The 263975-nt window shown below is 39.9% G+C and overlaps 5 protein-coding genes across 16 annotated transcripts; 4 read left to right on the top strand and 1 right to left on the bottom strand.

Moving 5' to 3' along the window:
- The first annotated feature begins 32643 nt into the window (after positions 1-32643).
- Positions 32644-57301, top strand: CAP1 (cyclase associated actin cytoskeleton regulatory protein 1). Of its 8 annotated transcripts, none has more exons than XM_082388238.1 (13): positions 32644-32792; positions 44661-44782; positions 45411-45511; positions 47187-47264; positions 49073-49216; positions 49318-49403; positions 51127-51232; positions 52413-52590; positions 54323-54507; positions 54689-54812; positions 54968-55050; positions 55365-55508; positions 56127-57301. In XM_082388238.1, exons 2-13 carry the CDS (start codon positions 44671-44673, stop codon positions 56208-56210), a joined length of 1425 nt encoding a protein of 474 aa, XP_082244364.1. In that variant the 5' UTR covers positions 32644-32792; positions 44661-44670; the 3' UTR covers positions 56211-57301. The 8 variants fall into 8 exon arrangements, with proteins under 8 accessions (XP_082244364.1, XP_082244362.1, XP_082244363.1 ...); XM_082388236.1 differs by having other exon boundaries at positions 45408-45511; XM_082388237.1 differs by having other exon boundaries at positions 32667-32792; positions 44658-44782.
- A 67-nt stretch (positions 57302-57368) lies between these two features.
- Positions 57369-73845, bottom strand: PPT1 (palmitoyl-protein thioesterase 1). Its single transcript, XM_082389171.1, has 9 exons — positions 73687-73845; positions 70032-70141; positions 69680-69807; positions 69284-69354; positions 67233-67335; positions 63389-63479; positions 62461-62559; positions 60149-60220; positions 57369-58847 (listed from the first exon to the last, which is right to left on the bottom strand). The coding sequence occupies exons 1-9, from the start codon at positions 73808-73810 to the stop codon at positions 58725-58727; spliced, it is 921 nt and encodes a 306-aa protein (XP_082245297.1). The 5' UTR covers positions 73811-73845; the 3' UTR covers positions 57369-58724.
- A 38224-nt stretch (positions 73846-112069) lies between these two features.
- RLF (RLF zinc finger) lies at positions 112070-190095 on the top strand. Of its 4 annotated transcripts, none has more exons than XR_014243326.1 (8): positions 112070-112353; positions 140859-141013; positions 141941-142022; positions 146127-146259; positions 152907-153109; positions 164574-169600; positions 174763-174899; positions 185213-185349. XR_014243326.1 is itself a non-coding variant. In XM_082387588.1 (8 exons), exons 1-8 carry the CDS (start codon positions 112117-112119, stop codon positions 189860-189862), a joined length of 5739 nt encoding a protein of 1912 aa, XP_082243714.1. In that variant the 5' UTR covers positions 112076-112116; the 3' UTR covers positions 189863-190095. The 4 variants fall into 4 exon arrangements, 3 of the variants coding, with proteins under 3 accessions (XP_082243715.1, XP_082243716.1, XP_082243714.1); XM_082387588.1 differs by lacking the exon at positions 164574-169600 and adding an exon at positions 180412-180553 and having other exon boundaries at positions 112076-112353; positions 185213-190095; XM_082387589.1 differs by lacking the exon at positions 164574-169600 and having other exon boundaries at positions 112073-112353.
- Positions 190096-190354: 259 nt separating this feature from the next.
- On the top strand, positions 190355-202922 carry TMCO2 (transmembrane and coiled-coil domains 2). Its single transcript, XM_082389654.1, has 2 exons — positions 190355-196791; positions 198784-202922. Exons 1-2 carry the CDS (start codon positions 196558-196560, stop codon positions 199096-199098), a joined length of 549 nt encoding a protein of 182 aa, XP_082245780.1. The 5' UTR covers positions 190355-196557; the 3' UTR covers positions 199099-202922.
- Positions 202923-213478: 10556 nt separating this feature from the next.
- Positions 213479-263640, top strand: ZMPSTE24 (zinc metallopeptidase STE24). Of its 2 annotated transcripts, XM_082388691.1 has the most exons (10): positions 213482-213708; positions 215699-215845; positions 223637-223723; positions 234709-234825; positions 235214-235366; positions 236721-236862; positions 241745-241929; positions 256153-256257; positions 257769-257912; positions 260685-263640. In XM_082388691.1, the coding sequence occupies exons 1-10, from the start codon at positions 213586-213588 to the stop codon at positions 260907-260909; spliced, it is 1428 nt and encodes a 475-aa protein (XP_082244817.1). In that variant the 5' UTR covers positions 213482-213585; the 3' UTR covers positions 260910-263640. The 2 variants fall into 2 exon arrangements, with proteins under 2 accessions (XP_082244818.1, XP_082244817.1); XM_082388692.1 differs by lacking the exons at positions 256153-256257; positions 257769-257912; positions 260685-263640 and adding an exon at positions 254973-255097 and having other exon boundaries at positions 213479-213708.
- The last annotated feature ends 335 nt before the right edge of the window (positions 263641-263975 follow it).

The following is a 263975-nucleotide window of genomic DNA, read 5'->3' as shown; positions in this document are numbered from 1 at the left end:
CCATGACTGTATATCTGATGTGATCTGATTTATATTTTGAAAAGTTCCCTCTGGCTGTTGTGGGAAGAACTGATAGTGGGGACATGAGTGATAGCAGGCAGGTGAGTTGGGGGCTCTGCAGTAGTCTAGGCAAGAAATGATGGGGGTTTAGACTTGGTAGGTAAGACTTCAGAGAAGAGGTTAGAGTCTTTAAAAAGGAGAGTCAACAGGATTGCTAATGAATTGGATGTGGGGTGAGGGCTGTAGGATGGGAAGGAAAAGAGGATTCGCAACTGCTTCCTAAGGTTTTGGCCTGAACTACTAGATAAGATTCAGAGAAGGGGAAGATGGGGGCAAGTGTAGAAAAAAAGAATCAAGAATTCTCTTTTGATCATGAAATTGATCAAGTCAAGTTCCACAGACTATGGAACAGCTATTCTAAACAATGCAAAATTTCAAGTCAATCACTAAAATATCCATCCGTTAAAGAACAAGCTCCATAAAAACCAATGCAAATAATATATTTATATAAATAAATTTTGTTTCTTTTACCCTGACACAGAGAAGTTCATGTCCTGTCAGTGTTATAACTAGGTCAACATAACCAAATTCCACATCCTCTGGAGACTTTCAAGGTTAAAAAAATAATAAGTATAAGAAAAAGTAAAACTACAGGAGAAATTAACACAACACTGTAAATCAACTATACTTCTTAAAATAAAATTAAAAAAAAAAGAAGTAAAACTCAAATGACCACCATGTTTGCAGGCCAAACAATAATATCTAAAAGGCAAGTCTCAAGGTTTAATTATCAACAACAGAGAATTCTGAAAGAGAATTTTGTTAAATGGGGAAAATCTTGGGACTTCCCTGGTGGCACAGTGGTTAAGAATCCACCTGCCAATGCAGGGGACATGGGTTCGATCCCTGGTCTGGGAAGATCCCACATGCCGCGGAGCAACTAAGCCTGTGGGCCACAACTACTGAAGCCCGTGCGCTGCAACTACTGAAGCCCGCTTGCCTAGAGCCTGTGCTCTGCAACAAGAGAAGCCACTGCAATGAGAAGCCGCACACTGCAACGAAGATTAGCCCCCGCTCGCCGCAACTAGAGAAAGCCCGTGCATAGCAACAAAGACCCAACGCAGCCAAAAATAAATAAATTAAATAATTTTTTTTAAATGGAGAAAGTCTTTTACATGCCTTCTCATTAATTGATTGATTAATAACTTATTAATAATCTCACATGCAAACAAAAAATGCACTCAACTCCTTCCAAAAGGAGACAATCCATGTCCAATTATGGCATCCATTCCTTCCCTGGTTACATGTGCTCATTTAACAAACATGTAATGAATGTCTATTATGTACCAGGCACATTGCAAAATTATCGAACATATTTATGAACAAAACAACTTCCTTGTCTCTGTGGAGCGTGTAATCTAGTTGGGGAGATAGAAATGTAAACACATGGCAACTTTCAACTTCAGCAATCTGGAATACTAGATAACCTGAAAACATTCAGATGATAAACACTAAGAAATGCTGACTGAAATTTAAGGAAATGCATAACTGAACTGGTAAGAAGAAAGAGTAATTTCCAGGGTCCAAAGTAAAGAGAGAGCTGAAAACCAGAGTGGTAAGCATGAGAGCAGATGATGTAGCTACCCTGGGGGAAGGCTCAATCCCAATAATCTAAAATATTCTAGGATTTATTCAATGTGGGAAAGGACTAAACAAGGACATGAACCCCAGGGGTGAGAATCACTGGGTGCTACCTTGAAGGCTGACTACCACATCCCATCTGGCAAAGCACTAGTCCAACCAAGGTGCTGGCCAATGACAAGACAATCTGGATTGGTGGGAGAGGAGAGAAGTCATAAATACCACAATCAGCTCCGTTAAGTGAGGACTGCTGCCTGTACTTACATTTCCTTCCTTGCTGTGCCATGGATATTGTTTTCTCTTTTATTTAGATATAACTTTGTGAGATAACAGAAAATATATATACTGTTCTCTGCCCCTGGTTCTTGATACAGAGCTCTAAAACCCTTGTAATTTCCTAATCTCAAGGAATTAATTAATTCCTAATTAATAAGAGCACTAGGAGCATCTTTCATTCTAATATTTGGTCTTTGACCCCAGGTCCTGACACAGAGTTCCTTGGAATTTCCTGAGTGATAGCAATGCCTTTGTTCTAATGAGGTGACTCAGTGGGCTCCTGGATGGGGGCTGATCACCAGAAAGACCAAGCCATGATTAGAATCTTGGAATTTTCAGTTTTACCTTCCACTCTCTAGAGAGGAAAGAGGGGCTTGAAATGGAGTTAATAACTGATCACGTCTGTGTGATGAAGCCTCCATAAAAATCCCAATAGTATGAGGTTCTGAGGGCTTCCAGGTTGGTGAACACGTGGAGATATAGGGAGAGGGGCATGCCCAGAGGGGGCATGGAAGCTCTGTGCCTCTTCCCTGGTGCCTTGCTCTGTGCATCTCTTCTATCTGGATGTTCATCTGTGTCCTTTATCGTACCTTTTATAATAAACTGGTAAACAGTAAGCAAACAGTTTTCCTGAGTCCTGTGAGCCACTCTAGCAGATTAATCAAACCCGATGAGGAGGTCATGGGAACCTCCAACTGATAGTCAGTTGGCCAGAAGCACAGGTGACAACCTGGACTTGCAATTGGCAGACGAAGTATGGGGGGGAGGAGAAGTCTTGTAGGACTGAGCCCTTAATCTATGGAATATGAAGCTAACTCCAGGTAGATGGTGTCAGGATTGAGTTAGACTGTAGGACACCCAGCTAGCATCACAGAGAATTGCTTGTTGTGGGGATAAACCCCACACATCTGGTGTCAGAAATGTTTTGAGTGTGGTAGTGGTATGAAAGTAAAGGAGAAACACAGGAGGAAGACTGGGTTTTTCCTTCTCAAGCTGACATAGAGTAATATGCAGAAAGTCAGATATATTTAGAAAGTAATTATCCTTCTCTTTCCTTTTCCCTTCCCCTAGACTCATGTATGATGTGAATTGTGATGGTTAAATTTGTCATTTTGTCCACAAGTTGCAAAATATGGAGGGGGATCATGATGGAATGAGGGGAGAAATGGATGCCATAACTGGACATGGGTTATCGCCTTTTGGAAGGAGTTGAGTGTATTCTTTGTTTGCATGTGAGATAAGTACATTATGTTAGGCAGAGGCATTTAAAAATTGTATATGGTATGAAAAAAAAGTGGGAGGCCGTTGCTTGGCAACCATAGTTGGAATGCAGAGGACATCTGTTGTTTTCCTCTATCTCCTTCTTTCGGAGAATGCCTCCTCCCCCACTATACGCTGGCTTGGTGGGGCTGTCAGTCATGGTTCTCTGCATTTCCCTAGTCAGGGGATGGCGTCTAATCCCGACTAGGCCACTTGAAAGTGCTTTCTCTGGGAGAATATTTTAGTGGGAGACAGGAGAACAAAAAATTCTTCAAGTTGATTCATTCTGGGGCAGTATCCTGAAGGGACTTTCTGTTTGTTTCTGTTACCTACATATCCAGAACTTCCCTGATTCCCGATTATCGTGCTACTTAACTGTTCAGACTGTCTTTTGATTTTGTGAATTTTCACATTTTCTTTCAACAAATCCTTTGATGTTCCCCCTTAAGTTAGCCAGAGTTGGTTTCTGTTGCTTGTAGCCAAAGAACTTTATTTGGTAGTTGATTCCTTAGTGTTAAGCTCAGTTAGAAGAATCCCACTAAAAAAGAACACTAAATTCAGTTAGAATGGTTTTGTAGCAAAGAGGACCCCCAAATAAGCTGATACTTAGTGATCCAGCTTTTTCAACACATGCATATAGCAATTTCCTCCCCGGGCATACCTCCATAGTGTCTGGACTGAAAAAGGTTTCAGGAAGGGTACCAGTACTTGTTGATACACTATATTCAGAACCACTACCTAGGATATGGCCTTATAGGTTTTGCACTACACAAAACTCCAGGGAGTGCCATTCACATAGATTATGATGTGAATGGTGCCCTTGATGTTGTGTAGTGCAGTGACCTATTACTCCCCTCTCATAGTCCCTGTTGCTGGATTTGGCTTTTTGCGTAAGCCTCATACAGTCTCCTCCTCTTGAATTTCCCTCCAAGTGCACAGTTGAATTTCCTTCCAATCAGTCAGGGCTAAACCAATCCATCAGATGAGTTTGCATGTGTACGAATCAAATAGTGGACATAGATCAAGACTGATTCTCAGGAGGTTCCTAGGAAATCAGAGGATACATTGACGATTTATATCCCCCCAAAATTCATACGTTGAAACCCTAAACTCAGATATGGCTGTATTTGATGATGGAGCCTCTAAAGAAGTCATTAAAGTTAAATGAGATCATGAAAGTGGGTTCATGATCCAATAGGATTAGTGTCCTTTTAAGAAGAGATATCAGAGAACTCTCATTCTCTCTCTCTCCACACACACACACTAAGGAAAGGCCATGTGAGGAGGTAGCAAGAAGGTGGTCGTCTGCAAGCCAGGAAGAGAGTCCTCACCAGAAAGTGAATTAGCTGGCACCTTGATCTTCACTAGAAACTGAATTGGCTGGCACCTTGATCTTAGACTTTCCAGCCTCTAGAATTGTGAGAAAATTAATTCCTGTTTTTTAAGTCACCCAGTCTGTGGTATTTTGTTATGGCAACTCAAGCCAACTAAGACAAATTTAAATAGGTATGTGGAGGTGGAGAGAAGGGCATTAATGACTTTCACTTATCAGAAGTACTGACTCCCAAACTGTGTCCAATCTAGCCACCTTGTACATGAAGAAGATAAAATGAGTTGATTGGGTGTCTTTTTGTTTGTTGTGGGGGAGGACAGGTGAATGGAAAACGTGGGAGAGAATAGAATCAACTCTTTCTATGTTTTATGTTTTCTTCAACATACAATCCATAAATACCTTGTCAGTATAGCAAAGTAATTATTATACCATGACCACCACCACAATCACATACACATAAGCATTAGAACAGAAATTGTATTAATCATCAGGGAAATGTAAATCAAAACAACAATGAAATATGACTTCACACCCACTAAGATGGTTATAATAAAAAAGACAGACAATAACAAGTTTTAGAGAGAATATTGAGAAATTGGAACACTGATCCATTGCTGGTGGGAATGTAAAATGGTGAAGCTGCTGTGGAAAATAGTTTAGCAGTTTTTCAAAATGTTAAACACAGAGTTGCCAAGTGATACAGCAATTTTACTCCTAGGTATACCCAAGAAAGTTGAAAACATATGTTCATGCCGCAACTTATACGCAAACGTTCATAGCAACACTATTGGGACTTCCCTGGTGGGGCAGTGGTTAAGAATCCGCCTGCCAATGCAGGGAACATGGGTTCAATCCCTGGTCCGGGAAGATCCCACATGCCACAGAGCAACAAAGCCCGTGCGCCACAACTACTGAGCCCATGCGCCACAACTACTGAAGCCCACATGCCTAAAGCCCATGCTCCACAACAAGCCACTGCAATGAGAAGCCCATGCACTACAATGAAAAGTAGCCCCCACTTGCCACAACTAGAGAAAGCCTGTGTGTAGCAACGAAGACCCAACACAGCCCAAAGTCAGTAATGATAATAATAATTTTAAAATTTTTTAAAAAAGATATAGCAGCATTATTCATAATAGCCAAAAAGTGGGAAAAAAACAAATGTCCATCAACTGATGAATGAATGAACAAAATATGGTACATCCATAAATGAAATAATATTCAGCTACAAAAAAGAATGAACTACTGATATATGCTGCAATGTGGATAAACCTCAAAAACATTCTGCTTAGTGAAAGAAGCCAGACGCAAAAGGCCACACGTTGTATGATTACATTTGTATGAAATGCTCAGGGACTTCCCTGGCGATCCAGAGGTGAAAACTCTGTGCTTCCACTGCAGGGGGTGCGGGTTCGATCCCTGGTCAGGAAAATGAGATCCTGCATGCCACGCTGAGTGTGGCCAAAAAAAAAAAATCAGAATAAGCAAATTCATAGACAGGAAGTAGCTTAGTGGTTGTCAGATGCTGGGTGGGAGACATGCGGGATAACTGCTAAGGGGTATGGAGCTTTTTTTTTGGCTGCACAGCATGCGGGATCTAGTTCCCCAACCAAGATCGAACCCGTTCCCCCCTGCGTGGAGTCTTAACCATTGGACCATCAGGGAAGTCCCAGTATGGGGTTTCTATTTGGAGTGATGAAAATGTTCTGGAATTAGATAGTAGTGATGGCTGCAAACCCTCTTAAATATACTAAAAATGACTGAATTGTACACTTAGAAGGGTGAATTTTATACTATGTGAATTATATCTCTATAAAGAAAACCAGAAAGGATAGCAAGCTGACTTCTATACTTATAGATCTTGGACAGTCAGCCATTTGGTAACACCATCCAACTTTGCATTTTCTACCAAAGTGCAAGAAGGAATTACTCAGGGAATAAGGAGAAAGAATTGATTATAAGCTACAGAACATTAATTTTAAAAAAATCTATATTGTATACAAGGCTAATTATAAATGCCATGTAAAATTCTACAAAATATAAACAATACCTAAATGCATAATGTAGAAAGTTAAAGTCTCCTAAATCCTATTTTATGAGCTAATGTATGGTGGTAGTTTAACAAATCCTGACATCTCAAGTCTAATAAAATAAAAGTTTTATTTATTTATTTATTTTTGGCGCATTAGGTCTTCGTTGCTGCGCGTGGGCTTTCTCTAGTTGTGGCGAGCAGGGGCTACTCTTCTTTGCTGTGCGCGGGCTTCTCATTGTGGTGGCTTCTCTTGTTGCAGAGCACAGGCTCTAGGCGCATGGGTTTCAGTAGTTGTGGCATGCAGGCTCAGTAGTTGTGGCGCACGGGAATAGTTGCTCTGCAGCATGTGGCATCTTCCCGGACCAGGGCTCGAACTTGTGTCCCCTGGATTGGCAGGCGGATTCTTAAACACTGCACCACCAGGGAAGTCCCCTTTCCATTTTAAACGCTGAAAAAAATTGCTGTATTTTTTTTTTTGTTAGTATGCAGGAGTTCTTTGTCTTTTCTAGATTAAGGACCAGTAAACCATAGCCCAAAGACCAAATGTGGCACACCTTTGGTTTTCGTAAATAAAGTTTTATTAGAACACAGTCACACCCATTCACTTACTGTCTATGGCTGCTTTCCTACTACAACAGTAGAGGTGAATAGTTGTGTCAAAGATCATTTGGACTACAAAGCCAGCTTAAATTTTCACTATTTGGTCTTTTACAGAAAGAGTTTGCCAAATCCTGCTCTAGTTAATAATCTCTTATTGGTGTGAGACAAGGCAAATATCTTTTCCCATTTTGTCATCTCTCTTTTGACTTTGTCTATACAGTCCTTTATTGAACCAAAAAGAATCTTGATTTATGTAACCAAATCCATTGATTTTTCTTTTTTACCTCAAGTTACACTTTTTTGAAGTTTGAAAAACCATTTCTGTTCTGCCTCTAGGTTACAAAAATATCTTCCTACTTTTTTTCTTATTAAATTCATAATTTTACCTTTTATGTTTAGGTCTTTAACCCATTTGGAACTCACCTTTATATATGGTATTAAATAGAGATCTAGTATTTTTCTCCATATAGTGAGCCAATTTATTAAAAACTATCTACTAAACAATCCAGTTAGCCTCTGTGCCAATTTTCAATGTAGTTCCTCACAGTTCCAAATCTACCCTTCATTGCCTGCTCAGCAAAACTTAAGGTGATCCCTTTAAATATTTCTCCATTCTCTATTAGCATCTGGCATAATGTTAAGCTAGTCAGTAGAGGATGCTGGAGGAACACTGAGGAAAAAGATTTTTCCTGATTCCTTCTCTCATCAGGCTCTTGCAGTATGCAGTTTCTGTGACACTGGGCTTGCAGCACATAACTTCTCCAGCACCTGGTTCCTAGATTGTGCAGTGGCCTGCAGTGTCCAGCATGCAGCAGCTTCCCCTGGCACCCTCTTGGGTAGATTTCCAGAAAAATTCACTGGTGCAACTTCATCATCCAGTGAAGAGGACACTCCTTTGTCAACCCATTCTGGGTCTCAAGCTGCCCACTCTCCTGTGGGCATTGTCCTAGAGGTAGTAGCTATTCCTTACATCTGAGATTCTTGCATTCTTTAGGTGCTCTTTTTATTTCTTACTACTCAATCTCCTGTTATTTCATCCCCTGCTATAGTTAATGGTTCTCTATGTTAAACTCTTCCTGTTCATATTACTGTATGGTGTCTGTCTCTTGCTTGGGCCCTGACTGATACAGTCATATTCTCATTTATTTGTGCTATACTTTTATCATATATTAAATTCCCATATTTATACATAGGTCTATCTCTGAGATCTCTCTTTTGTTCTATTTGGCCTATTGGTCTAATTTAATCTTAAGTGAGAAAATAGGTGCAAAGTACCTAGCCATTACATATCATATAGTAGGTACTCATTAAACGATATTGATTATGGTAGAGACTGCCTATCTTTGCCCTCAAAGACCAATAATCTGACTTTGGTTTAATTTTATGGGCTAGAAAAAGGGAGTCAGGTCGAATAGAGGCGAGTGGACTATTTCTCAGTTCAATCAACTTATGAATGAATGAAAATCCAGAAGTCACTGGATTTTTCTGACTTTAAGCCACTGCTTTAGCCATCAGCCATAATTTAAATTCATGCAGACATTTATTCCCACAAGGATACTGATAGATTTATTCTATAATTTTAAAAATTTCTTAAACATAATAATTATAAATCTGTACAATGTAGCCTCATATAGGAACTCGGATGAATATAATGTATTCCAAGTATACACAATGCTTTGTTTCTTTTACATTCTTGTTCCAAAAAAGAAAGTTTCTCTCACCAATTAAACATGACTAAGTTATAAGACAAAATCTAAACAAACAGAAAAACATCTCCTATTCTTGGAGGGGAAGACTTGGAATGTCCAGTCTACCAAAATTAATACATTTAATACAGTTATAATTATAAACTTAATATTTTTTTGAAATGGAAGAAATAATTTTTAACTTGATTTTGTAGACAGTCTCCAGAGATGAATGTGATCAATTCCTTCCCTTGATGATGCGGAGTTATCTCTCCCCTTAAACCTGGACTGGACTTAACGACTCACTTAATCAACAGAATAGAATGCTGACTTGCTTAATCAATAGAATGCAGAGAAAGTATCATTCTGGGACTTCCAAGGTTAGATCATAAGAAATACTGCAGCTTCCATGGGGATCTTTTGGAATGTTTTCTCTTCATACACTCCCCCTCAGAACCCAGACACCATGGTGTGAGAATCCCAAGCCACACGGATAGGTCACCTGTAGGCACTTTGATTAACAGCCCAGCTAAGCTCCCAGTAGAGAGTCAACATGAATTCCCAGTTATGTGAACGAGCCATCTTGGATGTCCAGCCCAGTCAAGCCTTCAGATGGCTCCAGCCCCAGCCATCATCTGACAGTAATCACATGAGAGACCGCCCAAGTGAGGAATGCCCAGCTGGGCCCAGGCAACTCACTGGAGCATGAGAGCTAATAAATTATTGTTTTAATTTACTAAGTTTTAGTGTGGTTTGTTATGCAGTAATAGATAACTGGAACAGAAATTGATACCAGAAGTGTTATCCTGCTGTGACAAAAACCTAAAACATGTGGCAATGGCTTGGGACCAAGAAGTGTTTGGAAGCTGGAAGGGCCTCAGGGAGACCATTAGTGAAGACTTGAAGGAGAGAAAGGAAATTGTTATTGGAGGCCGGAGAAAAGATAACTCCTGTTAGGTAGTAGCAAAAAGTTCAGAAGAACGTCACCTGTAAAACACAAAATAGAAAATGTAGTTAATGCATAGGTGAAGTTGGCTAAGGAGATTGCTCGGTAGACTGTTGCAAGTGCCAACTGGTTTCTTTTAGCTGTCAATGATAAGGTACTGAAAGAGAGAGATACGTTAAAAGGGAACTAGTCGGCTTTTTAGAAAAATTTAGAGGCTATATGAAGGGCTCAGGACAGTTTTTCCAGCCATTAAAAGTTTCTCAAAGGAAGAATACTCTTCAAATAAAGAAGAGGTCAAGAGTGCGTTTGTAAGACTTTTTGTTAAGACTTTAGAAAGTTTTAAGTGCATGTTTTATAAATTCTCTCAAGTAAATGAAGTGGCTTCTAAGAATGGTAGAATGCCTCTTAGACTTTTTTTTTTACTAGACAAGAGAGGTTTTAAGAATCTTAAGGGTGTTTCCTATAGCATACTGAATCTCAGACCAAGGTAGAGAAGGGCCTATCTTGAAGATATTTGTGGATGTGACTTTTGAGAACCTAAATAAAATTCCCAGAAAACACAACGTTCAGGAGAACTGCATTTTTAGAAGTACCACCAGCTTCACGTAAAAAGGACGGTTCAAAATGAAAAGAGCCCTTGGAACACCCAAATTCCTATGGGCAGGAAGCAGGCTGTGAAAGCTACACAGCAGGAAATATAAGCCACTTTTTATGGGAAAGGAAGGATGACTCAATGTGAAGAACCAAGAGTCCAGAAGGCAGAGCTCAAAGCCACAGAGAATCACTCGCTGGGAGCAGGACTGAGTCCCAATCAAAGAAATGGAAACATGTACCTGGCTGGGATTTCAGAATTGCTGTGGAACACTGACTGTTATGTGTGCCCTGTTTCTCCCTTTTGAACAGAAGTATTTATTGCAGTTATCTTATCCCTATAACATCATTGTATGTTGTGTTTGTGTTGCAGACAACTTGATTCTTTTTTCATAGATCTTCAGATCAAGAGGAACCACACCCAAAGACCCACATCTAAAGAGCCTCATCTACACCTAGACCTCATTTAGATGATGAGATCCTGAACTTGGAGCTGATGCTATAATTAAATGAGATTTTGGGAGATGTGGGAGAAGGGTGAGTGTATTTTGCACATTCAATGGACGTGAATTGTGTTGTCCAGAGGGTGGGCTGTGGTAGGTAGTCTTTACATATGTTATACCATCTGTCTCTCCTGTAGCTTCTTTTTTACTCCAAAAATTTTGTGTGACTTCTCTTCATCATTTCACCAGAGATTTATCTATTTCATTATTCTTCTCAAAGAATCAACTTTCGGTTATGTCAATCTTTTAAAATTCACATGTATTTGTTTCTTGCTTATTTAGTTTCTCCTCTTACTTTTATTAACTCATTACTTCCATTTTCTTTGGGTTAGTTCTGTTGTTCTTTGCCTAACTTTTCTCTCTCTTTCTCTCTCTCTCTCTCTCTCGGCCATGCCCCGAGGCTTGCAGGACCTCAGTTCCCCCACCATGGATTGAACCCGGGCCACATCAGTGAAAGCCCCGAATCCTAACCACTAGGGCACCAGGGAACTCCCTCTTTGTCTAACTTCTTTTTTTTTTTTTTTAATGATATTCTTGTCTGCTTACATTCTTTTTATGTATGTATGTATGTATGTATGTATGTATGTATGGCTGTGTTGGGTCTTCGTTTCTGTGCGAGGGCTTTCTCTAGTTGTGGCAAGCGGGGGCGACTCTTCATTGCGGTACGTGGGCCTCTCGCTATCGCGGCCTCTCGTTGCCACACACAGGCTCCAGATGCGCAGGCTCAGTAGTTGTGGCTCACGGGACGAGTTGCTCCGCGGCATGTGGGATCTTCCCAGACCAGGGCTCGAACCCGCGTCCTCTGCATTGGCAGGCAGATTCTCAACCACTGCGCCACCAGGGAAGCCCTGTCTAACTTCTTGACTTTAACATTTAGCTCTTTAAATTTTAGCTTATCTTCTTTTCTAATATAAGCACTCAAGGCTTTGCATGAAGTACATCCTGCAAGTTTCAAAGTCATTTCATTCGAAGTGTTTTCTGATTTCCTATCTGATGTCTTCCGTGATCAGTTAAGCAGTATGTTTAAAATTTTCCAAACATACAGGGCATTTTTAGTAGCTGCTGTTATTGTCCTCTAATTATGATTTAGACACACAATGTGGTAAGTATAATACTTACTCTTTGGTATTTGAGATTTGTTTTTCAACAAGGCTAGAGCATGGCCTAGAGTATGGTCAATATTTACAGAAGCTCCATGGAAATGATCGATGAAAATATATGCTCTGTAATATTGGGTAAGTTTTCTAAATAAAATCTATTAAATCACACCTTAAAAAAAACCTGTGTCTTAGTCTTGGGTCCCCTGTCATAATTGTATGCCATTTGTGACATCTTTTGCAGGGGGTAATCCAGTTTTCCTTTTTTGTTAATGTGATATAAAATATTTCAAAATTTTATGGTGTAGGCAGTATGCTTGATATTAAACTATGAATTTATGGAGTTTTACACTTAATAGTTTGTTAATATTTTAAGATACTGGTATTTGATATCTTTTTTTTTTTTTTTTTGGCTGCACTGCGCGGCTTGCAGGATCTTCTTTCCCCGACTAGGGATCAAACCTGGGTCCCCTGCTGTGGAAGCCTGGAGTCCTAACCACTGACCACCAGGGTATTCCCCTGATATCCCCTTTATATGAAAAAGTTGACTCCAAATTTTAAGCTGGAAAGTCGTTGCAAAATTGTACAAAAAAATATTACAACCATGTAACTTATAGCGCGTTTCAATACTTAGATTAAGAGTTATGTGCAGGGGCTTCCCTGGTGGTGCAGTGGTTGAGAGTCTGCCTGCCAATGCAGGGGTCATGGGTTCGAGCCCTTCTCGGGGAGGATCCCACATGCCGCGGAGCAACTAAGCCCGTGCGCCACAACTACTGAGCCTGCGCTCTAGAGCCCGTGAGCCACAACTACTGAAGCCCGCATGCCTAGAGCCCGTGCTCTGCAACAAGAGAAGCCACTGCAATGAGAAGCTGGTGTACCGCAACGAGGAGTAGTCCCCACTCGCTGCAGCTAGAGGAAAGCCTGCACGCAGCAGTGAGGACCCAACGCAGCCAAAAATAAATAAATAAATTTATTTTAAAAAAAAGAATTATGTGCAAACCAGTCATAGTGTCTATGTTCTGATCATCAAACAAAAATAATAAAAAATTGGTTATAAAAAAGTATACGGTAGCATAGAAATAGACTGAATTCAGATATACATTTCAGTGTACATGGGAATTTTAGGAATCACAAAATGGTCATCCTTCCTCAGGGAGGAAGGTATAGTTTATTTAATAAATGGCACTGGCACAATTAGCCATCCATCAGAAAAAAAATATAATCGGACTCCCAAACTCACTACATTCAGAAATAAATTCTGGATACATGAAACAAAGGTAAGAGAAAAACATTTTAAAATAATATTTTGGAGTTTAACATATAATTTAAGATTTAGAAAGACCTTTTATTTATTTATTTTTTATTTTATTGAAATATAGTTGATTTAAAATGTGTTAATTTCTGCTGTACAGCAAAGTGATTCAGTTATACATATATATATACTTTTTCATATTCTTTTCCATTGTGGTTTATCACAGAATATTGCGTATAGTTCCCTGTGCTATACAGTAGGACCTTGTTGCTTATCCATCCTATATGTAATAGTTTGCATCTGCTAATCCCAAACTCCCAATCCTTCCCTCCCTCCACCTCTTTGGCAACCAAGGTCTGTTCTCTATGTCTGTGAGTAGAAAGACCTTTTAAGCAAGAGAAAAATTCAGAAGATCAAGAAAAAATTAGGTTTATTTGAACTCATAAAAATTCTTTTTTTTTTTAATGGGAAAAGATAACAAAGCCAAAAGATAGATTGGAAAAATGTTTGCAATGCATGGAATTGAAAAGGGATGAATACCTGCAATATACAATGAGAGTCTATAAATTACTTTTTTTTAAAAAAAGGCAAGTCAACCCTCTGCAGCAATGGGGGCTACATTTCATCCCATTAACCTCCCTCTTCTAAGTGTGCCCTCAGGAAGAGGAGCCTGTGAGAACCACAGAGATGGAGCTGCTTTCCAAAGCTGTGTGGAAGAGTGGATCCCCGAACCGTGCAAGGAATGGACTATGTCAGTAAGGGGTGGACTGTGTGCCTGACCTCTCAGATCTACATTCAGAAAGAGAAGTGCAGTGAGGAGTGTAGGTGGCTGACAGCTTCCAGCTCATATACTGCTGGGATGTGCCACGATGCTCATGCCAAGGCACACTCTCCCTGGATTTGTCCCAGGCCATGACTGAGTCCAGTGGGCCTGGGGCTGGGCCATTTGCGCCTCATGTAGGGCTCCTCTAATGGGAAATCAGCCTGGCCAAGGCTTTCTCAGAGCTGTCTGCACGGCCTTCTGAGGCTCTTCTTACTCATTTCTCCTTTCATGGGTGCCAGTCCTGTGTCACGGTCTGCAAATTCTCCCTGTCTACTCCTGCCTCCTCTCATTTTTATCTTTCACTGGCATTTACCCTGGAATTTCTAATTCCATCTTCGGCATCTGCTTGCTAGAGGACTCAGATTTAGTTTGGGGTGATTCACTGTACAACAATAGATAATGAAACAACTTGGTGTGGGTGCTGCCGTAACAAAAGCCTAAAATACTGGCTTTGGAACTGCCCGGCAGAGAGGCTGGAAGGGCCTTGAGGGAAAAGGCTTTCAAAGAGCTTCAGTAAGAGTGTGAGCTGAAACCTAAAGGGCCTGAAGGGGGTTGTTGGGGGACACAAAGGAAAGAGAGGAAAGGGGGTCCTTTCCCAGAATGTCTGGCAATACTGTCACATGCAGTAATACAGAAAATAAGAAATGTCCCTGTTGAACTCAAGGAGTCAATCAAGGAGATTTCTAGGCAGAATACTGAAGGTGCTACCTGCCTTCTACATGTTGCCTATGATAAAACATGAAAGGAGAGAGATAAACTAAAAAATAAACTTAGCTATAAAGCAGACCACATATTGTATGATTCCATTAATATGAAATGCCCAGAATAAGCAAATTACAGAAACAGAAAGCAGATTAATGGTTGCTACAGCTGGGCAGTGAGACTGGGGGGATATGGGGAGTGACTGCTAATGGGTACCGGGTTCCTTTGTGGGTGATGAATATGTTCTAAAATTGATTGTGGTGGGACTTCTCTGGTGGCGCAGTGGTTAAGAATCCACCTGCCAATGCAGGGGACACAGGTTCGAGTCCTGGTCCGGGAAGATCCCACATGCTGCAGAGCAACTAAACCCGTGCGCCACAACTACTGAGCCTGCACTCTAGAGCCCATGAGCCACAACTACTGAGCCCGCGTGCCATAACTACTGAAGCCCACACGCCTAGAGCCCGTGCTCCACAACAAGAGACGCCACCGCAGTGAGAAGCCCGCACACCGCAACGAAGAGTAGCCCCCACTAGCCGCAACTAGAGAAAGCCCGTGCACAGCAACGAAGACCCAATGCAGCCAAAAAAATAAAATAAAAAATAAGTAAAATTGATTGTGGTGATGGTTGTACAGCTCTGTGAATATACTAAAAACCACCAAACTGTGTGTTTTAAATGGGTGAATTGTATGCTATGTAAAGCCTCCCTGTATATCCAGGACCAGGACTTACTGGGCTTGAACAAAGATCCAGCAAGCCATGCAGCATGCCCGCCACTCCCCCCAAAAAAGTGTCCCTTGGCAAAAATAAAATCCAAGACACAGTTCGGAAAACATTATCTAAAAATGAAGTTAAGGATTAAGACTTCAAAAAGATCTAAGGAGGGGCCCCATAGAACCTGTCAGAGAGAAGTGTCTCTGAAGATCTTAAGGATGTTCACTCACAGCAGTCTCTCAGGGAGCCCAGGGTAGAGATGAGCTGATCTCAAAGACAGTTGTGGGTGTGGCTTTTGTTGAATGGAGTGGGTTAAAAATCGATGCATAAAAACCCCACAAATCCTTTAAGGGAATTGTCCTGGCAGAAGCATAATCAGCTCAGACTAACAGGGACATAGTACAGAATGAAAAGAGGCCTTTGCATCCCTTTTATAGGCAAGAAGGAGACTGAGAAGGCTACTCAGTTGCAAACTCAATTTTCTTTTGGAAAAGTAAGGATGATTCAGAGGGTGGAACCAAGAGCCCAGACACTGGAGCCAAAAACCACAGGGAACAAGAACGACTCTCAAGCAATCGGGCAAAGCTCTAATCCAACAAGCATTTCAGAGTTGGCTCTGTTGTGTACCTCCTGCTTTCCCTCCTTTTGAGGTTATCCTTTGCCTTTCCCACTATGGTATGTACGATGTGTGTAGGGGTGAGATAACTTGCCCCTTTAGTTTACAGATCTGCTATATAGGGAAGGGGTGCGAGGGAGAGACCAATTAGGAGATAAATTCAGAAGCTCATAAGATAGCCCAGGCAAGAGATAGTGCTGGTTTTGAGTAGGGAACAGTGGAAAAAATGATAAGTGGTGAGATTCAGAATGTATTTTGAAATTAGAGCCAACAGGCTTTGTTGATATATTGGATTAGGACATGAGAAAAAAAGGAAGGTTGAACATGGCTTCATAATCTCTATCTGGAAGAACAGGGTGAATGAATGTCCCCCTTCAACCTCTTTTGTCTGCCTCTTTTCAGAGCAGAATTTTCCAGAATGACCTACACTGTTGTCTCCATTTTCTCACCTCCCACTTGTCATCCCACTCCTAGCTAGGCTCTGCCTACTACCTCTGTAAAATTGCTATTGACAATATCATCAATGACCACCGTGTTTCTAAATCCAATGGACACTTTCCCGTCCTCTTTTTATTTGATCACTCTATTGCTTTTAGTACAGGTAGCCACTGCTTTTTTGAAACATTTTCTTCTCTTGGCTTTCTTGAACCATGTATTTTTCTGATTTTCTGCTACCCCTCTGGTTGCCCCTTCTGATTCTCCTTTTCTGGCTTCTCTTCTAATTCACTATTAACGTAGATCAGTAGCTCTGAATGACCTTTTTCTGGTCTCACTCGATACTCCATCAATCCTAGGATTCCTAAACCAACACCTCCTGGCCAGACTTGTCTTCTGAGCTCCAGTTCTATATGTCTGCTTGCATATTCGGGAAATCCCACAGGTACCTCGAACTGAACTTGTCAAAACAGAAGTTATCACTTTCCCCAACAAACTACTCTTCCTCCAGGTCCCCAGTCTCGTAAGGAAATACCATCTACCCAACCACTCAAGCCAGAAAGCTAATAGTCTTGGCTACTCACCCTCTCTTACACGTACCCCCATAGATAATCAATCAAGAGCTCTTGTAATTTCTACCTCTTCTATCACTCACTCTCAAATCTGTACATTTCTTTTCATCTACTGCTGCCACTGTAGTCCAAGCCATTATCCCTTGCCTGGACTTTTGCATCAGCCCCATACCTCTATCCACTGGCCTCCTTGTATCCACTTTGGCCCTCCATGCTATGTTCTTGCTCAAACACAAATAGGACCGTGCACTCCCTCGGTTTAAAGTCTTGCAGTGATCTCCTATATCCTTGGAATTTACTACAAATTGCTTAATATAGTTCATAAGACTTTGCATGATCTGGACCTTGCTGTCTCTTCCACCTCAGTCTCATAGCACTGCCCTTTTTTTCTGTGGCCAGTCACACCAATCTGATCTCAGTCTCTTGAACCTGCCAAGGTTTTCTCACCTTTGGGCCTTCACACTTTCCCTCTGCTTAAACAGCTCTTCTCCATTCTCTTTGTCTGGCTCTCACTCAACCTTCAAGTCTCGGATTAAGTGGCACTTCCTCAGGGCAGCCTACCCTAACACCCCAGATTAACTCAGTTCACTCTGTTGTGTGTTTTCTTAACCTTCTGAACTTCTGCTGGGCAGCACTTTGCTTGTGATTCTTGTAATCATTGTAGAGTATCTGTTTCATGTCCGTTTTCCCCACCAGAGCGTTAGCTCCATTATGACAGACCATGCTTATTTTACTCACCATTGTAGAAGAGCATATAGTTAGATGCTCACTAAGTATTTCTGGTCTGGCTGACAACTGGGGAGGGCCCAAGTCGCACTGTCCTTTGGGCACAGGCTAGAATTGCCTGAGGCTATAACCCCCCCACCCTTTCCTCCCTTAAGGGCAGTTATAAGGGCCAGGGGAAATGGAAGTACTGCATGACTTCATGCACTGTCTAGTACAATATGAAAGAATATTCATCACAATTTTACTTATTAGAGTGAAAAATCGGAAAAAGCCAATAGCCCCTAAATATCCAACAATGTGGGAATGGCTTCATATATTACACCAGTGGTTTAAAATAATTGTCTAATAGATCTAATCCCTATTTTTCAAATAGAACCTGGAATAGGACACCAATGTAAGATGCACTAAAATAGGGCTATTCTAGTTGAATGTGGGATGGGGCAGATCTTCATCTCTTAAGCCTCCCTAGCTTTCCCTTTCTTTTCCCCTCTCTCACTTTTCATCCTTTCTCCCCCAGGTCTTGAAGACTTTCCAGTTCCTGGCTCTATTCGCTCTTTTAAAGCCAGGACATCATTTCTGTTTAGGTTTCCATGAGACACTCCCAAATGCTTTGTTGTGTTGTTGTTATGCTGGCTCAAGTTGGTTTTCTGTTACTTGTAATTTTTAAAAAACAAAAACAAAAAACCTTAAATAATACTGTTGCAGCTTGAGATTCATTTATGTAATGAAAAGAGAATTGGGTTTGGAGTCAGAAAACTGGCTTCAAATCTAGGTCTTGACTTCAGGCAAATTAATCATTTTCAACTCAGTTTTCTCATCTGCAAACGGGACTATACTTTTGCAAATATTAAAAACAAACAATACTAATATATTAAAAGGATCTGTATCGAGCAGGCTCTCAACAAATGTTAAATAAATAAGATTAAAGTCTTATTAGAAGTCCCTCCTACCCCCTCCAACTGGAAGGCGTGCATACAGTGTGGCCAAAGTTAGCAAGGTTGCCATCTTGTGGAGATTTACTGACACACTGTCCAATGTCACTAAGCACATCTGAAGTAAAATGTTCAAGAACCTAGAGCTACCTAAAAGGATGGCAAACACACCAGAGAGACATTGGAATGAAGCTGATAATAAAAGACACGAGACAAGGGTAATTCACCATTGGAAAGAGCAGGGAATGAAGAACCTAGGACTGAACTTTCAGGAACTGTCATATGCAGCAGAGAAGTCAGGGGAAGGGGCAGAAAGGAGTGACTGATGGAGGAGGACAAGTGCACAAGTATAGCCTGGTGTAACACTCAAGCCAGGGTTGACATACCTATCTTCAATGATAGCTAACCTGATCCTATCTTGTTTTTTTTCCAAGATCTCAAAAGGCATTAAGAAAAGCCAGCTGGGGACTTCCCTGGTGGTCCAATAGTTAAGACCCTATGCTTCCACCACAGGGTGCACGGGTTCGATCCCTGGGCGGGGAACTAAGATCCTACATGCTGTGCAATGCGGCCAAAAAATAAATTAATTAATTTAAAAAATTAAAAAAAAAAAAAAAAAAAAAAAAGCCAGCTGGGGCTTCCCTGGTGGCACAGTGATTAAGAATCCGCCTGCCAATGCAGGGGACACAGGTTTGAGCCCTGGTCTGGGAAGACCCCACATGCCGCGGAGCAACTAAGCCTGTGTGCCACGACTACTGAGTCTGTGCTCTAGAGCCCGCGAGCCACAATTACTGAGCCCGTGTGCCACAACTACTGAAGCCCACACGTCTAGAGTCTGTGCTCCGCAATGAGAGAAGCCACCACAGTGAGAAGCCTGTGCACCGTAATCAAGAGTAGCCCCCGCTCGCCACAACTAGAGAAAGCCCACGCGCAGCAAAGAAGACCCAACGCAGATAAAAATAAATAAATAAATAAAATAAAATAAAAAAAAAAAAGAAAGAAAAGCCAGCTGACACCATAATCCTTATAATACCATTGCTCCGGGCCATTCAAATGCTACCTTAGTCTCTTAAATCAACGCTTCACCATCCTTTTACACCTTATTACAAGATACCACTGGTAAGGATTTTAGTAATTATGAGGATACTACATGTCAAGGGTTATCACCACTGCACCAGGAATGGGGTACTCATTAGGGTCTGATCTTGTTCCAGAATCCCATCCTGAGAATCTGCTTTCTAGGGTCACTTCTACCACCAAAACTTTTAGACTTGATTTAAAGCAGAGCCTGAACAAGGGCTTGCAAACAGGTACGTAGTTTATTCTCAGAAGTGATCCCAAAGGACAAGAGTCAGAGATTGACTAGGAAGAATAAAATGGGCAAACCAGGAAAGCCAATCCAAGGAGGAGTGCTCCAGAAGGTCACTGCTTTGGGCACGTAGGGCTTGATTTCCCTGAAGAGGCAGTGTAGAATGTGACTCTCATTTGTCCAACCAAGGGAAGGAAGAGGCGAGTATTTATTCACCAGCTCCTGTTCTTTACTGGTCAAGGGTTTCCTGAATGCTGGTAAACTCCCTTGTACTCTCTCAAGTTGGCACTTTCAGGCTGACACATGAATCAAAATGACTGTGCAAGTTCTCCCTGGCAACCCCTGAGATGACTTCCATGAGAGAAGCCCAAGGGCAGAAAGCGAGATATTTGGAGAAAGCAGATGAAGATTTGGACTGTCAGGTCACACCTGCACCCACCTGGTTGCCATAGCAATAGCTGGAGTAGAAGGTGCACTCAGAGGCAAAAAAGTGCCCAATACATGGCCATAAGTAAGAGACAACATCTTGCCAGATTGAAGTTCTAGCCTACATAGGATGCACTATTTGTTCTGAACCAGCAACCAATGTGCGGTAACGCTTCACTCATAGCCAAAATAGATGGATCCCAGAAGAAAAGGGTATATGTGGAGTGACACTTCTATTATACCTAAATGATTACGTTTAAATGTTTATCTTCATGTCTCTGTGAGTCTGACTATGGCTATTGACAAGTTTTATTACCCAAGGGAAGAATGCCTCTACCAGAGGACATGAAAATAGTTCCACTGGATTGGAAGCGAAGGCTGCCATTTGCCAATTTTGGGCAAATTTGTCATGCCAGTAGGTGAACAGACCAAAAAAAAAAAAAAGAAAAGATTAATTCAGTGGTCTGCTAGAGCCAGCTCATACAGACTTACATGAGTTGACTGTGTATATGTATTAGTTTCCTATTGTTGCTATAACAAATGACCACAGATTTACTGGACTAAAACAAAACAAATTTGAGAGGACAGACAGCAGAAGCAAGAAGAACTACAATTCTGCAGCCTGTGGAATGAAAACCGTATTCACAGAAAGATAGACAAAATGAAAAGGCAGAGGACTATGCACCAGATGAAGGAACAAGTTAAAACCCCAGAAAAACAACTAAATGAAGTGGAGATAGGCAACCTTCCAGAAAAAGAATTCAGAATAATGATAGTGAAGATGATCCAGGACCTCGGAAAAAGAATGGAGGCAAAGATCAAGAAGATGCAAGAAATGTTTAACAAAGACCTAGAAGAATTAAAGAACAAACACCTAGAAGAATTAAAGAACAAACAAACAGAGATTAACAATACAATAACTGAAATGAAAAATACACTAGAAGGAATCAACAGCAGAATAACTGAGGCAGAAGAACGGATAAGTGACCAGGAAGACAGAATGGTGGAATTCACTGCCATGGAACAGAATAAAGAAAAAAGAATGAAAAGAAATGAAGACAGCCCAAGAGACCTCTGGGACAACATTAAACGCAGCAACATTCGCATTATAGGGGTCCCAGAAGGAGAAGTGAGAGAGAAAGGACCTGAGAAAATATTTGAAGAGATTATAGTCGAAAACTTCCTGAACACAGGAAAGGAACTAGCCACCCAAGTCCAGAAAGCACAGAGAGTCCCAGGCAGGATAAACCCAAGGAGAAACATACTGAGACACATGGTAATCAAGTTGACAGAAACTAAAGACCAAGAAAAATTATTGAAAGCAACCAGGGAAAAAAGACAAATAACATACAAGGGAACTCCCATAAGGTTAACAGCTGATTTCTCAGCAGAAACTCTACAAGCCAGAACGGAGTGGCACAATATATTTAAAGTGATGAAAGGGAAGACCCTACAACCGAGATTACTCTACCCAGCAAGGATCTCATTCAGATTTGACGGAGAAATCAAAAGCTTTACAGACAAGCAAAAGCTAAGAGAATTCAGCACCACCAAACCAGCTCTACAACAAATGCTAAAAGAACTTCTCTAAGTGGGAAACACAAGAGAAGAAAAGGACCTACACAAACAAACCCATAACAATTAAGAAAATGGTAATAGGAACATACATATCAATAATTACCTTAAACATGAATGGATTAAATGCTCCAACCGAAAGACACAGGCTTGCTGAATGGATACAAAAACAAGACCCATATATATGCTGTCTACAAGAGACCCACTTCACACCTAGGGACACATACAGACTGAAAGTGAGGGGATGGAAAAAGATATTCCATGCAAATGGAAATCAAAAGAAAGCTGGAGTTGCAATATTCATATCAGATAAAATAGACTTTAAAATAAAGAATGTTACAAGGGACAAGGAAGGACACTAGACAATGATTAAGGGATCAATCCAAGAAGAAGATATAACAATTATAAATATATATGCACCCAGCATAGGAGCACCTCAATACATAAGGCAACTGCTAACAGCTATAAAAGAGGAAATCAACAGTAACACAATAATAGTGGGGGACTTCAACACCTCACTTAAACTGATGGACAGATCATCCAGACAGAAAATTGATAATGAAACACAAGCTTTAAATGACACAATAGACCAGATAGATTTAATTAATATTTATAGGACATTCCATCCAAAAACAACAGATTACACTTTCTTCTCAAGTGCACACAGAACATTCTCCAGGATAGATCACATCTTAGGTCACAAATCAAGCCTCGGTAAATTTAAGAAAATTGAAATCATGTCAAGCATCTTTTCCAACCACAATGCTATGACATTAGAAATCAATTACAGGGGGAAAAAATGTAAAAAACACAAACACATGGAGGCTAAATAACTCAGTAAACTCAAATCAGTAAAATTAGAAATAAAAAAGGAGAAGTTACAATGGACACCGCAGAAATACAAAGCATCCTAAGAGACTACTATAAGCAACTCTATGCCAATACAATGGACAATCTGGAAGAAATGGATGAATTCTTAGAAAGGTATAATCTTCAAAGACTGAACCAGAAGAGACAGAAAATATGAACAGACCAATCACAAGCACTGAAATTGAAACTGTGATTAAAAATCTTCCAACAAACAAAAGTCCAGGACCAGATGGCTTCACAGGTGAATTCTATCAAACATTTAGAGAAGAGCTAACACCTATCCTTCTCAAACTCTTCCAAAAAATTGCAGAGGAAGGAACACTCCCAAACTCATTCTAGGAGGCCACCATCACCCTGATACCAAAACCAGACAAAGATACTACAAAAAAAGAAAATTACAGACCAATATCATGGATGAATATAGATGCAAAAATCCTCAAGAAAATACTAGCAAACAGAATCCAGCAACACATTAAAAGGATGATACACCATGTCAAGTGGGATTTATCCCAGAGATGCAAGGACTCTTCAATATATGCAAATCAATCAATGTGAAACACCATATTAACAAATTGAAGAATAAAAACCATATGATCATCTCAATAAATGCAGAAAAAGCTTTTGACAAAATTCAACACCAATTTATGATAAAACTCTCCAGAAAGTGGGCAGAGAGGGAACCTACCTCAACATAATAAAGGTCATATACAACAAACCCACAGCAAACATCATTCTCAATGGTGAAAACTGAAAGCATTTCCTCTAAGATCAGGAAGAAGACAAGGATGTCCACTCTCGCCACTATTATTCAACATAGTTTTGGAAGTCTTAGCCACAGCAATCAGAGAAGTAAAAGAAATAAAAGGAATCCAAACTGGTAAAGAAGAAGTAAAACTGTCACTGTTTGCAGATGACATGATACTATGTAGAGAGAATCCTAAAGATGCCACCAGGAAACTATTAGAGATAATCAATGAATTTGGTAAAGTTGCAGGATACAAAATTAATGCACAGAAATCTCTTGCGTTCCTATACACTAACAACAAAAGATCAGAAAGAGAAATTAGGGAAACAATCCCATTCACCATTGCAACAAAAAGAATAAAATACCTAGGAAGAAACCTACCTAAGGAGGTAAAAGACTTGTACTCAGAAAACTATAAGACACTGATGAAAGAAATCAAAGATGACACAAACAGATGGAGAGATATACCATGTTCTTGGATTGGAAGAATCAATATTGTGAAAATGACTATAGTACCCAAAGCAATCTACAGATTCAACGCAATCCCTATCAAATTACCAGTGGCATTTTTTTTTACAGAACTAGAACAAAAAAATCTTAAAATTTGTATGGGGACACAAAAGACTCCAAATAGCCAAAGCATTCTTTTTTTTTTTTTTTTAAATTTATTTATTTATTTATTTATGGCTGTGTTGGGTCTTCGTTTCTGTGAGAGGGCTTTCTCTAGTTGTGGCAAGCAGAGGCCACTCTTCATCGCGGTGCGCGGGCCTCTCACTATCGCGGCCTCTCTTGTTGCAGAGCACAGGCTCCAGGCGCGCAGGCTCAGTAATGTGGCTCACGGGCCCAGTTGTTCCGAGGCATGTGGAATCTTCCCAGACCAGGGCTTGAACCCGTGTCCCCTGCATTGGCAGGCAGATTCTCAACCACTGCGCCACCAGGGAAGCCCCAGCCAAAGCATTCTTGAGGGAAAAAAAACGGAGCTGGAGGAATCAGGCTCCCTGACTTCAGACTATACTAGAAAGCTACAGTAATCAAGACAATATGGTACTGGCACAAAAACAGAAATATAGATCAATGGAACAGGATAGAAAGCCCAGAGATAAACCCACGCACCTGTGGTCAACTAATCTATGACAAAGGAGGCAATGATATACAATGGAGAAAAGACAGTCTCTTCAGTAGTGGTGCTGGGAAAACTGGACAGCTGCATGTAAAAGAATGAAATTAGAACACTTCCTAACACCATACACAAAAATAAACTCAAAATGGATTAGAGACCTAAATGTAAGACCGGACACTATAAAACTCTTAGAGGAAAACATAGGAAGAACACTCTTTGACATAAATCACGGCAAGATCTTTTTTGATCCACCTCCTAGAGTAATGGAAATAAAAACAAAAATAAACAAATGGGACCTAATGAAACTTAAAAGCTTTTGCAAAGCAAAGGAAACTACAAACAAGATGAAAAGACAACCCTCAGAATGGGAAAAAATATTTGCAAAGGAATCAATGCACAAAGGATTAATCTCCAAAATATATAAACAGCTCATGCAGCTCAATATTAAAAAAACAAACAACCCAATAAAAAAATGGGCAGAAGACCTAAACAGACATTTCTCCAAAGAAGAGGTACAGATGGCCAAGAAGCACATGAAAAGCTGTTCAACATCACTAATTATTAGGGAAATGCAAATCAAAACTACAATGGGGGGCTTCCCTGGTGTTGCAGTGGTTAAGAATCTGCCTGCCATTGCAGGGGACATGGGTTCAAGCCCTGGCCCGGGAAGATCCCACATGCCGTGGAGCAACTAAGCCCGTGCACCATAACTACTGAGTCTGTGCTCTAGAGCTCATGTGCCACAACTACTGAGCCCGTGTGCCACAACTACTGAACCCCACGTGCCTAGAGCCCATGTTCCACAACAAGAGAAGCCACTGCAATGAGAAGCCCGCACACCTCAATGAAGAGTAGCCCACGCTCGCCACAACCAGAGAAAGCCTGCACACAGCAACGAAGACCCAACGCAGCCAAAAATAAAAATTAATTAATTAATTAATTAATTAAAAAAATTAACTACAATGAAGTATCGCCTCACACCAGTTAGAATGGGCATCATCAGAAAATCTACAAACAACAAATGCTGGAGAGCGTGTGGAGAAAAGGGAACCCTCTTGCACTGTTGGTGGGAATGTAAATTGATACAGCCACTATGGAGAACAGTATGGAGGTTCCTTAAAAAACTAAAAATAGAATTACCATATTACCCAGCAATCCCACTACTGGGCATATACCCAGAGAAAACCATTATTCAAAAAGACACATGCACCCCTATGTTCATTGCAGCACTATTTACACTAGCCAGGTCATGGAAGCAACGTAAATGCCCATTGACAGACGAATGGATAAAGAAGATGTGGTACATATATACAATGGAATATTACTCAGCCATAAAAAGGAATGAAACTGGGTCATTTGTAGAGATGTGGGTAGATCTAGAGACTGTCATACAGAGTGAAGTAAGTCAGAAAGAGAAAAACACATATCGTATATTAACGCATATATGTGGAACCTAGAAAAATGGTACAGATGAACTGGTTTGCAGGGCAGAAATAGAGACCTAGATGTAGAGAACAAACGTATGGACACCAAGGGGGGAAAGTGGCGGGTGGTGGTGGTGGTGGGATGAATTGGGAGATTGGGATTGACAGATATACACTAATACGTATACAATAGATAACTAATAAGAACTTGCTGTATAAAAAATAAATAAAATAAAATTCAAAAATTCAAAAAAAAAACCCAAAACAAACAAATTTATTATCTTTTTTTTTTTTTAAGTTTTTATTTATTATTTATTTATTATGTTTATTTTTGGCTGTGTTGGGTCTTCGTTTCTGTGTGAGGGCTTTCTCCAGTTGCGGCGAGTGGGGGCCACTCTTCATCGCGGTGCGCGGGCCTCTCACTATCGCGGCCTCTCTTGTTGCGGAGCAGAGGCTCCAGACGCTCAGGCTCAGTAGTTGTGGCTCACGGGCCCAGTTGCTCCACGGCATGTGGGATCTTCCCAGACCAGGGCTCGAACCCGTGTCCCCTGCATTGGCAGGCAGATTCTCAACCACTGCGCCACCAGGGAAGCCCCACAAATTTATTATCTTACATATCTGGAGATCAGAAATCCAAAATGCAGCTTACAGGGCTGAAATCAAGGTGTCAGCCCAGCTGTGTTCCTTCAAGAGGCTCTAAGAGAAAATCTGTTTCTTGCTTTTTCCAGCCCCTAGAGGCCACCTACATTCCTTGGCCATATCACTAGGACTTCTGCTTTCATTGTCACATCTCTTTTTCTGATTGACTCTCCTGTTTCCTTCCTTCTCTTATAAGGGTCCATGTGATTGTATTTGGCCTACCTGGATAATCCAGGATAATCCCCCCATCTGAAGATCCTTAATTTAATCACATCTTCAAAATCCCTTTTGCCATGTAAGGTACCACATTCACAGGTTCCAAAGATTAGGACGTGGACATCTTTGGAGGGCCACTATTCCACATACCACAGTGCATTTTTCTTCAGTAATATAACATTGGTAGCTTAAAGTTGGCCATGGTGGGAGTATTTACAATACAGAAATCGGCAAATGCTACAAATCCGGTATTTTACCCATGGAGGGCATATTGTTAAAGTTTACCTGCATACCTCTGATTATGATGGTTGGTTAGGTGAATGAGCCATTATTAAGGCAAAAGAGAATTGTCACTATGCAATAGAGGGAGGGAGGATTATGATATAATCCAGAGGATACCTAGGGCACCTCCTAGTTCTGCCATGCTTAGTGCAAAAAATTATGGAAATATTATACAGGCAGGACCACCAAGGTCTTCAATCCCTCAAGAAAAAAGATTTGGGTGACCTACAGAAAATCAGTTGTAGCCCCAACTAAGTTATGTGATTAAGTTCTAGTTAATGAAGTATAAGTGGAAGTGATACATGCCACTTCTGGGTCAGGAACTTTAAGACAGTAGCATGCTTCCTTCATGTCCTCTTTCTTTTCCCATCGCTATGACCCTAATGAACCTAGGTGTTGGTTGAAGACAAAGAGAATATGGAATGGGTAGTGGATATGTGAAGTCACAACTATCAACTAAAGCCTTGTGGTCAGTTACAGAAAGGTTTCGTGTCACGTCAACTCAGCACCGCAATGAGAAGCCTGTGCACTGCAACAAAGAGTAGCCCCCGCTTGCCGCAACTAGAGAAAGCCTGAGCACAGCAATGAAGATGTGACGCAGTCAAAAAAAAAAAAAGTTAGTGATATAAAGGGAATTCCCTGGTCCAGTGGTTAGGACTTGGTGCTTTCACTGCCGAGGGCCCGGGTTCAATCCCTGGTTGGGGAACTAAGATCCCACAAGCCAAGTGGCCAAAAAAAAAAAGTTAGAGATATAAAGAAGCAGATATTTTTGGAGATGGGGCAGTAGTGGCGGTGCCTCTGGTGGCACCATCCAGTGTGTTGACCCTTCAGACCTTATTTTGCTTCCTGGTGGCCTTTACCAGGGACACAGACAATAGACTCTCTGTATCGAATAATAATTGTTACTACTCATTGCATATTTACTGTGAGCCAAATGTTTTATAAATTTTCTCTCCTAATTGCCATCTCAACCATTCAAGATGGATTTTTTTAAAATTTATTTATTATTTATTTATTTTATTTATTTTTTGGCTGCATTCGGTCTTCGTTGCTGTGCGTGGACTTTCTCTAGTTGCGGCGAGCGGGGGCTACTCTTCATTGCAGTGCGTAGGCTTCTCATTGTGGTGGCTTCTCTTGCTGCGGAGCACAGGCTCTAGGTGCACGGGCTTCAGTAGTTGTGGCGCACGGGCTTAGTTGCTCTGCAGCATGTGGGATCTTCCCGGACCAGGGCTCGAACCCATGTCCCCTGCATTGGCAGGCAGATTCTTAACCACTGTGCCACCAGGGAAGTCCCTCAAGATGGATTTTAATATCTTTTTCTAAGGCTAACTGACTTGACCAAGATCACACATTAAGTGGAAGAGCTGGGGTTCAGGTTCAGGTCAGAGTGATGCCAAAGCCAGATCTTAACCACTACATTATTATATTGCCAATATCTCTTTTGCCTGCTTGTAATTTTTGGACCTGAGACCTTAACTCAGGCTGGAGCCAGGGACTCTATCCTGGGAGGAAAAGAAAGATGGGCTCACATAGATCGTTGTCTGTCATCAGCCCCTCTGGCAGGGGGATACAGGATCTGCCCAAATGCAGAGAGGCTCTGGGCCAGGCAGCACAGATGCAGGCGCTCCTCTGAGCCAGGCTGGGAAACACTCCAGATGAACCACCAGACTTCTGTGTCTGAAACTCTGAGCGATAAGGAAGAATCTTGGGTGGCACCCTCAGAGACAATGCGATTCTGCAGGTTTAGAATGTTGCTGAAATCCAGGCAAAATACATGAAGAGGGGGCATGTGTGAGAATCAATCAACTCTCTGCTGACAATTCTTGTTTGAAAAATGATTAACTGCACTCTTTTCCCCCTTTCTCTCCCCAGGCTGGATTTTGAAGGTCTGAGGCTGAAAACCCCAAAATCCAGTCTTCTACCCATCTCTCATTCACCTATCTCCAAGTCTCAGAGCCACCCAGGCCCTTCCCACCCTTTTCACTTAGTCACAACTTTCCATAACTATCCATTGAGACAGATTTTTGTGCTAGAGAGGCAAGGACTCTAACTTCAAGGTACTTAGAGAGAAAGAAGATATTAAAAAATAATTGCACAAATAATTATTTAAGATTGTGATATCTGCCAAGAAGGAAAAGTAATATTCAGTGGGAGTGTATCCCTGGGGAACTAGATCTAGTCTGAAGGTTCATATTCAAATCATCCCCTTTCCATCTGTCTTCCTCCTCCTCCCTAGCCCCTTTATAAGAATGCTATCTCCTGCATTGTCCCCTTTGCTGCATCCCCGATACCATAGCTTTGATTCAGACATCACTACATCTTTGCATCTGTTTTCTGATGGGTCTCCCTGCTTCTTTTCTTACTCACTCAAGCCCATGCTCTACACCACAGCTAGAATTGTATTTCTAAAATGTGATATGACCAGCTCCCTCTCGCTTTCACACTAGGGTTTCACCTCTCCTGCCTGGCACAGCTTGCTCAACCTCTTTTTGTTTTTTCAGCCTTATCTCCTATTCCTCTCCTACAGGAACTTCTCACCTCATCTAGACACAGATTCCCATCTCCACTACTGTTTACTCACGTTTGCCCTGCAATGTTCCACCCATCCATCTCAGTCCAGGAAATGACTGTTCTGAATTCAAGAGGCTCACTGAACATGAGCCTGATGAGAGCCCACCATGGATGAGGCACTGAGTATTGGGCACTGGGCAAGATCAGTGCGGAGGAAAAAAACTGGAAGCCAGTAGTCAGCACATCTACTGATGACCTCCCCAGATGGTGATACTGGTTTCTACAATAGACTGTGGAAGGTCTACGAGGGCAGTGACACGGTCTGACTTGTCTACTGCTATACTCCTAGTTGTGCCTAGTACAAAGTAGCATCGTGCTTAGCACAGAAGAACTCAGTAATTTTTTTTCCATGTATAAATAAATGAATAAATAAAAGTCATGGACTTCCCTGGTGGCGCAGTGGTTAAGAATCTGCCTGCCAATGCAGGGGACATGGGTTCAAGCCCTGGTCTGGGAAGATCCCACATGCCGCGGAGCAACTAAGCCCATGCGCCACAACTACTGAGCCTGTGCTCTAGAGTCCGTGAGCCCCAACTACTGAGACCGCATGCCGCAACTACTGAAGCCCGCGTGCCAAGAACCCGTGCTCCGCAACAAGAGAAGCCACCGCAATGAGAAGCCCACGCATCACAACGAAGAGTAGCACCCACTCGCTGCAACTAGAGAAAGCCCGCACGCAGCAATGAAGACCCAATGCAGCCAAAAATAAAATAAATAAAATAAATTTATTAAAAAAAAGTCACAGATACTGTTCTTAAACTGCCTCCCATTGGAGTTACAAGTACCTGTGTTCAGACTTCTTAAAAGATTAGAAGTTCCTGAAGGGCAGGCATTGTGAACATTGCTTCTGTTTCTCATTACAACCCCATGAATTATTATCCCCAATTTATGCATGGGGAAACTTTCTTCCTTATTTTCTTCCTTCTCCTTCCTGTTTCCCACTTTCTCTCCCCTTCCTCTAGGAAGCACGTATGGTTTTGGTATTCCCTGTCTCTAATCCGGAAAGAGATTTAGAAGGGCTAAATGTAGAGCTGATTACGATAAGGGCCAGGGAGGCTATTTGCTCTAGGTTACACACACATGAATCACTCAAATATAACCTTTTAATTTTATGTCTGAATAGAGTTGGTGTGCATGTGTGAGTGTTTTTGTTAAATGTAAATATTTAAAAGGTACTGCACTTTTTGTTCCATATTTTGTCATGTGGTCATTTACTTGTAAATATTCTGCGAGTCATAAAATTGAGAAGAGGCCCAGGTTCAGAGAAGTCAGGTAACCTGACCCAAGTCTGACCCCTGGTAAGCGCCTAAGCCATGACTGGAACCCAGGATGTCTCCCCACCAGGGGCATCACTGCCTCCAAATTGCAGCAAATGATTCCAGTACGGTCTATCATAGGGGTTAAGTTCTGGGATTTAGTTAGATAGATGTGTCCCCTTCAAAATTCCGACACTTTATGAACTTGGCAAGTAATTCAGCCTCCTCATTTGAAAACTGTAGGCCGTAATGGTACCTACCGCAGAGAGTTCGTTAGAATTAAATGAAAATGCGCTTGAAGCACTCAGCACAGGCCTGGCATGTACTCAGCGCGCAGTAAATGGTAGCTGTTATTATAAGAATTGTATTTGTTGAATGAGTGACTCTGGCATATAACGCTTGCATTCAGCTTGAAGCTTGCAGCCGTCACAGCCGTTCAACTGAAGGGGTGGGAACTTGCCACTTTTTTCTGTAAATAAAATCTTTGTAGGAGGATAATCACTGGTTGGAAAGTGTGAGCCTTGAGGGAACAAAGCTCTGATCCCCAGGCCCAAGAAGCACCGAAGAGAAGTCTTCCCCGCGCGCCGCGGCCACCGTGCAGAGCCTCCCCCGGTCTGAGTGGCAGCCGGCTGGCCACGCCCAGCCCGGGCAAGGTGCCTCAGAAGCCGGGTTTTAGCCGAGTGGAGCCGGATCCCTTCTAATTCCGCTCATCTTTTTTCTCTTTTTTTCCCCCGCTCATCTTATTCTCGGGGACAACACCCTGCGCGCGGAGAGGAAGGACTCCCAAACCGCTAGACGGAGGCTTCCGCGCGGCCCCAGACCTGACCATCTATGGTCACAGAGCGCACCGAACAAACAGGAAGTGGGGCGAGCTTCCACCTTCTCAGCCCGGGGCAGAGCGAGCGGGGCGGCGGCGGGCATGCCCAGAAACGCGGGGTTGGGCCCGAGCGCCCCCGTCGACCCCTCCCCACACCCAGCCTCCGCAGGTCCTCCCGAAACACTGTCCAGAGCAATGGCCTCCCCACGTCACAAACGAGGAAACCGAGGTTTGAACGTCCAGAGGGAGGCGGAGCTTAGCCTTGATCCCCCTCGGAGAGTAGACAGCCGCCCGTGATACCCGCCCTCAGAGAATCCTCCGGCTATGACCCTAATAGGGACTGAAGGATTGAACCCCTTCCTGACTACTGTGAAAAGGAACCGGCCTTTGCTAATGAGGCCAAACTGACAGGAGAATTAACCACTCATCTGTCCTCCCTCTCCGGGGGTGGAGCTTAGCCAGTAACTTCGGCCCTTCATTGGTCCGGGTGATTCCGGCAGCAGCAGTTGATGGAAGGGCGTGGCCTAGCCTTAGGCACGCCCCCCGTCGATCCCGCCTTGAGGGCGGGACTCTTTTCCCAGGCTAGTGGGGATTCTCTCTCCCGGGCGTGGCGAATAGGGGGCGGAGTCAAGAGCGGAGCTGCCAGACTTCCTCCCCGGTCCCTCCTCTGGGCCGGCGTTTCGGCTGGCGGTTCATTTCCGGTGGGGGTGCCGCGCCCAGTGAGGGCCCGGAAGTGGGTCGCGCGAAGATTGCTGGGCGGTTCTTGCCGGAAGTGGAGAGCGGCAGGGCTGATCGCAGTCCCGAGGTGAGGCAGATCTCTGAGGTGAGTGTGCGCGGCGGGGTAGGGACTATGGTCCCCTCCGCGGCCCACTGGCCCCTGGCGTTGTTAATGACCCTTCTGGCCTAGGCGCGTGCGGTGAGCCCCCCTGAGGCGGCCGGCTCCGGGGCCCTCAGGCCGACCCGGGATCCTGGGCGCGGTCTTTTAAGGTGGGGCCGCGGTGACCAACTGAGCCAGGCTCTCCTGGGGAGGTCCCTTCCGCTGGACTTCGCGGTTCTGGCCATCAGCCTCAGCGGAGGCCTGATTCCTAAGGTGCTCTAACTGAAAGGAACCTCCGAGACCTTAGAATCTTCTCTATCCCTGGTCTCGCCCCCATTGCTTGGATGGGTAAATTGATCCCCGGAGAGAGGAGGCTGGTCCAAGATCTTACAGCGAGCGAGGGAAACAATCGGAATCTAGACCTCAGTTCCTTAGATTACCAGCCCCAGATCCTTCCCCCGTTCATTTCCCAGGAACCTCTCTCTGCCTTGGGGTGGTCTTCCAGTAGGTATCGTCTCGCGGGCAGTTGCAGGTTAAAGGCTACACGCTGCTTGGAACTTTTTAAAAATGCAGCCTGTTTGGAACGCCTGGGCAGTTTTTTTAAAAAGAGAGGATCGGGTTTTTGTGTTTGCAATCAGAGAGCCTCCCCTTTCTCCTAGTCTATAGCTCTGATCCTGAAAAGCCAAGTTAACTTTGTTGAAGGTGTTGCATACTTCTGGACGTGAAACCAGTTGGCTCAGTTTTGGTCTGGTCCCACTGTCAAGCATCGGTAGCCATAGGCGCTTTGTTTAACTTGTTTGAGCCTGATTTTTCTCATCTTTTAAGTGGAGATCTCTGCTCACCTCACAGGATTAAATTCAGTGCAACAAATTGTGTTTATTCTTTGTTAGGCACTCTGCCATATCCAGGGAAGGCAGAAACAAAACAAGGTAGACCCTGCCCTCACGGAGCTGACAGTGTTTGCAGGGAATCTAACAAATAATTATAAATGTGATTAGTGCTGGGAAAGAAGAGCAGGGTGCTTTGGCAGTATGTAACGAGGGGCTCAGGAAAATCCCTTCTGCAGAAGCAGGATTTAAGATGAGTTTCGAAGCATGAAGAGCTCAATGAAGAGAGCATGAGAAACTTAAGGCAGAAGTTAGTATCAGAACTGTCAGTTGAAGCTCTTTATAGGGATCCCTGTTCAAGTGAAAACCGGGGCAGCCCAGCACATTAATCATTCACCAGCCATTTATTGAGCCCTTGATACGTGTGAGGCACATGTTCAATGAGGCACCTAGCCCTGGTGACTAAGGATACAGTAGCTCTCATGGAGTGGAGGAGGAGGCAGACAAGTAAATCGGGGGTGGCTTACAGTGTCATAGTGTGTGAGCACGGGGCTCTGAGAGGAGGAATACCTGAGCCAGCTTTCCAGGCTTTGGGGAGGAAGTGGGAGGCTAAGTCCTGCAGGATTTGTTTAGCCGTATGGTGAATCTGGAAAAGGGATTTCCAGCCAAAGGGTCCAGTGCAAGGACATGGAATCTGGACATGTGAAAGACCATGACTGGAATTCCAGTAATGCTCAGAGAAGTGGAGGAAGTGGGTGGGGTGGGGGTGGATCACATATGAAGGCCCTTGTAAACCATGCTAAGGAATTTGGAGCTTACCCTGAAAGCTGTGGGGAGGCTTTGCAGGCTCTTATTTAGGAAAATGATGTGGTCAGATTGATGTTTTAGTTCGGCCTGGCACGGGGGAAGGAACATAATGGGGAAGTAGACCAGTGTTTGGAAGCTTGAACATGGCTTGAACCATGAAGACAATGAGAATGGGAAGGAGAGGAGGGATCAAATTTGAGCAATATTAAAAAGATGGAATCCATAGAGTTGAAGGCTGATTGTTTATGGAAATGAAAATGTAGCAGTAGCCTAGGGTGATTGTCTGGTTTTCTGGTTTAGGGAACTGGGTAGCATCATTCACCGTTATAGGTACTGTGAGAGGAGGGTTAAGTTGGAGAGGTGACATGGAAAGAAAATGAATTTTGGACATATTTAGTTTGAGGTATTTGCAGCACATCTAAGCAAAGATGTCTAATAAGGTATCTCAACTAGAAGAAAGAGCAAGAGAAAGATGTGGAGGCAGGAGAGGGTTTATATTGTTCAGGGAAGTACTGGAGCCTGGGGTTTGTAGGAGAAGATAAGACCAGAAAAAAAAGGTAGGTGCTGCCAGGTTGTGAAGGGCTTTTGATGCCTTGTATGAATGCGTTTGGATTTATTCTATGGTTGGTATTTTGCTAATTGTTTGACTTGCTGCTGTCCAGTATAAAGAAATTTCTGTTGGAATTTCCCCCCTTTTTCTTCCCCAGAAATACTTCATCAATCAGATGGACATAATTTATGTTTCAGAGGAGTTTAAATAAAATGGTAACTGTGAAAGTACTTTCTCAAGTATAACCTGTCAAGCAAACCAAAAGTGGTGGTATTGTTAAGATTCAGTGAGTGTATTTTTGCTTTGAGGAGGTTAGCTGTTTAGTTTGTAAAATGTTTTGTTTCCAACCTGAAGGATGAACTTTTTTTTCACCCCTTTTCTTGCTTATATATACCTTTGTTTAGTTGCAGTTATTTTTTTAACTAGGGACTGAGCCTTTAAAAAGTGACTTCCTCCTTTCAGTTTTCTGTGAAGTATGGTGAGTCAAAGATTCATTTTACTTAAACAAGCAAATGCAGTGTCATTGAAAGTTGAACCCTCTGGTTTGAAATTTAATCCTGAGATTTGAAATCTGAGTATCCTCAAGCTATATCTTAGCCAGTCCTAGTGATTATTCCTTTGACTTGTCCTCATCAGTTTCTTTCTTTACTTTCTACTAAACTGGCTTTCGTATCTATACTTCAGCTTCTCTACCATAACCAGACTACTCTTTTAAAAAGAACCATTTTCATCTTGTTAACCCTTCACTGGCTTCATTTTCCCAAAGCATGAAGTCTAAACTCTATTGTCCAATTTACAGAGTTCTCCACAGTCAGACCCTCATCTTAGTTTTCATTGGGTGAAATTCTAATTTAGAAAGTCCTGAACTATTACATCAGCATTTTATTTGTACCTCTTGCACTTACCTTTTGCTCATTATTACATTAGAACAGGGTTTCTCAACCTCAGCATAATTGACATTTTGGGCCAGGTGATTCTTCATTTCGTGGGGTTGTCCTGTGCATTGTAGGATTTCAGCAGTATCCCTGGCCTCTACCCGTTAGATGCCAGGGGCACTCCCTCAACTGTGACAACCAAAAATGTCTTCAGACATTGCCAAATGTCTCCTGGAGGACAAAATTGCCCCTGATTGAGAACAGTGCATGAGAAAATATCATAGCTCTGACTGTGCGGTGTCTTATCTCTCCAACTCAGTTCTCTGAGGGCAGGCTCGATGGCCGTGGTTAGCACAGTGTATGGCACATGATAAACGCTGGGTACCTTGCAAGGAATAAATCATGGGTTTCACTGAGGCATCAAGAATTATTGTTCATTCCAGGAATTTCTGGGTGGGCCTTGAAGAACTTGCCTTTTTGTGTTTTTTTTCCCTCAGAGGATATGATCTTAATAGAGAAAGGCCATTGTTTAGGCCCTCACTAGAAATGAGGTTGGTGTTAGTTGACAGCGCAAGTCAGCAGATTTATATTTCCCCTATACTGGGGCTATATAAATTCCTGTTTTCTTTGCCTGCATTTAGACAGCTTGGTTTAGTGGACAGGGATTATCATTTATTTTACATTGGATGTAGTTTATGATGTTGCTACTCAAGATTTATTTTGACTGATAAAATTATTGTACAGTTGACCCTTGAACAACATGGATTTGAACTGCGCAGGTCCACTTGTACGGGCAGATATGGAGGGCTGGCTGTAAAGTTATTGGAGGATTTCCCACTGCACTGAGGGCCAGTGCCTGTACCCCCATGTTGTTCAAGGGTCGCTGTAGTTTCATCATCCTTAAATTAATGCAGCTCTAGCATTCACCATGAAACTATTTGTTCTTGATATACCATCATGTAAACCTAATAAAAACCATCAACTCTAAAAATACTCCTCAGCTACAGGGCAGCTTTGTTTGCCTTGTATTACCAGACCTGTTGTATCAAATTTTTCTATTCTACTGGAAAGTAGTTATAGTTGAAATGTTTAATGGAAGAAGTGAGCTTGCTTTTTTGTTTATTTTTTATTTTTTTTCCCCTCCAGAGGTCATTAAAATTCCTACACTTAAGTTAATTATAGACTTACAGCCGCAGATCTTTTCGTATCTCTAGCTGTAGCTGAATCATGGCTAGGGACAAATGGCATCCTTGAATCTATCTTTATGCATGAGAATGGGAAATGCTGTTCTGTTTACAGCAACTACCAGTTGAAATCAACCAATGCAGTTTTTCCTTATACAACATAAAAGATTCCTGCTGAATGCTTTTATGGTGTTAGTCTTCGTAATATTCCTTGAATGTGAGAGAGAGGGGAACCCTTGACCACACAAGGTTATCTATTTGCCCCAGAGCATTGAAACAGCTAGTGCTCAAGTCTGACTTCAGCTTGTACACTATTACTAGCTTTACTCACTCCTGGAATTTTAGATAGAGGACCATGTTTAATGGTCAGGAGACAAGTGCTGATATTGGGTAGAATTCTTTCCCTCCGCAGGAGACAGGCCTTTCTTTCTGTTTTAATCTAAACCTCAGGTGGCAGTGACTCAGGCACTAAATGTCATTGGTTTCATCAGAGAAACCAAATGCTTGGGGAAGAACAGTGGCTCCTGATTTGGGTTAGATTTAGATGGCATCTTACTGGGGCAAAGTGGTGTCTGTTCTTTGGTTTCTGGGTTAAATCAGCCAACTTGTAAGTATCCTATTAGCATGTGTAGATTTTGCTCTGTAACATGTTAGAGCCTAGTGATGAGAATTTCTATATTGTTAGGAGTAGAACTAACTAATGCCTTATAGTTTAGTGGTAGCTTAGGAGAGATATCCAAGTGGAGCTGTTTTGTTTTGTTGTCTTCTATTATAAAGAAATTATATTACTATGTTAAAAAAATTTTGGAAAACGGGGAAATTGTCTAAAACTCCATCACTCGAATGTGACAAATACTGTAAATTTTGTGTTCTTTTTCAGGTCTTTTTCCACAGTGCATTTAGCTCTTCCCCTGTAATTAGAAGTCTAAGCTAACACGGCATTGAACATCTTCATGCCTATCAGTTTTCCCATGTTAGTATTATTTTCTTAGGATAACATCTAGGGAACAGAATTACAAAGCAAAGGCCAACAGAAGCATTTTGAAGCAGATCAGTTGGGCTACCATAGCATACAGGGTGACTTGTATAGTTGCTTTCTTTTCGATTTTACTTAAGGGTATGACTTAGAGGAACAACTACCTGGCAAAGTAGAAAACATTTTAAGCATAGCAACTTCTTATGAGTAGAAATTCATTCCACTGCCTTAATTGCCTGGTGAGAAGAGGCAAGAACTGCAGGAGTAACCTGGTTCCATTTGCTTCTGAGTGACAGGCAGAAGGAACTGGGTTGCTTGAATTGTTAGAATGATGAGACTATGAAGCAGCTTTGGCAGGAATCACTGACCATTTCTGATTTTGCTTGGTTTCAGACTACAGAAGAAATTGCTGGAGAATCAAGCTCCTGGTTTCTTTTCACTCTGCATGATATCCCTCCAAAAGCCTATGCAGTCTCATGACTTTATGACCTTTCCTTGCTGATGACTTTGTAAACATTGATCTCTAGCCTTGATCCTTCCCCAAGCTCATTTCTAACTATTTACTGGACATTCCCACTTGGAAGCTTCATCTTCTGTTCAAACTGTGTATCCAAAACTGACCTCATCTTCTTGCCTTAGCTAGACGTGCCAGAAACCTGTTTTTTCCTATAGTGTCATCATTCTCTTACTCCCCTGGATTTGCAACTCTGGAGTCATCTTTGACTCCCTTCTTTGAATGCTGCTGTAATTCAGTAGTCAGTACCACACAGTTAATACTTGTTCTGTGTTTAATGCTCAGTTGTTTTGTGTGACCTCCAAGGGCAGAACCAAGATCAGTGGGTGGAAGTTGCAGGGAGACTGGTTTTGCCTCCATATAAGGAAGAACTTTTAAATACTTTGAGCTGTGTGAATGGAATGGGCTGCCTCCAGAAGTCTTGGGTTCTCCACACTGAAGGTGTTTGAATAGAGGCTATCTGACTAATTGCTGAGAATGTTGAAAGGTCTGTTCTGTCATCAGATGGTGCTTTCTAGACTCCCTCCTGATCCTGAGAGCCAGTGATTCAGTGGAAGGTAGCTTTGTCACTCCTGCTAGACTCCCTCAGGGTAGAAAAACTATTTTACTGTTAATTCAGGTGCTGGTCACTTAGCGGCCTAAAAGTGATTATTTTTTTCCTTTGCAATACCAAAAATATTTTTTACAGTACCACTTTTTTATTTTGCAGCTAGTTGAACAGCTTTCAACCTAACCTAGACCCTAATATCTTCCGGTTTTTTCCCCAAAACCCATTCTATCAGACAGTACTTGTAAAAATTTTGCTTTCATCACATTATTCCTTCTCTCAGAACCCTTGAATGGCTTCACATTTATCACAACATCAAATTCAAATATTGCCCAGGTTTCAGTGTCCTCCATAACCTAGCCCAGCTTGCTTATTTCCCATGAGACTATGTGGGCTAACCTTCTCACACTTTCTGTACATAGCCTTCTTGGTCTCTCTTTGCTTTTGATTGCTCTGGAATGTCTTCCCTTTTTTCTTTTACTTTTTCTGTCAAAATGCCCCACTTCCCTCCTGAAACCTCCTGAGACTACCTTTAGTCCTCATTGATTTCTTCTCCCAGCATGTAGTCATCTATACTATATAATTCAGGACCATACAACATTCTGCAAAGAAAAAGCTCCACTGTATTAACTGATAACTTTAACTTTTCCCAATCCAAATGAAATTAGTTAATCTCTAACAGAACTTTAAAAAATATAGTCTTCAGTATTTAGTCGATTGGCATTTCATTTGCGTTGCCCTTCCCAATAAGAATGAAAGCTTCTAGAGGGCAGAGACCGCAAGTCTTCTGTTTCTTCAGTAGCTGTCACAATGCTAAGCACTTTCATGTTGAGTGTCTTCTGTGTGCCAGGTTGTTCTAGGTGCTGCAGATTTGGGGGGTGGGGGCAGCTGGGGGAGCAGGGGTGGGGAGAATGGATAAATTGCCATGTTTCTGGAGGCTGTATTCTAGTACATGGTATGCAGCGATAACATTTTACATTTGAACTGCATTTTAAGGCTCCCAAAGTAACTACTCATCTGTAAAACCAACTCCTTTGATCCTTACATCTCTGTGTGCTAGGTGAGGGTCCATTAAATGACTATCCTAAACTTACACAGTTAATACGTGGCAGAATTGGGACTCAAACCTTGGTCTCCTGAATCCAAGTTTTATTTAGACTTGGGTAATTAGGACTGCCTCTCCTTCTGAAGCTTTTATGATGAATGCTTAAATAGTTGGGAATCTGTACCTTCATTTACGGAGGCTTACATATAGTTCTTGGCTACTGTCAGTTAGAAATGGCAGGGAGCAAGATTAGGCAAAGCTCTAGTTTTCTGCTCTGGCAATTCTGTATTCTTGGGAAAAACCTTATTTTAAATATTTGCTTTCCAAACATGTGTCATCTGTACTGAATGTGAAAAAATATTGGCCTCCGTAGAGGAAATTGAGAGCAGAGGAATTGAAAGCTGCTAATAATGTGCCTAAAGACACCATAAAGAGACCTTAAACCCACAGTGCTGTGCTCAGCAAACAGCTGGGGCTGGATGCTGTGAAGAACCCGTTAGTCACTTAATTGCTTAAAAGAGCCTCAGAAAATTTGTGCTCAAGGCTAGGTTCTCTCCCCACCGGTTGTTTGATATCTAGCAAGCTTTTTAACTTCTGTCAGTTTCTTCATTCTAAAGATGGGGATCAGTATCTTTATAACATATGTCACAGAATTATTTTAAGTCTCAAAAGAAGCAGCAGTTTGATGATATAAAGCACCTACAATTCTAAAGGAGTTCTGTTTTTAATTAATATTATATCGTCTAATAAACAAGGTTATCTACCTTATGGCACTTGGTTTGAAGATCTCTATATCAATTTAATTTGTGCCCAAGAAGGCAGCGTTTATTTGAAAGATGGGAATGTTTGTTAGAGCCTACAAACAGGCAAAAAAAAAATGTTTTTTTAAAGAAAGGGAAACGCCCCTCGCACTTCTCCCCAGATTTGACACAGAGAGGAGATAGCCAGACTTGCGTTGAGGGGAGAGGGGGTAAAGGCACTTATGTATTTATTTTTCCCAAGGACCTTTATTAACCTATTGTATTTATAGTGCCTACCATGTTTATAGTACTGGAATTACAAAGGCAAGACATGGTCTCTTCTGTAGGGTGACTAATTGCCTGTTGACTATTAAATGATTTTAAACCAGTGTGTTAAATGTGTGGTAGAGATAAGTACACAATGATATGTGGGAGCACATATTGGAACTGCTTCTTGGGGAGGTGATACCTTGGCTGAGACTGAATGGACAGTAGGAATTCTGGAGAGGGGGCAGATTGAGAAGGGAAAACATACCAAACTGGAAAAGCTTCCTAGAGGAGGTGACACCTTAACTGAATCTGAAAAAGGCAGTAGGAGTTATGAGAAAAGGAACAGGTTGGGAAGGGAAAGCAACCAAGCAGAGTGGATAGCACTGTAAAGGCTCAAAAGTGAGAGAAAGCATAACTCTTTCTGGAAAATGCAAGTAGTTCTGGGTTGCTGTAGAATGTTGAGGAAAGGTGTGGCAGGAGATAAAACTGGCAGAGTGGTAGGAAATAAAGCAGGGCCAGATTATGGAAACCCTTGCTTGGACTTTACTCTGAATCACTGTGGTAATAAGGAGAATGGATAAAGAGGGTTTGTAACTGGAATTAGAGGAGACTAGTGAAGAGGTTATTGCAGTAATCTAGGCAAAGTCATGATGACCGAATTTTTATCAATCAGGATGAAGACAAGGGGCATCTATTTATGATATGCAAGATAGAGCCTATGGATTTTGATGACTGATGAAATTAGTAAGAAGATCATTTAGTTAATGTTTATGGAATCCTAACCATTTTTCAGGACTGAGCGAGCCAGTCACTTCCACATGTATTTCCTCATTTATTCTCACTACAGCCCTTTGGATTTTATATTGTTGTTGTTCCTGTTTTACAAATAAGGAAGCTGAGGTTGAGAAAGTTTGGTAACACTCAGACACAGAGCCAGTGAGTACCACTGTTCAAACTCCCAGTCTCTCTGACTTCTCTAAAGAACAACGCTCTTAACCACTATACTGTACTGCTTAACAGTTTCCAGGTTAGTATCTTGATTGCTGGTAGTGCTGGATTACTGAGACAGTGAGTCTGTGGGAGCAGTGCTAGGGAAAATGATGAGTTCTGTTTGGGACATTTCAGATGTCCTTTGGGACATCCAGGTAGAGATGTCTAGGTGGAAGCTGGATCTAAAATTCTGAATCCCAGAAGGATGGCCTGAGCTGAATATACTGCTCTGGGAGTTGTTAGTCTATAGGTGGTTGTGGTGGTATCACTCAGCAGGTGGACTGGATAGTAACGCGATAATGGTAGTTGACGGCTTTGGAGTGGACATGACCACCTAAAGAACGAATATGCGTACATAAAGAATAAGACAAGGTGTGTCTTTCGGTCCTTCAATTCTAGACATTCTTTCCCATAACATATCAAATTTCACTCCACCCCCATCAAAAACAAAAAACTAGGAACTGTTCTCCTATATTTGATTAGTGGTGGAATGAGATTAGCTATGATAGCTGTTTTGTCTTTTCTCATTCTGCTTAAGTTAAACAGCAGAACCATAGCTTGTTTAGCATTGAAAGCTTACAAGTACAAGTAAAAGATGGAAAAGAAGGAAGCAAAATCCATGAAGCTGTATTATTAAACTTTTCAGATTGGTAAGTATTCACGAACCCTGGCAGCCTTTAGAGATGCTTGTACTGTGTTACCATGTTCACATTGGCCGCAGCTTATAGCATCCATTATGTCCGAAGGAACATGTTTTATAACAGAATGGGTGGTATTTATTAATGCAAGGTAGCTTGGGAGTTTATTGCAGTCACTGCCTTTTCCCCTGGGATTTACAGAGTGTGGTGGATTATATGTGTCTGTCCCTGGATAGTACCCAGAATGAACAGGGCAGCAGTTTGGATATCTGGGTGATTGTGCCATTACATAAGGGAGAGTATATTGGATGCTTCTAGTCTGCTCCATAGTCTGTTCCATTTTGAGTAGAGTACAGATTTGGAGGCTTCTGCTACCTCTTCAGGCCGGCGAATGGAAAGGTTTATTTGGTTCGCATTCTTATTTTTTTCCTTGATTCTTTTTTAAACAACATTCTCTGGCAAATCACTGGGCTCTGAGAGATCAGAGCCTGTACACGGAAAAGAATGGACAGGGATGATAGTGTCTTCCTTAGTTTATCTTTTGAGTTGCTTCTCTCTTCCACAGGGAAGACAATGTGTGTTAAATGAGATATTCTGTCATGTAGCTGTCTTTGAGGGAATTATAATTGCTATGGTCATTTTAGGTGGCTTCAAGGGAGTTGAGTTCATTCGGCTTCAGTTGCCTGAATAAATTAACGCTTTGAAATGGAATCTCTCCAAGTCAAGTCTTTGATTGTGATTACACTGACTGATTTTTATGAGATCACCTATAGTCTAAAGCACTTTATGTCGGTGCATATTGATAACATTAACACTCATTTATGTATATTTGTGGGTAACTTTCAGAACCCTTGTCTCTCTGGAGTTCTGGGATACTATACTTCAGGTTCATTAACTTCTAAAATATTTATTGAACACCTTCTACCTGCCAGGTAGTGGTCTAGATGACAGAGGGTAAACTTGTTTAGGAAACAAACCAGAGAAGGTCCCTTCTCTTTTGGAGCTTACTTTCTTTAGGATATTAGACATTGAATGAGGCTAGTTCAGATAAGTTGGTACTTGTGAAAGATCTGTAACAAGCTCTCTGGGTGTGTCTGTTCTCCTTCCCTGCTGCATATCCAGATCCTACCCACCCTCATGTGAAGCCCAGCTTAATTGGAAGCTTTGCCATAATAGCCTTATCTGATCCTTCCAGCTGATACATTCTTCCCCTCTCTGAAATCCTGTGTTATTCTCTCTGCAACTTATGTCACCTTAATTTTTTTTTTTCTATTTGTTTTACAGTTGTTAGTGCACATGTAAAGTCTCCTCTATTAGACTGTAAGTTATTGGGGGCAGGATAAATACCCTATCATCTTGGTTTTGGGCATTCCATATGTAGGCAGCAGGATGTTGTAGGAAAAAACACAGAACTTAGAGCCAGAAGGCTTGAATTTGAGGACTGGCTTCCCTACCAGCTAACTGTGAGACTATAGGCAAGTCATTTAACTTCACTGAAATTGTTTCCTATCTCTGAGAGGATAGTAGTTATCTTTCCATTCCTAAATAGTTGTTGAGAGGCTTAAACTGAGATAATATATGAGACTGTATTTTGTAAATTCTAAATTCTTACACAAATATTTATTTGATGATATCATAGTAAATATTCAGTAAGTATTTGAATGAGTAAGCATTTGCTTTCAGTTAACACTGTTTCCTGGGTAGTTCTTTTGCTTAATGAAGTCTTTATGATTTTGCAAATATGCTAGACTATCTTCCATCTTATTTTACTGTAAAATGATTCTGTTCCTCAGAATTGGCATCCTCTTCACTCCCAGGGCATTCTTTTTTTCTTTTCTCCCTAGGTTCTATGTAATATTAAAGCAACAAATGATATTTGATCTGTTTCAGCAGGTGCTACATTATGGCTGACATGCAAAATCTGGTAGAAAGGTTGGAGAGAGCGGTGGGCCGCCTGGAGGCAGTCTCCCAGGCCTCTGGCACGCACTGTGGGTATGCAGACGGTGCTGCAAAAGGTAAGCAGCATACAAGCCAGCAGAATACCTTGAGTGGTGAATACTTGGTGTCCTGGCCGGAAATTCTTCTGTCACAGTATATTCCTTCCTTTGGAGCTAACTCCCTAAAACGTTTAATCTAGAAAGTTCATTGCCTATAATTCGTATTGCTGTGAACAGATAAGGGAGGAAGTGACTTGTGCAGGGAGGCCTGTGGTTAAGTTATTTTAACACGAGAACTTCCTGCTTGTGTGATATTTCCTGTTCTTTCTTTAGCAAAATGACTCTAGTATAAGTCAAATGACAAGTGATATTAAATTTCCTCTCTCCAGACGATTGGCAAATTGGCCATTTTGCACATGCCCAATTGAATCAGATTGTTAGAGCTAAAAGGAACCTTGAGAGGGATCATTTTGTTTATTTTCATTCTATTGATAAAGAAAATTAAGCTCAGCAAGAAAAGGGGACTTAGCCAGGGTCGCACAAGAAGTTAATGGTGGTTCTGGAGCTAGAACACAGGCTCCTGACTCATGCTCCAGCCTTCTGTTTACTGTGTTACCTTGCCTCTCTGCTTTCATATGGAAGTGCCTTTAACAAATCCTCTTTCTGATGTGTGACCAATTCTTCGTGGTGTGTCTGTCTTCAGCAGGAACGACTCCGTATGTGCAAGCATTTGACTCTCTCTTGGCCGGTCCTGTGGCAGAGTACCTCAAGATCAGTAAAGAGATTGGGGGAGATGTGCAGAAGCATGTAAGGAGGTTTGGCCCTTTATTCCCTCTTTTAAGGACTGGTGGCTCTCTTCAGATCCTACTCATCCTTGGTTGAAGAGCCCCTTGAGAGGCTCCTGGCTCCTTCTCTTCTACCTGCACTGAGGAACTCAGTCCACGCACTGGAACATTTCCTCAGGTTTTTCCAGGCTCCCTGCTTTTATCACATATTCCGCATGGGCTTCTTTTATACAGATAGTTTGCTTGGTGCATAAAACGTGGCTTGGTTCATCTTTGTAGTGAGAACATGCTACCAGTCTGATCCCAGTGTGTTATATAACCAAGCCTGGGGTGGCTTATTCAAAGGAGTCATCATCATGACTTAGCATTTATAAAACTAAGCATGGTACTTATGCTAAAGCTATGCTAATGTGAGTTATTTTCACACTTAGCCCACAGTAAGAATGTGAAGTAGGCAATGACAGGTGCCTCTCCACCAACCTCCCTTCATGTGCTGCTACCCACGTTGTCACCCCCACCCCTACTCTGTCTCTCTCTCTGAGACCCAGAATCCTCCTGCTAGTCTTCTAAGTGATCCTTTGTCAGCAAGAACCATGTTTAGGATCTTCCTGACCCGTCAGCAAAACTGGTTGCTTGATCTTTGGAAGAGCTATTTGGAGCCTCTTATATACCATCTGTTGGCAATGGTGTTAACTCTAGAGAGTGGGACTGGGACTTAGGTAGGAGTGTGAGGCTTGCATTTTTACTTTATACAGTAGGTCACATTTGAAAAGGTTTTAAAACGTATCACTTTTATATATATATTTTTTACTTTTATATTTTAAAAATACAAATCCAGAAAAAATATATGACTTCAATTTGAATTTTTGTATTTGTAGTGCTTATAGCCTCATGTTTCTTAAACTCTTGGTCATGACCTTCAGTAAGAAATACATATTTGTGGGACTTCCCTGGTGGTCCAGTGGTTAAGACTCTGCACTTCCACTGCAGGGGGCATGAGTTCGATCCCTGGTTGGGGAACTAAGATCCCGCATGCCGCACGGCGCAGCCAAAAAAAGAAAGAAAGAAAGAAAGAAATGCATATTTGTAACTAAGATATAAGTTTCACATTATGCTACTTGTGTTGCCCTTTTTTTTTTGGAAATAATTTCCAGTTGATGTATTGCACTCATTGTTCTATTCTCCTTCACTTAATAAAGTGCTGGTTATGGGGTCACAAAGTTGATTTAATTATCTGTGATAGGTCATGGTCCAGCATTTGAAAAATAGCTTTAACACAGAGGAGTAAATACCTTGAGAATTTGAGGCATAAATTTAGGCTTTTGCTTTAACTCTTACCTCTAGTTCTTGAGAACAGATTTGGGAGGGCGGGGGAGGTGATGAGAGGTAAGAGGGATTTTCAGTGCACTTCATATCACACTGCATGTTCAGTTGCTGACTTGACTTCATCGAAAGCTAGCCCCAGTTATCTTCATTTCCAACTCTGGATTATATCCCTGATTAGTTCCAGCAGGAACAATGATATATTAGTCTGCCATCAGTCCCAAGAATCAGGAGTACTTGAAGAAATCAGCGTGAAGTGCCTGGGTTGCTACCAGAGTACGTGGAAGTGGAGGTTTCAGGTTATTCTTACCAGGACCTCTCCAGTTGTAAAGTGTCATTGATAGCTGATTCTTCTCCTTTCCTCTCCTTTTCAGGCGGAGATGGTCCACACGGGTCTGAAGTTGGAACGAGCGCTCTTGGTTACAGCCTCTCAATGCCAGAAGCCAGCAGGCGTAAGTTCATTACTAGTTGGTTTGATGCACAGGACAGGTTGAGAGCTTTCTGCTAAGCTATCACAACATGCTAAGATAGACCTACTAGGCTCATGTATGTTCACACCAAGTCCCAGAGGGAGAGTCAGATTTTAAGCGCCACTATGGGAATGTGCCATTGAGTATATATTTATTGGGCTCTAATGGCTTTTTTTCTGTCATTTTACTTAAGACTGTAGTTATCCCTGGGACTTTGCTGCTTCTCTCAATAGACATTCTTAGCCCAAATTCATCATATTGTCCCTTATGCCCTTTGGGACCTAGAGAGTGGTTCTCTCGCTCCACTATGAGTGGGCTCAGTAGGGCTGCTGGGGAGATCCTAAAACTCCTAAAGTACTGCTTCTCCAAAGTACTGCTTCTCCCCTCACCCTTCAGTGGTTAGGCATCTCTCTTTAACTTTATTCCTACCTCAAGATTTTATGCTGCCACAAGTATGAAAATAAATTAGAGAAAATTTAGATTTTTCTCAGAGCCAAACATTTTAGTTTTGTTTCATTTCTTCTTTTTGCATTTGGCTTTCCTAGGCAGAAGGCTAATAAAATAAGTCTTCCTACTAATGCTGTATTAAAACCTGTGAACCCTTGGCATGCCTAAATAATGTAAAAATAGCGTAAGATAATGTTAAATATGTTAGACTCTAATTTTTAATCTATCTCGAATAGTTAAAGCATTTTGTCTAAACCTTTTTTCCAAGCCCACACTTTCCACAACAAATCAGGCAGCTGAGACATTATTATCTTTCCCTTGCTTTAGATCGAGGATTGGCAGACTGTAGTCTGCAGGCCAAATCTGGCCTGCCACCTATTTTAAATGAAGTTTCTTTTGGAACACAGCCATGTCCATTTTTTTAAGTATTGTCTGTTGCTGCTTTGTGCACTACAACGGCAGAGTTGAAAAATAGCAACAGAGACCGTATGGCCTGCAAAGCCTGAAATATTTACAGTCTGGCTCTTTACAGAAAGTTTGCCGACTCCTGCTTTAGACTGTTCTCATGCTAAGATCTGAGAAATGAGATGTTCAGGAAACCAAGCTTCGGATGAAGGATGAAAACACAGAAACACAAGATTCATCCATTTTGCTGAGCTGTCTGCTCAAGTGCCAAGCCCTCTAATTGCATTTGATTCAACAGATCTCTTCTCAGCAGCTGCTATATGGCTAGCAATGTGTTTTGATTCAACAGATCTCTTCTCAGCAGCTGCTATATGGCTAGCAATGTGTTGAGGGCTATACGGATTATAAAAGAGGGCTAAGACAAAGCCCTTGTCTTTGAAGAATCAATGACAAAGAAAAGCATGTTTACATGGGTCCATTAATAAATTGTGCTGGTGTGTGATAAGGTGCCAGAATTGGTTATGCTGATGATAGATGCTGTAGGAGGCCGGTGTGGTTGGTGGAGTGCTGTCCCTCATGACGCAGAGGAGCACATGGATAGATGGAAAAAGAGGAGCCCAGAAATGAACTAGTGTCTCCTGTTAGTGGGACAGAAAAGAGGCAAGTGGCAGAAATGGTAGAATTTTGTGGTACAGCTGGAGTATGGGTCCTGATCATGAAGAACCACAAAATCCAGCCTGGGGAGTTAGAACTGTCTAAGGAGAGTGAGATGATGAGCAGTATTGTAGCCATGTGAATCTTTGCACGATAAATACAGAGTTTATTTGCATGCTTGTTGTAGTTCGTGAAGAATTCTTGCCTTGAGGATCAGAGTTGAGCAACATAAAGGCTTTTATAAAAATACACTAACCTCAGTCTTTTCTTGCATCTTTTTCTAGAATAAGCTTTCCGATTTGTTGGCACCCATCTCCGAGCAGATCCAAGAAGTGATAACCTTTCGGGAGAAGAACCGAGGCAGCAAGTTGTTCAATCACCTGTCAGGTGTCAGCGAAAGTATCCAGGCCCTGGGCTGGGTGGCTATGGTGAGCAGCACAGCTTCCATGGGAGGGAAGGGACAGATTGAAAGAGGCAAGGAGATATGGCTGGAGAGGCCCCAAGTCACTGACAGCTTCTCTTTTTCTAGTCTCCCAAGCCTGGTCCCTATGTGAAGGAAATGAATGATGCTGCCATGTTTTATACAAACCGAGTCCTCAAGGAGTACAAAGATGTGTAAGTCCAGCCTGTGCTCAAGGGGTAAAGGACAAACCCAGCTGGTTACTTGCTGGAGTAGTGCTTTGGGTTAAGTTAAGACTGCCTTTGGCTGCTGTGTTGGTTCTCTTATCTCAGGGCTGGTTTTTGGAAAGTTTGATAGATATTGGCTCATAGAAGCTGTATTTGCAAGCAAGCAGGAAGTGTTTCTGTTTCCTCTTCTGCTTTTTCTCCAGGGTTTGTAGAGGACTTTTGAGTCTTCTCATCCTTACCCTTCCAGGTTTAGGAGGTAAAATGGACTAATGCCCTTTTATTTGCCTATGTGGTCAAGATTTTGTTCCTTTGTTGAAAACTTCTAACTGGCCCAGTTACAAAAGATTCAGTAAGATTTACTAGAAAATGACCCTGACTATTCACGTGGTCAGGTAAAGTGAGATGAAGGCTGCCTGACCACTGCAGGTATTGCATAAGGGGAGTCATTGTACGTCCAACCACACATGTACACCAGTGCCTACTTCTCCATTGCTGGTTTTGAGCTGGAGTGACTGCAGGCAGCTATTACTTAGCTGCATAACTCTCCAAACCCTTCCTTTCTTCCGTCCATCATCAGTTAACCAACATCTGTGAAGGATTAAGCCTTCATGTGGGTGAAAAATGTCCCAGAACACCAGGCCGCTCCTTGATCCTTCCAGTAACCTGGGGTTAAACATCACAGTGTTTTCATTATACTCCACCATATACTCTGCAATTTACAGTTGAGGAAATTAGGCTTTATGCTAAACAATCATAAACTCTTCCAGCTAATAATGTATAAGAAGAGAGGAGGACTTACCTGGTGGCGCAGTGGTTAAGAATCCACCTGCCAATGTAGGGGACACAGGTTTGATCCCTGGTCGGGGAAGATCCCACATGCCGCGGAGCAGCTAAGCCCGTGCGCCACAACTACTGAGCCTGCGCTCTAGAGCCCACGAGCCTCAACTACTGAGCCCGCGTGCCACAACTACTGAAGCCCACGCGCCTAGAGCTGGTGCTCTGCAACAAGAGAAGCCACCGCAATGAGAAGCCCACGCACCGCAACGAAGAGTAGCCTCCCACTCGCCACTACTAGAGATAGCCCACGCGCAGCAGCAAAGACCCAAACGCAGCCAAAAAAATTAAAAAAAAATTTTTTTTTTTTAAATTAAAAAAAGAGAGAGAGAGAGGATACTTGAACTATAGTGCAGTGCTGTTTCTATAATTTAATACTGATTATTTCCTCCTAACTGGAAGTTTTTATTTTTAATTTCTTAGGAGGAGGGCATATTTTTGACATAAGGCATTATGCTATAAGGCAGTTGAGTTTCTTGGAGTCCTAGAGATCCACAGTGATGCTTAAGAGACCTCTCTACCATGGCTTCATGCACGGAATGTTTGCTTTTATCAGTTTTGTATATTAGGCTCTGCCTAAGGTCTACATTGAAATAGTGGTTTTGCTACTTTTAAAAAAAGTTTGAGGAATACTGCTGTAAGAGATAGAAAGATATAATCTGGAGTCCCTATCCGTATGGACTTTGGTCTAATTAGGGTAAGAGAATAGGTTCAAAGAAAGAAGGAAGGCTCAGTTACGATAGAAAAGCTGCCGTTGAGCAGAGCCTAAGAAATGCCACAGGCAAGAGGATGTGAGTTCACAGATAGGAGGGGATCTGGGATCACTATTGTAGTGTACCCTGCCTGTCTGTGATGAGTTCTTCTTTAATTCTCCCAGGGATAAGAAGCATGTGGACTGGGTCAGAGCTTACTTGAGTATATGGACAGAGCTGCAGGCTTACATTAAGGAGTTCCATAGCACTGGACTGGCCTGGAGCAAAACGGTGAGTGCTCCTCCCCTCCCTTCATCCCTCCAGGACTGGATCTACAGGTTTCTTAGACTTTAGCACTACCAAGGTCTAAGAAGGAATGTTAGTCTTCTCAGTGGAGGGTAGAAAGAAAAAGGAGAGAATGAAAGGGGAAAAAAGAGAAAAGAAAGCAAGGGTCAGAGAAGGAATAGTCAGTTCTATTCAGCGTCAGTAAACATGGGTCAGGGACAGTGATTGGGCTGGAGGAGAGATAGATGAATGAGTTACACTGTGCCAACCCTCAAGAAGCGTAAAAATACAAGTACGAAACCCCACTACAAATCACCAAGCTAAGTGCTGTAATAAAGGTACACACTACAGAGTATGAAGACGAGAAGAATGATTCTCACTGGGAGAGACTGTACTTTGAAGAGGTATACTCTGAGACTTTTCAGGTATAGGACAGAAGTGGGGGAAATGGGAATACTAGTAAACAGCAAAGCTTAAACAAAGTAAATGCAGAGTAAATGTAGAGATTGGTCATCTGGCTTCAATAAGGAGAGAGAGTCACCTATTTAGGAGGAAAGGCTGGAAAGGAAGGTAGTTGAGACTTTTAGACTTTATAATAGGTGATAAGTAACTATCAGAGGTATTTGAGCAAGAGAGTGATAATGATCCTATTTGTCCTTAAAAGAGTCTTAGTATATAGGTTAGGGGTAAGGGCTTATGCTCAGACTATGGAGGTGCTCATGGTGCTAGGGGCTGGTACAAAAAAGAATGAGATATAACCAAGGTAATAAACTGATTTAATGAGATTGAGGGGGTTGGAAGACTCAAAGAAGATGGAACGGTCAAGCTTGGATGATAATATCTCTCACTGAAATAGAGACATGGGTGTGATGGTGAAATCAGTCTTGGACTTTGTGAGTCTGAGGTACCAGTGACACACTAAGTAAGTATTTAGAACTATAGGTTCAGAGCTGGAATTAGGTAGAGGCCAATGGAAAAATGTGAAGGTTGAAAAATGGAGTTGAGTTGGATCCTTGGGAAAGGGTGAGAAGGAATAAAACCAAGTTGGGTGTGGGTAGGGAGCATTAATCATTGCATCAGGGGCCACAGTGGGTACCCCATGTATCTTGGACACATGCAGGGCCCTATTGGGGATGGTACAGAGGAGAAGAGAGGCTGATTGTGTTACCTGCACTTACTGTTCCAGGGGCCTGTGGCAAAAGAACTGAGTGGATTGCCATCGGGACCCTCTGCTGGATCGGGTCCTCCTCCCCCCCCACCAGGCCCACCTCCCCCCCCAGTCCCCACCAGTTCAGGCTCAGATGAGTCTGCTTCACGCTCTGCACTGTTTGCACAGATTAATCAGGGGGAGAGCATCACACATGGTAAGTGAATGCTTTGGCAACAAGAGTTGGTAAATAAGTTGTTTTGGCAAGAACTTACCAACTAGAGACCTGACAGTCTGTAAACCAGAACCGTGATTTGTATATGGGAGATTCATTTGGGGTGTCACATTCCTTCAGGTTGCCTAAAGGGATAGCAGAGCTGGCTCAAATGGAAATTGAAAATGGATCATTATAGTTGGGGGAATCTCTCTCCCCACAGGAAAGTGATTTAATATTAAGGGGCATATACAGAGTAGCTACCCTGTTGTGCCAAGACATGGTGCCGGCAGTTTTCCCCAGAGCTTTTTCCAGGTTACCATGTGGTCTCTTTAGGAGGTCATCGTGGAGGGGGTGGTTCATGTCCTCAGAGGGTGTATATTAGTCATATGGAAAATTTGCATAAGAATGACCTGATGTTGGTATAGAGAAAGTAGACACCCTTATACACAGTAGGTGGAGGTCTAAATTATACAGCACTCTCCTAGGAATCTACCTATAAAAACACTGAAAGAACAAGTTTTATACATTGTTATTCATAGTAGCTAAAAATGGTGTAACAACCTGTATATCCCACTGTAAGAGAAGTGGTTAACTGTGGTGTGTTCCTCTTGACACAATACTATGCAGCCATTAAATCTTTTTCTGCAGTGAACCATGCAGTGTTTAGGAGTGGTGGAGCTAAAACGCCAGTATTGGTTATATAGATTGGGCCGTGTCCATAAGCAAGGCATGTGTCAGCCTGTTGAGGGTGATTATGGAATGTTTTTCCTTAAAAAGAAAGATATTTTTATTTATTTATTAAATTTGTTTATTTACTTATTTTTGGCTGTGTTGAGTCTTCGTTGCTGCACTCAGGCTTTCTCTAGTTGGGGCGAGCGGGGGCTAATCTTTGTTGCGGTGCACAGGCTTCTCATTGCGGTGGCTTCTGTTGTTGTGGAGCACGGGCTCTAGACACGTGGGCTTCAGTAGTTGTGGCATGTGGGCTCAGTAGTTGTGGCTCACGGGCTCTAGAGCGCAGGCTCAGTAGCTGTGACGCACGGGCTTTGTTGCTCCGCGGCATGTGGGATCTTTCTGGACCAGGGCTCGAAACCATGTCCCCTGCATTGGCAGGCGGATTCTTAACCACTGAGCCACCAGAGAAGCCCCCAAAAAAGATATTGTTAGAAACTATAGGTTAACTTGAGAAAATTTTTATTTTGTTAATTGGTTAAACCAAATTTCTTAGCAGTGTGCATGCTTATATCTAAATAAAAAACAACTATGAATAGAAAAATTATTGGAAGGGGAGTTTCAAATGCTAACACTGATTGGGGATCGTAGGTTAGCTGTGGGTGTGGTTTTTTTTCCTTTTACCAAATTTTCTTTATTATCACATACTACTTTTTCTTCCTCTGTTGCTTTAAAAACTACATACTTATTTTGTGAGTATATACTGATACTTAGTATGTGTCTTTCTAGATCTTTGTACATACCCATCCCCCCATACACACACATTCCACTTTTTTTTTTTTTTTTTTTAAGTGGAACTTTATAATTTAGTCTTGGGGTAGAAGAAAAATTATAAAAGTGCTTCTCCAAAGCTGTGTGTGAGAGAACATCTCAAAGGCTCTGGTTTTGGGCTTTGAATTTTTTCGTAAGGGTCAGTTTAACTTCTGATAGCAGAAGTTGGTTATTGCCTCAGCCCAAAGCCCTGGTATGAAGGACAGGAACAAGGCAGCTGTTGTTCTTACAGCCCTGAAACATGTATCTGATGACTTGAAGACTCACAAGAACCCTGCCTTGAAGACTCAGAGTGCTCCAGTACGAAGTGGCCCCAAACCATTCTCTGCATCTAAACCAGGAATCAGTCCTTGCCCCAAACCAGTCACAAAGAAGGAGCCAGCTCTACTTGAACTGGAGGGCAAGAAGTGGAGAGTGGTGAGTTAAAAATGCCAGGACTGGGGGAACAAGGAGTGGGGACAAAGCGGTTAAACGGAGCACAGCCAAATGAGTACAGGGTTCTGGCTTAGATTGCAAGAATGAAAGTTTGGCATAGCCTGTGTTTTGGGGTGGCATGTGCTTAATGATGAGATTCCTGAAAGGGGTATCTCTTTAACAGGAAAATCAGGAGAATGTTTCCAACCTGGTGATAGATGACACAGAGCTGAAACAGGTGGCTTACATATTCAAGTGTGTCAACTCAACATTGCAAATCAAGGGCAAAATTAACTCCATTACAGTAGGTGAGTTCTTGTTGACCTAGGCAGGCTCTGTCCTAGAGCTTGAGAGGGCTGGAACCATACCTACCCTATTTCTAGAGATTCTTAAATTCTTAATTCTTATATCGAGTACTTTCCTTTGAAGTTACACTGTTGACCCGCTCCCTTTCTTCTCCTAGATAACTGTAAGAAACTCGGTCTGGTGTTCGATGACGTGGTGGGCATTGTGGAGATAATCAATAGTAGGGATGTCAAAGTTCAGGTAACTTGATATCTTGGCTCCTTCCTTTAGTCCCTGAGGAATTAATTGAAAGAGACACAGCCGACCCACAGATGTTGCTTTGGTGGGAATCTGACTCTACAGAGTCTGTAAGCTGAGCTGCTTTGGATGTGGCAGGAAAAGAAGTTGGCCCTTATCACGAGCTCTTTCCAGTACCCATTCTCACCCGCCCCTAGTATCCAGTATCCGTTGTACACCTGTGAGTTTTTCATGTAATCCCGTGAAACAGTGAAAGCTTTTCCCACAGCTAACTTGTTCTGGCTGCTGGGACTCAGTGCTCTTGGTTTCCCCTGCAGGTAATGGGTAAAGTGCCAACCATTTCCATCAACAAAACAGATGGCTGCCACGTTTACCTGAGCAAGAATTCACTGGATTGTGAGATAGTCAGTGCCAAGTCTTCTGAGATGAATGTCCTCATTCCTACAGAGGGCGATGACTTCGTAAGTTCCTTGATCTCTTTAGTAGTATGATCTGAAATCAGAAGGGACTGAAGACTTGCGTTGGAGGAGAAGTCTTCCAACGCAGCTGATGGACACTCCGCACCAAGTGGGTGCAGCCCAGCAGTGCACACCTCAGGCACACAGACGCATGAGGTAGTCCCACGAAGCAGACCCCCGAAGGAGGGTGGTTTCTGCCTTTCTTAGGCAGAGCAGATGCTCAGGGTAGTCAAAAAGGAACGGGATTGAATCACAGCACCCTGTTGAGCTGGTGCCATGAAGCCATACACATTCCCATCTACGCCTCGGAGGTTTAACAGTCTGCAAGTTCACTGATCAGTGAACAGTAAGAGACAGACTCAAACCTACATCTGTCTAGCTTTGGAGCCTTTGTTCTCGTTCCTACACTGCGCTGCTCCTTCACTGTCAGCGGTGGGGGAGGTGGTCTGGAAGATGTGGCGCTGCCAGTTCCACAGCCTTGCTCTCAGGTGGATTCAGTTTCTCTCTCATTACATCCTACTTGCTCTCAGTGTAGTGCAAGCGAGCATTGAAAGTTAAGACTTAATTAACCCCAGTGTATTGCCTAGCTTGGGTTTAAAACTGTTGTTTCTTTATTTGCAGAATGAGTTCCCAGTCCCTGAGCAGTTCAAGACCGTATGGAATGGGCGGAAGTTGGTCACCACAGTGACAGAAATTGCTGGATAAGCGAAGTGCCACTGGGTTCTTTGCCCTCTCCCTCACACCGTGGGATAAATCTGTATCAAGATGGTTCTTTTTTTAGATTTCCTCTACCTTTCTGCTCTTAAACTGCTTCTCTGCTTTGAGAAGCACAGCTACCTGCCTTCACTGAAATATACCTCAGGCTGAGATTTGGGGTGGGATAGCAGGTCTTTGATCTTCTGCAGGAAGGTGCAGCTTTTCCGTATCAGCTCAACAGCCAGTCCATTCTTAAGGAACTGCACAGCAGGACAGGTGTGTTTTAGCTTTCAGCCTTTGGGGTTATTTGACCAACAAATAGTCTTTGGGGAAGGATAAAGTAGTCCCCAGGAATTAACAGATCACAATGTTCACACAAGTTAATATTTTTCTAACAATGAGCGTGAAGGTAGCAGAAGCTGGTGTGATCCTAGTTGGTTCTTCTAACTTAAACTAATTTTCACTGTTGACAAGTGAGGCAAGGGTTTGCACAGGACCAAAGGCTGAAGCTTGGCCATCTAGCATTCCAAGCAAAATGATTTCCTGTAAGCATTCCTTTTCTTCTGCATTCCATCCTGCATCTGCCCGAACCTGAGATAGTAGGTTGTCCTGTGTTAGCTGCTGTGGTGGTGCCCTGCACCCAGGCCAGCTAAAGGAGTCTTGGACCCTTCCTCTCTCTGGGGCCCCTGCCCAGCACCTTCCTACAGAGATGACTTAAAAAGAAAAAAAAGGAAAACCACACCATTCCCAGGAATCTGGCTTCTCTTTCTCCTTCCATGCTGGGTGCCCATCATCCATCTTCATTGCTTCCTTTGCCCTGTCATGCTCAACAGCTTTTGGCTTCTGTCTGGGCACCTGAACAGAGGACTAAAATCTCCACTGCAGGCTGGTTTTAGGTCTTGTGTAAAAATCTTGCACAGCATTGCTAATGTAAATTTCAGTTTTTCCTCTAGGACAAACACTTTACCAAAATATGCAACTTTTTTTGGTGGGAAGAGAGATTGTCCTGTGATTTCTACCCATTTCCTGAGGCCTGCGGAAATGAACCTTTATGTACTTAAAGTTATACAGAAAATAGAATAAAATTAATACCAAACTTGCTTAGTATTTATGTATATTTGCTGTACAGAGATGTAAGAACTTTGAAAAGAAAAATGACACCAAGGATAAGAAACTACTCTTTATTTTAAACAACTTCATAAAATTATTTTCACATGTCCCCACTTCTTGCCTTTCATCCTCTTAGTTGAAAAGTCTTGAGAGAGGTGAAAGAAGAATCACAGAGGGTAAACTTTGCAGCACTAACAAAGTGCTTCCCTCAAGTATAGCTACCCATTTCCGCAAACTGGCATTCTGCAGAACAATCTTCCAAAAAGTGTTGCTTGGTTTTCATGGGATAAGGGATTGGGCGTTAAGACGTCCATGCTCAAATAGCGTGGGAAACGGTAGATTACAGTTAGTTTTCTTTACTGTAACAGAAATTCTCAGAGTCCTTAATATTCTAAGGTGGGTTGATCTTCAAGAGGAGAAAAGGGATATGGAATACTCCCTAAGCTTTTTGAGCACTCTTTATTTCACAGAACACATCAGAAGCAGTTTGAAGTGTGCGGTAATCTCAAATTTTTGAGATGGAAGTTAGAAAGCCTGATCTCTTTGCATTTTTCCTCCCATTCTTTGCTAATGCCAGCAATAGAGTGACTCTAGAATCCACACCACTAGTCATATTTAGAAAGGGCAGGTTCTTCAAGGATGGAATGGAAAGAACCAACTACCTCCTCCTATTTTTCTTTAAACCTCCCCCGCCCCATCTAAGTTAAGCAATATGTACACTTGCTCCCTTAAGCAAGCCAATTGGGTGCTATTTCCCTCCTTTTGTGACAGAGCAACAAATTCATCACTACCTGAGGAGACAAAAAAAAGTGCTACCAAGGCAAGATGGTGGCCTGCCCAAATTTGTCTAATAATAGCTAAGACACCACAGAAAGCAACACACTGAAAGAGAGGAGGACAGCCTCAAGAAATTATGTGGACACATCATCCAAGCAATACTTCTCCAAGCACTGGTCAAATCTCCACCAGCACAACTGAGAAAGCATTTATGTGAATACCTTAGGCCTGGGTACTGGCCTCTTGGTTTGAGATGTGGCTAGATTTTCCTGAGAAAGGCATCTGCCTTAGACTCTATCTCATTGGTTTAGTTTGTTTAGTCTCTTCCAGGCCTGGGCACAGTTCTGCCACTGACCTGCAGCAAACTCCTGATTCCTGAAACAGTCTGACCACATCAAAGGGTTGTAAAACAATCTCCATGGTTATTAGCTAATTAAACTTGCATTCAACACCATATGCTGATAGGATGAGGCAAAGGATAAGATTCCTATCTTGGATCTTTCCAAGCAGGGCATGTTAGACGGTGACAAGAGAAGGATTAGTTTCTAGCTGGATCTGAGCTCAGGCTTGGGCATGGAGGGAACTGGTTTGGAAGTGTGAGGGGTTCCCTGAGCTCTGGTGCAAACTACAAGGGTTTCACTCAAGGAAGGGTATGATGTGGGCATAAAACCATGCTTCAGACAGTTGAAGATGGTCCCCTTCGAGAGCCAGGAACACCAGCTGTCCTGCGTTGTCCATTGCCTTTAGCCCCAGGCGGTCCTGCAGAGAGAAAGGCCATAATTAATCAAGAGGCTTAATGAAAAGCTTCACAGTGAAATCGTAAAGAAAGTTAACTTGAGATATATTCTCAAAATGCAGTCTTTTCTCTTTTGAGTATTAAAATTTAGGTGTATTGTTGAAAATGCCAAAAAGGATACTTGCCTCTAGTTTTTCTCCTAAGCATTAAAAATGTATGTGCAATTGAGGTTATTCTATACAGTTTTATATTCTGCTTTCTGAAAAGTTTCCCAAAGCTTCTGGAGGACCACCTATGAGTGGGCAAGCCATGGACAAAACTGCCTCAAAATGTCAAGTTAAGTGGGACTGAACCAAAGACAGGAGAACATTAGCTAGATAACTTACAACAGATCCAACCCTTAGATAACAAAACTCAGACACTTTCATATCCTGCAGCTGAACATGTCATGACCCACAGCTGGGGTGCTGAAGAACAAGTATGGGTGGGAAGATGAGCAGTTATGATGGTGCCAGAATATTGCTTCTGCTGTAGCTACCATCAGTTTGAGTTTCATGACAAGTTCTTAGTTGTAATATCCAAAACTCTTAACAGATCCTAGCTTCCCTGTCCTTTTACCTCACCCAAGATGGGGCACCAGATGCAGGAGAAAAGCCAAGAGATGACAACTGGCCTCTGAAATTACTTGGAGGAATCTGAATAGAAAGAAGGCAAGTGGTTCAGATGTAACACTTCTGCATTTTGGGGAGAGTATCTCCCAAGATAAAAGCCTTAGAGTACGGAAGGCCTCAGAACTGGAGGTGGTGAAATGCTGCCACCTCTGCTTGAGAAACAGGATCTACTGCTGAACAAAATTCACAGCTCTGTTCCTCTCAGTCTCCTGCAGGAGTTCCCCGTGTCAGTGCCTGATTTAAAAACAGGACTTGCGCATCTATTGTTTTAAAGTAAGGATTAGTTTGGAAGTGTGTTTCTGTCACGCGTGGGGGCTTCTTGGATTTGTAGTGGACTACGCCTCAGCAAAGGAAGCCGGTTCTAAACCTTGTTATCAGAAGGAAGGAGTCAGAGATGATGTGTCCCTTGTACATGCCTGAAAACATATGCCGTACAGGTCCTTCAACCTTCAGGATGTAGGCTTCGGTAAACCAATGCCTGATAAGCTAGTGCAACAATCAACAGCCTAACAAGCCTCGCCCACATCAGACACAAGTCAGACGCCTCGAGCACCTGCTGTGCTGGGGTGTACAAGACAAGGTCTGTCACCAAAGCACCTAGCAGCTTCCGGAAGCAGGAGCTGAAAAGGACTGCGCCTCTCTTCCCCAGTTACCTGTGTGTACAGGGTGCTCTCCTGTAAGGGAATGGTTTCCTTGGCTTGGCCGCTTCTGTAAAATCCAAACCACTGCAGGAGAGAAGGAAGAAATGAGGTCAGATCAGACACATGGCGCGTACTGCCAAACTGGTTTAAGACTGGCTAGTAGCTAAGACTACCAACAAACTGAACACCCTAACACTGCAGCAAGGAGGGAAAACAGCGTGTCTCGAGTCATCTCTTCTTAAGGGTGGGTCCTGAGGTATGAGTTAATCATTCCAAAGAGCTTTCCAACTCCCCAGAATTGCTGCTTCCTACAATTATTGAGCACCTACTCTGTGAAAATCCTTGTGCTGAAGTCTAAACATTCAAAGATGAGTATGTATACAGCCCCTGTTTTCAAGAAGCTCTAGTCCAATGCACAGAAACAACTAATTGTTCAGCATGGGGGTCAGGAAACTTCCATAAAGACCAGATACAAAATATTTTAGGCTTTAAGGGCCACGTGGTTGCAGCTACTAAATGCTGCCATTGTAATGCAAAAGCTGCCACAGGCAATGTTTCTGAAATGAATATGGCTGCATTCTAATGAAACTTTATTTATAGACATTGACATTTGAATTTCACATAATTTTCACATCATCAAATATTCTTTTGACTTTTTTCTACCATTTACAAATATAAAAACCATTTTTAGTTTGTGGGCCATACAAATGCATGTGGCAGGCTGGATTTGGCCCACAGGTGTAGTTTGCTAGTCTCTGGTGCTCTGACACAATGTGATGAATGCTGATAGAACAGAGGCTGATGATTCTTTAAAAGAGGGAGCAAAGGCAATTCCCTGGCGGTGCAGTGGTTAGGACTCTGCGCTTCCACTGCAGGGGGTGTGGGTTCGATCCCTAGTCTGAGAACTAAGATCACGCATGCTGTGCGGCGCGACCAAAAACAAAGCAGGTGGGGGCTTCCCTGGTGGTGCAGTGGTTGAGAATCTGCCTGCCAATGCAGGGGACACGGGTTCGAGCCCTGGTCTGGGAAGGTCCCACATGCCGCAGAGCAACTAGGCCCGTGAGCCACAACTACTGAGCCTGCGTGTCTGGAGTCTGTGCTCTGCAACAAGAGAGGCCGCGATAATGAGAGGCCCGCGCACTGCGATGAAGAGTGGCCCCCACTTGCCACAACTAGAGAAAGCCCTCGCACAGAAACGAAGACCCAACACAGCCATAAATAAATAAAAAAATAAACCCAAAAAGTTAAAAAAATTAAAAAAAAAAAAAACAAAGCAGGTGGGTGGTAGCAAATTCTGCTTGGAAGAGGGGTGGCATCCTGGATGGAGGAAGTGACACTTGAGATTGGCCTTGACAGCTGAATAGGAACTTGTCAGGCGGAGAAGCCCACAGAAGGGCGTTTTAGAGACTGAAAAGCATGAACAAAGGAACAAAGACACACAAAAGAAAAAGCACATGCCAGGCCCGGGTCGTTTCAAGTAGTACAGTATGGCTTGATCAGAGAGGATATGAAGTGGTCATGAAGCTAAGATTAGGTTGGAAAGACAGGTCGAAGCCAGGTCAAGGCAGACCTTGAATGTGAACCTCAGGAATTTATAGACTTTGGACTCGTAGTTCCGAACCTTTTTTGGATCACGGATCTCTGAAAATCTGATAAAAATTATAGACCCTTCCTCAGAGGATGCAACTACAGTTGACCCTTGAACAACATGGGTTTGAACTGCTCCGGTCCACTTATAAGTGGATTTTTTTTCCAATACTGTGGATGCTGAGGGCCAACTATAAGTTATATGTAGATTTTTGACTGTGCGAAGGGTCAGCATCCCTAATCCCCACGTTTTTCAAGGGTCAACTAAGTTTGCACACAATTTTGGGCGGTTGGGGGGCTACAACACTCAGTGTCCCGTTTATAGACCTCAGAACCCCTGCTCTACACAAAGGTGGGTGAAAGGGACTGACAGTTTTTCCCAGCAGGCAGCTCATTTCATTTGTTTGTTTCTTGTCTTTTTTTAGTTCAGCTGCACTCGGTCTTTGTTGTGGCGCGCGGGATCTTCATTGCGGGCTTCTCTCTAGTTGCGGTGTGCAGGTTTCTCTAGTTGTGGCATGTGGGCTCCAGGGCGCATGGGCTCAGTAGTTGCGGTATGCGGGTTTAGTTGCCCTGCGGCATTTGGGATCTTAGTTCCCCGACCAGGGATCAAACCCACGTCCCTTGCATTGCAAGGCAGATTCTTAACCACTGGACCACCAGGGAAGTCATGCAGCTGTGTTTTAATGCCATTTACTCTGATGGTCTCCTGGCATGTTGTGGCCTAAGCAGCATCTCACCTCAGAATCCACGGGGTCCACAATGGAATCATTGAGGAATTTCACCATCACAAACTTCTTCAAGGCCATCAGGTTTTTCTTGTATGACTCATTGACACCCTGGAGAAAAGGCGAACAGTAAGCACCTCAGGGACACCACCATCAGGTTATAGCTGGGGAATTAAAACCTTTCAGTGCTCTGGTCTCCCTGACCCTGGACCACCATGTTTCTTCTCCATGGTATGGGCTGCCTTCCTTCCCAGAATATACCAGGTACAGCCTTTTCTTACCATCGTATCTGACTGACAATGCTCCCACCAACCATGGCATACTGGTGCCACCATGAATCCGTCACTGCACTCCAAAGGCCTCCATCACATAGGTTAAAGGCTTCTAGCCAGAGAAAACCAAGGCAAAATAAGAAACTACAAACTCTGAGTGGTTCTGCTATACTATTCTATTCCCACCGCCCCCCTTCAAATTCTGCTTTTGTTTGCTTTAAACCTCCAGATAAGCCCAATATAAATTGAGCCATCTAGTTTACCAGAACCTCCCAAAGCATGCTCAACTTTGGGACACACTCAGTCCCCTCTGCAGTCTCTCTTCTAATTACTCTTCTGAGAAATATGACCCAAAAAGGATCCACTAGAAAGGCTTCCCTCAGTAAGGCAGCAGCTGAAGTTCCATGTAAGCCAGCCAGCACCTACTGAGCTCACCCTGCTGCTTCAACACTAGGAAAGAGGAAGAACCTACAGGAAGAAAGCCACATAAATTTCAGCCTCCCTAAAAGGAACGGAATCTCATAAGTACCGCCTCCCTAAAAACAGAACTTCTTGTTTCCTGGATTCTGCCTAGGGTATTATGAATAAACGGTCACTGCTAATCTCTTTATAATGCCCTAAACAGGAAAATGAATGCACATCTATGGTAGCCTGGGTTGGGTGCTTACTCTCTCCTGATTAATATCTGCCAAGAAGATGCTGTGGTTGCGGTATATGTCCTCCTTTATGGGGTCGTGCCAGTATTCTGCTTGCACCAGGCTGTGGGAGAAAAAGAAAGAAAGGTGACCAAGCTGCACTTCGGTCAGCACTCCCGGGGCATGCCCCTGTGCACAGGCCACCAAGAGACTTCAAAGGGACAAAGGACCAGAGTCTTCTGTTCCCTCTGCCTGATCCCTTTTTCCTTAGCATCTCCTATGCTCCCTCTCGTCGTTGAGATCCCAGCTTAAATATCTTTTCTTCAAAGACTGTTCTGTCCAAAGTAGGCACCTCCTCCATTACTGTCCATGGCTGCACCCTGTTTCTTTCTGCCACGGGCTTAGCACTGTTATCTAGTGCATCTGTTTACTTGGAGACCCCCTTTCCCCAAGTAAACAGAGTATGTTACCCTAAATGTCTTATTTACAAGAGCATGTTACCCTAATTGTCTTATTCTCCACTGTATCTGCAAGACTTACAATGGGGCCTGGCAAACAGTAATAGTTCAGTACTTGATTAAATTATGAACAAAATATTTTAAGTGCAACTAAAACTTAGAGACAACACAACCACCGCAATACTTATAAATAAAGGAAAGAGAAAGCTAAAGTTGAATAAATATTTTCAACACAGCACCACTAGTGGTACCAGCCCAACGCTGCCTACTCACTATGAGCTGAGCACTGCACTGATGGCTTCACACTCCATTGGTCTAATCCTCACAGCAACCCTGCAGGAAGGCACCATTAGCCTCATGCTGGAGGTGAGGAGAAGCAGGCTCAAGGACATCCAAGGCCACACAGCTGGACAGTGTAGCACTGAGCCTCTCCAACAACCCCCTAGAGAGAGAATATGGAAGGCCATGTCTCTTCTTTTTACATGTCTGAAGATGTCTTTATTTTCCCTTCACATTTGATTGCTACTTCCAGGTTCAATAGAGAATTCTACGTTGGAAATCATTTTTTCTCAGAAGACAAAGGTACTGCACCATTGCCTTCTAGCTAGTAGTTTTGCTGTCAGAGAGTCAGTCGGCGGCCTCACTGGGGTCTGCTCTTTACCCACAGTGTTCTGACACTTCACGGGAATATACCTGGATGTGGGTCTTTTTTCACCCCTGACTACTTGGTGAGTCCTTTCGATCTGGAAACTCATGTCCCATAGTTCTGAGAAGTGTTCTCATATTACTTCTTTGATAATTCCAATCCACTCTTTCCTCTGTTCTCTTTTTGAAACTCCAATCAGGCAGGTATTGAACTTCTTGAATGGCTTCTCTAATTTACCTGTTTCCCCCTTTTTTCTACCTCATTGAGATTTTGTTCTAATTTCCAAGAAATTTCCTCAACTTTATATTCCCATACCGCTAACACATTTTTGTTTTGGTTATCTTATTTTTAACTTCCAGGATCTCTTTCTCTCTGATGATTGGTTTTATTTGCATTCTCTTCTAGCGTCATGGATGATCTCTTATCTCTGAAGATAATAATACAGGCTTTTTTTTTTTTTTTTTAAGGTTTTCTTCAGCTCCTTGAATTGCCATCTGTTTCTTCCAAGTTCCTTTTTACTTTTTGTTTGTTTTGGTCTTTCATTTTGGAAGCTTTCCCCAGATGTCTGACTGGGGGTCCTTGGCTCACTGTTCATATTTAAAGAAGCTGACTGAAAGTTCTTCACGCAAGAACAGAGCTTATCTACTGGTGGCTTGACTACGTGGTAGTCAGGAGGAGTCCTTACTTGTTGAAGGATTCCAAAACATGAACCTGTAGGTCTTTTGTCTGGGACCAATCAGTTTTTTCAGAGAGGGATCTGTCAAACTTCTGCCTAGCAGGTAATAAGCCTGGCTGCTATCATTCTAGGAGCAGAATGGGACAGGGTGGGTTTTCAATATGGTGTCTTGCCACTGTCAGGTGCTTGTTATCTCGAAATCTGGTACTACTTTTTTTTTTTTAATTAATTTTTTTTTTTTTTTTTTGGCCACGTGACACGGCAGGCAGGGTCTTAGTTCTCCGACCAGGGATCAAACCCGCGCCCCCTGCAGTGGAAGCACGGAGTCCTAACCACTGCACCGCCAGGGAATTCCCCTGGTACTTCTTTAGTCAAACTGCTCCAGAAAATAAATTTGGCTTCTCTTGTCAGGGTGGGGGAGGAGCAGTCACTTGGACGTGCATTTCAGGGAACTAAGGAGTTTGATCATTGTTTATATAGATTTTCAACAAAAAGTCCCATGCACTTACTCTACCTTCCAAGGCATCTTAGGCATCTAATTCCTGAGTCTTTCTGGGACTGTAAAAAGTGAAGCTGGTTCCTTCTTGTCAGTGTATCCCTCCACAGACATAAAGGTTTCAGAATTTTCTGCTCTGCTAAAACAGTTATCACTCATTAATTTGCTTTCTGTCTTTCAAAAGAAATGTTGACGTATTTTATTATCTCTTCTCTCCTCTCCTGTTCTCTTTGCCCTTGTGGGTTTATCACTTTTTCTTCTTTTGCTACCAGTTTACTAACGGTTAAGAAGGAAGTGAAGACAAACACATCCATGTACCACTTTTAATCAGTACTTAGGTGTCACTGTCCCCCCACCCCCCAGCTGACTGCTCCTCTACAGTGAATAATAATTCCAATTGTGTTTGGTTCACCAAAGAAGGAAACACAAAGAAAGAAAAGGGTGGATTCTTTCTGAGGCATCTGGGCAATAGTTAGAAGAATAAAGAGTAAAGAATAAAGAACAATGTAGTTTAAACAGATCATACATACCCATGAGAATAGAGAATATTTGGACATAAATAACCAAGCTGTGACTAGTCAAACCAGGGAAGGGGTAAAGCTTAGCAGTGGTTTGAGTTGCCTGAATGGGTAGGAGGTGGAGATATAAAGTCTCTTAGTTTCCTTCACTGACCATCAGGTGGCACTGTTGACCCAAGACAGCTTTGTGGCTACACGTGTAGCCAGCCAATGGGTAGGAAAGGAAAAGAGAGGTAGCTGCAGGTCTCTTCTACAGGCCAATCATTCACAAGGCTGTACCTTGGACAGGCCTTCAAGGAAGTGTTGTATTGAAGAGCTGCTATCAAACAAGAATCACACACTTGGAAGACCCACAGGATAGATACCAAAACCATACTAGTTGATCCCAAATCTCAGTTATCACCCAGAATACTCCAGACCTACTGAATTCAAATTTCTAGGGATGGAGCCCTGGAATTCATTGTTAATGAATTTCCCAGGGGGTCTGATGTATAATTTAAGTTTGGAAACAACTGAAGGAGAACACACCCTGAAAGTGATTTTGTATATTGTTAAATACCCAAACACAGGTAGCTAAGAACACTGACGTAGGAGGCTAACCCCTCACTGCTGACAACAGAAAGAATCTGTCCTCCAAATATTAACATCAATTCCTTGGGTTTACTACTTTCTAAAGGCTTTTTTGTTTTTTGTTTTACAGATGAAAATGTATTGTTGTGGGGACTTCCCTAGTGGTCCAGCAGTTAAGACTCTGCACTTCCACTGCTGGGGACCAGGGTTCAATCCCTGGTTGGGGAACTAACATCCCACATGCCTCGTGGCATGGCCAAAAAGTAAAAAAAAAAAAAATATTGTTGTAATTACATTCTTCTTTCATAGAAAAATGTCTTCCCTTCCTTTAAATTAATATTAGAGCAGTTTTAGGTTTACAATAAAATGAAGCAGGTAGTATAGACATATTTACAATAAATATCTCATTTGAAAATCACTAGCAACTACTCCTAGAATCACGGTTAGCATGAAAGTCAGCATGATATTTTCATTAGTGACAGTTCTGTATCCTTTTCAGCTAACCATACATACCGTTCTTGTATAGCTTTGTTGTAAGCTCCAGCATTCAGTGTTTTTCTGATCAAGTCACAGATGTGAGAGCTCTCTCCTGGGCACCGAGGGAGTCCAAAAACACCTATAGTAGTAGAAGACAAACATCCATGCCTTCAGTAGTCATGTATTGAATACCTACTATGTGCAGGGCATTGCAAGAAACAAAAACCAGAACTAGACCCTGATCTTGTTCATTTATTCCTCAAGAAAATAATGTTTTGAGAATTAATACTATAACCAGCTTCCTCCTGGTGTTCCCACACTCTTTTCTGCCTCAGGACCTTTGCATCTGCTTCTCTCTGGAGTATGTACTTCTCTTACTGCTTCAATGGCTGGCCTCATTCACATCTCTTGGGTCTTGGTTTAGAGAAGTCATATCTGAGTGCCCTAACTCAAGCAGTGCCCAACCCCAGTTCCTTCCCCTCCCCCAATTATACTTGCATCCTCATCATCCTCATTAATAACATTTTGGGGGTTACCAGACATACCAGTTCTAAGCATATATTGGCAATAATTAATTTAATCCTCACAACCACCCTGTAGAGTAGAAATCATTTGTACCATATTACAGATAGGAAACTTTTTTTTCTTTTTTTAAGGAAGCTTTCAAACAGAGAGGTTAGATACCTTGTCCAAGGTTAGACAGTAAGTGATGGAGCCAGGATATGAACACAGGCAGTTTGGCTCCAGAGCCCACACCTTTCACCAATACAACCACCATTCTTCCTATTATCCTATTTTTTTTCTTTATCATAGTTACCACTATCTGTATTTATTTTATTTGTTTACCTATTTCATGTCTATTCTCACCCCCACTAGAATGGAAGTTTCATGAAGGCAGAAACCTTGTCTGTCTTGTTTCTAGGTTTCTAGGTTTTTAATAAATATTTGTAGAATCAATGAATGAATGATAAAGCTGTTCCTACCAACTTGCATTTAAATAATACGTGTACTTTAAAAAAGTATTTTCCTACTTGTTATTTCATTTCATCCTCTGAAAAATTCCCACAAGATGGGCAGGGTCTTATTTTAGTTTCCCTCATCTGTGAAACGGACCTACGATACCAAATTACTTGCCCATCAGTAACCGTTAATTGGGTGAGGCCAGTTTCCTGATTATAAGGAGAATCCGTCTGTCCCTACACCCTACCAGCTAACAGCTATATCCATCAGAACAGAGATAACGTTCTATCCCAAAGACACATCTTCCCCCAAAAGTAAATAATTCTGTCTAAATAGCAAACCTGTTGTTTTTTGAAAGATTTAATCTCTACTGTTAATTATAAAATTAACAAAAAGCCTAGACACTATTCTTTGCCTAAGTCTAAATTCAGTAGGACATCACCCATGTCAGAAAACAGGAAAGGTTGCTGGGGGACTTCCCTGGTGGCACGGTGGTTAAGAATCCGCCTGCCAGCGCAGGGGACACGGGTTCGAGCCCTGGTCCGGGAGGATCCCACGTGCCGTGGAGCAACTAAGCCCGTGCGCCACAACTACTGAGCCTGCGCTCTAGAGCCTGTGAGCCACAACTACTGAGCCCACACGCCACAACTACTGAGACCGCATGCCACAACTACTGAAGCCCACGTGCCTAGAGCCCGTGCTCCGCAACAAGAGAAGCCACAGCAATGAGAAGCCCGCGCATTGCAACAAAGAGTAGCCCCACTCGCCGCAACTAGAGAAAGCCCGCACACAGCAACGAAGACCCAATGCAGCCAAAAACAAACAAATAAATAAATAATTTTTTTAAAGAAAAAAAAAGGAAAGGTTGTTGGACTTTCCTAACTCCTAAACCACCACCTGCTACGTGGCTGCAAACATCTCACCTCCATGAAATCATGTCAATTAAATTAGAGAGAAGTAGGTGGTAACCTAATGATTCACCTGTGTTCCAGGCCTCTGGAATCCTATTTCGTCATCTCTCCTGGCTAATTTGTTATAAATTAGAAAAACAGGATTTTTGCAAGGATGGCTGACTTCTTGTACAAATAGAGCTGCTAGAATTTCTTAGGCAAAGGGGACAAAGTTACCTTGATGTTGTCCCCCAACTGATATGAGATTGATCATAGGAGGTGATGGGCATCTCTGAACCACTGCCCTCCTGGAGAAAAAAAAGGATTATCAGTTCCAACTGTCAGATGGAAATGTATCATCAACAATTAACTTCCCAGATTAAGCTACTTAATCCTCTGTGGCTCCCCAAAGTCACAAAGTTTCAGGACTTTCCTCTGATACCGCCAAACAAATCTTCACTCCTTCACAGAAAATAAACTAAGCTTCATAGAACTTCTTCCATGGGGATATTTTAGAAGAGTTTCCCTTCCAAAATAGGTGAAGATTCCAAAAGAACTGAATGGGTAGATCTATCTGAATCAAAGGAAAAAAAAATCAGTTCCATGTAAGTGATATAACAAAAAGGGACTTACAGAAATTGGCCTCCCTGGGAGAATCCCATAGCATTGTAGCCTTGCTGCAATTTAGGATCCTTAGCAAGAATCTGACACACCGTTGTTACTTGGGAGTTGACATTCAAAAAGAAGCTGTTCTCCACATCCTAAAAGAAGAGCCATGAGAAGTGAAAGGATGGGGCTGAAAACTATCACTGGCACCTTCTCTAAGAGCAAACTTGTTTAGGTTGGTACCCTCACAGAAGCCACTCAAGAACTAAAGTATCATGTATGATCTGCTGCTAAAAATACAAGGTTAAGCATCTTAATAGTATATTCTATGAAATCAGTCAGCAAACCTTCAAAGGAACAGAGCCGTGAGGGGCCTCACCTCTACCAGGGTCTTCCCAATCTCTAAAGACAAGACGTAAATTCCAGGTATTTTCTTCTCGACCATTTTTTTAATAGCGCCCATGCTTAAGGGATTACAACAGCTGTCTCCTAGACAACAAAGGCAATCGTGGAAACTCATGAGTAAAAAAAACATTATTTTTTTTAAAAAACTTCTGTGCTTTAAAGGCATTAATGAAAATGTGAAAAGACAACATACAGAATGGGAGAAAATATTTGCAAAACATATACTTGATAAGGGTTTAATGTCTGGAATATACAAAGAACTCTACAACTCCACAACAAGAAGACAATCTAATTGAAATGGGAAAAGGATATGAACAGACATCTCTCCAAAGAAGATATACAAATGGTCAACAAGCACATGAAAATATGTTCAACATCAGTGGTCATTAAGGAAATGCAAATCAAAATCACAATGAGATACCACTGCACAACTACTAGGATGGCTTTAATTTTTTTAAAAATTAATTCATTTAAAAATGGAAAATAACAAGTGTTGGCAAAGATAGGGAGAAATAGGAACCCTTTACATTGCTGGTGGAAATGTAACATGGTGCAGCCACCATGAAAACAATTTGATGGTTCCTCAAAAATTTAAACATACAATGACCATATGACACATCAATTTCACTTCTGGATACATACCCAAGAGAAGTGAAAATGTATGTCCCTACAGAGGTTTGTAGAACAATATTTAAAGCAGCATTATTTGTAATAGCTAAAAGGTGGAAAACACCCAAATGTCCATCAATGGATGACTGGATAAACAATTGTGGTACATATATACAATAAAATATTATTCCACCATAAAAAGGAACAAAGTATTGACACATGCTACAATGTGGATGAACCTCGAAAACATTATTGTAAGTGAAATAAGCCAGAGACAAAAGGTAACATATTGTATAATTCCTTTTATATGATACATCCAGAATAGGCAAATCCATTGAAACAGAAAGCAGACTGAACATTTCCTGGGGATGATGGGAAGTGGGGGCTGAAGAGTGATTCCTTAATGGGTACAGGTATTTTCTGGGGTGATGAAAAAGTTTTGAAACTAGAGAGAAGTGGTGATTGCACAACGTGAATACACTAAATGTCACTGAATTGTATACTTTAACATGGTTAATTGTATGTTATATGAATTTCACCTCAGCAACAACAAAAAGAGAGAACAACATTTTTTGCTCAGCTCATGTTTATCAGGTAATAACAAACTTCAAAAGCCCACACAATAAAATGGGGACACCAAATTCACAACTGAAAATAAGCAGGGGTGCAGATTCCCTTATCATCTAGAACATTTGGGGTTAATAGACTCAAAAGCACTTTGGAATCTGATTTCTCTTCAGGGCCAGGACTACAGTAAGACAAGTAAAGTGACTAGGACACAAAATTTAAGGAGGTGCTAACTCTTGCCTTCATGTAAGTGCTGGCCTTGAACTTACATTTTACTTTTTTTTTTTTCCTGTTTCAAGGAACCAGAACTAAGAATAGGAAGCAAAGTGGCCACTGAGTGGGAGAACTGGGCTGAGATCATTTTCCATTTTGAACTTAATCATCCCATTTTCAACCTGAGAATAAGCTTAAGAATTTGTTTTTAAAGAAGGAAAAGACCCCAAGCATCTTTGATTTCTTGCACTGAACTATAATCGTGGGTTACTTAACTGCCTCCCATACAGAGTGACTGTGCTCTGGGAGGGCACGGAGCTCCCCTGTTCTCCTTTAACTCCACTGTAGTAGCCCCAGGCCCTGGCACAGAGCCTTGAAAGAACTGTCTCTATTTATTGACTCTAATTCCTCTCTGAACGTTTTTCTTTAAGCCATTTCAAAAAGGCTCTCACTCTCACCACTCCCCTAAAAGTGCTTTTGTCAAGGTCATTAGTGATCCTCCTATTCCTAAATCCAATAACCAATTCTCAGCCCTCATCTTATTTGACCTGTCATCAACATCTCACAGTTTTTTACTCCCTTCCTTTTGAAACATTTTCATGTGGCTTCCAGGACTCTGCCCTCTCCTGACTCTACTGCCTCCCTAGTCATTCCATCACTGTCTCCTTTGCTAATTCCTCCCCATCTCCTCAACCTCCAAATGCTGGGACCGCCTCAGGTCTCGGTCTTTAGACCTCTTCCCTCCTCTGTGTACACTCACTCCCTAGGTGATCTCTCCCAGTTCCATGGCTTTCAATACCAGCCATATGCCAAAGGCTCCCAACTTTAATCTCCAGCCTGTATCTGTCTTGGACTCCACATTCCAAATGCCTCTACATCTCCTGGATATGTAACAAATATCTCAAGAGTCCCAAAAGCAGACTCTTGGTTTTCATCCCAAATTTGCTCACCCTACAGGCTTCCCCCCCATTTTGGTAAAATGACAACGTCATCCTTCTCACTGTCCAGACCAAAACCCGTGGAATCATCCTTGACTCCTTTCTCATCCCACATCTAACCTGTTAGCAAATCCCATTGGTTCCATCTTCAAACTATATCCAAACTTTGACCACTTCTCAACATCTCCTCTATTACTAAACTGTTTCAAGCCACCATCACCTCTTGTTTAGATTACTGCAAAAGCTTCCTAAGTTTTCTCCTTGCAAAGGTCCACGACCCCCTACAATCTATTCTCCATATAGCAACTAGAGTGCTTTTAAAGTGCAAATCAGATCATGTCACTCATCTGCTCAAAACCCACAAGAACTTCCCATCTCATTCTAGCCAAAGTTCCTACAGTAGCCTTAGTAGGCCCAACAACATCAGCAGGCCACCCCCATCCCCCTCCCATCCCTGAACTAAACACCTATTTTCTTCTTGCTCACTAAACACCTATTTTCTTCCAGCTACAATGACCTGAATGCTGTTCCTTGAACATACCAGCATACCTGACATACTTCTGCCTCATGGCCTTTGCATTTGCTGTTCCTTCCACCAGATATTCACAAAGCATCTTCCCTCATCGACTTCAGGTCTTTGCTCAGGTGTCACTTTCTCAGTGAATCCTTTCCTGACCTTGCTCTATAAAACTGCAAGCCCCCACTTGCAGTCTCTATCCCCCTCTCTGCTTTATTTTTCTCCATTGCACGTATCACCATTTGACGTATTATATTACATTATATTATTATATTATATTATAGTCTGTCTCTCCCACTGGAAAGTTCTAAAAGAGCAAAAAATTTAGTCTATTTCGTTCACTGCTGTATCCTCAGCATCCAGTAGGTATTCAATAACTATGTGTCAAATGTATAAGTGAACTACTGGTGCCTAACAAATCTCTTCAATGTGTGAATGAACAAAAGGATGGATGCGCCGGTCATGCAGCCACAGCCCAGCCTTCCCCGAGCAAGTGTCTGATGCTGCACCCTGACGCCACTGCCATGGGGATTAAACCAGGACACCACGTAAAACCCTACCGCAGTGCACAGCCCTCTGTGAGCGCTCACCAAAAGATAGCTCCTTCCGCATCTCCCTTTCCAATGCAGAGTAACCCCCAAATCCTAAACCGTGGGGACAGCCGGGTGCTGTGTGACCACGGTCCTCGCCCACCACACTTGCACTTTGCAGACGCGAACACCGGTTGGGAGAGGGAAAGAGTCGCCAAAACCTTTTGACTCTCTTCGCCTCCTTCCTTCACTTACCCATCCCATGCCAGATCACCAGAGGCAGCGGGGCCGGCGGGTCAAGATGCCCCAGTGCCAGGGAAGCGCAGGACGCCGGCAGGAAAGCGAGAGCCAAGAGCCACAAGGAGCTGGACGACGCCATCTTGACTCAATCACATGACCGCCCTCCCCTCTCCCCGGCCTGGCGCGGGAGGGGCTGGGCCGCATCCTCCACAGCTCCGCATGGGCAGCTGCGCGGACGGGTGTCTGTCCTGGAGTGTTACCCTAGCGAACAGACCGCCAGCAGGAATCAAATGCAAGCCAACATTTATTCAGCGCTTCCTACGCATCAAACACTATTCTAAGCGCTTTACATCTGGTATCTGATTTAATCCTCGTAACAACGCCGAATACACTTCTCCCCATTTTATGGGTCAGGACACTGAGGCACTGAGCATTTGGGTTAGGAACCAAGTTCACAGAGAGTAAATTGGCGGATCCAAAGTCTTTGCTCTTAACCTCTGCATTGCACTGCCTTTGGAAGAAAAGTACTTTGTGGAAGGAAGAAAAGAAGGAAGGACTCAGCTCTCTATCAGAAATTGAAGGGGAGGGATAATTTCCAGGGCTAATCATGGCAGTGTGGTATTCTCTATCATGAAGGAAAGATAGGACTTCAATAGGCAAAGATGAAATGCGGGAGAAGGACTGTTATGAGCTAAGGTAGACAGGAAAGCTACCTGTTTTTTAGAAATGGTAGAGCTTCCAGACTGACAAGAGCATCTGATGGATGCAAGAGTGATGGAAAAGGCCACTGCCACTTCCTGGTCTAATCTTAGAGCTGGGTTATTGCAGGAAACTCTCATCCACCATTTTACCCTTTTTCATTTGCCTCCAGATTCATGATCTCAATCCACTTTCACCATTTTAGTTCTCTGCTCAGAAATTTTTTTTTCAGAAAAACATTGAAATTGTTTAAATGGAGAATACGTTAAGTGAATTAAAGTGTATCCACTACACAATGGAATGTTGTGAAGCAGAGTTTATAAAGGATAAGGTAAATTTGTATATAGTGACACGAAAAATGTTTTCGATATATTGTAAAGGAAGAGCTAGTAACTGTATTTTTGTAAGAAGTACATGTGTTGTGGTGATGGTTGTACCGCTCTATAGTTACCAAAAATCATTGGGTTGTATACGTGAAATCGGTGAATTTTTATGGTATGTAAAACCTACATTAAAATAGCTGTTTTTTAATCTATATATTCACGTGTTTCTAGTGATTTTGACTGAAAGGCCTAAGAACTGACAGCAAAAAGAAAGAAAATAAATATACAAAAAGATCAGGGAACTGTTAAGAGTGATATTCTTGGAGCTGTATTATGTTGACTGAAAAAAAGTGCACAACATGAGAGTTGTGAGTTAAGTTTTATCTGGGGCAAAGTGAGCCCTGTAGCCCCGGATGCAGCCTCTCAGATAGCTCTGAGGAACTGCTCCGAAGAGGTAAGGGAGAGGTCAGTATATATGTGATTTAGGTGAAGGGGGATGCATGCAGTCAAACACACGTTTTGGCAGAGGGTTGCTGCTAGTGACAAGAAGGTAGCTGCTAGTCAGGAGGAGCAGATGTTTCTGTTAATGATTTCAGTGCTTTCCTGGATATGAGAAGATGCAAGAAATTGGGCTCCTAAAATCTTCTCCTGAAAATATCTAACTATCTGGAGGCCTGTTCTGCCAGTTTTTTCAAGCGGAGAGCGCCTCATTCCTGATCTCCACCCTGAACTCCTTTCAGGGGGTGCTGAAGGTCAAAGACTACAGTGGCTAGTGACTTCATTCTTGTAGTGTGACATGATGAGCAACAATTTTTAGCTGACAATTATAAGGAACTTTCATTTTTTACTTTATATGCTTCTGTATAGTTTGAATTTTTATAGGAAGGATACATAACTTTTATTTTTCCCAGGTTTTCCCCCCAGTTTTATTGAGATATAATTAAAACATTGTATTAGTTTAAGGTATACAACATGATGAATGATATATGTACAGATACATAAATTTTATAGTCAGAAAAAAGGATATATATATATACATTAAAAATTATTGTATTTCTCAGTTAAGATAATGGAATAAAGCTTTCTCATAGACTCTGTTTTCCACCAATACCCAAGAAAGTTTTAAAAGTTAAAATTTCATCCACAGCAAGCAAAGGGTTACAGCTCAGTATCTTAAATGTCAATAAGTGGCAGTCAAGGAAAGAAGTAGAAGATTCTGGTCTGGAGCAAGCATGTCACGGCTTCCAATCCTGCCTCCATTCCATCAAAACTCATACTGTTAGGTCCACAAAATCCTGGAAAATAACACATACATATGAGCATATATTCCAAGAGAGAAGAAAATTAAGTGGTTTCCTTATCTTTTATCTCTTCTCTCTGGAAAAGTGAAAATAGCTACTGGGGAGATGAAGGTGGAGTGAGAAGTGAAGAATAGACTAAGTCTTTAGGTAACAGTGAAGACTCCAGGAAAGCATACTGAATCGGAGGAGGCTCTTTCCCATAGGAGAGTGAATTCTGGAATAGACACTTAAAACCTCAGAAGTGATTGCAGAAGTTTGTATTCTAACAAAGACTGCACCTCACCTTCCCTGAGTTCTTCCCCCTCCCCTCCTTCAGACAAGCTTATAAGTCATAGAAAAAGTGCATACAGCATAAAATAACAGCCTCAAGTTGCTGTTCATTAGGAAAACCAGACCAGTTTCAGATCAAGTGGGAAGGAATTCAGGAGGCAAGTAGAGAAACAGAAAAAAATTCACCCCAAGTGCTTTGAGCACTAGAATAACCTAAAAAGAAAATGAACTCAGTAGATGAAATTCAAAAATGAGATAATAAAACAACTGAAAGAGATGAATAGGGAAATTGCACATCTGACAAAGCGAAGACCAAAACAATGTCATTAAAGAACTAAAAAATACATCAAAACAGCAAGGAACAGAATAGACATGGCTGGAGGTTGAATTTTTTTTTAAATTTTTTATTTATTATTTATTTATTATTTTAATTTTTGGCTGTGCTGGGTCTTTGTTTCTGTGTGAGGGCCTTGTCCAGTTGCGGCGAGTGGGGGCCACTCTTCATCGCGGTGCACGGGCCTCTCACTATCGCGGCCTCTCTTGTTGCGGAGCACAGGCTCCAGACGCTCAGGCTCAGCAGTTGTGGCTCACGGGCCCAGCCGCTCCGCAGCATGTGGGATCTCCCCAGACCAGGGCTCGAACCCGTGTCCCCTGCATCGGCAGGCAGACTCCCAACCACTGCGCCACCAGGGAAGCCCGAGGTTGAATTATTGATTTGGAAAAAGGCTTGAAATAATCACAATAAAGGGAAGTGAAAAACACTAAGAGATTAAAACAATCAGAGAGAAGCTACTAGATATGGAAGACAGAGGTTGTTGGTGTCCCTGGAGTTGAGAACTCTTAAATGGAACAGAAAAAGCATTCAAAAATGTAAGTACAGGGCTTCCCTGGTGGCGCAGTGGTTAAGAATCCGCCTGCCAATGCAGGGGACACGGGTTCAAGCCCTGGTCCAGGAAGATCCCACATGCTGCGGAGTAACTAAGCCCGCGAGCCACAACTACTGAGCCCGCATGCCACAACTATTGAAGCCCATGCGCCTAGAGCCCATGGTCCACAACAAGAGAAGCCACCGCAATGAGAAGCCTGTGCACTGCAATGAAGAGTGGCCCCCACTGGCCGCAACTAGAGAAAGCCCGTGCGCAGCAACAAAGACCCAACACAGCCAAAAATAAATAAATAAAATAAATACATTTACTTAAAAAATATATATATATATATAAGTACAGAAGTTCCTCTAAAATGATGAGTTAATCTGTAGCTTGAAAGGTCAAATATCTGATACAAAATATTTAACCCTGAGACATATTTTAGTTAATTAATTGAAATTCAGACATCCAGGCAGAAAAAGAATCAAATTGCCTACAAGAAAAAAAGTCAGGCTGTTCTCAGATATCTCAACAGCAACATTCAGAGACAGAAGACGTGGAGCATTGTCTACAGAGTTCTGAAAGGACAAAAGTGTGATCCAAGAATAGTATACCCAGCCAAGATGTCATTCAAAAATAAAGGTACTGGACAGTTCCCACAAATATAAAAGAACTCCTAGAAAAGAGAAATACTTGAAAGTGAAATTCAGCCAATTAAGAAATAGGGCAAAATTAAGATTTTAAGAATTGAGAAGTCTTGGTAAAAGGATGTGTGATGATCATTGAATCCATTTAAATACAGAATTAATAATGAACACTTGCATGAGTTATTGTTTTGGAGCATATACATGTTATACAGATTAACAATGTAAAATAGTATGACTAAGAAATATTGACCCCATGGGAAGGGGTTATGAAAGATAGGATGAGTGCGCCAATGTCCTGATCTTCCACATCAAGGTCAATTGATTTTAATTTAAAACATGTTTTTTGAAAACAAAAATAAGAATAACATAATAGGGCTTCCCTGGTGGCACAGTTGTTGAGAATCTGCCTGCCAATGCAGGGGACACGAGTTCGAGCCCTGGTCTGGGAAGATCCCACATGCCGCGGAGCAACTAGGCCCGTGAGCCACAACTACTGAGCCTGCGCGTCTGGAGCCTGTGCTCTGCAACAAGAGAGGCCGCGATAGTGAGAGGCCCGCGCACCGCGATGAAGAGTGGCCCCCGCTTGCCGCAACTAGAGAAAGCCCTCGCACAGAAACGAAGACCCAACACAGACAAAAATAAAAATTAATTAATTAATTAAAAAAAAAAGAATAACATAATATCAAAACCATTTTTTCTAACCTTAACTTGATATTTTAAAAAATGATAACTCTTGTAGTGAATAAACCCTTATTTGATGTCCAGCTTTTCTTTTAGTTTTTTTAAATTCTGTTAAATTTGACTAAGCTTGAATGCAATACTTTTTAACTTTTAAATAACACATATATTATGATACTATTTTTAAAAATTAGGTATATCCATTGACATACCTATTTATCTATCATTCTATCTGTGTAAAAGCATGGAAAGATTTAGAATGATGTTAACCAAATGTTAATAATTTTTATTTTAGATGGTGGGTTTTAAGGGGTTTAAAATGTTTTCCCTGTGTGTGTGTGTGTGTGTGTGTGTGTGTGTGTGTTGCATTGCTTAAATTCTTTACAATGAAAATGTTATTTTTTATAAGAACAACAACCAGATTTTTCTTAAAGCAAAACAAATTGAAAAACAAAATTTCCACACTTCTCCCTAGTCTTCAGGATGTGGTTGATGCTTTTGTTTTAAAAAAAAAACAAACTATCTTTCCAAACCTATCTCCCTTTAGTCTCAAATTAACGGGGCTGATCTATAAGAGATACTCCCTGAAAATCCCTGCTCTGCTCCTTTTCCCAAATAATTTATACCATCTTGAATGGGGTCACCATCCTTATTCCTGGCAAATACAGTCCATCACACAAAGCTCAACCTCTGGTCTGCCTCTTCCATTGACCTCTTCAGAATTCACCCCCTGCCCAAGCATTTTTTAATCAAATAGTTAAAGGTATCCACGTAGAGAAGTAGCAGTAGAGTTCTTACTTCCTCTGGATTTGGTTTTAAGAGGAACCATTTAGAATGAGACAAAGTTCTTTCAATTTAAGTCAATTTCAGGTTGTTATTTTAATAAGTAGCTTCTGACGCTTATTAATATTATAATAGGAAGTGAGAGCTTGCAAAGTCCAAATTTCAATGTAACTTCAAAGAGTACTGGAAGTTCATAAGATAAGTATACATTCCCTGAGTAGGCAGGGAACAATGAGAACTTAGAGGAGTATCCGAACACTCATAGGTTTCAGTTTTCTTTTTTGCAGAGAAGAAATGAAAATGCTTTTTTGTTGTTGTTGTTAAAATACCCAATTTTTAAAATATAAATTTATTATTTTTTTATTTTTGGCTGCATTGGGTCTTCGTTGCTGTGCATGGGCTTCTCATTGCAGTGGCTTCTCTTGTTGTGGAGCATGGGCTCTAGGCACACGGGCTTCAGTACTTGTGGTGTGTGGGCTCAGTAGTTGTGGCTCGCGGGCTCTAGAGCACAGGTTCAGTAGTTGTGGTTCACAGGCTTAGTTGCTCCGCAGCATGTGGGACCTTCCCGGACCAGGGCTCGAACACATATCCTCTGCATTGGCAGATGGATTCTTAACCACTGCGCCACCAGGGAAGCCCAAAAATGCTTTTTACAGATTAAAAAAATTTAATAAAGTTGCTTGCTATTAAAAAACCTGATTATTGATAACCGGGATCTAGACACCCACTGACTTTTCAATAAAGTAAACAGAGATTTCACTAAGTGACAACATATTATAATTCTATAAATATTAACTGTAGAACCAAGTAACGTGATTAGATCCTTAGTGATGGAAATATACTCCTATATCATTAAAACTTTGTAACTCAAAAGGGAGCCTTCCATGTATCAGGATCTTATGGATCTTTAATTTTTTCCAAGCTTTTTTCACTTTGTTTAGTCTTATACCTCTATTATTTATATTCCATATGGTCCTCTTTGTTAGATTCCATTTTCATTTTGCTGAAGTATATCTATGAGTAATTTTTCCACATAGACTATATGGTGTTAAGCATTTTAAATTCTACATGTTTCTTATTTTGCCCTCACATTCAGTTGGCAGTTTGGCTATGTATAGAATTCTGACAAAGACTCTCTTCTTGACCAAACTTGAGACAGGCTACTCTGAGCCCTCTTTTTGACTATTCCTCCTCACCCTTGGGCTCTGTACTCAACTTGCCTAGCCCAGTTTTAGCAAGAATCCTGCTAAGTTAGCTTAGCAAGAATTCCCCCATTCTTAATATCTGATCACCATTGATATCTGATGAAGTTATTCATTCCCCACCCTTGATGTCTAAGTCCTTGTCCTGCCCTTAGCAAGAATCCTGTTAGGCAAGTTTAACAAGAATCCCCCTACCCTTCAGGTCTCTCCTCTTAGTAGTTTCCATCCACTGACTCCCTCACTCTGCTCTTTGCCAGCTGTCTTTGCTATATTTGGAGTTGAGCTCAGTTTTACTGAAGCCTCTCTCCCTTGTTGCAATGGTACTAAATAAAATCTGTCTTTATAGCCTTTAACTAGTGTCTGGCTCTATTTCTTTTTAACAATTCTAGGTTCAAATAATTATTTCCTCACAACTTTGAAGACATTCATTGCTAATGATGACAAGTCTCATTCCTTTATAAGAGATCTTATTTTGTTTGTTTGCTTTTCTTCCTCTTTGGATGCTTGGTTGTCCACTCATATTCCTACATAGGGAGTTAGCTTGAATTTCCTCTGCATCTGAGATTTTCCAATAGACCTATCCCTTAACTTTGAGCTCTATGTGAGCAGGAGGTGAATATCATATCATCAGGCAGTCTTCATTGTAGCGTGCATGGGGAGTAGGCAGGTAGGCTGGTGACCTCTATAACTGACTCCATCATGATGGTGGAGTGCATTATGTGAATCATTCCTGAGTGAAGCTGCTATCCCACCCACCCACCCCTTCCTTTTATACAAAATCTACCTTTTGTCAGACGAAATATTCTCTCTAGGAGCCTGCTCCAGTCAAGTCCCCACTGTCTTCAAAGAGCAGGTATGATGTGATTAGCAGACAACCCCTTAAAAGAAAATAGTTAGGTTCTTCCTTTGATGAATGGCTGTGTCAGATTGTCTGTTGGAAATTCACCAGTGGAGTTCAGGTTACTGCCAGTCAATGAAAGGCATTCAGATGAGATTTGGAAAGCAAATAAGAAGCGGAAGCTATATATTATTGCTTCTTGGCCAGCAGCAGGAAGACAAGAGGTTTTACAGTAGCCTCCAAGTAGTTCCCCACAGATTACCCGCCTTGGTGCTGCATGCAGGACTAATCATTGCAGTTCCTAAAACTTCTGACTCTTTGAAAGCTAGTGACAAGTCTGAGAGCAAAGGATGACTTACTCTGACCTTCAATCCTCCGGCTCTTCTAATGGTTTGATTAAAAGACTATTTCCCTGAAACGAATTCCTTCCTGCTTGAAATATCTAAAATAGTTTCTGTTTCCCTGACTGATCTCCAACTGACACAGTGACAAAGACAAGGAGAGCTTGGAAGATAAACATGCTTTAAGACAAAATTAGGGGAATTCCCTGGCGGTCCGGTGGTTAGGACTCAGTGCTCTCATTGCCGAGGGCCCAGGTTCAATCCCTGGTTGGGGAACTAAGATCCCACAAATGACATGGTGCAGCCAAAAAAACAAACAAATTTTTAAAAAAGACGAAATTGGCTAGAGAAGATCCCATGTGGTAAAGGCAGGAGGTGACAGCTCTGAGAAGAGAGAAGATTGAATCCCTGGGGCTCACACAAAGAGTAAATAACTCAAAAGTCCTTCAAGAAGAAAGTGCCTGGGGGGTTGCTTTTAGACTGTGAGGACACATCCTTGTTTACTACTATATCCCTGGAGCATAGCACATGCTTGACACAGAATTGGTGTATGATAAACATGTTTAACAAATGCATACCCCAGTAGAGAACTGTGCCTTTCTTTGTGCTTCAGTTAGGATGCTTTTGGTTGCAATTAATAGAAAGTCCAACTCAAACTGGCTTAAGCAATAAAGGGGATTTATTATTCCACATAACTGAAAAATTTTCAGAACTATGCTGAAACTTACTATCAGAACTTCAGGCAATACTTAGTCCAACAGCTCAACAAGGACGTAATTTATTTTCATCCCTTAACTCTGCCTTCTAAAATGTTGGCTTCATCATAAGACTGACTTCTTTTGTTGATTGATTGATGCCCAGACCTCCACAATTACGCACTTCCTCTTTTTTTTTTAAGTAAAATCACTCATTTTATTCATTCATTCCATCAGCTGAGAATTGCTCCATTGTACAAATACAGTATTGTACAAAAAAATCACAAAACATTACAAAATTAGAAAGTACAAACTGCCTTACTTAATAAATACGACTAAAAGTAGTTAAAGTGGAAATGAGATAGACTTTAGGTTGGAACCATTGTTTGACCCAGCAAACCTTACAAGCTCTGTATAGACATTTTTATTTGTACATAATACAGGGCAATCCTATTTTGCCTTGTGAAAGAATTTAAAAGGAATAGACTATGAAGACAGTATTCTCCTGCTAGAAAATAACTGCAAAGGTTGGTTGGGGGCATTTATGCCATTAGTTTTTAAATCTCTCAGTTGAATCCAAGAAGCTATATATAAAGCAGGAGGCTTATCTTGTCACAAAGTCTTCTATCTCGTTAAAATTTTTTTTCCAGAAAACAACAGATATAAATAAAAACAGTTGAGAGCCCCAGTCAATCTACTCTAAACATCAACCAGAGTACAGAATAATCACTCTGCCATCAGCAAATATCAGACTTTCATGTAAGTAAGAGCTGGTACTATTCTCGCACTTTCTCTTTTATATTTTATAGAAAACAGGGAATCTTTAGCCTAGCATTCCTAAAAAAGATATGATTGGATTGGATTAGATCACATGTCCACCCCTGGATCTATGACTGTGGTCAAGTGTGCACTGATCTGCTCCACCCCTGAATTAGAGTCAGCTTCCTTGGACAAAATGAATACTATGAGGAGAGACACACACAAAAAAGTTTTCTATTCTTAATATCTGACCTACTCAATTTTATTGCTAATTCTTGGGGGGACCCCCATCTCTGTATGGCTGGGACTGGGCTTGCTGTGAGAGTCACTAGATAGATGCAGATTCGACAATGGGTAAGACACATCCAAATGACTCCACTTAGTGAGAGAGGATTCCATCTATCTCAGTGACCAGCCCCAACCATGCTTTGGGCAAAGATACTCATTCCCTGGAACCAGTGCTGATAAAGAAGGGGGTCTGCCTCTACCCTAGGACCTGACCCACAAGAGGCAAGGCCTGCGTCTTCAGAATTTCCTGTAGCTACTGAAATGAGTGATCTACAACCCTAGATTCCACTTCCTCTTAACTACTCCAGGAATTAGCTCACTAATTTATTTCCTCTCACTTCTACAGCATCAGAATTTCCCTCTCTATTTGATTGTTTCCATGAGCATACAAACATGCTGTAATTTCTCCTATCTTAAAAAGCGTACCTCCCTTGAACCTCACACCTTCCTCTGGCAATTACCACATTTCCCAGCTTCTCTTAACAGAAAAAAAGGTCCCTTTTAAAGTTGTATGTATTAGAAGTCTCTATTGCCTGTCCTCTCATTTTCTCTCTTTTTAAAAAATACTCCAATTTTTATCTTGATTTTTATTTATTTATTTTTTATTTTTGGCTGTGTTGGGTCTTTGTTGCTGCGCGTGGGCTTTCTCTAGTTGCGGCGAGCGGGGGCTACTCTTCGTTGCGGTGCGCGGGCTTCTCATTGCGGTGGCTTCTCTTGTTGCGGAGCACGGGCTCTAGGCACGCGGGCTTCAGTAGTTGTGCCGCGTGGGCTCAGTAGTTGTGGCTCGCGGGCTCTAGGGCTCAGGCTCAGTAGTTGCGGCGCACGGGCTTAGTTGCTCCGCAGCACGTGGGATCTTCTTGGACCAGCGCTTGAACCCATGTCCCCTGCACTGGCAGGCGGATTCTTAACCACTGTGCCACCAGGGAAGCCCTCATTTTCTCATAAACCCATTTTAATTAAGCTCTTATGCTTATAACTCCACTAAACTGCTCTCAGCAAGGTCACCAGTGATTACCACTTTGCTAAATCCAAGGGTTATTTTTCAGCCCTCACCTTTCTCCAGCTTCTCAACAGCATTTGGCACAAGTGATCATTCCCTCCTTCTTGAAACCTATTTTTCATTTGGCTTCCGAGACCCCACACTCCCTACACTTTCCCTCCTATCTCACTTGCTGCTCCTCTCAGCCCCCTTAGCTGGTTCCTCCTCCTAGTCCTAACCTCTAAAGGCAGAGTCACAAATCAGTTCTCTGACCTCTTCTCTATTTACACACACTCCCTGGGTAATGTCATTTGTTTAAAAACAATCTATTACATACTGAAGTATTTATGCGGAAAACAATAAATATCCAGAGTTTGCTTTAAAATACTCCAACCCAGGGAGGAGCAGGGGAGGATGGGACAAGACTAACAAAATACTAATAATTGATGAAGCTAGGTGATGGGTACATAGGTGATGGGTATATTATTCTCTCTACTTTTGTATGTGCTTAAAATTTTTTTCCATAATCCAAGCAAATAAATACTATCTATATACTGAACTCTTCTGTATTTATGCTTCAAGCCCTGACTTTTTTTCCCCTAAACTTCAGACGAGAATTTTCAACTGCCTATTCAACATTTCTGCTTGATTGTTTAACAGTCATCTCAAACTCAACATGTCTAAAATGAACGCTGGACCATCCCCCCTCTCTACCGCAACCCTCCCAACCCCTGCAAAACCCTCTTCCTCTCCCAGGGTTTCCTGTCTCTGTAAATGACATTACATGCATCCAGCTGCTCATACCAAAACCTTTTTTTTTGATTTGTGTTTTGAATTTTATTTTATTTATTTTTTTATACAGCAGGTTCTTATTAGTTATCTGTTTTATACATATTAATGTATATATGTCAATCCCAATCTCCCAATTCATCCCACCACCACCCCCCCGCCACTTTCCTCCCTTGGTGTCCATACGTTTGTTCTCTACATCTGTGTCTCTATTTCTGCCCTGCAAACCGGTTTGTCTGTACCGTTTTTCTAGGTTCCACATATATGCGTTAATATACGATATTTGTTCTTCTCTTTCTGACTTACTTCACTCTTTATGACAGTCTCTAGGTCCATCCACGTCTCTACAAATGACCCAATTTCGTTCCTTTTTATGGCTGAGTAATATTCCATTGTATATATGTACCACATCTTCTTTATCCATTCATCTGTCGATGGGCATTTAGGTTGCTTCCGTGTCCTGGCTATTGTAAATAGTGCTGCAATGAACACTGAGGTGCATGTGTCTTTTCGAATTATGGTTTTCTCTGGGTATATGCCCAGTAGTGGGATTGCTGGGTCATATGGTAATTCTATTTTTAGCTTTTTAAGGAACCTCCATACTGTTCTCCATAGTGGCTGTATCAATTTACATATCCCTTTACATTCCCAAGAGGGTTCCCTTTTCTCCACACCCTCTCCAGCACTTGTTGTCTGTAGATTTTCTGATGATGCCCGTTCTAACTGGTGTAAGGTGATACCTCATTGTAGTTTTGATTTGCATTTCTCTAATAATTAGTGATGTTGAGCAGCTTTTCATGTGCTTCTTAGCCCTCTGTATGTCTTCTTTGGAGAAATGTCTATTTAGGTCTTCTGCCCATTTTTGGATTTGGTTGTTTGTTTTTATAATATTGAGCTGCTCATACCAAAACCTTCGGAGTCATCCTTCAGTCTTCCCTTTCTCTTATAATCCACATCCAATCCCATCAGCAAAATATATTCAAAACCTGACAACTTCTTACCACCTCCACTGCTACCATCCTTGCCTGTCATTTCTCCCCTGAGCTACTGCAGAGGTCTTGTAACGAGTCCCCTTGCTTCCACTTTGGTCCCTACAGTTTGTTCTCCACAAGCAGCCAGAGTGATTCTTTGAAAATGTGAATCAGATCATGTTAATCCTTCCTCTCAACTTTCCAGTAAGGTCCCATCACACTTAGAATAAAGCCCAACATCCTTACGATGGCCTGCAAGGCCCTACATTATCTGTACCCAGCCTCCAGTGTCATGTCCCTGGCTGCATCTCTCACGGCTCTCACTTTATCCCCTGAGCTCCAGCACACTGGCCTTCTGCTACTCCATGAGCCCACCAAACCTACTCCCACCTCAAGATACCTGCTATTGGGAGTTCCTTGGTGGCTTAGTGGTTCAGATTCTGGGCTTTCACTGCTATGGCCCAGGTTCAGTCCCTGGTCAGAGGACTAATACCCTACAAGCTGCCCAGCGCAGCCAAAAAAAAAAACAGAGAGCGATACTTGCTATTCCTTCTGCCTGAAATGCTCTTTCCCCCAAGTATTTGCATGGCTGACAACCTCACTTCATTCTTACCTCTGTCCAATGGTCACCTATGTAAAGCTTTCAGCAAATAATACGTGTTAGGGCTTCCGTGGTGGTGCAGTGGTTAAGAATCCACCTGCCAACACAGGGGACGAGGGTTCGAGCCCTGGTCCGGGAAGATCCCACATGCCACGGAGCAACTAATCCCATGCGCCACAACTACTGAGCCTGTGCTCTAGAGCGCTCAAGCCACAACTACTGAGCCCACGTGCCACAACTACTGAAGCCCGCACGCCTAGAGCCCCTGCTCCGCAACAAGAGAAGCCACCGCAATGAGAAGTCCACACACCACAAGGAAGAGTAGCCCCCGCTTGCCGCAAATAGAGAAAGCTCGTGGGCAGCAACAAAGACCCAACTCAGCCAAAAATAAATAAATAAATAATAAATAAAAATAATATTACGTGTTTATATATATACAATTATCTATCCCCTTTCCTGTTTAATTTCTACCTATTATACATACATTAGTTTATTACTTGCTTTGTAAGATACATAAGAGCAAGAATTTTCTCTTGTTTACTACTATATCCCTAACACCTAAAACAATTCATAGCATAAGCAGATAACCAATATTTGTTGAGGGAAAGGATGATTGAATGAATGGGTCTTAGGTAAGGGTGGAAGATAGCTCTGCTTTTGAACACTCTGGGGTGAGAGGATATAACTCTTCCCTTCCCCACTGCCAGCTTCTCCTGAACCATGGTGTGTCCCTTTAACATCTACAAGGTTTGTTCTTAGGGTAGAGCCAACTAAGTGGGTATAAGTTGGAGCCTTCATAAAGGAGTTGTGAAAGTTCTGCTTGTGATGGTCATGCCCCGAGAGATGAGAAAAGGAGTACAGGGGTTAGTCTGTTCATGTGGGAAAGTGGGAGATAGTTCAGTGGCAGAGAAGACTGGAAACCCTCTAAGAGGACTGAGTGCTCTGGGCGTAGGCCTCCTGCTGGGTGCATCCTGCTTGGTCAGATGATATCCTGAGACCACAGATGACTCAGTGGCTTTCTCCTTCTGAATACACAACTTATTGTTAGCCCAGGAATAGTCTTGGTTCAGGGGGGACCATGAGCAGCACTTCTAGTTACCTCCACCCCGAGGGAGAGCATTGTTGGGAGAAAGATGGGCACTTAGGGAGAATGAGGCCATTGGTGCCATGATTTTTCCTCTGTCTGCTGGTACCCAATAAACAAGCACCTTTCTCCCGTCTATTAATAGCCTCACATTAGGAGGGACCCTTTCAATTGCCTCTTGTGGATGGATTAGGAAGAACTGGAATTTCTTCTATTCTTAATTCTCCTGGCTCACTTGAGAACCATTCAGAACAAAAGAGATCTCAATTTATTAAAAAAATATTCTCTTTGAGGAGTTGCTCTTGTCTGCTGAGAAGCAAAATAAAAGGCAGCAGGTGAGCCCTGAAAAGCACTGGGATGCTTGAAGCTCAGCTTTATTGGATATTAGCCAGAAACACTAAGCCAGCAGGGCAGACGGAGTCTATTCAAGTGGACATGGTCATTTATTTGCTTAAAACAAATAAAAACTCTTATCTAAGTGAAATAAAACATGCACACAAGATAATATCACATGGGGCTTCCCTGGTGGCGCAGTGGTTAAGAATCCGCCTGCCAATGCAGGGAACATGGGTTCGAGCCCTGGTCCGGGAAGATCTCACATGCCGCGGAGCAACTAAGCCCGTGCGCCACAACCACTGAGGCTGCGCTCTAGAGCCCGTGAGCCCCAACTACTGACTTCGTGCACCACAACTACTGAGCCCACGTGCTCAGTAGCATGTTAAGGGGGGATCTTAACACCATCTACGGGTCAGATAAAAACCACCTGAAGACTATGTATTTGTTTGTTAGTATTTGTTAGTAGCCATAGCCTCCTTGGAGGCCCAGAGAAAAGACAAAGACCAGTCATTATCACTGTGAAAATTAATAAAGGGAAACCTCACTAACGTGAAGTCAGGTGGCCAGCAGGGGGTGCTCTCACTGCAGTAGCACTACAGGACGATTACAGGAGGAGCCGTCAATTACAGACCCCAGAGGAAGAATCCACAGGAAAGAACCATCAATTAAAGGCCCTAACAGGAAAAGATGTACACTGCATCTCCTGCAAGAAACTGACTACACCAGCAACTCAGTCAATGAGAAACCATCATCACCCTGAACTCTCACTTTTCTCCAATGGACTTTCATTCAGAACAACCCCTTCCAACTTCCTCCTTTTTCTCTATAAAGTAACATTCCTCTCCTTTAGTTATTGGGTTTGCCTACGGCTTTTGCTATGGCTTGTTTGTCCCAATTGCAATTCCCCTGCTATTCCTGAATAAACCCATTTTTGCTGGTAAAAGAACCGACTGTTTTATTTTTAAGGTCAACAACACTAACATTTATGGGGCACTTGCTATGAGCCACAAACTTTGTAGGAGGTCATAAAGGAAAATCTACACTCCTGTGTCTTTCTCCTTTACTCTCACACTACTATGACACTTTGCTTCTGACACCAGATGTGTGGGCTTTCCACACATCAAGCGATTCTCCAACAGCAGCTGGATGTCCTACAGTTTAATTCAGTTCTGACACTAACTTGTCAGATCCCACAAGTCAAGGGCTCAGCCTCACGAGACTGCCTGCCCCCTTCAGATGTTAATCACAAGTCCGGGTTGTCACTTGTACTTCTGACCAACCGGCTGTAAATCCAGTTTCCCATGATCCTTTCCTTAGGTACAATAATTTGCTAGAATGGTTCACAGAACTCAGGGGTACACTTTTGTTTACTGGTCTATTATAAAGGTTTATTGTAAAGGTTATAATAAAGGATGTGAATGAACAGCAAGATGGAAAGATATGTAGGGTCAGGTCCATGGAGCTGGGCTGTGCCACATTCCTGGCATGTAAATGTGTTCACTAATCCAGAAGCTCTCCAAACCCTGTACATTTGGGATTCTTATGGAGGCTTCATTGTGTAGGCATGATTGATCTTAACTCAGTTTCCAGCTCCATTCCCCTTCTCACAGGATGGAGGTGGGTGGGGCTGACAGTTCTAAGCATCGAATCATGGCCTGTTCTTTCTGGTGACCAGCCCCATCCAGGAGCCCACCAAGAGTTGCTTCATTAGAACAAAAAAACACTCCTGTTGCCTGTCAAATTCCAAGGGATTTAGGAGCTCTGTGTCAGGAACCAGAGACAAAGACCAAATATTAGAACAAAAGATGCTCCTAAGTGTTCTTATCACTTGAGAAATTACAAAGGTTTTAGGAGCTGTGTGCCAAGAACTGGGGGGCAGAGAACAATACATATTTTTTCTATTATTCACAGAAGTTTATGGAGATTATCTAATTAAGCCAACAACAACCTTATGAAGTGAGCCCAATCATCCTCAATTTTCAGATGAAGAACCCAAGATGTGAAGTTGTCAAGGTGAGAGAGCAGGTAAGAAACAGAATTTGAAGCCAACAGTTTTGACTCCAGAGAACCACTGCTACCTATGACTTGCAAGTTCTTATGAGACTTACGAACCCACAAGGCACAATGGCATCCTGGAGTCACAATTCTGAGGAATCAACTTTTATAAAGGGTTTTATGTGGTCTAAGCCTGCACATGCTAAACCATTCCCCCCGGTCCAGTCCCGCCTTGTCCATCCCAATCAAATCCTATATACTAGTAGCATTTAAACCCTGGTGGGTGGAACAGATTTTTAACCAGGACAGCTGGAAAGAGGAAACCATTAGGCCCAGATTAAGAGCTGTTTTTCTGGGGAGGTGTGGGGTTCTTGCTGCCTTATCTTCTTGTGGCATCATGGAGTGTTGTGATATATGGCACTTTCCTATGAACCTTTAAAAGCCCTCAGATGGCCCCCCAAGAAGGCCTGATACTTTCAAAACAAGGCTATTCCTTCCCCATATTATCTAGCAATACACCAAGAGAAGATAAATCCTGAGAACATTTTCCCAACTGTTGTCCACACTCCAAAGGAGATTGTAAAACATACTATTGAAAGAGAATCAAAGACAAGAAAGAGATATGAGGTCAAGATGTCCAAGGACGGCAGGCCTTTGCACCCAAAGCTGGGTGGGTGCCTGGCTTTCTCAATGGATATGGTGCTCCATTTCAATTTCTAGTTTATTGCATGTGTTCTGGCTGTGAGTTGCTTCAAATATTTTTTATCTTGTATGAGTTTGAACACAAATAAATCTATTTAATAAGTCATATATTGTTGGTACAGAAACTCCTTTTTTACTTATGAGAGGTGGATGTGGTATAAAATGATCAAGAGAAGGAGTCAGACCATTCTACAACATCTCTTACCAGAGTTTTTTCACTTATAAAGCTGGGAGTGGGGTGCAATGGGCTAAGTTACTGTTTAATTCTTTCAGCTCCAAGATTCTGGGGTTCTATGGGGTCAGATTTATCAGCAGACCTTAATTTAGTAGTTTCCTACTTCATTTTTTAAAAAGAAGAGAGCAAAGAAAATTACCATATTTTTATGGTAATAAAATGGTACCAAAAGTACCATATTTAGTACCAAAATGGTACCAAAAGTACCATATTTAAGAATTTAAAGTTGTAGGCAACAGCTCCATATTTAATATGAAAATAAAATACTCTTAAATTTCAGTTTAAGACAATACAAATTTAGCAAGCTAGTTTATTAACTATAAGACATGTACTGAGCAAAACATAGAATAAAATAACATTAAAATATATTAAAATACTCATGCTAGAGATCAACATTTAACACACCTTCTTGTTTTTTGAACCCCTTTCAGTGTAACCTATACTCTAGTAAAACTTCTTTTAGTTTAGCATATTTCTAAATATGTTATTATTATAAAGTTCATTTTTAACACAGTTTTTAAATTATATTTATGACAGAGAGATAAATTTAAACTTTTTCCAATTTGACAACTGACACACACTCTTTAACTTATTTCAACTTAATTATTTAAGAAAACTCATAATTTATCAACATATAAGTTTTAAAATGATATGTTTGTTGACCGAATATATTACAAAGTGAAAAATAAGCAAAAGCTGTCTTCCTGACCAATTTTTAAGTTATTATGGGTTAAAAATTAGGAATTATTTGATTCGATATGGTGGGGTTGTTGACTGCCAAATAAGAGCTGCCTGACTCATGGAAATAATCTGGGAGCTTTCCAAATTTTTATGAACAAAAAAACCTGTTGTTTTTAAGGAGAAACTTTTCCTGTAATTTGTGTGCATGTGCGTGTATGTTTGTACAGGGGGAGTGTTTTCTGTGTCTGCAGTTATTTGGAAAATTTGGGGGCAAAACCAAAAATGAACAGAGTTTAACTTAATTTTGTTAATATCTAAATGCAATGCATTATCAAAATGTAATAGACAGAGTTGGGGTAAGCAGGGTGGCCCACTGCTTTACAAGAATGCAATTTTATCTTGAATTCTTAATATGGAAGCAGTGAGATTCTGGGAACCCAGTTAGAGTTTAACTGGCTGTGCAATTTATCTCCTGGAGACCAGCACAGATAGCCTGATCGTTTCCTACTTCAATCCATGGACTTTCAAAAAAGTCTTGTCTGCAGGTGAGAGTGTATTGTTAGGTATAATTTGTAATATGTAATATGGATTTTTTGAAAATTCTTGATTTTTAAATGTCTTCTGGAAATTTGGAATTGGTAGTGAATAGAGAATACCTATATATTTTAAAAATTTACTTTATTGAAGTATAGTTGATTTACAATGTTGTGTTAATTTCTGCTGTACAGCAAAGTGATTCAGTTATACATATACATATACATTCTTTTCCATTATGGTTTATCACAGGATACTGAATTCCCTGTGCTATACAGTAGGACCTTGTTGTTCATCCATTTTATATATAAGTTTGCATCTACTAATCCCAAACTCCCAATCCATCCCTTCCTCGCCCCCCTCCCCCTTGGCAACCACAAGTCTGTTCTCTATGTCTGTGAATCTGTTCCTCTTTCGTAGATAAGTTCACTTGTGTCATATTTTAGATTCCACATATAAGTGATCTCATATGGTATTTGTCTTTCTCTTTTGACTTACTTCACTTAGTATGATAGTCTCTAGGTCCATCCATGTTGCTGCAAATGGCATTGACAATACCTATATGCTTTAAAAGGCTTTGGAAATTATCAAGTTCACTCATTGAATTCATGCAATTAATATTTGTTGACAGCTGCTATATGCCAGGCACTGTTCCAGGCACCTGGGGTAGGTCAGTGAGCAAACTGGACAAAGTTCCTTGTGGTGCTTATCACAGGAAAGACCGACACCAGCAATAAATACAAAAAATAAGTAAAGTAAATAATGTTAGTAGGCAATAAGTAAAATGAAATTAAAAAAATAATAGAACTGGACAAGGATTGCTAGTGCCTGCAAGGGTGTTGTATTTTAAGTAACATGGTCAAGGTAGATCTCATTGAGAAGGGACATTTGTTCAAAACCTGTAGAAGGAGGGGGATTTAGCCATGTGGTTAGTGGGAGAAGAGGCTCCTAACTAAGGGAACTAACACATGCAAAGCCTCCAAGGTAGAAATGTCCCTGGTGAGAAAGAAGAATAGACTAGTGTGATGGAAGGACAGTGGAAGGAGCTGACAATAGAGGCAGCCAGCCCAGGGCAGGTAGAGCTGTATCAGCCATGGTAAGGACCTTGCTTTTTACTCTAGATCAATATGGCACTATTGACATTTGGGGCTGGATATTTCTTTGTTATGGAGGACTGTCCCGTGCATTTTAAGATGCTAAGCAGCATCCTTGGCTTCTCCCCACTAGGTGGCAGTAGCACCCTGCCAGTGAGACAACCCAAAATGTCTCCAGCCAATGTCAAATGTCCCCTGGAACAAACCCTCCTCCCCTCTGACCCTTGTCATGAACCTCTACCCTTTAGCATCTTTCCCACTTTCACCCCCCGAACTTCTATCCTCTGTATTTTCACTTTTACATGATCAAGATTGGAAATACTTACATCCGGTCTTCTGTGCTTTGTGTATAAGTTGATTCCAAAAGTGGAAATCAACAACATAATACTTCTGTTGTTTTGACTATGTAATTATTATTCAGAGCAAAGCCAAATCATAAATTCTAATGTATATAAATGTATATAAATTTCCTTCCTTGTGGGTTTTTTTTTTTTTTTTGGCCTCGCCCCATGGCATGCAGGATCTTAGTTTCCTGACCAGGGATCAGACCCTGTGTCCCCTGTGTTGGAAGCGCAGAGTCTTAACCACTGGACCGCCAGGGAAGTTCCTCCTTTCTTGTGATTTTCAGCCAGAAGGCAGGAGGAATAAAGCAGAGTTAAAGCTGTACTTGGGAAAGAAGCAGTAGTCATTCATATTATCCAGAAAAACGGAATACTTTATTGTGGTTTAGACAACACTCTGATTTCCATCTGCTCAGACATGATTATGGAGTGGTCTTGTTTTGTCTGCCTCTGTCAAAATCAGAGTGGCCTTCTCTGACGTTTGTGTTTATGTTCAACAGGAAAACGCTATGGCCAAGCTGTGAGTACCAGGCTAGCTCCTAGCTATGCTAAGGCCCAGATGTGAGTGCCAGGACAGTTCCAGAAAGCATTTAGGTACTGCTTCCACTTTCTCACGATATTAAGAATGTTTGTGATATGAATATACTATGTATTAAAAATTTTAAAGCTGACAATTTTAGGTAAGAAAAGAAATGAAAATTGAGAGAGGTCTGTTGGAAAATATAAGCACCATGGTAAAAATAGAGCAAAAGAGGAGGGATCAGGAAGGTTGGAGAGGGGGAATTGCACTGTTAAATGATTAGAATGAAAATTTTTATTTAGAATTGTTATTTATGTTAGACTAAGATAAAAGTAATGAGGTTGGGGTTAAATTGAACTCATGACTCTGAAAGGCTTCCACTGCCAGTGAAATGGTTAATGTTTATTTTTGGCCAGCTGACACCCAACAGTCACTGAGAATGATACAAATGCAGCCCTAGAGCCTAAATCCTTCTCACTAAAAGGAAACTGTGTTTCTTGGAAGGCAGCTAGTGCCAAATCTCCAGGCAGAGAAACTCCTGGTACGTTTTGTTACCGATGGGAAGCAGAAGTTCTTTAGGGATTTCATGTATAGTGTTGGAGGAGGCAAACAGGCCAGTCTGAGAAGAAAGTTTTCACACCCGGGGACAGTCAAGCACGACAAGCTGAATATTGAAAATAAATGACTGTAATCAACTGGAACAAGTTGAAGCTATAAAATTGCCTTGAATCCAGGACAATATGGAAAAAAAGAGATCTTAACATGAAGTATGGTTAAAATATAATGGCATTGTAGAGGTAAATTATTGATATATCTTTATAAACATTTGGAAATATTACTTATTGATTAAGCGAAATTATGAGAAGTCCAGTTTAAAGCTGTGGTCGTGACTTGAGTAAACGATCACAAATTGTTATCCTATGAGGCAGCACTGTGCAGTAGAAATGACATGTTAACCACATATGTAACTTTATTTTTATGAAAAAAAATTTTTAGTGGACTTTATTTTTTAGAGCAGTTTTAAGATCACAGCAAAATTGAGGGAAGGTACAGTGATTTCCCATATACCTCCTGTCCCCACACAGGCACAGCCTCCTCCATTATTAACATCCCCCACCAGAGTGGCACATTTACTACAACTGATGACCCTACATTGACATATTATTATCACCCAAAGTTGATAGTTTACATTAAGGTTCACTCTAGGTGTTGTTCACTCTATGGGTTTTGGCAAGTGTATAATGACATGTATCCACCATTATAGTATCATATAAAATAATTTTACTGCCCTAAAAATCTTTCGTGCTCCACTTATCCATCCTTCCTTCTTCCCTATCGCCTTGGCAACCACTGATCTTTTTACTCTTTTCACAATTTTGCCTTTTTGAGAATGTCATAGAGGAATCTCAGTATGTAGTCTTTTCAGATTGGTTTCTTTCACTTAGTAACATACATTTAAGTTTCCTCCATGTGTTTTCATGGCTTGATAGTTCATTTCTTTTTAGACTTGAATAATATTCTGTTGTCTGGTCATACCAGAGTTTATTTATCCATTCACCTACTGAAGTGCATCTTGGTAGCTTTCAAGTTTTGGCAATTATGAATAAAGCTGCTATCAATGTTCATACACGGGTTTTTTCATGGACGTAACTTTTCAACTTCTTTGTGTAAATGGTAAATACCAAAGAGCACGTTGCTGGTTTGTATAAGAGTAGGTTTAGTTTTGTAAGAGGCTGCCAAATTGTCCTCTAAGTGGTTCAACCGTTTTATAGTCACAGCAACAATGAATGAGAGTTCCTGTTGCTCCACACCCTCACCCAGCGTTCAATGTTGTCAGTGTTCTGGATTTGGCCATACCAATAGGTGTATAGTGGTATCTTATAATTGTTTTAACTTGCATTTCTCTAATGACATATGTGGAGCATCTTTTTATATGCTTATTTGCCATCTGAGGTGTCTGTTAAGATGTTTGAGGTGTCTGTTAAGATGTTTGGCCTATTTTCTAATCAGGTTGTTTGTTTTCTTAGTGTTGAGTCTAAGAGTTCTTTGTTTATTTTGGATAGCAGTCCTTTATCAGATATATCTTTTGCAAATATTTTCTCCCAGTCTGTGGTGTCTTTTTAATCTCTTGACATTGTCTTTCACAAAGCAAAAAATTTTAATTTTAATTAAGCTCAGCTTATTCTTTATTCATGGATTGTGTCTTTGGTATTTTATCCAAAAAGGCATCACCATACCTAACATCATCTAGGTTTTCTCCTGTTACCTTCTAGGAATTTTACAGTTTTGCATTTTACACTTAGGTCTATGATCCATTTCAAGTTAATTTTTTTGAAGGGTGTAAGGTCTGTGTCTGGATTCTTTTTTTTTTTTCATGTGGATGTCCAGTTGTTCCATTTGTTTGAGACTATGTTTGCTCCATTGTGTTGCCTGTGTTCCTTTGTCAAAGATCAGCGGATTACACTCATGTGGCTCTATCTGCAGGTGTTCTATTCTGTTCCATTGATCTATTTGTTTATTCTTTCGCAAATAACACACTGCCTTGATTACTGTAGCTTTATTGTAAGTCTTTATTTTTTTTAAACATCCTCATGACTTATTTTATACCTGGAAATTTGTGCCTTTTGACTCCTTTCACTCATTTTGTCAGTCCCCTCCCCCAACCCTCACGCCTGTCTCTGGCAACCACTAGTCTGTTCTCTCTATTCTCTATATCTATGAGCTCAGTGCATTTGTTATTTGTTTGTTTTAAGATTCCACATATAAGTGAGATCATACAATATTTGTCTTCTCTCTCTGACTTATTTCACTTAGGATAATGACTTCAAAGACCATCAATGTTGTTGCAAATGGCAGGATTTCATTCTTTTTAATGGCCAAGTAATATTCCATTATACATATATATCACATTTTCTTTATCCTTTCGTCCATCGATGGACACTTAGGGCCACAACTTAGGTTGTTCCTGTGTCTTGACTATTTTAAATAATGCTGCAATGAGCATGGAGGTACATATATCTTTTCGAATTAGTGCTTTCATTTTCTTCGGATAAATACCCAGAAGTGGAATTGTTGGATCCACTGGTGGTTCTATTTCTGATTTTTTGAGGAAACTCTGTATTGTTTTCTATAGTGGTTTTGCCAATTTACATTCCCACCAACAGTGTATAGGGTTCCCTTTTCTCCACATTCTCATATATGTAACTTTATTTTTAAAATTTCTTTTTATAAATTAATTTATTTTATTTATTTATTTTTGGCTGCATTGGGTCTTCGTTGCTGCGCACGGGCTTTCTCTAGTTGCGGCGAGCAGGGGCTACTCTTCGTTGCGGCGTGCGGGTTTCTCATTGCAGTGGCTTCTCTTGTTGTGGAGCACAGGCTCTAGGCACGTGGGCTTCAGTAGTCGTGGCACGTGGGCTCAGTAATTGTGGTGCACTGGCCCAGTTGCTCTGCGGCTTGTGGTATCTTCGTGGACCAGGGCTCGAACCCGTGTCCCCTGCACTGGCAGGCGGATTCTTAACCACTGCGCCACCAGGGAAGTCCCATATATGTAACTTTAAATTTTCTAGTAGTCATGTTAAAAAAACAAGGTAGGGCTTCCCTGGTGGCGCGGTGGTTGGGAGTCTGCCTGCCAATGCAGGGGACACGGGTTCGAGCCCTGGTCTGGGAGGATCCCGCATGCCGCGGAGCGGCTGGGCCCGTGGGCCACGGCTGCTGAGCCTGCGCGTCTGGAGCCTGTGCTCCGCAACGGGAGAGGCCGCGATGGTGGGAGGCCCGCGCACCGCGACGAAGAGTGGCCCCCGCACCGCGATGAAGAGTGGCCCCCGCTTGCCACAACTAGAGAAAGTCCTCGCACAGAAATGAAGACCCAACACAGCCAAAAATAAATAAATTAATTAATTAATTTAAAAAAAAAAGACTGACCACATGCCTTAAGGTGTAACATAGGTAAATATTAAATAGGGATTGTACAAGGTAAAACAAGAATTTAAAACAAAACAAAACAAAACTGATGTGTAATTTACAATCATAGCTCATCTCATTTTGTACAAGCCGCGTTTCAAGTGCTCAATAGACATATGTGGCCACAGGCTACCATGTTTGGAAATGCAGACGTAAGGTCTCAAAAATGAGTTGCTTGGCTGAAGAATAACTGTGAAAAAAAAATATCAATGCTTACTATGATAACATATTCATCATATGTCCAAGTTGTGAAGAAAGGCAAGATGTACCTAATAAAGTGGTGGGCTTCATAGGAAATCACAGAAATATCTATTTATAACAATAGCCAACACTTATTTAGCACTTTCTATGTGTCAGGCACTGTACCATGAGCTTCACAACGGTTATCATTTCCTTTAATCTTCACAATACCTGATAAGGCAACAATAATGGTTGACATTTATATAATATTGTTCTAAAAATTTTGCATATATTAATGCATTTGATCCTCAGGCAATCCCATGATGCTATTTCTTTTTTATTTTAATAAATTTATTTATTTTATTTATTTATTTTTGGCTGCATTGGGTCTTCATTGTTGTGCGCAGGCTTTCTCTAGTTGCGGTGAGCGGGGGCTACTCTTCCTTGCGGTGCACGGGCTTCTTATTGCGGTGGCTTCTCTTGTTGCAGAGCATGGGCTCTAGGCACGCGGGCTTCAGTAGTTGTGGCACGCGGGCTTCAGTAGTTGTGGCACGCGGGCTTCAGTAGTTGTGGCACACGGGCTTAGTTGCTCTGCGGCATGTGGGATCTTCCCAGACCAGGGCTCGAACCCGTGTCCCTGCATTGGCAGGCGGATTCTTAACCACTGCACCACCATGGAAGCCCCCATGATGCTATTTCTATCATTATTCCATTTTAAAGGTCTGAGGCACAAAGACATTAAGAGACATCTAAGTGCAGAGCCAGAATTTGTATGCATATTTTAAAAATATATATTACTTATTATTTTTCTTGTCTTAGAGAAGGGTCATGTTGAATGATTTGATTTCAAATGTATTGTTTGAGCAAATTAATCAAAGATCATTTTATACAGCTGAGTGATACTGGGTCATTAAAGATGTTGTGACTGCATAGTATTTGTTGAATTATTTTTTCTCCATGAATAGGATAAAGCAATCCTATCAAGAACCACTAAACTCCTCATAGCTCTGAAAAGGTCTTTGGAACAAACACTAATGATAGATAAGCTCTCTTTTCCAATGTAATAGCCTTGGGGAAAGTGGACCTGGAGGGTTATTGAGCCTGATCTCTTATGGGTAGAAACAGGGGTGGGAGATCTCATAAAATACTGTCTTGGGCTTTTCAACATTCTTTGTTACAGGGATCCAGTACTAGTAAGGCATGTCTCAAAAGGGTCCCGAATTTCACATCTGTGGCTAGTCACGAGCTTTCTAAGGAGACTCTTGAATTATAAGAATGTGTACCAGAGAATACCCTGGCGGTCCAGTGGTTAGGACTCGGTGCTTTCACTGCCATTGCCCACCTGGGTTTGATCCCTGGTTGGGGAACTAAGGTCCTGCAAGCTGCGTGGCATGGCAAAGAAAAAAAAAGGACTCCCCTGGTGGTCCTGTGGCTAAGACTCTGAGCTCCCAATGCAGGGGGCCCGGGTGTGATCCCTGGTCAGGGAACTAGATCCCACATGCCGCAACTAAGAGTTCATGTGCCTCAACTATAGATTCCCACATGCCACAACTAAAGATCCTGCATGCTGCAGCTAAGACCCAGCACAGCCAAATAAATAAATAAATAAATATTAAAAAAAAAAAAGAATGTGTACCATTTCTTTCCATAGAAAAATATTTTTTTGGTTTTTTTTTTATGTAAAAAAATCATCCTGTGGACTTCCCTGGTGGCAGTGGTTAAGAATCCGCCTGCCAGTGCAGGGGACACAGGTTCGAGCCCTGGTCTGGGAAGATCCCACATGCCGCGAAGCATGCCACAAAGCAACTAAGTCCGTGTGCCACAACTACTGAGCCTGCGCTCTAGAGCCTGTGAGCCACAACTACTGAGCCTGCAAGCCACAGCTACTGAAGCCCATGCACCTAGAGCCCATGCTCCACAACAAGAGAAGCCACCACAGTGAGGAGCCTGTGCACTGCAATGAAGAGTAGCCCCAGCTCGCCACAACTAGAGAAAGCCTGTGTGCAGCAACAAAGACCCAACGCAGCCAAAAATTTTTTTTAAAATAATAATTAATTAATTAATTTAAAAAATTATCCTGAAATTCATATAGAATCTCAAGGGATCCCCAATAGCTAAAACAATCTTGAAAAAGAAGAACAAAATTGTAGGTCTCACAGTTCCTGATTTCAAAGCTAATCCAAAGCTACAGTAATCAAAAGAGTGTGGTACTGGCATAAAGACAGACATATGGGCCAATGGACAAGAATAGAGTGCCCAGAAAAAAACCCTTGCATATATGGTCAAATGATTTTTGATAAGAATGGCAAGTCCACTGGATGGGGAGAGGTCATGCTGGAGGCTCTAGGGGAGAATCTGTTCCTTACCTCTTCCATCTTCTGGTGGCTGCTGATATTCCTTGCCTTGTGGTTACACCCCTCCAGTCTCTCCCTCCTGCCTTGTCATCTTCTTCCATGTTATCCTTCTCCACCTCTTTCTTAAAAGAACACTTGTGATTGCATTTACAGTCCACCTAGATAACCCAGGATAATCTCCCTATCTCAAGATCCATAACTTAATCACATCTGCAAAGATCTTTTTTCCATATACAGTAACATTTACAGGTTCCAAAGATTAGAACCTGATATCTGTGGGGGCCATTATGTAGCTTACTACCTCCTCATTCTTTGACCACTTCCTTTCTTTAATGAGGAACCAGTAACATGCTTTACTGCCCCAGTCATGGGATCAGCTGTTTCTCCAGAAGTTTTTGTTCCTTTTTAGTGAAGAATGATATTTGAAAGTCAAAATGTAGATGCTAGGTGGGCTTATTGCTACTAGGGTGTCATTCTTGTACGTCCTTTCACTAGGACTAGGAAATAGGACACCAACTAGGAAATAACGTATGGGTACACGCACACACATACACATACATACACACATACATATTGTGTGCATTCTGAAGTGTTGGGCTGGAGTCAGCTTGTATAGCCAAAAGCCAATAGTTAAATATTCAGGAATTCTGTGAGTGACTGTTAAACTAATGGCAGTTTGAATAAGCTATGGTGGGAATATTTATACCATGGAAATCAGCAAACATTACAAATCAGTGGGTTTTTTTCTTTTTTCTTTAAAATCAATGTTTTTTTTAAATGAGAAAGCCACTTTACCAGCACACTACTACATATGTATCACACACATATACCCTCTCTCTCTCTTTATACATAATATTTGATATTATATATGTAAGTATACACACACACACAGATACACACACACACACATACATACACCCATTGGGCTCACACCTCTACCTCTAATTCTAGTCCAACATCACACAGTTTGTTCTAGTCTTTCCTGTTTCTATATTTGTAACTATCTTCTTCAGTAGTAAGAAACCTGACTCCCATTATTCTCAGTATATTGACTGACTTACTCACTTTCCTGACTGCACGAACCATCTCCTTGGCCCTGTCTCCGCTGACACTGACCAAGACAACTGCCTCCTTTGCCCTGAGCATGAGGGCCATTTATCTGGCCCTGGACCTACTGGTCCTGACAGACCTTTCAAGCTATACCTAAGCCCCAGCCCTGCCAGCCCAGACCATCAGAATTGCCTCCTTGGCCTGGGCCCCACCTGCCCTAAACTCACCAGCCAAATCTTGACCTTAGCTCCTCATATTTCCTTCTTTGTCTACTCTTCCCATTAAAAATGCTTATTTCCCTATTGTTTTTAAGTGCATGGTGACAAGCCATCAATTTGACTCAGTCATGTGGGTTGCCATCTGGGACATGCTTATAAATAATAAAACATTATTTATTATTTATCTGAACTGGAAATCTAACTGATGTCCTGCATTTTTATTTGCCAAAATCTGGCAATCCTAGTTAGAGAGAACTACAAATAAGCTTCCTTTAATCCTGAAACACCACCTATAACTCAAGACTTCCCTGCCCACGCTGGGCTCCTAGCTCTTCCTATACTGAGTTCTTTCCACCTCACACTTCTGCTTCAAAGGCACAAGGTGTGCCCCTTTCTACGCTTACTTTCTGTACCACACCTTTTCTCTACGCTTGACCTGCACATATTGCTTTTTCTCCCCTCCAAAGAGCTGTCAGAGTTACAGACAGTTGCACACAGTTTAGTCTACAACTAGAGAGTTTAGTTTACTAATTAGTTCATGTGTTTTTATCTCGGAATACTCATAAAGGAGATGCCATCCTCCAGAAAGCTTTACATAGTTAGCCAGTAATTTGTACACCCACGGCATTCTTTTCATTCCTCTACCAGTATTTTTATCTTCTGTTAACCAAAATTTTAGAAACAAAGACCTGATTGAAATGAAAAGGTGTTTGTTTGTGGTTTGTTAGAACTGCAGCCCAGGAGACACAGATTCAAGAAGCACTTGAATTGTGTTCCACCGAACTACAAAATGAGGGAGGCTTATAAAGGCCAAAACTGCAAGGTTACAGTTAGTTACATGAGTTGTTTATCAAGAATTATAATTGGACCTGGCAAGCAGTAAGGGTACTTGTTAAGTAAGGATTGGTTGGGATCAGAAATGGTTGCATAGTTACAAGGGAGACCTTGAGACCATAAGGTTGCAGCTGGCAGGTGTTGTTCCGAATACAGCTGGTAGTGTTCTTGGGTCTAGTATGGTTCAGAGAAAGTTCAAGTTCTCAGTGGTGCAGAGAGGTGTCTGAGACCAGATCCTCAATGGCCACCTGACTTCATTTTTGTATGCCTGAACTGTGATTACCCCCATTATAATTTCAATTTGTCATCACTTTTTATATTGAAGACTATCTATTTTATATGTTTGTTGTGGAATTATCTCCAGAGTAGACTGTTCAGTGAAAAAATAAAATAAAATAAGGAGAAGAACTAGAATAAAGGGAATAAAGCTACTGTATGCAAAGCTGTGAATAAAGTATCTCTGAAGGGAATAAAGCTACTGTATGCAAAGCTGTGAATAAAGTATCTCTGAAGGGATAAAAATAAACTGTTTTGCAGTGGTGACTTTCAAGGAGGGAAACTATGAGACTGAGAGACAGGGATGTGAGGGAGACACTTTTACTATCTATTCTTTTGTACTAATTTTAAAAACTAAGTGCATATTTTAATTATTCAAAAATATTTAATTTGGCGGGGTGGCGGGGGGGGTGGGGATTCCCTGGCCATCCAGTAGTTGGGACTTCCACTGCAGGGGACATGGGTTTGATCCCTGGTTAGGGAACTAAGGTTGCGCATGCCGCGTGGTGAGACCAAGAAAAAGAGAAAAATATAATTTTTTAAAGGCGAAATTATCTTCTTATGTAGGTGTGCCCCTCCTTAGACAGTAAGCTACTGCTTGAGGTCAGGGACCACGTCCATTTCAATTTGTACTCCAAGAGCCCAGCACTGTGTCTAGGACAGAGTCATAATTTTGGCTCTTTATACGTATATAAAAATAGCCTTCCCCCCACTGATTCATTTCCATTGCATTACTGATATTACCTCAGTTAAATTAAACTGTATTAAATTATTTAATGTCAAACATAAAAATTAATGAATAATAAAAATGATAAATTTCAAATTCAATTATTAAACTAATTTAAATGACATAACTGTTAAAATATAAAGCCTATAAAAACACTGGAATTTTTTAAAAATTAGCTCTATTGAGAATTGGACACAAACAATAAAACACCCATTTAAGTGGGTTTGATGAATTCTGACAAAGGTATGTACACATGTAATAACCACAATCAAGAGATAAAAAATTTCTGTTACCCCAAAAAGTTCTGGGTCCCCCTTCTCAATCAATTTTAACCTCCCACCCTTGGCCACTGGCAACCACTGAATAATCACATTACCATCTATTAATAGATTTCAAATATATTTAACTAAACACATTTAATTTATTAACAGGAAGTCTGTATTTTGCTATTAAATCAAAAAGCAAATGCTGGCCCCCACACACAAAAAAATGCACAGTTTGACCATGTTCTTGTTTCAATTCATTTTTTTTTCTCATTCTTTATGAGAGAGTAAAGTTGTCATGTGGCATAAGAAGGAAAAGTGGAAAGGCTGCTGTATCTTCAAGAGCAATAATAACAATTGCCGTTTATTGAGCATCTAATATGCACCAGGCAACATACTGACACTTTACATGAATCCATTTTCTCATTCCATCCTCACAGCCACCCTAACAGCTGGGTATTCATTATTAAAATCATTTTGCGTGTGGCTTAGAAGTACCGCTGACCTAAACTAAGTATGGTTAACACAAATGTATCACACATTTAATAATACCCCAAATCTCCAAGCTCTAAACAACCCAACACATACTTAAGTAGCAGTAAATCCAGTTAAACCAGGTGCCCTCCCTAGTTCTCAGAAATAACCAGAACTACCACTGTCACTCTGTGGCTCAAGGATTGCTGATCTTGTCCAAGTCTGTGCTGCCCTTTCCTTGACCAGTGAACGTTTCACCTCTGGCCCACTGTCTACACTGGAGCCAACTCCCACAGGGCTGTGCTGGAGCCCTCCTACCTCTCCAGGGTGTGAGGGTTGCTCACAAAGATTCTCCAGTAGTCCTGGGATTCTGAATCCACTATCCCAGAAACACAGATCTTCTAGGAGGCAGTGTAGATTTACTCTTTGGGCTGACCTAAGGAGGTAGCTCTGCACAAGTTGAAATTCAAGTTCACATAAAAGATGAAGCTTGAGGCTCAGAGAAGTTAAAAATCTTGGTCAAGATCACCAGCTGGTCAGCAACAGAACTAGGATTCAATCTCAATCTGCCTGACTTTCAGACAACGACTGCTTTTCACTCTGTTGGGCTATCTTCCTGACCATTCTTTAGACTAAAGGGAAAAGGACATAGCAAGTAAGGAGTAATTAAATAAATATATGCGGAGCAACTGCTCTGTGCCAGGCCCCAATCTATGATGTGAACAAAAGAGAAAAGACAGAACTTGTGAGGAGAAACGTTCTTTGGGGAGAACCAGGTCTCAGTTAAAGCAGAGAGGAGACTGATGCGCTAGGGGATTTTGCTGATGAAAAATTACAAGTTCCATGCATTGTAACCCATTCAATCACTCATGAAATATTCAAGCTCACAATGGCCTGGGGCTGTGTTAGGTGCTGAGATGGAGAGGGGAACAAACAGATATGAACACTGTCTGCAAGTTTACAGTCTCGTGGAGGGGGAGGGATAAACAAATAAATGAACACTCACATGTATAATTACAGATTGTGGTAAGTGCTATGAAGGGAAAAGAACAGGTTGCTAGAAGAGAGAAAAGAAAGGAACCTACTTTAAAAGAAGAACCCCAAAGATTGAGAAGGCACTGGACAGGTGAAGAATGTTTCAGAGAGAACAACAAGTACAAAGGCCCTGAGGTAATAAAAAATGAGGGCTTGAGGAGTCGAAGGAAGGCCAGTGTAGCTGGGGCCGCTCAACCATCACTGGATGATACTGTGTCTCAGTTCCATTTAGTGCAAGTGGGAGGGAGTTCCAGGAAGAGGTGACAGATTGAGCAAAGACACAAAGGCAGGAAAACTATAAAGTGCGGTGGAGTGGTGACATGTTTGGGGAGCTAACAAGCAACTCCGTGCTCTTAGGAGTAGCAAGCGGTTGAACTTAAAAGCCAGGTTGAGTATTTCTTTTCTATTTGAAGCAAGAAGGGGCTAACATGTTTAAGCAATGGAGGTAAATTTAAGAAGATGGTCAGGGAGTAAGTGGATGACCTGGAAACAGCGATATCCCTTGGAGCGCTCTTGCAATAGCCCAAGCAAGAGGAAAGTAAGACTTGCCTAAGGGTAGGTGGTACAATGAAGGAACTGCCCCTTCCTTATATCCAACAGATATAAAATTCCCCAAAAGGAAGAGCAAAGAAGAGTTCTCCAGGGGAAATCTCTGGCAGGAGGGAAAAGGTTGAAACAGTGTCTGTGAGGTTTTCAGAGTTTCCACCTCCTTTGGAGGTTCTCTACCTTTGAGGCCCCTGACTCTTCATCAAAACACAGCAACAAAGCCTCCTAGCAAGGAATACCTAAGTTCCTGGGGTTCCTGTGAGCTGATGAGAGCAAGTCCAAAGGAGAGGGCCTGGGAAGGAGTGGTGACAGTCTTGGGGGATAATCACTCAAAAGGAGGTTCTAGGGTATAAATACTGCTACCTCACGTGGCAGCTACTCCCTCCCACCAAGCTCTTCTTAGACCTTTAGAAGATATGTTCTCCTTCCCTGGGCATGGCTAAGTGGAAATAGGTCAGACATGGGTGGAAGAAAATTTCCTATGGACAAATTGGTAGGATTTGGCATCTAACCTGATTAGATTTTGAGGAAAGGAAAGAGAGAATAGAAAATAATTATGAGAGAAGCCTGGGTGTTGGAACAGGGGTGATTTAAGATCTTCTAGCTGCCTTTACACTGATTCTTACCCTCCGTAAGCAACCTTCTGATGCTAATATTTTTCCCAAGCCAACTTTTCTATAGGTATGCCATTATATTTCTTAGGATAAATTAGTAAATTGGGCTCTTGTGATTTAATCACCACCTAGGTGGAATGACAGAATCAAGTTCTTGAATTTGCAAGTCAGAAATTCTAGCCTGGGACTTCCCTGGTGGCACAGTGGTTAAGAGTTCGCCTGCCGGTGTGGGGGACGCGAGTTTGATCCCTGGTCCAGGAAGATCCCACATGCCATGGAGCAACTAAGCCCGTCCGCCACAACTACTGAGCCCGTGCGTCACAACTACTGAAGCCCGCGCACCTAGAGCCTGTGCTCCGCAGCAAGAGAAGCCACCACAATGAGAAGCCTGCGCGCTGCAACGAAGAGTAGCCCCTGCTCGCCGCAACTAGAGAAAGCACACGTGCAGCAACCTCACATCCCCTTATAGCACAACCCCATTTTTATGCCCTTTTTCACAGAAAAACTTTCTCAAAGGGGTTAATTCTCCCCACCCTATCTCTTTGCTTTTCACTTCTTCTTGAATTAATTCTTCAACCCTCTCTAGTCAGGGTCCATACCAGACAGCCACAGAAACTTCTGTAGTCAAGGTTATCAACAATACTCATGATGTCGTATCAAATGATCACTTTCTGTCCTCATCTTACCCAAACTCTTGTTAACGGTCTACACCGCTGACTATTCTCTTCCTGCTACTTTATTCTTTTGTCCTCAGAAATATCACATTCCTCTGGTTTTCCCTCCACCTCTTTGGTTGCTTCTTCTCAACATTCTTTGCTGGCTGGATCCTATTCTTCTGACATGTCGATCTTGGAGTGGTCCAGGACTCTCTTTTTTCTGTTTGAGGTCACAAACTGTCAACTCATCACCCAAACTGAACTCACAGGTGGGTATTATATGTCCTGCAGTTTTTAAAATGGGGAATTGTGTTTAAAAAAAAACAAAACAAGCCCATATTTCCAATTTCTCTTGGAGAATTAGAAGATCTAGCAAAATAGGGTTTGCATTCTCACACTGCTGTAATTTGCTGGAGCTGAGTACCTTCTGCCTGGGTCATTTCTTTTTGTGTGTGTGGTTTAAACAGCAGAAATTTATTTTCTCACAGTTATAGAGTCTTTAAACCCAAGATCAAGATGTCAGCAGGATTGGTTTCTTCTGAGGCCTCTCTCGTTGGCTTCCAGATGGTCACCTTCTCACTGTGTCCTCACATGGTCTTTCATCTGTGCACATGGATCCCTGGTGCCTGTGCATCCAAATTTCCTCTTCTTATAAAGACACTGGTCAGATTGGGTTAATATCATGCTTTGTAACAGTCAGATTGAATTAGTACCCTAACAACCTCACTTTAACTTAATTGTCTCTTTAAAGGCTCTGTCTTCAAAAACAGTAACATTCTGAGTTACTGGGGGTTAGGGTTTCAACATTATCAATTTTAGGGGGCAAAATTCAGCCCATAACATCTTTATGATCTTTGTTGATTATAAAAGTAATCCATGCTTTTTTTAAATCAAATTATACAGAAATGTGTAAGTAGAAAGCCAAAGTCTCCTGTCACTCACTTCTCATGACAATATCTCCCAACAGTTAGGCATAATCAGTGTTTCTTGAAAGAATGAGTGAGTGAACATGGGGTGGGCTTCATATTACACCTGAAAAAAATGAGGCACCGAAGAGGCTAAGCAACTTTTTCTAGGTTATAAAACTTGTTAATGAAAAGAGAACCAGGACTTCCCTGGTGGTATAGTGGTTAAGAATCCACCTGCGGATTCAGGGGACAGGGTTCGAGCCCTGGTCCGGGACATCCCACATGCCGCAGAGCAACTAAGCCTGTTCGCCACAACTACTGAGCCTGAGCGCCACAACTACTGAAGGCTGTGCACCTAGAACCCATGCTCCGCAACAAGAGAAGCCACCGCAATGAGAAGCTCGCACACTGCAACAAAGAGTAGCCCCCGCTCGCCACAACTAGAGAAAGCCCACGCACAGCAACGAAGACCCAATGTAGCCAAAAAATAACTAAATAAAATAAATTAAAAAAAAAAAGCGAACCATACCCAGTTCTACTAATTTCTCATCCAACGTTCTTTCTACTATCTTATGCTACTCCTTTTTTATATTTGTTGTAATTTTTGAATAAAGACGTGTTCCTCATTTTTAATGTTAAAGTGGGTAAGTTGAAGATTTTATATTTCTCTTTAAAAGTTACCAAACTTGGGAATTCCCTGGCGTGCCTGGGTCATTCCTTAACCAGTTCACTACTTCCAAACATCTGATATCCAGACAGCTTTACTCATTTAGGTCACCTGTCTAAGTCATGTAGGAATATGAGCTTATGATGCCTGATTTACCTTTCCCCAGGTAATCTCATCTAGTCCCACTTAAATACCATAAACTTTTACATTTTCTTCTTTTGTTTAACAAATATTGATTGCCCGCATGCCAGGAACTACCTTACCAGACACTAGGGATATAGCATTGAGTAAAATAAGTTATCCTACTTTCAAAGAACTTACCTTCTAGCAGGTGAGGCACACAAAATAGTGATAATGTAAAGCCAATTAATATGAACAAAATGAAAAGAGAGCAAGGGATAGAGAAGGCTATTTTAGACAGGGTCATCTGCCCCTGTGAGGTCATACTTGAACCTGAACGAAATGAAAAAAAGGAAGGATTCCCCAGAGAGAGGAAACAGTAGGTACAAAAGTCATGGAGCTTGTCTGTCTTGTTTAAGAATGGCAAGGTCAGTGTGTGGCTGGAGCCCAATGAGTGAGGTGAAGTGGTGGGAAGAGCATTTGGAGAGGTAACAGGGCAAATACAGATAGGACTTTGTAGGTTCTGGTAAGGATGATGGGGAGCCACTAGAATGTTCTGAGCAGGGGGGAGTGACATGATCTGAACTATGTTTTGTTTTGTTTTTAATTTATTTTGGTTGCACTGGGTCTTAGTTGTGTCTGGCAGGCTCCTTAGTTGTGGCTTACCAGCTCCTCTAGTTGTGGCATGTGTACTCCTTAGTTGCGGCTCATGGGTTCCTTAGTTGTGGCATGCGAACTCTTAGTTGCAGCATGCATATGGGATCTAGTTCCCTGACCGGGGATCAAACCCGTGTCTCGTGTATTGGAAGGTGGATTCTTCACCACTGCACCACCAGGGAAGTCCCTGAACTATGTTTTAAAAGGAGTTATGTGGCTATCCTGTGGAGAACTGACTGGAGGAGGGCAAGAATAGAAATAGCTGGTTCACTGAAAAGGTTATTACCTAAGTTTAGATGGGAGGTATTAGTGGAGGGGTCTAGGGTGCTATATCTTGAGGAGGTGAGAAAGGGTCAGATTTGAGAATATATTTTCAATTTAGAGCTGGGATTAGCTATGGAGTGTGAGAAAATGGAGTTGAGCACGAATCCAACATCTTTGGCTTAAGCACCTGAATGAATAGAGGGGTCACTTACTGAGAGAGGAGCAGTTTTGACATGTTTTCTTGTGAGATGACTACTAGATTGCCAAAGGAGATAGTTAGGGGGCAGAGGCTGGATTCCAGGGCAGTGGTGATAGCATGTCCACCTCTATTATTTGTAGGGCCTGGAAGCATGAGCATAAATGGAGGCACACACACCATATGTCTAACTATTTAGAGTTATAACCAAGCTAACAACACACTCTTAGATAAAACACGTTCTATCCCTCTAACTTAATAAATACACCGTTACAACCATGAAATTATAAAAGATACATTACAAAACTGTAATATTTTTGTGTGTGTGACTGAAAATTGGCAAAATATCAAAGATGACTGAATTTAATTTTTATACATTTCTGGGTGCTCTATTGATCGGCCAGGGATTTTTTAAAATATAAATTTATTTATTTTATTTATTTATTTATTTTTGGCTGCATTGGCTTGCTGCGAGCGGGCTTTCTCTAGTTGCAGCGAGCGGGGGCTACTCTTGGTTGTGGTGCGCGGGCTTCGCATTGCGGTGGCTTCTCTTGTTGCGGAGCACGGGCTCTAGGCGCGCAGGCTTCAGTAGTTGTGGCACGCGGGCTCAGTAGTTGTGGCTCACAGACTCTAGAGCACAGGCTCAGTAGTTGTGGCGCTCAGGCTTAGCTGCTCCGCGGCATGTGGGATCTTCCCGGACCAGGGCTCGAACCTGTGTCCCCTGCATTGGCAGGTGGATTCTTAACCATGGCGCCACCAGGGAAGTCCATGTGCATCTTTAATTTTACTAAGTATTACACATTCTTCTCCTAAATGATGTACCAATTTATACTTCCACCAGCAGTACATAAGTTCCATTTTCCTAACTCCTAACACATGGTACTAATTTAAAATTTCTGCCAATCTGATGGGTATGAAATTATATCTCACTGTTGTTTTAATTTGTACTTTGATAGTTACAGTAAAGTTAAATATTTTGTCACGGGTTTATTGGCCATTTGGGTTTCTTTTTTTGGTGATCTACCTCAATAACCTTTCTCTACTTTTCTATTGGATTGTTTGCTTTTTTCCTTTTGATTTTGGGAACTTCTTGGGATACTAATCCTTTGATGGCTATATATATGGTGAATATTGTCTAGTCTTTGGCTTGTCGTTGTGTGCCATCTTTTAAAACTTCTGTTATTACAGAATTAACAAATTTTAATGCAGTAAAACTAACAATATTTTGCCTTATGGTGTGTGCTTTTTGGATCTTATTTAAGAAATTCTTCTCTATTTTGATATCATAAAGATATTTATATTTTCTTTACTCCATCCAGCATTTATTTTTTGGATATGCTTTGAGGTAAAAATCCAATTTAAATTTTTTTTTCCCTTTTGGAAAAAAATGTTCCAGCGCCATTTATTGAAAAGTTCACCCTTTACCTACTGACTTGTAATGCCCTCTCTATTATAAACCACGTTCCCATGGGCTAGTCTTCATTTCGGCCTCACAACCTCCACAGGCTTGCTTATTTTTCCTCTACTGGGGATGCTTCCCTTTAACGCTCTTCTCAGGGCTGCATCTCTCTCGTTCTTCAGATCGCAGCTCAAATGTCATTCCCCCATAACTAGATTATATCTACAAGTATGTCCGTCTCGGTGACCCCACGACTCCAAAAGGTCTGGAAGGACTGCAGTGGGCAGAAGCCCCCGGTCAGCTGTTGCCAGGCTGTTGCCCAGGCGGCTGTCGTGGAGGCCGCGGAGGGGAGGAGCACCCCGAGTTCCAGTGACGGAATCCAACGGGCGCCGGCGGCGCCCAGGGGTGCGTCACAGAGCGCGGTCGACCGGGGGCGGGTCCAGGTCTGAGTCACGTGGCTTGGTTGCCTACGCGCTGCTGGGCCGTGGGAAGATGGCGGACGGAAAGGGAGACGCCGCCGCCGCCGCCGGGGCTGGGGCTGAGGCTCCGGCGGGAGTCGGAGCCGGAGACGGAACCGAGACAGAGTCCATGGCTCGGGGTCATAGCCCTGCATCTCCGGCGCCGGGAGTCTCAGGGCTGCGACCGTGTCTGTGGCAGCTGGAGACAGAGCTGAGGGAGCAGGAGGTGTCGGAGGTCTCATCTTTGAACTACTGCCGGAGCTTCTGCCAGGTGAGGGGCGGACTGGCTGGCTGAGGGCGGCGGGGCGGGGAGGCCAGGGGAAGAGGCCCCAGACCCGTTGCTGCAGCCGGGGCCGGACTGAAAGGCGCCACCTCCATGTCTTGCCGCGCCCCCGGGCCGGGAAGGCCCAGTTCGGAAGCCCGACCGCTGGCCCCCCTCAGCCACTGCCCGACTTCGGCCACCGCCAGGGCGGGTTGCGCTGGGTTAGACTGAGAGCCCGAAGGGCGCCGGCAGCTCCCTGGAAGGGCCGTGCCCTGTCGTCGTTGCCTGTCCCCCCGGCTGGTGGTTGGAGCGCCATTGCCTCCTGAGGGATTGATTGCTCGTTCCTTCCCGGAGATGCTTTTTTGAGTAGAGTGCAGATCTCCAGATTGGAAAACCTGGGTTTTCCTAAATAATCCGGAGATATATGTTGGGGCCAGAGACTTATGTTTGGAGTCAACGTCTTCTGGGCCCCTAAAAGGTATGACAGTTGGCTTTGAAAGGCGTCTAGGGCTTTCTGCTTAAGGATTGTGGAGCTGGTTGGTTGTTTGGTTTTTGCTGCCTTTTGGGGGGGGGGCATCAAAGCTGTTTTATCGCCTCTTCTATATTCCTTTGAGAATTGTGCTGCCAGAAATGAGGCTCGTGATCCTTGTAGTGGTTATTAGGCGCTTTGAGTAGAAGAGGATTGGGAAAGATGAGGAGTGTGGTCTCTTTTGGCAGTTCTGTCACCATTTCTGTGCCGTAGTAGGTCCTAAACCTATGATTACGTATTTCTTGGTATGCTTAGTTTCGTTTCCAGGATCACGCTGAGATTTTTCTTTATAAATTTAAAGATGTGCCATTATTATTTCTACGTCTGCTTGTTTGTTCTAATCAGGTTTTGGAGCCGCCCCTCTGCTTCTCACCTGGTGCACCTTAGAAAATGCAAAATAATCGTTGGCACTTGGGCTCTTAATGAGTAGTTGAGTGTGCTGAATAAATTGCGGTGTTCCAAAGTTATAATTTTGTGGGACAATTTGCTCTGTTGGTCCGGAGAAGAATCAGAAATGACTTGATTGAATGTTTTTCTCCCTCCTCTCTGCTGAGCCAGAAGCACTTCATCTCTGAATGGATTTTGTCCTTGCTAATCTTTTCCATACATTGTATCACTCCAGTTTTTATGTCTATAATCCTCAACCTTTCCCTGAACTCTTAAGTACTAAGGTGTTCTTTGCTTCTTCACTAGCAGTGAACATTCTTAGTACACATATTTACTCTACAAACTTTTACTGACTCCATAGGATGGTGCCAAACACTTTACCAAGTGCTGAGGAAACATAAATAAGACTGCACTTACCCTCGATGAGCTTACGGTTGGGAGGCGGTAGTGGAAATAACAGTATTGCCAATGCAGTTTTGGTAATGATGGAAGAGGAGGCGTTGTAGAAATACTGGGAGAGGCCAATTTAGATGGGGTGGCCTGGGAAGGCCCTATGGCTGAAGGGATGAAAATGAGTCTTGAATATCGGGGAAGGGGGTGGTATTCCAGTGTCAAAGGTAGAGATGAGAAGGAAAACAGTGCTGTGGGAGAAGAGGGAGCTAATTCGACCCGGATTAGTGAGGAGGAGAGCAGAAAAACTTGGTTTTGGGTAAGCCTCCTAAGCGTGCGTTGTCTTCCTAGAAGAATAGCAAGAATGGATATAACCCATCAAATTGAAGCTTGTCAGAGGATAACATATATATATATTCTGCTTTATGCCTACTGCTGGCAGCTCTGATGTTATTTTAACTGAATTTTAATGTATTGAGTCTTAGTGATACTTAGATATGTGAGGGCACAGAAGAATTTTAAAAAGAAAGTACTTTTGTAATTTGTCTTTTTTATGAAGTTCTTTTTTTTGGCCTGAAATTTTCCCAAAACAATTTTTTGCACTAATAAAATAAAAGGAGTATCTGTGACGGTATGTTGTAATAGAAAGCACATTGGATTGCAAGTTAGTTGGGTCTTAATTGTGACTCTGCCACTTACTAGCTAATAACCTGGGACAAACTATGACTGTGAGATTATGTTTTGTTTTCTGACCTTTATATTGTAGTGCTTTATACGAACAGTAGACAGAAAGTTTATATTCAACTCTTCACAGTATTTATCACAATATTTTTGTCACATTTTCCCCATAGCCCAGATAAAATCAATAGGGTATTCTTTCTTACCAGATACAGAAAAGTTTTTAAAAATTTTATGATGAAGTAGGAATAATTTCACTATACAAATTTGGTTGAATAGCTTTTGGTTTCACATTTGAAAGGCAGAATAAAATTTATTCATCTACTGATTGTGTGTGTGTGCCTGACCTTGCATTAAGTGCTGGAGATAGGAGCCTGTCCTGCAGGAGCACCTAATGAATGTGTAGAGAGATGTAGTTGTATTACATTATCATAAAGGCCTGACCTGTACTCTCTGGGATGCTTAACTGCCACAAAATTATTTCCATCATGTGTTTAGTATAGAGATATTGTCTTAAGGACTTATACTGTGCCAAGTAGATCCCTCCTGCAACAGGCTGGGACCGTATTCTCTCTAGCTCTTGCAGCACTTAAAAGAAATGGCTCTGTCTTTGGAATTGCACCAAATCAAGAAATAAACTAACATATGAAAGGATAGAGAAGCTTGTTTCATTCTGGGCATGTTTTCAATTTTCAGAAGTTTGTGAAGATGATCAAAATGAAACTTCAGAAGTAATAGTTACTAAGAAAATGATATTTAGATGAAGTTGTAGTCAGTGAAAATTTGTATTCAGTGATTATGGGATGTGTGTGTGTGTGTGTGTGTGTGTGTGTTTTCTTCCCCTTCCCTCAGTTCCTTTTCTGAAAACATTGTCTGCCAGACAGACAGTGTGGATAAGATTAACTCCAGAAAACAGTCTTTCTTTGTTTTGCTGAAAAATTGATGATATCCTCTCAAATTCTTGCTATATTTTGGGAACCCAGATTCCTGAAGTTTTCCAACTGGTTGTTGTATTTGTAACACAAATTTTGAACACTTTTAAAGTAGACTTCATTAACAACTTGAAATTATACTTTGAGACTATCAAGCATAGTTTTATGAGTAAACTTTGTTTGTTTATGAGACACTTTGAGTTCTGGAACTAACAGTGACTTTGTAGATTTTTAAGTGTTAAATTAGGTAAGTACTGAATGTATTTCATTTTTCCCTAGATTAGTGATTGAGTTCAGAGGGTCTAAATCAGATGGGCATACTGGCTTTACATTTAAACTAGCTGTGTGACCTTGGCGCATGTTATTTTCTTTAAACCTTAGTTTTCTCATTTGCAAATGGATAATAACAGTACTTACTGTTCTCTATGTAAATACACTGTTGTGTGAACTAAATAAAACAATCTCTGTAAAAAACAGTGACCTCAGAATTATCTGAGTTATCCAGATTTCTTGGAATAAAAAGTCTTAACAGCCTTGCCCCCAGCTTACTTTTCAGCTCTTACCTAGCCTATCCCATCACCCCAGTTCTACTGTTACTTATTCAGGAGTACTTTACTTGGAGTTCATGGATCAAAGTGGGATCTCAGTTACTCCTATGATTAAATTTTGCCTGTGAATTTCCAGGTGCATTATTTTGGAAAAGATAATCTTAATTTTCATTGGATTCTTCAAGATCCAAGACACATGTTAGGTTTTCAGTAAATATTTCCCAAGTGACTGATCTACAAAAGGATGGAATTACTACTTTAACAAAAGCTCAGCTCATTAAGCATTTTTATGTCTTTCCCTTTCATTGTGCTGTTCTATCCTTTTCTCTCATTTTCTGCATGGCAAGTTTTCCTTCTCTAGGGCCCAGTGCAAATGTCACCTTGTCTGTGAAGCTTTCTTTGATTTTACTAGATAGATTTCCTCTTAGTTGTTTGTGTTCTTTTGACACTTTGCACATACCTATGGTTTTAACTCCTTTCCTTGCTGTCACCGTCTTAGTTCAGGCTTCATAATGTCTTTTTGCAGCAGCTCGTCACTGATCTTTCTTGCCTTCTTACTGGCCTTATCAGCAATGCATTTTGGTGTTCCTTTTAAATTATAAACATAATCTTGTTAGTCACTTTATTCCCTAAAATTCTTCAATGGTTTTTTTCCCCAAAGGCAAGATAAAATTCACACTTATCAGCCTGGCATGCAAAGCCTTTTAGGATCTGGACTTGCTCTACCCCTTACACCCAACTTTTTTTTTTTTGTCTACCTTCATCCCAGTGTTCATCTCTCAGTCCACTTGATTAACCCGAGTCACCCCTTCCTCATCTGCTTATTTATCCTTTAAGACCTGGCTCAAATAATACGTTTTTTAGAGCATTTTCTGATTTCAGCAGACAGAATGAGGTGATTCTTTCACTTAGAATATGTACTCCAGTAGCATCTTGTACATCGGCATGGTACCTGAATGTTTTTGTCCATGTTTATCTCTTGTATTGACTAGTAAGCCAACGAGTCTTTGTTGTATACCTGGTACCTAGCAATTAATACAATGCCTGGCCCACAAAACTAATCTGTTGAATGAATTACATTGTAGGAACTTCATAATATACTCAAGACATGAGTACTTCAAAAGAAACACCTAATGTAAAATCTAGTATGTTAAAAGGCAGTTTTACCATAAGAAATTCCTGTAAAGGAACAGGATAGGAGATTTTGGTCATTTCTTCGAGACAATACTTGTCAACTTAGCTTACATTCATATAATAAATATAATAAAATACACATTTACATGTGTGGGTTGAGGGCTAGTGTTGATGGAGGGAGAAAATAGGAGGCATTACATAGTATTGAGGAAGAGTTACCAGTCTAATAGGACAACAGTTTGGAGATGTTGAGATAGGGAGGATCAGTCTTCCTAACTCCTTGAGGTTGTTGGCCATGAAGACTCTTGAGCATTACCTCTTTCATTTATTTTTACCTTTTTCAATTATTTATTTTAAAGGGCTTTTATTAAATGCATTAGCTTTTCTTCTTGTGCTGCCTTCTCCTGGGAGAGGTCTAAATAGGAACTAAATGACAGTTATAACAGCAAAAGCCAGCTTTTCAGTGTGTGTAACCAAAACATATTATAAATGTGACCTGTGAAGCAGAACTTTGGGTGCTGTTATTTACTGTGGTACCACCCAGTCTCTTGTACTGTGGCCCCTAGTGACTTCTGTGTCTACCTGTGGATCATGCTTTTCTGAACAATGTTAGTTAAAAAATCTAGATAGAACACACCACTTATTTCAAGACTGCAAAGGCATTGGCAAACTAAAATGTGCTTTGTTTTCATTCAGTTCTAGACATCTGTCATCTCTCCCAGAGGTCTTCTTTGACTATCTTATCTAAAACAGCACTTCCCCATCTTCTTTCGACTCCTTAACACTGCTTTATATTTCTTTTAATCACTGACTCTGTCTGATACGTGTATTTGTCTGTATCCCCACCTGGAATGTAAACATCATGAGGGTGTTTATTGTTTTGTTTACCTAGTGCCTAGACTAGTCCCTGGCACTTAATGGCTACTCAATCAGTATTTATTGATCTTTCATCTCCTTCCTTCCATAAATCCCTGACTAGACTTCTTAAGAGTAATAAGCAAGACTTTAGCTTATCTTTATCAAGAAATAGGAACATTTCTTGTCAACAGGTTTATGCTGCTTCCTAGTAGGGATCAGGTCTTATTGTTCTTTGTATCTTGATTAGCTAAGAGTAGAACCTCATTTTAATTTTATTTATATTTTCTAAGAACTTCTCCTGGTTGCTTATATTCCACAAATATTTAAAGTAATGAATTTTTCAGCAAGCTTTCTTAGCCAGATTGAAGCATTTATTTTGGATATGATTGACATCATACTCTAAAACCCAAACATAGATTGCAAGATGGTATAAAAAATAGATTCCTCAAACTTTCATTGCTGACATAAGCCAACATAGAAACCATATGAAAAAATAGAAGGATATTTAATTTATTGAGCATCTTTTGTGTGCCAGGCACTTGGGTAAGTGGTGGTATTTTCCTTTTACAGGTAGAAAACTGAGACCCAGGGAAATTACGAAATTTTCCCAGGATTACACAGCTGTGGCGAAGTCTTTGACTCCAGAGCCCATGCTGTTTTTCTTATATCAGCATTTCCTAAATTATGTTTTGTTCCATGAAATATATGTATTCATAAGCATTTCTTGAAATAAGGATTATTTGTTCATATAAGTTGGGAAAATGTTGGGATAAACGTTTTTTGTTGTTGTTGTTTTTTAATTAATTAATTTATTTTTGACTGCGTTGGATCCTCGTTGCTGCACGCGGTCCCCCTCTAGCTGCGGTGTCTTTGCCGCAGTGCGTGGGCCCCTCAGTGTGGTGGCTTCTCCCGTTACGGAGCACGGGCTCCAGGCAAGCGGGCTCAGTAGTCGTGGCTCGCGGGCTCTGGAGCGCAGGCTCAGTAGTTGTGGCGCACGGGCCCAGCTGCTCCGCGGCATGTGGGATCTTCCCGGACCAGGGACCGAACCCGTGTCCCCTGCATTAGCAGGCGGACTCTCAACCACTGCGCCACCAGGGCAGTCCCTAAACATTTTTTTAATATGACACATTATGACTCTTCTAGAGAGACATTTAAATATTGTACAACATTTGCCAAAATTAAGGTGTCTAAAACATTTAACATTTGGGAGATTGGGATTGACACATATACACTATTTATACCATGTATAAAATAGATAACTAATGAGAACATACTGTATAGCCCAGGGAACTCTACTTAATGCACTGTGAGGACCTAAATGGGAAGGAAATCCGAAAAAGAGGGGATATGTGTATATGTATAGCTGATTCATTTTGCTGTACAGTGGAAACTAACACAACATTGTAAAGCAACTATACTCCAATAAAAATTAATTAAAAAAAATAAATGAAACATTTTGCCATGTTCTAAACCTTATATCAGCCGCCAAATCGCATGCTTTACTTTCATTATAGTAAAGCAAATTACTGTGGTGAAGAGTTGGTGGCTTTATGTTTCTGCACACCACCGAGTTTTGATTTCCTGGTTTTAGCCTAAACATGACTGAGGTTTTTTTTTTTTTTCCTTTTTGGCTGCATTGGGTCTTTGTTGCTGTGCGTGGGCTTTCTCTAGTTGCGGCGAGCAGAGGCTACTCTTTGTTGCAGTGTGCGAGCTTCTCATTGTGGTGGCTTCTCTTGTTGTGGAGCATGGGCTCTAGGCGCATGGGCTTCAGTAGTTGTGGCATGCGGGCTCAGTAGTTGCGGCTCGTGGGCTCTAGAGTGCAGGCTCAGTAGTTGTGGCACACGGGCTTAGTTGCTCCATGGCATGTGGGATCTTCCCGGACCAGGGATCGAACCTGTGTCTCCTGCATTGGCAGGCGGATTCTTAACCACTGTGCCACCAGGGAAGTCCTGACTGTGAGCTTTTTATAAAAAAAATTTCCCTCCGAAGTTTTCGCAGGTGTAAGATTATACTTATTGTCCCAAATGAAAAATATTTTAATGTATTATAATTTTTTGGAAGTTGAGAATGAATTATATTTCAGACATATTTTGAGTTCAAGTTTATTAATCTAGGTTTACCTATATTTCTGCACATAGCAAGCTTGGGAACTACTGATGTATTTGTTTCTCCTCACTTTTGTGCTGTGCCTGATTTCTCTAATGTGTTTTTTAGAGGACTCTTCTTATCCTTTTTGGGGGGATCTAGTAGCTTATTGTGCTGACATTTATCTCATAGTATTTTTACTACCAAAGAAATAACCTGAGTGTGTCACATTAGCCAGCACAGTAATGCCTTTTAATATGGACACTTATAAGAATTATTACCAGATATGATAGAATGAATGACTTAGCTTGGGAATTGTATTTTTATGATATGTGGTTGTATAAAATAGGCATATTTTAATTTGGGATTTCATTTTCTTTTTTCCATATGTATGTTTAAAATATATAAGGTATCTTAAAGAAATAAAAGTAATTATATATATTTTTTGTTTTTTGTGACTCCAAACTGATACATGCTCATTCTAGAAGCTTAAGGCAAGATGTGTAAATGCGTAAAGTAAAAAGTGAAAGTACCATGTAGTCTCACTGTTAATAAATTGATGTATTATTCTGATTTTTGGAAAAGCACATATAGTATATGTGTGTATATAAATATTAAAAATTTTAGTTGCCCAAGCAACTCATGAACACATTCTAATTGTAAAAACTTAGAAGAATGTAAAAGAAGAGAAAGTAAAGATGAAAACTACCATATACTCCCTATACTTCAGTACTACGTTTTCTTAGGTTAACAGTTTGGGAATGTATACTTACAGAATTTTTCCATATGATATGTATTATTTTTAGAAAAATAGTGTCAAGTTTATATACTAAAACTTGCTTATTTTATTTAATATATTGTAGATATCTTTTCATATGGAACACACACATATTAACTACGTTAAAAAAACTGCATAGTATTCCATTGAAAACTGCATTGATTTTATTTTTATTTTTTAATTAATTTATTTTTGGCTGCGTTGGGTCTTCATTGCTGTGCACGGGTCTTTCTCTAGTTGCGGGCTCTAGTTTCTCTAGAGCGGGGGCTGAGCGGGGGCTACTCTTCATCGCTGTGCGTGGGCTTCTCATTGCGGTAGCTTCTCTTGTTGTGGAGCGCGGACTCTAGGTGCGTGGGCTTCAGTAGTTGTGGCTCGCGGGCTCTAGAGCGCAGGCTCAGTAGTTGTGGCGCACGAGCTTAGTTTCTCCACGGCATGTGGGATCTTCCTGGATCAGGGCTTGAACCTGTGTCCCCTGCATTGGCAGATGGATTTTTAACCACTGTGCCATCAGGGAAGTCCAAAACTGCATTGATTTTAAATTATGCAGGTAGCAAAACCTTCAACACTTTTTTTTTTTCTAATTTATATTTATTTATTTATTTGGCTGCGTTGGGTCTTCGCTGCTGCATGCAGGCTTTCTCTAGTTGCAGCGACCGGGGGCTACTCTTCATTGCGGTGCGCGGGCTTCTCATTGTGGTGGCTTCTCTTGTTGTGGAGCATGGGCTCTAGGGAGCAGGCTCAGTAGTTGTGGCACACGTGCTTAGTTGTTCCGCGGCATGTGGGATCTTCCCGGACCAGGGCTCGAACCTATGTCCTGGGCACTGGCAGGCGGATTCTTAACCACGGGGCCATCAGGGAAGTCCCAAAACCTTCAACACTCTTAATTTAAAAATTTTTTAAACTGTAAAAGCTATGCTCAAGGCAGAATATATGAAGCTACAGAAAGGTTTAAGGGAAAAGTGGAAGCCCTTTTTTGCCTTCAGTTTCTCCAGTCACTCCCCAGAGCAGTTAATGGTGTCTTGTGTGTTCTTAAAAATTAAAATGCACACTCTTCTGCAATTTACATTTTAATTAATTTTTGAAAAGATTTAGTTATTTTTTTTTATTTAATTTATTTTTGGCTGCATCGGGTCATAGTTGTAGCACTTGGGATCTTCCTTGAGGCATGCAGGATCTTTTGTTGTGGCACGTGGGCTCTTCGTTGTGGTGCACAAGCTTCTCTCTAGTTGTGGTGTGCGGGTTTTGTCTTCTCTAGTTGTGGCACGCAGTCTCCAGGGCGCATGAGCTCTGTAGTTTGCAGCACGCGGGCTCTAGTTGAGGCACACAAGCTCGGTAGTTGTGGCGCACAGGCTTAGTTGCCCCGTGGCATGTGGGATCTTAGCTCCCTGACTAGGGATAGAATTCGCATCCCCTGCATTGATTGTAAGGCGGATTCTTTATCACTGGACCACCAGGGAAGTCCCTACATTTTGATTTAATATACCGAGGACAACTTTCTGTATCAGTACATGTTGAACATTACCATAGTTAAATAATTTGTATTCTTTTTTGTTGTTACCACAAATAATGTTGAAGTGAACAACCTTAAACATTAAGCATTATTTATATCCATAGCATAAATTCCTGGCATTGACATTACAGTACTGGACTAAAGAGAGTGTTTTTTTAAAATTTTGATAGATACTGGCCTACGAGAAGTTGAGTATGTACTTCCACCAATAGTGTTATGGAGTCCCTGTTTCTCTATATCCTTGCCAACCCTGGTATTACTAAACTTTTAAATATTTGCCCATCTGATAGTGGCAGATAATTGCTATCACACTATTAATTTGTATTTTAACAGCATTTAAAAAAAATTTATATATTTATTTATTTTGGCTGAGCCAGGTCTTAGTTGTGGCACACAGGATCTTCGTTGTGGCATGCGGGATCTTTAGTTGTGGCACGTTGGCTTCGTAGTTGCGGCATACGTGCTTCTTAGTTGCAGCATGTGAACACTTAGTTGCGGCATGCATGCGGGATCTAGTTCCCCAACCAGGGATTGAACCTGGACCCCTGCATTGGGAGCACAGAGTCTTACCCACTGGACCACCAGGGAAGTCCTTGTTACTTTTTCATGTGTATTAGATATTTACTTTTTTTTTCCTGTGAGGTTTGTCTTTCCCTTTTTTTTTTTTTTAAACATACTTCTGTTTTAAAATGTTATTATTTAAAAGTCATTAAAATTTGGTTGTGTCTAATCATCCAGTGTGACCTTGTAATCTTAAGATTCCATGCTGCTTTGAGGTTCTCAAGAAGCAGAACATACTACAGAGAGTTAGTTGCAGCCTAACCTGAGGCCATCAGAATGTATGATACAATTTAGTGATTGATTGTTGCTGTGAGAGATTTGTCAGTGTACTCATTTCCGACAAACATTTATTGATCGTTACTGCTTTGGGGAGATTTGGGAATCTTTGGGAAGACTGAGTCATAGCTGAATAAATGGAGAGACCCTAGTGCTTTACATTAGCTAACTTTTTCTTATGTTGTTATCTTTATATGTTTTCAAATAAAGTGTCACTGAATGGATGTATTACCTTGCACCCAATCAGTTTGTTATGGGGCCTCAAATTACTGCTTAAATGAGATGACCTTTTAGGTGTGATTCTCCTCCAAAACTACATAAGTCTATTGGGAAACATTTGCTAAGGATTATTTTCTAAGTCATCTCCAAACATTTGCCTTGTGTATCCTTATTGAAATAAATAAATTTTAAATGTTTTATTTATGCAGTACCAGTATATAAATTACAAGCAAACACAGAAGTATAAAAGGGATGAGACTTTTAAAACTAATTTAAATAAAAGTTTCAATATTATATTTCTGCCCCTTGGTGGGTTATCATTTACGCCTTTAGGGTAAATGCCCATCCCAGTGGAAACCACTCTACTAATTTGAGCTGAAATTATTTGTTTACATTAGTTGTTATGCTCACTATCCTTATTTGGCTCTTTCCTTCATAATGAAAGCTTGATTTTGGTAAATGAAAATGTTAAACCTAGAGCAAATTATCCCATGAAGTTCTAACAGTAAATGTGGGTAAAACATCATGTTTCGTCAGTATTATGTTTTATTGTCTTATGAAATGGAGAACATATACAATAGAAAGTACATTTGAAGTCAAGAGGTTTCACTTTAAATCCTCATTCCAACACTTTTGTGATCTTAAGCCTTGCCGTGGGTCTGTATTCTTGTCTATAAAATTGGGGGTAATAGAAAGCTACCCCGTAGGTGGTTGTGAGGATCAAATGGGACAATATTACAGTACCCTTAGCATAGTTTTTGGTAGCAGCAGATAGGTACCCAGCGTGTCCATTTCTTTATTTCCTTTCTATACTGAATATTGTTTTAAAGAAGTATTTCATGTAGCGTGGTTTTCCTCCATTTTCCTGTCAATGTAGAGCTCACTGAAAGAAAAAAGTTTCCTAAATGCTTTCAGAGCATTTGCTAACATAGTTTTAGATTCAGAGAGCCTATGATGAGTTCTGTAGACTGGAAGTGTAATTTACAGAAAATTTCTATTACATTGAAGCAATATGAATGCCTTTTGGGGTTTGTAGTAGGTATAATGCGTTTGACCTGTTGCAACTAATAGATCATTCTATATGAAATATTTTTTATTCATTTGGCTGTTGGCTTTAACTTGGTTTATTGTTTGGCATTTAAATTATGTGTTTCATTTTATTGAAATGTGCATATATCAAAAGTGATTTGAATTTGTAACATGTTGGATTTGAGTTCTTGGGAAAAAGTTGGCCATGTTTTCATGAAATTGTAGAATCTTATGTTTGGGGGAAGAACTTTGGAGGTTATCTGCCCTATTCCCTTTCCAGCTTAAAACTTGTAAGTTAGAAACTCCCTCTCAGTCGAGGATGTGAGCTGAGGATCAGAATAATTATATCAATATTGTGTGATATTATATGACAGTTGTAATATCAAAGTTCTGAACTTTGGCATATCTACTTACTATCAAGCAAAATTCAGGATTATCATTGTAATCTGACGTGAGCACCTTTCTAAAAAATACTGTGATCTTAAGCATTTTCTTTTTAAAATTCCCACAAGTGCAGTTTGGTCAACATTATGCTGCTTTCCTCCTTTACAAGGTTTGAAGGAAGCAGTGAGAATTTGGAGTTCAATCTACTTAGTTGAATTTGTCTTAGTATACAGGCATATTTCATGCTAATCAAAGATATGTATCAGAAAAATTGTCTTAATCAAACTTCAAAAATAAGTTAGCATATCCTTTAATAATTGGGCAAAGAATTAAAAGCAAATAATTACAAAATACCTGTTATGTGCTACTTGGGGTTCTGGTCTGCAGTGAGCTTATTGTCTAGTGGAGAAGATAAATATTAAGCAGTTTTTCCTGTTATATATGCTTATTGGTACAATAGAGCAGTAGTCAGTGTTTCACGGTTATATGTATTTATCTGCCTTCCAACTAGTTTGTCCTTAGGTAACGCGAACATAAGTAAAACAGTTCCCTTGACTAACTATTGCATAGTAATTTTGAGGTCTAACATAAATGGTTTTGAGTAAGCAACATTATTGCTCTTTCCAATTGTTATAGATTATAAAGAAATGATTTTCCATGCCACTTTTCTATAATCAGCTTCATTAGTGTTTGTTGCCAAACTGAAAATTTGAAGCAAGTGTATGGTTAAGAAGGGAAGACCCTACTAATTTAAGGGAGAGAAGGAATGCCAGGAATCCATCTTGGACTAGATGAGGGCTTTTATAAGATATTTTAGATTTGGAAATGCCAAAAAATAAGTACCCTTTGAACATCCCAGAGCCATAAAACATTTGAGCCCAGGAGATTATTACAAAGAATTAGAAAGCTTTTGTTTATGTATATAAGGCATATGTACCAAATTGTATTTATCGGGGTTATTTGGCGATAGAGAGTAGGGGTAGAATTAGATGGAACACAGGTGTGATCTTTCACTTCTTTGTTGCATAGAAAATTTTAAAGTGGTGGAATTATGAGTGGATTTTCCCTTTTCGGTGTATTTCAGTATTTTTTCAGATAAAATTTAAACAGGCAAAAAGGTAGTACTATATGTATTGGTATGAAAGGATATCCAAGATCTGTTGTTTTAGAAACAGTTAGAAAACTATATAGTATCCCATTTTATAAAGCAATGATGTATAGAAAAAGTTTTGAAAGACAGTTACTAAAGTGTTATCATTTGTTGCATTTCAGTGAAGAATAAGTGAGACATTCACTTTATGTTTCTTGTGTTTTTGTACGGTTTGTACTTATATATTACCCTTTTAAATTAATTTTCATTTTATCAACTATTGTTTCAGTACTTGTCTTTGCTTCTTTCCTTTGGTAGATACTATTTCCTGGTCCTCCTGTCTTTGTCTTGTTTTACTCCCCTATTTGGGGTGTGAGGAGTTACCCTCCAGTAGCTTCCTGAGGAGGTTTCCCCTCTCTTTTGTGTTAGTTAGGCTGGGTATAGGAATCTAGGTTGAAAATCCGTTTTGCTCAGAACTTTGAAGGGTATGTTACTTTTCAAAAAACTCAAATATTTCCAACATACAGGTAGTAAAGTGCACGCTAAAATGAACACAACCTAAGAAACAAAATAATTGAAGCTACCTGTGTACCCTGTTACAGACATCATCTACCTCCCACCATCATCCTGATTTTGATATTTAATCTCTCCTCCATCTCTTTACTTTGTATTTGTGTATTTTAATATAATGTGTAATATTATTATGTTTTCCAGCTTTGCTTAAATGATGTACTGTATGTATTCTTCTTAAGCTTTTTGAATTCAACATAATGTTTCTAAGGTGTATCTAGTATGTATGTATACTTTTTGATATGTATAGTCTTTTTTTTAAAAGTATTTATTTATTTATTTATGGCTGTGTTGGGTCTTCGTCTCTGTGCGAGGGCTTTCTCTAGCTGTGGCAAGTGGGGGCCACTCTTCATCGCGGTGCGCGGGCCTCTCACCATCGTGGCCTCCCTTGTTGTGGAGCACAGGCTCCAGACGTGCAGGCTCAGTAATTGTGGCTCATGGGCCCAGCTGCTCTGCGGCACGTGGGATCTTCCCAGACCAGGGCTCGAACCCGTGTCCCCTGCATTGGCAGGCAGATTCTCAACCACTGTGCCACCAGGGAAGCCCTGGTATGTATAGTCTTGATACATTCATTTTTCACTGGTGTGTAGTATTTCATTATGTAAATATATCACAGTTCATTTGTCCATTCTTTTACTGATCGATTTAGAGGCATTTACATTAACTGCTGGGGTAGGTATCTTTTCCTTATATGTTTATACATGGGTGCAAGAATTTCTTTTAGGGTATATGCTTACAGTGGAATTGCTAGCTTCATATATAAGCCTATCTTCAACTATAATAAATACTGCCAAGTTACTCTCCAAAGTATTTGTAGCAGTTTATGCAGTTATCAGTGTATGAAAGTTACCATTGCCCTTCATTCTTGCCAATACTTGGTATAGTCGACAGTTTAATTGTAGCTGTTCTGGCGGATAGACTGTGGTATCTCATTGTGGTTTTAATTTTTTTTTCTGTTTACTTGTGAGGAGTTGCTTATCTTTTTGGTTATATTTATTGCTATTCAGATTTCCTCTTTTCTGAATTACTTTTTCCCAGTTTTTGCTCATTTTTCATTTGGGTTTTCTTTTTCTTAACAGTTTTTATGAAATTATATTCTAGACATGAATTCTTTGTTGGTCATTACTTTGGAATTATCTTTTCTTCTGTTTATCTTTTCATTTTTTATATTGTTATTTTTAATGTAATTTTTAAACTTTTTAAAATTTTATTTATTTTTGGCTGCATTGGTCTTCGTTGCTGCACGCGGGCTTTCTCTGGTTGCGGCGAGCGGGGGCTATTCGTTGCGATGCAGTGGCTTCCCTTGTTGTGGAGCACGGGCTCTAGGCATGCGGGCTTCAGTTGTTGTGGCACACAGGCTCAGTAGTTGTGGCTCGCGGGCTTAGTTGCTCCGCAGCATGTGGGATCTTCCCAGACCAGGGCTTGAACCCGTGTCCCCTGCATTGGCAGGAGGATTCTTAACCACTGTGCCACCAGGGAAGTCCCTTATATTATTTTTATGTACAGAATTTTTACATTTTATTGCAGTAAAAATAGTAAATCTGACAATTGAAATGTAAAATTTATTTTAATTCCTTTTATGATTTTGTGCATTTTGTGGAGCATTGTGTTTTTTTAAAAAAAGCTTTATTGAGGTATAATTGACATACAGTAAACTGCTCATATTTAAAATGAACAATTTGATAAGCTTTGGCGTATCTGTGTACCCATGAAACCATAATCAAGATAACAAATACATCCATCACTCCTAGAACTTTCTTTCTACTCCCATTGTATTTCCTCTTTCTTACTTTCCTCCCGTACATAACCTTCCATCCTCACTCAGCTATGCTGCTTTCTTTCTATATAGGTTATATTGCATTTTTAGAATTTTACATAAATAAATCTGTAAGTCTCTTTTTGGTTTCTTTCAGTATAATTATTTTGAAATTCTTTTATGTTGTTGTATATATTAATAATTAATTTCTTTCATTGCTGAGTATTCATTGTATAGCTTTATCATGATTTGTTTATTCACCTGTTGGTATATTTGGCTTGTTTCCAGTTTTTAGCTAATACAGACAAAGCTGCTATGAACATTCATGTGTAAGTCTTTGTGAGAACAAACGCCTTCTCTTTCTCTTGGGTAAATATCTGGAATGGCTGGGTCACATGTCAGGTTTTTGAGAGTAGTTGTATCATTTTACATTCCTACCAACAATGTATGAGAGTTCTAGTTTTCCACCTCCTGATCAACACTTGGTATGGCCAGTCTTTTTAGTTTTAGCCATTCTAAAATTAGTGGCAGCTCATTGTGGTTCTCATTTGCCTTTCCCTAATGACTTCTGTTGAGTATCTTTTCATGTGCTTAGTTACCCAACCATATATCTTTTTTGAGAATGTATCTTTTCAACTCTTGCTCATTTCAAGAAATTGGATTGTTTGTTTTCTTACTGTTGAGTTTTGAGGGGTGTATGTGTGTGTTTCTGGACCCAAGTCCTTTATGCAATATATTCTTCTTCTTTTTTTCCTTTTTTAAATGTTGTGACTTAGGTGGCAAAGGGTAGACAGATTGGGGATGGTGATTTGTATCACTTTTAAGTTACACACATTCTGCCTCTGGTTCACTTGGGATCTCTGGAGGGAACACCCTTGGCTGTGACACAGATTCCATTGTGTTGATGTGGGCATGGAGAAAGCCTGAGGTGCTCTCCACCAGCTTAGAAGGAGCAGATCATGACAAGGATGAACTGAGGCAGAACAACATGGTGGCAGACACACATGTGGACAGAACTGTTCTAAACTCATGAGAGACACTATCAAGAACTTCAAGGAAAAACTGGGTGAGACATTAACAGGAACAAAAAGTCCTGCATTACTAGATGGGCATAAGAGCGGCCAAGCCATGGCTTGTTGGCATGTATTCTCCTAGGCTGTGGTTTGTCTTTTTATTCTCTTAACAGTGTCTTTTGAAGGACACAAGTCCTTAATTTTGATAAAGTTCAGTTTATTAACTTGTTCTTTTATTTTTTTTATTAATTAATTAATTTTATTTATTTCTAACTGTGTTGGGTCTTCATTGCTGCGCGCGGGCTTTCTCTAGTTGTGGTGAGCAGGGGCTACTCTTTGTTGTGGTGCACAGGCTTCTCATTGAGGTGGCTTCTCTTGTTGCAGAGCACAGGCTCTAGGGTGCGCGGGCTTCAGTAGTTGTGGCACACAGGCTCAGTAGTTGTGGCTCGCGGGCCCTAGAGCACTGGCTCAGTAGTTGTGGCACACGGACTTAGTTGCTCTGCGGCATGTGGGATCTTCCCGGACCAGGGCTCGAACCCATGTCTCCTGCATCGGCAGGTGGATTCTTAACCACTGAGCCACCAGGGAAGCCCAACTTGTTCTTTTATTGATTGTATTTTTCATGTTATATCTGGGAAATCTGCCTAACCCAAGAGCACAAAGGCTATGTTCTCTTCTATAAATGTTACTGTTTTAGGTTTTACATTTAGATCTGTGATCCATTTGGAGTTAATTTTTGTGTATTGTGTGAGTGATGGGTGGAAGTTCTTTTTCTAAAAATATGAACATCTGAATGTTCCAGAATCATTTGTTGAAAAGACTGCTTTCCCATTGAATTGAGAAATTGCCTTTGCGCTTTGCTGAAAATCAGTTAGCCATATGTATGTAGGTCTGTTTCTGGACTTTATTCTGTTCTGTTGATCTATTTGTATACCCTGATGCCATTACCACACTCTTGTGTTGCTTTTTTCAAACAGAAAATACAATGTTATGAAAGCTATATTACACATAGAGACAGGAAGTAGAATGGTGGTTGCCAGGGGCTGGAGGGAAGGGGAAATGGGGAGTTATTGTTTAATGGGTCAGTTTCAGTTTTGCAAGATGAAACAAGTTCTGTGGATGGATGTTGGTGATGGTAGCACGGCAGTGTAAATATACTTAAATGTCGCAGAACTGTACATTTAAAAAAACGGTTAAGATAGTAAGTTTTGTTACGTGTATTTTGCCACAGTTTAAGCTATATTGCACAATGTCTGGTGCAAAATAAGTACTCAGTCATTTCAGTTAAGTGATTTTTAAAAATCAAGACCCAGAGAGGTTAGCTGGCAAATGATGGGGGTAGAGGTTTGAATCCACAGCCGAAAGGTATGTTATTTCACTCTATTTATTACACAACTGCCTCAGAATTGTGATCCTTTTCCCCAGTGTGATAAAGCTTGGATTTAAAAATCTCAAGACTTAAGAGGTATTCTAGATCAATCTCTTTAGTACTAGTGACTTACTAAAACAGAAATGTGGGGTATTTGAATTTATCCTCCTCTTTCCCCAGTCTTCCTAATCATGCTCACCCACTTCTGTTTCTTGAAAATTGCTCTTCTTAAATCTCAAGACATAAAGTTAACTTTTTTGGGTATTTTTTTATATTGTGGTAAAGTATGCATAATATAAAATTTGCCACTTTAGCTGTTTTTAAGCATACAGTTCAGTGGCATTAAGTATATTATGTTGTTATGCAACTGTCACCACCATTCATCCTCAGAACATTTTCATCTTCCCACACTGAACCTCTGAACTCATCAGACATTAATCTCCCATTCGTCCCTCTCCCCTGCCTCTGGTAACCACCATTCTGCTTTCTGCCTCTATGAATTTGACTATGGTGCATTCTTATAAGTGGAAACATATGTCTCTTTGTGACTTGCTTATTTCACTTAGCATAATGGCTTTAAGATTCATCGAGGTTGTAGCATGTGTCAAATTTCCTTTCTTTTTAAGGTTGAATAATATTCCACTGTGTTTATACACCACAGTTTGTTCATCCATCCCTTGATGGATTCTTGGATTACGTCCACCTATTGTAAATAATGCTGCTATGAACATGGGAACAAATAGCTCTTCAGGTCCCTGCTTTCAGTTCTTTTGGGTGTATATCCAGAAGTGAAATTACTAGATCATATGGTAATTCTGTTTAATTTTTGGAGAAACCATCAAACATTTTGCACAGTGGCTGAACCATTTTACATTCCCACCAACAATGCACAGGGGTTCCAAATTCTCCACATTTTTGCAAACAATTGTTATTTTCTGTTTGTTTGTTTTTGATAATAACTATCCTAATGAGTGTGAAATGGTATCTCATTGTGATTTTGATTTGCATTTCCTACACTGATGTTGAACATCTTTTCATGTGCTTATTGGCCATTTGTGTATCTTCTTTGGAGAAATGTCTGTTTAAGTCCTTTGCCCATTATTAATTGGGTTTTGTTGTTGCGTTTTAAAGCTTTATATATTTTGGATATTAATCCATTAACAGATAGATGACTTGCAGATATTTCATCTGTTTTGCAGGTTTTCTTTTTACCACATGGATAGTATCCAAATTTCGGGGTACAAAAGTTTTTAATTTTGATATAGCTCAGTTTATCTGTTTTTACTTTTGTTACTTGTACTCTCAGTATCATGACTAAGAAATCATTTCCAAGTCCAATATCATGAAGCTTTTCCACTGTTTTCTTCCAAGAGTTTTATGATTTTAGCTCTTAGATCTATTTTTTCCTTTTTTCTTCTCTTTTTTTAATTGAAGTGTAGTTGATTTACAATCTTGGGTTAGTTTTAGGTGTACAGCAAAATTATTGTTATATATATATTTTTCAGATTATTTTCCATTATAGGTTATTACAAGATATTGCATATAGTTTCCTGTGATATACAGTAAATCCTTGTTGCTTATCTGTTTTTTTGGTTTTGTTTTGTTTTTTAATTTATTTAATTTATTTATTTTTGGCTGCGTTGGGTCTTTGTTGCGGTGTGCAGGCTTCTCATTGCAGTGGCTTCTCTTGTTGCGGAGCCTGGGCTCTAAGCCCATGGGCTTCAGTAGTTGTGGCGCACGGGCTTACTTGCCTCGCGGCATGTGGGATCTTCCCGGACCAGGGCTCGAACCAGTGTCCCCTGCATTGGCAGGCGGATTCTTAACCACTGCGCCACCAGGGAAGCCCTGCTTATCTGTTTTATATGTAGCAGTTTGTATCTGTTAATCCCATAGTACTCCTAATTTATGCCCCCCTTCCACTTTGGTAACCATAAGTTTGTTTTCTATGTCTGAGTCTGTTTCTGTTTCGTATATAGATTCATTTTTATTATTTTTTAGATTCCCCATATAAGTGATATCATGTGATATTTGTCTTTCTCTGTCTGACTGACTTCATTTAGTATGATATTCTCTAGGTCCATCCATGTTGCTGCAAATGGCAATATTTCATTCTATTTTATGACTATGTAATATTCCATTGTGTGTGGTGTGTGTGTGTGTATACACACACACACACATACCACATCTTCTTAAGCCAATTGTCTCTTGGTGGGCGCTTGGGTTGTTTCCATCTTGGGTATTGTGAATAATGCTGTTATGAACATTGGGGTACATGTATCTTTTCAAATCAGAGTTTTTGTCTGTTCAGGATATATGCCCAGAGGTGGAATTGCTGGATGATATGGTAGCTTTATTTTTAGTTTTTAAAGGAATCTTCATGCTTTTTTCCATAGTGGCTGCACCAGTTTATGTTCCCACCAACAGTGTAGGAGGGTTCCTTTTTCTCCACGTTCTGTCCAGCATTTGTTATTTGTAGACTTTTTGATGATAGCCATTCTGACTGATGTGAGGTGATATCTCATTGTGGTTTTGATTTGCGTTCTTCTGATAATTAGTGATGTTGAGTATCTTTTCATGTGCCTGTTGGTCATCTGTGTGTCTTTTTGGAGAGATGTCTGTTTAGATCTTCTGCCCATTTTTTATTGGATTGTTTGGTTCTTTGATACTGAGTTGTAGGTATATTTTGGATATTAACCCCTTGTCAGTCACATCATTTGCAAATATTTTCTCCCGTTCCATAAGTTGTCTTTTCATTTTGTTGGTGGTTTTGTTTGCTGTGCAAAAGTTTTTAAGTTTCATTAGGTCCCATTTGTTTATTTTTGCTTTTATTTCTTTTGCCTTTGCAGTCTGATGTTAGATCTATTTTGAGCTAATTTATGGTATAAGGTAAGAGTCTAATTCTTTTGCATATGGATATTCAATTTTCCCAACACCGTTTGTTGAAAAGACTGTCCTTTCCCCCACTGAAAGGTCTTGGCACCCTGGAAAATCATTTGACCATATATGCGAGGGTTTATTTCTGGACTCTTTTATTTCATTGGTCTGTGTGTCCGTCTTTACTCGAGTACACACTGCTTTGATTACTGTAGCTTTGTAGTAAATTTTGAAATCAGAAAGTATCAGATCTACAACTTCATTCTTCTTTTTCAAGTTTGTTTTGGCAGTTCAAGGTCCCTTGAGATCCTCTGTTAATTTTAGGATGGATTTTTCTATTTCTGCCCCCCAAAAAAGTCATTGGGATTTTGATAGGGATTGCATTGAATCTGTGGGTTGCTTTGTATAGTATTGACATCTTAACAGTATTGTCTTCCAATTCGTGGACATTTTCATGACATGTCTTGCCATTTATTTGTGTCTTCTTTAATATCTCTCATCAAGTTTTTTTAATATATACATTTATTGATTGATTGCTTGCTACTGCACTGGGTCTTCGTGGCTGTGTGCGGGCTTTCTCTAGTTGCTGCGAGCAGGGGCTACTCTTCATTGTGGTGTGCTGCCTTCTCCTTGCAGTGGCTTCTGTTGTTGCGGAGCACACGCTCTAGGCGCGCGGGCTTCAGTAGTTGTGGCACTCGGGCTCAGTAGTTGTGGCTCGCGGACTCTAGAGCACAGGCTCAGTAGTTGTGGCGCACGGGCTTAGTTGCTCCGCGGCATGTGGGATCTTCCCAGACCAGGGCTCGAACCCGTGTCCCCTGCATTGGCAGGTGGATTCTTAACCCTGTGCCACCAGGGAAGCCCTCTCATCAAGTTTTAATAGTTTTCAGTGTGCAAGTCTTTCACTTCCTTGGTTTATTCCTGTTTTTTTGATGCGATTGTAAATGGAATAGTTAACTTCCTTTTCAGATTATTTATTGTTAGTGTATAAAACCACAACTGAGGGAATTCCCTGGCAGTCCAGTGGTTAGGACTCTGTGCTTTCATTGCTGTGGGCCCGGGTTTGATCCCTGGTTGTGGAACTAAGATCCTGCAAGCTGTGCGGCGTGGGCAAAAACAAAAAACAAAAAACACAACTGGTTTTTGTATGTTGATTTTGTATCCTGCAACTTTGCTGAACTTGTTTATATGAATAGTTTTTTGGGTGTGGAATATTTAATATTTTATATATGTAAAATCATGTCATCTGCAAACAGTGATACTTGTACTTTTCTTTCCAATTTGGATGCCTTTTATTTCTTTTTCTTGCCTAATTGCTCTCACTAGGACTTCCAGTACTGTATTGAATAGAAGTGGTGAATGTGGATATCCTTCTTCCTGACCTTAAAGGAAAAGCTTTTAGTCTTTCACCATTGAGTATAATGTTACGGTTTTTCATTCATGGACTATATTATGTGGAGGTAATTTTCTTCTACTCCTAGTTTGTTGAGTGTTTGGTTTTGTTTTTTTTTTTAATCATGCATGAAAGGTTGTTGAATTTTTCAAACACTCTTTCTGCATCAGTGGAGGTGATCATGTGAGGTTTTTTTCCCTTCATGCTCTTAATGTGGTGTAGTACACTAATTGATTTTTATATGCTTTACCATCCTTGCATTCCAGGAATAAATCCCACTTGGTCATAGTGTATAATCCATTTTAATATGCCATTGAATTCAGTTTGCTGGTATTTTGTTGATGATTTTTGTATCAGTCTTCATAAGGCATATGGATCTGTAGTTTTCTTTACTTGTAGTCTTTGTCTGGCTTTTGTATCAAGGTAATGCTGGCCTCATAGAGTGAGTTAGGATGTATTCCCTCTTCAGTTTTTTGGGAAGATTAACTGTTGATGCTGTTCTCATCCAAGCTCTCTTCCGTACTGTTATTGATAACTGAAATGAAGATACCATATGGGTGCTGTAAAAGAAACATGAACATTTTTATTCAACCACAGTAGTAATGAAAGGATTATAAATTGAATAAACAAAATAATGTATTTCCCTTATCCAGTTGACCCTCAAAAAGTTGTATTTAGGTTGTAATGTACAATAATTATGACAGTTCCTCAATCTGTCACTATCTTACATAAATAATAGGAATGTAAATTGGAACAAATTTTCTGGTGCAGAATTTGGTACTATGTAAAGTCTTAAGAATTATGCATCCTTTGACCCAGCAATTCCATTTATAGAACATTGTCCTAAATATTATATATAATAATGCAGAGTTAGAAACCATCATGCCCAGAAACAGGGACTTGAGTAATAAACTGTGATACACACATGAACTATAAAAATACTGATGTTGAAGAAAATTTTACAAAACAATGTATAGTTTGAGTCCATTAAAATACTGCTATTTACGCATTAAAAACCTCTCTAACTTAATATTACCTGTTAACAGTGGTCTACTTTTGGGTAGTGATAGTGTAGATTGTGGACATTTTAATTTTTACTTCTCTATTGATCTGTATTTTTTAAACAATAAAGGATATTAATTTTATGAAAAAACAGCAAAAGATATTTTTGAAAATGAAATGAAGTTAGAAAGCATAGTTAAATCCCATGACAGAATCACTATCTAAAAATAATCTTGGTAGGCTGGGATGATGAGCTGAATCCAGGATAGATGAATAGGTAGGTAGATAGAGTAATAAGTAAGTCATATTTCTGGATTTTAAAAAAACAACTGTAACCAATATAGAAAGTGTGAGGTGGGGCCTAATAGCAACATATGTAAAAGACTTAAAAGTTGTAATTTACTCTAGCCACTTTCTGAATGTAAGCAGCCAGCTGTTCTCTTCCCATTCCATCTCACACCCAGCTTAGTCTCTTCTAGGGAAACCTCCCGTGCTTCCTCACCAACGAATGTAAAGTATTGTCACTGTTTGCCCTATCTGTTCTATTGGTCTTTTCTGACTTTGTTCAGGTTACTGTCTACTTGGAGTCCTGTTCCCCTCACTTTTGCATTTTCAAACTTGACGCATACCTCAGAAATCCAGCTCAAGTGCTACCCCCTGCTGGAAGTCTATCTGTCATAGTGCAATCATATTTTACTCAAATTTATGTAGTTCTGGGAATTTCACGAGTTGAGAAATTAAAATCAATAAGATTTCTCGCTTTATGTGCAAAATTTGAAATAATGAAAATCCTCCTCTATTAAAAGTCATATAATTTCCTGTTGCCATAGGACGTGCAGCTTTAACAGGTACCAGATATTTTTTGTCATTTCTTTGTGAACCACCGGCATTCTGAACTGTGGAGTGTCAATCAGCACTATTGCTGGAAAACTTTCCCCAGAAGCAGTCACTTTAAATGGAAATTAAATGTTGTAAACTCTCAGGAAGAAGGCCAGATGATGACCATGATGCTACTTGCTGTAAAAGATTAAAGTTAACACCTGGTGGGGGAAGTAGAGTTTGTTTTTTTTTAAATTATTTATTTATTTATTTATTTTATTTATGGCTGTGTTGGGTCTTCGTTTCTGTGCGAGGGCTTTCTCCAGTTGCGGCGAGCGGGGGCCACTCTTCATCGCGGTGCGCGGGCCTCTCACTGTCACGGCCTCTCTTGTTGCGGAGTACAGGCTCCAGACGCGCAGGCTCAGCAATTGTGGCTCACGGGCCTAGTTGCTCCGCGGCATGTGGGATCTTCCCAGACCAGGGCTCGAACCCGTGTCCCCTGCATCGGCAGGCAGACTCTCAACCACTGCGCCACCAGGGAAGCCCGGAAGTAGAGTTAAAACACACCTAAAACAGTTGTGAAATTGTGCATTCTGAAAAGTCTTGTAGCAAAGTAATTAAGTGTGGGCTCTGGAGTCAGATGACCCTAGTTCAAATCCTAACATTTACTACCAGGTGTCTTTTGGAAAATAACTTAATCTCTCTGTGCTTTGGTTTCCCCATTTAAAAAATGAGCTGATGATAAATCACCTAGCTCATCAGGTTGTTGTATTAAATGTTCATAGCATGTAAAGCTCTTAGGAAGATACCTAGTGCATACTGTGTGCTCAAAAATATTAACTATGGTTATTCCACTGGAAAAATTAGTCTTGAACCATTTGAGTTTTAAATTGGAATGCATCCCCGCATAAAATATGACCATCATGAAGAAAAAAATTCTCCTTCCTTGATAGTTTCAGAGAATAGTCAGGATGCTACCAACCTCTTTGAAACCATGTAGTAAGGAATGTATGAAACCATGTAGTGAGGCATATAGATAGAATTGGGATAGGGAAGAGATTCTTTCCTTCAATGTAAACATAATAATACTTATTAAAGAAAATTTGGGAAGAATTTCAGAAAATTATAAAAATGGTAGAAAATTGTTTATAATCCTACTACTACTCCAGTGCTAATAACCATATTAGCTGAGTTCCTTCTAGTTTTTTTCCCTGTGCATTAATTTTTTGTGTGTACAAATACGTTATGACTACAACACATACACAGAACTGGAGGATATTTAGCCTAGAGAAGTAAACTGTTGTAGCATTCCAGGTGAGGGATGTTGGGGGCCTGGTCTAGGTCGCTGGCTGTAGAAATCAAAGCATAAGATCACAGACAAAGGTATTTCTGCAGTTGAATCAGCAAACTTCGGTGTGGTGGTTTCAAAGACAGGTTTTTTTAGCTCTGGCTCCTGAAAAGAAGCAGATGGAACATAGGAGGAAGAACATATTTGCTGGGGAAGATGTTTGTTTTCAACATGTTGAATTTTAGATTTGACTAGGACATCCAGATGGAAATGTCTAACAGGCATTTGAGGTATACAGCAAGGACTTGAGAGATAATCTGCCTGGGATATGAATGAGAGCACCCCAGTAAGAATGTTTAAAATAATCAAAAATGGTACCTGATTGGGCTAATTTATCTGACCTCTCAGTGTATTTAGTTCTTTAAGGACAGGATAAGAGTCTTCATCTCTAGTACCCAGCACAGTATTGCCACATAGTAAGCTTTTGTAGCGTAAATGAATTTACTGAAACAAAGAGAAGAGGCCATTAATTTGGTCTCTGAAGAATGCCAGTGAACTTGAGGGAGTCATAGTTATCATTTATTGCCCCTTTCTTATTCAATTTTGTTGGTGTCTAAAATTTAAATGTCTATAAAAAATAAGAGACTTCCACTTTACTTTTCTGCTTCTGATGGAATTTTGTTTACATGAGGTACTTAAAATGTCATTTGGATGGCTATAATTCATTCATTTTAATCTTGCATTTTTTAAAAAGATGATAATGAAGATTGTTCCAGTGATTCTTCCAATGTCCAGAGTATGCTCATAGTGGACATGTTAAGGACACCTTAATGTGATTAACATGTAAGGGGGAAAAGATTTAGGAATATAAAAAATATATAAATCAGTATAGGGAAAAATGTAAACATAAATAGTCATGGGGTATTGAATCTTTGAAATTGTGTAACTTGTTGGGAGTCTTAATGGAATGTCTGTGTCAGAAGATACTAGATTGGTGGCAGGAGCTTCTGAGTGGGAAGGTGGACTGTGGAAAGAATAACCTCATCTGTATGTACTGTGCCCTTCTCTTTGCATACTTTAGCCAGTAGTGGGTTAATTTGCATGTGTGGTTTCAACTATCATGCTGTGTTGACTCATTCTGAAAGCTCCATGAGGATAGGCCCCCATCTCTTTCCCCCCAGTACCTAGCTCCTTACTAGAGTAGGCTATCAAAAAATATTTGTCAAGTGAATAGAATGATGAGTTTATTCAGTAAAATGGTAAATTTATTCAGTAAACATTTGATGAGACTTGAATGTCCTATCAAGATGGAAGGGGGTAGAAGAGTGTTAGGCCTGTAAAGATTGATAAGATAAATCTGACCTCAGGAGCATAAAATCTGGTACTGAATATAAATTTGTAAAGCCCTCTGGTTTTCAGATTAGCCAATGCAGACCGTAAGTAATTTGCTGACCTAAAACAATTTCTTTCTGACATAGATTTTAATAAATTTCTTAAGAGAGATTATGTGAAATGTTATTTACGTAACTGATAAGTACACGATTCTGTGTTCCTTCTCTTCACTGTTTTAGCTAGAAAGGATTGGTGTGGGGTCAGTTTTATGATCCTCTGTTATTATTGTTTTTTTCTTATTTTACTAAAATTTGGGATTTGATTAGATGGGGATATAATGCTTTTCTGAAAATAACAGAAAGAGCCCACTTCTCTAGAGTGACTGTGATAAAGCAGCAAGATACTGAATTGAAATGGGTGTACTAATATAGCTTAACTGGCTTGATCATTCAAGTATGCAAAGATCAGATAATCCAATGTGTTAGTTAAGAGAGCTTTTACTGTATATGGTATAATGGTTGATCATATATTTCCCTGTTAAGTTTGTTTGTTTGTTTTAAATAATCAAGACCAGTCAGTTCTTAATTATCAGAACAGATATAGGGACTGTTACTGTGAAAACTGCAGAAAAAACTGCAGAAGATCAGTGGACTCCTGCAGTGCCACCACAGTTATTTGTAGTTTGCTAAGCAGAAAAATCAGAAGACAGGAAGTTAGAAGAAATTATTATTGAAGTAGCCTTAACTCCCTAGCCCAGTTAGAATGTGTGTTCTAGGGGGGAAAAGTTGCACAATTCAAGTCTTAACCTAATGACATATATCAGTTAAGCATAAGCAAAACCTATTCAGTTGTTAGAGGAAAGAAATATATTAATAGTAGGGAGAGCAACTTTGTGGAACCTAGAAAGAGAGACCCCAAACAAGAATTTGGCAGATTTTCCACACTGTCCAGAGAGAACAGAAGCCAGCTTTCTGTCGTCATTTGAACACATGTAATTTATCAGGCTTTATTGTGGTTGTGTTTTCCTTTGTTTTAGATTTTAAACTCACCAGATAATCTCTTATATCAAAGTATGGGGAATGGGACCTCTTACATCAAAGTATGGGGAATGGGGACCCTAGGTGGTAATATGACTGTCCCCCATTGTAAACAAATAAACTGGCATTTGGCATGTATATTAGTTTTAGAAATAAACTTCATTAAAAATAAAAACCTCAACCTTTTATAAATTGGTAAGTATAAATTAAGCCTAATAAGTTCTACGTGTGTAGAAAAAAGAGCTGAGAGGGCTACACTCAGCAATAAGTCTCTTGTGTAAGTCAGGGATCATATTCTTATCCTTGTATACCCAGTGTATTGGCACATGGTTGGTGTTCAATTTAATGTTGTATTAATGAAACATTACTGAATTTCAGAGATGGTAACTCCAGACCTCTAGTGAGAACAGCTATAGGCGTTTTATGGCTTTATTCTTAGATTTATTCTCATGTCAAAAGAGCAGTTCTGCCTTTTCTTTAACTCAGCAGAAACAGTTCATTAAGTGATGAAAATAGAATCCTCTAAACAAACCAGAGCCTAAAAAGGCAAATAAAAGGTGTATGCATCTGTTAGACAAAAAGGAAGGGGTAGTGCATTTGAGAACAAAGATAGTCTTGTTTGTTTCATTGTCTTTATTTTTTTTTAAATAATTAAAACTCTAACTTTATTTTTTAGACCTTATTGCAATATGCAAGCAGCAAGAATGCATCAGAACATATTGTGTATCTTCTGGAGGTATATCGACTTGCCATCCAAAGCTTTGCCAGTGCTCGCCCGTATTTAACTACTGAATGCGAAGATGTCCTCTTAGTGCTTGGCAGATTAGTACTGTAAGTTTAAGAACTTAAATCCCTCTTAAAATTGAGTATTTTTGGTTGTAATGTTTGCCTGACTTCTCTTTACTATGGCATCACACTGTTCAAAGCAACATCAGGGTCATACCTTTGAATGAAATTTCCTTTGCTCTGAGCACTTTATATTCACATTTTCAGGAGATAAAGTATAAGTGAAGCTCCAGCCAAGCAACATAATCTTTAATTGCCTTGAGTCTCTTTTCCTACTCAGGCTTAGAATGATGCATTTTCTCTCTGTCCTTAGGAATAGATCAAGTGAAGTGACAAGAGTATCTGGAAGCTGTGGTGGTCTTTGAGGAACACTTTGGGGGGAAACACTGTGAAATTCTTCAATACAATTATATTATTTGAACTAAGAATTATACTAGCAGAAAATATCAGGGTACAGTATAAGATTACCACCCCAAGGGTCCATGATAATCTAGCTGCTATTTTAGTATTTGGCTGCCTAATAGCAGAGTTACACCTTTAATGTATTTATTTGCAAATTGAAAAAATACAACAGCTGTTAGTTTTCAGTTGTGGAATCACCTTGATTCAGTTTGCAGATTGTTTGGTGGGATAAATTCTAGTCTGGGTGGTCCATTTTATTTTTCTCTGGTCTTAACATGTTTTCCTTCCTATTTTCCCAAACCTCTAACTTTATACTTTTTTTTTTGCAACATAAACATTCCTGGTTTTATAATCCCATTATTCCTCCTCTGAAGCCTCATAGTTTTTCTTTTTTCTCTTTTTTAAAGTTGAAAAGTTAATATAACAATGTTGAATGAAACTTTGAAGAGTGAAAAGCAAATTTAAAATGGTCTAAATAAATGTAAAATGTATATTCAGTATCACTGTCATACTGTACTTGATTATGACTATAACCACCGTTATATACTGACTTAGTTATTCATATTCTAGGAGTTGTTTTGAATTACTGCTTTCAGTGTCTGAAAGTGAACTGCCATGTGAAGCCTGGGTACTCTTCCTTCAGTCTTTACAGGTGAGTTGATGTGGCCTCAAAAAAGGTCTCTGTTTAGGTATTCAAGACACGTAGTTAATTTCTCCCAGCAAACTAAAATTGGAAACTTAGAACAAAAACAAATTCATTATATATTGGTAGTAAGTTCATGAAATGAGAAGGAGGCCTTCCAGATGAAGGGAGTGTGCTAAAAGTTGTTGTTTTTTTCCCTATCATTTGGTTTTGTTAGCCTTTACGTAGCTTAGAAATCAACAAAAAAAGTTTTCATTCTTCAGAAACAAAGTTTTAGGCAGAATAAAGCTATTAAAAATGTAAAATTGTATATGTTTATAAGGTAGCAGTATTTGCTTCATTGATAGTACACTTATCTAGTAATTTCCCCCTAACACTTCAGGGACTTACAATGCTAAGTCTCTTAAACCGTCAAAATAGTCATCAGAGATTCTGTGCATGCATTTTTCTTACAGGAGAGCTACGTTGGCTCCTATATTGGCTTGATTATCAGAATTCTTAGATGAGCAGATCAGAAATTAGCAAGTTGGGGAGGGGAGGGTAAGGTAGGAGGAAAAACAATAGGAAGCAAATTTGCCTGTTACCAGTAGAGGTAGAAAAACTATTTAAAGAAAATAGACATAATAAGTAAATAGCTACCATTCATTTATTATCATTAATTATGTACCAAACAGTACTCTACATTGTTTTTACATTTTGTATCTTTTAATCAAATTGCAAACCTTATACCGTAGAGATCATTTGAATCTCCATTTATAAATGGGGAGACAGGCATAGAGAGGTGAATTAGCTTGCCCAAAGTTACACCTAGATTTATACCTAGAGCTTGCTTTGTTTAACTGCTTCCTCAAGGACACAAACTCCATAGTAGCCTGCACCTGTTTCATGAAGGCATACGTAAAGATTTGCATGTTAACAGACACACCTCGTTATCTGGAAATTTCTTTCCTCTAGGATAAAAAATCCAAAATGAAATGATATAATGTTAATCTTTAGATTTTCTGTTTGAGGAGAAGAATTCTTTGTCATGTTCTTGGCCTGATTTAATCCCTATAATGTCCTAACTCTTCACATATTCATACAGCTGCTGTTAAAATCATCTTTCATGCAGAGCATATTGATTTTGTCATTCGGCCTGCCAGTAGTTTTGTCCTGGCATACGACATTCTAGAAGGGCAAGTGTACTTATTCTTATTAAGGCTGTTACTGTTATTATTAGTAGTATCCTTTGAAGAGAGAATACTCTCATATTTCTTCGTTCTTTTCTTAGATCGTATGCCTGAATAAAATATTTGCCTTCCCTCCGACCTGTGTAACTTTGCCCGGTATTTATCAGACATTTAGGATATATATATTCACATTTCTGAATATGTGTTTAATAAATGCAGTAGAGGTACAGATAAATACAAGACATGGTCCCTGTAGAAATCTGAAACATAAAACCTTGAGGTTTTCTTATTTTAGGTGATAAATGGATAAGGCAGCAGGTAGTTTTGAGGATACTTTTGGTAAGAGAATAGTTTTACAAGAGCAGGCCACAGAGAGCATTCTCAACCACTGTTTACAGCTTGTGTAACCCTTCCAGACCTTTTCTTTATGGATATAAAAATACGTTCTGAAATGAAATTTTAAATAAAGAAAAATGAGATCCTGTTTTTTTGCAACTTTTTTTAACTTAATGATTTTAACATGGACATGTATCTAGGATTGCATATGTAGCTCTCCCTTGATGACTGCCTGGGATTCTGTTATGTGGTTGCACCATAAATTATTTGGCCAAATCTCTTTGCTGTTTATTGTAAACAGTGCTAGAGTGAACGTCTTGTGCTAGTATTTCTGTATTGTAGATTTCAAGATAGTTTTACCTTAAAAAAGAAACAAATCTAAGTTTTTAAATTACTTTTAAAATTCCATCATAGTTTTTAAGGACTATTTAATGTTATTTTTTATTTTTTTAAAGTGCCTTCCTCCCTGCCTCCCTCCCTCCCTTCCTTCATTCCTTCCTTCTTCTCTCTTCATTCATTCATTCATTTATTCATTCATTGGCTGCACTGTGAGGCTTGTGGGATCTTACTTCCCTGACCAGGGATTGAACCCATGCCCCCTGCAGTGGAAACGCAGAGTCCTAACCACTGGACCACCAGAGATTCCCTAATGTTTTTAAAAGTAACTTTGCTATAATATATATATGTGTATGTGTATATATATGTAATAAAGGATTACACATCATTCTTACTCAGAATAAACTGTATTTTGAACAGATGAAAAATTAGAAAATTGTTTTTGTTTTTAACCCAAACAGTGGCTTTTTATTTTAGTTGCTATGTGTCATGGGGGTGACAGTGTTCTGCTAAAGTGTAATGGTATAGGTCTGTTAGGTATTACAAATATGGTAACCAGACACAGCACATTCTGACATAGAATCTTCATCTTCACTGCAAAGTAAATGCCTGTTGTCCTAAGTTAAGTAAAAAGAAGCCTGAGGACAGGTCAAGCCATTTCAAGCCATTAAAGGAAAATTATAGCATTTAAATATTGCTGTTAGTTAACTGTTAATTGGAAATATCACTTTCTGTGTCAGTTTTATATTTTAAACCCTTTCTTAGCAGAAGATAACTCAGTATATGGTGTGTGTGTGTGTGTGTGTGTGCGTGCGTGCGTGCGTGTGTGTGTGCACGCGTGCGTGCGTGTGTGTGTGTGTGTGTGTGTGTGTGTATTAAAACCCTGTCATTCTGACATGAAAATTAAGGGGGAAAAAGCGAACTTTATTTTTTATATTTCACTTAGGTGAATATAAGATTATAGTCTTAGGTCTGTGAACATTTTTAACCTATATTTTATTTTCCAAAGAAATACTGCTACCAGTGAAAGCTTATGTTCCTTGAGAATTTCAGCAGTCTAAACTAAGGGAAAACAAGTTAAAATTTTAGAATATGGAAACAACCAATAATCCTCACTAGTAATAAAGGACAGTGAGATATATGCTTAATCATTTATGTCAAGTTAAACTTCTGACCCCTTACCTCCCCGCCCTTTGTGTTTATAAGTATTTTAAAGAATAAACTATTGGCAATTATATTGTTTGTTTTCTGAGGAGATAGAATGACAGCTAATAACTTACATTTCCATGACTTTTAGCTAGAGCCATCTATCATTTTTTTGTGTACTTTTTTTTTTTTTTTTTTTTTTTAATTTTTTGGCTGCGCAGCATGTGAGATCACAGTTCCCCCACCAGGGATTGAACCCGCGCCCCCTGCATTGGAAGCACAGAGTCCCAACTGCTGGACCGCCAGGGAAGTGCCTGGAGCCATCTATCATTTTAAAAGTCCTTTTTTTTTTTTAAAGCGATCTTTCTCTGTTTCTTCCCAAGAGTTACCACTTTTTTTTTTTAATTAATAGCTACTTTATTTATTTATTTATTTTTAGCTGTGTTGGGTCTTTGTTTCATGCGAGGACTTTCTCTAGTTGAGGCAAGCGTGGGCCACTCTTCATCACGGTGCGCCGGCCTCTCACTATCGCGGCCCCTCCCGTTGCGGGGCACAGGCTCCAGACGCGCAGGCTCAGTAGTTGTGGCTCACGGGCCCAGTTGCTCCGTGGCATGTGGGATCTTCCCAGACCAGGGCTCAAACCCGTGTCCCCTGCATTAGCAGGCAGATTCTCAACCACTGCGCCACCAGGGAAACCCAAAAGTCCTTTGATAGAAGAATTTAAACAATTAAAAAGATATATAACAATAGATGTCATTAAGTCATACTTCTTTTAGAAGGAATAGGTTGCCTGTGTGAATACTGCAGAATCTTTTTAAAAGAAATCTGTGCCAGTGGCCTTAAAATGATTGAGTAATTCAAGGATGTAAATTAAATTGTGATAATTTTACCTAGGAGAATTCAGGAAAACATTTTAAAGGTACTCTTTAACTTAGTGAAAATGCCCTAGTTTCATTTTTTAAAAAGCAGCAACAGAATTTCACAAAACTTTGATAGTTTTTTTTCTGCTTATTTATTTTTAGGAAATCCAAGATATAGGTCTTTTCATAGACATTCAGATATATTGAAAGGGCAAAATGACTTTTTATATTGCCTGTTTTCTGGATATGCTTTTTTTTTTTTTAAGGAGTCACATGATGCATTATTGGAATTTGGGAATAATAACCTACAAATACTGGTTCATGTTACCAAGGAGGGGGTGTGGAAAAACCCTGTTCTTCTTAAAATTCTGTCTCAACAGCCAGTAGAAACAGAAGAAGGTAAGCTTAAAACTATACTGACTATTGAAGGAGGATTTAGTTCTAAGAGAATTAAAATTTTTTTCTGGGTTAAAATTTTGTGAATTTCACCTGTGTATCTATAGCCAATCATTCTCTTATCCTTTGAATAGTAAAAACTAACCATTAGCACTTAATGTTTTGCTTAAGGATTCTTAAATATTTATGTAGTGTTTTAAAAGTATCCCTTTATACTTGTTTTTAAATGTTGCATTGACTGACAATGTTTATACAGAGTTCCTGAGATAGAAATCAATAATCTGCTTCCAGTCCTTGGTATTTAGTAGAGCTTTGCTTATAATGATATTTTGTTTACTGGTTACTACAGCTGAGGATTATGAAAAAAAATTACTTCTTATTTTAAATTTATGAAACATTGGAATTTAGCATTTTTATAGAGATATGCAAAGAAAGAAAATTCTTACAAAGTTGTTAGTTTAAGTCCAGAAGATTTATGGATTTGAGTTGACATAGTTGACATTTGCATTTTAGACACACAAAATATCTCATTTTATATGTCCAACAATTATGATTTCATTTGCTTTAAGTTAGTGGAAAGTTAAAAAGGATCACGTTCTGTTAAGTATGTTTCTGGAATAAGAATGAGTTTCAGGACAGTTTTTATTTACACTTTAGATAGATCTTTTTTAAATTTTTATTTTATTTAAAAATTTTTTTTAAATTTATTTTTGGCTGCATTGGATCTTTGTTGCTGCACGCGGGCTTTCTCTAGTTGCGGCGAGCAGGGGCTACTCTTCGTTACGGTGCGTGGGCTTCTCATTGTGGTGGCTTCTCTTGTTGCAGAGCATGGGCTCTAGGCGTGTGGGCTTCAGTAGTTGTGGCACGGAGGCTCAGCAGTTGTGGCTCGCGGGCTCTAGAGCGCAGGCTCAGTAGTTGTGGTGCACGGGCTTAGTTGCTCCACGGCATGTGGGATCTTCCCGGAGCAGGGCTTGAACCTGTGTCCCCTGCATTGGGAGGTGGATTCTTAACCACTGTGCCACCAGGGAAGTCCCATTTTTGATAGATCTTTAGTTCAGGTCTCAGGACAGACCTTTTGAATGTTGATATCTTAAAATATTCCAGTTAGCTTATTCATTCACCAAGTTTGATAACCTATTGTATACATGCTGTTTGGGTTTTTCTGTATAGTCAGAAGATTGATAATAAGAGTGTTTAGATTTTCTCTTGGTCCCTTTCCTCTGGTAATTCTACTGCTTGTCAGTTATACTGACAAGAAAAAAAAATGAATAAGGAGAATAGCTGTTAAATAGAAAATAGATTGATATTTATTGTTTTCTGTTGAGGTTCCCAGTAAATGGCATCCTTTTGTAAATGTAGGCAGGTGGAGGCTAAATTATTGCCTTTATTATTATTAAAAGTTGTTAGAGGACAGAGCCAAATAGTTGCAAAAGGATCCCAGAATTAGGCAGATCCCAGTCCAGATAAGGCTTCAGGAGTGAAGAATGCATGACCTTTGTAGATAGGCCCAAACCCCAGAGGGAAAAGATGGAGTTGCATTAAATGTCCCCAATTTATTTTCCCCAATGTACTAATCAAATATATCCCCCCCACCCCAGGAGTTAACGGTACTCAATTTCTTTTCACATAGAAAAAATCAAGAAATGGGGAGAAGCACTGTTTACCTAATATCCCATGGTATCCTATATATTCAATAAAGATTAAGTAAGTACCCACTATCTATAAACTCTGAATGGGTATAGGTTACCTACATATGTAAGGAATTTTTCTGAGAACCACAGTATAAGTGGTGAGCAGCCTGTTGCCTGCTTACTTCTGCAACTGGCCCTTACTAATTTCAGGTCAACAGATTTAGAAAGCCTCCTTTATAGCTCCATTGTCCTTGCAGCCCAGATATCAACATATTTGATGCTAGAAAGCAGTGACTATCATTTCATTAATTGCCTTTTTTCAATAACATAGTAATCAGAAGCATAAAAGTACAAAGTGTTTAGCCTCCAAGTAACTCAGTAAATGCTTTTTGGTTTAGTTTTTTGAATTAAAAAAAATAAGTGTATAAGATTTTTATTTTTCCTGCCACGAATTCTTGAATTTTGTAACCCCGTCCCCACCAAAAACCAGTTATTACTGAAGTATGTAATAAGTACCAGCTGTTGACACTTCTGCCTGGCATGATCAGCAGGGAAATGAGCAGGTCCTCCCACCCAGGTATCAAACGCCTTTCTACCCCAGGTCACCCCGGCAGCCTACCACAAAACGTAGGGCTGGCAGGACCAAACCCAGCCCCACTGATGGTTCCTGACTTGAGCCCCAGTGCCCACAAACCACCCCTGGTTCCAATGGTGATGGCAGCAGCCCACAGCCCTAAAGACCTCAGGCCCATCAACCTTGGAGACCCCCCTTCCACTGTTCTAGAGTGGTTCCAACTAGAGGAAACCCAGAGCTACCATCTGGTATCTGCCAGTTTTTCCAGCTGACCTGTGCCCTACCCAGTTCCCTCCTCCCCTCCTTAATTCATGACATCAAAGCACTGGCTTTTCCCCATTTTCCTTGAGACTCAGGAGAGCCAAAGCAGCAGCAGCCTTTTGTTCTTTTTTTTCTCTCCCCTACCAAGGGTTGAAGGAAGAGATCCATCCTAATTGTTCAGAGGTACTAACTTCCTCCCCTAAATCAAGCTGAGAAGGAACCAGCCAGCTCTTAATTCTTCCTGGTTGTTTTTCTTTCCCACCCCAGTTCATTTTTTCCCTTCTACCACCTACCTCTGAAGCCATTTTATGAATTGTCATGTGCCACCTGAGCCTTCAGTTAAAACAAAAACACTCTTTTCTGTTAAAAAAGAAAAAAACAAAAATTTTAGCTGGACCTTAAATGTTACCATTTTTTACATGTTGAAGTATATATGAGGTAAACTGTCATGATGTTTGCACCTTACTTTTAAGTGGCTGAGAAAAAGAAAAGCTAGATAAAGAAATATGGCAAAACAGTTCAGTTGTTGAATCTAGATGGAGGAGAGGGTATATGATTAAACTTTTTTTTTGTATTAAAATGTTTAGAAAAAATAATACACAGAAGGGATCACAGTTGGGAGTGAGACATCTTAGTGTACACTTCATTATGTCATTTTAAATATTGAAATGTATGGATGGATTTCCTTTTTAAAAATACAGTTAAGTATTGATTTTAACATAACTTAAAATGATTTTTAAAATGCAAGTTTGATCTGTGTGTTAAAAATTGATATAGTGGTTTAACTGTGGCTGTAATATGTTGAGTAAAATAGTTTTACCTCATAGAAATAATAGCTACGATTTATAGAGTGCCTACTCTGTGATGGGCACAGTATTAGTGCTTTCTATCTCCTGTAATCCATTAAGCAGGCAAGAGATTACACATGCCCAAGGCCGTGTAGTTAAAACTGTGGAGGCAGGATCTGAGCCCAGATGAGGAGATATCTAAAAGTTTTTGTTTGTTTGTTTTTTAAAGTCATGTTCCTTTATTTATTTATTTATTTATTTATTTATTTATTTATTTATTTTGGCTGTGTTGGGTCTTCGTTTCTGTGTGAGGACTTTCTCCAGTTGTGGCAAGCGGGGGCCACTCTTCATCGCGGTGCGCGGGCCTCTCACTGTCGCGGCCTCTCTTGTTGCGGAGCACAGGCTCCAGATGCGCAGACTCAGTAATTGTGGCTCACGGGCCTAGTTGCTCCGCGGCACGTGGGATCTTCCCAGACCAGGGCTTGAACCCGTGTCCTCTGCATTGGCAGGCAGATTCTCAACCACTGCGCCACCAAGGAAGCCCTAAAAGGTTTTGATTGATTAAAGTGATAACCATTGGTTGCTAAATACATGGTTTTATTAAACATCTGTAATATATAAAGCATTGTGCTTAGTGCTGTAGGGAATACAAAAGTTAACAAGGCATGGTATTTGTACACAAATTGCTGACAGTGTAATAAGGGGGATATCAGGGACAAATAATAGCAAGTAGTATTGAGCATTTACTCTGCCTGGCCCTGTGCTCAGTGTCTTACTTGCATTCTGGTATTTCATTTATGATTCTTTCATCTCTTTGGGGTAGATATTACTAACCTTTTCATAGATGAAGAAACTTGAGGCTCAGACAGGTCTACTAATTTGTCCAAGGGCCTCACAGCTAGTATATGTGAGAGTCATGATTCAACCTCAGTTTTGTGATTCCACAACCTGAGATCTTAACCTTCATACACTCTAATCATTTATTATTGCACTTAAAGAGAAAACTAAGTGTGGTAAAAGTAGTAAAATGCTGTGGGAATTTAGAAGGGGGTGGGTTGTATAGATAACATGCCTGTTTTCAGGTGTGAGATTTGTGAAAATGCATACAACTTGGTAGAGCAGATAAATAGAGCATAATCTGATATTAGCCAGTTTAGGATGTAGGGGACAGATGTGGCAGGAAATAATATGGAGGAACTAGGTTGGAGAGAATTTAAAAAATAATTGCTAGGACACAGTAACTAAGTTGATTTCCTTAGGAAAGGAGTTGGCAAGGAAGGATAATGCCAAAATTTCATTTCTTTATGATTGAGAGAATACCATTACTGAAAATAGAAGTAAGGAACGAGGAGCTATTTGAGATATGATTGTGAGTTCATTTTGTGGAATTTAGTGCTTGTGGGACTAAAATAGGGAAAAGTCCAAATGCAAATGATCTATTTTCTGTCCATGCCTTTTGACCTTGACTGTGTATTAGAGTATCTATGGAATTTAAAACCAAAACACACACACACACCCCCAAGGTCCAGGCTCTACCTGCTAAACCAAAATCTCCAGGGTTGGAGCTCTGGAATACAGACCTTTCTGAAGTGCCACAGGAAACGGGCACCTTCCACCTATAAGTGCTGGGAGTGTAAATTGGTACAATCTCTGGAGATTAATTTGGCAGTAATTTCATTTATAGGAATTTTTGCTATAGATACAGTCGTGCATGTGTGAAATGGCCTCTGTACAGGACTGTAAATTGTAGCATTATTGACAGTTGTCAAAGATTGGAAACAACTTGCAAGTGTATCAGGAGGGGATTGGTTAAATTAATTATATCCCTACAGTGGAACAATACTTATTTGTTAAAAGTATTGAGGTAGCTCTCAATGTACAGTGATGTGATAGAATGACCCGTATGATATAGTGGGTGGGAAAAGAAATATGTCTTCTGTACTAAGAATGTTTCTGGAAGGATAAACAAAAAATTGGAAATGATTATTGTTTCTTGGGGAGAGAGACTAAGGGACTGGAGTCAGAGTAGAACGGAGACAACTTTTAACTGTATACCTTTTGGTGTGCCTTTTGAATTTTGTGTCGTTTGCATATATGGTGTTACCTATTTTTTTAAAAAGAGAATTTTAAAATCTCTACAGTTGATTCTGATATGTAGTTAAGATTGGGCCAGTGGTCTCTCCCTCCCCTCCCCACCATCCCGGTGGTTTATCATTAATATTAATGATTTCTATTCAACATGTGGCCTGTAGACCTAGTAGCATGGCTCTTACCTGAGAGGCTTATTAGAAAAGCACAGTCTCAGGTCCCATCCCAGACCTACTGAATTAGCATCTGCATTTTACTACGATTCCCCCAGTGGTTCAGAAGGCACTTTCAAGTTTAAGAAACACTGTTTTAGGTGAACCACCTAACGCAGTTTGTTTGCTTGCCACTCATCTTGACATGTATATTCCCACCTCTGTTCTTTAAATAATACTGTGTAACGATGCCACACACTTGGTAAGTATTTACTATTTATAAATCGAGGGCTTGTCCAGAACACTGTACAAATCGGTGTTCAGGTGCTTAATATTGAGTACTGCTCAGAGCAGCATTTTCCAAAGTGTGTACTGAACCAGGAACGTAGATTTTACGTTGTGCTAATGATATGTGTAAAAGGGTTCTCTGGTCAAATCAGTTTGGGAAACATTGGGTTAAATAAAAGTGAACAGTTTTCTTCATTGCAGGACTGTTCAGAGATTTGACCAAGGAATCCTTTTTTTTTCTAGGACTATCTCTCAGGTCTTTTGGTCGGTGGAACACACTTTGAGAAATGCCTGGTTTAGAGGAAAGACCACCACTGGCTTTGGAATCCTTGGCAAGTTACCTAATTTCTCTGAGTATTAATTTTCCTAACCTTAAACTGGGGATAACAATACTTGCCTTGGTGGTGGTGTGAAGAATAAATGAGAGGTATATAAAAACAGTCAGCTTAAAGCTTGGTACCTCATAAGTGTACAAGTGGTAGTTGTTAATATTACACAGGATACTTGCCTTTTTGCCTTGTACTTATGTTTATAGTTCATTTCATTCTTCCTTACTATCCTTATCAGAAAGTGAGGGAGGAGAAGGTGAAAGAATGAATTTTGATGAAATGTTAGTAGTAGCTTTATTAAAAGGTATGGTATTCAAAATAAAACTACTTAGTAATGTGGGAATAATTAGCAACATTAATTTATTTTGCTCTTTGCTCTGTTAGATGAGTACTGAGATCAGAATAAACTTCCAGTTATATCAGCTGACTTTTTGTCCACTAAAAACAAGCAACAACAAAAGATATCAAACTTTCATCTTTACAACCTTGACATGTTATGTGGTATGTTATCAAACTGTTTTATTTTTCCTTTTTTCTAGTCAATAAATTGATTGCACAAGAAGGACCTTTCTTTCTGCAAATGCGAATAAAACATTTGTTGAAATCTAACTGCATCCCCCAGGCTACTGCTTTATCAAAACTATGTGCAGAATCTAAAGAAATTTCAAATGTGTCATCTTTTCAGCAAGCCTATATCACGTGCTTATGTTCCATTCTTCCTAATGAAGATGCTATTAAGGAGGTAAGTAAAGCAAATAACTGCTGTTGTCATTCACACTAACTATGAATTTAATAGATTTTAATAATTGTATGCCAGGCTGAAACCAAAGACTCATTTTTTTTCAGGCTATGAAAAGTACCATTTTAATTGTATATTTAACTGTTCAACAGATTGGATATAAAGTTATGTCTTGTAGGTGGATTTGAAAAGTAGATAATTAAAGAATATGCAGATGAATGTTTATGTATTTGGGTGATGGTTTGCTTTGAAATCTTTAAATATGAAAGTTGCTTTTTCTTCTTAAACTAATGATTTCTCTCTGGGAAATGTGGAAATTATTAATACTGGTGTCAAGAGATAAACTAAAGAGAATGTCAGTTAACTTTATTTAAGTTAGTTTATATATTTAACTCTGTAAGCAGAGAGGTGTAGGACTTTAGAAACCATGAATACATTTTGAACAATGATTAAGCAGACAAACAGGGTTTTTTTTTTTTAACCTGAATCATTGTTTTCCTTAGAAAAGTTGGAATTAGTTTTCTCTAAGAGTTTTTGATAAATTATACAGAGAAAATGAGGAATTCCAAGGCTATATTCCATCATCTACCTTTAATTCTCTTACCTGCCATTCAAGTCTTACACATGGATTCTCATTTTACCTCTACACTGAACTTTCTTATTAAATGTAGGAATCCCAAGGATCTGGTTCTATGCTGTAGTAATTCTTAACCTTTTATGACAATTTCAGCTGTAAATATCTTACTCTCCAAATGAAACTCTCCACCTTTACACTTCACTCCCTTTAATATTCAGACTCCACCAGGACCAGCAGTCTATCAGTCTGATCAGCTTTTCACTCTCCTTACTCTGCTTTTCCATAGTCAATCATTATTAGCACTCCTTTGCATACACCCTCAATTCCTCTGCTGGTCTCTCCCTTAATTGTACTTATTTGACTAACCTGTATCCTCATTATCCCTACATCTCCACCTGTTTTGTATCTTTACCTGCGCCAGTGGGGCCAAACTTAGGTGGAGAATAACCTGGCAACTGATTTTACTTTAATTCAGTCACACTGTGTTTCTTTAGTTCATTCACTCTCCCACTCTCTTAGATTACTATTTCATACTTTTTCCTTTTTCTTTAAACCTATGCTACAATACCTTCTGTCCCATCTCTGTCTCCACTGATGAACTTTCTTCCTATTTCTCTGAGGAAACTGGGACAGTTGGAAGAGAATTTCCATGACATCTATTCACCTACCTGCATTTATGCATTTACACCTTCTCTTCTGTTACTAAGGATAAACTATATCTGTTTTCCCCTGCTAAGGCCAATAATCCCCTTGACTTCAGTATCAGATCCCATCTGCGCTTGCCCCCTCAAGTATAATGCTGCAGCAGTTTTCCCTTTCTCTACTGCATTTATCAATTTCCCCCTCTGCTGTAACTATCTCATCAGCATTTATGCTGTTATTTCTAACATTTTTAAAAGAGAAAGACTTCTTCCAGCTACCACCCCATTTCTCTCCTGCCCTTTCAGTGTAATTTCTTGAATCATTGTCTGAATTTACTGTTTAACATTTTTCTCCTTGAATGTTTTCTAATATGGCATTGACTTGTGCCAGTCCACCACATCACTAAATCCACCTGCAAAAGCAGTTCTAAGAGGGAGGTTTATAACATCCTCAGGAAACAAGAAAAATCTCAAATAAACAACCTAACCTTACACCTAAAGGAACTAAAACAAAAACAAAAACCAACAAAACCCAAAGTTAGTAGTAGGGAAGAAATCATAAAGAATCAGAGGAGAAGTAAATGAGGGACTTCCCTGGTGACATAGTGGTTAAGAATCTGCATTCCAGTGCAGGGGACGCAGGTTTGATCCCTGGTCAGGGATCTAGATCCCACATGCATGCCACAACTAAGAGTTCATGTGCTGCAGCTAAGAAGCCCACGAGCTGAAACTAAGGAGCCCACCTGCAGCAACTAAGATCCGGCTCAACCCAAATAAAAATAAATAAATGAAATGAAGATTAAAAAAACAATAGAAAACATCAGTGAAACTTTCAATGAGCTGGTTCTTTGAAAAAATAAACAAAATTGATAACTTTTAGCCAGACTCATCAAGAAAAAAAGAGGGCCCAAATCAATAAATTCAGATATGGAAAAGAAGTCACAACTGACACCAGAGAAATACAAAAGATCATAAAAACTTACTACAGACAGCTATATGCCAATAAAATGGACAACCTGGAAGAAATGGACAGATTCCTAGAAATTTACCATCTCCCAAGACTGAACCAGGAAGAAATAGAAAATATGAACAGACCAATTACCAGTAATGAAGTTGAATCAGTAATTTAAAAAACTCCTAACAAACAAAAGCCCAGGACCAGATGGCTTCACAGTTGAATTTACCAAACATTTAGAGAAGAGTTAACACCTATCCTCCTCAAACTGTTCCAGAAACTTGTAGAGGAAAGAATACTTCAAACTCATTACATGAGGCCAACATCACCCTGATACTAAAACCAGATAAAGACACCACGAAAAAAGAAAATTACAGGCTAATACCACTGATGAACATACATGTAAAAATTCCCAAAAAAACATTAGCAAACTGAATTCAACAATACATTAAAAGGATCATGCACCAAGATCAAGTGGGATTTATCCCAGGGATGCATGTATGGTTCAGTATTCACAAATCAATCAGTGTGACACACAACATTAAATTGAAGAATAAAAATTATATGTTTATCTCAATAGATGCAGAAAAGGCTTTTGACAGAATTCAACATCCATGTATGATAAAAACTCTCAAAAAGTGTGTATAGAGGGAACATACCTCAACATAACAAGGGCCATATCTGACAAGCCTACAGCTAGCATCATACTCGGTGGTGGAAAGCTGAAAGCATTTCCTCTAAGATCACAAACAAGACAAGGATGTTCACTCTCACCACTTTTATTCACCATAGTATTGGAAGTCCTAGCCAAGGCAGTCAGACAAGAAAAAGAAATAAAAAGAATCCAGATTGGAAAGGAAGAAGTAAAACTGTCACTGTTTGCAGATGACATGATATTATATGTAGAAAATCCTAAAGACAGGATACAAAATCTGTTGCACTTCTATACACTAATGTGAACTATCAGAGAAATTAAGAAAACAATCCCATTTACAATTGCATCAAAAAGAGTAAAGTACCTAGGAATAAATCTAACTATGGAAGAAAATACCTGTACTTCAAAAACTGTAAGACACCAATGAAAGAAATTGAAGATGACACAAACAGGTGGAAAGATATACTGTGTTCATGGATTGGAAGAATTAATATTGTTAAAATGACCATACCCAAGGCAATCTACAGATAAAGTGCAAACCCTATCAAATGCCAGTGGCACTTTTCATAGAACTAGAACAAAGAATTCTAAAATTTGTATGGAAACATGAAAGATCCCGAGTAGCCAAACCAATCTTGAGAAAGAAGAACAAAGCTGGAGGTATCATGTTCCCTGACTTCAGACTACACTACAAAGCCACAGTAATCGAAACAGTGTGATACTGGCACAAAAAAAGACACCTAAATCAATGGAGCAGAATAGAGAGCCCAGAAATTAACCCACACTTATATGGTCAATTAATCTATGACAAAGGAGGCAAGAATATACAGTGGGGAAAAGACAGCCTCTTCAGTAAATGATGTTGTGGCGCATGGGCTTAGTTGTTCCGCGGCATGTGGGATCTTCCCAGACCAGGGCTCGAACCCATGTCCCCTGCATTGGCAGGTGGATTCTTAACCACTGCGCCACCAGGGAAGCCCCATCAGGGAACTTTGAATCAAAACTACAATGAGGTATAACCTCACACCTGTCAGAATGGCTGTTATCAAAAAGACAACAAATAACAAGTGTTGACGAGGATGTGGAGAAAAGGGAACCCTCATGCACTGGTGGTGGGAATGTAAATTGGCACAGCCACTATGGAGTCAGTGTGGAGGTTCCTCAAAAAACTAAAAATAGAACTACCATACGATCCAGCAGTTCTACTCCTGGGTATTTATCTGAAGAAAACCAAAACACTAATTAGAAAAGATATATGCACCCCTATGTTCATAGCAGCATTATTTACAATAGCCAAGATGTGAAGCAGCCTAAGTTGATGAATGGATAAAGAAGATGTGAGATATATATATATATATATCTCACATTGTGTGTGTATACATATACGTATACGTATACATATATGCAATGGAATATTACTCAGCCATAAAAAGGAATGAAATCTTGCCTTTTGCAGCATGGATGGACCTAGAGGTTATTATGCTAAGTGAAATAAATCAGACAGAGAAAGACAAATGCTGTATGATTTCATTTATATGTGAAGTCTAAATAAACAAAACAAGTGAACAAACTTAAAATAGAAACAGAGTTCTAGATGCAGAGAACAAACAGGTGTTTGCCAGAGGAGAGTGGGCAGGGAGGAGGAAAGAAATAGATGGGTGAGATTAAGAGGTACAAACTTCCAGTTGCAAAATATATGAGTCATGTGTATGAAATATATAGTATGGGGAATACAGTCAATAACTATGTAATATCTTTGTATAGTGACATAGCATAACTAGACTTATTGTGGTGATCAGTTTGAAATGTATAGAAACATTGAATCACTGTGTTGTGAAACAGGAACTAACATACTGTTGTAGGTCAATTATACTTCAAAAGCAAACAATGTCATAGAAAAAGATCAGATTTGTGGTTACCAGAGGTGAGGAGTGGAGTGACGGGGAGTTGGATGAAAGCAGTCAGAAAGTACAAACTTCTAGTTAATAAGATAAGTAAGTACCGGGATTGTAATGTACAACATGATAAATATAGTTAACACTGCTCTATGTTACATATGAAAGTTGTTAAAAGAGTCAATCCTAAGAGTTCCCATCACAAGAAAAAAGTTTTTTTTCTATCTCTTTAATTTTGTGTCTATACGAGATGATGGATGCTCACTAAACTTATTGTGATAATGGCCTCAAGATGTATGTAAGCCAAATCATTATGCTGTACACCTTAAACTTATACTGTGCTGTATGTCAATGTTATCTCAATACAACTGGAAGAAAAAAATCCAACGATGACTTCCCAGTTTTCACCTTACTCCATCTGACTTATTAACTCTGTCTTTTAAACTTTTAACAGATTTTTCCACTTGGCTTCTAGGGTACTGTACTCTCTTGGTTTTCTGTCTACCTGGCTGATTGATCTTTCTCATTTCTACTTGCTCTTCCTCCTCCTCTCTCTGATGATTGAATGTTATATTACTCTAGGACTCATTTTGTGTCTTCTCTTTTCTATTTACACGTATTCCCTCGGTGATCTCATTTAGGCTCACGGTCTTAAATGCCAGTTATGGCCTGAATCCCAGATGTTTTATCTGCAGCTCAGTCCTCTCCTCTGAGCTCCAGACTCATATATTCAACTGCCTAATCACTATCTCGACTTGCATGGCTAATGGCATCTTAAACTTAACATGTCCATAACTAAGCTCCTGATATTCCTGGTATTAGGGCTTTGTTTTGTTTTTATGAGCTTTCCTCTAAATGAAGTCAATTGTAAAACAACTATACTCCAATAAAAATTAATTTAAAAAAAGACAATAGTTAAATAAAAATTAATGAAAGAATAAGAATAAATATAAATGAAGTCAATTGCCTTCCAACTATATTCTCATTGTTGGAGGGGGAGGAGGCGGGTAGAGAATAACCAGCTACCACTTTTTTGAGCTTTTACCATGTATTAGGCACTATGCTAAATGCTATGTATACACTGTCACATTTAGTTCTCACAACTCTTAGGTAGCTCCATTTTGGTAAGGAAGTGAGGCTCAGATTCAGTAATATGTTCATGGTTATAAAACTTAAAGTAGATAAGCTGAGATTCAAACCTGAGTTTGGTGTACTACCACTAATATTATATTAAAGATATAGGATGATAAATACTATTCTAGGTGGTGTATACCTAAGTATCTATATGTCATATGCTGTCTTAGGCATTGGAGATACAAAGATGAATCTAGAAGCCTTTGAGCTGGTGTACTTGCTTTCACTCTTGCCTTCTACATTTTATTTTTCCCCAAAGTAGCCAGAATAATCTCTAAAACTTAAATCAGGCCATGTCACTTCCTTGATCAGAACCACTCAATAGCTTTCTGTCTTGCTCAGAATAAATCCAGAAGTCTTTATATTCTGTGTGCCATGGCCCCTGGCTACTTGTCTAACCATCTCTGACTATATCTTGTACAACTTAACGCTCACTCCTCTCCAGCCCTCTTGTCTTTGCTGTTGTTTGAACAAGCCAAACATATTCCTACCTTAGAGTTTTGCCTTAGATCACTCCCTGGAATGCCCTGCCACAAGATAGTTTGGAAAGCTCATTCCCTTACATCATTCACATCTCTCCTTAATATTGCCATATCAGAAAGACCTTCCTCACTGTCCCACCTAAAATAATACCCTATCTCCCCGTACTCAGTCTTGTTTTTCTTTAAGAAATATCTCCTGTAAATTATTATAAATGTATACAAATCCATCTAAAATGGCCCCCATCACTCTCTGCCCCCTTACCTACCTGTTTTTTTATTTATAGTACATACCACTACTTCTGGACATAATGTTTGCTTATTCTCTGTTTCCTCCCACTAGATTGAAAACATTGTAAGGACAGGGACGTAAGTTTGTCCATTGCTGTATCTCTACATCCTAGACAAATACGTAGCCACATAGTAGGGACTAAATATAAGCCTGTAAATTTATTTGTTTGCAATGTTGGGAAGGGTAAGGAGATGGGAGACTGCTTACCTCTAATAACAGCTGCAATATCATGTGTTTGGGAAGCTTATTCAGAATAAGATGGAGTAATGGTTATTCTCAGCACCTAATATATGCCAAAAGAATTCAGAAGAAGCAAAAATGCTAGATCTTGGATTTGATTCCTCTTTCTCCTATAACAATAACAACTTTTCCTTTAATCTCTCAACCTTTGTTTATTTAAAACCTATTTTGTTTTTAGCATTGTATTAGGCATTGGCAAATACATAAGGGTGTACATGGCCTAGTTTGGTTGCCAGAAACAGTAATAGGAAGATAAGTACTAAGCCATATGATAGTGCCTCTAAATTCCGTAGAAGTGTAGAGGTAGAGAATATCTTTGTGGACTGGCGTATAAGGCTTTATAAAAATTGATCCTTGAGTTGGACCTTGAAATAATGGTGGGGTTTAGGTAGGTAGAAAGAATGGTTTGGGGATAACTGACTGTGGTAGTAAAGGCACAGAAATGAATATGCACTTTGTAGGGAACCACTAGGGAACACCTTGCCTGGGTCAGAGAGTGGATGTTTAGATCTTGTGAGAAATAAGACCTGTTGGGTGGCGAAAAGTAAGCCCTTGGAAACTCCAGTGCATTTGAACTTAGATTCAATGCAGTAGAAATTAGGAAGGTTTTGAAGATAGGAAGTGAAATGACTGAAACGGTGTTTTAGGAAGCATAGACAGAAAGAGTATATATTAGATTTAGGAGAAGAGATTGGAGTTAGCAAGAGGAGAAAGGATGGGACTTGCTGACAGGACAAAAATAAGGGATAATGTGCAGAGATCTCTTCAAGAGACTCATAAGACCTGGGAGACTGGAAGAATGGGGGTGCTCTGCTACTGACAAGAATGGCAAAGAAGAGGGGGGTATGGGAGAACAGGGAGGATATGGGATGCTTTGTACAGGATCTTTCCTGGTTTATTAATAACAAATCAAGAAAACAGGATTTCTTCCTGAAGTTATAGAATTAATTCCTTTCAACAAATTTGTGGAGAATGCAAGGAACCTGGGTTATTGGAAATGTGATCTGATTTACTATGGTCTGTGGATCAAATCCACCCGGCTACTTGTTTTTGTAAATAAAGTTTTACTGGAACACAGTCACGCCTATTTGTTTATTGTTTATGACTGGTCTTGCTCTACTATGGCAGAGCTGAATAGCTGTAACCAAGACCATCTGGCCCACACAGTTGAAAATATTTTCTGTCTGGGTGTTTACAAAAAATATTTGCTGACCTTTGCTATGCAAGATTCAGATTTCCTAGTATATTACAACCATTAAATATCATTTAGTCTAACCTTCCATGATTTACCAATGGTGAGACTGAGGCCAAGAGGTAATGTTTCCAAGGCCCTACCTTCATTAAGCTAATTATTAAGTCCAAGCCCAGGCTAGAACACAGATCTCCTGGCTCGCTGGCCAGCTCTCTTTACACTGTACAACTTACTTCTAGTTGGTAAACACTGATGAGTCATGTTCTAACAGGAAACATTTTGGTGGTATTTTCATTCCATTCATAGTTATACATTTATGTATAGGTGCAACTTAAAATATTTTTATAATGATTGGGATTCATTTGTTAAATATGTCAGTGTGACAACATTTGGCACACATCATAAAATTATTTTAAAAGGAACACTAGTACCATCATAATTAGTCTCTTATCCAGTGATGCTTTCTTTTGCAAGTGAGAGCAGAATTAAATCTTTAAAAATTTGCTTTGGGGAAGGACCAGTGAATCACTAGATGTTCATTAATTGGAGTTTAAAATCAGCACATGTTCTAAGGCAGCAAAGTTATAACACAACATTTGCCATCTACTTCAGCTGTGTTCAGGAGAAGAGTCAAATTAACTTGAGTAACAACTGGGAATAAAAGTACTTATATTTTGGCACCTGCGGATATCACAATAATGGGTGTGTGTAATAGGAAACCTCTGCTGGGGAAGATTTAGCCAGACACGCACAATTAAGATTAATTGATGGGGTCAGCTTGAAAGCCAGAATTCAGAACCCAAAATTTAGAACTCCATGGAATCCTCAAGTTCTAGGTTGTAAATACCTTATTTAGAATTGGATAAGATGACACTGTTATTAATTTTACATATGAAAGGATTTTTTAAAAAATATTTTTAAAAATATTTATTTATTCATTCATTTGCCTGCACCAGGTCTTAGCCGCGGCACAGGCGATCTTTGTTGCCGCGCGAGGGATCTTCATTGTGGTGTGTGGGATCCCCAGCTGCAGCGTGCCAGCTCCTAGTTGTGGCATGCGGGATCTAGTTCCCTGACCAGGGATCGATCCCAGGCCCCCTGCATTGGGAGTGTGGAGTCTTTAACCACTGACCGCCAGGGAAGTCCTTTTACATATGAAAGGATTTTAAGGAAAGTTACAGACTTGGCCATGGCCTAGTGTCGCAAGTGGATGTTTCCTATGTGTATATTTTTTATTACTGAAAGAGGAGATTCTTTGCAAAGGTCAAGTTTCCCACATATAGTATAAAGGATAACGATATTTTAAACATGAAGCACTTCTATTATTATGAAGAGCAAGTAATCTGTCTGCAGAGTTCTTGGCACAGATAAAGAAGTGGTTCATTTCAGTCTTGATCCCTGAATGAACTGCATCTTCAGTGTCTAATGTGGTTACAAGGCTTACTTCTTCTCTTGATGAGGAAAGGAAAAGACAAACAGGACCCAGTTTACTCACCAGTCTAACACTGTTGGGAATTGACACAGTCACTAGGTATATAAATGATAAACAGAGCAAATACACTTAAACAGGACCCATTGGGAATCCAGTTTGGGAGTAGAAGAAACAGTAAACAACAGCATAGAGATTTGAGATGTACCTTTTTTTTTTTAATTTTTATTTATTTATGTATTTATCTTTGGCTGCGTTGGGTCTTCGTTGCTGCGCACGGGTTTCCTCTAGTTGCGGCAAGCGGGGGCTACTCTTTGTTGCGGTGCACGGGCTTCTCATTGCGGTGGCTTCTCTTGTTGCAGAGCAAAGGCTCTAGGCCCGCAGGCTTCAGTAGTTGTGGCGCACGGGCTTAGTTGCTCCGCGGCATGCGAGATCTTCCCGGACCAGGGCTCGAACCCGTGTCCCCTGCATTGGCAGGCGGATTCTTAATCAATGCGCCACCGAGGAAGTCCCCAGATGTACCATAAATAAGAAGATTAAGATGGATCCCGAACAAGGAATAATAAAGTGTATAATTAAAATTAAAATCGATAATATTACTTTATGTATCCTTATGGTCATATGGTGAATGAGATGTACTTTCAGAAAATACACTAAAGGTAGAAAGCCTGTATGAAGAAGTGGAAGATTTGCCTATTTAAGTATTTTATCTCCGAAAGCAGAGTTCTTTTAAATAGCTTTGAAGAGACATCTTCCTAAAACTTAGTATATATTTGGATCTCACCTCTGCTGTTACTTTCATGGGTTATGTGTGGGTATTTTGGTTGATATATGATTATATTGGAGAGGTCATCATGGAGAGTTAGACACAGTCATGTTCAAGAATTCAGTAGGACAATTCAGGCTTCTCTCAGATACTCAGAGTCATAGGATTTAACTAGAAGCATCAGTGACCATTTATTTCTTTAGGAAACATACAAGTGACCACTCGATAGCATAGTGTTGGTCTGTGGTATTGCTGCAGTTTAAAAGAAACCTGGTTTTTAGAAGCACAACCTTTTTTCCAGGTGATGTCTATGAACCTAACAGGGATGATTCTCTCAAAAGTAGACCCAGGGTTACATGAAATGGAGGCTTGCTAAGTGACTCCTCCCTTTCTCCTACTCAGGGATGCAAGTGAGAGAAATCTTATTATGTGGATAACTTCCACTTTGATTCCTTTTTGAAAAGACCATTTACCAGCTTGTTTTTTAAAATCCATTATTAGGAATAAATTATTTGCATTATACGCCGGAACTGATCAGGAAAATACTAGATTGAAAACCATAGTCCTAGAGAAAGGTAAATGTTAAAATATGCCAGTAGTGGCACTGGCCAGAATACTAGTTTACCTTGGTTAGCCTAAGCATGAAGATAACTTAAGACAAATAAGCCATCTCTACCCACCTTCTCTTATGCCAGTTGGCTACCTGTTGTACCATTGCTGTTTAACTCGCTGATTATTATGAAAGCCTTCTAATTGCATCTGTTCTTGTCCCCAAAATTCATTCTCTGCAATAGCCGAGGTGATCTTTTTTCTTTCTTAAATAAAATTAGGCATTTTATTTTGAGATAATATTAGATTCAGATGTTATTGTAAGAAATAATACAAGCATGCCTTCCAGTCATTTAATATATATTCACTGGAGACTGTGTTAGGCACTAGGAATACAGAGGTGAAAAGACACAAGGGAGAGCAAAAGCAGACAGTATTCACACAATGTGAGGCTTGGGGAAAGGTCTGTGCTGGAAATTGAGTTCCAAGTTATCAGCATTTAAAACCAGAGAGTGGAGGGCATTAACTTTTTCAGAACTCTGGAAATTAACTAAAGGCTTACCATAATCCTAGGAAGTTTTATTCAAGAAAAATGCATGAATCTCAGAACAGTGAGCTTGGTGGCATTTTAACTTGCCCTACTTCTCATTTCCCTCTCCCTAGCTTCACAGTAACCTTGAAAACCAGCAGCCTAGCAGCCACCCGAGGAAGCAGAATGGTTTTGGAACTCTGCAAAAGCCCATCCCCACAGAATTGTCACTATTTGACCTACTTGGCAACTTTCTGAAAAGCTGTGTTCTCAGGATTTGTCTTTATTTGACTCAGAGCTCACTCCACCAAAAGTTCTGTCCCGGGGCATTTATCAAAAATAATGATTGGTACTTGTTTAACATGACAGTTGTCTGAGGAGGAATTACCAGTTGGGCTTAACAAAAGACTGACAAAAAAATTAAAAAGAAAAACTGGGATATAAGATATCCATAGAGGACTCTGAAAACCTCTGATATATTCCTAGTACTCTGGAAGGTAACACAAATGTATAGTGCTGTATGTGTGCCGAGGAATGACCTGAGAAGGCTTTAATCCCTCACCTCTTGGTTACCTTGAGGCTTCGCACAAGTAGGAAATGAAGGGCAGGTTAGAGCTGTAAACTGCCTACTGAAATATTGAAAGGATTCCCCAACACACACACACAGCTGCTTGGCAAAAGCAGAGAGACTTGCTTGTTCAAGGCATTTAAGCAGCATATTCAACATCTTGAATTAAGCTAACCAAGCAGAGACTGTAGTGGCCACACATGACGAAGAATACAGGCTTTACAGAATTATTCCAAGAAAGTCAGTAAACAAACAGTAACAATAATAAACCCCAAAGAGGTGAAAGATTCTGATTTCCAGAGTTGCCACAATATATTATTTAAAATATCCACTTATCATTATAAAGAAATATGGTAGTCCATACACACGGAAAAAGGCAGCCAACAGAAACTTAGGATGCCCAGGTGCTGGATTTACTAGAAAAGGAACTTTAAATCAGTTATTGCAAATACACTCAATTCGTGGTAGTTATGTTCTATATAGTCACTGCAAACACTGAGTTAGCTTATACTGAATCCATTGCTCCTAGGGGAAATACAAGGTTAGGTTCCTGCAAGCCTCTGGTCACATAATTTTTGTCAACTGATCAATACATAACCTTGTTTTATGTGCGCTTCTGTTTAAAGATACCTTATTTAATTTATATTATTGATTTATTAACATTGAACTCATAGCCAACAGCAGTGTAACTCATGCCTGCATGAAACTTATTTAACACATGTATTTTCTCCATAAGGCACATCACAGTCTCTTGCACTTAGGAAATTAGGCAGCACTTTGGCACTACAACTAGGGGCTATTCTAAACAGTGAAATCACCAATGAAAAATACAAAAACATTAAAGAGTGGCACTAAATAGAACATGAAAAAGATACTTGTTACAGTATGAGAACTGAAACAAAAAGGCAGAGCAACACCTTGTTTGACCTTAGCTGGGAACATGCTCAAGAGAGGATTCAAATTTTTTGCCATTATATGCATGTTCATGAATGACTGTGATAGCACTGTGAGTATTGAATTTTGGGGTTAAAAATAAATTTCATCAAGTAGGCTAATTTATAAGTACAGAATCTGCAAATAATGAAGATTAACTGTATATTCAAAGAACTAAAGCAACTAAAGAAAAGTATGAGAAAAATGTCTCAAGACGTAGACAATAGCAGTAAAGAAATAGAAAAAAAGAACCAAATAGAGATTGTGGAGTGAAAAAGTACAATAATTGAAATTAATTCACTGAAGAGGCTCAACATCAGATTTGAATTAGCAGAAGGAAGAATTAGCAAACTTAAAAGAAAGAAGTCGATTGAGATTACTCAATCTGAGGAACAAAAGAGCCCCAAAATACATGAGCTGGCGTTGAAGGGGTAAATAGACAATTCAAATATAATAGTTGGAGACTTTAATACCCCACTTTCAATAGTGGATAAACCAACTAGACAACAAGGAAATGGAAGGCTTGAGCAGTACTATAAACCAACTAGACCTAGCAGACATTTATAGAATACTCTATCCAAGAGCAGCAGAATATACATTCTTCTCAAATGCACATGGAACGTTCTCCAGGATAGACATATGTTAGGCCATAAAACAAACCTTGATAAATTTAAAAGGATTGAAATCATACAAAGTATGTTTTTTGGCCACAATGGAATGAAATTAGAAATCAGTAGCAGAAGGAAATTTGGGAAAGTCACAGATATGTGGAGATCAAACAACACCTCAAAATAAGCAATTGATCAAAGAAAAAAAACGGGAAGTTAGAAAACACATTGGGATGAATGATGAAAACACAACATATTGAAATTTATGGGATGCAACTAAAGCAGCACTTAGGGGAAATTTACAGTTGTAAAATGTCAATCTTAAAAAGAGAAGGATCTTGGGAGTTCCCTGGTGGCCTAGTGGTTAAGATTCTGGGCTTTTACTGCTGTGGCCCAGGTTCAATCCCTGGTCGGAGAACTAAGATGCCCCTGCAAGCTGCGCAGTGTGGCCAAAAAAAAAAAAAAAAAGATCTCAAATTAATAACCATCTGTCCTAAAAGACTAGAAAGAAGAGCAAACTAAACCCAAAGCTAGCAGAAAGAAGGAGATAATAAATGATTAGAGTATAAATAAATGAAATAGAGAATACAAAATCAATAGCAAAAAGTAATAAAAGTTTGTTTTTAAAGATCAACAAAATTGATAAACTTTTAGTTAGACTGAACATGAAAAAAAGAATACTCAAATTACTAAAATCAGGAATGAAAGAGAGGACATGACTACTGATATTACAGGAATCAAAAGGATTATAAGAGCATACCATGAACAACTATACACCAAAATGTTAGATTTACTTAGATGAAATGGACAACTCTTAGAATGAAACAAACTACTGAAATTAACTCAGAAAGAAATAGAAAAACTGAATATACCACGACTAGTAAAGAGATCGAGTAGGTAATTTAAAAACTTCCCACAAAGAGAAGCCCACACCCACATGGCTTCACTGGTCAATTGTACAAAACATACACAGAAGAATTTACACCAGTCCCTCGCAAAGTCTTCCAGAAAATAAAAGAGGAGGGAATCCTTCCAAACTCATGCAGTGAGGCCATTATTATCCTGATAACCAAAACCAGACTAACATATCAAGAGAAAGAGAGGTACAGACCAATATCTGTAACAAATATGGATGCAAAAATCCTCAACAAAACCCAGCAAAACAAATCCAGCAATATAGAAAAAGGAGTACTGTCTGCACTCTGTATCCATGGGTTCCGCCTCCAACTGTGGATTGAAAATATTCAGGGGAAAAATTTCCAGAAAGTTCCAGAAAGCAAAACTTGAATTTGCACCCTCCAACAACTACTTACATAGCATTTACATTGTATTAGGTATTATAAGTATTCTTGAAGTGATTTAAAGTATACAGAAGGATGTGCATAGGTTATATGTAAATACTGTGCCATAGAATAAAGGACAAAAGCTACATGTTTGTCACAAGAGACAGAAGAAGCATTTAACTAGATCCTACACCCTTTCGTGTTAAAAACACTCAGCAAACTAGAAATAAGCTGGAAACTTCCTCACCCTGATAAAGAGCATTTGTGAAAACCCACAGCTGACGTAATACTTAGTGATGAAAGATTGAGGGGTTTTCCCCAAAGATCAGGGACAAAACAAGAATGTCTGCTTTTGACACTTGTGCTGGAAGTTTAGCCAGAGCAGTTAGGCAAGAAAATAGCTAAAAGGCATCTAGATTGGAAAGGAAGATGTATAAGTATTTCTAATTGCATATATCACGATCTTGTATATAAATGATCCTAGTAAGATCAATATACAAAAATCATTTTTATTTATATACATCTAACAATGAACAGTACAAAAAATGTAAGGAAACAATCCCATGTATGATAGCATCAAAAAGAATAAAATATTTAGAATAAATTTTTAAAAAGAAGTACAAAACTTGTTTGTATACTGAAGACTTTAAAACATTGTTGAAAGAAACTAAGTAAATGGAACAACATCCATGTTGTTGGGCCAGAAGACAGTATTGTTAAGATGGCAGTACTCCCCAAATTGATCCTCAGATTCAATGCTATCTCTGTCAAAATTCTACCTTCCTCTCTTGCAGAAATTGATAAGATGATCATAAAATTCATGTGGAAATTCAAGGGACCCTGGATAACCAAAACAGTCTTGTAAAAAGAACAAAGTAGGAGGACTCACTTCTTTATTTCAAAGCTCACTAAAAACTTTCAGTAATCATGCCGGTGTTTTCCTGGCAAAAGGGTAGGCGAAAAGATCAATAGACTAAAATTGAAAGTCCAGAAATAGGACTTCCTTGGTGGTCCAGTGGTTAAGACTCTGCTTCCAATGCAGGGAGCATGGGTTTGATCCCTGGTTGGGGAAGTTCCGCGTACTGTGTGGCGCAGCCAAAGAAAAAAAGAGAGAGAGTCCAGAAATAAGCCCTCACACTTACAGCCAGTTGATTTTCTACATGGATGCCAAGATAATTCAATGGGGGAAAGAATAATCTTTTCAGTAGTTGGTTCTTTAACAAATGGATATCTACTTGTAGCAGAATGAAGTTTGACCCTTAATACCACACGTAGAGATTAACTCCAAATGAATCATAGACTTAAATGTAATAGCTAAAACTGTAACATGTTAGAAGAAAATATAGGAATAAATCTTAAGACCCTGGATTAGGCAGTTGTTTCTTATATGTGACACCAAAAACACAGGTGACAAAAGGAAAAGTAAATAGGACTTCATCCAACTTTGTGTGTCAAAGTCAAGAAAGTGAAAAGTTGACCCACAGAAGGGGAGAAAATATTTGCAAACCATATATGTGTAATATAATCTGATAAAGGACTTGAGCCCAGAATACATGTAGAACTCTTTAAAAATCAGTAATCAAAAGACAAATAATTTAATTTTTTAAATGATCAAAGGGTTTTTTTAATCATTAGATTTTTTTTTTTTGGAGCAGTTTTAGGTTTACAGAAAAATTGAGTGGAAAGTACAGAGTTCCCGTATGTTCTCCCTCACCCCCAGAGTCACCTATTGACGTCTTGCGGTTGGTGTGTTAGATTCGTTACAGTAGGTGAGCCAGTACATTATTATTTACTAAAATCCATAGTTTACATTAGGCTTCACTTTTGGTGGTGTACATTCTATGGCTTTTGACAAACGTATAATGACATGTATCTACCATCACAGTATCATATAGAATAGTGTCACTGCCCTAAAGATTTCCTATACTCTGCCTATTCATCCCTCACTCTCTCCTCTCATGCCCCTGGCAACCACTGATCTTTTTACTGCTTCCATAGTTTTACCTTTTCCGGAATATTACGTAGTTGGAATCATATAGTATGTAGCCTTTTCAGATTGGCTTCAGATTGGCATTAAAGGTTCTTCCATGTTTTTGTCTCTGTCTCTCTTTTTCCCGAGTTATTATCAAACTCATATTGCCCTTATTTAATTTTTTTAAACCAACCAAAGTCCATGGTTAGGGTTCAGTCTTTGTGCTGTGCATTCTGTAATCTGCAATTCTCAGGAGTCTAATCCTGCTGTTTATTGTGTGTGCTGACATTTTCTGGAGTGGCTTGTTTATTTGTGCTTTTTATAGTTTGGGATTGTGAGCCTCAGTTTTGGTGGATTGAGTGGGGGTAGGGAATACTTTATGTCTGAGAATTCTCATAGGCCTTAGTTAGCATATATCTCTATAAATCATTTTTACGTTTGCTTCTGCCAGGTGATTTAAAGATATTACCAGCCAGAATCTTCTTTTTATTTGTTTTTCTCAGTTTGGGTTTTTTAGACAATACAATAGTATTATATCAGACTCCAAGTTTGAATGAGGAAAGATTATAAATTCTCAAAATTTTTTTGATCCCACAAGAACCCAGGTTGAGATGGACAAATACATTTTCCTGTTATATCCCTGCCCCCCCGCCCACCTTTTTTTAGTCTACACTTTCTCTGAGTTTTTAGCTCTTCAGGGGTTCCAACTTTATGCCAGAGGGTTCAGTGCCAACTTCTCAGGTTCAGGCTTTATCATCTCCTAACACGACTTGTAAAACCCAAGCCTCTTAGTGAAATTACCTACAACCCAGCAAGTTAAGGCAGTTGTCCATTCACACTTAAACTTCTTTCTTGAGTTTTCAGCTATGTATTTAGGAAACATATTTGTTGTGTTTTATCCAGGATTTCTAAGTGCTTTGCCACAGGAGAATTTTAAGCCATTATTCTTGTTAAGTCCAACTCTTTGTTTTTATTCCTTATTCAGCACCAGGGCTGGCAGGAAAGTATGTAACCATTATATATAAAATTCATAGGGTAAGGTGGTATGTTTTCATCTTTGACCCCTGAGTTCCCAGCATTAGCCACTTCTTGTCTTTATCCTAAAAATTTTTGATTCTGGTAAATTCAAATGTCATTGATAGTGCTTATGTATGATTTATATTTTTGTATCATTAAGCTTATCAGACTTTCGTTATGAGGTAGACCTTGATAAGGAAAGATCTGAAGGGACTGGTGAGGATTTGAAAGAGGCTTAAGGTGAGAACATGGTGTGAAATGAATGAGCCTGAATAGTCTTTCACATGCTTCTGAGTTCTTGGCTGGTTCTGCTCACTATCCATTCATTTCAATTCAGTAAATGTTTATTGACTACCCTTGGACATAAAACAGTCACTGTTTTCCTAGCCTTCAAAGAGCACACAGTAATAAGGTATTATCATTTCCACTGTTAAAGCATCTCACTGTAGCATAGTAGCTAAGAGTATGGAGTCTGGAGCCAGACCATCTGGGGTAGATCTGGGGATGTTTATGTAAATTTGTAGAACAGTACCTGATATATAGTAATGCTGTATAAGATTTAGAAGTATTATTATCATTAGTATTACTTTTTCACTGCCTTTTTTTTTCTTCTTCACATCTCCTTATTGCTCTCTCTGCCTGGACAGTCAGCTTACCCTCTCCTGTCTATCTTGTGGACTGATAAAAACTCTTGCTTAAGTCACACCCGAATATTAGGGTAAAAGAACAGATATACAATCAACACAATCCAACCTTTCTTTAAAATAGGTACATATTTGCAGTAGTCATGTTTTGTTTGCTATACAGTTAGTGTGTATAGACAGAATACTGGAGTAAAACTCACATTGGTTATTATTGAGTTGTAAGATCTAAGGCTAATTTTTATTCTCTATATTTTTCAGGTTTTCTATTATAAACATTTTTATAATCAGGAGAAATCTAATAAACAGAAGTTAATCAAACTAAAAACTATACTGATTTCAAGTCATTCCTTTCAGATATATATCCAGAAAGCCTTGCCAGTCTTACAGATCTTACCATGTTGATAAAATGAGAAATACAATAAAAGTTATTTGAAATGGATAAAAAATATTCTAGAAATATAAGTTGTGTGTTATTTCCATTCTGATTTATATGTCTGGCATAGAGAGCTTCTCATGCTATTTCTCAGCTTGGAGATGTTATATTGCTGCCAAAATGGAATTTTAGAATTCTTGGTTTTCAGCAGGAGCGATAACATGGTGTGGATGGTAGGTGGTGGTTGTTCTGGAACAGCTGGTTTTACTTGCTGTGGAATTCTCACTTTGGTCCTTCAATCAGTACAATTTTAAGTGGTTCTGTGGTGAGCATTTCCTCTCTGGATGACCCTTCTGATTCATTCAGCTATGGGTGAGGATATGGTTGTTTAGGGCATCAGTAAAATTCCATCTTCATAATGTATGATTTTATTTTTTTCCCTGAAACCTGAGTTTAACTTTAATTATGTTTAGGCTTTAACAACTTAACTTTCCCTCCCAATACTCGTTAGATACAAATTTACATCGAGTGATTTTGCATCTGAGAGTGATCTTTTGAAATACTTTCTAGTATTCTTAAGGTTCACTTTCTTTTTTATTTTTTCTTTTTAAAATTTATATATTTTGTGAAAACAATTTTTTTGTCTAGCATTTTATTTATACTTTTAATGAAAACAATTTTTAACAGCACTTTTAAAGTGCTTCCTTTTTGCCAATCCCTTTTTTTTCTTTTTATTAATTTAATTTTATTTATTTTTGGCTGTGCTGGGTCTTCATTGCTGTGCGCGGGCTTTTTCTAGTTGTGGCGAGCGGGGGCTACTCTTCATTGCGGTGCGCCAGCTTCTCATTGCGGTGGCTTCTCTTGTTGCGGAGCGTGGGCTCTAGGCGCGTGGGCTTCAGTAGTTGTGGCTCGCGGACTCTAGAGCGCAGGCTCAGTAGTTGTGGTGCACGGGCTTAGTTGCTCCGTGGCGTGTGGGATCATCCCGGACCAGGGCTGGAACCCGTGTCCCCTGCATTGGCAGGCAGATTCTTAACCACTGCACCACTAGGGAAATCCCACCAACCCCTTTTAAAACATATTTTTTTTAGACTTAACTCTAATAGGTACACATAGCACATTTTTAGAAATTGAGGTATAATTGACATATATTAGTTTTAGTTGTGCATCGTGATTCAGTACTTGTATATATTGTGAAATGATCATCACAATAAAGCTAGATAACATCTGTCACCATACATAGTTACAAAAACTTTTTTTCTTGTGATGAGAACTTTTAAGATAAACTCTCAGCAACTTTCAGATATGCAATATGGTATTATTAACTATAGTCACTGTGCTGTACTGAAACATGTTAAAAATTCTTATAACTATGAGGAAGGTTCTGTTATTCCCATTTTAAAGATGAGGAAACTGAGGCACTAAGTTACTGAGAAGTTATGTAACTTATCCAGGATCACACAGCTAGTAGCTATAGAGCTGGGAAGAGAATGTATACAGTCTGGTTCTACAATAATTGCTTTTAACCACTGCACTACACTGCTTATTATGTCATTGCATTATCTTTCCGAAGATTAGAAAACACAGTATTAAATAAGTTTCACTTTTTCAACACAAACTTTTTACCTTTAAATTAAACTTGATTCATTTATTCCATTTATCAGCACGTATTTACTGAGTGTCTTCTATGTTCCAGACACTGTGATAAGTGCTGAGTTTTGAACAAGATGTACATAATCCTGACCACATGGATTTTATATTCTAGCAGAGAAGACATGCTAATAAGTTGTTCAACTAATGATTGAATTGCAGTTGTGGTAAATGCTACAAAGGAGAATTTGAGAGTAGAGTTTTTGCCAGGGATTCTAACGTGCTTTTAGCAGTTAGGGAAGGATTCAGTGAGAAAATGGCATTTGAGCTAAGCTGAGAAAGAAGCCTTTCTGTGCCTACCTGAGGGTATAACTAAAATTAGAGACTTAGAACCACCAGAGTGGTTCTGCATAGCACTCTGGAAGGAGATGAGCTAAACTCTGTATGCCTCATTTGCCCTGATGCACACTTCATTTGTCCTGAAAGTATCACTGTTTTGTATATTTGGTGCCTAGTATAATTGACATTTATAATGCTGACACAGTCATGAAATAGACTATGTTCTTCATATTCTGTTTATTAAGACAGGGAAATGATAAAATAGAGAGTGAGAAAGGGTCTTCAGAAGTCTTAATCTACTGTTTTACCACTATACAAAAAGAGCCCCGGAAAATTCTACTGATTTGCCCAGAGGTTGGTTGTTTTTGTTTTTTTTTTTTAAGATTCCTATAAATAGTGTAAATGAAAAAGATGTGTTTCTAAAAGTGTTTTAGTTGTGTGAAAAACTCAGTTATACAAAATAGTTTTTCCTTAATTACATGAGAAAATGATATGTTGATATAGTATTTATATTTAAAACAGTTTCTCAGCTGGCCTCCTTTAGCCCTACTGGGAGTAAGGGTAAGCTTGTTATTTTTCTGTCTATAACTAGAGTGACTTGAATTAAATTGAAAAAGAAAGAAAGAAACAAAAAACAGGGGAAAAAAAGTTGATGGTACTTCAGGTGAAAATAACCTGAAGTTATACATAATTTGATTCTTTTACATAGTAACAATGTTCATGAGTAATTTTTTTAACTGTACAAAAATGTTTTATCTGTGTTGGGACTGCAGTGGAACTTCCTCATAGCATCTGTTCTCTTCTCTGTTTAATAATTTCTTATATGAAATTTTTATTCCAGAAGACTCAGCTATTAGTAGAAGAAAATTATATATCCCTAATTCTTGCCTCATCAATTACCAAAGATAGAAAATGTTATAAAGAAGCTTCATGTTATATAACAAAGTTTACAGAAAAGTCACCATTTTCTTTTTGACTTAGTCATCTCATTTTTGATAGATTGCAAATGTCGACTGCAAGGAGGTACTAGACATCATATGTAATCTGGAATCCGAGGGTCAGGATAACACAGCATTTGTTCTTTGTACGACTTATCTTACCCAGCAGCTCCAAACTGCAAGTGTATATTGTTCTTGGTAAGTATATTTAGTTTTTATTCCCTTTATTTGTTAGTACATAGTATATAGCATTTAGGGTTTATGTAAAATGTTGGTTTATTTCAAACTTAAAGACTAAGCAGATTAAATGATGACATGAGAATTAAATCTTTCTTAAAAGCTAAACCATTTAATTAAAAATATTATTGGTTTAATCTTTTCCAGGAGAGTCCAAAAATAAAGAAAGAGTAAAAAGTCTGAGCTCCTCTTGATTATTCCATGGAGAGTTGTCTGTTAACTTCAATATATATCTTCTTCTTTGAAGATAAAATTATGGCAGTATAAACCAAATTGGTGTTAGGTTGTTTTCCTTTACATTTATTACATCTTCTGATAGTCACTTTTCCCCTCTTATTTGGAAACTCACTAATTATCTAGGTTTCTAGGTCAAACTTGCACTAGAGAAGGAAACCCATTTGAATTGTAATCTTTTTTTGCAACTTTGGTACTGTTTAGCACAATTGCATTATTTGGTTTTAATTCAATTTATATCTTGTTTGCCTACAGAGTACTTAGTTGCTAAAAAGGACACAGTAAGTGTAACCCTTTGTTCTTTCATCCTAACTGTATGAAACTGTTTAGGACAGCAGGACAAATGTGGTACACAGGAAACCTCTAAAATGCAAGACTCTATCTATAAGTATCAGATTCGTGGTATGGAAAACGCTGTAAGAGATTAGAGAAGGGTTGCTCACTGTACACCAGTGTTTAAGGAAGTTGTCAGGGAGGAGGTAGAATTTGAGCTTTAATTCAAAGGATGGGTTGGATTTGCATAACCTTGATTAGAGGAGCTTCTAAGAATGACTTGAAGTTGGAAGTAAGCATTTTGTTTATAGGAAAACCTAATAAAACCTTTCATATACTTCAGCCCTTATTGATCTCCCTCTGGAGCATCTGTGTATATCTATAAAGTTTTATAGTTATTAGCACTTTTTATGTTGCTGTATTTCTTTTTATTTACTAATTTTTATAGAAATACTATTTGAGTTCCTTAAATTCTCTCTCTCAATCCTCCTAATAATCATCGTACAGATAAGGCAGTGGAGGATCAACGGGATCTGAGAAGTCTTATAATTGCCCACAGTCTCAGAGCTAAAGGGGTAGAGGGTAAAGCCCAGGCATTTCGACCCCTAATACAGTGCTTTTCTTCTGTGCAGTTGTTTTCTTGGCACAGGGACAGAATTCACATCGCAGTCTTCTACCAAGTCCTCTGTGCCAGACTTATATCTCCTCTGAGAAAGGAGATACTAGGATAGGGGCTTAAATATCATTGTGGGCATTCTGTTAGCTAACCAAAAAAAAAGGTGCTAAAAGTAAAAAGAATTTTAGCAGAGCAGTGAGATTTTTGATCACTATCAAGTAGAAGAATTTGTTTTTCATGCATTAGAGATTAGAGATTTAACCTCAGTAAAGCAGATGTATTTACTTGTGGAATAACCCCCATTTTTTCTTTTTACAGTTGTTTTCTTTGCCTATAATGAAAAAATATCTGCTAGCTATAGCGAGGCTTTTAGGGCAAAGAATACATTAAATCACATATGGGATGTGTTACAGATTATAAAGTGTTTTTCAAACTATAGTCACACAGTTCTTTTAATATTCTTGATATAGCTTCCCTTTTTTTTAGTGAGTCTAGGATTAATGCTGTTCTCCTGCAGCAGGAAAGGATTAAAAGGGATTTCCCTCTTATTGGCCTCCTGAGGAGCTATAATGAGTAAAGGAGAGGAAAGAAAATCTTAAATCACTTCACATTTTGTTAAAAGTAAGCTTCTTCCGAGCAATTCAGAGGGAAATAGAATATAAAATTTTAAAACATTTTTTCCGCCCTTCTGTTGTTTTCAAAGGCTTTGGGGGTGGGTGGGTGGGGAGGCGGTGGTAGTGGGATATTGGAGTTAGCATAGCCATAACATAAAAACAGTGAAGTTTACTAAGGAAAATGAGTCCCAGGAATTCTGTTCAAATAGGATAGATTCTTTTGTTGTGCTAGAGGTGTCCTCTGTTGAAGATAGTAGGCTATATGGGAGTATTTGTCTAGAAAAGAAAAAAAATTTTTATTACTTGGTATTTTATTGATGACAATAAAGTTGGAATATGATAATAAAAGCAGTCACTTATTTTAAATACACATATTAGAATTTATTAAGTGTCATTCTCGAATTTGGTCACCAGTGAAGATATTTGAAAGGTAAACTATGTAACTATCACCCAAAACAGTTTTTTATTCTTTTAGAAATTTCCTTCAGAGACATTTACAGATTACAATAAAATATATCTTATTACTTTATAGCAATTACCATATTACTGATCTCAAAAGGTATATCACTCAGCTTATTCATTAAGCTTAACCCCAAAAGATTTTTGGCTATTTGCAAAAATCAAAGAAGTGCTGGAGGAATGAGTTCCCTATATATGTCTAGCAATGGTAACATAATTAGAGTAGCCATGCACGTGAGAAAGATAACCCTTTTGAATGGGACAGTGTACATACAGATGTGTAATTGCTACTGCTTCTTTAAAAATAAAATGATACAGTTGAACCTTAAACCTCCACACTAAGCTTTCAGTGAGTATTTGATAGGTTGACCTTTGGTTTCTGTAACACCTCTGAGCTTTAAATCTTTTATGTTGTATATTTGTGTTTCTTCAGATGTAATTTCGTGTCGCTTCTCTCCCAACTAGACTGTGATATACCAGGGTCGTCATGTATGTTGTCTAATTTACAGTTCAGTCCCCAGCACCTGGCGAAGACCAGATCCAGATATCCATTCATGTTTTATTTAACTGAATTTTTTAGAGGAAAAATGAAGTCATGAGAATCATCTATATTTGCAGGAGCCCTCTTTAGGGAGTGGTCATTCCTTAATTCCACAAAGTTTTCTTTGCCTCATTTCTAAAATACCTAAATTCTGGATCACAGTGTGACATTGTGGGCCTCCTGCTTTGCACAAACAGTGCAGTTTAAGGTTCTTGCTTGGTAGCTAGATGTCTGCCAAAATGTGTTTCCTACTATTAATAGAACTAAATATCCTTTCCAATTTTTATGAATTTGTATATAATTTGTTGTCTTGAGGTAGGTGGTGGGCTAATTTGAGTGTGCAGTAAATAATCTGAACATTGGAAGCATCCATACAGTAGAATCATTTTCAGTATATTCTTTAATGGTTGTCCATTTTTTAAAAAATCACATCATTGTAGTGGTTGAAGAAGTATTGTCCTAGTGCATGTATGATCCAGGAGGCTATAAGTTGCTGTTGGTGGTTTCATTGTTCCAGTGTGCAGATTTGAATGGACGATTAAAGTGACATCTTGGCGTTCTCACTAGTAGTCCACCGGTTTTCATGGTGTCAGGCCTGTTTGTATGTTTGGGTGGGTAATAGTTTTAGTTTGTTTTGGTAATAGTTTTAAATCGCTCAATTGTAACTGTGGAAATAAGTGTACAAATATAAAATACATGATAGAAATGTTCTTTTTTGATCATGGTTATTTGGAGTTAAGTTAACTTAACTCTAGTTAACTAGAGTTTGAAATATTTAATTTGGAATAAATCAAGCCCTAGACATTCTGATTTTTTTAAAAAAATCATTTTGAGAGACTTTAATTCTCAACGTACCTTTTATCACTTTATCAGATTTTCCTAACTTTAAACTTGTACCTAGTTGGTGAATTTTAGATAGTAGATATCCTTTACCCTTTATCTTCATAATCAGGTTTTACTAGCTTTGATAATTTTGTTCTTTTCAAATAGCATAGATTTCACATATATTTTGGTAGGTACTTCTTTTATCTCGGAGCATATGTAATTCTCCATTTCCTTTGTTATTCAGAATTTTGCATTATTCTCTAAAGTTTTATTAGTAACATGCTTACATGTGAATGAAGCAGTCTTCGAAGTTTAAAAGTGAACAGTCATCCCAATTACTTGCCTGCCTGGTAGCTATTTTCAAAGCTGGCCTATCTCAGTTTTTACTTTTTCTGGTTAGGAAAGCAATGCTAGTCACCAACACAAATATTTAAAGGCATTTTAAGTTAATTTTACTTGTTATATATAGCTCAAATTTTCCATCATTAAATATTATAAGCTTTAATCATATATGTCTTTTGAGACATATATTTATTTCAATCTTTGAAGCGAGTTTTATATCTACGTAAGAATTTTACCATATGGGAATCCCAGTTACCTCCTTAAAAGTATAAGAAAATACGTTCTGTTAAACATGTTTGTTTTTAAATCTATTATAAAAAGAGGTGTATTCATTTCTTAAGCTTTGGATTTGTACCGTTTCCTGGAATAGTCTGTGTTAATAGCAATAATAGGATATTAGTGTTCTAAAACTGGCTCGTGAAAATAATATTATTTTTTAATGGAAATCATTTAACAAATACACAGTATCCATTGAGGTTGTACAGAAAAGAGTTACTTTAAAAAAAATTTTTTAATAAATTTATTTATTTTATTTTTGGCTGCGTTGGGTCTTCGTTGCTGCGCAAGGGCTTTCTCTAGTTGCAGCGAGCGGGGGCTACTCTTCATTGCAGTGCGCGGGCTTCTCGTTGCGGTGGCTTCTCTTGTTGCGGAGCACGGGCTCTAGGTGTGCAGGCTTCAGTAGTTGTGGCGCACAAGCTTGGTTGCTCTGAGGCATGTGGGATCTTCCCAGACGAGGGCTCAAACCCGTGTCCCCTTCATTGGCAGGTGGATTCTTAACCACTGCCCCACCAGGGAAGTCCCCAGAGTTATGTTTTTTAAAGTGATAACATTCTCTTCTGTTTTGCTAAGGAACTTTCCTTGAATTCACATTTCATATTAACATTAGCATTTCTATTCTGGGCATTTGTTGAGTTTCTAGTGCTTTTGCTTTACAGTTTTCTCTTAGCCCATTCAGTACTTTTATTTAACTTATTCTTTTCAAGCTTTTCTTTGTTTTCATAATGAATATTTGTGGGATTCTTATATTTTAGCCATTTCCAAGAGTGCCATTTTAATAATTTTATTAGTAATATTTAAGATATTATCGTTCCAAGATACAGGCCTAAGTAGCATCATGACATTTTAGAGATGGAAAGGGCCCATGAGGTTAACGTGGTGAAGTACCATACCATTAGAATATTTCATAGTTGTATACACTTTGTTGGCAGCATATTGATGTCTGATGATCCTTGCCCACTAGGACAGGGCTTAATTCAGTCAGTATAATTACCAATGTAAGGGGTAAAACCTTTTGGAACAAGATGGGATCTAAGTAAGTCTTTGAAAGTGTCAGCATAAAGGAAGTAGTCTTTTGTTGTTTTTATTTTTCCCAGGTACAAAGAAGAAAGAAGTGGGGGAATTTTCAAGGAGGATTCTTCTTAATAATTTTACTAGTTTGAGAGGAAGCAGAATATAGACATTTTTTTTCTTCTAGTTTTTATTTACTGTCACCTTTTTTTCACAAACCAAAAATTGGGGTAGCAAATACCAGTTGCTTTAAATGTTTTACCGTAATCTTTCTTTTTATAGGGAATTGACTCTCTTTTGGAGTAAACTGCAAAGAAGAATCGATCCTTCTATAGACACTTTTTTGGAGCGCTGTCGTCAGTTTGGTGTCATAGCTAAAACACAGCAGCATTTATTTTGCCTGATTAGAGTTATACAAACTGAAGTGAGTAATTTATGCTTTTTATGCTGATTGTTGTGGAGGGAAGAAATGAGTGGGGAGATAACTTCTCAGGCAACTCCTTTTAAATAAGGGAAAATGAGAAATAATGGGGTTTAATAAGGTTATGGAATGGGACATATCTAGCTGTTTCTACAGACTTACTTCCTAGGAATCTACAGTTTTTTTTCATGGGAAATAGTGATTGACTTGACAGACCACTGGAGGAAGGAAAGATTATGTTTCTTGGTTGTCACCTCAACCACCCTATATCTGCTTTTCCTAGAACAGCGTTCTATATTTTATACAGGCATGTTTGTTTGCAAATTAACATAATAATTATAAAGAAAGAAAGTAAAATTGTATTTTTCAGCTCCTTGAGGATAGAGTGATAGATTCTCTAGGTTTTGGAGTAACAGAACAGTTCCAGAATCGACTGTACACAAATTATAAACTTCTGTGCAAATTAGGAAACAAGTTAGGTTTTTTTCGTTTTTTGTTTTTCTTAAAGAAATAAATATTTCCTAAAATGAAATGAAGTGCCTTGTTTTTTTAGTTCAGTCCCATAAATGTATGCTAAGACTGCCAGTCTGGAGATTTGAGATGATTCTTATGCTATGTTCTGTTTCTGTTTTGTTTTTAATACCTACTCATGACTGAGGTCTCTATATACCCATATCTGTAATGGTTTATGTGTATGTTTTATGGGTTACATCTTTGACAACATCCAGGGATTGTTTATACTAAAGTCAAGGCACAGTTGTATCTTTGATACCTCACATCTCCTTTAATGTAACCTTCCATATCCTATACTTTATTTGAAATACGTGTATCTAGTCTTCTCCAGTGAAGATAGGAAAAGGTAAAAGTTGTCAGAAGCAAATTCATGGTCAGATAAGCTAGGTGATAATTATTTCTAATCACTGCGAATGAAGTTGTGTCTCCTATCTCAGAGAGAACATGTTCAAGTAATTACAAAACTTGCCTTGTTTAAAAAAAATTAGTGGTACAACTGGCCTTTACAAAGTTGTGTTCTTTTTTTTTTCCCATCTTTAAGGGAAGTATGAGTTTTCTGTTGCTGCATAACAGATTACCACAACTTAGCACTTCAGTTAACACCCATTTATTAGCTCACAGTTTTGTAGGGCAGAAGTCCAGCACAGTGTGGCACGGTTCACTGCTCAGTATCACAAGGCTGAAATTGAGGTGTTGGCCAGGCTGAGTTTTTATCTGGAGGCTCTGTGGAAAATCCACTTTTAAGCTCATTTTTATTGTTGACAGAATTCAGTTCCTTTCAGTTGTAGGGCTGAAGTCCTCATTTTCTTGCTGGCTGTCAGCCACGGTCTGTTTTCAGCTCCTAGAAGCCACCCTCATGCCATGCCTTCATTTTCAATCCAGCAAAGGCACTAGGAATTCTTCAAATCTGACCTCCTCTACTTCTGACTTCCAGATCTAGATTTAAAGGGCTTGAGTGATTAGGTCAGGTCTAGGTAATCCACTTGTCTTAAGATCAGTGGATTTGAGGCTTTAATTACATCTGCAAAGTCCCTTTTGCCATGTAACGTAACGTAATTATAGGAATGATATTTATAGGTTCTGCTTATACTCAAAGCAAGGAGATTATACAAAAGTGAAGGTCAGTGGGGGTCATCTTAGATTTCTGTTTACCTCAAGGAACCACAAAAAATGGGAAAGCTGCTAGAGGATTAGGGAAGATGGGCTTCTGACACAGACCAAGGAATTTGCTGTCCATTTGTATAACCAGAACCCATTTCTTTTTCATCTCAGTCTAGGACATTTTCCACTGTAATCCTTGTTTATATTTGTCCTGAAGGGTAGGAAAGATCTGGACTGGTAGGTGGAAGGGGAGTGAGTGTGGAATTCTTTTCAAATTGAGAGACTTACCTCTAGCTTTTTAAAAGAGAGGTGATCTAACCTGTATCAGTTGGGATCTAATTCTACTGTGAATGGTAGATATCCCACAGTGATAGTGGTGTAAAGAAGAAAGAAGTTTCTCCCTCTCCTATACAGGTAGATAACCCAGGTAGACAGGCCAGGGTTGCTCTCATGGCTCCACATATCAGAAACCCAGGTTCCTTTTATCTGCTGTTAACACTTAGCTTCCATCTCATATTCCAATCCCAGCTATAACGTCTCCATTCCAGATAGCAAGAAGTGGAGTGGAGAGCAAACCACACTACAACACACCTTTTCCCCCACTCCTTGCAACACACACACACACACACTCACATCTGGCTGCAGGGGAGAGCTAGGAGATAAGTTGATTATTTGATTATTCCAGGTGACTTTGTAACCAGATAAAACCAGGTGTTCTGTTTTTATAAAAGAAGAGGTGAAACGATATTAGCACAACTAGCAACCAGTCACATAGCCCTTGGGAAGGAAAAGGTTAATGATGCTGAAAAGCTTTTGTGGGCGTTGGGTCTCTTGTGGAAGGAGGGCCTTGTAATAGAACTTCCTTATTTTCTGGGCTTCAGTTTTCTATAAACAAAGAGCTTAAACCAAATGATCAATTAAAAGTGCTCAGAGTTGTTAAATTTTGATTCTGTGACTTGAGAAAGTCATATTGGAAGGGATGACTTTAGAGAATCTAGGGTCTCTCTCAAGATTTTAAAAATAGTATGACAAGAAAGGATGTGGATGTGGTTATATTTGAAGTAGAAGGCATAGGAAGAGGGATAATCTTGAAGCCAGTTTATTTGGCCTTAGGGCCCTTCTTGGTGGAACACATAAGTAGTACTGTTTGGCAAAACATGACGTTGTTTAGTTTAATCCCTTCTCTTTAGTAATAAAGAAGCTGAAAATTAGAGATGCGTGACTTTTAAGGATCTAGACCATGGGTATCTTGACAAATGGCATAATGTGATGTAAGGTTATCATTTGTAAGTCAGAGCACAGAGGACTTGGAGAAAGTCTGTTAAGTTTTAAAATCATAGGTTCTCAACAAGTTACTTAACCCCCTTGGAAGACTGTGAGATAAAGAGCAAAGAATGTCTTTTCTTTCTTAAACAGCCTAATCTAGTTGAAATGGTAAAATTTTGTGAAATCATTAAGAACACTTTTCAAAAAAAAAAAATAACTACCATTATACATTCTGAACAGATATACCAAGAAGTTACTTGTTAAAGGAGTGATGAATAAATTAGAATTAGGATATGGAATGTGAAGCTGAATTTTGAAGAAACTGATAGATATGGATAATTTGATAAGTTTTAAACCAGGAAGCTGAAGAAGTGCCTTGGCATATTGTATCAAGGGCACATGGGATATAGCCAAGTCAATTAACTTTGGAGTTGGTATAGAGTGTAAAGTGGTTAAGACTCAGACACTGGGAAAACATGCTTTAAGTTTAAATTCTTGCTCCTCTGCTCACTAGCTGGTGACATTGGGCAACTAATTTTCTGAGCCTTGGTTTCTTCATCTATAAAATGAGGAGGATGTATGCAAAAAGTTTATTTAGAATAGTGCCTAGGATGTAGTAAGGAGTCTGTAAATTGATGGCAATTATTTCTTTGTGTTCTCAACACTTAGAATGGTGCCCAACGAGAATAATTGCTTAGCAAATTGATGTTTGAACAGTGGAATTTATCCTCAAATATTTTACATGGGGTTCTGTTGAATATTTACTATGTGCCAACATTGTAATACTCATTTTGTGTTACCTTATTTCATTTTTATAACAACATTAGGAGGAAAATCCAGTACTGCCACTATAATTATCATTGTACAGATGAGGAAACTGAGGCTTAGAGGAGTTAAAAACTTCTCACTGTAGTGAAGCTGGGGTTCAAAGTCAGTCAAAGTCATACTCAAAATTCTGTGCTCTTAAGTACCGTATTTTAAGCCACTCTGCCATAAGATCCTGCTTTTCTTGGTTTATATTATTTTCACGCACCCTTTCAGCCTCTCACATGAAAGAATCATCTTAAATGCACTTGCCTTTTATCATATACGACCAGATCTTTTTTGTGATTTTTGACTGATTTCTGAGAACCTGCTGCTATAGAGAAATTTTCTGTTGTTTTTCCATGGGAAACTGAGATTTCAGTACACCTGTAACTATAGAGTATTAATTCTTTTAGGAGGAAATGGAAAGGATCATTTATTCTAAGCCTTGAGGTTTGAAAACACCCAATTGTTCATGACATATGAGTTTTTTAAATTGAATTCAATCTTAGACTCACTTTTATACATGTGTTTCCTCTTGCACCCATTTATTTAAGCCCTATCCTTCCTGCCCAGCTTGAGACAATTCTTTTTTGAATCCTTGAGTGACCTTATTTATCCTGAGCTCCTTTGAATTTATGTGCCTTTAATACATTTTGCACACAGATAAATTCCTTGAGGGTTAAGGACTGCTTTAATATGCAGTGCCTTATAAAGTTGGATACTCTATAAATGTACATTGTTGTTGTTCATGGTTGTAACATCTAATCCAGTCCTTTGCATGTTGAAAGAAGGAGGATCTAAATGTAACTTGCAGGAAGAAAGATTTAAGATAAAATTTAAGAACTTTACGTTTTAAGAAGTAATTGTGTGTGTGTGTGTGTGTGTGTGTGTGTGTGTGTGTATCTTATCAGTGAAAGTTATGTAATGTTTCCAAACTGGGAAAAAAAACCTTTTCTTCCCTATTTTTCTTAACAGGCACAAGATGCTGGTCTTGGGGTGTCGATTTTACTATGTGTCAGAGCTCTTCAACTCAGATCAAGTGAGGATGAAGAAATGAAGGCATCAGTTTGTAAAACAATTGCTTGTCTTTTACCAGAAGATTTAGAAGTCAGACGAGCCTGTCAGCTTACAGAATTCTTAATTGAACCCAGTTTGGATGGATTTAATATGTTGGAAGAACTGTATTCCCAGCCAGATCAAAAATTTGATGAAGAAAATGCACCAGTTCCGAATTCTCTCCGATGTGAGCTTTTACTAGCTTTAAAAGCCCACTGGCCTTTTGATCCTGAATTTTGGGACTGGAAAACTTTAAAACGACACTGCCACCAACTTCTAGGACAAGAAGCCTCAGATTCTGATGATGACCTAAGTGGCTATGAACTGTCTATTAATGACACAGATGTTTTAGAGTCATTTCTTAGTGATTACGAGGAAAGTAAAGAAGATAAACAATATAGAAGAAGAGATTTGACAGATCAGCATAAGGAGAAAAGAGACAAAAAACCCATTGGTTCTTCTGAAAGATACCAGAGATGGCTTCAGTATAAATTTTTCTGTTTGTTATGTAAGCGGGAATGTATAGAGGCCAGGATTCTTCATCATTCTAAGATGCATATGGAAGATGGAATTTACACCTGTCCGGTTTGTATTAAAAAATTCAAGAGAAAAGAAATATTTGTTCCTCATGTGATGGAACATGTTAAAATGCCACCAAGCAGAAGGGACCGCTCTAGAAAGAAATTACTGTTGAAAGGCTCTCAAAAGGGAGTTTGTCCCAAGAGCCCTTCTGCAGCCCTGGAGCAAGGTCAGTCATTGAATGAACAAGCCAAAGGAGAGTCACATGAATATGTTACATTCAGCAAATTAGAAGATTGCCACCTGCAAGACAGAGATTTGTACCCATGTCCTGGCACAGACTGTTCCCGTGTGTTTAAGCAGTTTAAATACTTAAGTGTGCATCTTAAAGCTGAACACCAAAATAACGATGAAAATGCCAAGCACTACTTAGATATGAAAAATAGAAGAGAGAAGTGTACTTACTGTCGACGACATTTCATGTCTGCTTTTCACCTGCGAGAGCATGAACAAGTGCATTGTGGTCCTCAGCCTTATATGTGTGTATCTATAGATTGCTATGCTAGGTTTGGATCAGTGAATGAACTGCTTAACCATAAACAAAAACATGATGATCTGCGTTATAAATGTGAATTAAATGGCTGTAATATTGTTTTCAGTGACTTGGGACAGCTTTACCACCATGAAGCACAACACTTTAGGGATGCATCTTACACATGCAACTTTGTTGGCTGTAAAAAGTTCTATTATTCCAAAATTGAATACCAGAATCACCTCTCAATGCATAATGTTGAAAGTTCAAATGGAGCTGTGAAGAAATCAGTGAAACTTGAGCCTGCAGCAGGGGAAAAGCAAGATTGTATTGATCAGCCCCATCTACTTGACCAAGCTGATAAATCACATTTACCAGAGGATCTTCTTTTCTGTGCAGGATCAGCTAGTTCTCAAATAGAAACTGCAGAAAATCTGAAAGAAAACAGTGACAGTAATTCTAGTGATCAATTAAGTCATAGCTCTTCAGCTTCCATGAATGAAGAGTTAATTGACACACTGGATCACTCTGAAACCATGCAGGATATATTATTGTCTCACGAGAAAGTCTTTGTGCCCTCCGGTTTAAAAGAAAAATGTTCCAATGTGGCAGTTTGTTTTGATGGGACTAAGTTTACCTGTGGTTTTGATGGCTGTGGTTCCACGTACAAAAACGCAAGAGGCATGCAGAAGCATCTAAGGAAGGTTCATCCATACCATTTCAAACCCAAAAAGGTAAAGACAAAAGATCTCTTTCCCTGTTTGGGTAATGAACATAATCCAACAACTGAAAAGTTTGATACAGAACCTAAACCTAGCTCAGACACAAACAGTGACTCCCCAGATGAAGGTCTAGATCACAATATTCATACTAAATGTAAACGAGAACATCAGGGTTATTCCTCAGAAGCCTCCATTTGTGCTTCTAAAAGGCCATGTACAGAGGATACCATGTTGGAACTTCTGTTACGCTTGAAGCATTTAAGCTTGAAAAACTCAATAACACATGGATCTTTCTCAGGGTCATTGCAGGGGTACCCATCCAGTGGTGCTAAGTCTCTTCAAGCGGTGTCACCTACAATCTCAGACCTTAATTTTCAGAATCAAGATGAAAATATGCCAAGTCAGTACCTGGCACAGCTGGCAGCCAAGCCTTTTTTCTGTGAGCTTCAAGGATGCAAATATGAATTTGTGACCAGAGAGGCTTTGTTAATGCATTATCTTAAAAAACATAATTATTCAAAAGAAAAAGTCCTTCAGCTAACCATGTTTCAACATCGGTATTCCCCGTTCCAGTGTCATATCTGCCAAAGGTCATTTACGAGAAAAACACACCTTAGGATTCATTATAAAAATAAACATCAAATTGGCAGCGACAGAGTAACTCAAAAACTGTTAGATAATGAAAAATGTGATCATGAAGGCCCATGCTCAGTAGACAGGTTGAAAGGTGATTGTTCCGTGGAACTTGGAGGTGATCCCAACAGTAACTCTCAGAAGCCACACTGTCATTCTAAAAAGGATGAATGCAGTTCAGAAACAGATTTGGAGTCATCCTGCGAAGAAACAGAAAGTAAAACATCTGATATTTCATCACCAATAAGTAGCCATAGAGAAGAAGGAGAAGGAAGAGAGGGGAGAGGTAGCAGGAGAACTGTTGCTAAAGGAAATCTCTGCTATATTTTGAATAAATACCACAAACCATTCCATTGTATCCATAAAACTTGCAACTCCTCATTCACTAATCTAAAAGGCTTGATTCGCCATTACAGGACTGTACATCAATACAACAAAGAACAGTTATGTTTAGAGAAAGACAAAGCGAGAACCAAAAGGGAACTTGTCAAATGCAAAAAGATATTTGCTTGCAAATATAAGGAATGTAACAAACGTTTCCTGTGTTCCAAAGCTCTTGCTAAGCACTGTAGTGACTCTCATAACCTAGACCACATTGAAGAGCCGAAAGTGCTTTCTGAAGCTGAGTCAGTGGCCAGGTTTTCCTGTAACCAGCCTCAGTGCCCTGCTGTTTTTTATACATTCAGCAAGTTGAAGCACCACTTGATGGAACAGCATAATATTGAAGGAGAAATACATTCAGATTATGAAATTCATTGTGATCTTAATGGCTGTGGCCAGATTTTCACCCATCGCAGTAATTATTCTCAACATGTGTATTATCGACATAAGGACTATTATGATGATCTGTTTAGAAGCCAGAAAGTGGCAAATGAAAGGCTACTAAGGAGTGAAAAGGTGTGTCAAACAACTCACACTCAGGGGCATGAACATCAGACTACGAGGAGATCGTTTAATGCTAAGGCTAAAAAATGTGGCTTAATCAAAGAAAAGAAAGCTCCGATTAGTTTTAAAACAAGAGCTGAAGCCCTCCATATGTGTGTGGAGCATTCTGAGCACACGCAGTACCCTTGCATGGTTCAAGGATGCTTATCTGTGGTAAAGTTGGAGAGCAGCATAGTGAGGCATTACAAACGTACCCATCAGATGAGTAGTGCCTATTTAGAGCAACAGATGGAAAATCTTGTCGTTTGTGTTAAGTACGGTACCAAAATTAAGGAGGAGCCCCCTTCTGAAGCAGAGCCCTGTATAAAGAAAGAAGAAGATAGAAGCTGTGAATCAGAGCTCACAAAGCACAGCCATTCCCCAGGTGACAGTAGCATACCTGTCCAGACCGCCGATTCCCTTTATCCAGGTGAAAGGGATGGAGGTCAGAAAGGATGTACAGAAAGCAACCCAGTTTTTGATGCAGATACTCTGCTCTACAGAGGAACTTTGAAATGTAACCATAGTCCAGAAACCACTTCTTTGGAACAGTGTAATACAGTTCAGCCTCCTCCTTGTAAAATAGAAAATTCCATTCCTAATCCTGATGGGACTGAAAGTGGGACTTATTTCACAAGTTTCCAGCTGCCTTTACCAAGGATCAAAGACTCAGAAACCGGGCAGCAAAGTTCAGGGCAAGAAAACACTGTAAAAAATTCAACCCATGTCCCAAAAGAGAATTTTAGGAAGCATCCACATCCCAGGTCATTTGATTTGAAGACTTACAAACCTATGGGATTTGAATCTTCATTTCTGAAATTTATTCAGGAAAGTGAAGAGAAAGAAGATGATTTTGATGATTGGGAGCCTTCAGAGCACTTACCATTAAGTAATTCTTCACAACCCAGTAATGACTTAACAGGGAGTGTTATGGCAAATAATATGGTGAATGACAATGACCCTGAAGTTGACATACCTCATTCTTCCAGTGACTCTGCAATTCATGAGAACCTGACTGCAATCCCACCTTTAATAGTAGCTGAGACGACAACAGTTCCTCCCTTGGAAAACCTGAGGGTTGTATTGGACAAAGCATTAACAGACTGTGGAGAACTTGCCTTAAAACAGCTTCATTATCTTCGGCCAGTGGTTGTCCTTGAAAGATCTAAGTTTTCCACACCAATTTTAGAGTTGTTTCCAACAAAAAAGACAGATGAGCTTTGTGTAGGAAGTTCCTAAATAGCAATTTTGTTTTAGAAACAGACTGGCTCCAACACTGCAACATGGGGACAATTGCCAACTCGAACAAAGGCTGAGAACCAGCCACACCATTGTTTAGGGTAGAATAGGCTGTGTATTTACATGAATGTATAATATCTATGTCAGCAGTATTGGCTGAGTCCATTAGCTCTCCAGTTGGTTTATTGATTGGGGTTTTTTTTGTTTGTTTATTAAAAAAAAATGGAACTGTATTCTTGTTTGGTGCTAATTAATACATCAAAATATATTGGGGCTTCCTTTTTCAAATTAAGTGTGCATGATTGTATATGGAACAAATACTAAGATCCCAGGGTGGGAGGGCTAGGGAAAGGGATATGTTCTTACTTGACTTGAATGTGCACCTGAGGGTGCTCTGTGTAATATATTGTACACTACAGCATCTTATATTTTTTGAGTTGAGTTTCAATAAATTACAATTTTTCACCCATTTTTTGTTTAGTCATAATGAGTTTTCATGCCACACATAAATTGGAATTGCACTTATATTTTCTGGAATGTGCACTTATATTTTACCCCAGTAGTTTTTTGTTTCTTATTAACCAAACCATTCAGATCAAGCTTCTTTTTGAATGACTATTGTCTTAAAATTTTTGTGGAAAGAAAATTCCGAGATAGAATAATTAGCTCTGGGAGTCAAGATAGCTCCCAGAAGAGGATGTCCAGGAGTTGTCCAGGTAGAAAGGAGAGCGTATGCCGAACATAATGTGAAGGGCACAGCAAATTCAGAGATGTAAAGTCATGTTTCCAGGCAACTACAAATAATTTGATAGGCTGGCAGTAAAAGGGGAGCACTGGAGCAGATGAGATTATTGTAGAGATAGGCAGGAACCAAACCATGAACACTAAGGACTTTGGACTTGAGTCCATAGGCAGCTGAGAGCCTTTGAAGAATTTTAAACAAAACAGTCATATTAATAATCTATAGATCACTTGAAATGAGTGTGATTTGAGGGGCTGAGAATGGAAACAGTAGATATTAAGACTATTGAAGTAATTGAGGCAAACTTGGTGAGAGTCTGTACTGACAACTGCAGTAGAGGGATGAGTAGATGAAATTGAAAAATTCAAGAGGATTATTGGATGTTGGAGGGTGAAGGAAACGTTTTGAGGAAAACTTAAGGTTCAGTAGTGATGAAGCCAATTGAGGTGGGACTACAAAAGGAAGAAATGGATTTGGGGGAAGAGGATGGAATGTATTCTTATAAATACAGAAGCTTTATTCTCTGTTCCTTTTAAAGTTTTCAGCCACTTTCATTAGCTAGCAATGAAACGACTCATACTCCTAATATCCCTCTCTTATGCCTCTGGTTAAGATTTTAAGATCTTTTCTCTGACCCTTAAACCTTGTTTTATCAGCTCTTCAGGGATTTCATTCTGCCACCTCCTCACCCTAAGAGTCTAAAGCACCCCCCAAGCCCAAGTCATTTTTTGGCTCAGATCCTAGTAGGTAACAGGATTCTCAAACAAGATTCTGTTGAAAGAAAAAGTGACAGAGTGGAACATCTTAGAGGTTGAGGTCACTACTGACTCCTTTGGGATCTTTGGCTAATTTCTTCTGTGGGCTTCAGTTTCCTCACTTACGAAGTGAGGAGGTGTAGGTGATCATTTTGAAAGGTCCTTATCTGTGATCTGAGCATGAGAAATAACCAGTGGCCTCATTTAAAGAATTCCTAATACTAGAGATTTTTAGATCAGAACAAGAGAAAGCTGCTAATTTGTTTAAGACAACTATATCCAGCCAAAAAAAAATTGTAAAAATTTAAAAATAAAGGGGAGGGCTTCCCTCGTGGCGCAGTGGTTAAGAATCCGCCTGTCAGTGCAGGGGACACGGGTTTGAGCCCTGGTCCAGGAAGATCCCACATGCCGTGGAGCATCTAAGCCAGTGAGCCACAACTACAGAGCCTGCGCCCTAGAACCTGCGAGCCACAACTACTGAGCCCATGCACCACAACTACTGAAGCCCGAACACCTGGAGCCCGTGCTCTGCAACGAGAAGCCACTGCAATGAGAAGCCCGCGCACCGCAACAAAGAGTAGCCTCGGCTCGCTGCAACTAGAGAAAGCCTGCACACAGCAATGAAGACTCAACGCAGCCAAAAATAAATTTTTTAAATAAATAAATTAATAATAAAATGGAATTCCTTGGTCGTCCAGTGGGTAGGGCTCTGCACTCCCACTGCAGGGGGCAGTTTCGATCCCTGGTCAGGGAACTAAGATCCTGCATGCCGCCCAGTTCGGCCAAAATAAAATAGACAACTATATCCCTTCAACCACCTCTGACTCCTACCTCCTGAAAGGAACAAGTGAGTCCATTTGCAGTGGAACCAAACCCTAATTTTCAGAACCCAATTGAAAGTTTGCTTTAAGATGACCCTAAGATCATTTTCTGTTCCAGTTGTGGCTTGCTTCGTTTGATCTTTATTGAAGACAATGTTCTGTTAAAAACCAGCATGTGTGATTATATGATAATATAGAAGATCAGAGGGTTATTTTTGAAGTTTTTAGTACTGTCATTTTTACTTGATGTCTCTTTGGGGTTTGTCCCCAACCCCTGACACAGACCTGGAAGCACTGAGTTTGTGCCTCCTAAAATGATAGGTGGAAGTTGAGAATGCCAGACACTTTGATTCTTGAATTTTACCCAGAATTCTCTTGCTTCCGTGTTTCCCCATGTTCAAGAGCACATGTGTGAAAGAGAGTGAGTGGGGAATAATGGAGAAGAAAGGTTTTGATTAGCCTTCCTAGGGATTTCATCCCTAACCTATCCTCTCGGTCCCAGGTTACCTACTTTTGACCTGCACTGCGAAGGACAGTCACTGGAGAACAGAGTCATTAGCCAAATATTTAAAGATAATTCCAGATGTTTTGGGAGATTAACAAAGCAGATTTGTGACAGGATCTGCCATCATGGAGCTTTAGTGTGAAAGCGGGGGTAACTTACACGTTCTAATCCAAGTGTGGCCGTGGGTCAGCAGCATGGGCATCACCTAGGAGCTTGTGCAAAATGTAGAATGTCAAGTCCAGACCTCCTGGTCCAAAATCTGCATTTCAGTAAGATCTCCAGATGATTCATAGGCACAGAAAAGTTCTAGAAGCAGTGGCCCAGAATACGAAGTGGGAAGTGCTGTGAGAATGCAGGATAATTACACTTTATTTTTTTAGCACTTTACATAAAATTATCTTGTTGAATTTTCATAACAGCATGAAGTCAGTACTGTTAGTATTCTTATTTGACAGATAAAAACTTAAGAGAGGGATGAAGTGTCTTGCCTAGCTGATAAAAGCTAGGAAGAGGTGGAGCCCAGTTTCCAATCTCATCTGACTGGAAAAATATCAGGGAGGGGAACTTAATGTGAAGGAAGAAGGGTGGAAAGTGGCAGGTGGTATTTAAAGTACCAAAAATACCACAGTTCTGTAATTAAGCTGTATTTTTTGTGAAAGTGAGTAGTGGGAGATAAAGTTTGAAGCATAGGTAAAAGCCAAGTCATGCAGATCCAACTCCAGTCATACGTCCAGTGTTGACAGTTACTCATGTGAGAAAGAGGTGGAAAGGAGAAACTATTGTTTCTGTGAATATCATGTGACCTATGAAAAAGTCAGTTTTTCTTTGGGAAAGAAACTTCTGAAAGTCAGAAAAGTTGCTTGGTCCCCTCTTCACCCCCATGGTCGACTGTGAGGCCTCGCGGCTTTATACTCCAGATTCGGGACACCGCCTCCAATTATGTACAGCTGAGTCTGCAAAGAGTGGCCCACTGTGCTAGCAGGCCTGCCTTGTCTACACTTGCAGAAATATAGTCTGTGACGGCCTGCATTTGGAGGCCTGAACCTCTCTGAGGAAGTAACTGGGATAGTCAGGAGATTTTAAAACCTGTCAACCTGTATTTGGCAGGTTTAGCCTGGAAAAGAGAAGACAAGAGGCATAGGAAAGCTATAGCCAAATATTTACTAAGCACACACCTTCTGCCAGCTCCTGGGGAGAATGTTGAACATGACAGGGTAAGTTTCCTGCATCCTGGAGATTAGAGTCTAGTCAGGAAGACAGACATTAAACAAAACACTACAAATAATTAGTTAAATAAAAGTGCTACAAAAGATGCCCTGACTGAGGGAACCAAAAAAGAGGACAGGAAAATCTTCCTTAAAGGAAGCAGTGTTTAAACCTGAAGAAATAATAGGAGTTAGGATAATCCAATTATGTGCCAAGGCTTTGTGGTACAACAGCTTGGTGTGTTAGTGACATTGACAAATCTAGTAGAGCTATAGAGTTAAGAGAATAAAAGGGAAAGGGGTAGGAGAGAAGATTGGATAGGTCAGCAGGAGCCAGGTATTTTAGTGCCTATAACCATGGTCTAGATTTTGGATTTTGTTTGAAAGACAATGAAGAACCTAGTGAAGGTTTGAAAGTAGGCACTGCATAAAGCATAAGCTGCAGTGTAAGCCAAGAAGTCCTAATAGGGCACAATGTGGAAGTGACTGAGGGATGGATGGATGGATGACACTAAAGGTGGGCTGAGGTACCTTGCATGGTGATAAAGTCATCATTGGAGGTGTTCAGGTGTCCGAGAGGGGAGTCAAACAATAAATGGGTTTTCAGACTAGATTCTCTTTGAGGGACTTTATACTATTGAGATCCACAATACCTTGCATTTGGTCATAAACATCACTATAAATAATAGTTGCCCTCTTTTACACAAATTATCGAATTCTCATTATAGTAGCCCTACAAGGTAGGAATTACTCTCACTTTAACAATGAAGATATTGAGCCTCAAGTTAAGTAACCTGCCCAAGGTAACAAAGTTAGTGAATAGTACAGCCAAAATTTGAACCCAGATCCATTATACTCCCAAAGGCCTATCCTCTTAACAGCTACTCTATAAAGCTTCTATAGAAATGAGTACACAAATACGGTAATAGGCACTTGATGATTGAACAGTTTAGGCTATAAAGATATTTGGAATTCTTCTAGGGGACTTTGTATTTACTTAAAAATATTCGAATGCCTGCTAAGCACCAAGCACTAGGGATACAGTAGTCAATAAAATGGACATGGTCCCTGTCTTCCTTGAGTTTACAATAGTCAGGGAAGATACATTAAACCCAAAATTGCACAAATAACCTTAATCGTGTTAAGTGCTTTGAAAGTAAAGTCTAAGGTGCCATGTAACAGGGGGATCTCATCTAGTATAGGAAGTCTTGGGTAATGATTCAGTTGTCACAACCATATTTTTCTCCAAAAAGTTTTTGGTTATCATTCTTTATGGTTTCTGACCTAGGTTTAACTTGTTATATAGTAAAACCCCAAGTCTTATCTGAGTAATTTGTATTCCTTTCTAGAAAAGATTCTGGTTGTGGTCAGTCACTAGCTGACTATGGGTTTAACATCATTAGCAGTCGCTCCTAAATCAGTAGGTCATTTCGCCCTGACATGGTACTATATATCCAACAACATTCTAGACTCCACTTTCTGGATGTGTCCCTGACATCTCAAGCAACTTGCCATACCTCTGCTTCCTGCAAGAACAAAACAGTTATTCTTTCTCCACCAGGCTTCCCTATTCATTTTCTTTCTTTCAGTCAACCAGATGAACAAATCAGAATAGCATCAGACAATATTTTTCTAGAAGTTGTCATAACTGACCCTTTCTCTCCTTACTTACCATGCCCCTCCCCTCCTCTTGGTGCAAACCCTCTTTTGGATTCTTGCTGTCTTGGTAACTGATCTCACAATTTATATTATACGCTTGTGTGTGAACTACCTTTTTTCATGTAAGATTTTTGGGAACAGACCTTATATTTTATACTTTCATACCTCCTTGTTGAGTAGATAGGTACTAGTCAGTAAATAATGGATTTGATAACATGGCATCTAGGTTATGGTACAGCATGCTACTGTTTACAAAGTGCTTAGGAAATTATACCATTTGTTCCTAATATAAATCTTATGAAGGAGATGTAAACAGATGAGCAAAATGAGGCTCAAATATGTCAAAAGCTTTTCCAAAGATCACGATTTCTAAGCAGTAGTGACATATGAAAAAGGAAATGCTACAAAATGATCCAGTAATAACCTCCCTCCACATTTACCAAGTAAACTATTCGCTCTTTAGGAAAGCCCTTTTTAGATCCTGTCTCCTCTAATCTCCACTTAACCTCGGTTTTCTCAGTTGAATTGTGAAAATAATTGCTCTCCATCCCATGGATTGTTGGAAATGTTCTATACACTGTTTAAGAGGGTAACCACTAGCCACATGTGGCTACTTAAATTTACATTTAATAAAATGTAAAATTCAGTTCCTCAGCCACACTGTCCACATTTCAAGTGACTAGTGGCTTCCATGTTGGACAGAGCAAATACAGAACATTTCCATCATTGCAGAAAGTTCTGTTGGACAGTGCTGTGTTAGAGCTAGGACTTGCCGAAGATTAGAGAGAGTGCTGTGACTGAACTGAAAACTCAGGCCACTGTCTGCTTGATTTTGAGTGAGAAGGTTCAGTGGGTGAGTGGGAAACAAGCTGAGCTTCAGAACAGTGATATCACAAAGCACGGCTCACAATGGCTTCAGAACTGGACTCCCAGACCACTCTTCCTAACTCGTATCTAGGTTCCTAAAGCCTCTGCATACGCAGTTCCTGGAGCTGCTGTTATATTAAAATGTCACCTTTGTCTTCTATCTGGGACATCATAATAGATTATCTCTCTCTGAGCTCGATATGGAATTATCTACAAGCAACTTTTCTGGGAGAGACTAGTGTGCCTCAGCAAACAAATTTGGGGCTACTAGATAATCTTGCTCCGGCTGTGCAAGTTATCCTGGGGATTTCCTTTTTGATTTTGTTGGGAATAGGAGTATATGCCTTATGGAAACGAAGTGTTCAGTCAATTCAGGTTATACTCTTTTGTTACAGAGAAATTTAAATAGTTTTACATTGAAATTTGGTCAGTTCTCTCCCATATGGCTGCCACCCAGTTTTAAGGCCATGCAGATAAACCAAAGTGAACCTTTGTCTCTGAAGTTGGTTGAAACTACGTTATCCTTAAAAACTTCCATCAGTTAGGTTTTTGGCATAAAAATGGTCTTTCTCACAATGATCTTTGGCTTGTCTTATAATGAAACACATTAAAGAAGTTCATAATCTGAGAAGGCAGCCTTACCTCCAAATTTATTTGATCATATATTTGTATTCATCTTTGAGTGTCTAACCGTGTGCCAGACACCGTGTGGAGTACCTCTTATAGAATAGCACTGCAAGTAGAAGTGGGATCTTGGGTTTTGCCTTTCTGTTCTTACTGTGCCTTTGCTCTGTAACTGATGAGGAAGCATGTATATTTATTTAGTCATCACAATGAATATACGGGGGCTCTTTTTGGGAATAGGAGTACAATTGGCTGGGATCATGAAAAACATTTAGGATTTTACATACCTGTTTAATTACCAATAATAGCTATATTGACAATACAGTTAAAATGCTTTGAGAATCGCAACAATTCCATGAAATAGAGGTTATTTTCACATGACGAACAAGGAAACTGAGGTGCATTGAGGTTCAGCCTAAATTTAAGGAGATGGGATTTAAAAAGGGCTGTGTTAAAGGGTGACTGGTTTACTTGGTAAATGCTGAGATAAGTTATTACTGGATTATTTTGTAGCATTCACTTATTTTCATGTCACTACTGTTGAGAAATCAGTCACATGCATTCTCTTAACCTCTCAAAACCTTGCATGGTAGGCAGGGCAGGGTTATTATCTCCACTTTGTAGGTGAGGGAACTTGGTTATCACTGACCCAAGGTGACATAGATTGTAAAAGCTGGCAAAGCTGAGATTTGAACCCAATTTTTAGGATTCTAAATTAAATTCTTCTCCAAAAATCTCATTTAATATAGTCCAAATGACCTAAATCCCCAACAGGGATTTGTGTGTCTACATATTCATATACATGTATTTCAATTAGAATATAGAAGAATAGAAGGCAAAACACCAAACTCTTATCTGTACTTCTGGGTTCTGCTCTTGTTTGGTTATTGTTTAATTCAATCAGAAAGATGAATTCGCAGCCCTCCAGACACCTCAGCCAAGAAAAAGAGGTAGTATAACAGAGTGATTAATAAGCTCTGGAGTCAGACTACAGGGGCTTCTTCATTCTGTCACTTGCTGTGTGATCTGAGAGCAATCACTTAGCCTGTAAACCCCACTTTCCTTATCTGTGAAATTGGCTTGCTAACAGTGCCTCCCTCAGGGTTTTGGTGAGGATTAAAGGAGATCTTGTATGTATAAAGCCTAGCACACAGTAGTACTCAATAAGCAGTGCTAGTTATTATAAGGAAAAAAGATGATTTTTCTTTCTTTTCCTACCAGGACTCTGTCCTAGCACATTAAAAAAATTTTTTTTCTATGACCAGGAAATCCAGTGTTTCAGACCACTGTGTCCTAAGAGAATATACATGGAAATCAGAATTCCTGGATTCCAGTCCTGGCTCTACCATTTCCAAGTATATGACCTTGGACAATGACAGAGGCCAAACTGGAAGGCATCTAAATGGTTATCCAGCTCTGTTTTTTTCTACATACGTAGGTCCTGCATAGGGAAGGAAACTCCTAGCATAGAGCCTTGCATGAGGCGGACTTTCAGCAAACAGTATCTACTATTATAATCTTTATTAATTATATTAATTATAATAATCCCTGACCTGCCTACCACTCCATTCTGTGGTAAAGATCAAAAGACAAAATAGGTGTGAAGATGTTTTGTTAGAAGGCTTGGCATAGGAATGAGGGATTATTATTACTTTTAGAGTCGTCTTTTGTTTTTGCATCTACAGTAAACTGTGGCATTTCACATGAATAAACAAGTAACGTTCAACTTCTGTTTTATTTTAGAAAATATTGTTGTTTGCAATCACACTCTACAAACTTTACAAGAAAGGCTCAGATTTTTTTCAGGCTTTGCTGGTCCACCCAGAAGGGAATGGTCTCCCATTTCAAGACAGTAATATCTTCTTATCTTTGGGTCTGCAAGAGAAAATTCTGAAAAAACTTCAGACAGTGGAAAACAAAATGAAGAACCTGGAAGGGATGATCATTTCCCAAAAACCTGCCACAAAGAGAGATTGCTCCTCTGAGCGCTACTGCAGCTGCTCCGACTGCCAGAGTCCCTTGCTTACATCAGGGTTTACATCCACATCTGAAATGTGATGGACTCCAATGTTTTCTAGAAAAGCACTGTTTCCCTCATGTGTGCAGTGGTGTATCAATAAAGAGAGAGAACTATATTGAAATTACCCAGCCAGGACTGGCTCTCTATTCAGCAGGGCCCAGCTCCCACTTGTGTGTGTGGTGGGGTTACGTGGGGGATCATGGTGGTTAAAAATGTCTGAGATTGTGGTGCCCACTTGGCAGGCTGGAGACCCTAAGCAGCCATATAGAAAGAATCATGGGAGTGGGAAAAGAAGGGAGAGTGGTCAGGGATGTGGCCTTGAGCTCCATGCTGAAGAGGTTGGATTCGATATAATAAAAACAGCAAGAAAGTGCTGTTAAGGGTGATGCTGTGGACTGTCCTATAGAGAGGGAGGCTGGCTCTTGTGCTGGTTTTTGGCCTAAAGGTAAATATGTGGCCTGGAGTCTCCCTGCATTAATTATTCAGAGGTGGGCAAGGGTGGGGCTGGACATAAAGGAGATTGTTTGATTTTATCCAACTTTTTCTTTTTAAACATTCTATTAATTAATTTATTTATTTATTTTTGGCTGTGTTGGGTCTTCATTTCTGTGCGAGGGCTTTCTCTAGTTGCGGCCACTCTTCATCGCGGTGCGCGGGCCTCTCACTATCGCGGCCTCTCTTGTTGCGGAGCACAGGCTCCAGATGCGCAGGCTCAGTAGTTGTGGCTCACGGACCTAGTTGCTCCGTGGCATGTGGGATCTTCTCAGACCAGGGCTCGAACCCGTGTCCCCTGCATCGGCAGGCAGATTCTCAACCACTGCACCACCAGGGAAGTCCTATCCAACTTTTACTAATTCTTTTACTAATTCTCTGTGCTAAGAAAGCATTGTGATCATCCTTGGGAATCTATTCTGAGTGCTTCTGGAGCACTCAGTTTGGTTGGTTGGACAGGTCATTTCAGAACAAGGAATTATAAAAATAATACAGGGAATTCCCTGGCGGTCCAGTGGTTAGGACCCCGCGCTTTCACTGCCGAGGTCGTGGGTTCAATCCCTGGTCAGGGAACTAAGATCCCGCAAGCCGTGCAGCCAAAAAAAAAAAAAAAAAAAAGATAATACAGAACAAGGGTCATATCTTAACTTAGGTGAATTCTCCTCATGTGAATGCTAGCTTAGCAGGGAGGGAAGAAGGGAAGGAGGCACCTACCTGCCATTCCACTCAGTGAGTGTGTCCCCTGATGAGAAAGATGGCGTACTGGGGAGATGGTGGTAGACGGTCGTCTCAGTGGGTCTCAGATTCCACAAGCCTTATAGTGTGTGCATTTTGCCACAGTAAACGTGATTACAGTCATTGAAACAGTTTGTAACCATCTGACACCTAAATGAAATACTTTATAAACAGTGATTTGTTGCCATGCTGGAGGAAAACTGGCTGCCTTGTTCCACAGGAGACAACACAGCAGTCTCCCAAGTGATGCCGAACAGAGCCCTGTGGGGTTCCCGGGCATGGAGGGTGTTTTGTCCCTCATTTCTTGTAGGCAAGATTCCAGCCTCCATGACCTTCCCTGAGTTCCAAAGGGCAGATTCGAACAGTTGCTAATCTAGGGAGGAGCAGCCAGGAAACCACCTGAGGCAAGATTAAAGGGACCAGAGAAGCTCATCAAGATTAGGAGACCACCAGAGACCCTTCACACACGCTAATCCTGTCAGCAACCCCACCCTTTTGAAACTGTGCAGAAGAAAGAAGAATGCAAGACTTGTCGCTGCCTTGATCCTTACCACATACCTCTGACCGCTACCCCGGACTGTATAACCTCTCCCTATTCCCCAGTGAGGGGGGCACAGTTCTTGAGGCACTAGCCTGCTGTGTTCCCTCTCTGCCTGGCAAAGAAATAAAGCCACTCTTTCTTTCTCCTCCATAGCTCTGTCTCTGTATTTCTGTTTGGCGTTGGTGTACAGAGAACCAAGGTTTTGGCATGACAAGTGACATCTTCCTAAGGGATTTCTGCAGGTAATTCTGATCATAATTTTTGTCCAGTGCATGGGAGTTAAAATGCGACTCCTGAATAAAGATGAGACTTCACTGTGTAGTGCAAAAACAGGCTGGTGAATACAGGGCGGGGCCAGGAAAGCCTTGGCAGAGGAGATGACACTGAGTTGTCCCATAAGGGGTTACACAGGCAGACACTGAAATGGAAAGTATTCCTGCTGGTGGGCTTACCACAGAGCCATGTGAAAAAGAGGATGGCTTACTTGGAGGGCAAGGAGAGTTTCAGGGTGACTGAGAACTGCCTATTTCCAGAGCGACAATGAAGGATTTTGGCTTCAGGGAAGGACACACTAACCTCATCCTCAAATCAGCTTTAATTTATGATGTGAACAGAACAGACAGGAGTTATCAACAATGTGCATTATCTGACAGTGTAGGTGGGAAGGTTTTTAACTGTGCTGCTGAAGGAGTGCCATGCAATCTTTTAAAGTCAGTGTCTCGATTTTTTGTGCTAAATTTCAGTGCCTTCATGCATAGTTCCAGTCTTCTTGTCTTGGTTACCGCTCTGGGGTATATCAAAGGAAAGTGTCAGAAGAAGGCCTAGAAGAGTAGAGTGATGTCAGGTAATGAAGGGCCTTAAAGTTCATGCCATACTGTTGGGAATGGCCCAGTGAAGGTTTTTAAACAGGGGAGTAACATAGATTTGGTAGTCTGTGTGGGAGACAGAGGATAGAATGAGCTAGATGCAAAAGAAACTGATGAGGTTGAAACAGGAGGGAAGGGGGCAGGGCACAACCTTTAAAAGAATGACGTAGCCCGAGGACACGACATAAACTGATTAGAAACAAAGAGGTCCAAGATGGCAGACAAGTCGACTTCCACTAGACCTTGAGCCTCAGTATACACTCATTGTAATACAGCGTGATAAATGACACACCCAGAGGTGCCATGACTGTTCCAAGGCCGACCATAAAGGTCAAAAAGTGCTCCACAACAAGAGAAGCCACTGCAATGAGAAGCCCGCGCACCTCAATGAAGAGTAGCCCCCGCTCGCCACAACCAGAGAAAGCCTGCATGCAGCAACGAAGACCCAACGCAGCCAAAAATAAAAATTAATAAATAAATTAATTAATTAAAAAAAAAACTACAATAAGGTATCGCCTCACACCAGTTAGAATGGGCATCATCAGAAAATCTACAAACAACAAATGCTGGAGAGGGTGTGGAGAAAAGGGAACCCTCTTGCACTGTTGGTGGGAATGTAAATTGATACAGCCACTATGGAGAACAATAAGGAGGTTCCTTAAAAAACTAAAAATAGAATTACCATATGATCCAGCAAGCCCACTACTGGGCATATACCCAGAGAAAACCGTAATTCAAAAAGACACATGCACCCCAATGTTCATTGCAGCACTATTTACAATAGCCAGGTCATGGAAGCAACCTAAATGCCCATCGACAGACGAATGGATAAAGAAGATGTGGTACATATATAAAATGGAATATTACTTAGCCATAAAAAGGAACGAAATTGAGTCATTTGTTGAGACATGGATGGATCTAGAGACTGTCATACAGAGTGAAGTAAGTCAGAAAGAGAAAAACAAATATCGTATATTAACGCATGTATGTGCAACCTAGAAAAATGGTACAGATGAACCGGTTTGCAGGGCAGAAGTTGAAACACAGATGTAGAGAACAAACATATGGACACCAAGGGGGGAAAGTGGTGTGGGTGGGTGGTGGTGGTGTGATGAATTGGGAGATTGGGATTGACATGTATACACTGATGTGTATAAAATGATGACTAATAAGAACCTGCTGTATAAAAAAATAAATAAAATAAAATACAAAAATTAAAAAAAAAAAAGTGGGCAGTGGCCCAATTCCTGAAAATCCCCACCCCTTCCCCAAAATAGCTGGAATTCTCCTCCCACTCATTAGCCTATGAAATTACCCACCCCTATAACAAATGACAACCCCATACCCTGGGGCCACTCTCACCTTCTGAGATGGCCCACACTGTCTGTGGAGCCTGTTTCTCCCTAAATAAATCCACTTCTTACCTATCACTTTGTCTCTCACTGAATTCTTTCTGCGATGAGACATCAAGAACCTGAGCTTCATTAAGTCCTGAGACCAGGTGTGATCTCAGTTAAAAGACCATGGGTTTGAGAGAGGAACCAAGATGGCAGAGTAGAAGGACGTGCTCTCACTCCCTCTTGCGAGAACACCAGAATCACAACTAGTGGCTGGACAATCATTGACAGGAAGACACTGGAACTCACCAAAAAAGATACCCCACATCAAAAGACAAAGGAGAAGCCACAATGAGACGGTAGGAGGGGCGCAATCACAGTAAAATCAAATCCCATAACTGGTGGGTGGGTGACTCACAGACTGGCGAACACTTATACCACAGAAGTCCACCCACTGGAGTGAAGGTTCTGAGGCCCACGTCAGGTTCCCAACCTGGGGGTGTGGCAAGGGGAGGAGGAATTCATAGAGAATCAGATTTTGAAGCCTAGTGGGAATTGATTGCAGGGCTTCGACAGGACTGGGGGAAACAGAGACCCCACTCTTGGAGGGCACACACAAAGTAGTGTGCACATTGGGACCCAGGGGAAGGAGCAGTGAACCCAGGGGAGACGGAACCAGACCTACCTGCTAGTGTTGGAAGGTCTCCTGCAGAGGCAGGGGGTGGCTCTGTTTCACCTTGGGGACAAGGACACTGGCAGCAGAAGTTCTGGGAAGTACTCCTTGGCGTGAGCACTCCCAGAGTCTGTCATTAGCCCCACCAAAGAGCCCAGGTAGGCTCCAATGTTGGGTTGCCTCAGGCAAAACTACCAACAGGGAGGGAACCCAGCCCCACCCATCAACAGTCAAGTGGATTAAAGCTTTACTGAGCTCTGACCACCAGAGCAACAGTCAGCTCTACCCACCACCAGAGCCTCCCATGAAGCCTCTTAGATAGCCTCAACCACCAGAGGGCAGACAGCAGAAGCAAGAAAAACTACAATTCTGCAGCCTATGGAACAAAAACCACATTCACAGAAAGATAGACAAGATGAAAAGGCAAATGGCTATGCACCAGACGAAGGAACAAGATAAAACCCCAGAAAAACAACTAAATGAAGTGGAGATAGGCAACCTTCCAGAAAAAGAATTCAGAATAATGATAGTGACGATGATCCAGGACCTTGGAATAAGAATGGAGGCAAAGATCGAGAAGATGCAAGAAATGTTTAACAAAGACCTAGAAGAATTAAAGAACAAACAAACAGAGATGAACAATACAATAAATGAAATGAAAACTACACTAGAAGGAATCAATAGCAGAATAACTGAGGCAGAAGAACGGATAAGTGACCGGGAAGACAGAATGGTGGAATTCACTGCTGCGGAACAGACTAAAGAAAAAAGAATGAAAAGAAATGAAGACAGCCTAAGAGACCTCTGGGACAACATTAAACGCAACAACATTCGCATTATAGGGGTCCCAGAAGGAGAAGTGAGAGAGAAAGGACCAGAGAAAATATTTGAAGAGATTATAGTCGAAAACTTCCCTAACATGGGAAAGGAAATAGCCACCCAAGTCCAGGAAGCACAGGGAGTCCCATACAGGATAAACCCAAGGAGAAACACGCCAAGACACATAGTAATCAAATTGGAAAAAATTAAAGACCAAGAAAAATTATTGAAAGCAACCAGGGAAAAACGACAAATAACATACAAGGGGACTCCCATAAGGTTAACAGCTGATTTCTCAGCAGAAACTCTACAAGCCAGAAGGGAGTGGCATGATATACTTAAAGTGATGAAAGGGAAGAACCTACAACCAAGATTACTCTACCCGGCAAGGATCTCATTTAGATTCGATGGAGAAATCAAAAGCTTTACAGACAAGCAAAAGCTAAGAGAATTCAGCACCACCAAACCAGCTCTACAACAAATGCTAAAGGAACTTCTCTACGTGGGAAACACAAGAGAAGAAAAGGACCTGCAAAAACAAACCCAAAACAATTAAGAAAATGGTCATAGGAACATACATATCGATAATTACCTTAAACATGAATGGATTAAATGCTCCAACGAAAAGACACAGGCTTGCTGAATAGATACAAAAACAAGACCCATACATATGCTGTCTACAAGAGACCCACTTCAGACCTAGGGACACATACAGACTGAAAGTGAGGGGATGGAAAAAGATATTCCATGCAAATGGAAATCAAAAGAAAGCTGGAGTAGCTATACTCATATCAGATAAAATAGACTTTAAAATAAAGAATGTTACAAGAGACAAGGAAGGACACTACATAATGATCAAGGGATCAATCCAAGAAGATATAACAATTATAAATATATATGCACCCAACATAGGAGCACCTCAATACATAAGGCAACTGCTAACAGCTATAAAAGAGGAAATCAACAGTAACACAATAATAGTGGGGGACTTCAACACCTCACTTACACCAATGGACAGATCATCCAGACAGAAAATAAATAAGGAAACAGAAGCTTTAAATGACACAATAGACCAGATAGATTTAATTGATATTTATAGGACATTCCATCCAAAAACAGCAGATTACACTTTCTTCTTAAGTGCGCTCGGAACATTCTCCATCTTGGGTCACAAATCAAGCCTCGGTAAATTTAAGAAAATTGAAATCATATCAAGCATCTTTTCTGACCACAACGCTATGAGATTAGAAATCAATTACAGGGAAAAAAATGGAAAAAACACAAACACATGGAGGCTAAACAATACGTTACTAAATAACCAAGAGATCACTGAAGAAATCAAAGAGGAAATAAAAAAATACCTAGAGACAAATGACAATGAAAACACGACGATCCAAAACCTATGGGATGCAGCAAAAGCAGTTCTAAGAGGGAAGTTTATAGCTATACAAGCCTACCTCAAGAAACAAGAAAAATCTCAAGTAAACAATCTAACCTTACACCTAAAGGAACTAGAGAAAGAAGAACAAATAAAACCCAAAGTTAGCAGAAGGAAAGAAATCATAAAAATCAGAGCAGAAATAAATGAAATAGAAACAAAGAAAACAATAGCAAAGATCAATAAAACTAAAAGCTGGTTCTTTGAGAAGATAAACAAAATTGATAAGCCATTAGCCAGACTCATCAAGAAAAAGAGAGAGAGGACTCAAATCAATAAAATTAGAAATGAAAAAGGAGAAGTTACAACAGACACCGCAGAAATACAAAGCATCCTAAGAGGCTACTACAAGCAACTCTATGCCAAAAAAATGGACAAGCTGGAAGAAATGGACAAATTCTTAGAAAGGTATAACCTTCCAAGACTGAACCAGAAAGAGACAGAAAATATGAACAGACCAATCACAAGTAATGAAATTGAAACTGTGATTAAAAATCTTCCAACAAACAAAAGTCCAGGACCAGATGGCTTCACAGGTGAATTATATCAAACATTTAGAGAAGAGCTAACACTCATCCTTCTCAAACTCTTCCAAAAAATTGCAGAGGAAGGAACACTCCCAAACTCATTCTATGAGGCCACCATCACCGTGATACCAAAACCAGACAAAGATACTACAAAAAAAGAAAATTACACACCAATATCACGGATGAATATAGATGCAAAAATCCTCAACAAAACACTAGCAAACAGAATCCAACAACACATTAAAAGGATCATACACCATGATCAAGTGGGATTTATCCCAGGGATGCAAGGATTCTTCAATATATGCAAATCAATCACTGTGATACACCATATTAACAAATTGAAGAATAAAAACCATATGATCATCTCAAGAGATGCAGAAAAAGCTTTTGACAAAATTCAACACCCATTTATGATAAAAACTCTCCAGAAAGTGGGCATAGAGGGAACCTACCTCAACATAATAAAGGCCATATATGACAAACCCACAGCAAACATCATTCTCAGCGGTGAGAGACTGAAAGCATTTCCTCTAAGATCAGGAATGAGACAAGGATGTCCACTCTCACCACTATTATTCAACATAGTTTTGGAAGTCCTAGCCATGGCAATCAGAGAAGAAAAAGAAATAAAAGGCATACAAATTGGAAAAGAAGTAAAACTGTCACTGTTTGCAGATGACATGATGCTATACATAGAGAATCCTAAAAATGCCACCAGAAAACTACTAGAGCTAATCAATGAATTTGGTAAAGTTGCAGGATACAAAACTAATGCACAGAAATCTCTTGCATTCCTATACACTAATGATGAAAAATCTGAAAGAGAAATTATGGAAACACTCCCATTTACCATTGCAACAAAAAGAATAAAATACCTAGGAATAAACCTACCTAGGGAGACAAAAGACCTGTATGCAGAAAACTATAAGACACTGATGAAAGAAATTAAAGATGATACCAACATATGGAGAGATATACCATGTTCTTGGATTGGAAGAATCAATTTTGTGAAAATGACTATACTACCCAAAACAATCTACAGATTCAATGCAATCCCTATCAAATTACCAATGGAATTTTTTACGGAACTAGAACAAAAAATCTTAAAATTTGTATGGAGACAAAAAAGACCCCAAATAGCCAAAGCAGTCTTGACGGAAAAAAATGGAGCTGGAGGAATCAGACTCCCTGACTTCAGACTATACTACAAAGCCACAGTAATCAAGACAATATGGTACTGGCACAAAAACAGAAACACAAATCAATGGAACAAGATAGAAAGCCCAGAGATAAACCCACACACCTATGGTCAACTAATGTATGACAAAGGAGGCAAGGATATACAATGGAGAAAAGACAGTCTCTTCAATAAGTGGTGCTGGGAAAACTGGACAGCTACATGTAAATGAATGAAATTAGAACATTCCCTAATACCACACACAAAAATAAACTCAAAATGGATTAGAGACCTAAATGTAAGATCAGACACTATAAAACTCTTATAGGAAAACATAGGAAGAACACTCTTTGACATAAATCACAGCAAGATCTTTTTTGATCCACCTCCTTGAGTAATGAAAATAAAAACAAAAATAAACAAATGGGGCCTAATGAAACTTCAAAGCTTTTGCAGAACAAAGGAAACCATAATCAAGATGAAAAGACAACCCTCAGATAGGAGAAAATATTTGCAAATGAATCAACGGACAAAGAATTAATCTCCAAAATATATAAACAGCTCATTCCACTCAATATTAAAGAAACAAACAACCCAATCCAAAAATGGGCAGAAGACCTAAATACACATTTCTCCAAAGAAGACATACAGATGGCCAAGAAGCACATGAAAAGCTGCTCAACATCACTAATTATTAGAGAAATGCAAATCAAAACTACAATGAGGTATCACCTCACACCAGTTAGAATGGGCATCATCAGAAAATCTACAAACAACAAATGCTGGAGAGGGTGTGGAGAAAAGGGAACCCTCTTGCACTGTTGGTGGGAATGTAAATTGATACAGCCACTATGGAGAACAATAAGGAGGTTCCTTAAAAAACTAAAAATAGAATTACCATATGATCCAGCAAGCCCACTACTGGGCATATACCCAGAGAAAACCGTAATTCAAAAAGACACATGCACCCCAATGTTCATTGCAGCACTATTTACAATAGCCAGGTCATGGAAGCAACCTAAATGCCCATCGACAGACGAATGGATAAAGAAGATGTGGTACATATATAAAATGGAATATTACTTAGCCATAAAAAGGAACGAAATTGAGTCATTTGTTGAGACATGGATGGATCTAGAGACTGTCATACAGAGTGAAGTAAGTCAGAAAGAGAAAAACAAATATCGTATATTAACGCATGTATGTGCAACCTAGAAAAATGGTACAGATGAACCGGTTTGCAGGGCAGAAGTTGAAACACAGATGTAGAGAACAAACGTATGGACACCAAAAGGGAAAACCGCGGTGGGGTGGGGATGGTGGTGTGCTGAATTGGGCGATTGGGATTGACATGTATACACTGATGTGTATAAAATTGATGACTGATAAGAACCTGCAGTACAAACAAACAAACAAACAAAAAAACAACTAATACTAAACTTTCTTTGGGTTATTTGTATGGAAATATGTTAATATAAATGTTTCAGACATTACATGAAATTTCTAAAAATCTTATATGTTCTGGTATAATGTTATAAGTCATAATTCTAGTTATTACTTTAAAATGTGTATCTCAGAAATTAAAAAAAAAAAAAAAGACCGTGGGTTCAAGTCCCAATCTGAGTTACAAGGTTTTGGGGTCACCTTGTTCCTGGCCCTCAATTCCCCAGAAAATATATGTGATTCTCACCACAATCATAAGAGATTGATACCAAGTATTCATTCCTAGTGGGGGGTCATTCTTTTCTTGAGATCAGATCACTTACGTCCAAGGCATCAATTAAGAGATCTTGGATGCTTGGCAAACAGAGAATCAAGGCAAAATAGGGAAAGGGTTTGAGAGCCATTTTATCATTCAGGTTAGATGGGGTAGATGAACTACCTTACACCAGTGGCCACCACTCTAGGGAGGAGCATCCTTATCCTCTTCTTTGGCAAAACCCTGACAATAGCCTGTTTTGAGGCTCCCATGTCAGTCTCCACATGGACCAGCCCATCTATTAACACTCTCTTTCTGCAAAGGGGAACAAGTTATTACTCACTTTCCATGATTCCCTTCTCCCTCCACCCCTACCACCCTAATCCAAGCCACCAGCATGTCTCACCTGGATTTATGAATTGGCCTCCTAACTGGACTCCCTGCTTCCATCTGTGTCCCCTTTCAATTTATTCTCTACAGAGTAGCTGAAAAGATCATATTACTTCTCTGTTCAAAACCTTTCAATGGCTTATTATTTCCCTCTGAGTAAAGGTCAAGTTCTTAACTAAAAGACTATGCATTACGGCATGATCTGCATACCCCTCCTTCTTATTTTTTCCACTCTTTCCCCACTCTCTTTCTACTCCTCAAATATGCTAAGCATTGTCACACCTCAGGGCCTTTGCTCTTGCTGTTCACTGTGCATAGCACACTTTTCCCAGACCCACACGCCTTGGCTTCTTCTCTTACTTTCTTTGGGTCTGTACTCAAATGTCAGCTAATCTTGTAAGCAGATAGGGTAGGGGTCCTCAGAGAAAAAGAACCAGGCATGGCTTTCTTGATATAAGAGAAGCCATTTTAGGCCTAAGCCATTTTGTGATCTAAGCCTGGCCACAATGCTTGCCCTTGAACAGGTCTCAGTAATTAATGAGCTTAAGGGAACAAAAGAAGGCAGGAACAAAGGAAAAGCAGTCAAGAAACAATAGTCCAAAATATCGTATATTAACGCATATTTGTGGAATCTAGAAAAATGGTACAGTTGAACTGGTTTGCAAGGCAGAAATAGAGACACAGACGTAGAGAACAAACGTATGGACACCAAGGGGGGAAAAGAGAGGTGGGATGAATTGGGAGACTGGGATTGACATATATACACTAATATGTATAAAACAGATAATTAATGAGAACCTGCTGTATAGCACAGGGAACTCCACTTCGCTGTCCAGTAGAAACTAACACAACATTATAAAACAACTATACACCAGTAAAAAAAAAAGAAAGAAAAGAAACAATAGTTCAGCGCTAAAACAGAGTCCTGTAGCAATCTGGTACATATCTTTGAGCTGTTCTTCAGGAACTCAAGTCCCCACCCAGGTGAAGGATGGTAACTACATGCAAAGATCCCAAACTGGTGGAACCTAAAGAATGATGATGTTGACCTTTTCTGACCCTCATGACTTCAGTCAACTAGAGCTTGGGCTCTGGCAACCTTTGCCCCAATTCTATGCTGAATTCTCCTCTGCTCAAGCTCCTTCATGAATATGCTTAAACTTCCCCAATTTTGCTGTTCGGGGAGACACTGCTTTGGGAAAGATCCTTGGTGTTCTCCTTACTTGCTGCAAGTAGTAAATCCTTCCTCCTCCCACTCTTTGGCTAGGTTGTGTCTTTTGTTTTGTTTTTGTTTTTGTTTTTGGCTGTGCCACGCGGCTTGCAATATCTTAGTTCCCTGACTAGGGACTGAACCCAGGCCCTCGGCAGTGAAAGCACGGAGTCCTAACCACTGGACCGCCAGGGAATTCTCATTGGTTGTGTTTTTTGGCTCGATACCAACCAAGAGGTGACCCAGTCTTTGAGTAACAACCTGAGAGGTCTTCCTCGACCATCTTACAGTGCCCCTGCCAACACACTGCATCCCTCTTTCCCTGCTTTTTCTTCACAGCACTTATCACCTCCTCTGCTTTTACTGTTACATATATGCTTCTTATCTGTCAACTCCTCATCCACTCCCAGCCCACTAAGAATATTAAGTTTCAGGAGAGGAAGGGGCTTTGGTTCACTGCTATATCCCCAGCAGTGACAGCACCCTGTCACAGTGAAGTACCCTGTCTGGTACTTAACAGACACACAGTATTTGTTGAATAAATGAGTGAATTCCAGTTTTTACTTTTAGAAAACTCATACCAGCTTCCTGATCCCTTATCTCCTCAGACACATGGTGACAGATCAACTATGGTGCAATTCTCCCACTTATGGTGAGCTAGTAGCTAATCTTTATTGGGCACTTATTCAGAGCCAGACACATGACTAAGAGTTTTATGTGATTTTTCTCATTTGATCCTCACAGTGTGAGGGGGTAAATACTATTATTCTCATTTTACTGATGAGGAAGTGATGCACAGAGGGGTTAAGCTGTTAATATGTGGTGCAGCTGTGACTAGAACGTAAACAATGACTCTAAACCTGTGCCCTTAGCTACACAGTTTGGGTGGCAGGGGCTTTGTGAGGATTTGGACTAACTGCAGCAGGCTGGATGGACCCAGACAGGAGAAGACAAGACTGAAGAGGACATAGCAGTGATAGTCCAAGTGAGCATTCTGAAAAAATGTTTATCCCCTCATATTTTTAAGTTGCTATCTAAAAGTTTCCATCATAAATTGAAATAGTTGCAATGGATGTAAATTCTGGCAAATTGTAAATAATGACAATTTAAGATAAAACTGTTAAATCATTCTTCATAGTGTGTCCAACAGAATCTACATAACGATTGAATAACCATCACCCATTTAAAAGTACATGAATGAGCTCTTTAACATTCGATAATTCTACACTGTTCCTTTATATTTATGTTCCACTTCCCCATAAAATGTTATCCAAATGTAACAATTTTTATGTTTGAAAAACATTTTATTGATTACATCTTTGCAATAAAAATATGTATGTATTAAAGTAAAATTTTTTCCTGTAATTGTATGGCTCTACATATTAGAAAGAATTCTTCTTAACTGAGTAATTTTGCAATTACCTTTAACATGTAGCTGCTCTTTTGACACGATTACAAATTTGATAATACATAAACGTAAAAGGTAAAATTCTACTGGAAATGCATCTCTCAGTGAGATAGATGGGGCTTCTCCACCTATTAATTCATATATCTGAATGACTATTTCTTACTGTTAGATAAGCAGGGTTCACTTTCATTTCTTTTTTGTTTTAGTAGATACGGTGCCGAGAAATATTACTCACATTAATGTATGATAATACTGGTAGCTTTGTTAGAATATTAATCAATTCTTTGGTTTTGTGGACAAAAAAAAAAATGCTGCCTGCCATTTCAATAAACAAAAAATGTTGCCCATGGGACTTCCCTGGCGGTCCAGTGGTTAGGACTCTGGGCTTTCACTACCGTGGCCCCGGGTTCAATCCCTGGTGGGGGAACTAAGACCTGCAAGCTGCACGAGGGGTTCAAAACAAAACCAAAACTCATTACCCACTCTCTAATATGCCTGAATTCAGAACAGCCCAATATAGGCCAAAACACACTTATAATGCCTAGTCCCGCTCTTAACTTTAGTCTTAAGGTATCCCAGGGATGAACACACCACAGTCTGAGTAGCACCAGTTCAGAGGAATGATTTCTAGAGCCTGGGAAGCCGGCTCCTCTGCTGTTCCTCCCAGCTACCTCAGGGCCGGAGCGGCGGCCCACTCTGTCCGTTCCCGCTTAGCCCGAAGACCAGTGGTCCTGACCGCGGAAAGACCGGCGCAGGCTGCAGCCCAGCCAGGGCAAGCCCCGGAACGAAGAGAAGAAACTGCCACTCGGGAGGCTAGAAAGCGGAGAGTCCGCGGCTCTGTCAGGCCCAGGAGGGAAGCCGGACCCTCGGCAGGAACACGCCGTGGAGGGGAGGGGAAACAATGTCGGTGCAACGCAGCTCAGGGAAGCAGGGGCTGGCGGAGGTCGGGACTCGGACTGTGGGCCGGAAGTGAGGAAGGCGGAGCTTATCCTGTTCCTACAGACACTAGGCGGCCCTAGGGAGCGTCAGCCGGGGGAAGAGTGTTTGTGTAACACTGCGGGCTGAGCCGAGGGAGTGGGATGGGACGGGTGTCGGTATAAGGGCTCTCGGGAGGGACGGATATTGCTGTGACACTGCGGGGATGCTCTGAGGGGACGGGTGTCGGTGTGGCACCAGCGCACGCTGAAGGAGCCGGCGGAACGGGGTGGTCATGGGGATGTGGGCGTCGGTGGACGCGATGTGGGACATGTCGGCCGAGAAGCGTATCTTCGGGGCCGTGTTGCTCTTCTCCTGGACAGTGTATCTTTGGGAGACCTTCCTATCACGGCGGCAGGTGAGCCTAGACAGGGCCCACCTGACCCCGACACCCGGCCAGCTCTAGGCCAGCCTCGGTCTCGACTCCAAGTCCCTGGATGATTGCTGCGGCCCCAGCACCGGCCTCGACCTTATGGGTCCCTACTGAGCCTCCTAACTTGGCCCGATGATGGGGTAGGCCTTGAGGGGATCTGGTGTCTCAGGACGTTTTCCGCAACGTGATCATGGGCCCCAGGCCATTTAGGGTCTGGTGAAAGGGAAGGCAGGGCTGCCGCCTTTTCAGGCCTGAGCTCTTGTACCTGCCGCACAGCTTCCTAAGGATTCTCGGGCACAGACTTACTTCCTTTATTTTTGGCAGCAACTCATAAACCTTCAGAAAGAAGGTGCTAAAATTTTAGAATCACAACTTCCCCATGATATTTGTGTCATGCTCAACCACAGCACTGGGAAGCCATTTTCTGAAAATGAAGATTTCTCAGTCCTTCCAAAGACCTAAACTCTTTTCCCTTTAAAAAATAAAAAAGAAAGAAAAAAAAAGTGTATATGTTGTTTTTGCCCAAAGAACATTTTCTTAAAAGCTTCTTTATTGTTTTTATTCAAACAATTAAACAGTAAAGTAGAAAGTGAAAGTTACTTAATAACAGTTCCCTGGAGATAATCACAATTAACAGTTTGATGGATTAGAGATACGAACTTTATTTATTTATTTATTTATTTTTTGGCCGCACCATGTGGCCTGCGGGATCTTAGTTCTCCCACCCTGGCGGGCAGTAGAAGCGCAGGAGTCCTAAACACTGAACCACCAGGGAATTTCTGAGATCTGAACTTTTAAATGAGATAGATTTGAAGTTTAATTGACCACTTTATGGCAGTCTTTCACTAATGGTTTTCTTCTGTGTTGGCACTGAATCAAGTCAACTGGAATGGTTAGGAAAACCTTTCTTTTTTTAACTGCTGGAACCTTTCCTTGAGTACTACAATCTTCTTCCTCTGCAAATTTCTCCTCTCAGATTACATTCTGTATGAATCTTTAAATTGAAAATTAAAAAATTTTCTATATCTGTCATTGTCTGGGTTATATCTAGATTTCTTTCTTTAGTCCAGGATATTCAAAGAGATGTTAAGCTGTATAACACTAGGTTCTCTGATTAGCTCTTAAGATAGCTTCGTTGGTACAGAATGCTGTAGGCCTAGAGAAGATCCTTTGCAGAAAGTAAGCACACAGTATGTACTGTCTAAATTGGAGATGGGGTATTGAACATCTACCTACTTGTCTTACCTTAATAATAAGCCTAGTTACAGAAACTACTTTTCAATAATGTCTTCTTTCTTCAGTTATGCTTTAATGTAATGCCCTTTATCAAGGGTTTGGTAAGATATCCAATAATAAATAGAGAATAGAGATTTATTGTAAAACCATTGTAGAAAATGCTGTCCATTATATTGTTTGGTATCTGTTCTCTGTATTATGTACCATGGGCTGAAATTACTTTCTAGAATTTGGTGTAATGAGAAAGTTTGTCTTTCTTGAAGACCTGATCTGTTTCTGTCATTCCTCAAATTTCCCTTAATTTGGCTTCTAGAATCAAATTTAATGACTAGCCACATTAACTGTTAAAACTCATGATTAGCATATTTACTTCCTTCTGTCCATGAATTTGTTTTCTATATTATAGGATGTATGCTATACCTGGAATGAGTAGTACTCTTTGTAATGTTACAATTTTGGTTTACCTGTGCATACCAAAGTGTGTGACAGCTTTGATTTTAATTTCACCTAGTCAACTAGTTGCAGGTTTTCTCGTGCTTTTACTTTCCTGCACGAGTTGTTTTAGTGGTCAGTGTACTTCATCAAACGCAGTATTTGTGTATGTATAAAGCAAATTCAACAGGCTTAAGTGACAAGTTAATGTTATAAACCATTCAAAGTTTGATCGTAAATGACTATTGTAATAAGTAATGAGTTGGCTTGACTGTTTCCTTAAGGTGTTTTCTTCAAAATATTTCAGAGACGGATATATAAAACAACAACTCATGTACCACTGGAGTTAGGACAGATCATGGATTCAGAAACATTTGAGAAATCTCGACTGTATCAGCTGGATAAAAGTACTTTCAGCTTCTGGTCAGGACTCTATTCGGAGATTGAAGGCACCGTGAGTAATTTACTTCTTGGGGAGACAGTCTGTCAACTTATTTAATACTTTGGAATGTTTATTTTCATTTTTGTATTTTTGTGACACAAAAGAGGGTACCACACCTACAAATCCCAGAATGCTTTCTTAACCTTTGTTATTGATGGTAATGAGTGTGGAGCAAAAGAGGCAGAAACATAACTGTTTAGGCAGTTGAAAACTGTAGAATATGGTAACTGTCACCCTGAGGCAAGGTATGAAAAAGAACCTTTTTTTTTTTTTTTAATATTTATTTGGCTGCGTTGGGGCACGTGGGATCTTCATTGCTGCGTGCCGGATCTTCCTTGCAACGTGCGAGATCTTTCCGTTGCAGTATGCAAACTCTTAGTTGAGGCATGTGGGATCTAGTTCCCTGACCAGGGATTGTACCTGGGCTCCCTGCATTGGGAGTGCAGAGTCTTACACATGGGACCACCAGGGAAGTCTCAAAAAAGAACCTTTTGTTGTAAGTTATTCTTGTAGCAATCCCAGCTCCTCTTTCTGCCTCTCAACTCTGTAACCTATCCTCTACATTGTAGCCCAAGGAATCCTGAAACACGATTCTGATCATGTTATTCTCCTACATAAAACCTTTTGCTGGCCCGCTGTTTCCTTCAGGGTAAAGTCCAAATTTCTTGGCATGCTTTATGAGGTCCTTTTGACCTGGCAGTTGCTTACTTGAGCTTCATCTTTTTATTCCTTCCCCCTAATTCTTTCCGCGTCTTTATTGTCCATCTCATACCCAGCTTGGTTTCTTATGACCTTGAGTCTTTTCACATGCTGGTATCTCTGTCTGGGGTGCCCTTCCTCTCCCCCTTCGTCTCCACTCTCTCACTGGGGCCTGATAAATCCCTACTGTTCCATTAGGATCCAGCTGAGACATCATCTCTTCTAAGAAACCGTTTGAAACTTCCCCATCCCTCAAGTCTGGATAAAGTAGCATCCCATCATTATTCCTATCAGAGTACTTAGCATATTGTATTGAATTTGCCTGTTTAGCTGACAGACTGGTAGTTCCCTAAAGATAGGGTACTTTAAAGTCTTGTTCATCATTTTATACCTAGTACCTGACATACAATAAGCACATAATTCATATATGTTGAATGAAATAATGAGTGACAGATAATTTTTACTTAGTAAAACAGGGCCAGTCTTCTCCCATGCTAAAAGAAGAGAGGCTGTAAAGTACAGAGCCATGTTTCTCAGTCTTCTTTTCATGATCTCCCCTGGCCCCTGACCCTGGTGCCTTTTTAGCCAATTTTCCTAGTTGCCCCTCCATGAAATTTTAATACCAGAAATATACTGTATGTCTGTTTCTGTACTGTATGTATATATATACACATATACATATGTGCTTTACACATAAAATGAGTAAGATTCCCCCTGCCACCGCACACCAGTTCTTGGTTTTCTACCCCTAAGAACAATTGAAAGTGCATGGCATTGAGGTTGAGAGCTGACTCTGAACTCAGGTGGCTTGAGTTTGAGTCTCAGCTGTACCATACCACCTATGAGACCTCAAGCAAGTCACTCAACATTTCTGTGCCTCGGTTTTCTGTTAAAATCGTATGGTGGGCTTCCCTGGTGGTGCAGTGGTTGAGGATCTGCCTGCCAATGCAGGGGACACGGGTTCGAGCCCTGGTCTGGGAAGATCCCACATGCCACGGAGCAACTGGGCCCGTGAGCCACAATTACTGAGCCTGCGCGTCTGGAGCCTGTGCTCTGCAACAAGAGAGGCTGCGATAGTTAGAGGCCTGCGCACCGCGATGAAGAGTGGTCCCCGCTTGCCACAACTAGAGAAAGCCCTCGCACAGAAACAAAGACCCAACACAGCCATAAATAAATTAAAAAAAAAAAAAATGACTGAGGCTTTTATATTAAAAAAAAAAATCGTATGTTAATAATAGTTCCTCATTCATAGTGTTGGTGAGAGGATTGAAAATTAGTTAATATATGTAGGATGCTTAGAATAGTGCTGGATCTGCTGTAAGTGCTCCAGAAGCATTGGCTTTTGTGTTTTTTATCATCATAAGCATGATTATCATCACTATTCCTCCAGAACTCTTTTACTTATTTATTTACTTTAAGTTTTGGGGTGGTTTACTAACAGCAATAAATAACTGGAACATGTAATAAACATTTAAAGACAGATCTAATACTCTTTATTCATTTATAAAACAGTTTAAAATTCAGCACCATTCTGTCATTCTGAAATGTAACTAATTCTACATATCTATCATATATTTAACTGAGCCAAACCACCATACTCTACTTATTTCATTAGGCAAAAAAATAAGTTGTTATATTTTGTTGAATTTTTTTTTAAATTTATTTATTTATTTATTTATTTTTGGCTGCATTGGGTCTTCGTTGCTGCGCAGGCTTTCTCTAGTTGGGGCGAACGGGAGCTACTCTTCGTTGAGGTGCTCGGGCCTCTCATTGCAGTGGCTCCTCTTGCTGCGGAGCACAGGCTCTAGGCACGCAGGCTTCAGTAGTTGTGGTGCACGGGTTTAGTTGCTCCTTGGCACGTGGGATCTTCCTGGACCAGGGCTCGAACCCGTGTCCCCTGCATTGGCAGGTGGACTCCCAACCACTGTGCCACCAGGGAAATCCCTTGTTGAAATTTTTAAGGGCTACAAAATAGTGCAATATAAAGTGATATAAACATGAATAGAATCCAGAAGTTTATATTAATGAAAAATGGGTATATATTCTTTTTAAAAAATAAACTATTTTTTAGAGCAGTTTTAGGTTGACAGCAAATTTGAGCAGAAAGTACAGAGCGTTCCCATACACCCCATGCCCCCACATATGCGCAGAACTCTCCCATTGTCAATGTCCCGAGTCACAGTGGTACATTTGTTAGAATGGATGAACCTACACTGACACATCATTATAACTCAAAATCCATAGTTTACATTATCATCGCCTTTGGTGTTTTCCATTCTATAGGTCTGGACAAAAATATAATGACTTGTATTCATCATTACAGTGCCGTACAGAATAGCTTCACTGTCCTAAATATCCTCTGTGCTCTGCCTATTCATCCCTGCCTCCCACTAATCCTCGGCAACAACTCATCTTTTTATCATTCCCATAGTTTTGCCTTTTCCAAAATGTTATATAGTTGGAATCATATAGTTTATAGCCTTTTCAAATTGGCTTCTTTCACTTAGTAATATGCACTTAAGAGTCTCCCATGTCTTTGCATGGCTTGATTTTATATTCTTTTTTCAAAAATGCTCTGTCATAATTCCTCCAGAACTCTTTTAGGTCCCTCAGTACCACTAAGAGAAAGATTCCTAAATTGAAAATAAGGTTGTAGGTACTTTCACCGTAAGCATCTTTGCTGTAGACAGCTTTGCTGCAAGCATTTTCACCACATAACCAATTGACTGTAAGGCAATTTTGCAGTAAAAGATAAAATAATGACAAATAAAAGAGGGACATTAAAAAGGACATAAACACGTAAAATGAATAACAAAATTAAAAAGACTTTATTGCAAAATACAAAACATTTGAATACATTTAAAATGTGTGTGGATTCATGACAATATGCGCAAATAACTGATTTTATTTTGTGAATTGTACCTAAGCACTTGTCTTCCAAGTCTTCTGTTCATAGTATTTTATACAATTTTTTTCTTGTTGATTTGTCTCATCGTTCAGCATTGCACTTTTTCTTTTTTGCTAAAACTTCTTCCTTTGTTAAGAGAAGTATCAGTTTTCAAATACTAGGAGGCATATTTGTAACTGAGCTCTGTATTGCGTTGTGAAAGCCTCTATACCATAGTTCATTCTTGGTATGTAGTCATATGTCCACTGATAGATGTTCCGAAGCTCTATGGGAAATGTGGGTTCACCTCTGCACCTTCGAGACCTCTTTCTCCTCCAAAGTAGTGTGTTTCAAAGTAAGAAACCAACTCTTGGGGCAAATCATCTGTCAGCTCAACAAAGCCATCAATAACATCGCTAACTGGAGGATGTGCTAACCAGTTGAAACCAAACTGTCAACCCCAAAACTGTCAACCAGTTATTTTATCTTTCACAGCAGAATTTCCTTACAGCCATTTGGTTATGCAGTGAAAATGTTTGCAGCAAGGTATTTAAGGCAAAGAAGCTTATGGCGAAGATACAGACGTAAAAATAATCGAGATTGGCTACCATAATTGTTTCCTCACTTAAAGAGAAGTAACTGGCTGTTTGTAGCTTTGTTAAATGATTACAAAATTGTCTAGTTAGTCACAAAATTTGCATTGACAAATATTGAATACTAAGACTAGTGTGGTTAAAGCAAAGACTCAGAGAAATTAAATGGCTTGCCCATATAATGGCCAGGTGACACTCACTGCTAAATAGGAGAACTGAATTTCAAACTCTGCTCTTCTGAGTCTTTAAAATTACACAGAAGAAACCATTCTTGAAACTCTAAGGACTGCAACATGAATGTGCTAAATTTATCCTTGGGGAATTAGTAAACTACATTTGCCATTAGATAGGAAGTATTTTGTGTTACTTTGAAATCCTGTTCTGTTTGAAAACAAGTTCATTAATTCCTGTTTTGTGTTGATTAAAATTAATTGGTTTGTAAGCTTTGGTCACAAAGAACAAGTGCAAAGATTAATTTAGACTTTTTTTTTGCCATGGTTCTTTCTACCTGAGGGAACATAAGAGGCCCTTGTGACCAATTACAGATGCCACTGTTCACACAAATGTGACAGAGCACGTAGAGATAAAATGTCCCCCCTTTCTGAGACAAACTTTCCTCATATCTCATAGGTGTCAATAAAGAGCCCTCTCAAGAAATGGAATGGCTGGGGAGTAGAGTAGGGCAGAGTAGAAAAGTTCAAATTGTAACTTCTCCAATTTCTGCTTGTTTCAGAGTCAGCAGTTTAGCCTCTTTGAGTCTCATTTTTTCTCCTCTTTAAGATGAGAAGAAGATAGATATTAAACCATATTTCATATGTTTTGTGGCAGGGACTGAGTAAGATAATGAAATGAAGCAATTAGTATAGTACTCAACACATAGCAATTACTTAGTCACTGGGTTTCTCTGGGCAAGTTACTTTAACATTTCTGAGTTTCAGTTGCCTTATCTGTAAAATCGAGATGACTATGCTCCCTGCCCTGCCTGCTTCTCAAGACTTTAGTGAAATAATATATGTGGAAGCACAGGACTTGTTTTTGTAGGCATCATTAGTTCTTTTTACAGGACATCCTATAAATACAGAGAAACTTTACTGTTCACCGTGTTTTGTTTTTCATTCCCCAAAGCATGCTAAGCAAGTTTGCAATAGCAGTTTCCAAATGCATTCATAAATGCATTCAAAGTTCATATTAAAGGTACCCTTGATACTTAAAAGCTGGACTTTTGGGACTTTCCTGGTGGCGCAGTGGTTAAGAATCCACCTGCCAGTGCAGGGGACATGGGTTCAAGCCCTGGTCCAGGAAGATCCCACATGCCGCAGAGCAGCTAAGCCCGTGCATTACAACTACTGAGCCTGCACCCTAGAGCCCGCGAGCCACAACTACTGAAGCCCGAGTGCCTAGAGCCCATGCTCCGCAGCAAGAGAAGCCACCGCAATGAGAAGTCCGCGCACCACAACGAAGAGTAGCCCCCACTCGCTGCAATAGAGAAAGCCAACGGGCAGCAAAGAAGACCCAATGCAGCCAAAAATAAATTAAAAAAAAAAAAAAGCTGGACTTTTAATAGTAGGTGTTCCAGCCTTTCCCCCAAAGCATTATAAATCCTTAATTCTGCATTATTTATTAGTATTGAGAATAGGATGAAGGAAATGCCATCCCAAGTCCATTAGTTCAACAAGTGGAGCATATACCACATACAGTGGTGCCAAAGCATGTCTTCTGGGAAAACAGTTTATATCCAAGATTGAGTTAGTTAAAGTAAAGTGGAAATAGCCGGATGTAGAGTTAAGGGGCCTTTAAAAAGGCAGTCTATTAAAACAGTGATTTTCAAACTTTGGTGTACATCACATTTAACTGGAGACTGACTCTTGGGCCCCACTTCCAGTTTCTGATTCAGTAGTTCTGGGGTGGAGGCTGAGACTTTGCATTTCTGACATATTCCCAGCGATGCTGCTGCTGCTGTCCAGAGACCATATTTGAGACCCATGGTATTGCATCAATCCCCTGCATACTGGTAAAAGTCTAAGAGATGGATAGCATCAAGTATGAGTGCGATTGTGGGGAAATAGGAATGCTCAAGTATGGCTAGTGGGAGTGTAAATTGATGTAAACACTTTAAAGAACAAGCTGATAATGCCAAATAAAGTTAAAACTCACCATATATTGGTCTAAAAAGATGTAGAGTGTAAAAAGTAAGTTGTAGAGTGATAAATACAATATGATGTCATTTATATGTGTATATATATATATATATTCATTAAAAAATTTTTTTTAAATAAATAAATTTATTTATTTATTTTTGGCTGCGTTGGGTCTTGATTGCTGCGTGTGGGCTTTCTCTGGTTGCAGCGAGCAGGGGCTACTCTTCATTGTGGTGCGCAGGCTTCTCATTGCAGTGGCTTCTCTTGTTACGGAGCACGGGCTCTAGGTGCTCGGGCTTCAGTAGTTGTGGCACGCAGGCTCAGTAGTTGTGGCTCGTGGGCTGAGAGCGCAGGCTCAGTAGTTGTGGCACACGGGCTTAGTTGCTCCACGGCATGTGGTATCTTCCCGGACCAGGGCTCAAACCCTCGTCCCCTGCATTAGCAGGCTGATTCTTAACCACTGCGCCACCAGGGAAGTCCCTATGTGTGTGTATATATATATATATATATATATATATATATATATATATTTATATATATTTATATATTCTTAAAAAGCATATGTAAACCACTTTATTATTTATGGATACATATATAAAAATGGAAAGTAGATTGGAAGGACACCTAAGAAATATATGATAGTGCCCAAAACCCTCAAAGCCACAAGGAACCATGTCTGAACGGATGGAAATATTGTGCTTCTAACCAAGGAGTGTGATCATCGTGTTCCCGGGGCTCCACAGGTGAAGAAGCAGTACGTTGACTCCTCTGGGCAAAATGATTCCACGAACTTGGTATCTGTTGTGAGAAGTCGTGTTTTGTAAGCATGTATTCTTTTCACATTTTAAGAGCTGCTCCCTCATTCATATGTCTTGTTGGTTTGGTGAATATCTGTGTTCGCTTTATCTGCCCAAGACGAAGGGTGGTGCTGAGAAAGGGCCTTACTCCTATGATACCCTGACTCCTACCTCAGGATTCACTTTTTCCTGACCCAGAGAAGGCTCTGATAGCCCATTCTGTCCCCCAACATGGTAGGTGGACATGACTCTCTACTTATACCGATACTAATACTTGGTCCTAACCAAGAGGCTATTTCCTTTCAAGGAAAAGCCAGCTATGGAGCCGTAAAGCCTGGCTCAAATTCCATTTCTTTCACTTGTTAGCTGTGGGATTTTTGACACGTTGCTTAGCCTTTCTAAGCTTAGTTCCTGATTCTTAAGGTCTTTTGTGGTCTTTTGGCAAAAGTTTTTTTTTTTTTTTCTCTAAACAGCTTTATTGAGGTAAATTAGCAAATCATACAGTTCATCCATATAAAGTGTACAGGCAAAAACCTTTTAACAGTCTAAACTTAGTATCTCAATTGGTTTGTATCTGTCTAAATGCGTATTTTATCCTAAATAAGATCTCTCTTTTTTTTTTTAACATACTTTCATATGATAGTTTCTAGTACTGCTTCAATGTGACCAACATGTGCTTTGTTTTATAGCTTATTCTTCTCTTTGGAGGAATCCCTTATCTCTGGAGACTCTCTGGGCGGTTCTGTGGCCATGCTGGCTTTGGACCAGAATATGAGGTATGTCATTCATTAGCATATATTTGTCAGTCTTTCTTTTTCCTTGGCCAGCTTTCTACTAAAGTTAATTTTTTGGCTCCTACCGTTATTAGGCTTCTCTGTCTCTGCAGTCCTTGTTGACCTGTGTTAGCATAATGCAAGTTACTGTAGCAAACCCCAGAATTTCAATGGCTTATTACAATAGTTAATTTCTTAATCACATAATAGCCCAGTGTGAGTATTTTGGGTGTCAGCAGGTGACATCCTTTTATGTGGTAAGTCAGAGACCCAGTCTCTTCTTATATGGCTCTGCCATTCCCTAAGTGCCCCTAAGTTCTCTGCATCCAACAGGCAGATGGAATAAGAGTGTGTTGAAAGTACATCCTCTTCTTAACTCCCTTGGCTCCGAAGTGATACCTGTCCTTTGCATTCACATTTCATTGGTGAGCCAGTCATTTAGTCTCAGATGCAAGGGCGCTGGGTAATGTAGTCTCTGGTAGGCAGCTGCTTCTTGGGAACAACTCTATGAAAGGGGAAGCATGAACTATGTTGAACTCACGCTAAGCAGATACCCTGTGCCACACATGCTTAGCAGATACTTTCAACAGAGACAGAGAGTATACCTCTTAGAATCTCCACTGAGCTGCTTGAGTTGACTGCCCACTCTTCCAGGAATACCAGTTATTGGAATCAAAGCCTTCGACCTGAGACTTTCTGCCTATAATGGATGCTGGGACACTGCTTTTGACTTTTTCTTGGAAATTGCCAAGTCTGTTCTCTCCTTCCTGATTGTTTATTTGAAATGATGGGTCTTATCTATACGTGTAGGTACCTTGGGCTTTAATTCAGCTCATCCTGTATCCCTTTTCTGTGTACCGTTTTCTAAAGGAGCCAAACTCTTTAAGACCTCTTCTTCCTGTGATATCTCTGTATCTTCACAGACTCTGTCCTGACCTGCTATATGCGCTGTTATAGTTTAATTGCATGTCCTCTGTATTGTTTCATAAACAATTTAAGGTGGTTTTGTATAAACATGACTGGCTCCTATTTTAGTTCCCATCTTCAATGTCACTTTCTCAGAGAGGCCTTCTCTGACCACTCTCATCTAAAATAGCATCCCTCTGTCACTCTTTTTTTTTTTTTTTTTTCCCCTGGCCGAGCCACCTGGCTTGTGGGATCTTAGTTCCTCAACCAGGGATTGAACCCAGACCCTTGGCAGTGATAGCGTGGAGTCCTAACCACTGGACTGCTGGGGAATTCCCCCCTGTCACTCTTTAGTGAAGCATATCACCTTATTTTATTTTCTTTATAGAGGCACTTACCACTATTTGCATTTATCTTATTGTTTATTCGTTTACTTTTTATCTGTCACCCTGACAAGACTTTTAAGCTCCAAGGGGACAGAGACCTTACATATTTTCTTCACTGCTGTGACTTGTGCCTAGAACAATGCCAGTCACGGTGTAGGTACTCCATAAGTATTTGTTGAACGAATAAACCCAATTTATATACATACATATAAAAATATTCCTTACGTTAATGAGACATTTTATATAATGTTCTGATACATTATTTTTGTATTTAACAATGCTTTAGAGATCTCTTCCTGTCTGTTTATATAGATCTTTGTTTTCTTTAATGGCTGCATGGTACTGGCAGTCCTCACTCTGCACAGTTCTGATATACACACATTTCACTTACCATGGTTTAGTTAATAACACCAGTCCCTCAGCAGGTTCAAATTTCAGTTACCACAGTATGTTACATGCATAACTGCATAAAGTACAAGTTCCCTGCTAGCTCTTCAGTCCACAAATCACTGTGCAAATAACAGATGCTCATGCAGTGACCAATCATGTCACTCTTTTCAAATTCTGCTGGTGACTGGTCACTGCACATCTGCTATTCAGTGAATCAGAGCGTGCAGTCGTCTTGCCTCCTGGTCTCCCAGCTATAAATCCACATGACATTTTACAAAGATGGATCACTGAAAGAGGGAATTGGCCAACAAAGATGAAAGTGTAGCAAAGAAATGGAAGATGATAACACTGGACTTGAAATTCAAATCTAGAAACTTCCCTGGCAGTCCAGTGGTTAAGACTCCACGCTTCCACTCAGGGGGCATGAGTTCAATCCCTAGCTGATGTACTAAGATCCTGCATGCTGTGTGGCACGGCCAAAAAAAAGAAAAAGAAATTCAAATCTGATGTACATGGTACAGAGGAAACAGCTGACCAAATTCCCACCTGAAACAGCTTATTTGGTTTTTGTTTTTTCATAATGTATGAAGCACTAAAATACCCTTTCCCTGGATCCTCACCGGTACTTATATACATGATTTTTAACTTTTGCCAGTCAGGGAAAAAATGTTATTGTGCTGTTATTTCATACAACTTATTGAATGGAAAAGTCACTTATGAAGCAACATAAGTAAGTAAAAGTGTGTGAATATCCATACAGATTCTTAATATAACTAGTGTCCTGGTGATGAACATTTAGATTGGTTCAATCTTCCTTCCTACCTCCCTCCCTCCCTCTCTGCCTTCCTTCCTTCCTTCCTTCCTTCCTCCCCCCGCCTCCCCCAGCTCCCTTCCTTCCTGTGTTGGGTCTTCGTTGCTGTGCGTGGGCTTTCTCTAGTTGTGGCGAGCGGGGGCTACTCTTCGTTGCAGTGCATGGGCTTCTCATTGCAGTGGCTTCTCTTGTTGTGGAGCACAGGCTCTAGGTGCTTGGGCTTCAGTAGTTGTGGCACACGGGCTCAGTAGTTGTAGCACACAGGCCTAGTTGCTCCGCAGCATGTGGGACCTTCCTGGACCAGGGATCGAACCCGTGTCCCCTGCATTGACAGGAGGACTCTTAACCACTGCGCCACCAGGGAAGTACGGTTCAATTTTTCTTAATTGCCTACACTCGTGCCCATCCTTGTACACATGTCGTTGTGCACATATTCCACATCTATAAGAAGTCTGAAATAGTATATACCAAAATTCCAAAAGTGGTTTTCTCGGGAGAGAATTTTGGCAATTTTTATTTCCTTATTTTTGCTTATCTCTTAAGAAAATTCAGCAATGAGCATCTACTTCTCATATAATTAAAACCAATTTCTTCACTAAAAAAAGAAGAAAACTAAGTGGACCTCAGCTTGTCCTTAGGCATAGGCAGTGTGTCTTTTGGCAGGACTTTCTGCTTTCCAAACTACCAACAAGTGGTCTCATAATCAGTGTCCTTATGTTCTGACAGTGATATTTGGCCCATCCTTTTTCAGCGGGTAATCGACGTAATGACTCAGGATGCTCCAGAGTTCTGTTGCCACATTATGCATATAAGATGGAATGAGTAGGTTCATCTCAGACAAGAGGTGAACTGTGCCATCAGGATGTTTTGGTCTGGATCACTCTGCCCTCATGGCGCAGCACTTTATAATGTTCTGTGTCCTGGAGTCTTCAAGTGTTCACTGATAGGGCTAGAGCCCAGATCTTGTTGCCTTTGAGAAGCTATGCGTCAAAACCCCTTCCCCTCACTACCCAGTAGATCTTATTCCTAGGATATTTTCTCCTTCCTGAATTAGAATTAGAGATCTTCTGAGAAAAACTCCTGGAAGTTTGTGTATTCTCCAACTTCCCCAGTGTGACTGTCACAACTCCTTTTTCCAGCTAGAGTATCTTCCTTAACGCAGTCACCTGTCTAAACTCCAGCTCACAGTTGTGTGTTAGGAGTAGAAGGGTCTTAGAGAAGAGTAGTGAAAAGTAGCATTTTGGGGTTGGATTATGAAAATCTTTAAAAGCATAATGAGTTTGCAGTCTTATAGAGCAGTGGTCCCCAACCTTTTTGGCACCAGGGACTGGTTTCGTGGAAGACAATTTTTCCATGGATGGGGTGGGGGTACAGTGGGGAATGGTTTCAGGATGATTCAGGAGCATTACATTTTTTAAAAAAAATAAATTTATTTATTCATTTATTTAGACTATGTTGGGTCTTAGTTGCTGCACGTGGGCTTCCTCTAGTTCCGGCGAGCGGGGGCTACTCTTCGTTTCAGTGCGCGGGCTTCTCATTGCGGTGGCTTCTCTTGTTGCGGAGCACAGGCTCTAGGCACGTGGGCTCAGTAGTTGTGGCTTGCGGGCCCTAGAGAGCAGGCTCAGTAGTTATGGCGCACGGGCTTAGTTGCTCCTTGGCATGTGGGATCTTCCTGGACCAGGGCTCGAACCCGTGTCCCCTGCATTGGCAGGCGGATTCTTAACCCCTGAGGCGCATTACGTTTATTGTGCACTTTATTTCTATTGTTATTACATTGTAAAATATAATGAAATAATTATACAAGTCACCATAATGCAGAAACAGTGGGAGCCCTGAGCATGTTTTCCTGCAACTAGATGGTCCCATCTGGGGGTGACGGGAGACAGTGGCACCCGAAGTGTGTTGCTTATGTCCATCTACTCCGTAATCTCGTTTTGGTTGCTGTCACCGCAGAAAACCCTGCTTCACAAAGACAGGATGTTGGAAATGGAAGCAGGCTTTTCAGTGCTTTTGTGGCAATCTCAGGATATTCCACCTTGACTTTCATCCAGAACGTATGGAGATTTGAAGTTGTCTTAAACATACTTTTAAGGCCACCGTCATTTACGATCTCAAGCAGTTAATCCTCTTCTAGCACAGACAAAGTTAGTTCACATGGCTTATTCACAAATGGGTCACAGATCCATTCCTTCCCAGTTCGGGGGTCTTTTGTGGTTGGGAAGTAATGCTCACACTCTTTTGAAAGCTGAGATATGTGATCATGCACCAGCTGGGAGAAAGAAGCCCCTCGCTCAGTCTCTTTCAAAATCTCTGCTAATGTTTGAAACACGTCAAAAATCCCAGTGTTCACTTGTCGACCCCATAATTCCAGTTTGGCTCTGAATGCAGCCACTTTATCTGCCGACTTGAACACAGTTGTCGTTCTCCCCTGAAGTGACAGATCGAGTTCGTTGAGCAGGTTGAATATGTCACACAAGTAAGCAAGTTTTGTGACCCATTGTGTGTCACTGAAATGTGCGGCCAGTGGTGACTGTTTTTCTAAAAGAAATCTCTGGAGCGGCTCTCGTTAACTCAAAAACTCTGGCCAGTGATCTACCTTTAGAAAGCCATCTCACTTCTGTGTATGAGGGAAGGCGCGGGACTTCCCTGGTAGGCTAGTGGTTAAGAATCCACCTTCCAATGCAGGGGACGTGGGTTTGCTCCCCGGTCGGGGAACTAAGATCCCACATGCCGCGGGGCAACTGAGCCCTTGCGCTGTGGATCCCGTGTGCCACAACTAGAGAGAAGCCCGCGCACCGTGACTAAGACCTGACTCAGCCAAATAAATAAAGAAAAAAAATACTTTTTTTTAAAAAAAATAGAAGATGTGTGTGCTCTGCGTCCATCTCCTCACAGAGCTGCACGAACAGACGTGAGTTAAGGGCATGTACTTTAATGTGGTTGATAATTTTAATCACATCCTGCAAAACGTTGTTAAGCTCAGGTGACATTTTTCGGCTAGCCAGCAGTTCTCTATGGATGACACAGTGCGTAGATTCACATTCAGAAGCGACCTCTTTGACCCGAGTAGTGAAACCAGAAAGCCATCCAGCCGTGGCAGCCGCTCTGTCCATGCATATACCGACACAAAATGACCAATTCAGTTTTCCTGATATGTAATCGTTCAAAGACTTGAATAGTTCCACAGCTGTGGTGCTGGTTGGCAACAAAAGTGCACATAACATCCTCATGCACATCCTCCTGAAAAATATATCGCACAGAAATATATCGCAAGGCAAACATTGCTGCCTTGTCAACATCAGTAGACTCATCAACCTGGATTGCGTTCCATGGTGACTCATTAATCCTCTCTAACAATTGTGCCTCAATATCCTCTGCTATTTCATCTAGTTATGGTGCTAGCTGAAAGAGGAACACGTGCCACCGTTTGAACTGCAGCCTCTCCTAAAAGTTCATGACAAATGTCCTCAGCAGCAGGCAGGATCAACTCTTCACCGGTAGTAAAGGGCTTCTTAGCTTTAGCCATGCGGTTAGCCACTAAGAATGATGCTCTCAGTGCAGACACATTTGATGACGTGGTGGCCTTCAATAATTGCTTCCGTTCTTCGTGCTCATGGTTTTTTCCCTTTGAAAAACTCCAAAGGCTTGTCTTTCAATGCAGGTGCTTGGTCTCCATGTGGCGAAGCAGTTTTGAAGGTTTCATGGCTTTGTTGGATAGCCGGTGGCCACATATTATACAAAGCGGGCTTGGAGAATGTGAATCACCTGTTGCAATGAACCCATAATTTAAGTAGGACTCTTGGTATTTTCTTTTAAATGTAGCTTTATTTTTGTTGGCAGTCTTAGAGTCTTCTGCTGTCTCATCACTGGGTCTTTCTCCCTTTTCAAAGAAGCTCTCCAGTGATGTTTGTTTTTTTACTCATCCTGGCTAGGGTTAGCTTGTGGGCTTACCAAAACTGTGGCTGAGACAAGTGCACAGTGTGGGAAAGAGGCGTGGATGGAAGTGGATAAAATAATGGGCGGGCCACGCGCAGACTAAAATGTGTCGGATTCTGACTTAAAGCCTGCCACCAGATGCAGCTGTACAATTGAAGTACATCAACTCACTTGCCACAATAAAGCCTGCCACCTGATGCTTAATTGTCGCTTGCCACTCACTGATAGGGTTTTGATATGAGTCTGCAAGCAATTGATTTATTATGGTCTCTGTGCAGTCAAACCTCTCTGCTAATGATAATCTATATTTGCAGTCGTTCCCCACCACTAGCATCACTGCCTCAGCTCCACCTCAGATTATCAGGCATTAGAGTCTCATAAGGAGTGCACAACCTAGAGCCCTCACATGCACAGTTCACAGTAGGGTTCGCGCTCCTATGAGAATCTAGTGCCGCAGCTGATCTGAACAGGAGGCGGAGCTCAGGTGGTAATGCAAGCAATGGGGAGCAGCTGTAAATACAGATGAAGCTTCGCTCGCTCCCCCACTGCTCACCTCTCGCTCTGCGGCCTGGTTCCTAACAGACCACAGACAAGTACCGGTCTGTGGCCCGGGGGTTGGGGGCCCCTGTTATAGAGCCATTACGAGCTTTTAAAGTAGAGAAGTGGAGTTTTAGATTCATCTGGTGTGTATGTAGGATGGATCGAAAGGGGAGGGATTGATATTAGGCAGGGGGACCATTTAAGAGGCTGTTTTACTGTTTAAGGCAAAATAATTTACAACACTCTTGGAATCTTAGTGTTTTAAGGAGGGAATAAGCCTACTGATTGGGGAATTAGACTTACTGTTCATCTTCTTTAAGAAGAAAAATGGTTTATTGATAGAATTATTCATTTAAAAATGGTATTTATGCATAAGGTAAGTGAGATTAAGAAGGAATCAAGTTGTCTTAAATTAATTCAAGGCTCCAGACGTAGATGATTTATGTGTTAGCATGCAGAAGGAAATTGAATTTATGGCATATGTTGATAAACTAGGGAGAATGGAGAATGTTTCAGAAGACTACAGGTGAGCAAAATCTAGATTTTCAAAAGGAGAAAATGGTAGATTCTGTGCAGAATGCTAAACTTGATGATCAGTGCCTTATCACAATTCTTCAGTGAATTATTAAGGAAGAGATTTATGAACTTTAAAAAAAAGAGTAGAGGGACTTCCCTGGTGGTCCAGTGGTAAAGAATCCACCTTCCAATGCAGGCGACGCAGGTTCAATCCCTGGTCAGGGAACTAAGATCCCACATCCTGCAGGGCAACTAAGCCCGGCACCACAACTACTGAGCCCCCGCACCTCATCTAGAGAGCCTGTGTGCCGTAAACTACAGAGCCCACGTGCTCTGGAGCCTGTGCCATAACTAGAGAGAGAAAACCCACACACCACAACTACAGAGAAGCCTGCACACCGCAACTAGAAAGAAGCCCGCATGCTGCAACGAAGAGCCTGCGTGCCACAACTAAGACCCGATGCAGCCAAAAAAAAAAAAAAAAAAAAAAAGAATAGAGCCCAGTTATAATCCCAGAGCAGCTTGTGAAGGGCACATGATAAAACATTTTATAGTTAATCTGAATGACTAAAGACAGAGGAATAGCCAGAAAGATTCTGAATAAGTAAAATAATGAGTGGTAACTTTTAGATATTAAAATGTATCATAAATCTTAAATAGTGTATTGGTACCAGAAACAGGCCTAACTAAGTATATGTAATCTTGGTATATGATAAAGGTGGCATTTCAGATTGGTGAGGAATATATAGGTTATAAATTTTCTTAGGACAACTGAGAAAAAAATAAATTCCAATTTTATATCCTCCAAGAAAAAGACTTAGATGAATTGAGTATTTAAATATAAACAAAGATACATTGACAATACTTAAACAAAAAAAAAACTATAAATTTTTTTTTAACTTTTTATTTGATATTGGAGTATAGCCAATTAACAATGTTGGGATAGTTTCAGGTGCACAGAAAAGGGACTCAGCCATACATATGCATGTATCCATTCTCCCCTAAATTCCACTCCCATCCAGGCTGCCACATAACATTGAGCAGAGTTCCCTGTGCTGTACAGTAGGTCCTGGTTATCCATTTTAAATATAGCAGTGTGTACATGTCAATCCCAAACTCCCTGACTATCCCTTCCCCCCTTCATTCCCCCTGGTAACCATAAGTTCGTTCTCTAAATCTGTGAGTCTGAAGAAACTATAAATTTTAATATGATCTAGAGTTTTAAATTAATTAATTAATTAATTAATTAGGCTGCGTTGGGTCTTCATTACTGCACACGGGCTTTCTCTAGTTGCGGTGAGCGGGGGCTACTCTTCATTGCAGTGCACGGGCTTCTCATTGTGGCGGCTTCTTTTGCTGTGGAGCACAGGCTCTAGGCACGCAGGCTTCAGTAGTTGTGGCTCGCGGGCTTTAGAGCGCAGGCTCAGTAGTTGTGGCGCACGGGCTTAGCTGCTCCGTGGCATGTGGGATCTTCCCGGACCAGGGCTCGACCCCGTGTCCCCTGCATTGGCAGGTGGATTCTTAACCATTATGCCACCAGGGAAGTCCCGAAAGAACACTTTAGAAAAAATTGAGTACCTCAACAGAAAAATGGGCAAAGGCAGAAATTCGTATGATTATAAAATACATGAAAAATATAAATCCATACTGACAATCAAAGAAATGTGTTTTAATACAACAATGAAGAATCTAGGAGTTGTGCTTCTTTCTTTGTTTTGGCCTATCATATCATATTGGGGAAAAAACAGTTAAAAGAATCATAGGACAGAATTGTTGAGGGATAGGGAACTAGTCTCATGCTGCTGTCAGACTGAAAACTAGTATAGTTTTTCTAGAGGACACCTTGGCAGTATGTATCAAAAATCTTTTAAAAGTTTGACACCAGACATTTCACTTTTACGAATTTATGGGGAATGAATGAAAGGGGTTCATTGTAGCATTGGAATGAATGCTATAATGGAAATATGTGTAATGGAGCCATTAGCAATGAAGAAGTAGATCTATATTTATTGATATAGAAAGATGTTCGTGATATGTTAAATGAGTAAAGCAGGTATTCAAACAATCTATACAATATGGTTGTATTTTTTGAAGATGGGATTCCGATTCAGTAGTTTTGAGGAAGGTCCTGGAATCTACTTTTTTTTTTTTTTTTTTTAAGGAGGCTTTTAGCCCTTCTCACGGGCTCTCTCCTTGCCTATGTTACTTTTTTTTATTTTATTTTATTATATATTTTATTTATTTATTTTTTTGGCTGTGTTGGGTCTTCGTTTCTGTGCGAGGGCTTTCTCTAGTTGTGGCAAGCGGGGGCCACTCTTCATCGCGGTGTGCGGGCCTCTCACTATTGCGGCCTCTCCTGTTGCGGAGCACAGGCTCCAGACGCGCAGGCTCAGTAGTTGTGGCTCACGGGCCTAGTTGCTCCGCGGCATGTGGGATCTTCCCAGACCAGGGCTCGAACCCGTCCCCTGCATTGGCAGGCAGATTCTCAACCACTGCGCCACCAGGGAAGCCCCTGGAATCTACTTTTAAAAAATTTCTCATTTCCCATTTGGGGACAAATGCTGGCATAAACCACCCTGCATGTTGTAGCCAGACAAATCTCCTTTCTTCCTCTTCCCTTCTCCCTCTTCCTATGTTTAGAAACATAGTGGCTGCATCTTTACTACCAAGTCAAATATGCTTTGGTGGTGTACTCACACTTAAAAGAATTCAGTTTTACGCTGGGGAGTAAGAGGGAGAGTGATGGCGTGGTGGGAGGGAGAGCGAGGGTTTTATTTGCTTCATTGCCTTCCCCTCCCCACAAGTTCCTTCATACCAATTAGCCCTCATCCTCCACTGTCATAGGAAAAGATATTTGTAAAGAAAAATGAGGCAGTTCTTGGCTTTTGATCTCCTAAGGACCTGTTGTTAAGGCAATTAAAGGAGTTCTAGAGGGTTATTTTCTCTCTTGAATTTTGGCTCTGGTAAAACTTTAGCACACTCTGCCCCACCTGCCCTGGCCCAGCTTTCCTGATGCTCCATTATGTTTCTCTGCCTGGTCCCAACTAGGCCCATCATCTTGTCATCTTTCACTTTTAAGGTGCTCTTTTCTCTCTCCTTGCTTTTGCAAATTGTGTGGAATTCCTCCTTGCCTCTTCTATCTCTCTAATTTATCTCTTTCTTCAGAGTAGCATTCCATTTCTCATCAGCGTTGTAAGCCTTTCTTGAATTCACCAGCATATGTGGCTCAATTTAAGTTCTTTTAACCATTTTGTCTCTATGACTTCAGTTAACTTTCATATGGTGCCCATGTAATAAAAGAGGAAGTGTTTTATTGCCTCCCTATCTTGCAAATAAACTCTGAGGGTAGTGGTGATATTTCAGGCCTTGTATGACCCGTAGAATCAAGCACATTGCTTGAGTTATAGTAAGTACTCAGCAAATACTCGTTGATTTGTTCCCTAATAATTCATTTGAAGAACGAATTAATATTAAAAAACTGCCTCTTTTTTTCTTGTGTTTAGATCACTCAGTCCTTGGTGTTTCTGCTGTTGGCTACACTTTTCAGTGCATTGACTGGTTTGCCGTGGAGTCTTTATAATACTTTTGTGATAGAAGAAAAACATGGTTTCAATCAGCAGGTAAAATAGAGAATGCAAATGTTCTCTTTTGTGCTTTTGTCCTCTGCTGGGAATAATTAAAACATAATTTGCTATTTTAGAGCATGAATTAATCGAGGAAAAAGGAACTGCAGATATGGTAAAGATCATAGTTTAAAGTCTTGCCATAAACTCCTCTAATGTCTAATGCACTAATGTCTAGTGTTTTTCAGCTAATAACATTTAAATGAGTTTATTTTAAACTATAAAATGCAAGACATTGACTTATTGTCTTAGGCTACCTGTTGTCATATAGGCTCACTGCCTTTTAATTTTTAAAATTGCTTTAATAATGTATCCTTTCTATTCACTTATTTGTTATTTTAAAAGCAGTTTCTTAGTTTCTCATGATGACCTTTTATTTTTTCAGACTTTGGGGTTCTTCATGAAAGATGCAATCAAGAAATTTATTGTGACTCAGTGCATTTTATTACCTGTGTCTTCACTTCTACTTTACATTATTAAAATTGGGGGAGACTATTTTTTTATTTATGCCTGGCTGTTCACACTAGTTGTGTCTCTGGTAAGTGAAATCTTTGTTTCGATTTTCTTTTACAAAATGTTCCTTGGTGAGATAACTATCATTTAATCTTCATTAGCATCTAAATTGTTCTTAAGAAGCAGAAGAAATATAAATAGGTGCTCATATAAATTCCCCTTCTGTTTTCTGCTTTTAGCTATAGAAATAGGAGAGTTGACTCTGACCATAGATTTTCTTCTCCTTATACTGGCTCTTATAGATTCTAGAAGCTAGTTGTTAGTTACCTTTAATGATCCAGTTGTCAAGCAGTTTGGGGCTGTGCATTTGTGAGTTGCCACCAGAATGATGACTAAGTTTGACAATTTGATGACTCTTGACTGAGCTCCAGTGTCTAAAAACCATGGATATTTTGGAGAGAGAATAGATGTAAGCGGGATAAGAAAAAGAAAGCATAAACTTACCTGCTTTCTCCTGCCCTCCTTCCCCTACCTTTCCCTTCCTCCCCCTTCCTCCTCTCCCCTTTGCCCTCTACCCCTTCTTCTCTGTCCCTTGTCCCCTCCTCCTCCCCCTCGCCCTGCCTCTTCCCTTTTCCCGCCACAGCGCCCCCCTTCTTCCCTCTCTTCCTTCTCCCTCCTTTTTCCTCTCTCCGCTTCCCCATTGTCCCTTCTTCACGTCTTCTTTTCCTCTTCTCTTTCCCGTATTCCAAACTGCTTCACAGCACAAACACTACAACACGATCAAAATGGTCTGTTAACAACCCCCAGAAAATACGTCCTATCAGCTCTTCAGCTGCACTGATGATGAGGTTTCTTTTAGTCTGAATTACCATGATGCTCATTGCTTCACCTCCTGCTGGTGGGATCATGACTGGAAAATGGGTGCTAGTTGGACTTACAAATATATGTCGTATGGCAAATTGAAGTGACAGGAGAGAGAGCAGAGGAAATGCTCCCAAAATGCTTAAGGAAGTGCTGTTTCAATCAGTGTGTATAGTTATGAACTGCAGGTCAGTAATGTTAGCAGGCAAACCAAATAATAGCACACAGTCAAGCTCTAGTAGTTCTTTTTTTAGCAAACACTTCAAGTCTATTATGATTACCTTGAAAGACAGAATTCCAAGTTATGATGGGCTTATGAAGTGTCAGAAATCCCCAAGATAGTTTTGAATGGACCATTTGGCTTTTCAGTTATTACCATATAGAGACTATTCATTTTGATTTAATTCATCAAACAGATATCGAATGCTGTACTGGTACTGTTTCGGGAATACCAGAGCAAATAAGATAAGGTCCCTGTTCTCAGGGCTGGGATCACAAAGTTTTAATATTGAATCTGTATAGTGAGTAGTTTCTCTTTAAGGACATATTCATAGGTTGTTCTCATATTTACGTTTCAGGTGCTTGTCACCATCTATGCTGATTACATTGCCCCTTTATTTGACAAATTCACACCTCTTCCTGAGGGAAAGCTTAAACAAGAAATTGAAGTCATGGCAAAGAGTATTGACTTCCCTTTGACTAAGGTGTATGTTGTTGAAGGTAAGGCTCCCTGGGGTAAGAAGATTTTATTTGAGTGATTTGTTTTATTTGATTAGTTTATTCTTAAAACTTTAATAAAAGAACAAATCAGTTGGTTTGGGGGTATTTTTGTTTGTTTGTTTTTGTTATTTAAAGATTAGGATTTACATTTTGGCTTTTGAAGATTTATAAGAATTGATGACATAGTCCAGGGATAGAAACTGGTGGCCTGATGCCAAGTCCTGCTCTTGCCTGCAGCTATGTTTGGTTGGCTTTATTGTTTTTAATTCTGCACCACGGCCTTTATCACTCCCTGCTATGTCATGCTATTAGACTGATTTATTCACTTCTATTACCTGCCTGGCTCCTATATGTAATTGAGTTGGACTCTTGCTTAGTTAGATTCCATTTGGCACTTGGTTTGGGGGCTCAAAAACAAAACCAATGTTATTGGCTTTGTCTCCACCAAGAAAACTTCCAGTGTTCTGCAGGACTCTGATTTCACCTGCAGATTACCCATGATTGGTACCACTTGGTACTTTAGATTAGTTATACTCTGCTTTTCTGATGATTGCTTTTGAAAATTAAGCTATCTATCTGTTAGCTTGTGTAAGACTACTAAAGTCTCAAGGAAACCCACAAAGATGCAAAGAAAAACTGTGTGGTACCATGACTTTCAGAATCTGTAAATTAAAATCCATGTAAATGAGTGAGTGTAGTTCTGCCTCTGCCACTTACCAGCTGTGGGATCTTGGACAAGTCACTTTGCATCTCTGGGTTTCAGTTTTGCTTCCTCTGAACCATGGTCTGGCAAATGCTTTCTGTAAAGGGCTAGACAGTAATTATTTTAGGCTTTGCAGGTCACATGGTCTCTGTTGCAACTATTCAACTCTGCCATGATAGTACAAAAGCAGCCATAGTAATAATACATAAAGAAACAAGCATGGCTGTTTTCTAATAAAACTTTATTTATAAAAATAAGCGGCAGGTTTGATTTGACCTGCAAGCCATAGTTTGCCCTTTCCTCCTCTAAAGTAAAAATCACCATTGAGAAGTAGCTATGGCGGATGAAGGAGTAGAAACTGAGAAGTAATTGCAGGGTCCGGGAGGACAGAGATGGTCACAACTGGAAAGAATGAATTAACAGCAACGAGAAGAGTATAGAAATCTCAGGCATTTGGTGGCCAACTAAAGGCACAATTAGAACATGTCTATGGGGAAATGGTAGAAAAAGAAGCCAATTCATACTACTGCTTTGGCCTCTGAGATTACTAGTCTTTTAATAATATTAAACTAGTAGCACAATGATCAGGGCAGTAGAACAATCTCTGAGGCGCTTTTCCTGAAGGGGCAACCTAAGTTGCCGATCACTTATAATCAGATAACATGAATGCTAATGCTATGACAATAGAGGTAGTTGAGAAGATATGTGATATATACCATCAGTGCTATATGATTTTAGCTGAAATAGTCAGGGAAGGCTTTATGGAGGGTTATAACATGAGCTGGGACTTTGTGGAAAATCAAGATTTGAGTAGGTGGAGGGTAGCATTTCAGAGGTCAGGCTGTGAAGCCAATAGGCTTGCGTTTAAATTCTAGTTCTAGCACAGATTCCCCGTGTGACTTTGGGCAACTTACCTCTGCTAAACAGAAGTTACTCATCTGTAATGCATGCTTCTGTTGTTGTTAATAATGTTGTCAAAAATATTTTGAGTGAATGAATGTTGTTAATAACAATAACAACACACATGATGGATTTGTAAATTGAAAGGAAAAACTGAGTGAAAAATCAAGAGTCTTGCTCTCAGAAAATGTCAGATAGCAAGTACTGCACAGAGAATTAAACTGATGTGAAGTGATAAAGAATGGCTGAGTAGATACTTTCGATTAGGTCATCAGACAAGACATCTCTGAGCAAATGAATTTAAGCTGAGATCTGAAGGAAGGAGCCATCCATGCCAAGATCAATGGAGAGACCCTCCAGAGCTTTGTATCTTCAAGAAACAGAAAAAAGTCCAGTGTGGCTACCACATGGCAGGAAAGTGTTATGACATGAAATCTGAGACATAGGCGAGAGTCAGACCACATAGGCCTTTGTAAATCAGAGTAAGGAGCTTGGATTTTATTTTAAGTCTAGGGTTAAAGCTATTGAAGGTTTTAGGCAGGAAAGTGACATGGCCTAGTTTGTACTTTTTACCTATTTTAGGTTGCTTTATAGAGAATAGACGATAGGGGAGGCAAGAGTAGAAGCAGGGAGAGCAGTTAGGAGGCCAGTGCTGTTCAGGAGGAGATAATGTGGCTTAGACTAGAATAGTAGTAATTGATGGAGAGAAGTGGATATACTGGGGATGTGTTGTAGAGGTAGAGTTGATGGAACTTGCCAGTAGATGACATGTAAAGGAATAAGAGAGAAAGACATCAAAGATAACGACCTAGATTTTTGGACTAAGCAGTTGGATAAATGGTAGGTTACTGAGATGGGAAAAAACTGGGAGAAGAGCAAGTCTGTGAGGGTTTAAGTTCTGACGGGTGTGTTACGTACCTATTGAACATTGTACTAGAGTTCTATAAGCAGTAGTTAGTTGCACGCCAGCCATAGAAACCAACTATGGCTGATTTAACCAGAGAAATTCCTTATTGAAACAATATTTGATAACTCACAAAGTCACCAGGAAAGTTAAGTTTACCAAACTTGGGAAGTGGGCTCTCCATTGGGAGACTAGGAACTCAGAATCATCCTGCAGAACCAGTCTGGGGAGGACACTGCTAGTGGCTCCTGATGTTGGAGTCAGCAGTGTGTATCCCTAACATCCCTTCCACTAGCACCTGCAGAATTCATTCCTCACTGCCCTGCTTCTTTGTGTAATTAGCTAACTGTTTCAGAGTCCCCAGTGGGTGCATCTGATTGACTGAGCGAGGGCATTGGGCTAGCTGCCAGGAGTGCTTGGGGAAGCAGATACCTAGCTTTTTAGATTTCTCAAATGAGAAGCAGTCTCTCACAAGACTTGCATGATGTGAAATTCCCTAAACTCTGCAAGGGAATTCTAATACTGGTCAGGGAAAAAACTATACTTGAGAATATAAACAACAGATAGGCACTTTAGCCATCCATGTGGAGATGTAGGCCTGTCAAATAAGCAGCTGGATATATAAATCCAGAGTCCTAGGGAGAGGTCAGGGCTAGAAATAGTGATATGGAAGTATCTGTATCTGGCATGTAGATACCTCCTTGGATGAGGGCACTTAGAGAAGAGAAGGGGGCTCAAGTCAGAGTCAGCAGAGGAGGAAGAGCCAGCAAAGGAGGCTGAAGAGGAGAGACCATTGAGGTAGGAAGAAAACCAGGAGAAGATGGTGTTTCTCTTGAGATAGGAGAAGAAAGTGTTTCAAGGAGGGAGTGGTTAACGGTATCAAATGCTGCCAAGAAGCTGATTAAGATAAGACATCATAAGTGAAAGATGAAGAGACAACTGGCCATGCCTTACAATTTCATAGAACGTTTTGGTTTTCAGAGTTCCCAAATACATTACTTCATACCTCAAGTGGTACGATAAATCCATTCAGTAAACAAGCATTATTGAATAAATACTACATGCAAGGCATAGTGATACAAAAAGCTTATGGTCTAGTGCAGGGACTCTTAAAACTTTAGTGAGTATAAGAATTCCCTGAGAGTTTGTTAAAAGATTCCTCGGCTCCATTCCCAGATATTGGGTGTTTCTAGTATTTATGTCTAACAAGTACCCGTAGGTGATTTTGGTGTAGGCATTCTTTGGGCCACACTTTGAGATACTTAGACCAGTGGGAGATACTAAGACATTCATTTTGTTTTATTTATCTGCCTACTTCCATAGATAACTTCAGGTAGCTTCTAAGAAATATTTTTAAATTAATTTAAAAATTAGAATCAGAGAAGATAGAAATGAGATAGAAGTATAAGATCCAGATACCCAGCTTTCCAGATCCTAAGGTCCTATATTATTGATAAAATTGGACCACATGTTTGGCTCTTAACTTCCAGGCAACCAAACCAAAAAGTCCTGGCCTCATATCATAAACGGGAAAATAAAACTTAAAGAAATTAAGAAAGTTTCTTATATTTACACAACTAATACATGGCAGAGCCAAGATTTGAACCTAAAGTCATTCTTAACCACTAAATTCACTGCACATACTAGAACATAAAATATAAAGAAAATAAAGTATAGAAAATAAAGAAAAATATAAAGAAGAAGATAAAAATCAACCATAGTTCAGCTACTGTTAGCCACTGTTAAAAATTTAGGGTTTTTTTTTTTCAGTCTTTTTAAGATAGTTTTAATTTTTTCTGATTAAATAAGTATACTGACTTTAAAAGCCTTGGAGCAGAGAAAAGTATAAGGGAGGGAACAAAAATCCATATTTCTAGAAGCCAGTGATAAACACTTCAATATTTTAATATATTTCTTAATAGGCTTGTGTTTCTGCTTTTCTATTTACATGTACATTTTTTCATGATAATAATGGAATTTTATATACATGAAATTTTACATCCTTTTCAGTTATGTTGGTGAGCTTTTTCCTATCTTGTTAAAATATTTCAAAAGTATACTTTTTTTCTGGCTGCTTAAAATTCCATTTCATAGCTTTACCATAATTTAATCATTCCATGACTGTTGGATATTTAGGCTTTATTTATTTACTTATTGCTATAAAGCTGCAATGAGCATAAATATTTGTTGTCAAGACTGCAAAGAAACAGACACTTTCCACTGCTGGTGGTGATTTATGTTGATATAATACTCTTCAGGTGTTAAACAATTTGAAAATGTTAACGTCCTTTCCAGTAATTCAGTTTCTAGGCGTCTCTCCAAAAAACCCCATACTTTTTAATTATTTTCCATGCTTTGAACTGTCTTTTCCTTAGGATCTAAACGCTCTTCCCACAGCAATGCTTATTTTTATGGCTTCTTCAAGAACAAGCGAATAGTTTTGTTTGACACTCTACTAGAAGAGTATTCTGTACTAAACAAAGACAACCAGGAGGAGTCTGGCATGGAACCCCGCAATGATGGAGAAGGGGACAGTGAAGAAATAAAAGCTAAAGTTAAAGTGAGTTCTTCTCTTCCTAAGAGACCCTGGCTTAGTTTTTATGAACAGTTCCTGTGACAACTCAAAATAACATTAATTTCTATGTAGTGAGTGTTGATTCAGGGAGACTATCAAATAAAAACACAGTGGCACCTTTATAACTGTGGTATTTGGGAGAGATTATCACTATCGTTACACGCTAACTACCTTGCAAGCTTTCACAGAAGGTACACAAGTATAAGGTAGGAAAATTCTTATGATTATAAGCTGTCTTTAAAACAGGGACTTTATATATAATTCCTGACATGTTTATGATTGAAGAATTCCCACAGGCAAGATAAAAAGGCGATAAACATCTCATTTTTAGCTTAATTGAGATATAGTAACTATAGGCTTTGGCAGTGGAGAGACTTGAATTTGAATCCTGGTTCTGTCATTTAGTAGCTGTGCATTCTTGGGTATACTATGTAACTTGGTCAGTTTTCTTTTGTTTGTTTAACAAATGTTTATGAAATGTAAACTCTGTGCTGAGATACTTTCCTTGGCACTAGGAATACAAAAATAAAGAGGCAAACCTTGCTCTTAAGGAGTTTATAGTCTAAAGGGGAGAAAGTCATACAAGCACAGTACAATATGGTAATTGCTGCAGTGAAGCTATAAATACTGGATGCAGTGAGAGCACAAGATAAGATGTTTGTTAAATCTGACCTTTTAGTCTGAGAAAGCTTTTTCTGAATCTTCTCCTGGATGAGGTCAGCTAATGCTGATTAGCAAAATCTAAAGTATACCAAGACTAAATGGGGAGGGGAAACACTGATAAGAAAACAGTACATATTTCATCAGAAACAGTCTCCAGTAGTTGTGTGTGTGACGGAATGTGCCATTGGCTTTGGTGTCATTCAGAGATGATTTGGGATCTGTGTAACTCTGGGCAAGTAACTTAAGCTCTCTAAATCTTTGATTTCTTAACTGAAAGACAGTGCCATCAGGGTTTCTCATCTTGGCACTATTGACATCTTGGACTGGACAATTTTTCATCATGGGAGGCTATCTTGTGCATCATAAGATGTTTAGCAGCATCTCTGGCCTCTCCCTTTAGATGCCAGTATCAGTCCCTCCTTTCCCAACAATTGTGACAATGAAAAATGTCACTAGACATTGCCAGATGTCCCTGGGGTTGGGGGGTGCTGGAGGGAGGGGGCAAGATCACTCCTAGTTGAAAAACACTGGGATAAAGATGCCTACCTTTTAGGGTTGTTAAGATTAAATTAAATAATATATGTGAATAACCTTGTACTCTATGTACTTTAAGTACCAGAAAATAACTATTATCACTGAGCATCTGTTTTGACTCTAAAGAGATGGTCTAATAGAGTGCCTAGCCTGTTTTAAATATGTAGATGGAACAAAATTCTGTGAAGGGGTTAAACAGCATTGGGTGAAGGTTAACTCCTTTGATTATATATTTATTTTATTTTATTTTTTTTAATAATTCTTTATTTTATTTATTTATTTTTGGCTGTGTTGGGTCTTCGTTTCTGTGCGAGGGCTTTCTCCAATTGCGGCAAGCAGGTGCCACTCTTCATCGCGGTGCGCGGGCCTCTCACTATCGCGGCCTCTCTTGTTGCGGAGCACAGGCTCCAGACGCGCAGGCTCAGTAATTGTGGCTCACGGGCCTAGTTGCTCCACGGCATGTGGGATCTTCCCAGACCAGGGCTCGAACCCGTGTCCCCTGCATTGGCAGGCAGATTCTCAACCACTGCACCACCAGGGAAGCCCCAATTATATTTATTTTTAAGTGGGTTTATCAGATTTCCCTAGCAGTCCAGTGGTTAAGACTCTGCGCTCCAAATGCAGAGGGCACGGGTTCGATCCCTGGCTGGGGAGCTAAGACCTCACATGCCACGTGGCGGGGCCAAAAAAAAAAGGGGGGGGGGAACAAGTGGGTTTATCCTGTCCGGATATTGGAATAAAAGTCGTTTTGGTCTGACCAAGAGTCATAGGACTTTAAGCTAGGAAGAGCTCTTAAGGTCATCTTATAGACAGGAAAACTGAAGTCCAAAAAGAGTAACCAGGTGACAACAGTGGGGAATCATGCAAGTTCAGCAAGTCAACCTGCTGAAGAGGTATCCACATACAGGGTGGATTACTTTATAGCCAAACCTGGGTGTTAGATAGTGGTCTGCTGATTTCAGTAATGAAATAACTGACCTTTAGTATCTGTGAGAACAGTATTCTTTGGCTTAAATCTTAGAAAAGATTAGTCTTTTGAACCCTGTTGAATGGAGTTTGGGTTATTTTGTTGGCTTCTTGAAGAGTAGCTGCAAATATTTTAGCATCTATGTATAAGTTACATAGTCCTACCCTAGAGAACCTGTAGTAGAGGAGAGTAGATATGTATACAAATAGCCCATAGTTTAAGGCAGAGGGTGGTAAATGAGTGGCTGAAATAGTGTGGCTTTTAGAAATTAAGAAATTAATGCAGATGCTAATGGTCAGACAGTTTCTTAAAAGAGAGGATATTTGAACTAGGCAAAATTTTGACTTGGGGATGGAGCTTTTCAGGTTGAAGATATGGAATGAATAAAGCTATAAAGACAACTACACAATGGCTATTCTGAGACTAATGAATAAATGGATTCTTGTAGAAGGGGATAGAAAGGTAGGCCAGGACCAGTTTGTAAAGTACTTCTTCCTGAAAACATTGAGTGCTTGTTTTCAGTGGCCTGGAAAGTTTAGATTGATTTGGGTAGAGGCCAAAGCTTGTTTTAGGAAGTTTAAAATTTGGTGGCAACATATATGATAGAGCAAAGATTAGAGGCAAGGGGGACTTCTAGGGGCCTATTGCATCAAGATAAGCAAGATAAGCATGAAATAAGGGCCTACACTAGAGTGAGAGGTGAGAATAAGTGTGGAGTCATAATAAAAGATGGATTTAAAGTACTTGGGTGATTGCTCTTATGGGGAGTAAAGGAGAAAGTCAAAGACTGACGTAGAATGCCATTGCATGTACCACAGGTAAGGTAATTTTAGGTAGTATATCAATATTTAAAATTTGAATGGCTATATGTGTATTAATGTATATTAGGAAAAAGATAAAACTGGCTTATGATTTCATGAAAATTGTCATTTAGGATAAGACTAAGTTTTAAAAAGTGAATTGATTTTTTTTAAGATATTAAATAATCACACAGAGAATACACAGGTGTGGCAGTAGTTTAGGAAATAGTGGTTTATTCAGCACCTGCTACTGAACGCCTACTATGTACAACACAGTGGGGGATACAAAAATGGTTTTAAGTCTGGATCACGTAGAAAGGATGAAGTGTTTCATTTTGAACAGACGTTTAAAGAAGAAAACTAAAGTTATCTGAAATCCCTCCTCTTAGAGATAACTACTATTAACATTTTGATGAATATCTCCATACTGGCTATTCACATTTTAAAAGATGTCTAGGAAACTTACTCTCTGCAGTTTTATCCTTCAGAAGATAAATTCGATCATTGGAACAACCTGTCTCAAAAGCAGTTTAAGTAAAAGCAAAAATTTTAATATATAAAAGCTGTATATAAAAGCTGTCCTTTTATAGAAGAAAACAAGTATTTCCCCAGCAAGTGCTAGGGTCATGTGAAAGTCTTCCCAGCTGATAAGTATAATAGAGGACAAGATCCTGAGATGTGGGTTTGGCTTTTACCCACTACTTATTAGCAAGATGATCTTAAGACATTTTAACTTCTCGGTGTCCTTTATCTCTAAAATGAAGATATTACTTCCCATCTTGTGCAGCTTGGTGTTGTGAGGATCAAATGAATCAGCATATGAATTTTATGAAAAGGAAAGTGCTATAGAAAAGTGAAAGATATGTGGTACTTATTTTTGTTCTTGTATGTGAAATTTGCGAGGGAAGAAAAGAAAATCCAGTTTTGTCTAAGAATCTACCACCAATAAACAAGTCTCCTTTCTGCAGAAAGTGACCCTTATTTAAGCTCTTTTCATTCCATATCTTTGAATGTGACTCCATGCAGTTCTGAATAACTTCCTAAACCCAGACATCAAACCAAGAGACAAGAGCCTATGTTATCTAATAGAGACCTGCTTGTTTTATAAAAGAATTAATTCATAGCTCATACTGGGAAGCAGGTAACTAGTGAAAATAGAAGCCTAAAGACTGTGTTACTTTATATAAAATGAGGCTAATGATAGCTGCCTTCTAGTAGTGGAGATTAACAAACTGTATGTAAAATATCTAATAATACAGTGTCTAGTACATAGACCATTTAATGAGTGGGAACTGTTATCATTATTATTAAACAAAGCAGCCTATTTTGGTTATTATTAAACTAATAGACAAATTAGAAAACATGAAAAATCCAACTAACCATAAACATCTTACTATATATATTTCTAGTCTTTATAAACCATCATTTTTTAAAATCATTCTCCTCGGGACTTCCCTGACGGTGCAGTGGTTAGAATCCGCCTACCAATGCAGGGGACACAGGTTAGAGCCCTGGTCCGGGAAAGTCCCATATGCTGCGGAGCAACTAAGCCCATGTGCCACAACTACCGAGCCTGTGCTCTAGAGCCCACGTACCACAACTACTGAAGCCTGCGCACCTAGAGCCTGTGCTCCGCAACAAGAGAAACCACCGCAATGAGAAACCCGCACACTGCAATGAAGAGTAGCCCCCGCTCACCGCAACTAGAGAAAGCCCACACACAGCAACGAAGACCCAAAGCAGCCAAAAATAAATAAATAAATGAATAAATTAATTAATTAATTAATAAAATAAAATCATTCTCCTCTTATTGGGTATATGGGTTGTTTCCAGTGTTTTGCTGTTAAAAATATTCTTGCAATGAATATTTTTGTATATAAATCTTCAGCTGCACCTCTTAATTTCCCCCTTAGAATACATGTCTATTAATTGGTGCTTTGTTCGTTATTCCGTCTTGATGGCCATTCCCTGAAGGTACAGGTACACGTGTCTCTTAGCCATTTAAGAAACTAGGCTAGTTATCTCATTCTTTACTTTCTCTACCAAATGTATTCTGACCTAAATACTGATGTTTAAAAGGAAAAGAGATAATAAATGTAAACGCTATCTTGCCAGTCATTTTAATCTATCCCTCTTTTTCATGCATCTACCCAGCCTCATTTTTAAGTGGTCATTTTCCTTAAAAATGAGGAATTGGTGAAGGAGTGGAAAAGTGGTAGAATATCTAGATTCCAGTATCTTGCTGCCTGTGTTTCCATTAGGTTGCATTTTTCTAAGGTGTATAAAACAAGATAAATTCCCTTTTTGTCTCTTTTTTTTTTGTACTTCACTCTTTTAAGTAGCTGGAGTTTATTTCAAAACTGTTAGCCTTCACTTTCTAGGGTATATATTGTGTAATTGTTGCGGGATAGATATGTGTCCCATAGATGAAGCTTTTTTATTATTTTGTTTATTTTTTTTAAAACAAGAATATTTTTTAAATATTTATTTATTTTTTATTTATTTATTTATTTTAATTAATTAATTTATTTATTTATTTTTGGCTGTGTTGGGTCTTCGTTTCTGTGCGAGGGCTTTCTCTAGTTGCGGCAAGCGGGCGCCACTCTTCATCGCGGTGCGCGGGCCTCTCACTATCGCGGCCTCTCTTGTTGCGGAGCACAGGCTCCAGACGCGCAGGCTCAGTAGTTGTGGCTCACGGGCTTAGTTGCTCCGCGGCATGTGGGATTTTCCCAGACCAGGGCTCGAACCCGTGTCCCCTGCATTGGCAGGCAGATTCTCAACCATTGCGCCACCAGGGAAGCCCTAAATATTTATTTTTAAATAGCAACATACTTTATTTTTTAAAGTAATTAACTAATTAATTTTTGGCTGCGTTGGGTCTTAGTTGCTGCGCACGGGCTTTCTCTAGTTGCAGTCAGCAGTGGCTACTCTTCGTTGCAGTGTGCGGGCTTCTCATTGTGGTGGCTTCTCTTGTTGCAGAGCACGGGCTCTAGGTGCACGGGCTTCAGTAGTTGTGGCTCGCGGGCTCAGTAGTTGTGGCTCGCGGGCTCTAGGGCATAGGCTCAGCAGTCGTGGCGCACGGGCTTAGTTGCTCTGCGGCATGTGGGATCTTCCCAGACCAGGGCTCGAACCCATGTCCCCTGCATTGGCAGGCAGATTCTTAACCACTGAGCCACCAGGGAAGTCCCGAAAAATATTTACTTTTTAATAAATTTTTTTTATTTTGGCTGCGCCAGGTCTTAGTTGCGTCATGCGGGCTTCTTAGTTGCGGCAGGCAAACTCTTAGTTGTGGCATGCGTGTGGCATCTAGTTCCCTGACCAAGGATTGAACCCAGGCCCCCTGCATTGGGAGCCTGGAGTCTTATCCACTGCACTACCAGGGAAGTTCCTGATGTGGGCCATTTTTTTAAAGTCTTTATTGAATTTGTTACAATATTGCTTCTGTTTTATGTTTTGGTTAAGTGTACAGTTCAGTGGTTTTTAGTATATAATGTGCAACCATCACCATATCACATTCATCCTTTTACTTTTAACCTTACTGTTTTTATATTTTAGATGTCTCATACATAGACTTTGTTGTTATGGTTGCTTTTAAATCCAATCTAACACTCACTGTCTTTTTTTTTGACAAGCTTTATTCATTCATGTATATTGTGATTACTGATATATTTGGAATTATTTTTACCATATTATTTTATGCCTTTTTTCCCCTCTATCCTTTTCATATCCTCCCCACCTCCACCCCAAACATATACACACACATCCTCCTGTTGCTTTATTTTTAGAACTTATTGAAGGTTTTTAAAAAATGATATTTGGGTTGTCATTAAGGTTTGAAGGTTCATATATGACTATTCTTTTAATGGTTGCTGTTAAAAATAAATCATGCCCATATAACCTAAAATCTTAAAATATACAGTATCTTCACTGCTTCCTGAACAATCCAGGAAACTTAAATAAACACTTTGATCTAGTTATACCCCCTTCATATTATGTTTTAGTTTTATCTTGTTTATTTTTTACCCCTAAAATTAGCATTATTATTATTTTATACAATCATTATTTAAGTTTACCTATGTGCTTACCTGTGTCTTTGCTTACCATTCCATATTCCTTTTAGAAATTACTTTGCTTCTTCCAGAGTATACGCTTTAGAAATTTCTTTGGAAAGTTGTTTTTGTTTTATTTATTTATTTATTTATTGGCTGCATTAGGTCTTTGTTGCTGCGCGCGGGCTTTCTCTAGCTGCGGCAAGCGGGGGCTACTCTTCGTTGTGGTATGCGGCCTTCTCATTGCAGTGGCTTCTCTTGTTGTGAAGCACAGGCTCTAGGTGCGCGGGCTTCAGTAGTTGTGGCACACCGGCTCAGTAGTTGTGGCTCGCAGGTCATAGAGCGCGGGCTCAGTAGTTGTGACACACTGGCTTAGTTGCTCCGCGGCATGTGGGATCTTCCCCGACCAGGGCTTGAACCTATGTCCCCTGCATTGGCAGGCGGATTCTTAACCACTGTGCCACCAGGTGAGTCCCTGTTTTTGTTTGTATATCACTCTCATTCTAGATATCAATTCAAGATTGACAGCTATTTATCCTAGCATCCTAATATTTGTTTATTTATTTTTTCCTATTCTGTTCTGATTTCCTTTGTTCCTGTTGAAAAAGTCTGCTCTGTGAGAATTCCCTGGCAGTCCAGTGCTTAGGACTCCACGCTTCCACTGCAGGGGCCATGGGTTCGATCCCTGGTTGGGGAACTAAGATCCTGCCTGCCACATGGCCAAAAAAAAAGAAAAAAAAAGTCTGCTCTGAGCTTATTGTCTTTTTTTTTTTTTTTTAGTTTTCTCTGGTTATTCTTAAGATTTTTCTTTGATTTTCGTGTTGTGAAAGTACGGACTTCTTTATCCCAGTCCTGCTTGGGATATACTGTGGTTCCTAAATCTAAGGACTCATATCTTTCCTGAAGTTTTAAAAATTCTTTGCCATTATCTAAAGTTTTCCTTGTTTCCCGTTCTCCCTAGTCTATCTTTCTGGAGTTCCAGTTAGATGAATGTTATACCATCTCATTCTGTCTCCCATGGGTGCTAACCACTCTTCTATATTTGTCTCTTGGAGCTGCATTCTGTAATTTTTCAGCTCTACACTCCAGTTCATGGATTCTTTCTTTAGCTATATTTAATCTGTTCTTTAACCAGTCCATTGTGTTTTAAAGTTCTAATTGGTTCTTTTTCAAATCAGTCGTTTCTGGTAGTCTCTTATTCCTTCCTCATGTTTTTAGTTCCCTTGTTTGTATAAAACATGCTTATTTTTTATTCTGTATCTGATAATTCCAGTATCTGAAGTCTTAAGGAGCTAATGCAGCTCCATATTGTTTCTGCTAACTCTTACTCATTGTGGCTTGTTTTCTGAAGTATTTGGTAATTTTTATTGTGAGCTCATAATAGGTCAATGATCTTAATCTTCGGGAATCTTGAAGGGCCTGGGTTTAGGGTACATTCCTCAACAGAGGATTTGTATTTGCTTCTATCAGTTGGCCCCAGTGCTACCAAGCCAGAAGCACTTTAATATCTCATCTTGGGGTTTTCTGGACCATGCAGATAATGTTTTTGAATTTTAATGGAGACTTTTCTTTTTTTTCCACTTTAGATGAACTTGACTCAGTTGGGTTACTTTGCCAGCATTTTTTTTTTTTTTTTCTGGTTCACTCTTTGACTCAGAGTATACCCCTTCATGGGATTATGCAAGGGATGTTAATTTCAACTCCTCACCTTTGGCTTTTTCTTACTTTAAAATAAACTAAACTGTATGTTTAAAGGATATTTGTTTTACCTTATTAAGCATTTTTAGATGTTTTTCAGAGTATGTGTGTGTTGGTGAGTGAATGTGGGTATGCACATGTGAGAGTGTGTGTATAAGATTAAATTGTTCATTGTGTCTTGGCACTATTTAAATTGAATCTGGAAAGTTTATAAACAGTGAGAATTTTATTTGGCTTTGTAAACATTATATTTTATCATTCATATGACCACCTACCATTTAGGTTTAGTTATTTTATTTTATTTATTTATTTAATTTATTTATTTTTATGCAGCATGCGGGATCTTAGTTCCCAGACCAGGGATCGAACCTGTGCCCCCTGCAGTGGAAGCATGGAGTCCTAACCACTGGACCACCAGGGAATTCCCTATGTTTAGTTATTTTTAAAGCAGTACTATAATAATATGCAAATGATTACATATCTGTTAACTAAAAAATTGTTTATTTGATAAATGTTGAATAATTTACTTTTATGTCTATAGTTGTGTGAAAGTTGAAAGCACAGGTCTCTGGCATCAGACTACTTGGCTTCACATCCCAGGTTTTCTATTTATTGGCTGTATGGCCATAGGAAAATTAGTTAATTTCTCTGTACCTAGATTTTCTCTTTATTTTTTAAGTTTTTTAATTTTTTAAATTAATTTTTATTAATTAATTGCTTTACAATGTTGTGTTAGCCACCACTGCATAAGAAAATGAATCAGCCATACACATACAGATATCCCCTCCCTTTTGGACCTCCCTCCCATTTAGGTTACCACAGTGCATTAGGTAGAGTTCCCTGTGCTATACAGTATGTTCCCATCAGTTGTCTAGATTTTCTCATCTTTAAAGGGCAGTAATAAGTGTACTTATCTCATATTGTGATTATGATGTATAAATGAGTTATAATACAGTATTTAGCACAGAGGACCTGGTACATAGTCACTGTTTAATAAATGTTAGCAACTTTGTTGTTACTTTTTTAATCTTTCCTGGACTATTCTTTATATGTGTTGAAGGAAGAAAAAATATGTATGCATTTGTGTGTGTATGTGTGTGTGTGTATGTATGTATTTACATATATATTTGTAATGTTGGTTTGAGAGGCTATAATAAAGTTAGGGAAGCAGAGCTCCAATAAATTTTAACATTAAATTTTACTTTATTAAAGTAACACAAACATATTGTTTAAAAGTTCAGAGTACAAAAAAAGCATATAATAAAATATAGCAGTTTCATGTTTCTCGCTTCTCTGTGCTGCTCACGTCCTGCCAGGTCCCTTTCCCCAAAGACTGCAACTCTTTTAGCTTCTTCTGACATTTACACATATCATTTTTCTATATTGTATGTGTACTATTATTTATTGACACTATCTCTCTCTTTTTTTTTTTTTTTCTGTACCACACGGCATGTGACATCTTAGTTTCCCCAACCAGGGATCCACCCTGCGCCCCCTGCAGTGGAAGTGCAGAGTCTTAACCACTGGACCGCCAGCGAAGTCCCTGACACTGTATCTCTTGACTTTCACTTACGGTAGATGAGCATTTAGCTCTTGTCCTAACATCCGCTCTGCTCCTCCTTTCCCTCAATTCTTGCAATATAGTCCCTGTTACAGTTCTTGGTTTAATCAGAAGCAAAACATTTTTGTAAACATTATTGTAAAACAGCATTGTACCTACTCACTGCTGAGCATGCCTTACCTTTTTTCCCTCTTGCTTAATAATTGCTTTTTTTTTAAAGTGTGCTTAGTTTTCCTTTTATCTTTTTGCTAATTCTTCTCATGACTTCTGCTGTCTTTCAGTATAATTTCCTCAAGTTTAATTGCATCATTTACCTTATTAGTTTTAGTCCCCCTCACCCCTGCCACACCCCGAGAGAGATCTCTGTTTTCTTTCTTTGGGGTGGTTTCTCTGAAGCCCTGCTCTTCAGCTCTCATACTGGACTTCCCTTGTGCTCATCCTTGATTCCATGTTGATTTGCTGTGTTCTCTTGATAGTGTACGTCTTCTGCTAGTTTCTTCAAGTTAAAAAGATGGTGTGGTGACTGAGAGTGTGATCATGGCAGCCCTCAACAGATTTTCTTTCGAGCCACACTGTTCAAATCTGGATGGGTTACCCTCTCTAGCTGGTGTATAGATGTCATTCTGAGGTTGCCCTTTACCATTAGAGATTTCCTTCACTTCTCTCCTGCATTGGGTCTCCTGTGTTCTGTATTCCATGACTTTTTTTTTTTTTTTTTAATTTGTATCCTTTTTTTTTTTTTTTTAAAGATTTTATTGATTGATTGATTGACTGCTATGTTGGGTCTTCATTTCTGTGCGAGGGCTTTCTCTAGTTGCGACAAGCGGGGGCCACTCTTCATCATGGTGCGCGGGCCTCTCACTGTTGTGGCCTCTCTTGTTGCGGAGCACAGGCTCCAGACGCGCAGGCTCAGTAGTTGTGGCTCACGGGCCCAGCTGCTCCACAGCATGTGGGATCTTCCCAGACCAGGGCTGGAACCCGTGTCCCCTGCATTAGCAGGCAGATTCTCAACCACTGTGCCACCAGGGAAGCCCTCCATGACTTTTTGTTCCTTAATTTACTCCTTCATTTTGGTAAAGAACATCCTCAATCCAGTACCTTCCTGAGAAAGACTGCATAGTAAAGTTTTTGAGTTCTTGCATCAAAATGCCTTCACTTTTCTGTCACATTTTATTCTGTCACTTTGACTGGGGTTTAGATTTCTAGATTGGAAATACTTTTTCTTCAAGATCGTGAAGGCATTGTTCCATCATCTTTTTTTTTTAATTGCTTTATTTTTATTTTTAAAAATTAATTAATTAATTTTTTTGGACGTGCCACACAGCTTGTGGGATCTCAGTTCCCCTACCAGGGATTGAACTTGGGCTGCAACAATGAAAGCCCGGAATCCTAACCACTAGGCCACCAGGGAACTCTCTCCATTGTCTTCTTGATTTCAATGTTGCTGGTGAGGTGTCTGAAACCATTCAGTTTACTTATCCTTAGTATGTTACCTTAATTTTTACGCTTCTAGAAAATTGTTGGATCCTTTCTCTGTGTTCTGAAATTTCACATGCCTTGTTGTGAGCCTTTTTTTTAAATTGAAGTATAGTTGATTTGCAATATTATATTAGTTTCAAATGTACAACATAGTGGGTCTGTTTTTTCCCATTGTGCTGGGTATGCATTGGGCCCTTTTAATTTGGAAATTGAGGTTCTTTGGTTCTAGGAAACTTTCTGGAATTGTTTTGTTGATGATTTTCTCCTCTCCATTTTTTTATTCTCTCTTTTCAGAGTTCCTATTATTTGAATGTTGGCTTCCTTATATTGAACTTTCTTAGCTTTTCTCCCCTGCTTTTCCATTTCTTTATTTCTTCTATTTTCTGGGAGATTCCATCATCTCCCAATCTTTTTTTTTTTTTTTATAAATTTATTTATTTTTGGTTGCATTGGGTCTTCCTTGCTGTGTGCGGGCTTCTTATTGTGGTGGCTTCTCTTGTTGCGGAGCACAGGCTCTAGGCGCATGGGCTTCAGTAGTTGTGGCTCGCGGGCTCTAGAGTGCAGGCTCATTAGTTGTGGTGCACAGGCTTAGTTGCTCCACAGCATGTGGGATCTTCCCAGACTAGGGCTCGAATCCGTGTCCCCTGCATTGGCAGGCGGATTCTTAACCACTGTGCCACCAAGGAAGTCCTTCCAATCATTCTATTAAGCTTTAATTTTCAAGATTTATTTTTCTCTGAATTTCCCATTTTTACAGTATCCTCTGTTTTTCCACGAATGTAATATCTTATCTCTGAATTTTCTCCTTCTATAATTTCTGTTTCTTCCATACTGCATTTTTTCTGTATCTGGTCTTCCATCTTAACAGATGTATACCTGATAATCCTGATAATCCTTGTTCCTGTACTCCTTAGTAAAGGAATGGAACTGAAAACCTGATTGGAATCTCTGAGCCTATAGATAAGGCTTATCAACTTTGAGCTTCACTGTAGCTTGGCTTGGGTGTGCTTGTAGTTGAGGAATACCTGCTGTTAGTATCTTCAGGTCTTTCCTGGTAGAATGGTCAGTTCCCAGGGAGTACTCTTCTAATCTTTTGCCTGGTGGGTAGTTATCTGGGAGCCAGGTATGGGGAGAGGACTAGTTTGGGAGAGGGAGTTCTCAGTGTTCAGTGTACCATACCATTAGGTAAGCAAATACATGGTCTGTTGCTAGTGTACCCAGGCCCTCAACTATGTCGAACTCCCAGTTGAAGTGTCCTTTTCTTTTGCCCTATCCAGGGAGAATGAGCTTTCAGGCTTTTGCCAGAACGAGGGAGGAGCAATTGCCTTTTGGTGTGGAGTTGGAGAAGGAATCTGGAGCTTTAACCATTTCTCAAACAGCTCTCAATTCTTATTTCAGCCACCACCTCCTGTTCCCCAGTTCCAGAATTACCTGGTACTGTTTGTTCTTGAGCCCTTTAAAGACTCTCAGTGTTAATCAGTGTTCTCAGCCAGTGTAAATCAGGCTGGTTCTCTTTTCTCCACTGCTAGCTTATGATGTAATTTTCTTTGGCCTGCCTAGTCCATTATCATTTGTCTGCTTTCCTGCTTCCAAAATGTTGTTGCTATTGCCACCTCACCTGTTTTCCCTATCCTTGTGGGTTTATATCTTAAAAAAAAACAACTCTTGATTGTAGTTTTACTGGAGTTTTTAGAGGGAATAAAATTAGTTGTGAATGTTCCCTCTGCCATCTTAGCTTGGAAGTCTCAGTTTTTTAAATAGCATTTCCTGGTGTTTTTGGAGGTCATAAGTGATACGTGCTTATTAGTAGATAATTTGGAAAATAGGAAAAATATGAAATAAACATCACTGTAATTCTACCATATAGAAAAACTATTGTTGACATTTTGATATACTTTCAGTCTGTTTTCTATATTTGTGTATTTTTACATACACATTTGCATTTTTTCATAATTGGAATCATACTATATATTTTTGGTTTTGTTTCCTGCTTTCTTCACCTAATGAACCATTTTCCCATGTCAGAACGTAATCTTTGAAAACATCTAGTGGATGTATAACATAAATGTTATTTGGCACTATCATGAGCAGTTTCCCATAGTGCAACATAATCTTTGAAAGCAAAATTTCTAATGGGTTTATAATACGGCTGTCACATGACTGTGTCATGATTTATTTAACTCTTGTCCTATTGATAAAGATTTATACTTTTTCTAATCTAAAGTAGACTCATGAAGTCAGAATATGTCTGTCTTGTTCATGATTCTGTGTTCTAGCTTAACCCGGTGTTTAATGTGGAGTGGTTCAGGGAATGTTTTGTTAAGTGAATGAACAGTTCTGCACAAAAGTCCGATTGTTTTCTTAAGTTAGAATCTAAGAAGGGCTCTTTCTGGGTTAAAAGGTATAAACTTTTTGACGTTTGTTGATAATTTATTTTCAATTTGTTCTTCAATTCAGAATAAGATACAAGGATGTAAAAATGAGGAAGTGCTTGCTGTGCTAGGCCATGAACTGGGGCACTGGAAGTTGGGACACACAGTCAAAAATATCATTATTAGCCAGGTAAGTTTGGAGTGACAATTCTCTTTTTATGGCAGGATAGTCAAATTATAAATATAGCAGGCATGAGAGTTCATATGGTAGAGAGGTTAAGACAGACTCTGTAGCCAGGCTTCACATCACGGCTCCCTGACTTACTACCTGTGTGACCTCAGGCAAGTTCCTGAGCCTCTCTCTGCCTCCATTCCCTTATTGAGTGATGATATCTCATAGGACTGATGTAAGAATTAAATGAGTTAATACATGTAAAGAGTTTGGAGTAGTACCTGGAATATGGTAAGTACTATATAAGTATTTATTGTTGCTATCATCATCATCATCATCGCCACCTCCTGAGTCGCTCAGCTAAGGAGCTGTGACGATCAAAAGGAGTGAGCCCAGATAACTTGGACATTAAAATACTTTTTAAAGAACATCTTTTCTCTTTTAAAAAAGTCATTAGATACCCATCGAAAAAAAATTGGAAAAGGTAGTAAATATAAAGAAGATAATAATTTCTGTAATACTCCTGGGTATTAATACCACTAAACCAACAGAGTGACCACAGTTTTAAGGCTCTAAGTGAAGTAGCACTGTGTTTTGTTGACTGGTTCTGAGCATCTATGGCCTCAACTGAGTCTTAAATGGGTCCTTGTACCTTTCTAAAAGGCCAGCTGGTTCTGGGTGATGGATTATATGGGAAGACTTGTGTACTCCTGTACGTACCTTCCTGTTGCCTTACATCTATAGGTATAAAAATGAATTCCTTGGCTGGAAGCTATGTTGTACGGATACATGGCAGTGAGTAAGACATTAAATAAGTCCAAATCCAAGTTTAATGTAAGTTATTCAGTTTAATAAGGAAAATCACTGCTCCTTTCATGAAGGAAGGGGTCCAATAGAATCAGCCTACCATGAGGGTGGTGGGCTGGTCCCTGAGGTACCTCATCAGGGCTGGGGTTGATTGCCTCTTCTGAAAAATTGGACACTCAGCAAGAGCCAGTGGGGGGATGTCTGTGTTGTTGATTAATGCATTGACTCCATCCCTATCACCATAGCCACTCTGTTCATGAGCCCTTGACCAAGTCCTAGAGTGGCTAGGGAAAGAAGCTGGCTAACATCCACAGAGCAGGTATCTTCTCCACCTGATCACTGAGAGGGCCTCCTCTACCGTGGAACGCTTTTGGTGAACATTCACGTTAGATCCGAGTATTATCATACTCTGGGCTAATTTTGGAAGTTTTACCACATACCTCTTTCCAGATCTTCTTGTTAGCCATCCACTAGTTTGCTCCAAGGCCCTAATCATCCAGCTAAACCATTATTTGTCCACTAACAATGAATTAGTATATATATCCTCAACTCAGGCCCTCTCTCCTTCTAGAATAAAAGTAAAACTATAAAACTACCTAAATAACTTTTTCTGTGGTTACACTAACATCATTCTTAAAGTCACATCATGATGTCTTGTTCTACTGATCCCACAGTGAAATCAGCTTAGAAATAACTTAGAAATTTTGTATCCTTCTTTCTAGATGAATTCTTTCCTGTGTTTTTTCTTGTTTGCTGTATTAATTGGTCGAAAGGAACTTTTTGTTGCATTTGGTTTTTATGACAGCCAACCCACTCTAATTGGACTATTGATCATCTTCCAGTTTATTTTTTCACCTTATAATGAGGTAATGTATACTCTTTAAAATTATCTCACATATGCCCTTGTCTATTTCAAATCTAGAACCTTTAGGGTAGTGAAAAAACAAAACAAAACTATAGTTTTAACAAGCAGATGAAACAAAGTTTTAGTCCCTTGATATACTAGCTAGTATAAGAAAGTAGCAGAAAAACCCAATCCCAAATAATAAGTGCTTGCATACTGTTAGGGGAAAAAAAAAAGTGGAGAATTAGACTTTAGTGGTGAAAACCTTGATATAACAGGTACCTAGAGACTTGGTAGATGGAGATTAACTATTGGAATGCTATGTCCTAGACCACATATTCACCAGTGCTTGGGTGAAAATCTTCTGTGTGTGAGGGGACAAAGCAAATAATAATTGAGTGTAAGTATGACTGGATAAGGGAGGCTGTATGACAGTATTCCTCTGATTGCATTCCCTGACCACCTGATTCATAATAGCCTTAGCATCCCACCCCAGACCCTCTGAATCAGAATTGGGTGTTTTATGATAAGTGTAGTTTAAGAACCACTCAGTAGCGGGACTCCGTATATGTGATAAGACATAGATTAATGAGACTGTATATGAATAAATCCAGTGATGGCAACATGTCCTGATACTAATTGATTAGGCTTCCACATTAAGCCAAGAAATAGTATCGGGGATCTTGAGATGTCTCCATTCAGAAGAATTCTTTCTTGGGACAGGTTGTAGAGTTAAGGTTTTAACTTTCTCCGTAAAAGGTGGGGGTGGGCTGGGGTGTAAGGCACCAGCAAAGAAAAATGGAGAGGAATAGATCATGTTTGTATAGCCCTGTCCACAGAATCTACATTCATTTTCCAGAGAACTGAGATTTATTATCTTTAAATTCTAAATGTTTTAATTTTTTATTTTACCTTTTGTTGAGAATATTTATAAAATGCTGTATACAGACTCTTACTTCTTAAAGAGGTTATAGAACACCTTATAGTGGTAATTGTCATGTCTGTCTTCAGTCACAATTCAGGAATGCCTTAAGGACACTGAGCTATATGTATGAAATGCCCCAGACTGCTTTGCTCTTTAAGCAGTTATGCTGTTTGTTTGTTTATTTATTTGTTTAATTTTCTTATCTCTTCACTCACTGTCAGGCTGATAATCCCTGCTAATATCAGTGTAACTTTCTGTTATGGTCATTATCTGTTTATAATTTTCTTCTTCAACCAATCATAGACTGGGAAATCAGATAATCAAACTCATTAAGTAAAAGTTACTAGATTCTGACTGAGTATAAGCGTCCTCTTATAAGTAAGGCACCAGTAACGTTAGTGGTTCTCCTTTGGGCATCTAATTTGGCCTCTCAGTTTTTGTCTTTGTCTCCTTATATTGAGTAGTTGAGTTCACTTCAAAAATATCTAAGTAAATTGTGGGGTATTAGAGTAATTTGAAATGTGAGATATTAGCAACTGTTTTAAAAACCTTGGTGAGCCCCGGAGATTCATTTCAAAAAGACTAAATATTTAAACAGAAAATCTTACGTTTAATGTCAGCATTTAAGAGGTCATGATAGGAAAGACATATTTTCCTGGAAAATGGGGAAATTGCCCCATCAAGAAGAGCTTGGAAACCTAGGTATGTATAGGTTAGGTAGGTATAGGTTAGTATCTGCTTATGTTTCTATTTATGTCTTATAGTGAGATTCAGGGAACAGTTAGCCTGGGACACTTGAAATTAGGAGATAGATAGATAGATAGATAGATAGATAGATAGATAGATAGGTAGATACTAGTTAATGATTCTGTCCCAAAAAGTACATTCAAGATTTGGAAAGAAATTTCAGGTAGAATTCAGATATTAGCTTTGAACATATCTAAGAAGGTATCAGGAACTCCCAGACTTTATGTTGAAACTCTATATCTGCTAGGGGCAATAAGAGGTACAGAGGAGAGACTTTTTAAACTTTTTTTTTTTTATTGCTGACATATTTTAAGGTAAGAAATAGACATCATGTCATTCAACCTGTAATACTTCAATATGCAAATAAATTACTTTTCCCTCAAAATTTATATTTTCGGATGAAATTTGTCCTCTTCATAGTTGTCACCTTCAGGGACTGAACATTTATTCTGATGAAGCTACCATAGCTCAGAACCTTTAGAAAATTCTATTTTGAGATTGTCATTAGTGACTATAGTATATATATATGTGTGTGTGCGTGTACACACACATATATATATTAGAATGTTCTCAGTTATCATTTAAAGGTGGATAAGTGAGCAAGAATTTTTTTAAAAAAGAAAAAAAAGAGTCTGAATATAAATCACCACATCTTACCTGTATCTGAGGAAGGTAGTGTCCATGGGCTTTGGAATCATCAAGAATTTCAGCACTGCCACCTTCTAGCAGTGTGACTACTAGCAAGTTATCTCATCTCTCTGAGATACACCTTCCACATCCGTAAAACAGGAGTAAGAGTAATTACCTTGTAGGATTGTTGGAGAATATGTAAAGTGTCAATTCAGTGCCCAGCACATGGCAGGTTCTCAAATATTAGTATTTCTTTGTTAAGACTGACATTCCTTTGGATATATATCTGTTTCTGGTCTGTTGGCTTGGGGGGAAAAGGCTCAATTTTTAATAATTCCCCCACCCTGGGTCCCCTAAATATGAGTGATCTTTCTTTTGGCCTGCTGTTTCTCTTATCCTGAGCCAAACTTCCTCTACAGTTTTGGCTCATGAAACCTTTAGTGACAACAAAGAGGGGAGCAGTGGTTAAAACACTTTTATTTACTTTTTCAGGTACTTTCTTTTTGCCTAACAGTCCTAAGCCGCAGATTTGAATTTCAAGCTGATGCATTTGCCAAGAAACTTGGGAAGGCTAAAGACTTATATTCTGCTTTAATCAAACTAAACAAAGATAACTTGGGTTTCCCTGTTTCTGACTGGTTGTTTTCTATGTGGCATTATTCTCATCCTCCACTACTAGAGAGACTTCAGGCTTTGAAAAATTCAAAACAGGACTGAGTTGCCCAAGGTCTGCAACTGAAGACATTTCTGATTATTTCTGTCCTGGCAGCATGTTCTGGCTCTTGATGTTTTTAAACGTTTTTTTTTTAAGAAAAATTATTAAGTATGGAAAAGCCAAGATTTAAATACATTTAATATCTCATTTCAAAAATGATTTTAATAATCCATTTCTTAAAGAAAACACTGGATGAAATTTTGAGGCTTCATGTTTTTAAAGGCATAGTTTTATCTTTAAAATCTAGTTTACCATCAACTTGTAAAATTACTTGAGAAAATACAGAACTTGTTTTATTTACATGCTTATATGGAACCTGCATATAAGGGGTTTGGGGGCATATGTTTAAAAGGGAACACCACCTCTGAATCCTCTCTGTAAGACAGAAACAGTGGTCCTGAATCACTGTGCTCATACCTAAGTTGAGACTTATTTTTACTTTCATGCTGTTATGATTTAAGCTGGCTAATCAGTGTTTTAAATAAGGAAGAAAGATAATAATTGGTAAGGCTGATGTTTTGTAAATGAAAGTAGTTAGAAATATGCTCTCTCCTGTTCTATCAAATTTCTCTGTTCCCTCTCTTGCTATACACTGATCAGGAATTTCTAATAATGCTTTGAAATCAGAAATTATGTGCAGAATGTTTTAAATCACTGGGTTTTGGTTTTGTTTTTAAGAAAGTCTTTCTCTTTCTTTCCACCTGGTGGGTATGATCCCATTAGGGGTAAACGAGTATTTTTCTAAACATTCAGCTTTTTCTCATTCATACTCTTGTATTCAATAAACAGTGCATCCTTTTACTTAGCAGAAATTGCCATGTTGAACAGGCTTTGCTATTTTAAAAGTGGGAGAATGTGGAAAGAAGAAGAAATGACATTTTAAGAGATATAAGATTGAAATACTGATGATTCTTCTATGATGTTACAGGAAAAAATATAATTTTCTATCTCTTTCAAGGACAGAAGAGTTTCTGTTTTTATTTTTCTAATTTTTATCAGTAGGTCATAAGTGCTATTTAATCAGGCCTGATTCCATTTTAGAAAATTATAGTTCTTGATATGCAGACAATTTTTATTTTCAAAATAAATGTCATGAAAGATTTCCAGTTTTTGAAGCTGCATGTTTGACTGATTCAAATCTCTGTCCACTTTCTGAATGAGACCCAACTTTGTGCCTAGAGCTCCCACCCGCTGGTGATGTGTATCTTCTGGGCATTTATTCCAAAGTGGGATCAACTGTGCATGCTTGGTATATGGCCAGAAAGTCTTTTGCTCAGCTGATATTTGGGTGATGTCTTTACATGGAAATACAATAAAAATAAACATCTAGTTTAGTAACGCATTATTTATTTTCCTAAGGCTAAAGAGGAACAGTGCTATGGTTTGATCCAGCATCTTTCATCTGTGAACTCATGCTGTGATAACTGCCTTTCCTTCCTTCCGTGCCTTTAAATACAAAGTTCAGCTCTGCACAAGTGAAACATTAAAAATTGCCAATGCATATTGATGTTCTTTGTCTTTAATTTGACAAAATTTGTCTGTCATTTGTTACCTAGTAGATATATGTCTATTACCCTAGAGGAACCAAGTGCTAGTACTGGGTTGGCCAAAAAGTGCCTTTGGTTTTTAAGTAAAAATAAAAGACACATTTTTCACTTTCACCAAGAACTTTATTGAACACTGTATTCGCCCTTTTGTTCCACTACCTTCTGCCATTTTTCAGGCAACTTCATAATTCCGTCTTCCCAAAACGTTTTATCTTTTTGAGCAAAGAACTGTTCCAGGTGCCTTTTACAGTCTTCCAGGGAATTGAAATTTTTTCCATTAAGAGAATTTTGTAAAGACCAAAATAAATGGAAATCTGAAGGTGCAATGTCTGGTGAATACGGTGGATGAATCAGAACTTCCCATCCAAGCTATAACAGTTTTGCCTGGTCATCAAGGAAACACGCGGCCTTGCATTATCCTGATGGAAGATGATGCGTTTTCTGTTGACTAATTCTGGACACTTTTCTCATTGAGTGCTGCTTTCAGTTGGGCTAATTGGGAGCAGTACTTGTTGGAATTAATCGTTTGGTTTTCTGAAAGGAGCTCATAATAGAGGACTCCCTTCCAATCCCACCATATACACAACATCACCTTCTTTGGCTGAAGACCGGCCTTTGGTGTGGTTGGTGGTGGTTCATTTCGCTTGCCCCGCGATCTCTTCCATTCCACACTGTTGTACAGTATCCACTTTTCATCGCCCGTCACAATTTGTTTTAAAAATGGAACTTTTCATTACATTTAAGTAGAGAATCGCATGTGGAAATATGGTCAAGAAGTTTTATTTCGCTTAACTTACTTGGAGCCCAAATATCAAAGCGATTAACATAACCAAGCTGGAGCAAATGATTTTCAGTGCTTGATTTGGGTATTTTGAGTATGTCGGCTATCTCCCGCGTGGTATAACGTTGATTGTTCTCAATTAATGTCTTGATTTGATCGCTGTCAACTTCAACTGGTCTACCCGGCTGTGGAGCATCGTCCACCGAGAAATCTCCAGCACGAAACCTCGCAAACCACTTTTGACACGTTCGATCAGTCACAGCACCTTCTCCATACACTGCACAAATCTTTTTTTTTGCATTTCGGTTGCGTTTTTACCTTTCTTGAAATAATAAAGCATAATATGCTGAAAATGTTGCTTTTTTTCTTCCATCTTCAATATTAAAATGGCTACATAAAAATTCACCAACTTTGATAAGTCTTTTTTTAAATGCACGCTGATATGACAGGGCTGCAGCTCTGTCACATACAATCTAACAAAATTGTTTTGAATGAAGTTAAAGACAACTAAGTGCTACTAGAGCCATCTTACGGAAAAAACAGAATGAACCTTTTGGCCAACCCACTACGTCAAGAGTAGTGTGAAGGAACGGCCTGAGTGCCGAGTGGCAGCAGGACCATCACTGCACCTCACTCGGAGTCCTCTTCAGTGCCTTTCTCCTGCTCCACCCCAGAGTGTCACTGGTTCTTGCTGATGTTTCCTCAGAAGTGTCATTCAGAATCATTCCTTCCCCATTCCC

The sequence above is a fragment of the Balaenoptera borealis genome (assembly GCF_965194805.1).
Source record: "Balaenoptera borealis genome assembly, chromosome: 1".
NCBI classification, from domain to species: Eukaryota; Metazoa; Chordata; class Mammalia; order Artiodactyla; family Balaenopteridae; genus Balaenoptera; species Balaenoptera borealis.
This window is presented reverse-complemented; position numbering and strand designations above follow the sequence as displayed.

Coding starts and splice junctions, on each gene's coding strand:
- CAP1 (XM_082388236.1), top strand. CDS start 44,671: ATGGCTGACATGCAAAATCTGGTAGAAAGGTTGGAGAGAGCGGTGGGC. Junction 49,404..51,126: donor CTCAAGGAGTACAAAGATGT/GTAAGTCCAGCC, acceptor TAATTCTCCCAG/GGATAAGAAGCATGTGGACT. Junction 55,509..56,126: donor CTACAGAGGGCGATGACTTC/GTAAGTTCCTTG, acceptor CTTTATTTGCAG/AATGAGTTCCCAGTCCCTGA.
- PPT1 (XM_082389171.1), bottom strand. CDS start 73,810: ATGGCGTCGTCCAGCTCCTTGTGGCTCTTGGCTCTCGCTTTCCTGCCG. Junction 69,808..70,031: donor TTGGGAAGACCCTGGTAGAG/GTGAGGCCCCTC, acceptor CTCTTCTTTTAG/GATGTGGAGAACAGCTTCTT. Junction 60,221..62,460: donor TGGACCCCGTGGATTCTGAG/GTGAGATGCTGC, acceptor TCTCTCCTGCAG/TGGTTTGGATTTTACAGAAG.
- RLF (XM_082387588.1), top strand. CDS start 112,117: ATGGCGGACGGAAAGGGAGACGCCGCCGCCGCCGCCGGGGCTGGGGCT. Junction 153,110..174,762: donor ATGAAGATGCTATTAAGGAG/GTAAGTAAAGCA, acceptor CATTTTTGATAG/ATTGCAAATGTCGACTGCAA. Junction 174,900..180,411: donor GCAAGTGTATATTGTTCTTG/GTAAGTATATTT, acceptor TTCTTTTTATAG/GGAATTGACTCTCTTTTGGA.
- TMCO2 (XM_082389654.1), top strand. CDS start 196,558: ATGTCACCTTTGTCTTCTATCTGGGACATCATAATAGATTATCTCTCT. Junction 196,792..198,783: donor GAAGTGTTCAGTCAATTCAG/GTTATACTCTTT, acceptor GTTTTATTTTAG/AAAATATTGTTGTTTGCAAT.
- ZMPSTE24 (XM_082388691.1), top strand. CDS start 213,586: ATGGGGATGTGGGCGTCGGTGGACGCGATGTGGGACATGTCGGCCGAG. Junction 223,724..234,708: donor GCTTTGGACCAGAATATGAG/GTATGTCATTCA, acceptor TCTTGTGTTTAG/ATCACTCAGTCCTTGGTGTT. Junction 241,930..256,152: donor AAATAAAAGCTAAAGTTAAA/GTGAGTTCTTCT, acceptor TCTTCAATTCAG/AATAAGATACAAGGATGTAA.